Consider the following 288358-nt stretch of genomic DNA (forward strand, 5'->3'; position numbering starts at 1 on the left):
TTGACAGAGGTCACACCACCTGAACAGAACATCCTTTATAAATCCTTCTTGGCAACCCATTTTGTCAGTTAGAACAGGATCCATGCAGTGTTTGACTGACAACTCATTTCTTTGCCCTGTGTAACAGCCCATTTCAGAGGTGACTGAAACACGTTGCGGATGGAATTGCAATTTCACATCATTTTCGTTTCACTTTCAGCAAACCACATTATAATGAGGCGTTTGGGCCTGCGGGGGTGTGAAGGGTGTTGGAGAAATATAGAATATATGTTATGATAGCAAAAGTCTGGAGTCTGGCGTGGCGTCTGAGAGGCCAACAGCAGAGGAAACAAGAGTTAAGTTACAAGTCATAAATCAGCATTGATAGATCTGAGACAATATAGCACCATAATGTAAACCTTCATATAAACCATCGGCCTGAATTAGCCATCTGCGGATGCCTTACTGGAAAATAATATAATGTAGATATTGTGTGAAATCTAAAGTATCCTCAGCTCTCGTCATCAAGAGCAATGAGGCATTCAATAATCATCTCATCTTAATAAAACGCTCTGATTTCACGTACCAATTGCAAAATGTATGCAACAATACCTCAGATGTATGTACGTATGTACTGTAACACTTCTCCAGTTTGCTTCCCCATGCAGACGGCTTTTGATAAAATGTGGTTGTTATATTCCCCATGCAAATCGACTTGGTGGAAGAGGAAAAAAAAAAGGGAAAAGAGCAAACAAGGACTGTGACTTTGTAAGTGTGAAAGCGCCGTCACGGATACTGTTGCAAGACGCCGCTTTATAATTTTGGCGTCTGAGGGGAGAGAAGGGATGTGAATCAGTTGAATGGCTGTGTGTGTGTTTGTGTTTGTCACTGTGGCTCTGTGTGTATCGCTCTGTGTGCCTGTGTGTGTGTCTGCTACCCAAACTGTTAGGCAACATCCCTGTTCTGCATTAGAATAAAGCCCCACTGCAATAAATAAAGCGTAGTATTGGGGATTTTGATATTTTCCTTCTCCTTTGACAGTTGTCTAATAATTAAATGCCTGTGCTACCCTATAAATAAATAAATAAATAAATAAATAAATAAATAAATAAATAAATAAATAAAAATACATATGTACATCTTCCACTGAAGTTTGTATTTTGGGTGGGTGCCATTTTCTATTTTCTTTTCAAAACGCTTTAAGTATCGGTGCACAAGAGAGCGTTATTCTTGCAATACCTGCCCAGTGCCCAGACAAGGAAACAGACACCAAAGTACAAGATATTTTGCACCCACAGCCCCTCGTGTACAAACAAAGGACCTTTACCACACTATGTGCGTCATTCGTCATTTCCAAATATATCTCAATCCATCACTGTACAACGCTTCCTTGCAAATTAATTAGCCCCCTTTGACAATTTTATACTATCCTCATAAGAAACACACCAAGTGCAACAACCATTTGTCGCAACTTGTCACTCAGGCTTCTCTCTTAGCGAGGAGGCTTTTCCGCATTCTTGTGCTTGAATGAGGTTAATGATATTCATTAACTGTAGTTTCAGTGCAAATATAGTCTGGCTCAAAATGTCAGGGTCCCATTGGAGAGATGACCCTGAGAGTGTCACTCAAACAGCGCTTGCCCTGAGATTGCAAACAAAACTGACTCTTTGTTTCCTAATCTTCCAACCGATGTTTATGCGTTGCCATTTTTATGTATCACTTTTGCTGATTAGGTGATGCAATTGGTTAGTCAGTCAATCATGTTTTAATGTCAATGTCATGCTATGTAATCAGCATGTGTGGGGGGGGGGGGGGGGTCTCACGATTATGAGTGGATGCCATTTAATTATACAGTAGAGCCTCGGTCTTCGAACCTCCCAGTTCTCGAACAAATCGGTAATCGAACAAAAAATTCGAGATTTTCGGTTGTCGATCCTCGCGAGATGAGCCGAGGGGACCCGAGGAAGTCCGACCGCGCGGCCCGGATGACGACTTGACTCCGTTTGTTCTTGTATTTTCATTACTTTGAGGATTGTATTAACCTCTAATCATGCCTCCAAAGATAGCAAGTGGGAGCGGTAAAGCCATCCTAAAACACAAAGACGCTCTTAAAGCAATGCGACAGTGACCGCCCAGCGCGCTGCTGTTGCGCGATCGGACCAAAATTAAGCTCCCTGCTCTGAGGTCCACTTGAATTTTGGAAAGTACATCAGGACTAAAAATGTGTTCTAAATTTCAGCGACGGCTCTGTCACGATAATGTGACCAGTGCGGAGCAGTTGCGCGGTCGACGGCGCGCTTCGGTTGCGCGTTTGGCGGTGCGCTGCAGTTGTGCGAGCGGACTAAATTAAGCTCCCTGCGCACTGAGGTCCACTTAAAATCTGAAAAGTAAATGAAGAATTTGAAAATATTTTCTAAATTTCAGCGACGGCTCTGTTACAATAATGCGACAAGCGCAATGCAGTTGAGTGGTCGGTGGCGCGCTACGGTTGTGCGTTCGGCGGTGCGCTGCAGTTGTGATCGGACAAAAATGAGCACACATCACAACTATGTTAAAAAAAAGCCATATTTAATTAAAATTTGCGGTTGACCAATGTCATTTTCAGACAAGTAAATTATAACGGTTGGGAAATACTAATCTGTAATGATATCCACCGCCCCTTCACAAAATGTAGTGAATCAATTTTACGGTGTAATGAGCACTAATTTGTGGAGTCCAAAATCCTGTTTTATTTATTGTGAAGGTCTGGACCGGATGTATAGCGTGTTATTCTGCTCGCTTGATGACTGCGAGTACTTCACTCCTCTGGTGCCTGATCTCCTGCACTGTGGACGTGTTGATAATCTCCATCGTGTCTCGTCTCAACGCGGAGCAGGACGGACGCCACGCCTTTGGGAAGCCACTTTGACACCTTGTCAGATTGTCTCCAGTGTTTGTCCTCCCCACCTGACAGGATTGCGTCTGCTCCACTCCAGAGGAACATTTTCTTCTTGTACATCATTTACGCACGCTGCGCTGCGCTGCGCTGTCTTTTTGGAGTGTGATCGTGCTGCTGCGTGAACGTCAAATCAGGGGTGATATCTGGAAGTCCCCCTCGTATTTACATCGGATAGCAACACGTCGGATCAAGAATGGGGCTTGCAGTGTAGTGGTGGTAAGAACACTCTTTACATTATCCTTATGAACGTAATTGTATTAGTCCACGCCCTCGGTCAGTACGTTTCCTCTATGGAAACCTGACCATGGCAATTTTCAATTGCACTTCAACGATGCTTGGCGCGAGTGTGTGCGTGTGTGAACGTCTTAAGCGCCTTTAATTGGTGACCATGTGACAGTTCAGTATTTGAGTGTGTTACGAGAAAAATGATGAGCATCGATCGTTCATGAATCGTCACGCTGCTGAGTGAGAGTGGAAATGTTCTTTTTTGTAAGATTGGTGCGTAGAACAGAAGGCACACCTGCGCACGCATGAGAGCCAATACAAAACCTAAATTAAAAAAAATATGTATTACTGTTGAGAAGCTGAAAATCCAAGGGGTGGGAAAATTTTGGATTCAAAAAAAGCTGTCTTAAAACAATTAACGGTTAGAAATCATTATTGATTAATTTGTTAATCAATGTTATCGTTGCACTTTAAGGGCTAACAAATGAGTAATTTTTGTTGACAGAGATATTTGATGCATGCCCATTGTTGTATATTGATGGGATTAAAATATCAAGGGTTAGAAACACTTCTCGGGATGATAGATTTCCCCGGCACCAACAATAATCATCCGAGAATGAATGAGCAAGATCATTGGCATCTTTGCATTTTGGCTTGTGCAGGTGTAAATTGCATGTTTGGTATCAAGTTGAACAGATGCAAAGGTGGGATTCATTCTATACGGTAGGAAATTTAAAAAAAATCTGAACGGTGCACTAAAGCAGTTTTTTTTTTTTTGCCTCAGGCTGACTGATGTAGCAGCTTGGCAAAGCAAGCCGAAGAGGATTTGTTATCTGTCTTTGGCAGCTTACTGCAAGGTGCACAAGTGCGAGGCGAGCTCTGTCACAAACAGGTTAGGTGGGGAGCAAGTCCAACTCGGGTTTTTGCTGATATTACCAGTCAAGCCAGCCACTTGCGTGCATCGTTCCCACGCCCTCAGCTCCTCTCAACCTTTCAGTGCTTCTCATCACGTTTGTGCAACTTTGAAGCTTCCTCCCGCTTTGAATACCTCACTCACAAATGTGACTTTACTCATAGCTATGTTGGCTGTGTCGTTGTCGTCCTCGGAACTGCATGTCATCTGAACTGCGAGCTAATGACCTTTTCACAGCAGTCGTGATGACTTGATCACAACTCTATTAATTAAAACTACATTCAATTTAGGCTTTGCAGCTTTCCGCAACTTGCCATTGTTGTACAATTTAAAAAGAATAATAGAGTAGTTAAGCTCACTCTTAGGAGAGGCTGGTACATCTTAGTGCACATGTAATATATTTTAGTGATCGGACAGAAAAGCAATCAAGGCTTCAACATAATTGTAAGTGATTATTTAGAACACAAGGGTTTGAGTTTCCAAACATCACATGAACTAGTTGGCACAAGAAGGCACACTCAGCTCTTTTTATTTTTTTGTCTTATATTAATGTCGTGTTTTTGAAACAAATCTAGACAATGTTTATGACTTTTACTACTTAACATAGGCTAGTGGGAGACTTGGTTGCTGCCAATTTATCATGGTAAAAGTAGCTCACTAGTGATGGGACATTGTGATTTCCTATTAATGTTGTAGATGTGATCACTTTAAAATGTGAATAGGCTACTGGTCTTAGTAGGACAACAAATAGATCTATATTTTTGAATCATTTGATTTTACTGTATTGGTCTCTATGATGGTCTGTCAAAATATTGCAAGTGTGCAGGTACATACAGACAGAGGCAGCAAAATGTTGATCCTTGCAACTTGACTTCGACGAGGAGAGAACACCAGATGTGTTGCCGTTAATGAGACTGTGAGGCGGGTCTGCAAATTTGAAGGCCTCTCAGTGCAAGAAGAGGGCAGCGACTCTTTCACTGTCCGGGGCAGGGCGACGGGGCGGGAGACACGGTCGTACGTTTGCAATGACAGCTTTATCGCCGACGCAAGGTTTATGGCCCTGCGCGGCGTACGAGAGCCGAGGCTCGTGCGTGTGCGTCGGTGCAGGAATTCCAATTGTCTATTCCACAGACATGAGATGATTCCATCATGGCCTTGAGGCAGAGCAATCAAAACAGCAATATAGGAAAGAGCATATGCCGGGAATTGATACAATCCCAAAGGATCTTGGGAATCCTTTTAATCAATTAATTAATCTGTCATGCTGTGATTGGCTGGAGAGTAGTCCAGGGTGTTCTTTGCCTCTTGCCCAAAAGGCAGAAGGAATAGGCTCAGTTTATCCCTAATGAGGACAAGTGGTAATGACAAATGGATGAATTAATACAATTCCATATTTCCAATTAGTGCTGTGCAATATTCAGATTTTTGTCGCTGTGCTATATAAAAATCTCGAGCATACAATACAAACTATCAGTTCTGTTGTTTTGATGCGGCCTGGCTCTGTTGCCTCACTAATAAAGTGTCTGAGAGGGAAACAACATCGATTATGCCTGGAGAGTGGGACGCAATAATGACGAGTGACAAGAGGCAAGAGTTTCTTGTATTGTTTTGTTTTTTAAACAACGTCCATCCTTTCATTTTCACTTCATGTAGCTATCATGGTAGTGTCTCAATACCAAATCGTGTATGTCTGATAGGAACTGAAACCTTTTCAGGAGGTCTCCTGCGAGGAAGTTTTGCAATAAGAAAAGGAACTTCATTCTTTATAAATAGTGAAAAATCAAATAAAAAAATGCCCAGTGTGCATTTTCACCTCATTATCAAAACATCTTACAAGTGGTTCTGCTAAATGGGGAAATACCTCTGTTTGACAAATCACAGTATGTAGCGCAGGGATGGGAAAACTTTATTCAAAAAAACCAACAACAAAAAAACAATTTGAGTGTACCTCCCCCCCTCACAAACACGTCTTCATGAAATGCTGATAACGACCCCATGCTTTTCAAAATTTTTAGTTGCGGTTTAAATTTTTAGTTAGTTTAGTTGCATTGGGTCTTATATTGCCCTATACTACGTGAGTATGCCTAATATTTTTAGGTGGATTTGGAATGAACATTTTATACATGCATTGAAAAATGTATTATTAAAAATTAAATATATATTAAGGACACTTTTTGTGCATGTATGCACATCATTATACACATTTTTTTTAAACAGCATTATTTATTTTACAACCGGTTATCAGTTATCCTATGTGGCTTTGGAGTAGCAATGACAAAAAAAGCATTTAACTTGCAATTCCCCGGGGGCGGTGGGGGCGGGGTCAATCGGGCAGCATTGTGTCACTTCCCGCTCCATTCTACATTTGATTGACTGATGGCCTGAAGTCAGCTGGACGTCTCCAGCCCACTGTGGCCCTGAACAGGATAAGTGGCATAGAAAATGGACTGATGATTAGAAAGGAGGACAGAATGTTTTGATGGTGCACCTGGCAGAGCTCACATGATTTCATCAGATGGCTGAACTTGATGAGGAGAATCAAAAAAACTGGTGTGCCTCGATATAGGGTCAAAAAGCAAGGACAAAGAGGAATTCTGATGGAATACAAGGAGAGATGTACGTATGTGTGTGAGGAGGCACAGTGGGTAATTCAACAGGCATCTAATTACCTCCCAACAGGAGCCTTGACTCCATGGAAACGCTTCACATAGTCAGAGCGACCATTGCTGCCGCCGCATTGCAATTGACGCACATGCATTGGGCCGGATTGAAAAAGCAATGCAATATGATTGCATCCGACTGGATTTGATCTTTTATTATTCCCCTCACCCAAGCATCTTTCTACATCTCATATATTGATTTCTTGGGTCGAGCCAACTAATGATTGCGCTTTCCTTAATCATATTCGGACAAGAATTACAATCAGAGCAGATTGTGCATTCCCCCAACGCTAATTACACATCAACGTCATACATCAGTCGGGATACGGTGCTCGGCATCTGCCCGTAGTAGAGTCGTAATGAGCAGATAGATATCTCATCTGTACAAGAAGAGACAGCCGTGATGATTCCGGTAGACGTCTGATGATTAGATTTGCATCTGTGAGCGTCATGCTAGCATAATGCACAGGTTTGTCCGTGTGTACATGCGTAGGCTCTTTAAGATGAAACCTACACAGACTTTGAGGTATTATGCATGCATGTTTTTCAGCGTTTGCCCTTGTTTTTGTTTCTTCGTTCTTCCGTTCACTAGCTCTTAAATGGGATGAAATGTTGATATTTATAGAGGGAAAAAAAATCCCCTATTTTATCTTATGTTGCTTTCAGGGATAGTTGCAGATTGGAATATTTGGAAGAATACGTGACTCCGTTTTAAAGATTTATGCCTATTTGAATGGCAGATTTAGGACACTCACAGATAAGCTTTGTCACCGCCAAGCCAATACCTCATCTCGGCTTCAATTATGTGTAAATAAGATGCACATAAAATGTCAGACACTCAATTCATTTTCGAGTGTCATTATACAGCCCATCAAAAAAGGGGGTCAAACAATGTATTTTTATTTTTTTTTACACGTAGAGTGGTTTTCAAGTGGTGTTGTCAAGTTGGATAATGGTAAGCTTTATCTTAGGGCCTAAGTGATCAGCCTAAGACTTAGGCTGATCACTTGTCTTTTTCACCTTCAGTCCAGTGAAGCGTAATTGACAAGGAACGGAATGCAGTCTGGTTTTGGCCATTTGTTTACTTGACATTGTCAACTGCGTAATAATGCTGGAAAACTGCAACGAAATAAAAAATTAATAACACTTAACCAAAAAAAGAATTGCAAAATAATAAGGGTGGATGGAACGCTTCATAAAATCCACAGTGTGGTGTGTTTCTCGGTTTTGTGCTGACAGTTGTCGATTTGCTTCGTATTGACTTTTAGTAAAATCATGTCTTAAATGGTTAGGATAAAGGTACAAGTATTATTATGCTCACATTATTATTAGTATTTCAAGTATTATATATTTTTCTACTTGCGCCAATGAACATAAATTCAATTGAAAGACAACCTGTCTCCACTTGTTGCGCTTTCGACAACAGAATTAGTCATGGCCCTGCTAATTACAACACAATGCATCTTTATTTAGATGGCACTATCACAAAGGCTTTTGCGGTAACAAAGCGCTTTACAAAAACATAAAATTACAGAGAGGAACAAAAAAATTGCAGAGACCAGCTGGGTTTTGTTGTGTTTCCATGTTGGTGACACCAGCAAGAGCAAAACAGCAGCGGCAGTACCACCAAAAGCGAAGCAAAAACAGACAAGATTCCAGCAGTCAAAGTTTCGATGGCTATTCAACGTGCGCTACTTTTCTTTTTCTTTCATTTTGAGTGAAAGGACTATAAGAGGATCGCACGGAGGGAAAGTCGCTGCTGATTGCGACAAACATCAATGCCATGAAAACTGTGCACTCACAGTTTTTATTGCTTTATGTTTCTTTGCCACAGGGACTCGCATTCATTCAGGGGGTGATGCTGAAAATTTGAGCAAGAACAGCATCTTTGTACAATCCATTTAGTCAAACATGATGTGATTGATATGCTTTTAGATCTTCATTCAGTCTTAAAGAACCATTGCCAACTACCGTCCCGGCCAGCAGGAGTATACATTACAGGGTTTTCATTCATTTTTAATGAATGGGGATCGTTTGGACAACATTGTCCTGTACCTTTTCAAGCCATGCAGCCTGCCTTTGCATAGTGTCTAAAAGATATACTGTATCCCCCCCCTCCTCCTCTCCAGCTGAATAGTAGCACAGATGGTTTCACTTACAGTGAAGGTGTGACTAAGTTACACTCGCAACTTTTTCAGGCCTTTCGTACAAGCCCGTACACATGACCCTCCCATATGCTTGCGCACAACTGTGTCCAAACTCGCTCAAGAATGAGGATGGCTTGGTGGGGGGGTGTGGAGGACAATTCCCAGTGGTCTTTGCGGTCAGATGGATAGTCGGTGGCTGTGGAACAGGTGCCTCATGTTGACCTGCCTACTTTGAGTCACATGACAATAAACATGACAATAAAGGGACGCTGGGAGGGTGTCCCTGATGAGTTGGAGTTCCCTAACATGTGTCCAAGCCTGAGAGGAGAATGAGTGTGTGTGGGGAGGTGGGGCAGAAATGCCTCTGCGGTAACTCAATCCTATGTGGGGTTGCAGCGTGGGTGCAAGTGTGCATGCAAGTTTATTTTTTCTTCAAGGCACAATGAACTCGTTTGTTTGTGGCTTTCGCTCCTCCTCAAACAAACACACACCACAAACCACAATGGTGAGCTGAATGAACATAAGGGTGCTCTATTACATGTTTAGTGTTGCATGTGTACATCGCCATTCAGTCTAGCCACTTTGGGGTACAAAAGCCTCCCAATAGGAAAGCAGAATGTTGACTGGGAAATGAATGGAGAGGCGTGCAGATGGAGCAAGACTGGAGTTGCAAGTAGGGACAGTGTCAGGACCAAAATGACACAAGGAAGCACGTTTTTAGAGCACGCTCCCAAAATAGAGGACAATGCCATGTGTTAAAGGAGCCATCACGTGGGTGCTAAATTTGTGTAGGCAGAGACACTTTTTTCCCGGTTTGCCCCTTTTCTTACGGCTAAACTTATCCCATGCGTGAACAAGGAAGTATCCGCAGAAGCAAAACATGTCAAGAACCCTTTAAATCTCATGATGTGCCCCTTACGGAACTTTTGACATTCTGTTTTCTATAAAGTCATCTATGGAAGAAATCACATCCAGCCATGTGCGAATGTGACAATTGAAGATCAATGATGAGGTGGGACACAATTATTGAGAGCGTATATGATATTGTGCAGCTTTTCAGGAAGTCGTTTCCACAGCTGATAAAAGGAAAGAGGAAGGTGTATATGACATTTGTTTTTTATAGTCAAGTGTTATGAAACTGACACGTCTATGAAGCCAGTAAGCGTTATTTCCTTATTTTGAATCCTCTGCAACACTTATGAGAAATTAGTCATGGGACAGTAATTTGCACTCCAGTTTGCCCTAATTGATTACCGGCACAGTTAATTAACAGTAAAATCTGCACAATAATCAGAATTCTTAACCTTTGATTTATCGACTAATCCCATGTGTGTGAATGATATTGTTTCTGGCATGTTCTTTTTGTGTAAATTATCTTTGGAATTTCTGCCTGACTATCATCGTTGTGGTTTCTGTGTGATTATAAATACGATGACCTTAGAATTCTCTTTTACAATCTCCCAAAATTCCCCATTGCAGATAAAGCCAATATGTAGCCTTCAATTTTTTTTTTACAAGAAAAACACCATAATGTGATAATGGATAGTACAGAGTCAGTCCTTCGACCACCATTTTACTGACTCTGTAAGGACAAAGGTCAGATTGCAATTTGATTGGGACTGACTAAGCCTCTTGTCTGCTGCCTTTTAACCTAGTTACTCCTTACACACACGTACACACACAGGTGTGTGTATGTGTGTGTAGTGCTAGTTCTATCCAGTGAAACAGGTTTCACCGATGACTACGCAACCAAAGACGAAAACTATGCTGTTAATCTGTGTGACGGCTTCAGGTTTTAGGCCATTGTTCCATCCACACCACGGTGACACACCTCCGCTCTACTCACTCACAGCTAGACACACCAACACACAACTAGACAGACTGCAAAAGGTGCTGATAAAATAAATGACTCCAGACAGTGCCATTGTGTTAATCAAATTCGAACAAAGCAAGCGGATCCCCCCCCCCGATGGCCAAGATAACAGCCCCACTGAAGCTTAGACGACACATGCACGCTCCCATGCACGGCTTGGACAATGACGCTCTCAGTCTAGACCGAGAGCAGGGCTGCTGTGGTTTTGCGGTCAGAGTACCACACTCACTTGTTCTTAGCTGCGGATTTTTGTGTGCATTTTCATGCAGCGTTAATACAAAGTGACAGCCACGGAGAGAGAGTAGTGTCTCTACGCTTGATATCTTGGTCAAATCGGAAATAAACTTTCAAAAGCAGGATAGTCAAAGAATAATAATGTTGTCAAAAGTTGAAATAGAGTTTAGAGATACGTTCCAGACTTCCCCTGCAAATAAGTGAAAATCTGAGATATGGAGGGACCATTAAAAAAAAAAAAAAAAAAAAAACTCAAAATGCTACAAATGCATTTTAGGTTACCAAAACACACTTTGAATGTATGCCTTAGCACCAGTTTGCGATGCGACCTGTTTCGAGCCCGTTCCGACGGTGCCAATATGTTGTACCTTATGATTCCTAAAAAGATGGTGTGTCAATTAAGGACGACTTGAGTTACAAAAGAGGACATGGGCGAGAATAAAGATGAAAAAATGAGGCTATATTGAAAGCCAGAGTTTGCTCTCATTTAGTATTTGAAAGTACGTACGTATGTCACTTGCATATATTTTCACCACAAGCTTTGCTATTTCATGTAAATATGAAATTATAAATATGGTCAAGTATTGTAATGTGTACTGTATTTCTCTTCTTTGGTAAGCATCTCACTCACAAATCTATTTTTTGCCTGAATGAAAGCTTCTGTGTATTTTGATCAGCTACAATTTACATTGTTTCCACATCGTGGAACTGCCATTCAAATTTGGAATCGCCGCAAAACCAGAAGCCGAGACTGTCTCACTCGTGAAATCTTGTGGCAGAAGTCAGCACACATGCGCGAGTGTGCCTTGGGAAATCCCAATAACTTCTATCAACCTCCCAAACTATTTATTGACATTTATTTTCAAGGATTGTCACTCTTTGATTTGCTCTCAAACACTCCCATGTTAGTGACAAATTAACTATGTTAACGTAGCCAAATGAATGATTGAATCCATTTTTTTTTTTTTGTTACTCGTCTTGTAGTGCTTGTAGACATACAGCGTGACCTGATGTGTCATTTAGGTGCAGACATTGATGACTGGTTTAGTGTCTGCCTGAGCAAACACACTTTGAGATATAGTTGCTGCAGGAGGGCTATGATGCAATGACCAATCACAAGCAGGCAGGTTGGTAAGTAGTAAATAGAGAATACTTTATCTCAAATGATACAGGAAGTCTTTGACAGTGTGAGGTCGAAGAATAAATCTCACTCAAAAAAAAAAAAAAAAGATTTTATCTGTCAAGGTTTGCATACATGGAATGATTTATGGATGCTGGATATTTAAAAGAAAAAAGAATTTCTGGCCTAATCTATTGCACAGACGAGTTTCTCCCAATTTTTTCCCTTCATTTATCAGGCCACATCTCTGTGGTAATGCAGTCCAACGGAGGTTACTATAGGGACACCACCAACTAATTTAGATCGTGACACATCACATTTTGAGAGAGAAACACGAGATAGGGACCTAGTTAGAGTTTTTTTCCAACTTTAAGTCTAACGGCACAAAATAAGTCAACGTATCTAATAATCTTCTTTAAGATGTCTAATATTCTAGAAGCTATGGGCATGAAGCTGGACATCTTTTTGTCAGGTTGCAGAAAGGCAGTAAGACCACCCATCCCCCTAGCCTTTTGTTTGCCAGTCTATGTGTGTTTGGGTCGAGGTGTGTACACATGCATGAAGAGGTTCTCCTGTTCAGAAGAAATAGGGAGGGAGCCGCTAAACAAAGAGAAACGGAGCCATTCTCACAGGAAACTCGAGACATGTGTGCCAGTGAGGGGTTGACCTAACCCAGACACCCGGGGGGGAGGTCGAAGGTCACCCATGCATGAAAAAATGCCATTCTCAAGTTTCTTCCAGTAACAGAGGGCGTGCTTAATTGATCGGTATCGTCATTTCCTTGAGTGATTTTTATCTTGCACAATCACCTCAGTTTTGTATTTTGCTCAAAGAAACAATGAACTGTCAATCTTCAGTTTGTAAAAACCTTATGCGCTCCTTCACACAAGCTTTAATCAGTTAACTGCGAGCTTCAACTGCTTTGCTAACCAAAACAGCAGCTCTTACCGTCACCAATTGTCTCAGATAATTTAACTGTAGCGGAAGCTGCCATTTAGATGTAGCAATATAATTTTAAACACTTGAATCATTTTGCATAAAAAAAAAAAATTCATTGCAATGCTTTTGTTCAATAGAATCATCATTATTGCAAAAGCTGGTATATGAATACAATTCAGTCACTATTATTAGACCTAAGAAAATCCAATCCAATGCTTTTCTTCAATAGAATCATCATTATTGCAAAAGCTGATATATGAATACAATTCAGTCACTATTATTAGACCTAAGAAAATACAAAAAACAGTATTTTCTTTTTTTGGAAGGCAATGTCGTTTGCGTGGCCCGCCCTCTCGCTAACTTGAGCGAGAATAGGCATTCACCTGTATAACATGACATGTTGCTTTCGATCTTTCTCTCAGCTTGCTTTTTTTTTTTTTCCTGACAACAACTGTACCTTGAGGAACATGAGAGCATCTGTTTGTATCGTACCCGTGCACATGTCTCATCTTACACAACAGTTCGCCGAGTGCTCAGATGCAGTGTCAGCCCAGTGAGGGAAGCAACATGTTGAATTTTTAAAGCGCGAAACCGCAAAGCTTTTGTACAGTGAAAGACATACAGGATGGAAATGGAGGCCACGCACTCGTTTTACAGCTGGTTTCCTTGGCGACTGAGTGACCCATATTTTTATTGGTTCTTCTGTCATGTGGGAGACGGCACAGCTGTCGGGGCGGGGGGTACCCTCTGTCCCGCAATGACGACAAAAGTGAAAAGTGCGCTGGGAGGATAAATAGAGGTGCTAACACAGAGCATCATTCTGTTCTGTACCCCTCCCCTCCTACATGACAGTGTTGTTTTCTTTTTAGCTAACTCTCCATCCTCATTGTCTTTTTTTTTTTTTGCTGACAATATATTTTTATGTGTGTTTTGTTCTATTCCACTTAGGAATGCCCCAGACTGTGTGCTCAGGCACAATGTTCACCACTCCTAGTGGCTTCAGCCCCCATCTGGCCTGCGCTGAGCCTGAGGAGGAGGAGGAGGCTGCACAGGAGGGCCAGGGGCCAGCAGCTTGCCTGGCTGATGGGCCCCCCATCAGCTCTGCCTCACTGGAAACCCTCATCCAGAATCTCGTGCCTACTGCTGACTACTACCCTGAGGTAAAGGGCACTTAAATGACTCTTTGTAAAGCGCTGACCTCCAATACGAAGCAGAATAATCTTAACTTGGATCAGCACCAAATTTTGCACTTCCTACTTTTGTATTCGTTCGTGCATTGCTTATCAAGAGAAAAATGTGAGAATACATTTTATTTTACAATTGAAAGTGAAAAATATCCCCTGCGACATCACTTTCCTTACTATCAGTGCATCAGTTATCGTAGAAATGCTGCCAGGGCGGTTGTGATTATTAGCTCGCCCATCTGCTGAAAATGCAAAACTTTCTTTTTAGTCCTAAAGTCTAAATATAGATCTTGTCGCAATACACTTGTTACACACTTTTATATACACTTTTTTTTTTATATACTTTTGTACACTTTATTATTGTACACAGTATTAGCGTTTGTTCTCACTCCTGTTTTCAAGAAATGGGGGAATATCAAATCACTGGAACTGAAAAGACAACTCACTCGGTCAGTTCTGTGTATTTGTCATTCCCAGATGGCGTTTACATTATAAAAACTCAACCAAATAATGTCATTTTGTTTTATTGCAAATCAAGGGCAAAAACCATAAGGGGGCTTCCAGAAATTCGCTTCAATGTTATGGTCATGAAAAAACCTTCAAAGAACAAAGCAGCAACACAAACAAACTAATCTGATCTAATCTACGGGAACAACAAATGTAAAAAAAAAAAAAATAGCTACTGTGTCAAAGTGCAAGGACGTTCTCTATGTGCTGTTTATTACGCTGCCTCTCCTCCAGTAAACTTCATTTCTGGCTTGCATGTTGTGGCACGACGTGCTACCACTCCGAAGGCGTGCACTAAATGTAGACTTATCTTTATATTGCAAAATAAAAATCCCAATGGTCACAGTGGCATGGATGATGAACTGCGATATGCGGAGTCCAAACCATGAGGTCATTCACTTTACAGATGAAATGTTTTGTTGACACGTGAACTAATGTCTCCTTCTGTCCTTTGACAGAAAGCGTATGTGTTTACGTTCCTGCTGAGCGCCCGTCTGTTCATCCCTCCTGCGGAGCTGCTGGCCCGCGTTTGTGAGCTGTGCATCAAGCAGCAGCAGCTGGACCAGAGCCCACTTGATACGGTAAGCACTGCAGCACACTTAAAACCACACGGCACTTCATAATGCACATCCTTCCTCTTCTCTGCATGCACGTATATGACCGCTTTATGATTGTTCTCATTCAACAACAGGCCAAAGTGCGTAGGTTTGGTCCAAAGATCTTGCAGCTGCTCACAGAGTGGACGGAGACGTTCCCCTCTGATTTTAAGGAGGAGAAGATGGTTGGACTCCTTAAAGACATCATTCACAGGATCGCTCCCTGCGATGAGGTCAGTCCATATTTATTTCCTCTTTGTTTGGGAGTGACTCTGCACTCCAAGCAAGTTACGTATCTGTGGCCATCATTACATAAGATGCTATATAGCTGTCATGTGAAATGCAGTGATGGGGAGAGAAATTCTGCTAAATCACTACCACTGTGTCAGCGTGAGGTTGAGTAGCCACATCACAGTGTTACGCAATCTTTGTACAGCAGGGCTGTGAGGAAAGAAGGACAGTTGGATGTGCAGCCTGGTAGGATGGATGGATGGATGGATGGATGTATGGGCCGAGAACTCGGGGGGATGGGATACGGACAGCAGAGGGGAAAGGTAGAAGAGGAGAAGGGATCTTAGCAAAAGAGCAGGCAAGATGGAGGAAGAAGATTTGAGGGCAGAAAGAAGGGAAGGGCAGGCAGTGATGAATGTGTTGCTATTTACAGCCTGTGTGTGTGTGTGGGGGGGGGGTCATTCATTCGTGAGGCACACTGACCTCGCGGCCTCTGTGACCAGAATTTGGAGGGAGGAGCAAAGCGAAACACTTACTCACCGCATGGCTGCAATTGCATGTGTGGAAAATCATGGAGTGAATCACATTTTCAGAAAATATTTGAAATGTCTGCGAGTTACATCATTGACAATTTTTGGGTGGAAATGCATAGAGTTGACCACTTTACAAATATGACTCGTTTTGCAATAGAATGATAATGATTTTGCAGTAGAATAGCAATTAAAGATATATTGGAGCCATGGTGAAAAAAAACAAAAAACAAACACCAAGCATGCGCGTACTAGAAGAAAAATGTTTAATAGTATATTTAATATGCAAATGTACAAGGTACAGTATATAGCAACCCAAAAAATTTGATTTTGTTTTGATGCATCACATTTGTACAACCACTTGAAACAGATCAAACTGATGATGGTGTTGACCACAAGATCCTCATCTTTATGCAGCTACTTTTGCTTTTGATATTATAACTGTATTTTTTGTTAAATGATTACTTCTCCCCATTCATAATATAAATTAAAATACAATAAGTTTGTAATACTAAAATTTTTTGTTTTATGATCTTTCAAACGTATTTTTCCTAATAGCTTTCCTTTCTAATACTTTTTCTAGTGGACTTTATTCTAATAGTATTGATTTAATTTCCTGGGTGGCCATGATACTCCTTGGTGCAGATGGAGAAGCGACTGCTAAAATATGCATTGTCCTTAATTAAGACTTACTGACTGATCTCGCCTCTCATTCTTCTTCTATTCAGGCTTACTGGAAAACCTTAAACCAGGTGCTGCAGAAGCTGAGCCAAAGGCTGGCCTTGATGAGTCAGGGGGAGGAGAGCATCATCAAGGTCTCCCTCAATGCCTCCTACATCTCCGACAAGCTCGTGGCCTTCAAGACCAAGCCCCCGCCCATCCAGAAGGACATGCTCTCCATCTGCAATGACCCTTACACCCTGGCACAGCAGCTCACCCACGTGGAACTGGTGAGGGAGGGGAGCTGAAGTGGGGGATGGAGGGAGGGAGGAAGGGAGGAGGGTCGGACGGAGGTCAGGAAATGAGATGATAGCAAGGAAAAACGGCTGGTGGGAGATTGGAGAGAGGAGGCCAAGGTTGGAGATAATATCAATATGCCAGTAGGTGAGGAACGTACTAGATGAAGGGATGCGTGGGAAAGAAGAAGTGAAAATAGTTGGGCTCCATTATTGCACATCCAAATGGCAATCAAGCACTACTTTTATGTTAGAGCAAACAGTGAGTGGATGCCACGTCAGTCTTGCAGCTGTGAGGTTAAGGTTCACTCTGCTCGACAGCACCTCTGTTGGTGGTGGCAAAGTACTGCACTCCATTTTGCAGTCAACAGACAAATGCAGTGAGGCAAAGTACATGGCAAAAGAACACTACTGATTGCGTGCACAGTCCCTTCAGTCCATGTGTGTGTGTCTATGTATGTGATGTGGGTGGTTGTGTTTGTATAAGCGTGTACACCCGTGTCTGAGTGCTGACATCACCCCACAAGTCAAGTCATGCGCCTGAGGCAGCAAACTACGTGGATAAACTGCAGTGATTGTATGTGATGTGACAGCTTCACACTCTCCCACTTCCGCCCCTAGAACATGCCAAACAAAGATTCCGCACGCTCAAACTTAACATTCAAATGATTTGCATTTGTTTCCTTTAGGACCTTAACTGCAAGCTTTGTAAATTTGGTGTATGCAACATAAGTTGTAGTTTGATGGCTGCACAAGTTGACAGTAGGTCAGATGAATACAATACTTGCAATATTATCTTAATAGACGAGAATATTGCGTCCCCATTTTGAGGAAATGTAATTCCTGTGAGTTCTGTCCATGTGTGGTGACGTCCTTTTGATCGACTTTCATTACTGAAATGAAAATAAGCATTTGTTTGTGTGTTTTTCAGGAACATTTGAGTCATATTGGACCGGAGGAGTTTGTTCAAGCTTTCGTTCAGAAAAACCCTCTGGATGGAACCCGGGTAGGTTTTCAGAAGTCCCATTTGAATATTTTTAGTTAAATTTAACTGTCCAGAAAAAATGCATGCATATTTTTATTTTAGTCATGTATGTGTGGCTGTTTGCATTGACTTATGTTAAGGAAGGTAAAAACAAGCGCAATGCCATTGTTGAAAAATGTCGGGGTTCACTTTCTCATTAGCTTGCCATCTCCAAAGTGCCATACGGTCTTCCTCACGCTATCGATCGTGTTACCGCTGCTTTCAGCCTGCTGCTGCCTTTGTCATTTACGTTCGCACAGGGGGTCATCCTGTAGACAGGAAGCTAATTACCATCGGATCAATTCCCCCTGGAAGTATTTCCGTTACTCACTTGTATTTGTTTGTATATGTACGTGTGTGTGCACATCAGCAACAATCATGTTTCAGTGACCAGAAGAAAACCTCCAACCTTGAGGCATATGTCAGATGGTTCAACAGGCTGTGTTATCTGGTTGCAACTGAGATCTGCATGGTGAGTAGTGGAAATGGGTGCACTTATGGAGAAAAAGAATAACATTTTAGAGTGGCATTGTGTTGTGGGCAGCCAAAGGTACATTTGCAATAATCATGCTGTCAAATCAGTATTTTGCTGATTCCGCTCACACCTATAGTGCTTACTAACACAGATTTAGACAGATTTGTGAATAATATTGAAGAGAAACTGTCTTTTGGTGGACATTAAAGTTTTGATTTCATGTTTTAAATTGCGTAATTCGAAACAATGTAATATCAACAACTGTATGTGTACATTTTGTTTGATAGATCTGCTTCATTTTTTGAAACCCATTCAATTAAAATAGGTTTGTTACGAATCGTGACTACCCTCTAGCGGTTACTTTTAGTATGCACTCATCCTCTATGCGAGACTAATCCCTGTATTTATTAGTATCTTAGCAGAATGTTTTTTTTTTTAATACCTTTACTATGCTCAGATTTCAGCTCTTTATATCTACAGTAGTTACTATTGGCTTCCTTGGATCTTCTTTGGCACTAAACTCATGGACTAGCCAGGCGTCTGACCTTTAGTGAAATAAAAGCTTAGTGAGAGATTCCACACAATAATGAACAGACCGATCGATTTGTCTCCATATGATTGTTCATTGCCTATTGCAGCCTGCAAAAAAGAAGCAGAGGGCCCTGGTGATAGAGTTTTTTATCGATGTGGCCAGAGAGTGTTTCAACATCGGAAACTTCAACTCGCTCATGGCCATCATCTGTGAGTCCACTAATCTCATGCTTGATTGAATTACAAGGCATCGCATTAATAATTAAAATGTCTCCCGCCCCTCGTTAGCCGGTATGAACATGAGTCCTGTGTCAAGACTGAAGAAGACCTGGGGCAAGGCCAAGACTGCTAAATTCTTTATTTTGGAGGTAAGAAATTCTGTACAGCCATTTACCAACACCATAATACACCACACAGTAAGATGTGTCCTAATGATTAATTGATTTTAATAGACTATGCCTCTGGGAATGACAATTGCTTGCCCATTTTTTTCATTTGTTTGCTACTACTGCCACAGCAGGTTCTAATCTGAAGTTGACAGTCTTGCGCTTTCCCTTGATAGCATCAAATGGATCCTACAGGCAACTTTTACAACTACAGGACCGCTCTGAGGGGTGCCGCCCATCGTTCTCGGACGGCTAGCAGTAACAGAGAAAAGGTAGGCGTCCATGTTGTCTCTGGGCTTCGCTCGCTCTTTCGCTTGCTTTGCCCTCACTTTTGTTTCCCCACCTCAGATTGTGATCCCCTTCTTCAGTCTTCTCATTAAAGATATTTACTTTCTGAATGAAGGATGCGCCAATCGACTTCCCAACGGCCATGTTAATTTTGAGGTGAGATACTTTTATTTTATTATTTTATTGTGACCATCCAACAGCAAAGCAAAAAACATTGTCTTTCTATTCTATTTCTGACTGTTATTTTAGAAATTTGTGGAGCTGGGCAGGCAAGTTGGGGAATTCATGATCTGGAAGCAGGTGGAGTGTCCATTTGAGGAGGATCAGGCCATTCTACATTACCTCCACACCGCCCCCATCTTCAGTGAGGATGGTGAGTGTCTCGTGCACTTGTTTTTCCCTTCGGGCCACAGCATTGGGGACACCTCAAAAATCTGATGAGGGAGAGCAATGGCCTCCCCTCTAAATTCTGCCTTTTGAAGATAATAATGCTCAGATTTTATTAACAATGTCAGTGTGGTATTAATGTAATAATATCTTAAATGTTTCAAAATTCTATTGTTGAGTAAACTGCTTTTTCCCCAGGACTCTACCTTGCATCCTATGAGAGTGAGAGTCCAGAGAACCAGGTGGAAAAGGACAGGTGGAAAGCTCTCAGGTAATTGTCAGTCAAATTTGACATTTGAGGGAAATAAAAAGTAAAAAAATATATATATATGTTTTTAATGTAATTTGTGATTTGATATAGACAAATCTCTCAGGGGTCATTCTAAGCCGAAAGTCAAACAAGATTGTGAATTGACCTGTTAGATAGCGACTGTGTGTGCATGGTCAAGGAGCAGAGATAGGCAAGAACCTGTCATTCACCATCTCTGTTCTCCCACCCAGGTCAAACGTTCTAGGAAAGACATGAGGCACTGATGGCAGCTGATCCTCTCACCAGCGAGGGCGCGCATGTTCTCATTGCACTATAATGAACTGAGAAGGAACCAAGCTGGTACTTAGGTGTTTTCTATCAAGAAAAGATAACTAAAAAAAAAAAAGGATGGTGAACAGGATTCATCAAGAATATGGTGTAATGAAGGGAAAAAAAGATGTGAAAATAATGAAGCTACTGAACAAATTATGATATAATACCATGATGAGGATGTCTATGTACTCTGTGAAGACGTGTTTGTTTACTACCACGGAGTGTGCAGTTACAGGGAAAACCACTTTATAACAACAAATTCCTACTGATGTTGTCGCCGTTTTGGTATTTGCTTTGCTCTCTTTTTCTCCCCCTCTTAGGTCTAAAATCACAATAGCTATTTTATTTGACGTTTTCCTTGCATTGTAATGTACTGTAATGACATTTTCCATGATGTGAAGGGCGCTGGTTTGCCCATATCAGCTGTTGAGTTTTATAATGTTGGTCTACTGTAGTGAAGGAATTGCTGTGTGTGTGTGTGTGTGTGTCTGTGAGGCTTGGGAAGTATTTGAAGTGTGTGTGTGTGCCTGCGTGCGTGCGTAGTGTCGACATGAAGCATCCAATGTCAATTGAGATTGCCTATGATAAGAATGACTGGAAATTCTTATTTGTCTTTTTTTTATGATTATTTATTGTATTTTATTTTGCAGGTGGGGCTAATATGTGCTGTTGCTAAAGTGTTTACTCCTATCAGATGTGTCGTTGCCATGAATGCTTAGGCAAGTGTGTACATTCAGACCCCACCTTTCTGCTCCTCAGGAAGTCTTTTCTCTTGACTGATGTTCAGTTGTCTTATATTTATGGAGATTTCTGTGCTTACAGATGTATTGTTTTTATTGTATTTTGTTTCATATGAAGTGATATGGCATGTTCGAGTGGGTTATTTCGTAGAGAGGCTTTAGGCGAGTTCACCTTGTGACCACTACCACAAGCTGTAGTGATGATGCGTAGTGTTATGCTAATGAAGGAGAGTGTTAAGGAACAAAGGACGATCGTGCCATCAGGTCCATCTTATGTGTGGTGTGATTGTTTTTGACCCTTTTCTCGTGCTTTTTGGAACTCTTTGTAAGGATGTCCTAATAGGAAAGTAAGCGGAACCAGTGTAATTAGAAGCATTTTAAAACCAACCTCTTCATTAGTATAGGCTTGATGTCAATATTTTCTCCTCATAATTTTCCTGTAAATCTAATAACTCTGCTCCTCATCCATACTTCACATATCGGTTATGACAACCACAGATGTGGCGTCCAACCTAAGATTGGTTTTGCTGACATCTGTCATGTGATTTTGATGACAATCACCGATACACAACATCCACCACATTCGTCTTAGCAAGAGTGCGTTTTAAGAATGGGATGCACCAGTGTTTTCCTTTATTTGGGTCAAAGTGAAACCTTCATGATTCCAGCATCGCTGCAAAATGTGTGTTCCTTAAAACCTTTAATAAAGTAAGCCATGCTCAGTTGTTTAACTGATCTTTATTTGCACCGCTACTTTTTAACTCTGCAACATGCTGAGACTTTACCGGTTTGTATGTTTTGGTGATCTTGTGCGTTTGAATAGGAAAGTCTCAAATACCGTTTGCCTATTACACGTCGGTCATTTGTTGAACAGTTTTATTCCAAACAGTATAACACTTCATAACTTTTGTCTTGTTGCATATCTTATGATGGCTGTGTCATCACTCATCAGTATATGAATTAAACATTTTTTATTCTGGTCTACTAACACCCAAAATAACTAAATATTTTTGAAAAAGCACACATGCTCAGTAAAAGTATGGACACACGGTAAAATTAAAAGTAGGCTTTTGATTCAACTCATTTACAAAGGATAAAAAAGTAGACTTGTTTTTTGGGCTGGCACAAAACATTCATCACAAATCTTTCCTACAGATCTTTTGCTTCTAACCCTTTGCATCATCGATAATACTCCATGATTCTCATTCCTCCATGTCGCTGCTTTTTCATCCCTGAAGTTGATTCATCAAATCTCAGTGATGACTTTACAAATCAGTGATTCCATGAAACAAAATGATGCTGATCTAACAAATTAAACCCAAAAACGCATCCAAGTAATATCAATGTATCATCTATCCATTTTCTATACCGCTTGTCCCAAATTTTGTATTTTATCATTGGCATATTAACTCATAAGCAGTTAGCACGTTTATTTATGTACACTAACACAGGTGAAGTAAGCAACCACACCTGAAGGTTGAAGTAGGGCAGTGATCAGATGAAATTAAATCATGCCTAATTTATATACAGTAAAAACTAATCATACTCCACAAGAATTGATCTTAGGTCAATAGGCAGTTTATTTTTTTTTCACATTCTAGTTATTTAGTTCCTCTGTGTGCGGACCGAAAGTGATCTTGGCCAGTGTGTGGTAGCTTTCAAAGTGCCTGGAGCCAAGGAAAGTACCGAAAAAGGCCTGGAGGAGAATCACTGCCCTCATCTTCCTTAAAATCGGTCTGGAGAGGTCCATCCAGTACCGGAGGACGTTTCCCTTCTCCGGCAATGGCGCCGTGTTGTATCTGGACGCAAGGCCGATGTTGACAGGTAAAGCCAGGATTATGGGGTACACTGCGCCGCCGATCACACCCACCAGTGCGCCCCTCATGAGCGCGCAGGTGGGGCAATTGAGGTCACCAGACAAGAGAGGGCTTGACACCGTGGCGTTGTAAAGGAAATACGTCGTCATAAAGGGAAGTGCGGCCATCGGAAGGCTGGAGCTGATGGGCGCCTGAGTGACGTTCAAGGCTCGCCGGTACAAGCTGTTGGCGATCAGGCCAGCAAGTCCTCCGTTTCCTCCCAGATACATGGGCCCGTACAGGAAGAGCTTTTGGTCAATGTCGGGAAGCTTGTCGAAGTTCTTTGCCAGCAATTCGGCGATCGCCGCTCGTGAAAGTCTCTTACCAGCAACGCTGTCCTTTTCGACGTATTCTGACATGGTCCAAGTTATTTGAAGACATTCAACTAAGATCAGGAAGCTAAAGAGTAAGATATGGGCATCTCAACGTGACACGGGGTAGTGTTTCATTACTGTCAAACAGGGCGCTGACATTTTTTACCCACAAGGCAATGCGAACGATTTTTGGACTTTGCCCTGAAATTTGTCTCCCAATCCGCACATTTAGTTGAGCTAGTCCAAAAGAAATGTACTATAAACTGTTATAGTGAAAATAAAAAACTAAAACATATTAACTTATAGTAATTCAAATAACTTATTTTTAATTGAAATTGGGACAATGTGGAATATTAGGTGCCTGTAAGTTTAAACTCGGAACATCACAATATAAGGTTATCGTGGGCGTGTCTGTTGTGCATGACGGAAGGAGGGGGTGGTCTCATCGGCCATTCGGTGAGGATTCGCAGCATTCGCCATCTTTGAGAGAGAGACGTCGAATATATTTTTCAAATTTTATTAAGTTTTGTTTCTAGTACGCTTAAAGTAAAGCGCCGTGGTCTACTTGTATATCAAGTGAGGTAAGGTTAATTGATAAATAATTGAAAAAATGGCTGTTTGGAAGCATTAGGGTTTATTCCAAATTGCGACGGCTAAATTTAGCCAGTTAGCTTTTATCTTCGACGCCTCGATGGCAGGGCCTACTTGGCTGCTAGGTACTTTAGCTACTTTAATGTTAACGCTCATAAATACTTAACGCCTTTCGGAAATCGATGTTGCATGGATTTTTTAAATATTCTGAAACAATTGTCGTTTCATTAAATTTAAACTCCAGCTGCAAACTTGCATATATCTTCAGTAAGTGATATTTCCACATCCAAAGCATCGCGGCGGAGTTAGCATTTACCGTTGTTTGAATGTGTACATTTGGTGCATTTGCTGCATTGTAGCGATCACCGTGGATTTCTTTTCTGCAATCTTGTTTAGATGCGCTATTGTACACGTGTATACTCTCCGGGTGTCTGGATTGACGAGTACAGCTGGGAAGAAAGAATGGAGTATCGCAAACGAAAGGCCCGGGATTCGCACAGCAGCGAACGAGAAAACAAGTACAGAAGAACTCATCGATACCACAAGACTAATGACGGGTAAAATAAATGTGTTGTTGGTAAATGTTCACTTGGTAGTTTCAGTCCGGGGTGTGCGTGAATACTGAAAAAAAAACAGAGCAGACATTCAGGCGTGTCACTGCGCAGATGCATACCAAGCATTTTCTTTTCATTTTTTTATGAGCACAAAATGAGCAGCACGCTCCTTTAAGAAACACACACACACACACACACACACACACACACACACACACACGAAAGCTCAGTATTGACTGCATCTGATGTATAAAAAAGATGATATACAGAAAAATGGAAGGCAGGGGTCTGCTATGCGTTATTTATGAAAAAATGCTGAGAACAGCATTTAATTCTACCTATAATTATGTCTGGCATTCATAGAGGAACACATTAGGTATATTAAGGAAAAAATGAAAATATTAGTGAAATTGATTTTTATTTTTTTATGGCACTGCTGATATTTTGGCTATTTTGTAGGTTCTACCTGGAGAACCGAAGCTTGAACCACAGTGTGGACTCGCGGGACAGGGAGACTTGGGAGCGCAATTTGGATGTGGCCTGCGGAGAGGACAGCCGTGACTACACCTTTAAGGACAGAGACCGTGATTGGCACCATTACAGCAAATCATCCGGGCGCAGTGGGCGGAGCGGGCGCAGTCGAAGAAGCAGACGAAGCAGACACAGAGACAGAAGGCACAGGCGGAGCCACTCTCGCTACAGGTCGTCCTCGGTATGAGTAACCCCTTTTCCTTTCCTCTGCACTGTGTATCACAAACCATCAAAAGGGTCATTAGAACTTTTACTTAGCCAATCTGACATGCATATACCATTTTTTTAAATCATAATCAAAAGTAGGAACATAACGGCTTAGAAAGATTATTGTTGAGAAAAAGGATATAACATGAGTGCTGTTATGAAATCTAATGAATGACACAGTTATGCAAGAGTTGCAAAATGATTCATGTAACAAAAGACTTGTCACTTCAGTTTTTTTTTTCTGCACTACTCTGAGAACGTCTCATCTGAAAATCTTGTTGCCATGTTTTTCTTCTGTAACACACACTATGTGGTGGCTGGCGCCCAATTTCTCGATGGGGCTGAATTTGAATTTGCTGCTCCGTCCAATCGCCTGGCGGTGTTACTGAACGGGCCGAAACTATCCACCCCTACATCTCCCCCTTCGGCCTGCTTGAATGAATGACGATGTCGCGTTGTGGTGGCCTGGTGCCGGCTGGCTGGCTGACTGATGGGTTATTGATGTGATGGCGGATTGCGGCGGTTCCGATGCAGAGGAGGAGCCATCGGCGCAGGAGCAGGAAAAGATCCCGGAGTGTTGAGGATGATGACGAGGGTCACCTCATCTATCACAATGGAGACATGCTGAAAGCGAGATGTATAGAATATACACCTTTTTTTCCTACTGTTCACATTTTTTTCTTTCACACTCTTGTCTGGTCTTTATTTCTAAATATGATTTAGATAATACATGTTTGCGTTAGAAGTAACTTTTTGGTTTGCTACTTCTCGTGTAACATTAAACATAATTTTTTTCATGACAACTACTGTCAAAGCCTCTTACACTAGTGTAGCTATTTTAGTTCAGTGAAGCTGCCAAACGGCAGCGCTTGACCTACCACTGCTTTGTATCTAACATTCATTCTCTATTTTGTGTAGATGAGATAGTGTGTACTCTTGGAGAGGGTGCCTTTGGAAAGGTTGTCGAATGCCTTGATCACCTAAAGTAAGAATCAACAGGACTTGCTTGTCAGCCACTCTACTTTCCCTGCAGATTTGAATGATTTCCTTCCTTCTGTCTTGCAGCAAAGGAGCTCGAGTGGCTCTGAAGATCATAAAAAACATTGATCGCTACCGCGACGCAGCAAAGTCTGAGGTCGCTGTGCTTGAACATCTCAAATCCCTCGATTCTCAGAGCAAATAGTAAGCGGCTGCACGCCATACTAATTGTTGCCAACATTGACACACCTTGACATGACCTCTCCCAATAGCGCTTGCGTTCACATGCTGGACTGGTTTGACTACCACGGTCACATCTGCATCGCCTTTGAGTTGCTGGGCCTCAGTACCTACGATTTTCTCAAGGAGAACAACTTCGTACCTTTCCCCATTGAGCACATCCGGAAAATGGCCCATCAGATTATTCGCGCTGTTAGATGTGAGTTGACGATGACACGACGATCTATTTTGTGATGTATTTATTTGACTAATGCCTTTTGTTTGCCTCTTTACAGTTCTGCATAATAATAAGTTGACCCACACAGACCTGAAGCCTGAGAATATTCTTTTTATTAATTCAGAATATGATATGGATTACAATCCATCAAAGGTAGGTAAAAGTAGATGCAATTGTATTTAAGATTGAGTGGGATTCACATTGAATGCGAGCACTTTGATCAGCACATGTGTATTATCATTCCAAGAAACGAGATGAACGGAGTTTGAAGAGACCTGATATAAAAATAGTAGATTTTGGAAACGCTACTTATGAACATGAGCATCACACATCGGTTGTTTCCACACGTCATTACCGCGCTCCCGAAGTCATTTTAGGTAGGTGGTCTGTTTAAAAAAATGCTACAAGTTATTTAGTGGCTGCTTCTTGTTGAGTGGACTGTACATTTTGTCTTTCAGACCTTGGCTGGGACCATTCCTGTGACATCTGGAGCATTGGCTGCATCCTCATCGAATACTACCTTGGGTCAACCCTCTTCCAGGTGTGTGCGCCTGTGTGGGCTGCAAAAGTGGAGAGTATCTGTCCAAAGCATTTATCACTTTCTGTTTTTACCTTCAGACGCATGACAGCAAGGAACACCTCGCTATGATGGAGAGGGTCCTGGGTCCGATTCCTCCGCATTTCCTTCAGAAAACCAGGTTGGGGGCAGCTTTTGGAGCCAAGCCATTCGAAACCCTTGTGTTGCCATCTGTAACCATGGGGAATGTTATTATTGTGCAGGAAACAGCGCTATCTCCACCACAACAAGCTGGACTGGGATGTTGACAGCTCCGGTGGCCGATACGTCAGGAAACATTGCAAGCCGCTCAGGGTGAGAATGAGAAGACAATGTATGCTGCCACAAGCAGTCAAGTTTTGTTTCCTTCCAGGGACAAAGACATAAACAACATAAAAGAAACTACAGAAGGGGCTAAATTCTACGGGCATTGTCACCCGTCATCTTTTCACATCTACTGGGCTTACTGATATTTCATCTTATGAAAGCAAAATATGCTGATTTATTCTGAAAGCTTTGTCCTATCTTTCCTATAGCGTTACATGGTGTCTCAAAGCGCAGACCACCAGCAGCTATTCGACCTTCTGGAGAAGTTAATGGAGTACGATCCAGCTAAGCGCATCACATTGGATAAAGCGCTCCAGCACCCCTTCTTCTCCTGCTACCACGAGAGCAGCAACGCAAGCAGTAGCTCCAACAAAAAGCTCTGAGCCTCGAACGTGTGTCATAACGGTGAGCTCTTCAACAGGGTGCTCGCTCGGTTCCGGCCTCAACGTCCTCACTCTCCAAGAGAGGTGAACGCACATGACTGTATCAGTCCTCTGCCTTTCTTCTCTATGCCGGTCCTTACCCAACATTTATTTACATCTCATGTGTACCAATCGCTAACTAATGTATTTATTTGCCATTCATAAATTACATGCTTTGAAAAGATGCTTTGAAAAATTGATTTGTTTTCCTCCATCATTGGTCCAAATGAGTCTGTTATTTTTGCATTGTACAGTTTCTAGTGGGTGTGTTATTCATTGTCAATAATAAAAATTAATATGTATCAGCAAAATTGTACTGTAAAAAGTGAAGGGGGAAGACATTTTTTTTGTACTGTACATAGAAATGATTGTGGTATTTTGGTCTCTTGCAGTATCGTGTTTTCTCAATAAATATGAATAATGTCAAACAAACACTTTTGGGTTGATTCCTGTGTTTTTTAGAACAATGCAATTGCCTCGCTGATACTTAAGGTGGCAGCAAAACGGTTTAGAAAATTCGGCCCGAAGAGGCCGGCCGGCCAGCTTTGACGGTATACTGAATGAACTAAGCAGACAAGACTGACACCAGTGCACACCTGAAGGCCTCCACTGGACCTACTGGAGCCACAACCGTAGATGTTTGATTGCAATCCTTTTATTAGTTATTAGTTATTAATCATACCTGATCATCACGTTAAGATTAAATGAAATAATTTACAAATTTCAATGCACCTACTACTCTATCAGTGAACCTCATGTAAGTTGAATTTTGAGGTGCAAATTGTCATTTTTAAATAAGCAGTCAGGCATTGTTATGGTCCTGGCCAATCCGCTTCTGTCTACCTATCAGCTGTCAATCTGCGATGACCCACGTGTTCAGGGGCGGTCTTATCTTGAGTTGACTTGCAACTTTTAATGAGGCAAATAATTGCATGTGCTCCAGTGCTAGTTGCACCTACGTTTGCACCGCACACTCAACAGACACCCTTGCAACGCAGCAAGCTCCACCTTAAGAGGCACCTCCTCAGCCCTTTTGGGATCCGCAAGCAAGCATCTATTGGCGGCGTGAACCCCTTTTGCACCTCCGGTTCCGATACCGGAGTTTTAAAAGCCCGTTGCCGAATGATGTGAATGTGTCACGCGTCGATTATTGTCCACGGAGGCTTTTTTGAGGAGTATCACCGCTTTGACGCATCTTTCCAACTCACTCCAACTTTTCCAAGTTCTAAAGTAGGAGGATTTCAGCATGGATTCTTTGAGCGACTCTGCCGGGGATAGCAAGCCATCTGCGTGCCAGTGTGCACCTAAATCCGACGTCCACCGGTGGTCTCCCGGGCTCCCTGTGGTCATGTGCATTCTCATGTCCCTGTGCTCCATCAGCGTGTGTCTGCTGATGAGTTTCAAGACTCTCCAGTTGGAGCAGAGACTGAAGATGGAACTGGACAGAGTCCCCATCTTTCATGCAGGGCACGGAAGTTTCCTCAACGAGGATGGGAGTCTGGTTCCAGAGTTGAGCGCCACCGTGGGAAAGCTCGTGGAAGAGGTACTTTAGAACGTTGTCAGACACTCTGGCATTGATCACAAACGTGTGTAAAAACCTGTGATCAACTCAGCTCAATATTCCCTGTGCATGTGGCTTCCAACGTTCTTGTATCTGGCCAATACGCTTTTTTTGTATCAACTTGAAATGTAAACTTGGCATATAATATTGGGTGTTTGCAAAATACGATATTTTGAATTTGAATGGCAACTCGATCATGTCAGCAGTTATAAAGGCATCATGTGAAGAAGCCTTTTTGCATATGTAATGTAACTTTTCTACAACAAGAAGAGCTTGGGGTTCATTTCCACAAAATTCAAAGTGGGGTACATAAATCGTCAAGGCCTAGTAAAACGAACAAAAAACAAAGTGTAATTCTTTCATGTAGTTTATTATTTGTGGATTAAAATGACGAACAGCAATAGAAAAAATCATTTCTTGTTTACGTTGCAACAATAACAAAAAATCATAGCAAATGCAAAAGAGGAGCTGTTTTTAAATATTAGTTCTATTTTGCTGCTGTGCTATTTGAAGTGGTCAGTCAGTGTCACTCCACTTACAAGAACTTCCTCTTCCATTTGGTGTATTTTGCAGAAAGTCATGGTATTGATGCCAAAAATCCGAACAACTCGAGATGTTGGGCAAGAATGCGCCTGTCCTGCAGGTAATGTGTCCCTCTTTCTTTCTCCTCACAAAAGTCACTGGATAACTGAAGGTTCTTACATCCGTGAGCGCGCCAAAGCCAATTGTGTATTTGCCAGTGATGCTTTTGGCACTGGTCTGTGTGTTTCTTTTTCTGTGTTGGAGCCTTCAAGTATGTTCCGTAAGCTTTTATTGTGACAGCCGTAATCGAACACTCATGCTCCTGCCAGTGGGAGATGCTCGCCTTGATCCATTTGGCATCTTACTGATGCAAAAAAAGCAGACACATCATGTAACTGTCTCTTATTTCCCTCTGAACTGAATGTAAAGAGCTTCATTCAACTGAGCTGTGGTTGCATGTCCAGTACTGCACTTGACTTGATGTCTACAGACAATACACACCGGTGGACGCAATTGTTGGTTGGTTCCACCTCACTTAATGAAAGAAAACAAAAGTATCTTGAGTCGGACAACAATAATAAGACATAATGAAAATCAACGATTGAAAATTGGTAATGGGTGACAAGTTGTCTCAGGGAATATGAAAGAAAATTATGGGAAGGTATTTGAAAGGTAAAATGACTGTCGCCAAACTACTCTGGACATGGCATCAAGAAAAACATTTGTGTTGTGCAATTTAAAGGCATGGTTTCTGCAAAAAAAAAAAAAAATTGGGTTCTTCCAAATTGTATGACCTAAGAGACTTCAGACTGTATTTATTTTTGTCAGTTTGAATCCTGGTGAGGCGGACCTACCTTTTGAGCTGAAAAGATTTTGAGAAATGCTGACATGATTGTTTAATACAAGTATTGTTTAACCTGAAGAGGCAGGATTAGTTTGTTGGCATCTTTCTTAATTCCTGCGAGTGTGTGCTTATCAAAATAGATGCTTATCTGCAGATTTCGGGAATATTCTCTCCGGGCTCCCTGTTTTTTCCCCGTTCTGCAACAACTAGAACAGGTGAAAGTGTTCACAAGTGGAATTTCTGGCCTGCTGTCAACACATTCTGTTTTTAAGTGTGAGGTTTTGTTTGCCAAGATGGCTGAGCCATTCACAGCCAAAGCTACTGATGCTTTTAACTCAAATACAACTGTAGGCACATCATAAAATGTTGATTTGGACTAACCTGTTCTTCCTTTTTGCATGTGTTTATTTCAATATTTGTGCCATTGGCCGAGCAAGGATATTGCAGAAAAATCCGATTTTATTGATACCGTAAAACATTTATACAACATGTCTTCATGTTGCGTTGTACCCGTTTATCACAGCTTACAAGTCATTTTATCTTGGAGTTATTTTTGATCACCAAAAACCTGGCACTTGAACGGGTATGGAGCCTAAATATATCGCTGTCATTAGACAAAATACTTGTATCCCTAAAATCATTTTTTAGGAATTTTAGGAAATCATTTTGTCTCGCATCCATCCTTGCTTACTACACTTTGACCTCAATCGTGATTGCCATGGCTGCCGGCAACTTCATTTGAGTCTGCCATGGCCACAAACATGCTGCCTGGTGTTTGTTTCATCCATAGATAGCCTTGACAGAATGTGAAAAAAACAAGTTACACCATAATCACAACACGAGGAGCCGAGACTGGCTACTAAGAGCATCGTGGAAACGTAGCATGACCTCATACAACCATCTAAATCAATCTTGGAACATTGACACAATTGCCATCTTTTCAACACTGCCACAATGCATTTGAAGTGAACCAAACAAGATGTTCTGAAATCAGGTGAACAATATAGAAATTGCAACAGTTTCTCCCACATTTGAAGGGAACATAAGTAATGGGACAGTCATTAGTTAGTTTTTATATTTTGATACTTGGCAGGAAATCATTTCCAGATAATTACATCCTGAAGGCTGGAACAGACAGCACCAGTTATGGGATTTCATCCCTGGTGATGTGCTGCCAGGCCTCTCCTGCAAGTGCCTTCACGTTCTTGCTTGTTCTTGGGGCATTTCCCTTCAGTTTTGTCTTCAGTAAGTTAAATACCTCCCCGGTTGAATTCAGTTCATGTGAATAACTTGGCCTTTTCAAAATATTCCTTACTTTTGCCTTAATCAAAGAAAAATTCCTCATCAGGTCATTGTGAAGCTTTGTCCAATGAGTTGTGAAGCATTTGGCTGAATATGAGCACTAAGCAGATCATATCGCCTGAAACACTTCAGAATTTATCCTGCTGTTTTGTCAGCGGTCCCACCGTGAATAAATACACAAGAGAGCGAGTTTCCTTGGTAGCCATGCATTCCTTAAGCGAGGAGGTGGTACTTATGCTGACTTGAAATGAAAGTCAAGGAACAATTGTTTCAAGTTCTCCCGGGACACATATCATCAAGGCCCTGATTTGGCCTGTGGGCCTCGGGTTTGACACCAGTGCCATCGGGGGGGGATTCAGATGTTTGTTTCTGCTCAGCTGGTGTTGCTTAAATCAAGAATTTGGCATCTTGATTGTAATTTTCTTTATTCATTTTCTGCTTGTTAGCAGTGGTATTTTGTTTAGTTCAAACTCTAGCCGCGGTGTGCGCCAAAGTGCCTGTGGACTTGATATGTTTTCATGTCCCAACAATTAGATTGCTCAATAGCGGGTTGTTGGCGTTTCTCTGAAGATTGTGCTGGCTTGTTTGCTTGCATAGGGCAGGAACTATGTGTTTGGCTATTGTTGTTTTTATTTGTGAGGCTCGCAAATGGAAAATGTTTCAAGGGGCATTTGCTGCGTGCATCCCGTAAATTGAAGCAAAGTCTTTGAGAGACCGACCCGGGCTTCTCTTTCAACACCTCACTGTAAAAAGAGAGCCTCCTCTCTCTCTCTTTAGCACCAGAAACCCGAGGCTCATCCCCAAGGCATGCATTTGTGCGAGAGATACAGCACCACATGCAGTATGAGTGGCATTTACTTCTGCCACGACGACTTTGCCCTCCCAACATTACGGGGCTCACCTTTCAGCATGCGTCAGCCTGCGGCCAACAGGGGGCGGCATTTCAACTACATCGCTTGCCTTTCAAAGATGCCGGTTATATTATTGGCGCAAGACAGGCGATAGCACGACACTACTTTGATAAGAAAGCGGGGTACAACATTTATCTTGTGACCTCTCAGGCCATTATGACACTTGCACAAACAAGCTGCCTGCACCCACCAAGGGAAAGGCTGCTTGCAAACTTGTGTATTTGCCATTAACACTCGCTTCGCGGACGCGCACACGCACACGCGCGCGCACACACGTACACACACATTCATTGCTTGCACATGGACACAACAGTGCCCTTAGTCTGGGCTAATTACAACCATGTGAGTGTTGTATGCAGACTAAAGTGTATTGTCATTGCTGCCATTTGCTTTTAAAAGCCTTTTAACAGGTCTGATTTAGCTGGGGGGGGGGGGGGCATTAAGTCTGCCCCCTTTTGGGCACACATCCAAATTTTAAATGCCAGGCAGACGTGCCTATTAATACTTGCGTTTTGACTGTTAGCTCTCGGAGAGATTCAGTTGAAACCTTTCGTTAAAAAAATGTCCCGACACTCAGATGACACCCCAATGCCCACCAGTCAGCCAGATTTGGTCGTGAAATTGTCTTGAGGCAATTTATTGAATTCAACTATGGAAAGTTGACCTTCATCCACACAATGGAATTATTCTGACCAATACAGGCTTGCAGTTTCTGCAATCACATGAAAATTGATATTTGAAAAATACGTCAAATAAATGGAATAATTCCTCATTTTCATTCTTGTCAACGGAGGACATTCAAATAAGTGAAATGTCCATGTGAGGATAGGGCATCCAAGTGTTGGATGCAATTAAGTCTGCATGGAGGCATGAGGTCAGACCCCCGACTGTGTGGTCAGATCTATTTCCATCAGATAAGAGCTCATTAACACACTGAATGGCAACACAGACCTCCAGATAAGAATGTTTGTGTGTATTTGTATAATGGAGAGGGCATGTTCATGGTGGGGTTTCTTGACACTCAACATAAGAAAATAAGATAAAGTTTCTTGTCGCGTTTTCTGCAAGCTTGGCCTTCCCACCCTGATTGTGTGGCGTTGAATTGGCCGCACACGAGCATACTGTGTGGGTCCGCCCTCACCTCGTAGGCAGAGGGGAGCATGGGGCTCTTCCTGCTCCCCTGCCTGGAGTTTAGAGTGAAGCAAAGTCAGCTTTAGGGGGAGACTGAAACCCAGGATGGGGTGGACAAACCCCCCTGAGCTGCAATTGTTTTTAAAGCCATAATAAATCAAGCAGGAAGCTCGCCTCCAGCTAGCCAACGTTACGCCACAGGAAGAATATGTGGGCCATATTAAGGGTCATTAATGGACATTTGAAAAGTGTAAATGTAGGAAATGAGTTTTTATCAGGTGTTCTCACTTATTTGTTTTACTTGGCTGCTTAAAGAATACATCTGGCTTGTACCGTGACTCTCATGCCGTATAAATTATATATGTATATCTATATTTTTTTATTCATTCTCTCTGGCCACAACATTAGGTACACTGACGCAGTCTTATGTAATGCAGACCAAGGGCTGGTTGAGAAACAGTCAGATTTGATTCATGTTTCACCAGACTTGGCGAAAATTCTTACCAATTTCCCTTCATAGCCTTCTGTTTAGATGACCTGAATGAAATAAGAAATAAAGTGCAGTGTGAGAATCACAGATTTGGCACTATTAGGACAAAAAAAAAATGGATTGCTGTGAAGTGAAACCAAAATAGTAAATTTGTTTTGAATTTGCATGCACAAAATATCATATGTGTGCAAATTTTTGATTTGCGATTTTGATCACGTTATCAATTAGCATAGGCTTCACGGCCTAGGTAGTACTTTAACAAATTGTACAATTGTACACTATACTCCATTTAATTAATATTGTGCAATTCAAAACATAGAAATACTTTTGATTGTCACTATCACCAATGCATTGATTCATCAATATTTCATATTATATGGTTGTTGTTTGCAGTGATAATTCCATTGTGTTTCGTCCAGTATTACTTATAAATACATACTGTAGTTAAAGTCAAAGTTTGAGTGATCCAAACACGTCTGAGCGCTAAGATTCACTAGCCACGCCCCTTTGCCTCGAAATTCTTTAGGCATATATGTAAATATCTCATTGCATAGAGCCGTTGTAAATTCTGTATGGAAGAACGTGAATAAATCCAGTGTAAAAGTGGGTCCCACGAGGTCGCTTTACTGCTTCAGCTGCTGCGTCGGCAGTTTTCATGGCCATGAGAAGCATTTTCTTATCTTTATGTTTTTTTTGTATTTTTTTTGTTCCATTTTGAATGATGATGTAGGAACACTTGCCAAAGTGTGTGTGCAGTTTATTTGCAGAATACGAAGGGGACCGCTTGAAGATTTGAGGCTATTTAGCTTGGAGATGTTTTCCGTGGTATCTGTGTCTCTGGAAGTTTGCTAGGACACAGCGGGTGTGTTATTTTTATTTTTTCAAGGGTCGATCAAATTCTAACTAACCTGCTAACTGGAAGTGAATAATAGGGTTACATACTTAAAACCCACGCTGTCGCCAGGAAACATCTGCAGCACATAACCGTAATTGTGAACATGAAGTTGCAGTTGCAGGTATGACCCTAATGTGTTCCTAAATTACAAAATGTATATGTTTCAGCAATAACAGTTTTCATATGGACACACATGCACACAAACCATATCCTGAACCCAAAGCCCCTCGGCCTCTCATCAGCCGTCTTATTAAAGTTGGCTTTGTGCATTTAATAGTCGGCCCGACATTCTTTCTTTTTGAAAAATAAACAGTTGGACCCAAACCGGCCGCTTAGCAGCCTGCGCAGGGGCCTCGAGGGTCCACAAGGAAGGCACAAAGGAGCAAAGGGCTGAGCACCCAGCAGCCGCCGCCCCCCCCCCCCCCTCCGCACATGCACACGCACACACTTGTAGTATTGTCATAGTATGCTTGCGACACTTTCACATCATCTGCTGGATGCATCAATATGAAAAAAGCATGTTTGCTCATGCATCCATCCATTTTCTAGATCGCTTGTCCTCTAAACGGAACAACTTATGCCCAAGTCCATCTCTTGTCATATTGACAAACCACCTTTTCATTTTTAGCTTATGACAGACAATATCTTGATTTTAGTTTACTCCCAAAAGTAAGGGGTTTCCTGTTTCGGCCATCAATTTGCAGACAAGAGAATAAGAAAAAAATTAGAATGACTCTCATCGTTACATCTTGAAGTTTTATACGTTTTTTTGCCCCCGCAATTGATAAACATTCTTTGAATAACTGGTGAAATTGTTGCCTGATTGAATTTTGTTTGACTTTAACTGGGATTATACAATTTCTTTTTGACTATTATGAAATCTAATTTCAATGCTTGGACTACTTGCAATGCAGCCAAGTGCTGCACTCCACTTCGTTTTGCTTCAGTTGCTGTATTTAATCCACTTACACGTAATGCAAACATCAGTCTGTGCTCCGGATCTCCGAGACCTCAAAGGTGATGGATGATGACGGACAGGGACTCTTAAATGCTTCGAGAAGGGGGAGCGAGCTGATGCTGTCGAAACGCCTGTTGTAACTCTGAAGGGAAAAAAATTATGTGTACCTCAAAATGTTGCCCCTGAGAAGAAGTAAGAAGGACACACTCCCTCGAGCAGTGTTGAGCAGACAATTTGTAAATGTGGAAACTATTAGAAAGTTGTCTTCAATTATCACAAGTGGGAGGTGACAAGCTGGACAGACTTTTAATGCAGGAGCAAAATAAATGTGCAACACCGCCACTGCTTGATGCCATAGTAAGGTCACACAAGCCTCGTAACTTCAAATATACAGCCTATATAATCTGGCGGACAATCCTCCAACATCCCTGCAAAGTACACCAACAGGCTTTGATGTAAATTGTGTCATCTGTGAAAAATGTCTAACTGGGAAATACATTTCATATGGCTCTTTTGCGTATTATTTAAAATCTAGTGAGTGCAAAAAGAATGTAGGACGTATGAGTTTGACTGCGTTATGGGCTTCAGACGGATTTACCAGACAGATAAGCAGTGCAGAGTTGGAGAGTTGGAGCACAGGTCATCATTCATTCCTCTGTCCCTCCTCCATTCCTGGATATTTGTCTTTGGGAACTACCAGTGTGCTACAAGTGTGAAGGTCAGTGATCCAGATGTTCCCCCGTGGCCAACGTCGGTGCTCCGCCGTTCGCCCCGCTCAGCCCAACAGGCTCGGCACTCTGCCGGCACCTCTTTAATGAAAGTAGCCCTCATAAAAATGATGCGGAGACCTTTGAACGAGCCCTCAGCGTCACCGTTCCATGTTGTTTTGCCATAAAGGGGAGTGGAGAACAGGATGGTTCTCAACAAGTTAACACCAGTGCGTGGGAAGGGCAGCGAGGGGGGTCCGTGTTTGTGTGGTGCGCCTGCTTTCCCTCTGACTTTGACCTCTCCACATCTCACCTCTTGTTACCACTTTTTTTTTTCTCCTTCGGATGCCTTAAATCCTGTGGTGACAGTTGTTACTCTCTTGCCTAACTATTTGCAGACTCCACACACACCAGCCACAACATTAAGCGCATATTCTCAGGAGATCCAATTCAAAAGCTGGATCAAAAATTCCGATTCCTACTCAGTGAAATGCAGGCTTTGCCAAATGATGAAGTTTGTTTTCTCTTGCTATTTTTACATCTTCAAAACAAAAGCAGGTGGTTAACTTGGTCATGTTTATTGTTCTGTTGTTAATAAAAATAAAAGGGACAAAACAAAACAGGCAGGCCTCGTAATAGATCGTGGCCAAATGTTTTGGCTGTAACTATTGCGCAAGGCGATGAGGCCTCCAATTCATAATCATGGTATAAATTGAATCCCTTCATGCTATTGTGAGATAATAATGGATGGGTAAATAACTACATTCATAATTATAAAAAAAACTAAACCTATGCATGGCTCTAAACTCAGCACTTTATGGTTCAAACAAACAAATAACAAAAATCAACAGACGTGTGTTGAAAGTGTATTGTAGCACCCAAGCATTTATTATGATGTTTCTTACAGGAAAGGTCGCGTTGGAGTCAGGATCTCTGTTTTCTCCAGTTTGTGCTCGTGTGTGTATAGCTACTGTGGAGAAAGTTAACTTCATCGAAATTCCTTTGACATTTGTCATCCCGTAACAAAATGTCAAATGTTTCTTCCTTCTTTTGTTACTGCTTTCTTCAATGCCATTGAGAATTTGGTAAGACACAAATCAACGTACAGAAATGGGATCAAAACATTGCCAAATCTTTTTGTGTTTAGGAGCATATTTGTGGTTGTAGTTTGCAGTGTTGTAACAAGAAACTTGCCATGAAAATTGTACTTGATACAACTCGCCTATTGGATGTCATTGTACAGGTGTGCCGAATATTTTGCCTGGGGAGTGTCTATTTCAGCCAAATTGGGATCTGGATGTCCCGAGCCTGCTGAATGCTTCCACATTGTGACCGGTATTCTTCCATTGTGTAAACATTCTCCAAGTTGAGCTTGCAGTTAGGATGAAGATGGCATATGTTGTAAACAGAAGTGAGTAGACACAGAGTAGACATCTCCTTGTTTTCTCAAATCACACGATTCCATGTTCAATTGAAGAAATCCGTATACATTTGCCGGCTTTTCGTCAAACAGAAAGCACATTGACAGTTGATGCTGTCGATTGTTATGGTTCCCCTAAGATGATACATATAGCGAGTGCTTAAGAAAATGGAGAAAGATTTGCTGAAGGCATCACATTTTTATACGGGATATGAAAACTTAGAAATTGTGTTCTGTATGAACGGCAGATGCTTGAGATGTGAGCATCTTTCCACACATTGAGCAACAGGTGTTCCCCTATGTTGCAACCTGGTTTATTTTTTTTCTCCTCTTTTACCATCACAGATGTCTTTCTGTGGTGGCATCACAAAAAAACTAAATGTACTTGTGCAGTTAATCAAGAATAATTACCAAGAATCAGTTTTGGTTTTTGCAATTGAGAACTCAAGTGAAAAATGTTAGTAGCATGAAATAGAAGCTTGCATCACTCTGAGACGAGACAAGTTGAGACTTTTTATCGATACCGCATTAGTTTTATTTTTATTTTTTACCTTTTAAGATGACTTGGTTGCTGTATGTCAAATTGCTTCATTCATGTCCATTCTCATGTTTGAATGTCCCAGGGTTTCTCAAGAAACAGCCCATCTGATCAGTTGGCTTCTATCTTTTTTTTGTATCTGCATAGATACATTTTCATGTAAAAAAATAAATAATAATAAAGATAGCCGAGAGCGTTTTTGGATGCGGGAGAGTATTTCTGGCTGTGTCTTTTGAAGAAATATCATGAACATGTGGACAGTCTATTTGGCAGAATCTTTTTTTGGCTGCCCTCAAATGTGTCCCCACAGATGTCCTTCCATTTCCTTGCACATCTGGATGTTTTGATGTTGGACATTTAGCCTTCACTACAGTGATCTAATGGTCATCCAGTTAAGCATTTCTGGCTAATTGTGTCTCATCTGCAAGTGAATTGAGAGTTCACAGCCCACATCAGAAGATGAAGAAGAGGGTTGTTGTGGTTGGAGCATAAACATACACGCACATAATCACGTACACAAATACGGTGTGTATGTTTTTAGTGGCAAGTGTCATGGTTTGACTTGTTTTTCTGCTGATTCCATCACCACATCAGTGATGCTCTTCGGGCTTGTTAATGTGGTGGGGTTTCTCGCTTACATGTGGTTCTGATTTGGAGCGAGGACAGGAACGGACAAAGATGAGCCCTGGAAACTGATTGCATACAATGTGGCTCTTATAATAGGAAATACAAGAAGTTTACCTTACAATGAAATGTAATATTGCGATTTGTCCCTAAAGTATGTTTTATCACCGGGAATGAGCTGCAACACATTCTTGGCTATGGCTCCTCTACCCCCCACCACCGACTTTAAGATCACTTTGGGAACGATAGCATTGTTTGGCATTACAAAGCTCGGGTTTACAAAGTGACATACTGTATGTATGCCAACCTGTAATGTGGATAATATTTTCTAGAAATTCATTTATAACACATGCAACTGAGCAATAGGAATATATATTCGCAGAAACCAAAAAAGTTGCTATTCACAAGACAAACCACTCATGTAAAGAATTTATGAATACACTTTAAATCAAGACAATTTGGTCACAGAATGAGCTTGTCTTGAATCCAAGTTTCTATGGCTGCAGCATATCATTTGTATCAATAAACTGTACGCAATATGTTTCTGTTTAAGACCAGTCGTACCATTCTTGCTCAAAAAGTCAAAAGTTTGAGGTCTGTTATTTGTAGAGCTCTCTGTGCTTCATATTTTCTGTGGGGAAAAATGTCTGGACTGCAGCATCCTTTATTCTTCAGGGCCATTTGTCAGTTTTTGACTTCAAGTCATTTGATGGATAATCAAGTGTCCCGGGTGTCCATTGTTTGTTTTTAGCCTTGTGCTGTTTTCTCACTCTTATTTGGTGGATTCCTTTTAGAATCCATCTGCTTGCGGTCTCCACAAAACTAATAAATCTCGTATTTTTCCGGGTCTATTATTGTGGTTGTAGTTTTCAGTGAATCATACTTTGAGCCACTCCCAGTATGAACGAGTGCAGTTCGACATCCCTGCAATCCACAACCACAATAATGAACAAACTGTCCAGTATATACCAATCTGACAGTGTCAATTGTGTCATTGTATCCCAGATATAATGTATTGTCTGCACCAACCATCCATCACTTTTTTTTTTTTTTATGTGCGTGCGGAACATAACAGTCGGTTGTCAAGACATGTTTTCGTTCACGGTTTGGATCACATTGGTAACTGTTCTAATTGAGCGGCTTATTATTGGAATCTGATTGTATCTCGTGCAGTGTAGGTGGTAGAGGGGTACCTAATTTTATGAACTGTGAGTGTACGTTCACTTAGTTTTTCATTGTTATATGTATACAGAGGTTCTCCGTTCCTGCTTGTGGAAATGAGCCGTGACATGGATGGATGAAAGACAGCTACCACTGCTACAAATTATTTAGCTAGTATGTAAACACTTGAGAGGCTCTAAAGTCATCAAATTGACATTGTTTGTAGATGAACAACTATTGTCTTCACATTGATCAAATATACACCACTTTTTTTGCAGCATTATGCAAACGTTGCCCAAAGGATTCTGACTGAACTTTGTGGCTCAATTGTGTATTCCCTTTTGATTAGAGTTTGGTGGATTTTTTTTTTTTGCCCTTCTGTTCATCCGCCACCATGGATGATAAAGTAGCCACCTACAGCTATGTCAAACGTATGAACAGAGAATGATGGTCAATTTGTGTTTGGTTGCTATAGAGGTGCTAAAAGCACAATTCTAAAAGTGGCTTTTTGCAAAATGCTTCTAATGTCAGCATTTTCTCATCACGTCCACTTTTTACAGTCTGCTTCACTTGAACTCCAAAGCGAGCACATTTTGCCCAACGTGATTCCTCCTGATCCTTTTAAACAAGCACATGTCACAGGGGATGACTTTATTGGCACTAAATGCCCGGCTGCTTTATCGGCGGGAGATGTGTGTTGATCCAGTCAGACAGACGTGATAATGGATCTGTCTGGGACTCCGGTTCATTCCCGGACGAGATCAGCTTATTTGATTTGACCTCATTTGCATGCAAAGCGTTGAACTTTGTTAACCCGGCCGTACGTGCAGCATTAGTTTTGCCTTTTGTTCTTCATATCTGAAGCGTGTGCACTGTTTGGTGAAGGTGGACGACGTGCTCTCCCCAATCCACCAAAGCCTGATAAGATCAGAATGGAGGGGCACAGCTGGAAGCTTTCCTGAGTTGACCCCCTTTTTTTTTTTTTTTTTGCCTACTCAAATTCCTCCAGACCTCACTGCGCTGTTTCCCCCCCCTACCTTCCTTTCCCGTGCATTGACCCATCTTTTCTCTCCCATTATTTGTTACTTTCCCAACAATATCCTCATTTGCGCTTCCTCATTTTTCCTCCTCCGCGGTGTCTCCGATTTTACTGCTCCCTTCTCAGTCTTCCTCCTCCTCTCAGCAGGGCTTCAGTAAAGTGGGGTCAACCTTTCACATTTAATGCGATGTCGTGCCTGCTCTTTGACCACGTTCATTAATACAAGCCTCTCCAAAGTGACTGATTGCCTTTCATCTCTTCCCCTGGGTCGTGTCCTAGACATGACAGTAGGCCTAACATTTCAAAGTCAGGCCCCGCAGCGGGGACGTGTCTGTTTTTGTGTGAATTTACATTCGCAGGTCCGTGCAGGTCAAGACGAAGCAAAAAATAGAGCAAAGCGGGTTTGCTTGTTATTTTTCGTGCCTTGTTTTAATATCAAGTCCCGATGGCGCCGTTCAATGTCGATTTTTCTTCACGCCCCCCCCTTGAAAGTGAAAATTCATAACCCAAACCAGGAAGTGTAAGTGAAGAGTTGGAAGGAATATGATCCCTGTGATGTCTTGGAATGATTGTCATGTATATTTAGCTTTGCTCAAATGGAGACACAAAGACAGCTGTTGTCGCGAGCTCACTTCTATTTTGGCTCCCTTAACCGGAACCCTATCTGCAACTAGTCTGCTGTGTGAAGCAAATCACATATGGCAGACTTATTTCCAATATTAGTACAAAACTGACTTTCATCATCTGATAACTTGCATTCAACTTGGGCCAGTCTGGGGTCATTTTTAAAAACTAGTGTGCATGCTGGCTTCCGTAGAGCGTCACTAGTGTTTATCTCATTCCCTCCATCCATTAATGATCCTCTGGCCAGTAACTTTGCAACCCCTTGACCTTTTTTTTTTGTTTTACAAAAGTGGATAATCTCTCCTGAGTTAAGATTTAAAATCTAAATAAGTCCCATTTAGTGTGTCCAAAACAGGAAGCCAGCATCCCCCCCCCCCACACACACACACACACAAACACCTCTTTCCAGTTCCGCCTCTTCCGACACCACACAGCTACACCAGCTGTATTGAAACCTCACACCAGTCTCCTCTTTCCACTTGGGTCTAAACCTCCATCAGCACCCAAGCGCTGTTCTCCAGTCATATGTGCAGTGGAAAGAGTTGGACGAGTGATGATGAAGAATGAAGTGGGTTATGTGAGGAGAAAGAAAAGTGGAAAACCAGGTGTTGGGAAGTTAAAAGTAATGCCCTTATTGACAATAACTATTCACACTCAATTGTTTTCTTTGGAATTCACTCTTCACATTTAAAGGGAGAAGATGAGCCTTCAATTGAACTTTGAGGTCTTTTTCATATCTGGTGCATGTATAAAATTAGAAGGTATTCGTCATCTAAAATTTAAATGGACCTATTTGACATTTTGAGATGAATGGTTTTATTAAAAAAAAAAAGAGATACATAATGGGTAAAGAACAAAATATGGACAATCTGTTTTTGTAAAATCTTATCACAATGCTCAGCCATGACATCCATTCATTTTTCTGTAGTCCAGGCTGTGGTTACCTGCGTTGAGAGGAGACTTTCAAACTGGATTGGTCACCAGCCAATCACAACATAATGGTCATGTAAATGTAAAGGTTTTGAGCTTTTAAGAGACAAAAACAGTACCGTTTACAGGAAGGGGTCCTGAGGGCCACTAAATGAGCTACAACATGAGTCGTGGTCAAAGCTTCTCTTTTCACTTTTTATTACTTGTGTGCCATGTGGCAGGGCATGTAACGCGTTCCAGTAATTCAAGAGCTCACTTAGCATTTAAACTTTGCGTTTTTGCACTTTATCTGGCTAGCATTAAGGATAAATTGATTGCTGATGTGATAACATCTTTGGGCTGTTGAATTCAATCTGTGGTGCGGTGGGCAATGTTTTGGCATCTGATAAGCCCTTCAGACAAACTATTCTTATTCCTTGGTCTTGACTCCCAAGATCTTATTTCATGATGTCACCACCTGAATGTTTGGGAAAATGCCTTAATCCATGTTTTTTTTTTTTTTTTTATATCTGTACCATATTCAAGGATTCCGCTCAATTAGTATTCATGCAGAAAGAATGAGATAAAGAATCACGCATGTTTTTGAAGCATTTGTAGGAATGTCAGCAGGAGATGCTTGGGGGGGGGACTATGGGGCGATGAACTTCCAAGCAGGACAGGTCAATAAGGTCAAATGGCCCTTCACCAAAACCAGATCGGATGACCTTGCTTTAATGGTATTGAAGTGTCTCTCTGTCAGCCTGCCGGTCTGTTTACAAGCCTGCCCACTGTCAATCATCAGTCACTTAGTCTCGTGCATGCAAACACGCACACACATGGCCCCAGTCCAAACCCCTCAAACCAGCACCTGACCCAACCCCGGGCACAGATACCGGACTTGGCTGTCTTTCATCCCCTTCAAATTGAAGCTGAATCCAGTTAGCTACTCTCAGCCTGTTAGCTATAAAGCAGAGCCTAACCTGCTTATTGATAATAGTTACTTTTAACGTCAAGTAATCAGAAAAGTAACTAAATGACTTTTTCAAGGTAACGATGGAAGATGGGACCATACACACTATACCAAATATACTTTGAATATACTAGAAAGACGTGGACATGATAGGGAAACAAAATCTGGCTTGAGCCCAACAAACTCACAAAGATTGTGACCGTCTCCACTTCAAGCCTGCACAAATAGAACCTCTCGGGCTCGGGACAAAGTTAAAAAACAACTCAACGTGTGGAAATTTTTTGACACCCACGCAGCCAACTTTCGCTTGCTGCTTATAATTGTGCATGTGGTATTGGCTTCTTCAGTGTCATAGTTGTGCAATTCGATGCAGCTTTGTGGTAAAACACCGGGGGGCAAACGACTCTCCTCTTCTTGGTGATTAAAACATCTTCAGAGGGGAACCCTTTCACATTCAAAACTTTCACACACTCTGGTCCAAACAGGCATGTGTGTACTCTGTGTACTCTGTTTTCCTGCAAGTGCAGCCCATATGTGCAGGCTGTTCCGACGCTAACTTTGCATATGGAAGCGGACTCGCACAGCAGTCTGCTTCAGAAACAAAACAGAAATGTGTTTGGGCCAAAAGAACGTGCCCGGAGCAGTTTTTCAGCTCTGCGTGCAGAAGATCCCTCAACCTGTCTTTTTGAAACTTAATATGCATTCATCGCATAATGTTTGGGTAATAGATTTCACTTCATTGTCTTGATTGTCTAAGAAAAGTCAGTAAATCTCTGCTGGGTGCAGCAACATAGTGCATTCGCATTTAAGATGTCCAATTCTGTTCCATCCTGCAGTCTGAAGCCTGATCAAAATCCTGATCATTTTGAGAGGAACAAAAATCTTAACCTCTTGCATAAAATGTTTCTTTGAAGTGGAAATATCATGAAGGAACTTTTTTGTCAGCTAGAAGTTTACAGAAACCTGTCAAAAGATTTCGGAGAAGACTCATCTTCTGTTTAGCATTCTCACATTATTGTGATATTTTACTCACGTCATCATTTCCACGCTCATGTTCAACAAAGGTCGGAATGTGATGACTTGACCCTTAATTTGAGAATTGAGCTAATGCCGCAGTTTTTGAGCATGTTCAACATGACAGCAGCTTATGCTTCTCTACTTTACAGCTCCTTTTTTGTTGAGCAAACCAAAAATGAAACGGTGGGGGTTTTCAAAGCCCCTCCACAGTTTATGGACCCACCGCACCTTTCCCTTTCTTCAAGTATCTGCATCAAGCCTGATTGATGTAGCAGGGTTAATGCAATACAGCCTTTCATTTGTCATTTGTGTATTAAATCTAATAAACATAATTGGACACAGTGTCTGAAAACAATACATGTTCATGTTATTTCTCTCCTGTGGTCTCTCTATAAAGTATTTAGTGTTTGGCATCTATTGATTGTAAAAATCCCAATCATGAATGTTTTTTTTTTTTTCTTTCTTTCCTCGCTTCCTCTTGAACGTCAGATGTAAATCCTCTGTTTGACTGAGCAAACATGAGCAAGATGCAGCCAAAGCCTCCAAGTCATTTCCAATTTAGCGGATCTCCCACTTTGTTCTCGCCGTGATTCAGTCAAGATGTTTGCAGTTGTTGAGGACTCCAACATAATAGTATAATTAGGTTGGCAGCACATGACTTGATAAACCTGCCTGCCAGTTTTAGAGTGCCGCTCGCAAGTTGCCGTCCATTCTGCAAGCTCCTGCCTCGTTTCTATTCTTCCCCTCGGCAACAGATGTTCAGGCCATTTACTCCATCGAGTGTCAGGGAGATGGCGTTATAAAAAAAGAGGACAGTATACGTCTTAATGCTCTGTTAACCATCAACTGACCTGAAGTAGTCTTACAGACAGCCAGACAGACAGACAGACAGACAGAGCATTTGTGTACCCGTACAGAATTCTAGTTGCCCGTCCCTGTTTTAGATAGACCACTTTTATTCCAAGTTCATTTTCAAAAATGATCTAAACTATATTCCAGCAATTCAAGATTGAATCTCATGTTGCAAAAAAAAAAAAAACAACAAAAAAAAACAAGTAGGAAAGATATCAGGAATAGAAATGCTCTAGGACCCGAGGCTCTGTGCGAACCATCTCCACATTGAAATGGCAGAACCATCTGTGATACCCTAAAATAAAAATAGTCACAATCAGCAGTCTCCAAGTCCGGTCTTCAAGAGCCCCTATCCCGCCTGTTTTATGTTACCCTATTTCAACACATCCAATTCAAATGGTCAGGCTTGTGCAAAGTTTAATAATACTTGCTAATCACTTAAATCAGGAGTGGTGGGTAAGAAATAAGACAGGCAGAATAGGTCTCCCGTGGAACGAACTAGGAGACCCCTGCTCTAAATGTGCTAAAGTTATTATGATGCTGTGCACTTTTTTACATGAGTGTTCCAGTACACGAATCTTACCTCTCGTTTGGTTTTCCACGTGAGTTTGTGAAAGAGACTTAGAGAATTATCGTCGCATTACCTGCTCATTAACATCAAATTAACCTTGAAGGCTCTCAAGAATGATCTCTTTTTCTCCACTTGACATCCTCTGCCCTTCACATTAAGAATTTGCAGTCCATAAATTCCTAAAAGTGTTTCTTCTCTTTTTTCCTTATGGGACTCAATATAGCTTCCACCCTAAATTCTTCAAATTCTTTTATTTATTGTATCTCACTGGAGGGATGGGCGCAACAGGATTAAATTTAGGCTTTCATTATGTGCCCCATGTCTCAGTGCCTCCACCATTGTCAGAGAGCAGACACAAGTGTGGTGGATAGCCGGGGCTTTGGCGCATATGCCTGCGCGTGTGTGGGCAATTTAATACTGTGATGATCAAGTCCAGAGACCAGAGATGATGAGAAAGATCATCACCTCGACCGAGAGACAGATAGCTAGGAACAGATGCTTCGATGGGTGAACCAAGAGGATAAGCAGAGAGGCAGACAGACGGAATGATGGACAGCTGGAGGTGTGAAATGAAAGCAGCAGAGAGGAGGCGCGCCCTGACAGCGATCAGCGGGGTTGTGACTCCCGACAGGTGTGGTGGATGGATGCCATGGCTGTAGCGTGGCATGGGGTACAAGTGAAGACAACGGATCATGGACTGTATCAAACTGTGTGTGCATGTGTGCATTTCCTGCACTGTCAATTTGAAATAATGTCCTGATTTTGAATAACGAGCCTAACGTAGCCCCTTAAAGTTGGTTTTAAATCCAATCTAATGATTAATCTACAAAATAATTAACCAATTATTTGAACAAACCAACCAACAAATAAATAAATAAATAAATAAATAAATAAATAAATAAATAAATAAATAAATAAATAAAGGGTTGTAATATACAGTGTTTAATTTTGCAGGGTTTTTGTGGACTAAAATTTTACAATTATCTTCAACTAGAAGTGACAAACATTTTCAGCACACTTCAGCGTCTTGTTTTTGTGTCCTAAAAGGGATGTTATTACAATGGTAGTATAGTCTTTAAAAAGTGTGGGTTTTATGTATTCATATTATACATTCATATTATATGGCAATTTTTCACCTGTTGTGTGTGTATGCGTCTGGATTGTATCCCACACAATAAACTGGGGCCTCACGATACTTGAAAAACTCCACGCACAAGGGTCACAGAGAATGGTTGTGAGGCAGGGGTGCTAACCACTAACACACCATGCTAAATAATTTGTTCATGAGTGCTTCACATGCTTAAATATCAATGTAGGCACTTAGATTTTACGCAACTATGCTTGCAGGGTTTTTCTCTCTCTCTCTCTCACTCTGGCTCTCACTCTTTCTTTACAAGTCCATTTCATTTGCCCATTGTACAAGAGTCAAACAGTACTATTGGAAACTATATCATCGGTATAACTCAGTAGAAGTCATTGTGATGGAGAGAGGAAATCAGTTTGAGACACTTGTACAGGGATAATGGCAGCACACATCATTGCACCATGCACTATGGATCTTCTTAATAAGACCCTAATTCCACCCTATTTAGTATCCTAAGACAGTGCAATGATGGCAATGCTGCCTGCATAAAATGCACAACACTGTGATGACGTTTACTGAACAACACACACGGCTTAATGCACCACTTAAAAGTAACTATTAGATTCCAAGGAAACAGAAAGTTATGTTCCAAAGCAGTACAAATCAAGCCTGAAGGGTACAACGATTGCATTTTAGATGGACTGTGGAACACATTTGAGAAAACAAAGAAGTTGCAAAGCTCGATTTGACTTCAAATAGTGAAGGTCTCATTGCACACCAATGACCCTTTGACACCTCATGCCAATAATTTAGCTCCTGCTGGAGGATCTGGTAGGACCCCTCATTTACTCCCCACTTGGAGCTTTTATACCACCTGTTACTCAAATGAGTGAGTGACACCTCCCTAACAAACTCCCATTATAAATCAGTATCTTTGGAGAGAAGTGAGCGCTCCTACTTAAATACTATGTCATCACAAAGGCCAAATGAGAATCACATGTGTCTCCCAGCTAATCCCCCTCAATCGGAGCAAATGAAGCAACGACTTGCATTTTGCAGATTGTGTGCGCTGCAGAAGGTTCTGCCAAAGCTTGAGTGGTGGAGGCTGGGATGCCAGGCATCATTGCCGAGAATGCCGGGAATGCTGAATGCCCTTTCACACTGACCTGCATTTGCTGTCTCTTTTAAATGTGTATGCAAAAGATAATTGAGAAACGTGAGAAGTATGCTCGTGGCCTTGAAGACTGTATTAGCGCCCCCACCCCCACCCACTGTGAGCACAGTGACCCTGCAGCGATGCTCCATAGCGACTAACAGCCAAACTAAATGGCCTAATACATTTTCCACGCCTGCCTTTGCAATTAGACTCTTGTCTTGCGGCACTCTCACACAAATGGTTTCATGTGAAATACTTTGTAGTTTTCATTCAAATCCCCAGACAGACAATCAAAATATACTATCTTGAAGATCTTCTTGGACTGATAATACCTCCTTGAAATGAATATAGTAAACTTCTCCAGTCAGTCAAAAGCTGTTCCAGGATCCTCATCAGCCTCCAATTTTGGTCACTTTTTGAAATGTTAAAATTTCACAACATTCCATTCGGTCAAACTTGCTGTCTAGAAGCTTTATTGATGTTTTGGAAAATGTACATTTTAACTTTTATTTGCACCTTTCCGCCGAGTTGTGATTTCACTCTTAGCCATCTATCCACCCATCCATCCATTTTCTGCACTGCTTGTCTTCAGTAGGATTGCTGTTCTACATAATTTGAAATAACCAGGATCAATGCACTATATGGAAGCCCAGAAAAATAGCACAGTTTAGCATTCACTTTCAATGTTGTCTCATCGGCATCTGATAACTGTAACTTCTCTGGCAAAGTTACCAACAAGGACATATTTCTATTTACCAGTGTGACCTTTTCTGAAGACACCTGGAAACTGTCTGTACTGGTAAGATCTTTTATAGTATTCTTAAGTCCTATTGGAGTATCAAAATATTAAAATGTTGCTATCAAATATTTGTTTATTTGATCAATTCTTCCATCGAATCATTGGATCAAATTTTATTTAGCCTTTAAGTGCAAAAGCATATGTTTACAAATGTCTTATTTAGATTAAAACAAAAGGTAATCGGTCTGCTTGCGTAAAGAATGACAGAAATCAAAGAATAATTACTGCTGAGAACCTGAAATGCGATGATTTGGCCAATTTTCACTTAAACAGTGCTTTTAAACAATGACTTGGTTATTAAAATATTTAATGTGATACTTGATTGGTTGACTATTCATTTTGATGCTTCTAATATAACTAAAACATTGAAATGACGAGTGATGCATCACGCGTGTTTTTTTTTTCCTTTTGAATGTCAGCCGTTTTCCATTTTTATCCTTTGATCTATCTGTAGAATCTTGTATTGACTAATCATTTTTGGAGTAATAAATAACCAAATTAACTACTATTTCCAACTTTCCATGTTGCGGTTGGTTTCATTCCCAATGGTATGTTTCGTCATCCCTTCTTCGGCTTGCCACTATTCATATTGTTAGCCTTTGATGGTGACTTTTGCAAAACGTCGCCAATAAAACGGACAAAGACAACAGCTCACGCAGCTCAAGTATTGTAACACATCATGCACAAGAGCATGATTCAGCTTTATCTTTCCTGAAACTTGAAGTAAAATTAATAATATTATCACATGCAGGATGTGAGACTTAAAATGTTGATTGTGATCTTGATTTGTTTGTGTTTTGCTTACCTGAGTGACTAAAACCCCTTTCAGAAATACCAGTCAGTTAGAAACAGTCAATAAATAAGATTTGGGAAACATTCATCATCATGGATGTTGATTTGTGGAGTCATTTGTCTCCATGATGAGTCACGATCAGTCAATTTTATCCTTTGCATGAAAAACGCAGCCCTTGTGTTTAGCATCCGTCATGCTCTTATCCTGATCGGTTGTTTGAGCTTTCTAATGGGATGGCCCTAATTTGTTAAAATGACAAGCCAGAATAATCCAATTGGACTCAGGAGCGGTGAGAGTCTATTGCCGTGCAGAGCTTGTTTGCCGTGGCACATTATGTAGATCATTGTTGGGAACACGAAAGCCGAGGAGTGTCTTGCACCAGAAGAGCCAAGGCCCTGTTTAGAGAAGTGTTGGAATGCTTTGGCACGTTGTTGTCCCGCTGGTGCGGCGATGGTGGTGTCAGGTTAAAGTGAGATCCTGAGTTACTTGCATTCCTTTCATCCCCTCCCAATTCCGCGGGGGCAAAAACATACCAACAAGCCTACGACTGGAATCGGATCGCTACATCACACCCGCCGTGACTGTGCCATCCACTTCCTGGCTTCAGCGCACATAAACATACATCAGCTAGGAAGGACACGGTGACCTTGAGCCAACAGGACTTGCTGTTTTAAATAAACAAGCGACCGGTCTGCTCGGCCAATAGCCTTAAAATAAATCCAACCGGATTGACCTAGGCGTGTCTTCGTCTCAGGATCACAGTACACTTGACTAAAAGGAGGAAACGTATACCCCCTACTAATAGACAGGGGTGCTTATTTAAATTCATTTATGCTTAGTTTCAAAAAGGAAAATAATTAAATCACATATATTCAGAATTCACATGATACAGTGTCACTGTAAAAGCTATGGAAGGCAGGCCGGATGTGGAAGCTGGCTCACCTTATGCTCACTTGGCTGTCATTGTTATTACATCTGCTGTGCTGCCGAATGCAGAATCCCTAATCGACTTAAATGTCCCCTAAGATTTGGGTAATTTTTGGGGCTAAGCACACCGTGTGTGGTCAGCTGTCGCTTGGCTGACTAAAATTACTCGGCTCCCTTCGGGGAGGTTTATGTCACTGTACTTGCACTTTAGATCACCTTCAAAAAGTTGTGCTCATTTCAAACTCAGAATGTTATTTTTCATTGCTATTTGTTTTGTTTTCATTTTTAAAGCAAAGTGACAAGTTGGTTGAAATTACAATGAAAGAGTCCTGACAAAAGTCATCCAGTATGAGAATGAATGTGAGTGCTTGGTTTTGTGTATCTGTGCCCCTTCATTGACTGGCGATCTGTTATTGGCTGTGAGTTAAGATGGATAAAAATAATGCCTTTCATTGCTGTGTTACAGCAAAAAGAAATTACTGTAATTACATTATTTTTTAGACATTTATCCTGACAATAGATTTGACATGGGCAATTATTTTTAAATGTTTGGCGACAAAAAAAAACCAAAAGATTATTGACAGTAAAATACGGATTGGAACTCTTGACTTCATCTTCTATGGCTATCTTGGATCAGCTAGTACCTTTCAAATTTGGATTCCTGTTCCCGGAAACTGGGATTGATGGAGTGCTGAAAAGCAACATCTACAGACACAAGTCCGATGTCATCCCGTCGATTTGTGTGGATTGCAGTAATGGGATTGCGGTTTGGATGAGGTCACAAAAGAACAGTCCGAATCTTATTGTCCTTGTCAGTTTATATTTTACAAGATATACATTTCGAGGATGTCTCTCTTGAGTTCGTTTGTGGTCTGCACCCTCAAACGTTTAAAAAGAAAATAAAAAATCCCATGTCCACATTTTTCCTTTCCCAAATTCCAGACAAAAGCCTCAGGAATCTTCACCACTGTCAGCTATTATCTCATCGTCAATATCAAACCCATGGAGCCTGCTTTGGCTGAGCTTCATTTTCTGACCTTTGTGATACATCAGATAAAAGCATCAATCGCGATGGGACTTGTTTAAGACATCAGCAATTACATGCTTCTCATATGTTCAAACTGTTGTGTCATTAAGAAGATATGGTAAAAACAGATGTAGGTGTCATTATGTCATATTATTTTGTGTCACCCAGGTCCAAACCAAAAAGATTTGACAGTGAGCAATACTAAATTGGACTGGATGAAAATCGGAGTTTTTGAAATATACTTCTTTATGCTCTGTTAGCAGAAGAGGTACCCAGATTGCTTCAACAGTATTTGAGACCACAAGTAGGTGGTCCAGTATTGCTAAATTATGCTTTTAAATGGGGTGTTTTTGCATAGGAACAACCAGGCCTGGCAATGTGCAATTTAAGTAGAATGCTGTTGGTTTCAGTTGAAGATTTTTTTTTTTTTTCTGCAGCGATTACCCAGATTGTGTAGGGGGACTGATTTAAAAGATTGCACTCGGCTGAACTGCACATGTGTTTTCTGAAGGAAATCACAAATTATTAGCCATGTGTGGCTTGGCGTGTGTGCCGACGGTGGTTTGGCGTGTTGTCACTCTCTGATGACTATCACTGTGATTGGAAGTGTCATTAGTTCCAGCAGCGCCTGAAAGGTCCTTGAGCAAAACACGTTTATCTTTGGACGCACGATGGTTACACACGTATACAAATAAACACACGGAATTCAGCATGAAAATGCACCACACAAACAATACTTTTTCAGCCACTTTTAGCAGTGTTTTCTATTGAATCCATTTGATCATTTCTGTATTTTTATTGTACAATATAATCAGTATTTGAAATAATGGCGTTTAAAGTAATGGCATTAGGTAACACCGTTATTTTTTCAGTAACGTGGTAATCACACGAATGACTGTTTCCATCGTTATAACGCCGTTATCGTTACTGAACGTTAAATGCCGTGTTTTACTATGAATTGATTGATTAAACTGCTTAATCCTGATGCAACCCTGGCTGCTCCACACACAAAGTGGAGACTGGGTGGGAGATAAGCGATTATGATTGGCTAAGGCAGAGACGTGTTTCATGGTAACCAATGTCTACCAGACCAGTTGTCAGAGATTGTGAGAAATGTTTGCTTTTGTTGTGAACAAAATACTTTGAGTGCAGGATAAACATTGTGCAATAAATATTGAAGGTTATGTACAAAGACCCATCTGTTCAATTGACTTGTGAAAACCGCTCAGAAAAATCCAAATTCTTTGACATATAGCTAATTTTTTACAGTAATGTAAATGGTTACTTTCTCTGGTATCTTCTTACTTTTATTATAAAGTAATTTAGTTTGTAACTCAGTTAGTTTTTGAATCAAGTAGTGAGTATAACTAATTACTTTTTCAAAGTGACGTTCGCAACATTGAATATAATAATATAATTTTATTTATATAGCAAATTTCACAACAGCTGGAGCTGTAAAAAAACACTTTGCCTTGTTGTGTCAACTTTTCTTTGTCATCCAGTCTGTTCCTTTTGGATGAACACCACCTTTGTATCCATCCATCCATCCATCCATCCATCCATCCATCCATCCATCCATCCATCCATCCATCCATCCATCCATCCATCCATCCATCCATCCATCCATCCATCCATCCATCCATCCATCCATCCATCCATCCATCCATCCATTATCTGAACCGCTTTATCTTTCATCCATTTAAAGTGGTCACATCACTTCCTCCATCACCGCTGTTAGAACAAGTTTCTTTGCTATTAGTGAGCATAAGTGCCGTCTAATGCGTGCAGGGCAGTTGCTAGGTTAAGTTTGTGTACTTCTGGAGGGTAAGCAGATGTTTGCGGGTAAACAGTGGTTCTCCTCAAGTGGTACATCAAATGAAACATGTTCGTGGGTGCTTTTAACCAATAATTTATTGGCGCAACGTGTGTATGACATTAGACTCAGGGTGTCTTCCCACGCTCCACCCTAAGATGCGATACTATGCTTCAACTCTCTCTCTCTCTTCTTGTATTTTATTTTTACAGTGGAGCCTTCAAAGTTTAACACAATCCATCCAGAGATTCTGGTTGACCTCCTTTTTGTTGGGGTTCAGATAATTTTCCCAGAGGAATATCTGTTTAGTCATTCTATCGCCATTGTTTCTGAACGAGCAATGCTTTATTACGTTAAAAAGCTCTCTCTTAACTTTAATGACAAATGAGGAGGACAAGCTTAACCACTGTAAAATACAAAATCAATAAACACTCGCTTTGATAAGAAGTCGTAGCCTGTCTGTGTCTCGTCTTATCGACTGACAGTAGCAGCAGAAATTATGGCGTGGTGCGTGCCTCCCTTTATAAGAGCTTCCAGACTTCTGGAAACACTTGTGCAGGATTTTGGATTGGCTCTGTGTCCATTCATCCAGACAAACATTTGGGAGCTAGAGGAGAACTTGAGTAATGGCCTTCTGCCTAACAATGTGTCTTAGAGTTCAGTTGTCCCCAACATTTATCCCGCTAATGACTGACTTTGTTTCCATAGAATTGCCCCAAAAGCCCAAATTGAAAGGAAACCAATTCGTCTCGATACTTTTATGTTGTTTCTCACTATGTATGAGACACTTCCTTCCTTGTAGATTAGTCTGAGCCTATTGATCACCATGTTGTCGCCCCCTAAAGTGTTGTTGTTTAGTGTTCTATACTGTCTGATAGGAAGACACTAGCCAGGTCATACTGGGAATTTTAATACATATGACTAAATTGGATTTTTTTTCCTCCCAAACTCTATCCGCCAATTTCCGTCCATGACCCTCCCAGCCTGGCCTCCATCTTTACCACACTGCCCCCTGTCTGTTTCCATCAATGTCAATGACAGAAGAAGGCCCATAATTACAGTTCCTTGGAGACCGTCAATCCCCTGCGTATCCATGATCGACCCATCGTCAAGGCCGTCTCTCGTCGTCGTGGCTTCACCTCTAACAGTCAAACATACAAAATCTTATGATGCTGTGAAGACAGATGTGTGCCACTTCTCATCATCTTCTCAATAACATGACCTCACATCTGGCTTGAAGGGAAGCGCTACAGGGTGAGGGAGGGGGTGTTGTATAGGGTAGAGGTTGAATCCCTACGGTGCAGTTTAGAAGACTTCACTTATTAGATTAACGCAATATAAATACATAGCTGACATTGCAAATTCGGATGCCGACACCGTATTATTCAGGATTATATTGCTGTTTGAGCCGCTAAAAGTTCTTGCTTGGAAATATGCATCCACATGCATATTGAGCTATAATCACTGGCTGACCTCAAATGGGGTTAAAGCCTGGTGACCTTTCGGGCTCGGTCGCCGAGGGAAAGTTCATTACCAGGAATGGAAACATCAGCCGTGTGCGAGGCCCACACACAAGCACGGTCAGTGAGACAAGGTGCTTCTCCACTATTCAGTGAGGAAATGGAAAGAACAGCACACTTGTCATTACAAACAATGTTGAAGTCATCCAAAGATATCATTCAACCTTGTTTGACAGAATGATACGTTCCCTTCCAAAACACCAACACAAATGGGTTCTTCATTGGTCCTCTTGTGGGGGGAAAAAAAAGTTAATAGAGCATGAGAGTGGTGATGGGCAACACCCAAAACGCTCCACTCCCAACAAGAGGGAAATTCTTTTCATGTGTCTTACATGAGCACATTACTCAAAAGAGACTTGTGTATGTCGTTTACACTAAAGCTAGTTATACACGCACACAGGATGATGGCATTTTGGTCAATTCTTCAATTAACTTGTTCTTTCCATGTTTACACTTCATGTTTCCAGTTGTAATTATTCTTTATTGCTTCTATGCTCATGGACACATGATTAGGTACACCTGCACAAGCTATAGAGCCACATGACAATTTTTCAGACACTGCTTGATTTTGACCACAGCTAAAATATAATAGGAGCCATACCATACAATTATCATTTTCATACGGCCATGCTTACATACTTTCATACTACTACTATATCAATAATAATAATAATAATAATAATCATAATCATAATCATAGTTATTATTATAATGATGGACAGATTGTAAACATTGTTTTTGTGACTTATCAGTAATATCAGTAGTGGCTACCACCAGACATTTCTTTTTCAATTTTTATCTTACAATTGTGCCGATCTGGCAGGTAAGTCAGTACTTCTGATAATAATGATTTAGTTGAAATTTCAAATCTAATTTGTAAAATACTGTTTTTTTTCCATATCTTTCATGTTTAGCTGCTTTTTATGCATATGTATTTTCTTGTGCCTCCATACATGTCATTGGAAGCCATCACAACCAGTGTCTCTTAAAATATCTCTTGAAATATAATATTCAGGGGTTTCTCCATGCAACACTGTCCCCATCCCCCCAGCACTAGTAGACCTTCTCGTATCTCCTGATGCTTTTCCAAGTCTTCACTCCACCTTTATCCTCCCCAGAGGCCGGCCACAACGGGCCGCTCCAATCTGCTTGCCGTGGGACAAGCTGTGCTTCCTGGTGGGTGATAAGTGACTGAGCAGAGACAGAGTGGGCAAGGTCCACTGGGAACAAGCCCGGGGAGACCATGTGGGTGTCAGAGGCCACGCCACAGGTCGTGAAACACGGCTCGACGAGGTTTCGCAGCGCAGATGGCGCAGGGATTGAGCTGATGTTGCAGTCACCTCGCATCCCACGCTAATTAAGCCCTTTGCTCGCTCACCTAAATCATAATAATCAACGAGGAGAGTGGTCTGACCGAGGCAATTAAGAAGTTTGTTTTCTGAACGTCTGTTTGAAGGAGCTGACACGCCGCTCATTAATCTTTTGTGGTGCTAAAGGTGAAAAATTCCCATTATGATGCTCATCAGTGCACACACGTTGAGAGGCTGTTTATTGACCATGAAACTTAAGCCACCACGGTTGTTAGCTTCTATAAAGCTGTATCATTGCTGCTTTTATGTTTTGTTGGGAACTTCCCTTTAGTGAAGGTTCAATGATTTGGCTAATTAGCTAAGTGTGAGTGAGACAAATTAAGATGAGACTGAATGAGTATTTGTGGATAATATGCACATCCGCGTATCAAAACTTATTCCGAGTAGCCCAGCTTCCATCGAGCATGTTATTTCTGAGACGTAACCAAAAGTAGAATGGAATTCATGTCTTGATGTTATTAAATGTCTTTTTGTACAGTTAAGTTAATTAGAAAAATTCCATGCCTGCATTTGCTGTAAAATTAAAATCCAATTTCCTGCATTTCAGGAAAAGCTTGTAGGTGATAAGATCTATTTGCGTAAAGATGGTCAAATCAAAATGGCTTGTAATGGTTTGCAGCAGAGGAGACTTGCTGAGGTCATAGTTTGTTTCCACGTCAGGAGAAGGTTCTTGCCCTGAAAGTACCCTGGTTGTCGTCTTTTGATTTACTTTCTTCCATTTGAAGTTCTTTTATCACACGTTAGACATGGGACACCTGATGCTATCAAATATTTCGAGACAAATTAGTTTGCTGTTTCCCTAGCTTTTGCCCATATTAAAGCACACAAGTAGAACATGTAAATTGTTTTTATTATTTTATCCTTTTTGACCCCATCATATGGTCTAAGTGTCCAAATTTGAACAGCGTGATGAAGAGGATGCTTTAAGCATGAATTTTAATTGAACCCGGGAAATTTGTTGGTTGATTTGTGCATCAAACACCTTTTTGATGTTTAGCTACTTGTTAGAGAACAGAAAGTTCTGTTCTGAAGGACTGAAACAATAAACAGCTGGACATGTGAATTCAAAAGTTAGGAGAAGGTCAAACTAAGTTCACCTGTAAAGGTTAGAGTGCATTTCGGTTCATTTCAAAATGTCACCGACGGTGTTTTTAGGGGGCTTTGGAAATGGCTTGTGTAGGTGTACTGGCTTGCTTTTTCATATCCGTCTGCTGCTCTTAAGCGGTTGGTAGGATCATTTTATTGGAACCTTGTGTCTCTTTCATCAGCAACATTTTCAGGATTCTTTCATCCTGTGTTCTAACATCGCTGCATGCGCTCCGAGTGTGCACGTTGTATGTGCTCTGTATGTCAATGCCCAGTTTATGCCGCAATGTCAATTTTTAGTGGAAACACATTTAGCGTTATGTTAGTGTCAGGATCAAATGTATTCTGGCTTTCTTCAATCCGTGTTGGGAGCACAGGAGTGTGTTAAAGCGACAGTTAAAGCACATATCAGATTATGTATGTTTTCAACAGTGAAACTGTCTTGAAGAACTCACTGTACTAAAGTGAATTCTTGAGGGTTAAAGCCTGTGATAATTTGTCATCACAAGATGATAAATTGCAAGTTGGTATCAGCCTGCTGCGTGATGGATCCCACAATCATCAGCCTGCCTCTCCCGTTTACGCAATCCCAGAACAACACGGAGCCAAAAGGAATCTGATTGGTCGTGAGAGCAGTACTAACTTCCTCTGTTTTCATGGGCAAAGATGTCGGGATGTGAATGGGTCTTTTCTTTCTGTGTACTGACCTTGTTCATCCCAATTCAAACACATCTGTTATTATAAATGTTTGTGTCTGCTCTGCTTCTAGTGGCTGTTTAGCCAGCACACACGTTTGATTTGCTACAGGCGCTCGCACTCACACACGCTCTACTTCAGTACATAAACACTCGGTGTGCGTCCGCGCTGAGTCAGACCTTATTTATGTCGTTGTGAGAGAATATACCTGTGATGTATTTTCACCCAAATCCCATTGGAAGTTGTTGTTTCAAGCTGATAAGCATGGATAATTGCAAACATTTCAAAAGAATTGTCAGTTCTTTCACACTTGTCCTCATTGGGGTCACAGTTGAGCTGAAGCAGCTAACACAGCATGAGACTGCCCTTCTTTTAGTGTCTTATTAGTTTTTATATTTTTTTTTAACAACTGCTTTTGTTATTTCAATTGTCTTGCATTTTCTGCTTCATTGGTATTTGTGTATTGCACTTGTTTTTTCAACTGAGATTGTTTTAAAAGTGCTCTATAAATAAGAGTTGAGATGCACAATATCACGTCAATGGTGGTTCGCCGAAATGCAGGTGGTGTTTTGTTATCGTTCTACTTAATGTCTCAAACCTGATTTTCAAACATGACCCTAATGAAACAACCCCCAGCTTTGACAGATCACGTTTACTCCTGATCCGATCAGCTCAAATTCACATTTTGCATTTGCCAGTTTGCATATCAAATCTCATCAGGCCAATTTATTTGTTGTGTTTATGTTGGATGCTGTTATAATCTGAATTTGAATGAAAGGATCCCGGACTGCGCGTATTCACTCACTGATGTCACAGATTCTTCTTTGTGTTTATTTCCTTTGAACATATGAAGTCGTGATGAGGTGGTCAAGTCAGTTAGTATTGATGACTTTAGTTGACAGTGAGTGACCAAACATGGGGAAAGCTCAAACTCTCTCCCAGCATATGAACAAGGCTAACATTGGACTGACATACCGTTTATCTGGCCTTACATGTGTGGGTGTGACGTCTGAGTATATCTGTGTGAGAGCACATTTGTCCTCAGGTTACACGAGATAAATGCCTTGCGTGATGCAATGTCATGCTGCTTTAAAAAGCCAGGTGGAAGGCTCAACGCTTTGCTGACATCAGGATTGTCTAATGGGGGAGTGGAAAACTAACCTGGTTATGATTGTTTTTTTTTTGTTTAGTTTTATTTTATTTGCTCATCTCAAATGAAGCCTAAGATTAGTTCCTTGCTTTTCTTAATTGATGGCATTATGTCCATCCGTCCTGTTCTTCTGCACCTTCTAGTGTGAAACGAGCAGATTCAATCCTCCGTGAATGAATGAATGAATGAATGAAACTTTATGAATGAATGGTTAACACATCATTAAGAAAACACCACAAAATCATTACCAACACATATATCAATGCAGTATGGCTTAAAATCAGCCTGCCTTGCTGCGGTGTGATAATTCCTTGGAGCCTTCCAGCACATGCTCACGAAACGACGGCGTTGCAGTGCTCACATCCTCGCAATGATTATCCTCAATCAGGATGCTTGTAAATAAAGCACTAGCTTTCACAATGAACTAACAGCCTAGGGTATATTCCAACTGTTGCTCTCTTTCCGCTTTTCTGCAATGCTATCATGAAAGTGTTTACTGGCCAACATTAGGTACACCTGCAAAATAGACTGCAGTGGTTGTTATAGCTTGATTTCCTTGGGTTTTACACATCTTAAATTTAACATATTGCACAGTTAGTTGCACTGTACTGCATGACAACACACGTTGTTATTTGCCACTTGATTCTCTTGATAAAAAAAGTCTATATATTTGACTGTTGCAATTTAGCCTGGAGCTTTACTGTGCAACTTGATTATAGGAGGACAAAGGCAGGTTGAGCCTGAGGCTCTGACGTTTTCGAAGACTCACTGGGGGTTAAGCTGTGCTTTTGACCAGCATCCGCATGTCAGAAATCCAGGGTCTCTCTATGGCCTGTCGAATACAAGTAGGTTGGCACAACTTGAAGTCAAACAGAATGGCTATGAAACGTTGCCTTAGTGCTGTCTGTAGGTTCATTTCCTTCCACAGGCAGACACATAGGCTCAGGGTCAGAGGAAGGGAGATTAAGGAGCTAGTCGTCAAGGTTGAAAGGTTACCAAGTTCCTGGTTCCCAATGATTGTGGGTCAGCATGATGTGTGTAGCCTTGTGTATGTGCTCGGACAAAGCCAAGCTTGTGTGTACTGACGCACAGCTGTGAGAGCTGCGGCGCGTTGATGAAGTCTTAATCAGCGAGCTTGCTACCGGGGTCAAAAGGTGGGCGGGTTGATGCGAGGTTTGGATTGGGCCTCTGGGAAGCCAAGGGAGCCGCGGGGCACGCGGGCCGGGTGGCAGCGGAGGGCCGCGCTGCCGTGACACGGCTCATTCGTTACGGTCAGCACACCCAGCACGCTTTTTTTGCTTTGTTATTTTTTTGTTGGCACATGAGCGGGAACACAATCGCACACATTTGAAGGGCCACCACACACAGACAATAGCCAGAGGTTTGTTGTTACAAGTCAGGAAGAGCCTACTGTGTGGCTAAAGAAGCTTTAAGCATTCAGCATCTTCTCCCATCTCAGTCTGTGCAGTAAAAATCCCATTCAAACATAATCTAACATTATTAAAACTGTCAATCTGTGCAAATGGGGGATAGGGATATTCTAGTGGAGTTTTATGGGGGAGTTCCTCAGCTTACTGTGTTCTACTTGATATCATGCCAAGTGTCTGGAGGCCAACACTCAGTTATTACAAGAGGACAGCTTGTAAACCAGTCTGTAGATTTATTTTAAAATTCTCCTCTTTTACCAAAGTTAGCAAGGGAAGTGGGGAGAATAGACGAAATAGTAATTACTTGCTATGTCCTTTTATTCTTGCTGGCAATGCTTTTCAAGCCTTGGTAAACCCAACATGTGTTATTTTACATCAATGGATGAGAATACAAATAATTGTTGGTATTTTTTAAATAGGTACCTTCAGTATCTGAAGCTCCTCGGTATACACTGCAAGATGATAACAGTTTGGGTGGAGAGATGCTAGAACAACCCTCACCAACTTTTTTCAAGTCGAGAGCTACTTTTGGGTCTTGATTATCACAAATGATTCGGATAAGTGATGATAAGTTTGATACGGACTTCTGAAACAATACATTTGCTCAAATGACCTTTCATGTTTATTATGATTTTACTTTTAATAATTATTGGTATTTATGTGAAGACCCATGTTAATAAATTCTCACAATAATTATAAAACAGGCAAGGTACATCACACGCCCAACATCCTTATGCCTACACTCCTAGAACTGCTGGGTCAAAAACAACGCACTTTGGGTTTGCTTTTGAAGAATTATAATTTGCATAAAAATCTAAGAAAGAATAAAATAAAATGCATCTGAGAGTGTTATCCAAGTTTTAAATAAATCAGAAATTGCTGTGGTGGAATTTGGAACACAGCTTTCCAGTGCTCATTTATTTTGTGCAGTTAAGTGTTGAAAAGTGCAAGGACTTCATCCTGTGGGCGACTGAGAAGAATTTGTGACTGCAACCCTTGCCCATGTGTTCCGGGAAGGAAAAATTGCAATTGGGCGTGCGTGTGCATGTTTCGACTCTTGAGTGTATGCTGCTTGAATCAGTAGGAGATTTTTGGCAACTTGCCACCAACACCTCAAAAAATACTGACCACGCACATTAACGACGTTGATAAGAAAATATTGCAATATTAAAAACAGACATGTTCAGAATGTGGGCTATTTGAGTCAAGGCATAATTCTCTGCTTTCAGAGCAATAAATCTTTTACACTGTGGGAAATAACAGGAAATATTATTTATTAAGCCAAATAAAATGTAATCGTTGCTTGCGTTCAGACTGTTCCATTGAGACTCATTCTTTAGACTCGTGGTCCAACATTTCCTTTCTCCTCATCCTAACTTGCACAAGGAGTATGAACATGTGGAAGGTGAAGTCGAGGTCACTTTGGAACTACTGGCTTTTCTCCTCTCGGATGCCCTTTTCACGGAAGAGACAGCTGTTGTTAAAGCTCTTGAAATTCAGCTACTTGTAGTTTAAATAAATCTAGAACTCCCATAAAGAAATGCAATGAACCCCAGTCATAAGTATATTCTTGTCCTTTGGACCTGTAGATAACTTGTTGGAGCGCATCTTATCTAGCCTGTCTTGTACTTGTACTGTAAATTACAATTAATTTCCCTCTATGTTCATGATTATGTTCCGATTTGACAGATTTTGACTATTAATGATTGCGTCAGTTATCTGAAATGGCACAGTTAGGATCATTTTTTAACCTCAAATCTGTCTGTTGTTTTTACTGGTGCCGCGGTTCAGTCAATAAAGCCTTCTTTTGAATTTCATTACTTTAAAAACCTGCAGTTTTTTTTTCCCCCAATTGAGAGGTTTGTTGTAGTCCTGCCATAAAAGTCCACATGCACATTTCCTCATTCACAAACAAACTGTCCAAATGAATAAAAGGTGTGCTGCTCACCTGCGCTGACGTTATGCTGCACCACTGTTTCGTTTCAAGGTCCGCTTATTTCGATAATTGTCTCTGTTGTCTTTGATATTCTCTTGATTGTCTCGAGTCAAGTTGAATTTAGTTTAAAGCTTCAAAATCCAGACGCTTTTTGCGAGTGTCAATCATCATGCTGCTGGAGGCGGGAACGCTGTTGGCATGTCGTCCCGGCGGCACGCATGTAAAGATGCACGTGCATACACTCACACGCAGAGTTTTAAGCACCTTAATCCAAACCATATTGGTTGGTTTTGTACTGGCATAAATCTCCTCAGAGCCAATTGCAGTAAATAAATGTCAGGTGAAAAAAACAGATTGGGAGTATTTCGACACAGCACTTATGTTTGCGTTTGCAAATGTGCTGAATTATTGTCATGAGAATACATTGTGACATGGGATTTTCAAATGTCTCAGTAGAGATGTACAGTGAAAGCCTGTCAAACAGCTGTGTTGTATCAACCCGTGAGCGATACAGGATCAATAAATCTTTTCAACCCGACACTCTTACATTTGTCTTTGCAGAATTTCAAAACAGTCTGTATAGCGCCCCAGTTCTCCCCTTTTCAAGCAGTAATCTACTTCTTTGTGTTGGGTAGTTTGTAACACTCTGGGTTTTGGTCCTTGCCGAGTCTGCAGGGTGTATCTATGGGGAGATTAGCGGCTTTCCGCTTGCCCGGTAGGCTCTGTTAGTATAAGGATTTACTATTATCTCCACAGGCTGGTGCAGCGCTTTCCAAAACAGCTTTTACATTCACTAACTGGGTGACCCACATCGGCTTTGGAGGGAGGAGAGGAAACAGAGGGATGTGGGAAAGTTAGAAGAAAGACATCACCTCCCTGATTAGTCTTGTAAAAGACAAAAATGCAACCAGCCTAGCAGCAAATGGATTAGAGATGATTTAATGTGGTTATCAATTGATGAAGTTGCACTCTAAGCTCTGGAAAAGCCCTTGAGTGAGAGCATGTGCGCCCAGATGAAACCCAGACCCTCCCCTCTGCGTTTTTAGCTCAACTCTGTTTTCTCAGGAGGTGTAAAAGGCAACGAAAAAGCTCAACTCGTGAGCGCCATAAAGGGGGCGGATGATGGAGGAGGCTGAGTAGCGGGACGTCCCTGCCAGGGGTTGCCAGATGTGCGACCCCATGCCTCCTCTCCCGGTGATAAGAGCGACAGCTGACTCTCAGCTTGAAGCTCATGGGAATAAACATGGGTGCATGCACCCAGTGCAGACTGCTGGGGGGGGGGGGGGAGATGCGCACTCTGCTGGATAAAAACTTCCAGATTTCTATTTGCAGTTCACATGTGCAGTCAGTCACACCTACAAGTAGCCACGCCTTCATCCACGACTTGCTATCACTTATTCTCACATACACTCATGCATTCTGATCAACATGGTAAAAATGAGTCAGAGTATGCAATAATGCGTAGGAACCTTGCAGCAGGGAGAAAAGGCAATCGCCGTTTATTAGCAAAGTTTGTGTTTTAATGGACTGCAGACACTGCCCGACACAGATGTTTGCCCCCGGTGGCTCGGCTTTTTTATTTTTATTTTTTTTATTTTCCCATGAGCGGATTGTGAAGATGCCATCAGTGTGCTAACGACTCACTATCGCTAAGATCTGCTCAGCGTTTGACCTCCTATTGTGCAGAATAAAAACGGGCCACATGTTGATCCGTGTTGTTTTAGCCCTCTGGGGAGAAGGAAGAGAGGTGATAAGAATCTCACTGGGCTTTTGGCCAATTCCCATTGTGGGAAGGTTAATGAGTGCTCTTATATGTACTTTTATTCCACTTTTCTCAAGCGACGACCGGCCGTGTTCATACTGTAACGTGCTCATCGCAAGCGCCATTTAGTAGTACTGCATCATCAACCCCAGGGTCAAACGCAATTTGTTCTAGGACATTAGCCAACCTCTGACTTGTGTGGAATTAGAGAGAGAAAAAATCTCTAGCAAGGAAATGAAACGTTCACGATTATAAAACTGTTTATACAGGCAGTGATGAGGATACATTTAATGTATGTATTTATATGTAGAATGTAGTTAAAATAAAATTTCATTGTGTATATTTTGTGTTTGTGATTCAGCATTTAATAACTTGGTTATATATGCATATGCTTATGCATAGTTTTTTTTTTTTAAATGAACTATTGTCAGATGTGTTTGAAAACCTCTTAAATCAAAATCAGTGCAGTGCAGCTATGGTTTTATGTTGCTGAAGCAAAGTGGGTTCATTTCATCTATGAGACTGAGAGTATTTTTCACCATTATTAGTTACTGCCGCCATTGCATCAGGTGTCCTCAACCTCCCACACATCAGATCAGTTCTCATGTCTGTCTTTTGCGAGGATCTGTAATTATCTGTCAAGTTCCACGGGAACAGGACTGTTTTGCATTAGATCAGATTCCATTCAATATATGGGACTAATGTGTTTATAGCGGTCGCATGTTTTGCATTTATGCATATCACAGTGGAAGAGTAACATCATTTTTGAAGAAACTATTGTCCTCATGTCACATTGTGGAATGAGGAGAAAATACATGTGAGGGAAAGAAAATCCACGTGGAACTCTTAATTGCTCTTTGTTGATTAAAACAATTTGTGTAAAATGTCTGACTTTGACTTTGATACACACAATTTGAGCATTGGGATGAGTATCAGCAGCTATTTAGTTTAAGATGCATCTAGCTTCAACTTCTCCATGTTGGTCTTAGCATCCTACAAACCACTTTATATGTTGCAACAGGAATGCACACATTCACAAACAGTGAAAGTAGTTTTGCTTTATTTGCCACTAACCAATACCCCCTTTCTCTTTCTACTTGCATTCTTTGTGGATTTCCAATGGCGTGGACGATGCCATTTGAATGGGTTCCATCTTCCTTTCATTGCAGGTATGTTCTTTCTTAGTGTTTTCTTTGTTCGACTGACAATCTTTGAAGGAATGTCATTCGATTGTGCAATTATGACTTCTGTACTGCTGGTACGAACATCCCGTTATATATTTAATAATAGTGATTTTTTTTTTTTTAAATATTTGCTGTTCTATACATTTGAACGAATATGCCTGAAATTACAATACAGTCAACGTTTCCAATCAAGGTCTCTGTGTTGCTCACTGGTTTACAAAACCACCATGCTGTGTCACCACTGAGTGACCATCACGGGTCAAGGCAGCACACAGACACGATCCTATACCGTAGCTGTGGTTGGCATGCCGACGATGTGCCGGTAAATGGTATTATTCACGATCCTGTTTTGGTTCCATTCAATCGCACTCCCATGTGGAAGTGTTTTATGTGGCTAAGAAACTATTCCACTCTTGTATTCTGGCTACAGAATGCTTCATAATTTTTGTGTGTGTTTTCTATTTTCTGCTCCAGTTGTTGCTCATACAGTGATGCTGCACTTGTACACCACATCCATAAGAAAAAGGAAATAGTTGAGTCTTGATTTGATTAATTAATATGACTTCAGTGCTACCTAGGGTAATTCTCTGCACTGAATTAGCTACAGTATGCAATGGGATTTGGTTTGGGGGTTTAGTATGGAAGCACTTCAAACACATTGAACTAAAAGAGAGACACGCAAGTATTCCTGGCAAACAAGTCAGTCTTTAGAGTTGAAGCTGCAGCTTTCACCTGTCGCAAGTGAAACGATCTCATGCCCCTACAATTTTCTCTGTAGACTTGTTTTTCACCTCCTATGGTTGGCCCTTGGGGTGAGCCATTATCGAACAGTCATTCATCCCTGCATGTTGAACACTTTATCCTTTTGGGCATTTATCGTTTTGTTTTGTTTACATTATGACCCCTGTAAAATATCACGTGGAATTCAAGCCTCTTGGATTTTCTTTCAGCTACATCCTATCGTGAAAAAAAGCCTCAACGTGTATGAGCTGAAATACAAGATTTGTAATTTATATATGGAATTGAGGTTAAGCAATTTGGAAGATGAGTGACTGAATAATTGAAGTTGGTTGTTGACCTCTTACTTAATGAGTAAAATCGACTGAATTGCTTGCTCATTCAAGGGCTCATAAGAAACTTGATTCTCTTTTCCAATGCCAAGTTAGAATATTCGTATAAGGCTCGAGGCCACCATTCATATTCCGCAGACGAGGTCCCTATTTGCATGTAGCAATGAAGGCTTCTGCTGTGCTGTAAATGGAGCACACGCTTTCTTTCGTGTCACTTCAAAAGACTGTCCATACTGTACAACAACAAACTGAGAGATCAGCACTCGTGGTCACGATTGGAAAGTGACTGTAGAATCCAAACAAAGTCGACAAAGCAAATAGGACCCCCTACCCTGACCCAGCGGATACGTGCTGGGGAGGGGGCGTAGCTTGGCTTGCAAGGAGGCGCTTTAATGTCTGAAGAACTGTCTTACTGGAATGCCCTCCACAAACAAGCCTCGGATCATGTGTGCCAGTGCTCTGCAATTGTGTGTGTCGTAAGTCAATTTTCAACCCAATCCAGTCCAGTGCTTTTGGACCCGGGATAGACCACAAAACCACACTGTGGTCATCAATGAAGACTTGCAGCAGTTCTGAACAATCCTTTTTCAATTGCTGTCATAAATTGCTCTCATGCTCTTTCCAATCTTTATTGGTTTCGAGACAGTAAAAAGGAGCACAGGATTGTTCCCCTACAATTTTGTGTACGTCCGTACAATTTGTAATGATGATCCAAAGTTGTATTGTACTTTTAACTAACTAATTAATGAATGATTTAAAAGCAAGACCAAAATAATAACATTAATGTAATCATTCTAAATGTTCAATAACAGCTCCATACCAACTAATCTTGTTTACGAAGTACTTTGTATCATACCTGTATACCTGATCTAACTTCCTCTAAAATCCAAACCAATCTGTAAAGTCATAATTTTCAACACCAATTTTGGGATTTCCAACACAGGCGTACCTAATTTTGTGACCAATGCATGTCTATCTACCATGTTAGGGCCTAGGACAAGCATGACAATGTATCAAGAGGAGACCTTTCATATTAAATTATTGCTATAAATACTTCCACATCATACTACTATATTTTTCTACAACATAGTAGCTGTTTTTGATTATCTTTATGGAAACAATTTCAGCAGGGGTATAACCTTAGGATATCCCAACCTTAATTTTTGTGGTGGTTTTTATTTCTGTTGCCAATCATGTTGGCGCAGATGTATTTTCCTCATATTCACTCACCACCACCATCTATCTTGTTTGAAACGCTGTATGAAAAAAAAGGACCACCTAAGCAGAAATGACAATTTGAAGCCACACATTTCATACTTTATTACATAGTTTTGAACTTGTGACAATTGGATTGGTTGGAAAAAAGGAAATGTTGTACCTCGCTAAATGTTTACCTGATAATAAAAGAACGGCAGCAGCACTTGAAGCACTTCTGCATTGTCCAGTTAATCCCAATACATGAATCTGCACCTGATCATATGCTGCAAGTAGAATGAATAAACAGTGTAAAAAAATAAGATAAATATGTATTATTAGGAGTGTTCAAATTCAAATATCGCCCCCCCCCCCTCAATACGTGTTAGTTTAAAAGCAATAAAATCAATCTTTCTAAAATAACAAACTATTGCAAATTCAACCACAAGAAACACACCAGTGGTCACCATAAATCAAAGTGTGAAATCATATTAATGTGATAACACTTGCGGTGATATAAAACACCAGACCTTACAGTGCAATTATGTGTATTTGTATAGTGCTCAGACAAAAACATCGGAAGGTAAAATTAACCTCAGTGACTTAACATGGATGCACTGCTTAAGCAGCTGTTCATTTCCAGATGTTTGCTTTCTACCATGAAATGTGAGAAATTAAGAAACCGGGATGTGTGCGTGCCTGCATCTGTGTTAATTTCCATGTAATTTGTTTTTTAATGAAGCTACTCCTTTTTTTTTCATGAAAACCACACCTGCCCCTTCTTCCCCGGTGGTCTTTTATTCATTCTAAAAAGTTGCAGAATTGAATATTAGCCTCCCATAGAAATGAGAGCTATCCCTGCTGTTGTTTGACTTGTGGCAGCCCCTAGTGTATCCAATGTTAATTGTTTTCCAGCAATGGGTAATTCATCTACAAAAAATAGAAAAAAGCAAAAAGTCCTGCAGTCCTGCAAGGTGTGTGTGGGGGTGAACGTGCGTGCGTGCGTGTGTGAGGAGCAGCAGTGTTGTATTATCCATTGTATGCAGAATCCCTTATTATAGTTTATACAAATGGACAACAAATGTGTGTGTTTTAACAAAATCCCTGTGACTAAATGAAACCCAGCTGCTGCGTTCGGCTCACTTTCTGTCTTCAGTAGCACTCAGGAGAAGAAAGTGCTCATTTTTCCACCAATAAGCCTCCTTAGTGCTCATTAATGTCACATCAAAAATGAAACTATTTTGACACAATGTTCTGATGGAGGCCAGGGCGGTTCTTGCAGAGTAACTTGTTTCCACTTATTTTTGTACCATAACCTTAAACACGCACGTACACTTTCTCTGATGTGCAACCATGGAGGCCTATTCCCTTTTAAGAGGTCCCTCCCATTGTGTTGAAGAGTAGCAACCTTCCAAATACAGACTGACCTGTTAGACGTTTGCATTATGAGTAAATAACTCACTTTACCGGCACGAAAGACGTTAAGTGTTTTGCATATTTGTAATGTTGGTACACAGAGCTTTATGCAGCTTTATGTAAACAGGAACAGATTTGCTAAACATTGAAAAGGAAACAACAGCTTGAATCCTCTTATCTAATTTATTGTATATGGGAACCCAATAGTAATAATCACCACATCATGCTACATAATTGCCCATGCGTTTGATTAGAATCATTTTATGACTCGTTATGACTGGAAGTCAAAGAGGAATTGTGGCAGGGTATCTTCACTGGCAAAATAAAATGGCTTGAAGGGCCGCATCTGAGTTTGACACTATCCATGATCTCCACCAAACAAGCAGACCAAGACCGCTTGAAAGGGTGGACTTGGTCTGCTTGCAAAACAAAACGTAGTGCGGTTTAGGTCAGGTCAGCTGAAATGTGTAAAAATTTAATCATGTAAACACAAATCCAATTCACATCTGTAAGCTATTATTATTTGGAATCGGAGTTTCATCATACTCAGGATGGTCCGGAACCGAAAATGATGCATAGATCAAAATCTAATCAGGGATGCTCGTTGATGTTAAATATTTTATTTATTTATTTATTTATTTATTTATTTAAATGCTAATTATTATAAATAATAATTGGAAGTTAAATAATCCAAGGCAGTGAACAAGATGGATGCAAACAAAATGTGTCAGGGTTAAAATATATTTAAAAAAATCAATGAACATGACAGAACAATAACGTCATAGTGTTCTGGGCTGGTCCACTAAAAATAAAGTCCACTTTGTCACTATGACAATGATAGATTCTCCTTATTACATTGTTAAGGCTGTTATTTTAGGCTTGAATCACTCCACATTTCTGCTTTTAACTGTTGTTCAGTTAGTCATAAAGTAATGGGAGCCAACATTGATGATATCATCTGAGATAATAATGTTGTATTTTAAGTTTGAGGCTGTTTACTGTCTGTATTTAATAAAGCTCTCCAGCAGGAAATGATAAGAGGCAACATTTTTCTTTTCTTTTTTTTTTTTTCACGAAAAATTTTGAACATCTTTTTCTTCGCTCACCACAATGTAATTTGCTTTCACATCACATTGGTAAAAATTCCAAAGCAGAGTGAATACATACATATATTTATCAAAACCACAGTTGTAATTGTAAAAAGCTGGTGATACAGACAAGAAGAAATCAGTGGTTTTGTGGTGAATTTCAGTCCAGTGGCGCAAATTCCATACAGGATTATGATACTGTGTGAAACAAATGCTATCTGATATATGATATAGAGATAAGCAATCTCCTGGTGGGATTATCAAGTTTGAAGTTTTATGACTGACGTGAGAAATTGTTCTAGAAATAGATTTACATCAGACGAATCCCATCCAATATCAAAGAGTAAATTAAATAGAAATGCAAGTTGTGTCATTTTATACATTTTTGCGGGGCTTTAATCCCACAGTTAGGCATGCGCTGACATAGGTGCACGTGCCACTGTTTGATCCCCATGTCAGACGACTCCTGTTCGGGCTACAGGTCACTTCAGCGCAGCCTCCTCCTGCAGGGTAAAAGGGACACCTGATCTGAGGGCCTGTCAGCCATAGTTAGCCAACATCACCCTTAGGAGGGCAAGCTGAAAGTGGAAGGTCACAGATGCCGCTGATGGAGGTACACTTTAACTCTGTCGGTGATGGGAGGGGCCATGTTAGTCCTTCCTCGTCAGTCCTCCATCTTCCACGCGGAGGAGAACCTTGATTGAGTGAACCTGCAAGGTGGAACACAATCCATTCCAAAAGGCTGATAAACATAAGATTTGCTTGGAATGGGCTTGTCTGTGTAATTGTTGGAAATTACTGCAATGACCACCAGATCCCTGTAGAAGGCGGTGTTGCGACGAATTGGATTTGAAATCAGCACAATTTGGATCAAATTTAGCCGTTGGATATTGGCTTGTCACGTTGATTATGAGGGAGGGAAATGCCAACACCTTGAAAGTTGAACGCCATGTAAAAAAATGACACTGATGTTGAGTCAGTATCACGCATTGCACATTTCTTAGTTACATATCTGTGAACATAATATTTTTGCCATCACAAGCCCTTTTGCCTATTTTGTTTTTGTTTTTCACAAAGCAAATTTTCTCTGCTTTTTGGTCAGAAAATATTTTTGTGAAACCAACTGGTATTCGAATGCTTTTTTCTAAGGAAAAAAAACCCCTCTATTCTTTCTTTTGGTAGGTTTATTGCTCACGTTGTCACAGAACACACTAGACAGGCATTAAACTTTTTAAGACAGTTTTCTCCTACTATTTTTTTGTTTTGCTCTGTTGACATTATTTTCTTCCTGATGTTTTATTGGCAAAATTGAAAAGGAAGACCATGACCAGAAAGAAGTGTGCAACAGATGCTTGATCATAAAATACACTCAACTTTGGGATTGGATCCCAGTCTGAGAGGTGCAAATTGTCGCTCCCTGAACACTATTCTGTTTCCCCCCATGATGAGGATGTTGATAAATAATTACAGCATTTCCTGACTCTCTTCTCGGAAGAAAAAACAAATAGTGATGATAGTGAAAAGTTGCAATAATGGTGACGGGAAAGGAACATGTTAGGGTGAAGCCATATGAATGTCCTCAATGCTCCCTTAGAAAATTGAACAAATTCCTTAATTACCGTAATGCCTCCCCTGAGCTCAGAGCACCTCCAGCTTTTTTGGCACCACTACACAGGAATTCCTTAGAAAATTATTCATCTTTGTTGACTCTTATTGGATAAGGCACATCAAGTGCTTTGAGATGGAAAGCTGAGATCCCATTTTTATACTGGAATGCGTATAAAAAGAAGCTGTCAAGTGGCACCAGGCTTTACGTGCAGCGCAATACAAAATTCAGAATCTGTGATATAAAACGTACCGGCTGCATATGTAATGAATTCCCTACTGTTTGTGTGTTTGTCTTGAAATGTGATGCATGTTCTCATTTATCATCACTACAAGACCTGTCAAAGTAAATGGGCTTTCGGTACGGGTTTAATAAATCCTCGTAACGAGAAAAACAAAAACAATGATGAAAGCCACCGCTTTGTAGTAAAATGAATGATAACAATAAAATCTCATCACTGTCAGATTGAACTTTGCAAAGAAAAAGATAAAGGTCAAGAGCTGTCTGCAGAACCCCATGCATCAAAAATGTGGTTACTTAATTGAATCCATCAATAACCATGTACCTCATAGTTTTCTTTTCTTGACTTTTGTTCACTTTGCAACGCAAGTACTTTTTTTTCTCTCTGTTTACTCTGCACTCCTATGAGAGCTTGCCCGTGGCAGTGTTGATGAAAAAAATCTGCTGCTGACTGCGGCGTGATTGTCTTTGTGACAGCTGGCGCTTTTTTGGTGTTTATTTGGATGTTTATCTCTGAAGAGCACGTCAGACCAATCACAGCATTAGTAGAGCACTGTGTGAGGGGCAGAACATGTACATGTGAAGTTTCACAACAGTGCTCCACATCATACTGTACTGTAGAAGGTGAGGCACCTGGACCTCATGTGGTCTGTGCTGAATATGGTAGGACACATTTTAATCTATCCACAGTTAAGGTATAATTTGGACAATTTTTTGCTTTGTATATCTTAGGAGCAGTGTGGTGCCATGTATAGATAGAGTTCTGTGTTGGAGAATCAATGCACAACTATAAATGGAGAATTGCATCAAATTAAGGTCAAAACGTTCAAGTTCTTCCAGACCATATGTGGCCGAGCGTGCCATGCTTCATATCCGTTCCTCCTTAGGCTTTGTAACAGGTTTGTTCCACTGGCTGCAACTGAAGAGAAGGGCAGGTGAGGTTACCTACCCTCCTGACCTCTGACTTCCGCAGAGTTAACCTCCTGTATCTCCTTTAGCCACAAACAGGATGCTGCGTTTACCCTCGGAGGAGGCTGCGCTCTCCTCATCTGTGACTGCGTTTTGACCCTGATCGGACATTCCCAGACCGTTCCCACACCTCTGACCCAGCCGGATAGCGTCTAACTTGTTTGACTCATCTTTGCATACCATCCTCATTGGCTACATTGTCCCAAAGTGAATTACATTGTCGCTGGAGGGAAGGAAAGATGAGCTCCCGATGAGAACGGTCAATCAATTACAGACATCAGAAGGGGTCTTTGGGCCTGGAGTTTTTTGTTGTTAGCACATTGTATGTACATACGTATATTGTTCTCTAGCCTGAAAACGATAATGGAGGTGGCAATGATGTGAACTACCAGGAAGGAAGAAGTTCTGTTTTTTTTAAACTTCATCCTGATGGTGAAAACCACAATGATCTCTTTTCACCAAAAACATCCAGTACAGAGGATTCCTACACGCATTGCTTGATCACGTTGCATGTGTTTATGTGTGTGCACATGTTCTTGGCATGAAACCTGAACCGTACATCTGCAGTCTCTGAGGGATGTGTCGTGGCGTCTGGTGTTCCAGGCCAAGGACAGAACATGAGTGTTGTCCCCTCCCACCCTCGCTGCACCTCTCTGGCAGGCTCCAGCTGGAGTCAAAGTGCTGGCCCATTTTGTCCTTCTTTAAAGACTACAAGCCACAGCGCTCAAACCAGATCAAGACAGACAATGGAGAAGACAATGTTTTTGCTTTGGAGAGGGGCAAACATCAAAACAGTGGAAGCACGACAATAGTGCACACTTCACCTTGTGCAATTTGGTACTGGGCCGCACAAAATTGCTGGTTTTCCCAAAACTAGTATGAATTCCAAACTCGGATTTGAATCCCTATCCATATTAAAGCCGGGATCTACATACCTCATACGAGCCACTTGTTTCAGCTCATCATTGTCAACATGTTGAACATCACGCCCTCTCTCCTGTTTACAATTTAGTTTATAAAGGATAGAGTAGGGGGAAAAGTCCCAAGAACAACAAGAGGTTTTCTGGAAAGAGGCTTTTTAAGCTGACCCTACTCTCTCATGTGGCTTTAAATGCTCAAATCCCGTATCTGATTTATTTTTGAATTCAATAGTAAACAGCTGGCATATCTGCCTGTTTAATATTGTTAAGCCTAAAGATGTGTGTTGATGCTTTGCCACAAGAAAATCATTACTGTTACCTTCAAGAGGAAATGTTCCCTGAGTTTCTTCTTTTTGCTCCTTAATTATTGTGATAATTCACTGTCATCAAACATAAACAATTCAGATTCACTGAAGCCAAACCAGACGATGCCACAGCTTTTAGATCTCATCTCGTGATTTTTCCCTGCAGTACACCGCAGATCTGGGCAAGGATCCCCTTTTTCCCATGAAAGAATTAACCCTAATATTTCCCATCAAAGGAATGTTCTTCCTCCAGGCTTCTACCTTTTTACCAGTGGAAGAACACACGGCATCTGGCAATTCATTGAGTGAAGCCAGTATAAGAGAAATCAGTGACGTTGTCCTAAATACTGTTTTAACACCCGTTGTTTGTTCTGCTTTTAATCACTCGCATCTTGATTACGTTAACACAGTAAAACCTCTATGAATCCGCTAAAATACATTATTGTACCAGACTAATAATATGCGAACATATACCCTTTTGTTGCATCCTCCCTACTCACATGACAATTGTCTTAGAAAGCAGCACTAAATGCCTCAGTACCTCTTGTGAATCATCACTATCATATTAGCTCATTTGAAGGCCCTACCCAGTCCAAACTACATGAGATACTCTAGGGAACGCTTCTTTAAAGGGTATATTTTCACATTATAAGCCAAACCAAGTGCCTCCTCAAACCTTAGAATTAAATAAAATCCTCCATAACGTTTGCACCGAGGAAGAGGAATACACTTTGTTGCAATACTTGAATGTGTTGTAATTGAAAGTTAGGATCAGAATGAATTAATTAATTTGAGGATGGTGGCGCTAATGGTGATTTTAATGTATAAATGTCCAATAGTTGTCATATACTCTACGGTCTGTAAAAGCGCCAACAACATTCTAATCCTGTTGCTTCTGCATCTGCTTTGTGCTGTGCAGCTCAAACCATTTTGGCCCTCTTATTAATCGTTTCCCAGAAGCATATTTTTAGAGTTCAGTTTAGAGACTTTTATTTGTGAGCAGTTTTGTTCGTTTGACTTTTCTTCAACCACATGTGTATTGTATGAGATTGTTCAGCGAATCATTGAAAAGCTCGGGGGGGTTTGTGTTACAGTCTGTTCGCCAGACCTCCGTCCCTCAACAAATTCATCAAAATTGACCATTTCCTTAAACGCTCCAATCATCCGATTCTCGTCCATCCGACCACATGCATCGCCTTCTCTCAATCTGCTGATAAGTGCCATCATCTTCAGCTTCAAATACCTCACCAAAGTCCTCACATACAGCCATATAATCTGACTCTTGTCATTTCACGTTGGTTTTGATGAAGTTCAATGACATTGTGCATCGTCTCAACTTTTGAAGCGATACGTTCCTTCATCTGCGTGACATCAAGCAATTAACCCCTTACTGCTTTGCTATGTCACTGCTCGTTGGCGTGATTACCGGCAGACATTGTGTCGATGCAATATGAGCTTCACACTGTCCGAAGTGATTTTGGAGAAGATTGACAGTTGGTTTGAGGCTGTGGTTTGAGACTCTTTGAATCTCTGTTATGAACGTCTTTGGAGGATTTCAGGCTTGATCAGGCAGGAAATCACTCGGTAAGCCGCACAGATGGAACAAACACCAGTGCAATAATCATGCAGAATGTGGGCAGTTAGGAATAACCACCGTTTTTTTTTCTACCCCAATTGCCTGATAGTTTGGCAAATATGCACAGAGGGTGTCCTCTTTAAAATGGGGTGGACAATCATTGAATGAACCTTTATCACCTTTATCACTGGTTCTCCTCAGAGGATTAGGAGAACAGCTCACAGTTTGCAGCTTTGCTTTATCACAGATTTGTAAGAATGTTTTTCTTGAGTTTTCACGATATACAGTTAGGTCTCAATTTCATGCCTTTAGTTCCATATCACCTGGTGCTTTGACTGCAAAAGTTTAAGCATGTAAATTATTGGGCTTGACAATTTGGAATTTTTTCAAGCTAATCCTGATTTTTGGTATAAAAAATAAATACATACAGACTCCTAATTAATCATCTGATTAATGACAACAAATTTAGAATGTATAAAATAACTTTTTTATTCTACGCAATGCATTTCAATGGGTGTCAGTTAGGCACGGATCTTCTCTATTCAAGGGCTTAATCTGTCCCAATTCACAGCGAATGGCGAGGGGCAACTGTAAATGTATTATTTACCAAAAAAAAAATCATTTTTGGATCCCAGAATGTATTGCATCCCACGGGCTCACCACCTGAGGGAGGGACCAAAAGAGTAATGTGCGTATTGAGCTGGGCAGCTGCCTTGATAGTCTGATCCCTGGCTGCAGAAGCTAGTGGGACATGGAATTTCAGTCTTTGACCGGAGGAGGAGCCAGAGCTCATGTGCGAGGCAGAGAACTTTTGACAAGACATAGTCACACATAGTGAATTGTGCGCTATTGTCATGCTTCCCCTGTTTTTGTATTTGCAAAAATATTGTGGGTATGCATATTGCCCCACGTGGCTTGGCGCCTGTACATTGTGGTTTCTCAGTAGACGTGAGGATAGCCTCCCTCCGCCTTCGTGTGGAGGTTTGGGTTCTGACTGCTGTTGTTTGTGCCTATGCACCAAACAGCAACTTGAGGCAAGATTGTTTTGCCTCTTATTTGGTGAGCTGTGTGGGCAAGAGAGTGACAAGTCAGGAGTACTTAAAACTGTGCTTTAGTACATTGAAGGTGTATTTCCATGGTGTTTAAAGTGCAGGTGAAACCTATTTTTAAATAATGTTTTCATATATTCTCTCTGTTGCAGTGCATTTTGTCAAAAATGCATCGATCCACTACTTGAGTCCATTTGATCTAAATGTTTTTCGAATGCGGGCAGTAAACGGGGGTTCACTGTTCTCGTATGAACACACATTCCCTCTTTACAGATCATGTTGTCTCAGATTGATAACAGCTAAATTGAGTGGTCATTGTTCATTTGATTTTCAGTATGGGCCTGTAGCTAACCATATCCAGACATATCTATGGGAGACTTTACTGTATACCGCAGGTTATAATTAACCTGAGATGATGCACTGACCTGTAACAAATAGACTGTAACACTACCCCCTCTCTGCTCAGCGTAACATGGTTTGGCTCGGTACAACTCGATACATAGTGTGATGGAGTCCGAGCGGTCCGGCAGAGCGATTCTCGCCTGAGGCGAGGGGGCGGGGGGGTACATGGCAAGAGAAGGCCAATGCAGTTACATCAGCTTTCTGATTAGCTGGCGTTACACTTTGCCATTAGCCTCCGCAACTTTACATACTGTATACTCCTGTCATCTTGCCAAGTATGGATTTTGTCACAAAAAACACAACAACACAAGCTCCCTACAGCTTTAAACGGAGCACCACCACAAGTATGTTAACTGGGTCTGGCTTTGGTCACTGTGCATTAGCTGCACATTCCAGTGGTGAGGATAATGGCGACTTCTATTAGAAGCTATTTGTGGCTCTTTTTGTGGCATGTTTCACCAGATTCCAACATTAGTCGGGGTTTTAACCTCCTCTGGTAGAAGAGACACAACAATAGGGAGGTGATAGAGTCCACACTTGCATCCCTCTGTCATGTGTGCAGATTTTTCTTTGTACCTTTGTGAAGCTACTATTCCCATACCACGGGAGACCATGTTGCTAAGCAGAGAAGGGTGGCCTGTTGACACTGAGCGCTTGCAGGGGAACTTCCTTCTCTTGGGCACATAGAAAGCAAACAAGCTAATCAGAACCAGCATGTCGGCCCACTTTTGACTCTGTGGCCATTTCAGATACATGGAACTTCAACTACAAGGGAGTTTCACGAACAGTGATCATGCAAAATATAATATTATGATACAAATTATATTTCTGAAAATTATGATGTAAAAAATGTTTTCCCCATTTGTAATGAATGTATTTGTGAGCCCCCCCCCCCAACTGCACTCTACATACGCTTTGACCTTAAACAAATTTCAAACTAATAAATAATGGATCCCCAGCTACAAAACTGCATACAGTTTACCAAGTTGTAGAGTTACAAATATACAGAAGCTCTTACCCTTAAGCGTAATCAGACGTGGGTGAAAGCACTGGAGTCCTTCCTCCAGTGTTTAGATGCATCCAAGTTCCAAAGTTCAGTGCGTGTTGCTAAAATCGGGTGCAGGTTTAAAATATTCTGTAAACTTTTGTAAACTCACTTTGTCATTTGCATCTCATCAAATGACCGCAGACAAACAAACACCACATGTAGCATCAATGTGAAGTTCAAAACAGGCACAGCTTGACGCAAGATGACTCCACCTTGTTGGAGAGAGTTGGAGGTTTTAGGTTAGGTTTTACCCATAATCCTTTGTTCTCAACAGGATACGTGTTAAGGGGAGCCAGATAGGAATGATGTATGTGGACCTTTTGCTCCATATTGAGTTAGGTCCATGAATTTCGGCCCTGGCCATATCTTCTTCTGTCAGCACTCTCATGCTCGTCACTGACCTCCACCAGGGGGGTACAGACATACACTGAGAAGGAAAGGAGTGATGTTCCTCCTCCAAAGCTTTATTGGGCCCTTGGCTGTCAAGTTATGGGTCTCTGTTCCCTCAAGGTCTGACATTCATCCGAGATCAGCACCCACGTGCACCGTCTGCACAACAGTGCACTGAGTACATTTGAGTACATCATGCACTGCACACTTCTTTTGATATTCAGTTTGGGGAAATGGATGATCAGGTGGAATTGCCAAAATGTTGGAGAACTGACTTCAAAATCATTTTTCTACATGGAAAATAAAAGTCAGTTCTGTTTCCTTATACGTGTTTAGAAAACAAAACAAAAAAAAACTTGCGTGGCTCTTTTGCAATATATGCTCATGAAGCTGGGATAATTTACCTGAGATAAGGTGATGCCAAGTTCTTCATAAAAACAAAATCCTCTCTCATTAAAGGTTTGTTTTTGTGAAGGAAAAAAAGTGTGGTTCATGTTTAATCCTGCTCACCAACAAACTGAAATGAAACCCTGACAAATTACCTCAATATATCCCATGAGACATCTTTGGGTATTTTTATTTATTATTTATTTTATTTATGTAGTTGCTCTACTCAGTTGGGACATTTTTAATTCCAATTCCAGCAAACCTTCAACCAGACTTCAAATAAACTCACCAACAGATTATTCAGATGGAGATTATTTCCAAGTGTCAAAGTGTATTATTCGATCTTCAGATTATTCATCGTCAATGTAGTATATTGCATATGGAGGGCATTCCACTCTGTACTGCATGCCAAGAAATGGGAAATATTTAGAGACACACACATTCATAATATAAACAAAGCACAGATCAGTGTAATAGAGATGCCTATCTAATGCAGCCCTAAATGAAAAAAAGGTGCCATAAATGCTGTTCCTCACAACCGTGAAAATGAAAGCCCTCACAAATGTCTAAATATGCCAAACACGCGTGTTATCAAATCAAAGGCTGCCTCTGTTCTGCTCAGTGTTGACAAAATCGAGAACTTCACAACACGCTGTTGAATAAAAGGAACCAATTTTTCTTCGTGGCTACGCGGTGCGTCGTGTCACTCGCATTATTGAAGCAGAGAGAAGAGCCATCACAACACACCCCAGTCCAAAGTGCGGCATGAAAGAAATTCTATGCTGGGATAAACTTGATTTTGTGGCAGAACACAGCTGAAGAACATTCATACTGTTCTTACCTGCATGGGACATTCACTTTAGATATGCGTGTCTTTGCTTTAACCCACAGGCGGACGCTCTCGTAAATGATACACTGCAGAACACCTCAGTGGGTGTACTGTGCGTGTGTGCAATTAAGAGATTAGGGCGTCTTGTGTGTATGATGGAGAGCATGTGTGCACGTGAACCCGAGAGCGGCTCCTTGAACCGAAGCAGGTACAGGTCTCACCGTGGTGAGTCATAAGATTTTGGAAGCCTTTCAAAGTGTGTACAATCAAATGACCTGAGAGAATCTGGATTTAGCAGATGAAAGAAGCAGAATACGGTACTAAAGGTACATGATTTTACTGTAGATGAGTTCTCTACCTATAACACATTCCTGGAGGAGCTGTGTGTTGTGCTTTGATCGAGGCAACTGGCTGGAAATAGTTTTAAGACATCGCCTCAAAGTCGGCTGGTTCAAGCTGAGAGAAAATTGGAGAACTTTTAACCACTCTACCAACTTGTCCCAACTTGTCAACCTAACCCATCCAACCATTTTCTACTACCTTCTTCTGCTGTTATACTGTCAGTGACCTTGTGGAATTATACAGTGATTTATCTCTGGGGATATGTTCCAGCCTCACCCGTGATAGTTGAAAATCTGTGGTGTAGTGTTTCCCCTCCTGCATGCTTTAAACACACTCAAGCTTATGACAACACACTTTTTCTCCTGTGCAGGGGTAGGGAAGCCTGGTCCTCCAAGAGCCATAGCCTGGCTCTTTTCCATGTCGTCCTGCTGCAACACATATGATTCAAATGATCAGCTCTTTAGCAAGAAACCCAAAACGATCCTGATCATTTGATCAGGTGTGTTGCAGCCGCTTGGGATGAAAAACATGCAGGAACTGGTTCTCGTAGAACCGGGCTTCCCTACCCCTGCTCTCGTGCTTATCTTCATTCCCTTACTGGTAAGAAATAACATAATAACATCACTTTGAGGAAAATGACCCACTTTCTCATGCAGTCTTCCAATTAGGAGGCAATGTGTGTTTAAGGGTGGGAAAGATGAACCACAATTTATAATATGAACAACAAAAACAATTTAGCATGTTAACGGAATGATTCACTTCTCAGAAGTAAATGTCAGGGATCGTGAGGTCAACGTGTAGTTAAGAGTGAGGGGGAAAAAAAGAGTGAAGCCACCTGGCTGATGGTGCAGCTGCACGGAGCAATACTGATGGCAAGTTAACTGGGAAGCCTGCAGAGTCATATTGAGAGAATCCATCAACAACTGTCTGAATTCTCAGAAGATGCAGCTGGGGCTCTCAGTACTATTGAAACCATGTTTTTATGACCACAATTGATCAATAAATAAACATTCAAGCGACTCATATGAAAAGATTATATGGGTAAAAAAAAAAAATCTCCACTTAATAATGTTTTTATGAAAACAGTGGTTTGAACCTTCGTGGAATTCTTTCAGTGATTTCTATCTGTGATTTGCTGGCAACTAGTCCATGGTGTAAATTAGCCTGACAAGCCAGACCCAAGGTTGTACCAGCGATTTAGGTCTGGTGGGGAATCACAGCTCATTTCTGAGGCGGGGCAAAAAGGCAGTTTGAAGGAAGCAATCAGCAAAGAGTCAACGTGACGTTGAGGGGAAAAAAAAGCCACTCTTTCAAAAAAAATATTTTTTTATAATGCCACCAGAATGAAGTTGAGTATTATGGAAAATGGATGGATTTATAATTTTTTTTATGTAAAAAATGGTCTCAAAGTACATACAAAATAGAGAAATAGCTATGAAATAAATGCTGTTTGGCCATAGCGGTTACAAAATGACAGCAAACTTTTGGCGGGATTTGTAATTTTGTATTTCATGTCTGTCAAACAGCATTACTTTTATAAAAGTATACCTCCTTATCCTTTTTTTTTTTACTGGCTCATTTTATAGCTTCCATGTATACCTTCAGCACTAACAAACTATAAACAAGGAAAATGTCTGGTCCCCCTTCATTGTAAAGTGAGCCTGGCCTTACATGAATGTTATCCCAAGCCATGTGTTTCCCAACAGCTGTGCTGGCTCACTGAACCAAAGCAGCACGGATGACTGCTAATAACCCAGCCTAATAATCCCTATATTACCTAATGCCTTTCATTCATTCTTTGCCATTTAATAGCCATTCATTATAGTGCTAACAGTCGATGCCGTTGTGACTAAAGTCCCCAAAGCGGGCTTGAACGCAGGACAGCGGCTGCTTGACACAATGGTGGAGCAGAAGGGCTGCCTCCTGCCCTGAGGAGCTGATGCTTGGTGATTAGGCAAGGTCCCACAGAGGTGAAGAGAATGGAGGGGCCTTCTTGTTAATCAGTGCCTCAAACGATAGGAAACACACACACAAACATAGTATCAAGGAAAAAATGAATGTCTTCCTCGTTCCTTCCATAAATCTTTTAGGGTTTCTAAGATTAGGGTTCCTCACTAGGCTGGCAAACTAGGGTTAGGGCTTCCGACTAGGGTTTCCAACCGGTTCTGGGATTGCTAATTAGGGTTTCAAAGGAGGGTTAGGGTTTCCGAATAGGGTTTTAAAACATGGTTAGGGTTTCGAACTAGGTTTTAAAACTAGGGTTAGGGTTTCCGACGAGGGTTTGGAGCAACTTTTAGGGTTTCTAAGATTAAGATTTTTAATTTAAAGTTACGCTTCCTTAAAGGGGCTTACTCTGAATATTTGCCCGATGATATGACGGAGTCATGCAAGTGGTTCTGCTTCAATGCAACTTTCCTTCAACTGCTTTGACCTTAAGTGCTTTAAATCCCGGATCAGGTCTGCGTTTTGGAGTATCAAGAGGTTCAGCAGCGCATGTCTTGATTACACTGTTGGGCTCAATTTGGACGCCCAGAGGAGGCTGAACGTACATGAGGGACTCTTTACAGGAAACCATTAAGGAAACAAGACATTTCCGACCGCAGGGAGCAACCGAAGAAGAAGGGGAAAAATAGACTCTTAAGGATTGAATTGTTTGAGTATAATAGTTGCATGTGTTGTTTGTGCGTTGCTATGTTGTGTGAGGTCTCCTGGGAAATTTTGCGTGCCAGGTACAGGTTGCATTAAAATCACATCCATCCATGTGTGTGAATTGGATAGTCCAGCCCTTCTCAGGTAACTTTGTTAAAACTGCAAACCCACCAAAAAATTACTCTTGTTGAGGCCAGCACCAATTAGTCAAAATGAAATGTTGAATCAGACGCAAGGAAATTCAGAGTTGAAAGGAGATTTGTCAAGGTGATATGGCATGACTCCTTGTGACTGGCTGCAAGTCAGCCCTTAGATCATTCAGAGAGTGTAAATTGCCTTTTGTTTGGCCTCCACTCGGGTGGCACCATTGTATGTGGCGGTTTGCACCTGTTTTTGCATCTGCTCAATTTCTATTTGCATATACTCCTCCCAGAATGCACGGAATAAACTGCTCAGGAATATTGGCTCCTTGGTAGTCACAAACCTTGGTTCTGCCACATAGGTATGCTTACGCAATTAGGTATGGACCCTTTTTTTTTTAAGCACGAACCTTAAGTAGGTCAGGCGCTTTGTGCTGTGAGATGTGGGCTCTTTAGACGCTTAAGCAGTTGGTGGTTGACTGTCTATTGACACATGAAAGCAATTGTGAGTGCCCCTCCGAAATATTTATATTTTGGTGAATTATTCTAAGTATGTCCCCTGTGTTTATTTCTATAATCCTGGCAGGACAGCCAAGCACTCGCTTAGCAGAGGAAAAAAAACATTTGATGTCTAAAATGGGGAGCTAATGACAATACTACAGCAGATATGAGCCAAACCTATGCCTTTGAGTTCCATAGCCCTGCTTTCGCTTAGGCTTCTGAAGGAAATGTCCAAACACTGTGTCTGGCTCTGCATAATATTTTGATATCTGTCATCTAATTCTGTTATGAAGGACCCAAAGGGAGAGGAAGTATAGTGTTGTTTTTTTTTGCGGTATTCATTCCTACCATAACATGGCATTGCCAGTCTCCAATGGGAGCACTTGTTGTGATGCCTTATGGCAGCAGTTCAAACACACACACAGTCTACGTGAGGTCCAATGTGCCACTTCTTTTGTTTAGTTTTGGCGCACAGAACTTCGTTCCCTGACACTCAGCATTGTCTATTGTTTTGCTGTCTTGACATGGATGACGATAAGATTAGCAAATGCTTTGCTAGATCCTAGTGACTCTCCAGATTTGGATGATGTCGAACATGCATTTCTTTAATAGCACCGCACAGATGTTCCATTTTGAAGTTTTTTATTGGCCTTCCTGTTAGGTTAACATAGGCGACTGTTTCCTCACTGGTGTCGCATGTCTATGTGCACCAGATGTGTTAAGTAATGTAATACAAATGGAGCCTCCTGGGATGGGGATGACAGCTTGTCAGAAAGTTCCTTCACGCCAAAACATAGTCAATGGCTGCTAAATGGGTTGTAAGAATGAGAATCCTGCATGGACTGCTCCTTCAATGGTCAATGGACCAGCCAACCCGGAAACCTTCTCCTCTGAAATATGTCCTTAATAGAGAGAGATGTCCTTGTATATGTCGTATAATTGAGCCCCCTTTTTTCCCCAGTGGTATAGCTGTGTAATCATAATGAAAGATAAATGTGTTAGCATTGAGTGTACCATTCTATTTAGAATGTATCGATAGATAGCATGTACCGTAATTTTATATTGATGTATGAGTTGTTTGTTTTTCCTTAGCTGACCATATATCAGACCTCGAAGCTCAAAACTTCATCTTTTCTATTCCACCGAGCCCATTTCAACTCTACTGCTAACAAAAGCAACATATCAATGTTAAGACTTGCCTATTGAGTATGAAAGAGGATCTTATGAGCAGATTACCCCACCCTGCATTTTCTGAGTCAGTGGCAGGATTTCCCAACCTTCATTACATTAAAAATAATCAGACGAAGAATCTGCCGGCACCCCACCCAAACAAATGTCAGTTATGAATGCTGAAATAATGATGTGAAATCTGGGCCTGTATAAAAAAACATAAAGATGAAATACTCACAATTTATTCTGTTACATGAATGCCAAAAAATGGATATGGTTTATGGAAACGGTGTATTGTACCTTCTTTCAACAATAGAGCCGCGTTTAATAGTTCAACCTGTCACTATACGTTGCTGACCGATGAACAGATATATTATATGTCAATAATACATTTCTGAGAAATTCGGGCCTTGGCACACTGGTTGGGAATCACTCATCTTAAATTTATAGCATTTCAATTAATTGAGCAAGTATACAGGTTATATATTTTCTCTCCATTTTCCAGAGCGTTTGTTCCCATTAGTCGTGGATAAGCCAGGGCTTTTTCCAGATGACTAGGGTACACTCTGTCAGCGGATTAGTCACCAATCAAGTACATTTGAAACAATCAACCACATTCACGTCTAAGGGCAATGTAGCGTCAGTAATGTAAATAAAATACGTTTTGGGGGGAAATGCTGGAGCAAATTGGATTATTCAGGGAAAAGCCTCCCTCCAAATATACTATTTAATATTAACACATGCAGTGTGCATGCATGTACTACATTGACTTAAGTCAGTTACATATCACAGCTCTAGGGGGAGCTCATTGCCTCTCTGGAGATGCTAATGTAATTTTGTTAACAACTCTCAAGACACATGCACACAGTCAGTAATAGCCCCACCCTTCAGTACAGTGAGGGGGGAAACTTGTTTATAAGTCACAACGGAAATGTCAATGTGATTCATCGAAGCACTTGTTTCATATTACAACAGGGTGGCTCAGTTGACCATGGCGTACGATCTTGTATTTTTTTTTTTAAGTGTGTCAGACTGAGGTGGGTGGTGGGTGATGGGTACGCTAGAATCTGAAACCTTGGCAAGCGGTGATGAAGTCAAGCATACCAAAGGACAAGTGCAAGCTGACTAAAATGTGACAGAATGAGATCAGAGGTGGCTGAAAGAGCAGCAGGCATGAGTGGGGGGCTTGGGGGGCCGTGTGCCATAGGAAGTGTTGAGCCAGACGGGAAGACTTGAGGGGAACATGAGAACCCTTCTCACACTGACATCAGCGTTTCACTCATAGAGCACAAGTGAAGCTGTGGGCACTTCAGGTCAGAAGGTGAAAACAATAGCACAAAGTGAGATCTCGAAATGAAGTGAAAACGCAATTTGCTTGTTGGTGTTTCGATCAAAACATTTCCAATGCAAAAGTGAACTGAGGCCGCTAAGAAAATGTGTGTTCCTGTGTGTGGTTCGGAGGTCACTTGTGTGAGAGTACTGCGGCAGATTTATGGTCTCCATCAGCCTGAGAGATGGAGGTCACATGTTGACGATGTTACACGCCTAAGCAATCGCATACATCCATACAGGAAGCTGTAATGTATGCAAAAATACCCTCCAAGTTGTACATGTGTGGAGGTCTGAGTAATACTAGTTTAGACCGTGAATGAGGCCTGAGACAACTTGAATGTATCAGACAGATATGGTCAGTGTTTCTGTCACTTATGAGCTTGTTTGGTCGAGACATTTGCATGAACCTGTCCATTCCTTCAATTTCTTCTCTTGTTGTACTTACGAGATAGTCAAACTTCAAAAGTACCACAGTTTGACAGTGGAAACGGTTATCAATGACTGTTTACAATTTTGAATAGAGAACTCCAAAAGAATTGAAGTGTGGCTTTCTGCTCTGGTCTTAATTTGCTACAACAATCACAATTTCCAATTGCATTTTGGGGAAAAAAAGAAAACCATCAGAAAAGTTCATTTTGGAGGGAAGAGAAATGTGTTCCCTGATTTATTGACCGGGATGACAAAGGCTTCATTGTTAAGGGGGGGGGAGAAAAGTCCAGTTCAACCATAAACTGTTTTTTTGAGGAATTTATTAGACGGCCTCTCCTACAAATGAAAATATAAAAAATTTGGAGCAGAAGGCAAGTGTCCTTAAATAACATTCACATTGGCTATAGATACATTTAGTTGTATCTCATGCCACCCGTTGCCTTGCCACGTCATTATGCCAAGATTATGTCTGCGGTTGTTCTGATTCTATCAGATGAGAATGGGAGAAAAACAAATTGAGGATTGCACGCCAGAGTGGCTCCAAATCATCTTTACTATTTAGACGCAGTCGGGGACAGGTCGTTGCCTCGGGTGTTGTGTGTTTTATCACCAATCAGCCTAAAAGAGATTAGCATGTGTTTTTGTTTTCGGTCATCGAGGTTAACACGTAACGAATAAATTCCATGACATGAAAAAGTAGAGTTGTAGCGGCAGAAGTGGGATGAGTTTCAATAAGGCAAAAAAATGAGCACGTGTTGAGTGACAGGAGCTAAATGATCACGTGTTACATTGCTCCCTGTGCAGCTGCACTTTACTGCCGCTTACCTGCATGCTCCCACTGGTTATAAATGCTGATGGAGATACAGCCAGTCAACAGAGCTGAGTGGACAATACCTCTGTCACTCCCTCCCAGCTGTGTTTGCCTTTTTTTAGTTCTCAGAATCAGTTGAAGGTGTAACAATGCAAGTACGTGACATGAACCAATGATATTCTCTGGTGGGAAGTACTGCTATATGTTGCACTCTGCCATCGGCCAACTCATCCAGTGTCCTGCAGGAGACATGGTAGCGAAGTGATGGCAGAATGACAACATCCATCCATTTTCTGTACCACTTGTCCCCATATATATATACATATCTATCATACATTTCTGTATGAGTCTGTACACGTTTTCATGAAGAATTGCACGTGTTTGTACCCTCAGAGCTTGAGCAGCTGATTGGACTAAATATGGAAGCCACCAATCAGAAGCGGAGGATATTTGCCACCCAAATATCCCCTTCACTAATATCCCTCCCTCCAGTTCACTCTCGGCCAAGACTGCACCTGCCATGTTAGTCGATTCACATGGCATTACTAATATAATGTCCCTGACCTGGGAACATGGTGTATGTTACCCCAACAACGTCTCAGCACAGACATGGGCCAGTGATGGCATCCAATGTGTAAGCAGTATGAAATTGAATCTTGTTGGGGAACGTCTTTGAAATAAACACATGATCGTGTTTGAAAGCGTCCGCAATGATTTGATGAGTGGTGGTTGAAATAGCATGGCTGCAGATAACCATCCGACAGTTTTAAGGACGTGGAAAACTAATGATAGTGCTGAGAAGGTCGTTACGAGTAAACTGATGGACTTCAATTGCCAGTATGTTATATCATATGCTTTTTTTTCATGTTATAAAGTAGCAGTTTTAAAGAATCCCAAGTCCTTTGTCTAATCTTTTTCTTTCGATCCGATTCAATAATTTCACAGTTTAAATTGACCTGACCTTGTATTTTTGAACAACTCTTACTGTATACAGTATAGAATGTGTGAATTGTGGAATGCCCAATGGTATACAGATCATTTACAAATGTGCTATTCTAGTTAGCTTTCTATAAATGATGGCTGCGTAACAGCAGATCCTTTTTGTGTTAAATTCATTGGTGAGTTCTATTTCTAGTTTAAGGGAAAAAAAACAAAGGCCAATGTGACAGTGGTTTTCTTAGTTTTTTTCCGATCATTAGCAGCGAGCAGAACTGTTTGTTAGCTTTCATCTTAGTTTCCCGTGCAAACAGGTCTTCAATGACAAACTTCAATTGTATTCAAAGCCCAGTTTGATGTGTCACTGATGATTCAACTCGTGTTTTATATCCTGAGAGCTGTATTATTGAGTCTGAGTAATGGTAAGAGTGACTCTCTAAACATTCCTGTTTGGCATTCCCTGTTTGTGTTTAAATACTGAAAAAATAGCGACATATTTTTAGCAGGTGGTAACACAAGCAATATCATCCCAAAAGTTGGTGTGTGACAGCTAGATGGGGCCGGATTTATCTGAATCTGATTCCTCCAATTGAGATCGTCAGAACTGTAAGAAAAAGTACATGATCAACAATCAACTGCTTTTTCTACCCCTGAAGCTAAACTTTTGGACCTCAGAAAACATTATTGTCAATATCATGTGTACTATGTCTCCACTCTGCATCCATTGCAGTCTGGTCATCCTGGAAGAGGAATCCTCCCATCTGTGGTCTCTTCTCAAGGTTTCTCATTTCCCCTAGTAGGAGTTTTGAGTTTTTCCTTGCCCTCCTGGGAGTTTAAGTAGAAATAAGATGGAGACAAGATCTGACAAGCCCACATTTACAGAAACAAATTATTACAGAATCTCACAGCTAATCACATTAAAGAATCTACATCTACTCAAGTGTCTGTATTCAGTTCAGTTTTATTTGTCGGAGCCTCTTTCTAATGTGCGCTCTGTGTGCTTTGTAAGGCATGTTAACCTGTGTGTTTGTTTATTCATTTTGAGGACTAGATTTAACACCCGTAGGCTTTTCGAGGCTCTTGCAACAGAGGAGGTACCACTCCCAACCTTAACTTGTCTGCAAACATAACACCCGTTCCACCCAAATATTGGAACAAAGACAAACAGATCTTATCAGTACATTTTGAGCCATTATGATGGCAAACCATATTTTAGAGAGAGAGATATGAGAAGCCATCAAGAATCATCCAAAATCAGAGGTTTCCACAAGAACTGAAAAAATGAAGAGGGCACATTTATCAAGACATGAAGAGCAATGTAGCACTGTTTTAAGTAGAGATGCATGACATACCAAGGGCCAAGAGTTGATGTTGCCGTTACATCTTTGACTTCAGATGAATGTCTTTTTTTTTAAATCAAATATTGTTCAAAAGCACAAAGTTTAATTGCACATTGTATGAGTGTCACTTAAATGTTACACTTGTGGGAGTGTAGTAATATAGTATGACAGGCTGCTAAAATGGTATCAGGTGATGTAGTATTGGAGCATTTTTATGAGTACAGATATAAAGAATGAGCACCAAAAGCAATGGGAACTTAATGACAAAAAACAGTATCCACAAAATCAATTCAAGGGTGTGTGAATAAACATTAACTGATCATTTTAGTGTGCGGAAAAGTTCTCAGTACAGAAAAACAACATAAGATAATAAGTATCCTTTATCCACCAATATCATAGCCTTCAAAATAGATGATTCAGAGATGTCATGCCATCCATCAGGGAAACTATTCCAGCTGTCTTTGTACAAGAGGCGGATCGCACTGAATTCCAGTAATTCAAAGACGCTATTTTCATTATTAAAAGACAGTGAATCTTTCAATATGGTGCTTTAAGGCATCACACAATCAGCTCAAAGTATTGTCCTGTGTGTCTGGCCTTTCCCAAGCAGATCACACTGGAACAGTTCCAGAGTGATATTGTGGAAAACTCCTTCGATTGATTTGCGTATCAATCTGGCCCTTGCCAGGTTAAACATGTTCTATATCGTGTGAAAAAAACAAGCTTGTTCAGCACACATACAAACTCACCAACGAGAACAGCATCAACAAACACACATCGTAATTGAGAAGATATTTATTTGAACACGTGTGTGATTTACCGGCGGCTGAAAATGGTTTGTTTATCTGGGTTTAGCTTATTTCGAGCATTATCACGCAAAGGAATTCTTTTCAAGACATGTCCTGCACTGACCATCACAAGGGCTCAGAAGATAGATTTGGTCCGTGTTTCCCTTTTATCAGGTTTATGCTTTTTTGGGTTTAAGCCTTTTTTGTGTGCATTTACTCCCATGCAGTCCCTAGACACAATGCTGAAAAAGAATTGAAGCAGAAACAAACAGCATAACGGCACCATTAATGTCAGGGTCATGTAATCCAGTGGTTCATAATTAACATTTAAATAAAAAAATGCAACCACCCAAGACCATTTTTTTGCATCACAGACTGGTTTAGTCAAGTGCGTGCTTGGCACTGACAACAAAGTGATTTAACATTTTATTAACTTACATCTTTTTTTTTTCCATTGATTTCAAACATTTGTTGTTGTTGTTGTTATAGCATTAAGACCGTTGATTGTTTTGGCTGTGTCGTCCAAACGGGCCTTCGCCTCACGTTAAGCGTGACACGCGAGAACCAACACGCAGGCTTTCAGCACCAGTTCAACACAAACCACCTGTTGGACTTGCACAACACATCAACAAAGCAGACCTGCACAGCGCCACGGTTTCTTGCACACCCGCACACCAAAGTATAAACACATTAAGTTCTCCAAAGTGCTCACACATTCTGTCACAGAAATTACCCGCCGAAGAAGCCCAAATGATTCCAGACATGATGAGCGTTTTCTTGATGGGGCTAACGGGATAATCTAGCATTGATATACTCCTTACAGCTAAACAGCTCTGTGGTTTTGCACAGCACATATGTTAGCGGATTGCAATAATAATAAAATCTCCCCTGACAAAACATGTTGATCATAACGGTCATAAAACATCTTTGACATTTGCTGTCAAAAATAAAAGAGGACCTATAATTTTCTTATTACACACCCAGCGCATGTGTAGAGCATCCATTTCCAATATAATATTTCTCACTGAGAGGTTAAGTAAGCACCCGTAGTGTTCCCAGGAAAAAAAATACAAATCTTTTTGAATAAAACATCTTTTCCATCAACAGGTTAAATTCTCTTAAGTAAGCACCCGTAGTGTTCCCAGGAAAAAAAATAAAAAAATCTTTTTGAATAAAACATCTTTTCCATCAACAGGTTAAATTCTCAAGCATATTTTTCATTTCTTTGCCTCATTGACTGACATAAAACTAATATTGATCCATTATATGAGCAATTAGAACCTTAAATAAAGTTGCTTACAGTGAACATAAGCTTCTGCTCTTTACTCAAAATAGAATTAAAAATTTTAAAGACAAGGTTGAATTTAAAATGACAATTTATGTACAGAAAAAAAACACTATTACCCCTAAATGCTGAGGACGTATTCCATAAAAGGTGATTGTGTTCAAAACTTTAGTGATTATTTATTGTGCCAGAACTAATGGTAAACAGCATTATATTTATTTTCTGCTTCTTTCCCATTCCTCAAGTATGATTGTATTTCGTATAAATTAATATTAATACATTGAAACTGAATTAAAAGCATGATATTGAACATTGAAATCATTCTCACTGGGTGCCGATGTAGAAGAACTTGAGTGAGTAAGCAGTTAAGTTGGAGTTCAGTTGAGATTGTGCCCACAAAGTAAATTATTTCACCAAGTCGTGTTTGACCCCAAGAGAAATTCACGTTGTCTGAGATGATGAGTCACCCAGCACTCCTGTGTGACTCACCTCCATTTTTAATTGTTTACATCCACAGCGTGTCTTTCCTTCCTGAGTTTTTATTAGAAGGGAAGTTGGACAAATACTAGGAAAGTTTGACAGATCAGGTGATGTTATGTCAGCTATTTGGATTCATGCGAACACGTATAGAAAGTGATAGTAGATGATCTGAAATAACATTGGGGGTTCAATAATTAAAGGCTTTTATCTTTTTCTCTGCCTTAGTTGTTTTGACAACACATGAAATTGTCAGAATGGTCGGGTAATATTAGTTGTAGGTTTGTTTTTCAAGATATAGTGTTTATTTCATGATGTACTTTTTCTACTTTTTGGGTTTATTAGTTTGAGCAGATATGTGAGATATTAGTTTTTGTTTTGTTTACAGTCTTTTCACTGAATTGCGGAGAATGATTTTTTGGGAAGAGTAATTAATCAGAAACATTGTTCCTGTGTACGCGTATGTATTTGCGTGTTCATTTGAATCTCTATTCTTCTCAATTATTGCACACAATGTGAGTTATAAGTGGGGAAAATCGGGGCACTCCTACACTTAGTTACTTGGCAACACTTTGTTTGCAATAACATCACATCACAGTAGCTTATTTAAAGCAAGCTGTGAAATGATTGTGCAATCCCACAATTGATAGTCACTTTTTGTTGTTTTCAAGACACACTTCCTGCTAGTATTAAAGTGCTGATAGAGAAATTACTGCTGATCGCTTGCATTTACCAGAGAACAAATTGAATACTCTAAACATTACACTGATTGACTTGTGTAGTCCTGAATCATTGCATATCAAGACACAGATCCTGGCATGGATCCATGTGCTAGTTTTCTCAGATATCAAGCCTCAAGCACACAAACAGTCTAAAAGGGCTGCATGACCTTCTATTTGGCTGCTGGGCCATAGCCCACTGAGAGGAGTGTAGCAAGCAACATTAGAGGTTCATTTTTTTATTATTATGAATTATATCAAATGTAGTTGGGATTCCCAAAATAGACATGCAGATGCATTTTAATTGCCTGTATAGGGCTATCCGCCTTCGGTGCAAAATGCAAGAATATTCCACTAAAGCAGTGGTCCATGAATTGCTTCTTAGTTATAATATAACCAGTTGAAAACCCCTGTGATAGGTCAACTGAAGTGCTAGAGGTTGACGTAAACCGGTAGTGGTGTAGGAATGATTTACGAGCATGTAGCAGCATGAAGTCCGGGATTCTATAAATTAAGCGTCTCACTGACCACATCACATCCTCCACTCCACGCCTTTTAACATTCAGATTCAGCAAGAAGCCAAAGCTGCGAGGTTTGACAAAGCTGACCGCCCTCCAAAGAAAGTACAGAAACATGCCCGAGGTCCTATCTTGTTCCGAACACAACATTTTTTGTTTTCTCATTTTGTATATAAGGTTTGAGCGTACGTCTTTGTCGCTCATCCATCTAATGTTGACACATAACGTGCGGTTGGCTGCGTGTGATTGGCGCACAGCGGATGCCAGACACCACATGACCGCCTGCAGAGAGACAACAAGCGAGGCTCACTTGTTCTCTACTCGAGCATTCTGTGCCGATTTGGGGAATTTATTGCTCTATCTGTGTGTTTTCGCAGGGCCTCCCGGAAAGCGTGGAAGGATGGGAAGAAGAGGTGAACCGGGTAAGTGAAGCCCACAACCTGTTTTGTTTCTTGTCTTGCCCTTCCTGTTGCATGTCACCAACTCGCTCCATCACGCACTCAGTGACTGGAAGAGTCGTGTAAGAGTCGTGAAAAGCCCGCGGCCTGGCGGGTCAGGCCTTCAGGCTTAAGTTGGCCCATCTTCTCGTGTAAACCTGGCCCATGTGGTAGCACTAACACTGTCCAGATGTCACTGAGCACTAGCAGCTGCTCAAGACCAGTGAGTGCCAACATCTCTGCTGCATGATTTGGAATGATAAACCCTGATATGCCGTTCAACCACCAGTTTGATATCTGGATGGTCGTAGCTGTGTCACCACTTTCCTCATTAAACTTTGAGTTCAGTATCATAATGCTGCAACTTTGTCTTAGAAATAGGAGTATAGGAAATGGGAAACTGTGATTCACGGACTATTTACTTGAGATTTAATAGATCGCGGGACTTTCTGTATGGTTTGTTCTATTTACGTCTGCTCTTTACTCCTTTCACCTTCTACCTCTTAAATATGTACCACTCGAGTTCCTGTTTTTGCCATTGGTGTCAAGTTTAAGGTTAAGGTTGCTTTCACTGCATTGCTTTTTGACTCTGCATGTTTGTTTAATGTCTGGCCCAGGAGGTCCTTGTCCTACCGTCTAGACACAAGCAGTCCTAATTGACTTGGTCTCCATGCCTCATAAACTCCAACGCCACTCACCCCTCCTTTTTTATTCATCATGTTTCTAAAATGCTGTTTCTCTTCAGTCAACCAGGAAAAGAAATGACAGCTCATGTAGATTTGGGCAGCTTTCGTGTAATATTTGGTTACTAGATATTTTAAAATTGTTTTCCTCATCCCCATCCTATGCATTGGTCAAGTACCCCATCGAATCAGGAGAGAGAAAAAAAATACTGGGCCCATCCCTGTTCTTGAGGTGTATTTATTTAATTTGCAGATCTAAAGACCTCACTTTGAGAACCACAATAGTGATAATTCATAAACCAGGACTGAAATGCATTCTCTCCCATCAAAGTCCTGACCTGACTTCACAACCCAATGCAACCCATTAAAATGATCCAGATGTGTGTTTATCATAACAGCTTTACCACAAGCTCCTTTGGCAGCCGATCTCATGAACTTGTTTTGTAGCATGTTTAGGTGCCCGATTGTAAACAAACCACAATTTATGTTCAGCCAACAGAGACGTGCACATGATTTCCTAATGTCTGTTTTTTGTCTCTGTTGCAGGGCCTCCTGTAAGTAAATTTCCATCTCACCCAGTAAGGTAGTATTGAAGTTAACTGTGAAGGGTGATGGCATGGAACATGTAAAATTCATATTCAGTGAATGTGTTTGCTGTGTAAAATATGCTAAACATCACAAAACATGTTGCACATCTGCACCCACACAAGTGGACCACCAATGGAAGTGTGTGCATGAGTGTGTGTTAGGGTCAGCAAATAAGTTATTCTTCCCTGAGGGCTCATATATCATTTTTACACACACCATTCATGTTCTTACCGGACACAACCGCTGTCTTCCGGTTGGAGATTCAAAGACTCAAAATTCCCATTACCTGCAACACATCATTGTGGTGTTGAGGCTTTGTAAGACTGAAGTAAACAAAATACTTCTCAGTGTTGCCTTTGTTTTCACTGAGCACATGACAAATAAACATCTTGAATCTTGATTAGGATATCAACAAGATTCAAACAGAGTCGGTGGCGACCCTCTCGAGTAGAGTTTGCATGTTTTCCTTGCATGGGCCCATGAAGGTAAACTCATGCCAAAGCCAAAAAGTAACACAACAAGAAAGTAACATAACATATCATAATTGGCCTCATGAACTTACCCAAAGTGCCAGTAAAGAGGTTACAATTGTAAAAAACTTTTTCCTAAAGTATGCTACAGTGGAACTTCTGAGGACGAATATAATCTGTTGCAGCATCTGATTTGTTGTGAAACATTTCTTCCTTTTGAAAGTAGAACTGTAGCGATCATAGAATCTGTACCTGCGAGTAACATTTGTGACATTCTCACGCAAGTGTAAAAGTGTAACCTCAGTGGCATCAGACTTGAGAGGGTCCACCCTATCAGTTCCTACATTCACAGTGCAAATAGATCTAAATCCTCATTTTCATTCAAATTATTCTGAAAATTGTCTGCATCCCTGTTCTAACCTGTTTCAATGCTTCATCCTCTAATCTCTAACCTCACCAGGGCAAGGCGGGACGGGATGGATACCCGGTAAATTGGATTTGTTCTCTAGCCTGTCACTCCTCTCTTGACCCAATCATGAGCTCTTTTAAACCTCCTCTGGATCTCCCCCCCCCACTATTTTCCTTATTTATTTGCTTTTTATAGCCCTGTATTCCGACTGTGCTGTCCCCCCATCTCATATGACTTTCAACACGTAATTCATCCTGCCTTGCAATATTTGAATGCAAACACATTACGTTACAAGGTGTCTTTTGACATGTTCATTGTGGAAAAAGAAGAATGGGAAGACCCTACCTACAGTACATAATAGATTCATTTGCTTTCACAAGAAAGTTATAGGGACAGACTTATCTTTAAGTGGTTCCAAGTCTTCTTGGGGCCCCTAAACCTGTCGTTAAAATTGATTCTAAAATATGTATTTTATTTGAAGCAACTGCTATTATTTCATAACTAATTCACACACTTTATAAAAAAATATATATATCATAATTGTTTAGACTTCTCCCCCTTATTTCCTTCCCATGCAATAGACTATTTCATATTGTTAGGGCACAGTCGAGGCCCCTCAAATGGCTAAATATGCCACTTCAGTTTTTGCACGATCCTAAAAAGCATCATGGATATAGGCATCAACATCTTATGAACTTGCACTTAGGGCATTTTTTTTTATTTAAAAATTATTGATTTTTTTTCCATACACTATATTGCAGCTTTACCAACAGCTGGGAGTCGAGTTTTGTGCTCATGTGGTGTGTACTAGTTTTCATTCATAATTTTTACCGCGGTAGTAAGATTTTGAGCAGTGCTTATGTCTTTTAAGGCCTTTTGAGCATTTATTTGATATCCTAATAGTGTGTTGAATTGTCCTACCAGTGAGGACAATCTAGTGTACGGACCTTAGGCTGAATAGCAAGGATATTGAATAAATGTTCCAACTGCTTTCCATACGAACACAATGTTGTTGTAATTAAAAGATGATTAATTTATAGAGAGCTCCGCTTGTGGACCATTGTGCGCAGCACAGAATAAGCAGTGGGGTGCATGGATGGCCATGATGAGATGAAACGGTTCTCAGTTCTGTTGCTTATTTGCGGTTTCAACATCATCCAATTGCTGTCGGAACACTTCGATATACACTCGCCATGAGTGAGTTCAGGTTTTATAAGCAGATTGATTCATCACAACTGGCTGTCTATCCAGTGTTTTAGTGCAGGCGGGAGTAGGTCAATTCAGCTCGGATTATGCGAGACAACCTGTCTAGCGTCTGGCCACAACGGTTGACTGCACACAGTTATCGTACTTGTGTTACCTGGTGTGTTGCTCTGCGTGTCGTCTGATTGGCAATTTTGGGAAGTAGATGCCCCGAGGGCTTTGTAGGGGTTTTCTCCTAGTCCGAGTCCCAGTCTGACTGGCAATGCAGTCAACCTGACAGGAAATGCCTGTTGCTAATTACATACAGTTGGAGTAAAGTCACAAAGTGTGTGAAACATTTGTTTGCGTTTGTCTGTGGCTCAATTTGTCTTTGTTCAACGTCTTAATCAAAACTTAAAACAGTTGAAAAGTGATTTTAACATTGACATAATAAGGCAAAGTGGAGACATGTCTCAGTAAAATGCAGTGCAGAAATGCAAGGGTTAGATGATTGTAGGGAGGGAGGGATGAAGATTTTCTGCAGTTATTTGCTTACGCAAGGGCAGAAAAAAATTGAAACGGAGTCAGCATAACATTTTATCTTGAAAAATACGTAATTACTTATTCAAATCCGAATCAATTGCACTTTTTCAAAAAAAGATATCATGAAAATGTAGTAATATTATGTATAAAATGTAATGTACTGTAGTTTAGTAGTCATATATATTTTTTAATAATGTATGCCTGAACCCCCTTAACAGACTATTTGTGGTGTTGTCACGCTATGTCCAGCATTTACTGAACTTCGACTGAAATTCTTATGTGCATGTTGGTGGTCAAGTATCTTAAATGTGTCACAATCGTTAGTACATGCACCTCTTCCTTCAAATTGGTTGTAACAGTTAATGCCATCCTTTATGTGACTCCAGTTATGTGCATACGTGATCATGTGTGTTGATTCTTCATGTCCGAGGCCATATTTCTTCCTCATTAATCACCGCTGAGAGGCTTGAGACTTCCTGCTGTCAAAAAATCGACATCTAGCAGACTGACAGGACTCTGTAAGATGGAAACCACACACCAAATGATTGCAATTGATATGCGCAGTCACCACCGGGGTCAGCGTGTTTATACAACAATGCCAGTTTGTGACCGACAGCTTGGGCGTGGGCCTCCATTGTTGGGGCGCTCTTGGCTGCTGAATGCACATTAAAGCCAGACGGTCAGCCAACAACATGCCAGTCACCATTATGTTCCAAGTACACTCTGCTGTGCTGTCCATTTAATAGGTCAATGTCATGTTGCACAAATTGTGGCCATGTTCTACAGCTTTAAGTGCTGTTGTTGTGGAAACTTAAGTTGTTGAGTGAGAGGAGCACATACAGTAAGATAACATGGAGAGGAAATGAGCCCTTGTTTGAGTCTCACATCATGGCGCCTTTGGAGCTTCATGTGTGGACCGCAGCATAATGTTCAGTGGAGACGCTTGTTCTGATGCGTAGACCAACTTTTTTAAGGCGCATTCTCAACAATTACACCCCACTGACTAATTGGGGGTCTGCACTGTTGGCAGCGTAGTAAAGACGGTGAGGACTCCTCTTGCACTGTTTCATTGGGGCTAACATTCACAAACATGTGACCACTTGTGGCCAAGTTAGTTTCCAGAAAAGTCTTTAATGTCCATAAAAGAAGTGGGAATGCTGACCATTCATGGAAAGCTATAAGATAGACATACAAAAAGCTTAAATTTCCTTCCTCCCTTTTTTTTAAAGTTCTTAACATTAATGACCGCTTCTCGGTAGTCATTTATTAGTTTCCCCTTGTTTTATTTCATTATACAGGATGTTGCTGATGCGGTATTAAGGAGAGAATTGCACACTATACAGTACATCCAAATTTGTTATTATTGGTATTATATGGTAGAACTGCACCATTGTACTTTCCAAAAATAGCATATTGTTAAATGATTGCCCCTGATCTGTCAATTTCAGATCATCATTATTTTAATCAAAGCAGAATCTTTCATACAGTAAGTTTATGGCTATATGCTGTGGCCTGTGATTTTTTTTATAATCAACCACACATTCCATTGTATTTCATTCCAGAATATGTATTACATCTGTCTTGGTGTTATAACTAGTATGCAAGTATACACACTGTGCATTTTAAATAAACATCTTGTGTTGGACGGTAGCACTGAGTGATTACAGACCATTATACGTTTGGGACTAGGAGTAATTGGGATTTTGCCTTCATACGTCACTACAATGAATTCAAGATGTGACTCATGACTGGATGAATTATGGAATGTGCCATTAATTCTTGGTTGCAGATTTAATTAAAGAATTGGATTCAAATTCTTTGCAGTCCATTGTCCAGATCACCAAATTCTTTTCTCCTTTGATAGGTTTCGCCAGGTTTTCTCTACTGCCACCTTCACTTGTTTCAACCATGTTTGACACATGATGTGGTATGGTATGCATTGGATCAGGAACCATGCCTTTCCTTCTGCATACTTTTCACATCGCATCATCATTGGTTTCCGCTCAAAGAATCTGATTCCAGAACATGGGTTGATCTTGATGCAGATCTTCTTCAATACTCATGAACCTGTGTTTGTTGTAAAACTTTTCATTCACATCTCCACATTGCTTGTGAGATAAAGAGAAGGATTTTGCTTCAGAAGAAAAAGACACTTCCATTCTTCCTCTTTTCCTCCTATATTTCTATTGATAGTACCCATGAGTGTGATAAAGTAGAGGCCATGCTTATGTAAACTATTCAAGGCCAGATGGTGATGGTCAATGATGGATTCCAGTTTGCTTGAGTTTAACGTATGACCCAAGGGAGCCTGTAAAAACAGTTAGCTTAACATTGTGTCTGCTTGTTAAAGGAGGGAAGCCTGTGTTGGGCATTTAAGTGTTTTCGGAAAGTTTGATCCAACTTCATGTTCAAGTGGTCTTTAAGGCTTTTGAACTGTAGAGGCCCTTCAGTGACTGCTTTGCTTTTCTTCCCTTTTTTTTAAACACAGGTTAATATGATGGACAACTTTCACTGCTGTTTTTTCACTTTCATGGGTTTTGACATATAACGTGCCACTTACATGCCTTTAGTGATTTTTTTTCTCATTCTTGTTCTCGTACTACAAACAGATGCACACTAATTTGATATGGCCCTGTCCGATTTTGTGGTAATTAAAACAGATGGACTTGATAAGTGCAGTGTCACTCCAAATTGTGCTTTTTTCTTAACATCACAATTTATTAATCACTCAAACGCATCATGTGAGCAGGAAAAATTAACCTCGCAATTCTGAGAGTTACATTGCAAAATGTAACGAACAATAATAATTATAATAATAATAATAATAATAATAATAATAATAATGCGTTCATTGTTGCAATCGCAATAAATCATCAGACAACTACCCGGAAGCATTGTAAAATTCAAGTCAAGTTTATTTGTATAGCCCTAAATCACAAGTCATGCATTCATGCAATTGTCATGCATTCTTGCATTCATGCATTCATTCAACTGTCACTCTGGTTCAAATGAATGGGGCAGGATAGATTACTTATTTTAAGCCTTATTTTTTTATCTTGAGCCTTTTCGTCTGTTTTTCTCCTCATCTGATGTGCCTGCTTTTATTGTATTCCAATTATTGTATATTGAGTATGTGTAATTTATCTAACATCTAATGATAGCAGTCATACCATTCCCTATTCTCAACAAGGGATGGCCCTTTGATTAAGTTTCTTTTTTTTTCCATATTAGAATCAAAATGTTCTTAACTCCTGTTTGTTGCCAGTGTCCTACTAAGCAGAATAATGCTGCCTCACTGTAGCCAAGTAGTACACTCCATTTGATGTTTCAAGACACAATCAAAAGGCAATTCCACACAATTGTCAAAAAGCTTAATGATCTATTAATTGATTTTTACACCCATCCTTATACTTAACCTGACATTTTTGTTTGGCTGAAGTGTTGAACAATTTTGCTCAACTGATCACATAGGCAACACAAACACTGTAAAAATTTGTTCCAAAATATGTTAGTCATAACTTTATGTGCAGGGAATATCTTATTGTGACAGCTTACCGTTTTGAGCGTTAACACCTTTTGCCCCTCTAAAGAATGAATAAGCATTCTTTCCTAAAATGTAAAACTTTTCTAACAACCATCACATCTTCCCCAAATGTGTGTTTTATTCATTCTCTTTATCGGCCTCCTAACAGGGTCCACTTGGCCTGGATGGTAAACCAGTAAGTAGACCATAAATCACAAATACAGAACATGCTTCAAGTCTGCATTAGGCATGGTTGAACTCTAACTGTGTTTTAACTCCTTTCAGGGAATACCGGGTCTCAAGGGAAACCAGGTAGTGTGTTCACACAGACACACACACAGACACACACCACACAACACCTGTCGTCTTGTTCTTGGCTCACGTCAGTGGCTGTCATTTGCACCAAAGGAATTCCCTTTTTTGGAGCAATGCCTCCATGTGGGTGTTTGGTCTGGAACCTCATCAGTCACTTTCACTGCTCCTAAGAGAATGTTTCAAGTTCAGTAAACCACTGACAGTAGCCATCTTGTTTTTTGTACTACCGCCTAAGTCGTCGAGAGATTGGAGGGACGGGGCTGGATTTGGTCAAGGTCAACTGCAACAAGTGGTGAAAGCCTCATTGCACAGCTCTGAGTGCCATTCATCAAACTTTCCCTGAAATGCTGCCCCACTCTGGGACACCCTTTGGTGTTGCGTGGAAACCAAGTGAAGCACAGCAATTAGGTGACACACTCGTGGGAAAATGAGTGAAACATTTTGCATCAGGGGACATTGAAGGCCCCCTGACCTCTGACTTTTCATCTGGTCAAATGTTAAAAGAACAACTTCCTCTCCAAGCACCATTATTGAGCTATTTTGGGCATGTTGGTCTTAAGAGGGACAAGAGAAATCTTATTTGAAATCATGGCTACATAATAATAAATGGTGAAAAAATGTCAGCACCAATCACTTCAACAATCCAGCAAATTGCAAAATATGTTTTAACACGTGTCTACATAGTATGAACAATAACCTAAGCATATACATATATGTACGTACATGCAAGCCTATTTCAGGTAAGAGCAATGCCATTATTTCTGTACGTGTTGATTCGTTCTCCTTTATTGTGAGAGCGACTTAATATTACAGAAAGATTCATTCCCACATCTTGTCAACAGGCAACTGGTATGGGATAGTCTAATTCAGTGGTGATTGCTCTGAGACTGCAAGGGAAGCTCAGTTTCCCTCAGAAGCCCCGCCCCCCAAATGAAAATAAAGTAGTGAAATGCATACTGATATATGTACATTTCATTGACTAAATATGCTTTAGAATAGCGTCATTTTTTTTGTTCAGAATCAGCTCACAGGTAACTGACATGAGTTCTTCTCATTCATGCTTCCAATTTAAATTCAATTTGAATTAAGAATTTACTCACGCGCTCTTGTGTGGCTCATTTTGGATAAATTAATTTTTCAAAACCCTACATGCCTTTCTTTGATGCAGTAAATCCCAATTTCTGCCACCAAAAATGACAATGAAGGTGTTATGCGGGAAGGAATAACAATGGTAGAAACGTCAGGAGAGCATGTGTTGCTGGATGATAATAGCCTTAGGAGTCTCTCACTGGAAAAACTGAATAAAACGTTTCAATTACATTATTGAACTCGTGTTCACATATACGTGTTTAAGGTCATATTTCTCAAGAGGATCAAGCGTGAGAAACATTCAGTTTAAAGATTGACATTCCTGGCCATATTAAACGAATCTGACACAATGTTTAATTATTTAATAGCTCACACTTGTTGAAGTTATTTATTTTACAAATCAACTTGTCAGAAACCGGCATTTTTGATAGACAGGTGCCCTCCCTCGTCTGATGTCCTGGTCATGAACTCAAACTAAAAAAAGAAAGGGTCTCAATTATTGTATCCTACTGGGATACGTTCAAGATTTTCTCGTATGCGAGGCAGAGGCTCAGTTTCGTTTGCGTAAAAGCCTTGCAGTAAAATATATTTCAGAACACAATTAAGGTTTGAATTTAAAGTTAAGGAAGGTAGATTAATTGAGATGGGTTTCTTTTCATGTTTTTTTTTTTTTTAAACCTCTGTCTTTCTCCCACATTCCAAAAATATGCACATCAGGTTAATTAAAGACTCAAAGTTTGCATCTGTATGATTGTTCGTCTGTCAGTGCCCAATGACTGGTTGGCAAACCACAACCCTAAAGAGGACAAATGCTTTAGAAAACGGACATCATTAACCTATTTCTCAATGATCAGGAAACTGATTATTCCATTGTTTTAGCCATCACTAATTAAAAAAAAAAAGTTTGAAATATGTTCGTTGTACAGACCGTGGGAAACAGAGTAGCCGCCATGTACTGTGAGAAGGTTCAAATCCTGCCTAATTTTGATCAATCCACTCTTTCTCATGACAATGAGTTTCTTGAAATTCATTGACAGACTGATTTTTTTTTCTCCACTTTAATCTCACCAAGACAATGGATCTCAAAAATGATTCTTGAAAGATGCTGCGTCAAGACGTAATATCTTCCCATGGTGAAACTGTTTGAAACAAGAAGCATCACTCATTGCCTTAGCTTGACATTTGATGAAATGCTCTCAAGTGCCATTGTCGGATACATGTTGCTTGTCTGATCGATGATTTATCTTGACCATCTGTCTCCACTTATCTCCTCCCCTCACCACAGGGACCAGCGGGGCCCAAGGGAGAAAAGGTATGTTTCACTCCGGTCTGACAGTAACTAAGCGTTTTTTGCATGTATCTCACATTGATTATCAGACACCACCATGATTGCAAAGAACCGTTTGGATGTTTTCTCTTTCGTCTTAACATGTTCACATTCATTGGGCATCCATCAAAGGAGGCAAATATTACATGTGAGAGCTCATGTGTCTCGACACATTCTCACGTCAGGGCACTTAACAGGTTTACAGACCTCGATGATAGCCAGATGTTTTTTCCCGCTCTCTGAACCACTGGCCAAGCCGAAGACAATTATGAGCGATGCAAGAGCTGGCAGAGGGGCATGCATGGGAGGATATTTCAAAATTACATCCGTCTAGCTTTTAATCCTAAACTTTGACTTGATAAACTCATGCGCAAAGTACAACACAATTGAAACAGCATCTGTCAAGGTCTGATAGCAGCAAATTGCAAACGTCACATGATGCTAAAGTTTGGAAAATCAGCACCCTTCATTTATTTCATGCTCGGTGATGAGAGTCTCCAATTTGTCAGCAGAGAACTTCAGATGATTTCAACTGGAACAACATCCAGCACTACATTACCTTCTTTATATACTGTTTCGCCAAACTGCATTGCATATGCATTGCATTGCATTCCCCTGTACAAAAGTATAATACTTTTTTTTCTGTTTCCAGGGTGATCAAGGAGACATTGGGCCAAGGGTAAGACACTATTCAACTGTTGCATAGAGATTTACACACAAATGTCATACAAAATCAGACAAAAGGCATTTTTCCAGAATTTTTGAACAGTCAGAGCCATCTAAACTAATCAGGGCATTGCACAAGAAAGTCAAATTCTTGCTCAGCTGTTTAGGCTCTGGTTGGTTAAAACCTCAATCATGGATGAGCCTGAAGGCCTTTTGGATCGAAATGTATTTGTCAACATAACCTTATGCGGCTGCAATTGCCCCCCTTTCGCAATAAAATGGAATCGAACAATCACTATGCTTAAATTATTTCCCGCAGTTCCTATATGCTTTTTAATTCAAGCTTTGTGTAAATAGAAGATCAGATAGCCGCTTGGCTGACTATTTGATGGTATTACGCCCCACTCGTAACAAGGTGAACAAACATTCTAAAATACTTATCTGTAATCATCTTGTCCAATCTCTTATGACAATTTAGCAATTTAGAAGAAACATGGCGTGGCGGGCACTTTGGCCTGACCTGTTCACACAAAGGCTGACGTAATGAATTTATCAAGCCATTATAAAGCTGAAGTTTTTGGTTTTTATGAATACTAAAAGTATCATATTAAGAACTCAAGGTATTGTATGTAAAGTCAACCAAAAGTTTGAACAAATCGTTTTCTCCAAAGAGTGAAAATCCAAACTCAAACAAGACAAACTAACAGACCATCACAAAGTGGAAACTAAAGACCATCTTTGAATGGGGTCACACCAACCACAACAACATCGTGTTAACATTCCGGCCTCAGTTCTCAAAAGTCACGTGGACAGTTTTACATGACAACTCTTCATCAAACATCACTAAAGTAAAATAAAGGTGTGCCTGTGTGTGAAATGATTGAACAAATGGCAACTTTACCAAGTCCTACTTCCGGCAGTCTTCTGCGAGCAACTTTAACATGAGTGTTTTTGATGACAACATATTTTCCTTTTTGAGATGCAATCAGGCAAACAGTTTTTTCTCAACCAAATAAATTACACAAAAGCAAAGCAAGGACATGTGTTTACCTTCTACATTTCCTTCTGGAACATCACCAACACTCATCTGGCTTCCCAGATGAAGTTTAAAATGTCCTCATTATCTAACCATGATAGTTGAGAAATTATGATACAGCATAAATACAGACTAGCCACAAAAGACAAAACAATAGTTGTGGGTGCGCCAAAGTTGCCATCTAGTCTCAAACCAAAGTGTTTTTACATTCTGAAATGACTTAGCTTTGTAGTGTATCTGCTCCATGTTGTCAGTCTGGCCTTTTCATGTGATAGCATTCCACCCACCATGACATAATGTAATTATCTTCATGCAGTGTGGTTTTAAAAAAATAACCCCCCTGTGCTTTACCCAGTGGATTCTTTGATGGCCTCACGTACTCGATTAATGCAGAATGTTTGCCCTTGTTGTGCCTAGAATATCAGGCTATGAAAATAAAAGAGGGGATTACCCTTTGAGGTAATTGTGCAATATTTGGGGTTCAAGCGCATGGAGCCAAACTGCTTATTTTGGCTTTACACTTTCTGTTTCAACACATAGGCACTGCACACATTGGAGCAAAAGCCACCCACACATTTACTAATTCCTTTATAACTTTAAAATAATACTTAAAATGTGTTTAAAATAATACCTAGCTATCTGTATGCGTAATATTTCCATTGGTCTGGACTAGAAAATAATTTTTGAATCTTTGAATAAGTACAGCAGCCCCAAAAGAAGCTTGTTTCAGAACAAACAATTCATTGCTTAGATTCACAGTGGATTGGTTTCCAACTTGAATTTCACGTCTTTTCCCCCAAGCATCAACTAAAACATTTACAGTTACACCCACACTTACTCATAGCCTTGCCAAATCTTGGCCCTATGTGTTTGATTTGTATTTATTGGCTAGGAATGACAAGAGAAAGAGGCAATGTTTATAAAATGTAATTAATTGATGTTCAACTTTTTTTTTGTAACATTTTAAAAAATCTTACTGCTACCAATGTTATATTTTTCAGCATTTTAGATATAAATGTATATTCATACTGAGGACTACCGTAATTTCTGGACTATAAGCCGCTACATTTTGCACAAGCTTTGAACTTATTGTCTTCATGTAGTGACGATAAGATACAGGCTTATAGTCCAGTGCAGCTCATCCATGGATTTTTCATTATTTTGTAAGAGGATTAGTTTTGTTAATACAGGTAACAGAAATGAAGACATTTCATTTTATTTAAAACACCTGCTTTTTGTAGTCTGATGCGGTTTATACATATATGAAAAATACAGGATTTTCCCCTCATTTTAGCTGGTGCAGCCTTTATTCAGGTGCGTCTTATGGTCCAGAAATTATGTTAATTGTATAATCAGTCTGACTTTGCCTGACTGGTCGTGGTCAAAATATAGACAGAAACACAGGAATGAGGACGATGCCCACCTCTGATAATTTTCAGCTAAATTAAATTACACCCATTGCAGTTGCACAGTGGTTATTTTCCTGCCATATCAACAATGTGGCCTCTTTCACCTCTGAACTATTTTAAGAGGCAAAGAGAAAATTTGCAAAACGGGAAATGACAATGAATCTCGGTCAACGTTTCACTTCCTATCAATCGATCATTTTGAGTGCCTTTGTCAAGTGTCTTGAGAACTAATGACAATTGCAGGATAACGGCGCCATTAAAACATAATCAGATGTCCTGAAAGCACCGGCAAGCCCGCACTAAAGGTCATGTGCAGTGCAGGAATAAATCCGCCTGCCTTCATAGCGTCCACTGCATATGGAGGAGATTGTCACTGCATGTTTAGGTTACTTTCAGTTGAGTTGAAAAACGACACGCCATATTCCAGTTTCATCCTCGACCAAAGCATTCCTTTACCCCCCACGGAGTACACGGCACGTTGGTTTAATGTCTTACTATCGAGCTATGGTCTGTTGAAAATGAGGGATAGGAGAAGCCCAATGTGAAACAGATACTTATAAAGCATGTAAGGAAAATGTGTGTGAGCTGCATCGCCAAAAGAACACATTATAGGCTACAGACAGGAAAATGGGGAAAGGTTTAAAAAATGGAAAAAATGTCAGATTGCCTTGCACTCTCCACAGCCCTTTAATAGAAACCTGATGAAGATGACGCGTCTTGTCATCTTGCGGTTCATCTTTTAGACAATCTTAGAGCTTCACTTCATCCTCCTTTATATTTCGTGGACATCTAAAAGGAACGCAAGCAGGGAAGCTTAACTAGTGCTCTTCATTTGTTGTTTGGTTGGTTGGCCTCCTTCAAATTGAAGCTTAGTGCAGTTGAATAAATACAGAAAATGTGATAGCAACCATTTGAGAAAAATCAGACAAGCATTTCTCCAACTCCAAAGATTTATCGACTGTTGGAGCGGAACGTCCAGTCTCAAAACCGAGTCCATACATATTGAGCCACTTATTTTCCAATGATATTTTTATACATTTCAGACAACAAATGATGATGCACAACGCAAACAACAATTCTGTAGCCACTTTTTGCAATGCAGAATTAATCAATTATAATAATTCTGTAACTGCTCCAAATTTCTGGAGTAAAAAAAATGTCTCGTAGTTGTTTCGAATGTTTGATGTTCCTCCAATGTTGTCTGAAATTTCACACTACAAACAAGCGGTCTCAAATTTCAATGATACCAAATGGCTAAATAAAGGCTAACTAAAAATAAATCAATTCTGCCACTCACACTAACTAGTTGTGTTGAATCACAAACTAGAAGCTGAATCAGGATTTTTCTTTTTTTATTGATATGATGGGCCAGGTAAGTCAATAAATAGTACATATGGTATGTCTTCACCATTTGCAGATGATGTCTGCGCCAAGCTGAACATGACTATTTTGTACATTCTGTAATGTCCTTCTCCTCGCCACATCCAAGGTGCTCACCTGTCACTTCCTCTTCTCAGGGTCCACCTAACTACAACACATTTGCAGGACTGCACAGTAATCAGATTCTCACTGTCAAGGTTTGTCCTTAGCAGTGAACTCTTGTTTGCCTCCCACCGGCCGTGCCGTCTGTCGGGGTGCTGATCTGTCTCTATGTCGGTCGGGAAAGGAGAACCATCCACCCTGAGAGAGTTCTCTTGCTCTTGCCTTGGGTTTGCTGATCACCTCGCTCTTATTCCCACAGCTGTTCTGCTTCCAGAATCTCTCCCAACGCAAATTTCCACACTGATTTGTCTTTTTATTCCTACCTCCCGTCTCTGTTGCTGTTTCTCTACCTTTAACTTTATGACTTTTTCTTCTTCTTCTTCTTCCTTTGTCCTTCTCTGCATTGGCTGCATCTAATGCTCCTTCTGTAGATGGTCTATCCAAGATTCGATCATGGCTTTCTCTCTGGTGACCAGTCCAGCACCTTTCAGAGACGTTTTCTGAAGGTATACCACAACTAAGGCATGTGTGCTCTTTTAACATTTAAACTAAACTATTTCATGCCATTTTAATCACCTCTGCACTTTTCTTTTCCTTAATGCTCAAATTGAATGCTGTTCTGTTTTTAAATCTTTGATTCTAGTTCACACAAATCCTGCACGTTATTGAATAAACGTAAATTTCTACATCAGTTATCAGTCAAGTCAATTTTATTGATATAGGCCTGAATCACAAACATGTGTCAAAGGGCTTCAATGGCCACAGTTGACAATTATTTGACATTCCCTGATCTTAACTCCCAGGGTAAATAAGATAAATAAGCTTGTTAAATGTTCATGATAATCAGTATACTTTTGGGGTTTTTGTATTCCACACTTATCATGAACTTTCATATTAGACATGTTGAAATCACAGATTTACTTTAAATAAGGGATTTGATAGCAATCTTGACTCAAAGCTGAAGTTAGCTAAAAAGCAGCGGGCCCTATTCCGCTCTTTTAAAACATTCATTCTTGCTAATGCTTCCAAGTCTATGTTATAGCATAGAGAACAATAGCCAGACCTGTCTGTCAACTTAAGCAATGCAAGGCCAGCATTGATATTGAAAGTACTTATTGTTTTTTTCACATACTGGTGATCGTTGCTTATTAGGCATTTTGCTTTCATGTGGGGAGCCCAATTTATGTCCCAAGTGTTTCAGTTTTGTCCTTTTAATTCCTCATTCTTCTGTATCTCATCAGGGCGACCAAGGGCAGGCTGGACCTGCCGGCCCGCCTGGCCCCCCAGGTCCCTCAGGTCCCAGAGGCCCCCCTGGCAACACTGGCAAAGATGGACCTCGTGGACCACCAGGAGAGCCGGTAAGAGCCTTTGCTTCGATTTCATGTGACCATCTTACAAGTTACACCTGATGCTTTCACTGTGTAAATTGAAAGTGAGCATCATCTAAAATATATAAGGCTGTTGTTATTGGCTCTCATTCTTGAATTGTCCAGTCACTGAGTACAGTCAAGGGAGAGATTGGTAACAAGTGTCCTCCAAGTGAGCTCTCCTGGCTCCATCTGTTTTATATACTACAGCAGCCACAAGTTTCTTGTGCCCATGATAGCATCCAGCCCAGATTCTAGGATCCTGTCTGAGGAATCCGTATGGCACTCCTGTCTTGAGTTCTCTGGTAGTTTGCCTGCCCCACCAAACAATAGCTGTGCCTCTCGCCCGAGGCCGTTTATGTTTTCCAAGATAACTTTCCCACAGCTCAGCTGTGTAGAGACACAGTGGCAACAAAGCTGTGGTTAAAGGATGGAAGACGGAATCGTTTTGGTTTACTCGAAGGAATGACTACTACATAGTATGTTCCCCGTGAGTGGCACAGGAGCACTTAGGGACTGCGTAGGTGTGTTGACAATAAGACCGTGAGTGTAAACAGACAAGTAATAGAGAAGGTCCCTTGACATAGACAATCAACTTTCCATGCTGATTAAAGGAATTGCAAAACCCCAAGCTGTGAAACAAAATTTGCTGTCACAGGGGGGCTTCACCATGTTGTGTGCAGATGTCTGCTTTCAGAATTTTCTGCAAACCAGTCTGACCCATTGCGCTCGATCCTGTCAGATATGTCATGTGATATTTGATGGCTGGAAACAAGATGAATATTATTATTTTTATTTATTTTTAACAAAATGTACAAAATGAGTTTCTTGCAGGTGGCTTATAACTTAGTATAGTAGAATACCTCTCATTCTGTAGGGGCTTTAAACATGAATTTAGTAGGTTATTTTTAGCCTTTAAATAGCATATGTATGTATGTGTGGGGCAAGTGCGCTCTGCAACATTTTGAGTTGGCATTGGCAAGCTCATAAGATGCTCTGCCATGCACGACTTCATAACAGATGTTGAGCAGCTCAAACAGCCAACCGGCCCTCACAAATTGGTGTGTTTACTTAAAGCGAGCCTAATTGCTGCAAGAAATGGGATATGGCGGTGAGCATTTGCATTATAGCTGTTCTATCTCATTCCTCATTTTACACAATTTTATTTTAACGTCCACGACGTTGCAGTTTTTCTCAATACTAAATGAAAATATGTTATGTGCATAACAGTTGACTGAAAAATGGAATGATAACCATCAAGACATTTTGGGGCTAGAAAGGGCCTCCAATGTTTTCCTGAACTTAACTGGTGCGGTGATATCCCATTGGTCTGAGCACTCCACCGCAAATTGTGTTTCAATTGTCCAGCTGCTTTTAAATCCTCTGAAGGTCATCGTTTAACATTCATCAGTCCCCATTAATGGGACACTGGTGGATTGATGCTCCATTTATCATTAACAGTATCCTGCACTTGCAATTCGGCGTTGTTTTCCTTGTTGAATACTGCTATCTAGTGGCCGTGTTCGACCGGTCCAAGGGACTCGTTCTAATTCTTTTCCTGTGTGCCTTTAGGGTTTTCAAGGTCGTGATGGCATTGAGGTGAATATAGATCACATTTTTTCGTTTTTGTTTGACTCTTATGCAAACTCATTTTTATTGCTGCCTTGTGATCATTTTTATTTGCCTTAACACTGAACGAAAAAAATTGAAACCTTTTTGGTGTAATATTTCTGCTTTAGGGACCTCAAGGATTGCCCGGGAAGTCGGTAAGTCTAATACTGACTTGCACATTTGGATATTACGTGTCCGTTCCTCTTTACCTGCATTGTGCAAGTGATTAAGAAAAATGAACACTGAATTGGGTATTTTTCACTCTCAGGGAGAAGATGGGGAACCTGGATATCCTGGACCACAGGGTCCTCCAGGACAAAAGGTACCTAGATCAAGAGATATTGTATATTTTTTTCCCACATTTTTTTCCCTTGGCATATGCTGGACCACATATGGGATTTCCTGTGTATGAAATAGGGCGCGCCGGGAATGGGAGAAAAAGGCGAGCGGGGCATGGATGGACTGCCAGGATTAAAAGTAAGATATTCAAGCAAAGGGTTAATTCCAAACATTAGAATTATATTTGCTTTATGTGTTTTGTGTGCATTTAACAATATCTTTGTCCCACACAGGGAGATAAAGGAGAAGTAGGAGAACAAGGCCTACAAGGACACATGGTGAGTGTATCACCCAAAAGTAGTTTACCAACCGTCTTCAACATGAGATCAAAATTGCTCATTTGGTTCTCCTTGAGGACCTACACTCATTAAAAGCCATCCTTTATGCCAGAACTGGAAACCTTTGCGGCAAGTACTGAAAATGGGAAAGAACCGCTTGGCTCTCCAACTACCATCATTATTCACATTAAAACAATTGAATGTATTTGTCACTGTATATTATTTTGTCTGTCTACTGTCTCTGCGTGTATATATATATATACAATATTTATATGTATCTATGTGTATCATTTTTAATATTTTTCTAGGGTTATCCTGGTGAAAAGGGCAGTTCAGGCTCCTCTGACATCATTGACTTCAATGGCAAGCTTCTTGATGCGTTCCAGGTGAGAACAACATGCTATCAATTTGGTGATACAATGAAACTAACAAAATCAAACACCCCAGAAATAATGCAATTTGAAAGTCATTCAAGTGAAGTTTATTTCTACTGCCTTTAATCTCAGAAACCTCTCAAAAGGCTTCCATTGACTTTACATTGATTCCATTTTGAGTGTCATGATGTCATTACATATCAAAGACAACTGAAATGAAAAAAGCAAGATGGTCATGCTGCATGATATCTTTGTTTCACAGGCCATCAACACAATCAGTGTTTCGGTAATCTGCAACTGTTTTTGCATGGGCGTTGGTGGTGTCAGCAGTGACTAACACACACGCTGAACAAGCCTGAAATACTTAACGCTGTATTAAATGTCATTCTTGACACCATATTGGAAAAGCTTTCATTAAGAACTTGTCTGCTGCCCATGTGGGAAGAGCTACGAAGCTCATATCCATTAGAGCTAAGATCACCAAAGCATGCTCATGCGGAAACATCAACAGCATTTGTCACGTTGACTTAGAGTGTGCTTTCATGCCATCTGGTGCCTCACAATATATCAAGCAGCATGGTGTTTCTGTGTGTTTGAACATCACTTCCCTCTCGACACACTCAAGGCAGACTGAGCAAACCGCGCCTCTTGCTACACACTAATACTGCCGTGGAGTGTGTATTTCATTTAAAAATTGTTTCATTTTAAAAAGGCATCATATGGTTTCATCCTAAATGCTAATGAGGTTGGAATTTAAAGTTATGTTGAACAGCATTGTAATAATATACTGAGGCTTTCTAATATTTGTGTTGCCTTTTTATATTCCGTGATAATAAATAAAAACATTGTTTGAATCAACTTGATGATGCTCTGCAACATTTCAACCACAATCAGATGAGATAACCTCTATCAGTCTCCACTTAAAGATCATGTTAAGTGGATGTCTTCTGATTGAGTATACTCAGTGTTGGGTCTAGTAAGTGTAATATACATACTTACAGTATAGTATTCTGTAGTATGGTTTTTTTTTTATAGCTACTGGCTGCAGCTAGGCATTCTACCATTAACCAGCTTACAAGTTTACATGGCAGAGAAGGTTTGGTCAAAAGCATAACACAATTTTGCTGTTGTTTCACTAGGGCCCACCTGGACCACCTGGCCCCCCAGGTCTTCAAGGAGAAAAGGTAGAGCAATAATGATGATAATAATCATGATACAATCATAATCACAATTTCATCATAGTCATCATAATCATAATTTATACTCAATTACATGCTGCTAGGTTTGTTGAGGGGTGACTTTACTTTAGGCCATAATCATTAAGAGGTTGTTGGGTTTTTTTTTCCAGGGAGAGCTTGGTTTACCTGGTACCGCTGGAATGGATGGGGAGAAGGTACAGAAAAGAAAGTCAAGAAATCTGTTGTTTTTGCTTGTTCACCAAATATGTATACTTTTTTTCCACCAGGGATCTAAAGGTGATGTGGGAGAAATTGGACCACAAGGTGAAAGAGGAGAAAAGGGAGAGATGGGCCTTTCTGGTCCCACGGTAAGTTGTGAGAAAATACACTTACTAGTCAGTTCTTTTGGTACAGCAGCTCAATCGACTGAAATCCAATATAAGAACTACTCTGTATCGCCAAATCTGTCGTTAAAAACATGTAAAGCTCCCTTTTGATTGACATAGCCAGAAAGTTAGTCATTAAACAATATGTTTGCGTTGATTGTTGGTATTTGCTCTGTATTGTTCACACTGAGAGATGTTTTGGTTCAAGTTCATCTTGGGCTTTGCCACACAGGGCATGGATGGACAGAAAGGAGAGAAAGGTGACTGCAGACTGGATGACAACCTGGTCAGTGGACCGCGCACGGTCATTTTTTTTCCCCTCTTTCAGTCTTGACCATTGTTTTTTTTAATAATGTATCCTAAGTCATTCCCGAAAAAGTTGAACATAAAAGCTTCAGTTGTCAAAATAAGGCTTAACTTGCATTCACAGAACGATGAGGCAGAAATCTAAATGATGACTATTATTTTATTTTTACACAATGCTCCTTTGATTTTTATTGGCACAAGGTTCAAATGATTTCACAGCCAGGCCCACCAGGTCCACCAGGAGTTCCTGGATCACCTGGATCCATGGTGAGTGCTCTTATCATTATTTGCAAGCAGCAAAAGATTGAAGCAATTATAGATCAAGTCAAGTCAAGTCAAGTTTATTTGTATAGCCCTAAATCACAAGCAGTCTCAAAGGGCTTCACATAGACAATCAATTGACAATAATTCTCAAAGCATCCCCTGATCTTAGGCTCCCAAAAGGGCAAGGAAAAACTCAAAAAACCCCTACAAGGGGAAAAATGAGAAACCTTGAGAAGGGACCACAGATGGAAGGATCCCCCTTTCAGGATCACCAGGCTGCAATGGATGCAAAGAGGGCACATAAAATACATCATATGGAAACCAAAAAGTGGATGCCCAGGCCAAAGCCAAGAGCTGTCGGAGGTGCCTTCGATTGTCCTGGCAGTGTCCTCCAGGAGGGTATTCCACTGCAGTTCCCTCATGGTGAATTGGTCCACGAGAATCTAGATAGCCATCGTCAGCATGGGTGTCACCTAACCACCTCCCCAGCCGGGGAGGGGTGGGGGAGTGGGGTCGGGGAGAGGTTAAAGGCCACATCATAGAAATACGTCTTTAAACGTGTCTTAAATGTTTCTACTGAGGTAGCAGTTCTAATATCCATTGGCAGGGCATTCCAGAGCTCTGGAGCCCGAATGGAAAATGCTCTAGCCCCTGCAGACATTTTCTTGGCCCTCTGTGTCACTAAAAAACTAGCGTTTTGCGAACGAAGGTTACGAGACGGAACATAAGGAACAACTAAGTCGACGAGATATGAAGGCGCTAAGCCATGCAATGATTTATAGGTTAACAAAAGAACTTTGAAGTCACATCTTAAATGGACCGGGAGCCAATGTAAATTGGCTAATATTGGGGTAATGTGATCAAATTTTCTTGTCCGTGAGAGCAGCCTCGCAGCAGCATTTTGCACTAACTGTAGACTTTTGATGCTGGACTTGGGAAGACCAGAGAATAATGCATTACAGTAGTCCAGGCGCGACGTGATAAATGCATGTATAATAATTTCGGCATCACTGGTCGAGAGGATTGGGCGAATCTTAGCAATATTACGAAGGTGAAAAAATGCTATTCTGGTTATATTTTTAATATGCTGTTGAAAGGAGAGCGTTTGGTCAAATATTACCCCGAGATTAGTTACAGTATCACTCTGAGTGATAATACGGCTATCCAGAGTTATAGCGGTTTCCTTAAATAAATGTTGATAACGAGCTGGACCAATTATCAACATCTCAGTTTTATCTGGGTTCAGACGAAGGAAGTTGAGAGACATCCATTGCTTGATCTCTGCAAGGCATGCCTCAAGATTACAACAGTCCCGCGGATCTGTCATTGATAATGGCATATATAATTGGGTGTCATCCGCATAACATTGAAAACTAACTTCTATACTATAAGTATAAGTATAAGATATACTTCTTTTGTTTTTCAGGGGCTGCATGGAATGCCTGGTCCAAAGGTAAGCATGAAAGGCAACCTTTCAGGTATTTTGTGGCTGCCGTGTCATGTTGTTTGGTGCTTAAATTCCTTTATTGCAATATAGGGAGAGCCAGGATTTGGGATAAAGGGGGAGAGGGGGGACCCCGGTTCTCCAGGACCCAAAGTGAGTAACGCCTCGCCAACGCAAGCATAATGTTAATGAAACAGACGTGATGCAGCAATGATAAGGTGCTTTTGTGCTGTAATCGCAGGGATCGGACGGCCTTCAGGGTGCACCTGGATCCCCGGGCTTAGTGGGTCTTCCAGGGGCTAAAGGAGAAAAGGTAGGTGGCTGATGACTTCCACAATTGGAGCACCTATCATTGTAAAACTGACATTCGTGATGTTTCACAGGGCAGGCCAGGGGAACCTGGACTTGACGTGAGTAGCGTCTCAATGGGAATTTTGAATTATCTTGCACAGAAGCTGCCCTCTGACCTCTTTGTTGATCTCTTTGCAGGGTTTCCCAGGCCTCATGGGAGAGAAAGGTGACAGGGGAGAACGGGGAGATAAGGTTGGTACAAAACAAATCCAGAAATATTTTCTCAAGCAGAAGAACCAGTGATATTCTATTGCCACACATTAACTTTTGACACACTTACAAAATCAGTGAGATCCAATGCCAAAGCTGGATCAAACTTTAATGGTAGTGTGCTTCACAATGTGTTTGGCCATCACCCAAGATTTATGCCTATATTCATGCCTGCCCAAAATTAACAGCAGTGATAATCATTGTAATGTTACTGTAATAGTTGACAGCCCACTATGTAGAAATCTATCTGTGAAAGTTCTAATTGATGTACTTTTTACAGTGGGAGGGTGAATAGTAAACCCCACTAGTCACGAAATAACAAACTAACCCTTTTAAAGATTTTTTTTTTTAGGTTTTGAATGTTGTGCAAAATGTATTTCTGACTCCTCAGAGAAGCTCGGTGAGCTGCATCAAATTTGTTTGTAGGAAGGTGAATTCAGTTTAAAATTCTGTTCAACAGTCAAATGTTAAAACCTCTGTGACAGGTTCATTCAAAATAGAACATTTTAAGGCATCTTTTTTGTGTAAATAAACTCGTATGTGATTAATCATAGATGTTGGTTGCTTGAAGCGTTTTTGTCTTTGTCCAGGGTGACAGAGGAAGTGTTGGGAAGAGAGGGCTGAAGGGTCAGAAGGGAGAACAGGGTCCTCCAGGCCTGGATCAACCCTGTCCTGTGGTACGAAGCTCCAGATGATTGACCTTTTTTGTATCTCTGTCGTGTTTTACTTTTTCCCGTTTCTCTTTGACTTCAAATTCCAATTTTCCAAGTTTCTTCCTCCAAGTTGTGAATGTGTAACTGACTCTTGATAACAGGCTTGTGATGACAAAAAAGATCTGTCTGTGAAAGGAGCACTTTCTTCTCCTCCACCTCCTGTTCTTCCTCCTTCCGCTCCTGTGGCCCTCTGTCCTGTGGTACGGTATCTCTGCTCCTTCCTCTGCTGGCAATCGTGCGTTTATTTCATTTGTGGGTCTTTGGTGACTCCACTGAAGCCTGTTGGTTGTTTGGTGACACAAAGATGAATATGTTAAATGGTCAGCACACACTTGCCACCGGTTAAATTGCTCTGATAACTCTAAATAAATAACATTTCCTTACATGTGTTTTTCCCAATCAGAAATCTGAAAGATTGTGCTAAAACTAAATAGCAGTTGGGCCTTAGTCAAGGACATATGAATTGTTCCAAATACCAGTCAGTATCATGGAAAAAAAAAAAAACCTTAAGGCTTCTGCTAGGAAAAAAAAAGGTCTTAGGTTATCATGGGCATTTTACAAAACCTTGCATTTGAACAGGGGTGTGTAGACTTTTTATATCCACTGTAAAAATTAAGCCAAATATTTCATTTTTATACATTTTGTAGCTTGTTGATGAAACATTTGTCTGTTGTTACTCCGCAGGGACGTGATGGGTTGCCCATACCAGGCTGCTGGCACAAGGTGAGGAATCTAAAAGGGCATTTAGTTTACTGTCAACCAATTCCCCTTTAATGACAACTAACTGGGAGACTTACAACCCTCAATTACAATAATGTTATGTACGTTGAGACGTGGAGTAAAACATACATAAAAATACGACTATTTTATGCAATGATTCTCAAATGCTAAATGCTTAAATACGCCACAAAGACAAGATATTCAATGATTAACTCATCTTATTTGTATACGTATATTTGATCATTTATATGCATACCACTGTATGAGTGTGTAGTTCTAACATTTTGCACATATGAAGCCGTGAGATGAAACCAAATGGATCGTAATAATATTGTGATTACTAAGCAACTAATCATTTCTCCCCTTTATGCTTCCTTTGCAGTGATGACTATGACTAACCAGCCGCATGGAGTCTGTACATAATTGTCTTGGTATATATTGCAAATGATTACCAATAACTTTTCATTTGGTTTTTTCTTTGGGTTTTTTTTTTATAAACATTTTTATATAATATATTGAAACATGGACAACTCGGCAGTAAGCAACCATGCTTTGAAAGAAAGAAAGCTGAACTGGATGTGGGTTTCTTTGAAGGGTAGACCAGGCACAATGTGCTGAAGTCTAACTACTTTACTAACCAAGTCTGACTTGCTCGGCTTGATGGATGCTTGAATAGATCCCCGCAGTGGCCGATGAAGGAGTGCGTCACTCTTCTCGTCCTCTCTGTTTTCCGAAAGGAGGAGATGGCCAGGCTGAAGCTTAAACGCAAGCGTCTTATTCAGCCTTGAAGGCGAGCGGGAGTGACTGCTGGGGAAAAGGACACTTAAAAGGGCCGAGGGCACGGAGGCAGATTGGCCTTTATGGAGCAGACCCCCGCCCTGCACACCCTCTGTGTCTTACTGAAAACTTAAAATCCTCCAATCTGGAAACTCTCCTGAAGGGGTCGACAAATCCACTTCGGCTGTCCCCTGAAATCTCTTGCTGATGATGTAGTGTGGCGTCACTGGCACATAGGGAAGGATTCAGCGCATGTTATGATTTGAGTCGTTTGGCTAGGATCTTCTAAAATCTTCTGTAATTAACTGCATCATCTTAACCAATGTTGTGGATGAAATTATAGAAATAATAGATTTTCAAGCACTCTTAGAGATTTTCAAATGTTTCCTCTCCATGTTTGGCAATGGAAATCTGTTTGATGTTACATTTTGCATTCCCATGCATGCCATGTTTATTGACGGAGTTGAAGGAGCCGCTACAGTATTCATAGTAAAGCATCGTTCAATGGGGCTAATTAGCTTCATTGTTTTGCTGGTTGAGTTTTAACAAGCTTAAAACCCCACCGTGTGTAATTTAGTTTGACTGATCATGGTGATTTTAGCCCAGATGAAGACATTTTTGTTCTCTCTTGCTGCTGACTTGTATGTTTTTATTTCCTTTTTTAAAAAAAAAAATTAGTCATTAGAAATTGATGACTGACGAACTAAATTATTTCATTTTGGTCAAATGTGTACCAACGTTTATATTAGGAATTAAGTTTTATTCACTAATCATACACTGGCTTTCAATGCCAGTAATGCTGCCTTTTGAATAGTTTTTAGTCCAAGTAGATAAAGGGCTTTTGTAGGGGTGTTTTTGTCTTGGCCACACATTTAGACTTATTTTGCAAAGTTCCTAAAATGTGGCATAGTTATATAGAGATACAGGATAAATAGAATTATTTTTGCTACAGGTTTACAAAACAGTGATGATAACAGAACTACATTTTTGTAAAAAAAAAAAAAAGTACATTAGATATTGTAGAACATCAGTAAAAGAATATTTTAGTTCTCATGATTGACAATTGAAATGTGTTTCTTTTAGTTAGTTATGATGCCAAAAAAAAATGCTATGACGTTGAAATGTTTCCTTGTACACCACAGTAAATGGCAAACAGAATGTTCAAGTTCTAGTTTTATTTTATTTGTAAAGCTTGGACTACAATTTGCTCAAAAAATGTATAGATGACCTACTTCCTCTTACTGACGTGTTTTTTTTTCTCTCATTATCAATATTGAGGCTCTAAAATGTCACAAAAGCAAGTGATACAAGCTTTATACATGTGCCAAATTTCTATACTGACGCAACAACAACAAAAATCATAACAGAAGGATTTATTTGTTGAAGTCAGTTTACTTGTACATAAACATTTACGTATGTGGTTCCGCTTGTATTTGAAAGACTTTCTATACACGAAAAGCTTCCTGTAAGCTATTATATACATATTAAACATGATCAGAAATGCAAAGCAGTTTACAGTCACCGTAAGGCATAAAGTGTTGCCATTTGACTGGAAGCTGTGTGATTATCTGACAATTAACATAGGACTAGGATTTGTTTTGCAGGTTCTATTCATTTTAAGACTTAACGGAGTAACTAGCACAATGTCTGTTCTTTGGTGTTGTAGCCAATAATATCACACAGTATTTGCTTGACTTTGTGAGAATGTTTGGTTGCGTACTTGGTTGTAAATGAATGAAGCTATTTTTGTAATTATTGTCTAAATATGTTGAACCTGGGTCAATTTAACTTGACTGAAATAAACGATGGGTTTATGCTTTCCTTTACCTTTACATCATATACATTTCAATTGATTTAACATGAAGCCTTTTTTTTTTTTGCTCCAGCTTTACCTTGCGGCTGCATCCATTACTCTATTTTTTGTTTGTTGCATGAGTGTGTTAAGACACTTAAATGTTTTCTTTTAAATAATCTCGCACAAATGTGCAAAGGGCATGGACATCAAAGGTCAATGTTGATCTCAAATTTCCAAATTATCTTGAACTAATGTCGGGCCCGGGATAAACTCTTCATATTCACACTTGCCCTTTTGTTACTGATTAAAACGTTAAGTCTGAGACTCAATCACTGGTAAGATAATAGTTTGGTCTACAAAATTTCATCATACAAAAATTAACATTGGCATTTTCCTGAACTGTTAACATCAACTCTGTTTTTAAATATCAAATAAAGCTGGTGTGAAAAAGATCATTTTGTTTTGTATTTGGGCCTTGTTCATGAATCAAAATTTTGTCTTTTGTCACTGCAGGAATTCGTTGTGAGCAGAACAGTTTTCTTACTGTATTTTAGTTGTCAACAGATCGTTTTTAATGACATTTTCTCTAACTCAACACCATTCAGAAGTATGTTAAGACAAAGGTTTTAGTTATTTGTTTATTTAATTCTTATTTTTTGAAAGGCTCTTTGTGCAGTTTATGCATCACCACTGCATTTAAGAAAAAATGAAACATGTACCTAAATACTCCAAATATTATGCGCGACACGCACACACAAAAAAACATACGTACATTTTCCTTCCAAAGGATTACATGCAAAAAAAACTTTACTTGGGCAATTCTATTGCATACCACCAGAGAGCGCTAGTTTACCATATAACACTTTGAGAATTACTATTTTGAATTTTCTATCCATCTATCATCTAGATCGAAAGTTATAACAAATGTAATGCGAAATAACTTTTGCATTTACTCGTTTATTTCCTGTGTACATGTACTACATAGCAACCGTTATTTTCAGTTTGGTTCTTGTATTCCATCTTTTGTTTTAAATAAATAAATAAATAAATAAATAAATAAATAAATAAATAAATAAAGGTGGCTTTCTCAGAAAAAAATATATATTCACAATAATGTCCCTTTTAAACTTTGTAATGTAATGGTTCACGGGATAACTTTTATGAGAAATTTGGTATGACACCTCTTTTACTTTGATCTTCAGGGTAAAAAAAATCCCCATCGTCCATATATACTTTTTCCCCAGTCAATATCATTTAGAAAAGAGTTTCAATAAAAATGTTCCCTATTTTCCCTGTTTACCGCCGCTGCCGAATTGATCCGTAAACGTATTGCGTCACCATTTCCCAGAAACCTTTGCTGGCTTCTCACCCCTCATAGTTTTTTGCATCCGGGTCTCAACTTCCTTTTGCTCTGTGCCCAGATGCAATGAGGACCTACAGTTAACTTGGGCCTCTGAAAATCCGAATCCATCCTCGTAGAAGGCTTCATCAATCGACGCCAAAATGACCGAGCAGATGACAGTGAGGGGGACCCTTAAGGGGCACAGCGGATGGGTCACCCAAATCGCCACTACGCCTCAATATCCCGACATGATTCTGTCGGCTTCCCGAGGTGAGGTTCCACCGCCGGTTTCGCCAACATGGCTGCGCTAGCGTGATTCGGCGAGCGATTTTCCCGTCGTGGCGTCATATAAACCACAATGCCACGCAGTGTGCATGTATAATATATACAGTCATTAATTGTGAGGCAATTCCGAGTTATTCAGCCTGACAAAACTGGACAGACCCGAGTAAATTATTTGTTAGCCGCTATTGCTAACGCTTCAGTGGCACCTGACTGACTGTAGGTTGGCCAAGTCCGAACTTCTCATGTTAAAATCCCGAAGCTATCAATGATAGTTGAGAGACTCGTACTAATTGCAAATGGGGTTTTTTTTTACGTTAGTATTTCTGGATAAGGTTATTCCAGTCACCTTCCTGAGGAAAAGTCTATTTGCCCTAAAGACCTCTTGTCTGCCTTCCTCACAGACAAGTCCATCATCATGTGGAAACTGACCCGTGATGAGACCAACTATGGCATCCCCCAGCGCTCCCTGAAGGGCCACTCGCACTTTGTCAGCGACGTTGTCATCTCCTCCGATGGACAGTTCGCCCTGTCTGGAGCCTGGGATTCCACCCTCCGTTTGTGGGACCTTACCACGTCAGTATACATCAGAGGTTAATTTAATTTTAGAGGATTGTATGAAAAAGATGATGGCCTCAACTATACACAACTTTAAGGATTTAAGATTTGTAGAAACAAATAGATGCTTAACCTCAGATATCATGGATTTGCAAAGGTTTGGATTTGCATTTTTCTATAAATCTAAAAGTTATCGGGGTGCTGAATTTGAGGTTTGGGGTTTATTTTCCCCTCCGTTTAATAACATTGAAGTGCTTTGTGCGACATCTTCACAGCGGCAACACCACCCGCCAGTTTGTTGGACACACCAAGGATGTCCTGAGCGTGGCCTTCTCTGCCGATAACCGCCAGATTGTGTCTGGCTCTCGGGACAAGACCATCAAGCTGTGGAACACGCTTGGTGTCTGCAAGTACACCATCCAGGTAGGCTGCTAAACTTGAGATGTATGTCGTCAAATTTGCCTTGAATATCTGTTTTATGATCAACAGTCTCCGCGAATAGCTGATACGGTGATATTTGAGCAAATGAAGGATTTCTCTTGCGTTCCCTTTCAGGATGAAGGTCACTCTGAGTGGGTGTCTTGCGTGCGCTTCTCCCCCAACAGCAGCAACCCCATAATTGTGTCTTGTGGCTGGGACAAGATGGTCAAGGTATGCTGTTCCATCTAAAATGCACATTTGTGAAATAATGCACATTTCTAACATGCCATTGCCCAGTGATTATTTAAAAATGCATGTATTATCTTAGTTTCACACACTGATGAAACACTTTTAGTATGAGGGCATGATTCTGTGCAGCATCATATAAATTGTGTGTCATCTTTATTTCAGTAAAAAAAAAAAAAAAAGATTATTTTTGTTTTTTTGCACCAAGGTGTGGAACCTTGCCAACTGCAAGCTCAAGACCAACCACATCGGCCACACTGGTTACCTGAACACGGTGACAGTCTCTCCTGATGGCTCCCTTTGTGCATCTGGTGGAAAGGTAAACTCAAGGTCCAGCTTGTTGAAGTTTGAACTCATCTGTTTTGCAGCAATTATAAAGTAGCCTTTTCTGAGCATTAGGTCCACTTGAAATTATTATTGTCCAAGTACAATGCAATTAGAGCATGTTCATTTTGTCCTCTTCAGGATGGTCAGGCCATGCTGTGGGACCTGAACGAGGGCAAGCACCTCTACACTCTCGACAGTGGTGCCACCATCAACGCCCTGTGCTTCAGCCCCAACCGTTACTGGCTGTGCGCCGCCACCGGTCCCAGTATCAAGATCTGGGTAAGACTACTCTTTTGCCATACTCCAGAAGCTGTAAAGTTCCACAGTGTGTGACAATGATGTGACTTCTATGCCAGCTGTATTATATGATGATAACAGAGGCTGTTTCTGAGTCAACAAGATGAGGCTTTTCTCCTCATCACTTATTGCCCCGTTTCCTGACACAGTTTTTCCCCATTTCTGCAGGATCTGGAGGGCAAGATTATTGTGGATGAGCTGAGACAGGAGGTGATCAGCACAAACAGCAAGGCCGAACCCCCACAGTGCACCTCCCTGGCCTGGTCTGCTGATGGACAGGTATGTGCTCGATTTATAGTACAGCGCTGAAAGTGATTGTCTCCCCCCCAGTGATTATTCAATTCACTTTAAACTCTGATATCAACTGATGACAGTCCTGCAAATATGAGGGGCCAAATGGAAGATTTTGTTTCAATATGACCTAATTTTAGCTTCATGTTAACATGACTCCTTTTGTTTGTTGTTCAGACCCTGTTTGCTGGCTACACTGACAACCTGATCAGAGTGTGGCAGGTTACTATTGGAACCCGATAAGAACTTTTCCTTAAAGTATCTTTGAATAAAAGACTGTTTGAAAGAATCTGAGTTTCATGCTCTGTTCAAAATGTGTCATCCTGAAATGAATATACAGGACCACATCTGATTATTTGGTACAGTGTTTTGTGCAAATATACCAAACTTGTTGCACTATGTTCTATGCATCTGTATAATTTGGACGTTTCAAACATTGTCTGTTCCATTATCTACATTTGAAGTTTTGATGGATATTCTTTTTTCTGCTATTGTGTACTGTGAAGTCTAATCTTGTCAATCTGTCTACTGGAGTGAGACTGGTAAAAAAAAAAAGATGATTTTGCCATTTGGTATACCTTGTGCCCACGAGCTGTTTGTGTTGTCCTCTTAGCCATTTGGAAGAAGTTAACACTAAACTACTAACCAGACAGGTCATTTATGTAAAGTACAGTATGACAATCCAATCCGGTGGACCGTGAAATTGCAGAAAATGTTATGCCTGTTTGTGTCCGTTTGTCCTGCGGACCTGCAGTAGTATGTTTATCGTTTCCTAGCAACATAGCTCAGACCGGGCACACACACACGCACATTCGTTATTTCGTCTATCATGGACACGGCGTCGTTTCCTCGTATTCATGTGGAAAGAACTTTGGCGCTCATTAAGCCAGATGCGTTTCATAAGAGTGAGGAAATTGAGGACATCATTCTGAGAAATGGATTCTCTATTTTGCAGGTGGGTTTGGACAGGGACAGATACTTTATTGATCTTTAATGCATTTGGGATGGGTATCCCGCGCGGTTTCATTGGCGTCAAAAAAAGAAAAAAAAAAGATTCGGTCAAACAGGATCAACTGCGGATGCGTTCACGTTTCACCAAATATGTGGCAATTTGTACTTCTCTTCGAATTTTCTTCCTAACGTCGGATATTCAAGTCGTGCTAACGACTCCTCATGTAAAGACTATAAATGTGCCGTAAGCGTTTTGAGCATCTTTTCTGATTCTCATTGACTACGCCTTCAACCAGCGCGTCTTTCCACGCTGGAAAAAGTTAGGTGTTTTCTCAGCGTGAAAGACAAAAGGAACCATTTTCTGATTTTCAGTCGATGTTTGTACCTTTTTTCTACTTGGCTAGTCTGGCGACATGTACTCAGGAATAGCTGAATTCACCTATACTGAAAATATTTGTGGAAATCGTTACATCTTTGGTTGTATTTTGACCAGAGGGTGAGGTTTGCAGCCTGGGTAAGGTGTCCGTGCAGTGCCTGTTTAAAATCTTCAGAAATAACGCTGAAAATAGAGGGGGAAAATAAATCCAGTTGCTAAGATATGGTAGTTGATTGTTCTATGTATAATACCAGTTATACTTAATAAATAGGGTTTGGTAGGGTTTCAAATTAAGGTTAGGGTTTTGAAAGAGGGTTTCAAATTGGGGTTAGGGTTTTGAAGTAGGGTTCAAAATTAGGTTTCAAACTAGGGTCAAGGTTACAAAGTAGGATTTCAAATTGGGTTTAGGATTTCAAACGAGGGTATCAAACTAGGTTTAGAGTTTCAAAGTAGGGTTAGGATTTCAAAGTTAGGATTTAGAAGGATTTTAAACTAAGATTAGGTTCAGAAAATTCCTTGTCACAATGCAAAATGTGTTTAACAACTCACATCCAACAGAGGAGGAAACTGCAGATGACTCCAGAACAATGCAGTGACTTCTATGCAGAACATTATGGAAAACTCAACTTTCCCAGCTTGACTGCCTACATGAGTTCCGGTCCAATCATTGCCTTGACTCTTGCCCGAGACAATGCCATAGCCCACTGGAAATCAATCATTGGACCTGCTAGGATCACAGAAAGTCACATGGAATGGTAAGCTGCATAACATATGACTTAACATTACTTTTCTTTTTCTTGCCAAACAATGCAACATTTGTTTTTGCTCCCTTATTTCATGAACTCAACTGAAAGAATTGAGACCTTTTCTGTGAGCCCTCAGTCTCAGTTCTCTCAGTTTCAATTCAGATTCTGAAATATTGGAGCAAACATTTCTTTCAGATTCAGTGTAATTCAGTCCCCCGGTATCTAATACAGTTCTAGTGAGTGTTGATCTTCCTGTGAATGTGTACTTTGATTTTTTTTTTTCCTGTAGCCTTAGAGGAAGATATGGCACGTCTGATCTGCAGAACGCGCTCCACGGCAGCGAGTCATTTTACGCTGCGTCCAGAGAGATCAGATTCATGTTCTCAAACAGTAAGATGATTACACACGCATGCATTGTTTGTTTTAACACATGCACAATCTATCATTGTCTTCAAAATTCCCAGCTTTGATTGAGCCCTTTCCCACAAGAAAAGAAACTGAAGAATACCTGAGTCGATATGTGAATGAAACATTGCGCCACGGACTCACTGAATTCTGCAAACACAAACCGCTCAACCCATTTGTAAGTATTTCATTGTTTTAACACTCAAGATGGGTTCATTTTGACCAATGACTATTATGACATTGTGTCCTTAACTAGGTTTGGCTCGCTGACTGGCTCATCAAAAACAATCCAAACGGGCCTCAAATATGTGATGGAGCCTTAGAAAAGAAGCAAAATGACTGACAAAAAAAAAAAAGGGTCATACTGCGGAAAATCAACGTTGAACCGTTCACAATGGGATTTCATGTTTTGTAAGGTGAATGTATTTGCTCCATGTCAAGCTATTTACCACATCTTTACTAACTGCACAGACAAGGTTTCAAGTCACAGTTTAACATTTTGGACTGTTATAAAGAAAATAAGTCAAACTACTTTTTGAAGAGGCGGCACAGTGGCCCACTGGTTAGCAAATCCGCCTCACAGTTAGGAGGGTGCGGGTTTCGATTCCACCTCTGGTCCTCCCTGTGTGGAGTTTGCATGCTCTCCCCCTTTGAATAAATTATTTATTTTGAGGTTTTACTTCCATTTATTTTTCAAGGTCTTTTTTTTCAGTTGCATGTTATATATTTTCAGATTCACATAATCTTCCTTTCAGGTTCAACTCTTGTTATTTTTAGGTTTGGAACTTTTAGGTACACCTCATGGACACTTCAATAGGTACACTACACGAGGTAAAAATACCCCCGTGGGGACAAAGCGGTACAGAAAATGGATGGATGGATGGATGGATGGATGGATGGATGGATGGATGGATGGATGGATGGATGGAAAAATAAATAAATAAATAAATAAATAAATAAATAAATAAATAAATAAAGTGTAGCGAACGATTCGGTGAACGATTTTTTAACGAATTTTTTGAGTGAACCGATTCTAAAGATTCAGTCCACTTAAAAGGACTGGAATGCACATCACTAGTTACCAGTGCGGGTAAAAGCGTAACGATTGTGTGACGTCATAAAGTGCCGTTCGCCTCAATCGCGAATCTTGCAAGACGCTCATCCTGCTATCAGAATGCCAAAACAAATTTGAGGACAAGGAAAACAAACAAGGATAGGATGGAGGACCAAACAGGAAAGCAGGAGGAAACTGAATTCCCCCGTATTTACGTGGAAAGAACTTTGGCCATTATTAAGCCAAATGCGATTCATAAAAGTGTGGAGATTGAAGACATCATTTTGACATCGGGCTTTACTATTTTACAGGTTTGTCTCAAGTCAAAAATCATGGTGACATCAATGTTTTTCTCTCACCAGAAGGGGGCGTCTGAAATCGCTCATTGTCAGTTGTGGTAATTGTAACAGTTGCTGAATGACCAATCAAAAGTAGTTGTATTGAACTTCCTGTTAACATCTCATTGAAGTGTCCAATCATTCATACTTGACAGAAGAGGAAACTTCAGTTGAGTCCAGAACAGTGCAGTGACTTCTACACGGAACATCACGGAAAACTAGCCTTTCCCAAACTCACAGCATACATGAGTTCTGGTCCAATCATTGCTTTGACTCTGGCTCGAGACAACGCAATAGCCCACTGGAAGGACATCATTGGACCAGCCAAGTTCACAGAAAGTCATCCAGAATGGTGTGTCCCACTTTTTAAGTTGGCTTTTTTTTTTTTCAACATACACACAACTGACATTATCCAGTAGAAGGTATTTCAGTTATGAGAAAACTCTTAATTGGATGGATATTACTTCTTTTTCTCATGGCGGTGTTTCTATTGAACATAATTCAGCCTGGAAGACTTGTGTCAATCTTTTGACTGGATCACAACACCTCACAGTAGTGTGACCCATCAACATGACACAATCAATCCATTTCTTTATTATTAAGTAATTGACTCATAGATATCACTATTTCCCCCCAAATATACGATATGATGCAGTTGAGTGGCCAAAAGGTTTAACAGTGCTTTCATCAGATCATAACACATTTTACAACATAACCCTACCTACTCCATTTTCTACATTGTTCAAAAAGAGAATTGACAGCCATTGCACCTGTTGGAACTGAGGCCGAGAGTTGCTCAGGGCTCAGGTAACAGCCAACCAATCACGGCTCAACTGTTTTCTAAGATTGGTCATGTGACATTTGCAAGGTGAGTCTTGATTGGTCAATACCTGAGCCATGTGTGACTGAGATGCCATTTTCAGCAAAGACAGCATATAACCCACTCAAGCATGGCGAGAACACGAAACTCCGTATAGGAGGGCCTTGACCTTTCAACTGTCAGGCAACTTTCATCAGCCAATCATTTAAAAAAAAAAAAAAAATGTCCTTGTTATTTTTTCTATTTTAATTCTACCGGTTATTGAGATTTTTTTTAAAGGTTTCCGTGTTGTTCCTCCAGCCTTCGAGCAAAGTATGCTACGTCTGAGCTGGAAAACGCTCTTCATGGCAGCGAGTCATTCCATGTGGCGGAGCGAGAGATCAAATTCATGTTCCCAAACAGTAAGAAACATACCCGCAACCGCGTGTTGTTGGTTGCATTCAATGCAAAATGAGTCTCTGAAATATACTTTTTTGTAGCTCTAACTGTTCCCACAAGAGAGGAAACCGAAGAATACCTGAGTCGTTATGTGAACCTAACTTTGCTACAAGGACTCACTGAGCTCTGCAAGCACAAACCACTCAACCCTTGTGTAAGTGAATTACGGCACATGTATTTGTCACTCACTATTGAATAGAATTGTTTATGTGTCTCCCCAATTACTCTTTCAATAGGTTTGGCTTGCTGAGTGGCTCATCAAAAATAATCCAAACAAACCTCAAATATGTGATGGAACTGTTGTAGAAGAAGCAGAATGACATCAGGGAAAAAGAGCAAACAAAAAAACATGATATTGCAATACAACAATAATATTTAAAGAGGAAATGTTTGTCTTTGCAGTGTGTTCAATGCAGTCTCATATATAAACACACAGCATTCTGGTTGGATGGAATTAAGCTGGAAAATCCACAAATTTTAGGGTGTGGCCATTTTGCCACAAAAATGACATCAGTTTCTCAGGGCTCAGATAACAACCAAGCACGGGTCAGCTTGCAAAATTCGCATGACCAAACAAAAAATCCAGAGCCTTAATTGGTTGTTAGCTGAGCCCTGAGCAGTTATGTCAATTTCAGACAAAGGCAGGTGCCAAAATGGCCCTGAAATGGATAAAAATAGCAGAATTTTGCTGCTTAATTCATCTTCAACCAATGTAATATTAATTGGAAAAACGAGAAGTTTTACCATCTAGAGCATATTTTTTAAAAATTGTTTTACTTCTCCTTATAATAATATTGACAACTGTACTTCCAATGCAAGTGATACTACTTTTAGAAACAGGTAAAATCTGTTATTCAATCTGATCTCAGTAACTTTTGTGTTAAAGTGTAATCTGTTATCATATAAGAAACGGAAGTATTAAAATGAAAACGTGACATGAGTTTAAGTCAAGTTTATTTGTATAGCCCTAAATCACAAGCAGTCAAAGTCATTGCACTCAGTCATTGCACTAAGGTAGTTTCTGTTAAAATTCGATGCACAGTACAAAAAGAAAGACAAACTTTGACTGTAAATAAAGTTCCCATGAATATTCAAACTAGCATCCAAGTGCATGCCTATTTTTTCCAGCTCATTTACATCTGTCAAACAATAACACTAACAAACTTGAGGGATTGCAGGTATAACAGAAGATTTTTTTTTTAGGTATAACAGAAGAGGATTGAGGAACAATAGATAAGTATAGAGGAAAAATAACATCAAATGTTACATTTGTCTAAATTTGCTTAACACACACGAACGCACTTTTTAATGCAGTTTCATCAGCATGCCCACATAAATTAGAAGAGCTCTCCATATACATGAAAATGGAGATTAAAAAGCTTACATTGTATATTTTGTGAAAGTGACAGGTCTATTCAAATTTGCCTCTTGGAGAAAAATCATTTTATTTCGTAAAAACGTTCCTTAATACGTCACAGATATGAGAGTGTTGCGTAGACAAATCCCAGCGCTTGTATTCTCACCACACACAAACTAGCGTCGACGCTACACATGCGACGCACGTTCTCTGACCTTGAGCACTTAAGAAGGTATGGTGTTCATGATTCATGTAAGCCTTTATTTTAAATTAGCATGTGTCGTCCAGTTTACAGGAAAGTTCGAAAAATAAAACGCCTCGAAAGCGCTCCTAATATGGCCGAGTGGACGGTTACTCAAAATGTCGCCGGCGTATTCGCTAGCCGACAGATTTCAAAGATAACATGAGAACACTCGCGGCTTTTACTTCCTGTTGCTAGGAGGAGCAGCCATCGCATTCGTGGGCGGGATGATGACAAATAACAAATATAGCATCGCACTTAATAGTCATGTTTAGTTTTAAACATGGTAAGTATAGTAATACGTACAATATAATCTTTCCAATGCGTATTCTATGAATTAAATAAAAAATAAATAAAAACGGGAAAATAATATTCTATATTTTAAGGTGGATTTTAAGAGCTGGCAATAGATTAATCGTATGCAATTATTGCTAAATCATGAGTGAATCATTCATCGAATGAATAATAATGTATGTTCTTTAGATTGAGGCGATAGCGGTGAAAGGAAGATGGTGCGTATATGATTGGTCGGGCTTGCGTTTGGCTGCTATAATTGGTCAATCTAGTGATTGGCAGCAATAATTGACCAATCGGATTGCGTCTCTATCGAAATGACGTTGTCCCCATCACCGGTTCTAGAAAAACCAACCTCCACGAGTCGGCGTCGTGCGGGAGAAACCATCTTGAAGAGAGCATTTTGGCTTTGTGATTAGCAAGCGGATTTGCGTAGTTTACGTTGTCCGTTTACACCGAATCGGCAAGTAAGTACTTAGATTTTTCGAAAGCAGTTCGTTTTACGAGTTTTGTGAATTTAGTAATGACGCGAAAATACTGTTTTTGCTAGGCTTGCGATTTGGCTGCCGCGGCCTATGCATTACGTAACTGTTCATATGAATTTAACGCTTAATCGTACGTTTTTACATGCACGAAACAGACGTTCGACTATGTGTGTTGTAAAAATGTGGCACGCGGAGTAATAATTTTGCATCGTGAGCAAATTGCAGTTCGATCTGCTGTCAAATTGTCAAAACCGTGCCGGTCAAAATGGTGGGTAATGTGTGCAAGCATTAGCAAATTGCTGCTACTAGTACGACGAGCGCCAAATTGTTGCAACCCATTCGAAGTAACGTAACGATTTTGCCTTGTGTCAAGGTGTATTAAAACAACATGGCTGAAACCGAGCAGCAGTACATGGAAACATCAGAAAACGGCCACGAAGTCGATGACTTTAATGGAGCCGGCCAGGCCGGGGAGGGCGCCTGCGGTGCAGAAGGGCCCGACGACGACAACCAGAACGGCGGCACGGAGGGTGGTCAAATAGACGCGAGTAAAGGAGAAGAAGATGCAGGGTAAGTGTTAATGTTGATATGTAAATGTTGATACGAATTGATTGTTTATCCGCAATTCGGTACGTTGCTGTGTTTCTTTTGTTCAACCGGCCTTTGTTGGCGCCATGTGCCGTGCAAGTGGGGGATGGGCGTCAGTTAACGAGTGAGCCTAATCTATCCCGAAATGTTACTGCAGTCGCACACAGCCCCTAGCAATTGTATCTTTTTAAGGAAAACCTAATTAAAATCGAATGCCGAATGCACTGTCAATGAGTGTTCGAGTACAGCATGTAAATTGATACCCCCCCAGATGCCCTTACCATCCCCCCCAAGCCACACACACCGTGGAAGTAGCGCAGTGGGGCCGAATGCATCAAATGACCTATATTTTTTTGCCCCCTCTTGCTTTCAGAAAAATGTTTGTTGGTGGCCTTAGCTGGGACACAACCAAGAAGGATCTCAAGGATTACTTCTCCAAGTTTGGCGAAGTATCAGACTGCACCATCAAAATTGACCAACAGACAGGGCGGTCACGAGGATTTGGTTTCATCCTTTTCAAAGATGCAGCCAGCGTAGACAAGGTGGGGGTAGCACAAGGCAGTTTGTCTGCTTTGCATCCTTGATTCGGCTAACATGCGCTCATTTGTTATTTTAGGTTCTTGAACAGAAGGAACACAGGCTGGACGGGCGACAAATTGACCCTAAAAAGGCTATGGCTATGAAGAAGGATCCAGTCAAGAAAATTTTTGTGGGGGGACTTAACCCAGACACGGCAAAGGAGGTCATTGAGGACTACTTTAAAACATTTGGAGAGGTATGATGAGTACTGCCTCATGAACAACATCAATTGAAATTTGTTTTAAGTCATTGTTTTTGCCTTCAATAGATTGAGACGATTGAGCTTCCGCAAGATCCAAAGAGTGAGAAGAGGAGGGGTTTTGTCTTTATCACCTATCAAGATGAGGCTCATGTCAAAAAGGTCATGGAGAAAAAGTACCACACTGTTGGTGGGAGCAAGGTAAGCTAATATTTTTCTTTCAAGTGTAATAGTTTAGCCTCTGATTTACCAATGTCGTGCGTTGTGTTGTAGTGCGAAATTAAAATAGCTCAACCCAAAGAGGTCTACCAGCAGCAGCAGTACGGCGTTCGTGGATACGGCGGTGCGCGTGCCAGGGGGGGACGTGGAGGTGAGTTCTCTGAAAAGAAAGAGACGTTTGCTTGTGTCCAGAGGAGTTGGAACCATGGCTACATCTTGTTTTTCCAGGTCAGGGTCCAAATTGGAGTCAAGGTGGTTATAACAACTATTGGAACCAAGGTGGTTACAACCAGAACTATGGAGGCTACGGACAGCAAAACTATGGAGGCTATGGCGGCTATGGAGGCTATGACTACTCTGCTGGTTATTACGGCTATGGGGGTGGCTACGACTACAGTAAGCGATAAGCGCCCCCGAGGGAAAGCGCGGATGGGAGAAGCTTATTTTTTTGGTCCTCCTTGTTGTACAGAACTCAGTCCCTTTTTCTCTTGTCCTCCAGACCAGGGCAATACAAGCTATGGGAAAACTCCAAGACGTGGCCACCCGAGTAGCTACAAGCCATACTGATCACACGTAGTGCAGGTATGCATTTTTGCATCATCCGTGGTAGTATGAGAATATAGCTCCTCTTACCATTGGTGCCTTCTTGATCCCCCTCCACCCAAAAGACCTCCATCAATTCAAATTCCATTCCAACATTTTGGTGGGGGCTAGTGTAGCCTGTTTGATGGGGTCTGGATCCATTCCACCTATCATCTTAAGATGCATCCCTACAAACACTACTTGATCGATAAGGGTTGAGCTGGTGGTGGTTGAGAATAAATAGGACGTTTCACGTCGGTGTAATTGCTTCCGGTTCTGTTCACCCTCGAAAGTCTTTGTCCACTGACTTCGTTCGACTCATTCATGCACCTGTCTGTCTCTGTGTAACGTTTGGTTTATTCTCAGTAACGTTAAGCAACGTGTTTTTCTCTTAAGGTCTAACGTTAATAAGAAAAGAGATCCATGGTCTGACCACAGCGAACATGGGCTCTGGCTTTTCCTTTGGAGTTGGCAGAAATTTGGACTCATGCTCCATTTGTACAGATCAAGTGAGGAATTGGGGAAGCAAATGTCACTTTTCCACTTATTATTTTATATTGTTTTGTGTCCATTTACATTTCCAGCGATGGAAGTGTTATTTTTACTGTACTTTTTGGTACCTTTTTGAATCTAATGTTATTGTATGGTTGTATTTTTACATGTCTACCGGATTTACAAACAGGAGCAAGAGCTTTTAAAGCTCTCAAATAAAACAATTTAGCTTCCCCCCTCCTCCCCCCCTTTCAGTGTTTCTAGACCTTTGGTTTATGTACTACCGTGCTGACTGTCGGTTTGCAAGCTGCATGGCTTCGGATGTGGGGTGAGACAAATTTAAGGGATTGAAACTATTCAAAAGGGTTTATTTGTAAGCGTGGTAAATGATTGTTTGCAGATGGCCTCGTAGATAAAGACAACCAGCATATGTTCTCTGTTTTGTTATATTTTTGTTTTGCTTTTATGGAGATTCTTCCCCGATCGTGTCTGCAGTTTTAGGTGGCTTTACTAGTGTAATACAACTCAATGCAAGCCTGTTAAATGTAAGAGGGTACCCCCTCTCTCTCTCACTGGATACTCATTCCTCTAGTGTCTTGGGCAAATTGGTAGAAATAAACTTTTGGTTTATATTACAAATGGATCTATTTGTTATTATTTGTAAAGTTAATGTTAAATGTTTTGTACTGTTAAATGGCTTGCTTGATGTAGCCGGAGTAATCATCGCGACGGATGCCTCATTGGGAAGCTGCGGGAGCGAGCGTGCTTCACCACCTGCAGTGTTAATATTCAACCCACTAGATGTGGAACTGTGATACTTGAACAAACATTAGTGTGAGTGTGGTATGGTAAGTGCTAATCTTTAATAATGTCTTTTGATTTTGACCCAGATTTACAAACCTATTAAAAATTGAACACAACTGTCCACTTAAAATGAGTCAAAAATAACTGCAGTTTACATCTCAAAACGGCAGTAATTGCGGAACTGATTGAGGTATGGATTGAATCTGCTCATTTTAGTCTTGCAAAATGGTGCACAATCCCTAGAGGAACAAAATGATTGTTTATTTTCATATATAACAAGTGTTACCACACTTGGTTGCCTCTGATTTGAAATTCCTAAATACAGGGTGGGCCATAAGTTTCCATACATAGGGTTTGTATACTGAGGGTACATAACTGAGACATAACACATCGTACACTTGAGATAAATATGGTTCTTCGAGGTATCTGAAACCTAAACGTTCATCTTCTGTATGTATGGTTTGTACACATAAGGTTATCTGAACTGTAAATGTATATAGATGTATAGAGAGATTATACATTTTCCTACTGTATGGAAATGAACTGTCCACCCTGTAGAACGTCAGACAATGGCAATGTGTGAAATGATTGCTTTCTTTTACTGTCAGATGATAGATCATCTCTACCTCTGAACCTAATGAATGTGACCATCTGACAATGTCTGATCAAATTAAAACGTTTTTTACAGGAGCAACAAACCTAGATGTCTTCCTTATCCAGCTTCACATTGGCTTTCATATCTAGGGAATGACAAGTATAGAAATTGTTTTGAGGGGTAAAGTTCACTGAAGTGCCGTTCAATACTTGCGTTTGACATGAACCTGTGAGGATGCGATCAATGCAGCGCACCACCAGCTCAGCATCTTCCATGTTGAAGCACATGGGTGGTTTAAACTTCAAGACATTTTCCCAGGGTCCATCTGTACTGATACAGATTCGATCCTCCACTTTGAGCCTGAATGAGAAAAGAGAATTACAGCCGTGGGGGGGGGAACCCCACCCATCCCGGTTTATTTTTAAATGTCAAGAGCAACTAAAGGTGTATTTGTTTGGATAAGTTATGTTCACAAAAATATCTCCAGACTGAAAGCGATGACATCCATTTTCTAGGGTTTTCTTGAAAGTACAAATTATTATTACGTCATAACTATGGGATTGTACTGCTAAAAGTGTTTGCATTCTATTTTCACGTTCTACACCTTAAGTGGCACCAAGCCTTAAAAATAAAGCAGTCAAAATTGTCTTGACTTTAGGCTTCGACCCTGCTTGTTTTGTGGCCGAAGCGACAAACTTGCAGTCCTTTAAGGTGGCCTAATCATTTTTTTCCATTATTATAAATTTCTGCAATATGGAAACTGATGTGGTTTTGGTGTATTCTATATTGTAGTTACTGGTGTACCTTTTCACCACTTGTGCTGCTGCTTTAGTGGCAGGTGTTCTCAGTCCTCTGTCTTCTACCAGCTCAACTCCTATGAAAAGTCCCACGCCCCTGTAAAATGGCAAAATTGATTATTGAGAGACATTTTTTTTATTTATTTTTTTATGTACCTGTATTGAGACGTTATCTAAGCACAAAGGTGGCTTGGCCAAAATTATATCTATACTCCTCAAAACAAAAACTTTTGGGAGGGCAGATTTTACATCCCACATAGCACTATTACCTAACGTCTCCAATTATTTTATGTCGACTTTTCAGCTCGGCGAACAAATCTTTTAGACGAGCGCCGACCCTTTTGGCGTTTTCTCTCAAGTCCTCTTTCTCTATCACGTCAAGGACAGCCAAACCAATTGCACAAGACACCGGGTTCCCTCCAAACTGCAAGAAATTGATCATTCTGCACAGGATTTTGCTTTGTAAAGAAATCCACAGAATAAGTATGCAAAGTTAGAAGTGTGTCAATTTGTCTAAAATGTGAACGAAAACTTACCGTATTGAAGTACTCTACTCCATTGGCAGTGAAAGCTCTAGCTATCTCTACCGTAGTTGCTACGCATGCAATGGGATGCCCGTTCCCCATTGGTTTGCCCATAGTCACTATGTCAGGGCAAAAATCTGCTCCTTGCAACTGAAAAGCCCAAAAGTGGCTTCCCACGCGTCCAAAGCCGGTCTGCACCTCGTCACACACAAACAGGCCGCCCGCTGAGCGCACATACCTGTGGAAAACAAGCAAAGCACTGCGGCCTTGTTCTGATCACCTCCATCAGCATTTCGAGACTTACTTTGCAACTTGAGCCGAGTATCCTTGCGGCAGAATGATTTGTCCTCCCACGCTTGGCATTGATTCGGCAAAGAAGGCAGCTATCTGTAGGAAATGGGAATTATGATTTTGATATGCCTTTGTTGACTCATTTTCTTGTATCACCTTGCGACCTTTCTTGTGGACCTCCTCTATTATGTCATTGACTGTATTTGCATAAGCTTGACCTGGATTTGGCTCATCCTCTTTGTAGATGCCTCTGTAGGTGTCTGGTAAGGGTGCCTGACACAGTGAAACACATAACAGTATTTAACAACATGTTTTAGCAATTTGGGTGATCATATTTACACACCACATGAACCCATTCTTTTTGTCCATTCAATTTCCGGAACTTGTACGGACTGATGTCGATGAGGGACACTAAATGACCGTGGTATGCACTAAAAAAGGACATTTGACACTGATGAGTCACAGTGAAGTGAATGAATGTGATTTGTTGTAGGGGGAATCCTCACTGATCAAGCACGATGACGTCTTCGTGTTGAGTGTACTGCTGAGCCAAGCGTAGCGCAAGATCGTTGGCCTCGGAGCTGTCAGAAGAACACATGTTCAAGAACTGTTAGGTACTGACAGAATTACACTACTTCAAAAGTTGATATTGGGGTTTTACGGGTCATATGTCACGATGGAATCGAAACTTTAAAATGCACATGCACCAGTTAAATCTTTCAGTACTTTTAGCACAGCTTGCTTTTTCTCAATGATAAAAATCACAACAGGAGTTTTAATCCATGAATCATTCCATCAATTTGGTGGTTCAATTAGAGCGAGCATTTAAATAGTCTTCCTAATCGAGCGCTGTTGATTGAGAACAAGTCAAGGCCCAACAATGTTAAGTTGTCTGACAGAAAGACACAGAATTATATGTCCTCATTGGTGGAAAATGTTAATTTGGCTGTTCAGCTCTTATTGTGAGGATAGCAAGATGTGCAAAAACTTCGCCCATTAAAATCCAATGCTTTTCGGTTTGCTTCCACAAGTTATCCCAAGAGCTGAATATTTCTCACTTCTTCTATCGTGTTACCTACCCAGAGTTAACAAAATAGAAGACTGACAGTCTCTCGGGCAAGGTGGAAGCCAGGCGGTCTGCATACAGGACTAAATTGTCGTGCAGAAATCTTGTGTTGGTGTTCAGAAGTTCCATTTGTTCTGCTGCAGCCTTTGTAACGCTGGGATGGCAATGGCCCACTACAGTTCAAAAACCGTTTGAGTCATTCTTACCACCAGGTGGCACTAGGGTGGCATGCAGTTTTAGAAACATTACAAACTGTGTACCCCATAAAATACTTTACCATGATGAACATTGCTGATGCAGTCCAAATAGCGCCTGTCGTTCTCATCAAAAAGATATTGCCCCCTTGCTCTTACAATTTTGACAGGGTCATCTGAATAAAAAAGTCTGCACGATTGCCTGCAATCAATAATATGTAACAGTTATCACATGATGCATGTGAGACAAATTAGCATATAGTTTAAAATAGACCTAAGCAGTTCAATTACATGTTGTTGTTGTTTTTTAAGAATAGTTACCCGATCAATCGCCTCCTCATTGTTAGGGTTTCCTCTTTTCCGAGTTGCTCTGAAGCCATATCTTTAGGTTGGAGTTGTTTGCAACACTGTAACGCTGGTTATTAAAAAAGAATAATTCAAACGGTTCTCTTATACGAATTCTTGAGTTCTACAGCGCAGGCACGAGCTCAGTTAGTCGTCTTGCGTTATAAACGTGTTACTAATCCAAATGTCTGTGCAGGAACATATGCATCAGACTTAGATTAGATTGTTTGCTGCAAATATATGTAAAATTACTCCCGTCTGTCTAAATCGTTACGACATTTCCGCCTTCGTATTCGACTGTTGCCCTTTGTGGATTAGTCTATCTAGGTTTTGCATACGTAGAGCGTAAATGTCGATTTTGTGGTTACGAATAATAATAAAGCAAAGAAATTATTACACACCAGCTAATTCACAATGGAAGTAGAGCTCGTGGTGTCTTCTATTGGTAAGATTGAAGGCAGAGTTTTTCCCCCTCGGAATGGTATCGTCCAAAGGCTATATAAATAGTCTGCCTAGCACCTCTCATCCGGTGCACTGTGTGCAGCTTCGGTTGCTAAGGAACCACTGAACGAAGGTAATACATCAAGACAGCTGTAGCACGCTAGCTTGCAAATAAGCTGCGTAAAGCTAGCTCAATGTGATCATTTCTGCTCGGACGGTCTTATTCCGTCACGCCATGTTGTCTCAACAATAAGGGCAGCAATTGTGTACAATGTCAAGCGATTAGTCGACATATAATTAGCCGATTAGACGATAGATAAGGGACGCTTATCCCTACTAGCTGGCTAGCAGAGGCGACTGCTAAGTTGTGTTAGACAAGCTGCATCGTGCTGCTGAGCTAACTTTATTTCACAGACACGGTGTGGCTAATTTAAACAAATTGTAAATCGTGTTTTGACAGTGACAATTTGCCTTGTAGTTGACGGTTTGGATGTACTAATTGGGTGTTTATTGTCTATTGGGAGGGAAATGGTTGCAGAAGATTACTCAAAATGTTGTAAGTTAGATACATTTGAACTGTCCCGTGTTGTCATTTGCCTTTTTCAAAACAATTAATTGTAGATTCATGATGTGTCATTGTTTGAGATGCACTTCAATTTATGGCTAAAACTCGTTCGAATAGTGGTTGAGATGCCTGATCATATCTGTGAGAATCTGGTCTGCATGCTAAGTTTTTTTTTTTTTTTTTAAATATATATAAACGTGGAGCACCACGTTTGCCCTTAGGAGGAAGGCTCTCGAGGCCACATCTGACTGCCAACACCAAGTATTGAGTCAGACGATATTGTACCCGTTGCATTATGTCAGCAGTTTTAACCTGGACTTGGAACATGATGTTTTCTTTCTAGAACAAATGCAGTTTAAATCACTTTTGGTATCATATTTACTAAATGCTGTTGTGTCCATATACTACCATATTATCTTTTAATCCCTGTTATTGTTTTCATTGTAACAGTAACTTTTTTTTTGTTTTTGAAGTGAGGTTTGTCGATTGGGTAATTATTCAATCTAATAGGTTAATGTTAATATACAAAAGAACCTGTTTATCTTGTTTTTAAGATATAAATACATCTTAAGGAATTTGCATTTGCTTTGGTATCATAAATGCTGAGTACTTTGTCATCTTTCCTTTGTACCTCTTGTAAAGCTTCTATGGCATGCTCCTATCCCCATTCATTTTCCTCACACTTCCCCCATTCTCTCCCTTTTTAGTCTCTCCCTCCCCCTTCAGTTTTCTCCACAAGTCACAACTGCTGTTATCTGTTTAGGCTGACCCAACTAACGTTGCCTCCCACTTTTTCACCCACAACCTTTCCAGCTTGGGACTCGTTCAGCATGCTCTTTGCTGTGACTGTAGATTTTTGTGCAACTAATAAGGGATTGCAATGCTCACTTACTAAATGACCATGATGGAATGTGAAGTGTTTCTTTGTTCTGGGTCTCCTCGTGTCCATGTGTGTTCTCTGCTTTTGTGAACGTGAACTTCTGCTCCTGGCTTTCATGAGTGCAATAGACATACATTTAGAGACTCACTCTTTTGGGGGTTTTTTTTCTAGCGTTTGACAATATCAAGACTAGAATATTTGATATGTTCAACTGCTGTTGAATTAAAATAGCTTTTTCCAGATGTTTTATGCTCCCCTGTAATAATTTTTCTCATCTCCCTTTAGGTGAAATGAAGATGGTAATAACATGTTTGACCCAATGAGGTGCGGCGAACACATGGCATAAATAATGCCAGGTGTTTGAGAAAAGGGCTCTGCGTGTCTGTTCCTGGATCAGCGCTACCATTATGGTGACACTTATCACGGAGCAGCTCCGAAAGCAAAGTTTGGAAGAACCTTATCACAAGGCTTTCAATGTGAATGTGGTACGTAATTTGCTTCAGTTGGGTTCCACGGTGGTACGGTTTAGCTCAGTTTGGTATTATTTAACTATGATTTTCAGTATTTAATGACCATTAAAGTTAAAATAAAAAAAACACAGAGGATATCGTGTATAGATAATTTTATATGTTTAGTACATTAAACTAAACAAATACCACCCAACTACGTCAAACATTTGCACATAACAGAATTTGACTTTTGTTTTTGCTTTATTTACCTATGAGACACTATTCTTGCTGGAAATTTGGATAACTAGTGCGTGATTTTATTTTGTAATTCTGGCTGCTGGCAGTTACTCACATGGCTCCAAGCATGGAAGTCTTTTTATTGAAATGATAAACAAACACGTTATCCCTGATGATGGCAAACTAGAACATTCATACTTTCTTGGGGTGGACCATTGCAGTATGCTTGAGGGGATGGCTCTAGACCAGGGGGAGCAAACCTTTTTGAATTTCAGAGCTATAGTATGTACTTCAGTGTCGATTAATGCGACGGGTTACCTGTTTGATACAAACTTCTAAATCAGTCACTATATATATGCTCAAACTACATTTCATTGTTATTTTTATCAGCTGTAATTATTGTTCAGGGTGTAACCTGCCTCTCGCTTCATTGTCATGCGGGATAGGTTCCAGCTCACACGCAACCCTCATTGGGATATGCAATATAGAAAATAGCCTCAAGAATGGCTTGAAGATGGGCTCATGTTCATGAATTTACACAATAATTATCAACAATGACTTAAGGTCGGATAAATATGGTAATACAACACTCGATTTCTGTTGAACTCAGCGAGCATCAACACAACATTTCTAGAAAATCATAATGGCCCATCACTGACCTATTTTTGGAAACACTCCCCTGTGCTACTCATGTAGTCCACAAGGACGTAATGCTGTCCAGTGATTGGCCAAAAGAACGCTCACCTTTTTTATTGATTATTTTGTGTCGAAAGAAAAACTTGATTGGTTGGGGAGAAAAATCAAGATCACGTTGCAGATTAAAAGTGGAAAAGGATTTGAAGCTGTATTTCCTGTTTTGGTTGTGGTCTGGGGATGGGCATAATAAGGAATGTTTTCATCTTAATTAATGGTGTCTTGTAGTAATTGGAGTCAAATGGCACCTTTTGAGTGCAACCAACACGGGCACGTTAACTCAGTCTCAATTATGGTTGTACTCTGCTAGCTGGTTATGACACAGACTTAAATAAGAGTTTAGTACGTTGGTGGAGATTCTCATCATCAAATGTTTTTAAAATGACGTAGCAGTCATTCAATGAAATGCAGTCAATTGCCCAGTCTGCACATCGGACTCTTTGAAGTTTATGTTCATTGTATAATTAATTACAGGACAATTCCATGTGGTTTGTTTGGTATGGTATGATGTCATACTATATAGCTGAAGCAGCTCTTGCCATCTTGCCGACGCACCCGTGGTGGAAAAACAAACCTGTATTACTTTGTGCAAATGTGGCTTCACTCTTGTTTTTTTTTTTTGGGGGGATGGGATTTGAATTACTTGTCTAATGTTTTCAGACCCTCCCTGCATTAGGCTCCAGCCCCACTATCTCCTGGACTGCACGCAAGCCAATACAAGGCAAGTTCACTGAAATAAGAGATGCATTTGTAACATGTGACAATCTGGGTCACGGTATCCCTTGACATTTCCAGAAAGCAGCTTTGCCACACAGCCATCATTCAAAGCCCAACCTGCAACCTGTGGACTGGATTCCACGTGGCCTCACCAAGTGGCAAAAGCTCACCATGAACCTGAGGTTTCCATTACAGCCGACTGTTTCCAGTGCTCCCCGCCACCACCCCCTCCAAAGCGTCACTGCCGCTCCCTCTCTGTTCCTGAGGACCTGTCTCAGTGCCGCTCCACGTGGCATCCTTGTGCATCCAAAGTTTGGACCCCAGTAAAACGTGCTACCCAAAGTGCAGGAACCTCTCATTTAAGCTCGGTTGCCAGCTCGTTTCCTCTTTGCGGCCCCAGGACTTTCTATAAATCATCCTCTCTGCATTCTTCCACAAGCCCGACTTTCTTTAGCCTAGCATTATCCGCGGACTCTCCGCTGTCATGGAGCTTTCCGTGGGACCCATGTGACTCCCCCAAAACAGCTTGCTCTTCGTCATTCGCCACCCCATCGTCTTGCTCCTCGTCACCGACGCCCCTTGTGTGTCACGCTGCGCTACACCGCCGGTACTCCCTGTCACCTTTGCAAGTTCTGAACACGTCAGTGCTGTCCCAGTGCCCCCAGCTGGCCCACAACTCTGCTCTGTCATATGGCTGCTCCGGTAGGGATTGCTCAGCTTTGTCGCCATCCCCTACTTCAGCCTGCAGTACACCATCCTCCTCTCGACGCGACCTGCATCGAGCGCTACCGCGATGCCGCTCACAGCCGTGCGACATGCGCAAACCTGGCTTGAAGAGGCCCCACGACCCGGATGTGCTGCCTGGCCCGAGGCCGGGCCTCGACTTTAGCAAGATGACACAGGTTAGCTTGATTCACTCCTTACAATGCCGTGTAATTGACTCCAGAATCTCAGCTCCCTACATGCATAATATGTGGAACAATACATCAAAATCTTGATTTTTTTTTTACGTGAACTTTGGGGTCCAGAATTTGAGAATCTCATTACCCCTGAAAGCGTGTTGTATTAAAAAACTTCGTTACCTTTGGTACTTTGTTGCGTTAATTTAGGTCAGGCATATTGTTGGACACCCGAAGGTTTGCTCCACATCTATGTGGATGAGGTGCTTCTGCGAACTTCCCCCTTTCAGACTCAATTACGCTCTCCGTGACACTGTGATAAAGTAGCCATAAAGATCAAACAGCCCGACCTTTTATTATCAAACACCTTTAAACTGGTCCCGGAAATGCTAAGGATTACCCGCTTGTCAGTTAGCTCTGTACGGTCCTTATATTGTCCATTTAAAATACTACTTGAAAATGTATTTACGACGAAAAAAAATTGGAGTCCATGACCAAACCATGTTAGACAGAAAGCCGCGTGGAATCGAAGGGTGTAAAATCGAGGTTCGGGTGTACAATGTTGCTCACTAACACTAGTCAGATTTAATAAGAAAGTAGAAGAGGTACAAAGAGACCGCAGTTATGTTTATAATGGCAGGCAATTAACCAAAGCAGCTGATAATGCAAGTTGTTAAGCACAGTCGGGTTTGACTTATTCATTATGCTAATGCAGTCAATCTACCATTGTTTTATTTTTAATTACAGTTGGGTGTGGTTTGTTGGATTTAGCAAATTGGCAGTATTCAGACTAAAAAGTTCACATCTAAAGTCGAACACAATCTATTGAATTTCTTGGAATTTTGCCTTTCTCCAGATTGGAAATGGTGAGGCCCAAGTTTCATGTTCAAATGCTTGCACGGCCATGGTGCACTCCCAAATGGACCAGAATACTGCTCCGTCGCCTGTGGAGTTCCTGCGTAGAGCCAGCATCAGACCACTGAGTGAAAGTGAAGAGGAGAATGAAGACGATACAATGAAAAGAACTGTGACACTTGAGGCCAATTTGCTTTTTGAACGAGACTGCACAGAATTGGACTTGAACCTCATAGAAGAAAACTGATGATAGATGGAAATCTTTGCTTCCTGTGGTCGCAGCTTCCTTTACTATGTTCAGCACACTTGTACATGCTCGCTGCCTCTGGCTTATGACTATATTCAAAATCGAAGCAGTTCGAAGCTATAAACAAACCACTCTCGAGCTCTAGGTACTGTTAAAAAAAAAAAAAAAAAAATTCAGTGTCATAGTGCCTCCCTTTTCAGCACTCAGTGAAATTGACAAATCTTTGTGCAGGCAGAGTCTTGTCTGTATGGCTTTCTGCTGGTAAACGATTTATTTAATTTAAAGTGAGGCTGCCATGTGGCTGTATAGTACTTGTCCTGTTATTCTTTTATGGAGTTGAGAAGAGTAGATTGGCTTTAGAGAGCAATACAGTTTGCCAGCCATTCAAATTTTTGTCTTTGGAAAAGTAACTAACATGAAGTTATGCAGTAGGTTGCACAACAGGCGTCATTACTCATTCAGTGGCAGTACAAACATTATTGGCAGACCCCCCCCCCCCCCAAACAAAATATATATATATATATATTTTAACATTGCCATGTAGGTTTGGATCAAACCATAGTTAAAAAATATGTTGGAAATGTTTTTTCAACACACCCTGTAAAAGTGTTTGGAGCTTTTCCCAGTGTATGCTCAGACTGTTCAGAACATTAGGCATGCAAACCTCTGCTACTACTTGTCCTCTTGAAATTTGTGGGTAAGTTGAGCCTATCTTTGATGACTTTGGGCAAGAGGCAGGGTGTTCCCTGTACTGATCATCAGTCAGTCTCAGGGCTCATGGACAAACAACCATTAATCCATGGACAATCAAAAGTAACTAATTACCTTAACATGCGTCTTAAGGAAGCGGGGAACTGTTTTTTTTTTTTACTGCCCTGCACCACACAATCGAATGAAATCGGTACAAGAGCCAAATCAGCATTTCATACATTACAAAGACAATGCTCAGTTTCAAGCATCCTTCTTTATTGTCATATTGTACTGATACAATGTAATAACTGAAAGCTGACTATGTTCAGATAGAAGCACAGCCCATGCTAATCACCTTGATCAAATAAAATACAAAAATACTCAAAGTAAAATTAAGATGACTACATTGTCTCCTACTAGGTCTTGCATTAGCGGTCACTAGATTGCGATGGTGTGCCTAATTTTCTGGTTGCATACTTATATCTTCACTGAAAGTACACCTATTAGCTAAACGAATATTTGGATGTTGTGGCCGCGTACAGTATAACTGTAGTCTCTGATAAAAAGTCACATCCATAATGTTGACCCAGCTTTCCAGGAAAATGGGCATTGTTACAGTTAAGGTGGTAGCTAAAGTTTTTAGCCTTTAGATTGACATCTTTGGGTGTGACTATAAGTTGAGGACATAGTACTTAATAGCTAAAGATACTGTGCGTAAATGTAGGCTCCACATGATACATTCCGAGATACTGCTGCCAATCCTGAAATTCCCCATTCACTACAGAGATGTTTAGTGTTTGAGTATGTTTTTGAGTCCTCCTTTTTGTCCATTTATCCATGTTGTTCAGGGTTCTCACCTGTCCTCACGCTGTAAAGTATTCACAGGTCAGATAAGATCTGTTTGGAGGCTTTTGTGGATTTTGGCTACCAATTTGACAAGTCGGGAACACCTCCTAGTGCCTCTGCCACTGCAGATCCCACAGTTATCTTCCATTGTTTGAACAAATTGAACTTCCATGTTGGTGGTTTGGTTATTAATGACAAATGTTTGTAATTGGACCATGCCTTAAACTCAATATAGAGCTTTATGAATTTTAGTTCTTGGGAGTGGTTATGTTCTGCACTTGACTAGCCTGCCGGATTACAAAAATGAAAATGCTGCAGCCAGCCCATTACATATAGTATGCACAATGTAAAGGATTGTTAAGCGAATACAACTGAGTCAGCGTGGGTGTGAATGAATAATACAAATGAATTTTGGTGGCCTTTGAAATGATTGATTTTGCATATGTTTTCAGATGGAAATATTCTGGATATGAATATATTGCACAATTTATGTACCAATAAAATTTGATAGAGAATGACACAAAATGTCTGTCTCTTATGTAGCTCAAAGCATATTAGAAACACCTCTCAGTATGATACAAACCACTGCTTCACAAGAACAAATTTGCATGAATTCCACTGTGCCTGTCAATCAAAAGTAACGTGCATTTAAGTGACCATTTTTGGGTGTGCACACTTATGCAACCAGTTTCTTGTAATTTGGGAGAAAAAATATAAACCTTCCTTAAAAGAAAAAGCATGAAGCATGCTCGAAAAATGCCATCAATTCAAGTTGACTATAACGCCTGGTCTGGCAGGCTGCTAATATAATTTAGAAAACAAGCCAACATTTCTTGACCAGTTGAACCTTGTAACAAGACAATGTTTGTGGTAATTGCGCATATTAGCCACGCCCCAAAACTTAATTTGTGCAAAAACATCTTCAAAACTGAGTAGAGTGCAACTAGTACTATCAATTTCTGAATTCCCATTCAAGGTCTAAAAGACTCAAGATTTTTTATTCGCCAAGTTTGAGCGTGCCAAACAAGGAATTGAGAATACGATGGTAGCCTACTTGGTGAATGTGTTGTGACCCATCCCAGCGTAAATCTTTATACCAGTCTGTTTTTTTTTTTTTTTTTTTAACTCAAGAAGGTAACTGTTCCGCCATGAAAGGTGAGGGCGCTCCTTCCAGACCACCGCCGCTCTTTTCTCACACTCACACTGCCCCCCACCAAACATAGCACTTCCTCTTTTGTGCAATTTCATGGCGATCGGGAGAGAGGGAACCACCGACGCACTCACACTGTCTCAGCACTCTCAAGAGTTTGTTCGGGGTAAATAACTTCCATTTTATTCCCCAAGATTCGAACACAGGCTACCGCTGTAGTGCTACTCGACTTCAGTCACATGGGCGATGCTGAGTATGTTTTCAAGAAATGTTGATTTTTAGTTTAACCCCCCCCTCCCTCCAACCAACCGTATAGCGCCACTCACTGATAACAAATCGAGCGAACTAGGCTCCCTCCACTCGCATCTTCCCCACACACAGCGGCACGTTCGTTCAATGCAACAGCTAGCTAGCGTTAGCACTGTTGATCACGCATGTAGTTATGTAAACTGCTTCCGACCATCATTTTTCCACTTCGTTACATGCTGCACTCATCGGAAGTCGGTGCGTTTTGGTATTTCCCCGTTCAAATATCAGCAATATAGATCCTCGAGATGTTTGTGCTAGCTAGCCGTTATGCTATGTCGTTAGTTAGCACCAGTTAAGAGAGCTGTGAAACACGAAAAGTAGTTACTTTCAGGGTGAATACAGAGGATATATTTAAAACGCGTTTAATACCAAACGGACCCGACTTAAGAAAGTAACGTCCACCATTCATTGTATTGCTCTACTTTATCGATGCCTGGGAGGCGGTCGAGCTAGCGTTCTCGGCTAATTGGTTAACGGTAACTTACTTGGCAGCTAACAAGGACACTTTCTTACCGCGGTATCTTGCAACATGCTTAAATTAGTTAAAGTAGTCCTGATGCTGTATTTCGCTCCCTGTGGTTTTACGATTAACGTGTGTTTAAGTGTCAAATATTCTATGGATCCTATCGGACGTATTATAAGCTAATTTAGCACGTAATTCCCCATACTTAAAACTACAAAACAATGTGCTCGATATCGCGCATCGCTGTGAATTGCGTACAAAGTGATTTATCCCTACTTTGTGGGAACGTGTGTAAAATCGAATTGCGTTGGAACAGCATTAATAGACCGACCTTTAAAAAGATGGATCCCAATTCCAAGTACAAATATTTTTAAACAAACAAGATAAAGCTGTGTAAATACACCAATTTCTATTTAACATTTCATTGCTAAGACAACAGGTCGAGGTTTTGTTTTTTTCAGACCGAGCTTTTTTCTTTTTGTTGAATTCAAGTTTCATACATACATACTTCTAGGCTATCATATGTTCAACCACAGAACATAATAATGGTAAACTTTATTATTAACTTAATGATGGAAAGACAAGGACACAGGTTTTCAGAGAGTCTACAAAATAATCAAAAGCTGAACACAGTTTACAGATGGTGGGCTGGTGATGTGTGGTTAAATTTGGCACTCAAACATTCATCAACAAAACAACTTCAGTGAACATTAAGTAAGCAAGAATAAATTGTGAAAATACATAGGACGGAACATAGCACGATTGATCAAATTCATAGAATTAGCATCAGAAGCGGCAGAAAATATGAGCCACCGTTGTGGGTCAGAGTAAGATAAGAAATCAGTTGGTCAATCTGGGTTAAAAAAAAAAAAAGTGTATGCGGGTTTGGCAGAAGCCTAGAAATATCCAAAAGAATTAGATTAGGATTAGAAAAATGGCCTTGCTCACCTAGAACCTTTTGATGGGGTCGTGTGTGAATTTAAATTCAGGGAATGTTCTCAGATTATTCTGACGTGCGAACTTGCTCTTTTGAAAAATTTGAAAACATTTTGAAAAAGGTTGTTGTTATGGTGAATAAGGTGAACGCAGGGTGAAAAGGAAACACTGGACAGCTAGTCAGTGGTTGTGTGCGTACACAACTGCATACGTAAACCTTCAAAGTGCTTCACATCATGGTGTGATTAGTTGATTGCCAGTATTATTGTACATCCGTATTCCATTCAATGTTGTCACTGTACAATTTGTACATGACATGATATTATCAGGACGGACAAGCACATGCAATGATGCCACAAGCATGACGACGTCAATCTAAAGTTTGTGTTCCTGTTCTTTGTTTACAGTATAAACTACTTTGACAGCCAAACAGTCACAGCAGACACTGCTTTTCAGGTGAGTGCTGTCAACATCCCACTACTTCTTTATTTACATGTAGCAATTGCACTTAATCTCTCGTGACAATTTATGTTATAGAAACGTAATCACGAGTTGAGTTCATGCCAAATTATATGCAAAGGATAGCCTGATATAAGCATACAGCTGAAAGGGAAGTTAACCATAATTAAATCATTTTACAAGAGTGTCTTCATACTATGTTAAAAAAACGGACATATTTGGTGATTGCGCTTTAAAGGTTGCAGTTCATAGAAATGATTCAATGACAGCAATTCATAAAACACCTTTTTTTTCTGTCTACATATTTTTGCATATCTGCATCAGAGTTCTTAATTTTGGGTTAGACTCCAACTCTACTACGACCCCAATACAGATAAGCAGTACTGTTTGGAAAATGGACAGATGGACACATTAAAAATTGGTGAAAGAAAAGTTGATGAGAATAAAAGACTAAGATTAAGTTAATGTAGTGATATAATCAGACATTGTTTCATAAAGTCAGCATTTTGGCAGAGCGACTGCATCATCAGTTTAATTGATGTGATTGAACAAATATTTGCTCCAAAGAAAGACAGCACATTTTTCTTTTCTCCTGATTCATTAAATAATATGATAAAGTCAGGGTTGCAGTTATGACTGGTGATCCTAAACACTTTCACGGATGTTCATTCCTGCACTCGACCACAAATAATAGGCACCACCTTGGAAAAAAGTAGAGCAGGCCAGTGACCACCACACAAGAGAGCATTTGAAATGTAAACATTTTCATCTTCTTGCAGAGTAGCCCTCACTTGCAATTGAAGGTGTTGCAGCAATTAGCATCTTAGTGATAAAGCGCTTTCAGTCTTGTCATCCACAATTTGGTTTGTTTAAGTCTCATCAACAGGAATATGCAGTGTTTTATCTTCAAACTTATTCTTTTTGACCTTGTATAAAAGACCCCCATATGTCAATACATTTGCTGTCAACCTGCTTGTGTTGTGGAGTTTGAATCAAACCATTGTTTCGCATGTCGATGAACTCAAGCTCTGGATAAAACGTGGTTTAAATTATGTCAGACAGGATTGCGACACTGCCATTTGACAGTGTTGCTATTCTTCATAAACACCGCTAATTTCGGAGGCATCAGGTGGTAAGTTGGGATGGGATATTGCCTGAGTGAAAGGAAATTGCACAATTCCAGGACAATTCCATATGTGCGAAAAGCAGTTGTACTCTGTCACGCTAGATGCCAATGTCGTCATGTATCTCATGCTAACCGCATCCTTGTGTGAACGTGGGCAATGAAAACACAAAAGCTGATCACTTAAAACGTTGTTTTTCTGACCTTTGTTCCTAATGCACCCTCATATAAAATGCTAGTTTGTTAATAAAAATTAAACCACATTTGATTCAGGTAAGCTTAAATTTTGTCTTTATTTTCAACTGTCGTGTGTTTTTTGTTTGCAGGTGTGGAGATCATTAAGAGGCTTTTATATTGGTTCTACTGTGTTCAACATCTAGACTCCTCAGTCTATGGCTCTGATGGACAAACACAAACAAGTCAAACGCCAGAGGCTCGACCGCATTTGTGAGGGTGAGTTTTTCTTTTGTCCATGTGTCGTTGCAACAGAAAACCGATTCATCAACCATCGTCTTTTGAGAGCATTTTGCAAAAGTAATAAGTCTCAATTGTACATATAAAAAAAGATCCCACGCAAGAGCTCAATTGAAGTGATGGATGGATGGATGGATATCTGTTTTATTAAAATATTTTGAGCAATTTATGATGTAGATAGCATTATACAAGTCCCCTGCCGTAAAATTTTTTTTTGTTCTCAATATTAGCCTCTATGAATAGTTTGTTTGAAAGTTTATTGATAGATGACTTATGGGCTGTAGTTGCTCATCTTGAAGGTCTTTGGTTTTGTAACTGGAGTATGCCGATTCAATTTACGCTGAGCAAGACATATGGCACCTAATTGCTGATAAGATGTGCTCGACTACTGTAAAAGGTACCCTTAAGCAAGGCACCGGCCCCACACTAAGCACAAAATTCAAATAATAAATCAATTATTGCTGAATTCTTATTAAAATGAAGTCCTAAGTACCACTGAAATGAGGTGCAGAACAAGAGAAGTTTCTGGATTTCTGTGGCGGAAAGTATTTTTAGTGACCTACGTTGAAGTGTCATGACGGCCGGCAGCACATGACTAAGTTTTTTTTATAGCACTTAGTCGAGAGTTGATGAGGATGGAGATGAGGCGTGAATGGCGATCTTAAAATGGAGGGAATATTGTGGGAGAGTCTCTGGAGACGGATGAGGAGGAGAGTGCAAGGTGAAGGGTCGCGGCCGCAGCCGTGGGGAAACAGGCCAGCTGTCTCTTTAAAAAACGACAACGGCCCCAAACTGCCCTCAGGGCTCTGCTATATGCTAATGAGGTTAGTGCTGGTTGGCTAGCCCTCAATGAAGCCGCCTGTGATTGGACAATGGCGGTGTGGGGGGGGAGACTGGGTGTGGATGACAGCTGAGAGAGCTCGGGAGGGAGAGAGAAAAGCAATAGAGGGAGAGCGAGGCAAGGGAGGAAGAAGGGCTGACAGACTTCATAATGCAAGGTTAGCTCTTGTGCTCATGCCTTTCAATATTTCCGACTGTGTTTTGTTAGATCTGGGACCTGGGCTGCTGGTGGGAAGGGTGACGTCTCGGGTTTTGGGTGTGGTGCAGCGAAATATGTGTACGCTCCCATGTGTGTTGCTCGGTGCGCCATAGCGTTGTGGCAGCCGTTGAGAAGGAACTGAATAACAGTGTGTGTGCATGCGCGCGCGTCTGGGTGGAGTACCGTTTCTTACTGCATTATCATCATCTGCTGCCCCTCCCCCCTCACCTCTCACTCCTCCAACTGCAGCCAGAGGGAGCATGCAGAGGAGGGGAGGGGAGGGAGAATGAATGAATCACTGAATGAAATGTATTGTGTGCGGCCATGCTTGCATTTTGTCGGTCCGCTATGCCAGTGTCATTTACTCAAATTACCCCGTGTGTAGGCCTACTTGTGTATTTTCCCGGCAACTTGTTCTGAGGCCTTCTTTGTCACGTCGCCTTTTCGGTCAGTCTTTGTCCCCCCCCCCCCCCCCCCCCAGTGTGTAAGAAGTAAGCCTGTTTGCATTCTCGATCCATCTGCAATACATTTCAGTCTTCACTCCAAAATGCAAAGGCCTTTTTCGATGATTATTGTGTGCTTTCACTTCCTTTGTGTTGATAAATGTCAGACATTTGTCAACAGGAAGTGTTAAGTATTCGTTTTTTCTCCCCACGCTTTGCTATTAGCTGTCTTACTCTGTGTACTCTCACCGTTACCCCTTGCCTCTTGTCCAAGTGTATTTTCCAGCTTGCCACATTACCCCTCCCCCTCACTCCCCTCACACACAGACACCTGTCACGCAGCAGGATCAAGATGGTGTACAGGGGGGACCGAAATTGGCTTTGGTGTTCGAAAAGTCAGATTCGATGCCTCTTTTAGTGGTAATTTAGTTTACGTCCTTTGGATGATGATTTCTGAAATGCAGCATTTGTTGGCGTGATGCTTTGCCTCATGAACGTGGTGTGGGGGTATGGAGAAAAATATGGATGAGGAAGTCTTCCACATTGGAGAATTTAGGTCATGACTCAGACTCTGTCACGAACCCCCTTTCTGCCTCCCCTCTGAGACCCTGCAGCTTTCTACACCCCTCCCCTTCATCCACAGCCTCCACACTCCCAATCACCTCTTCCCTCCTTCCTCATGCATGAGCTGGATACATACAGTAAGGCAGGTCAAGTTGTTGGACCTCTGTGTGAGCTGTACGAAATGATGCACCTCTGATGCCACACGTAATAGTCACGCAGTTATTTGTTGGCAGCAGAAGTAATGGAAATATCAATAAAATAACCCTCATCTGTTTCTATTTTAACATTTTCAACTGTTGAAAAGTGTGACAATAAGTTAACCACCGCTTTTCGGAAAATGTTCAAATGTAACCACTGTTAAGTTGTAAAACCAATCTAAAAGTCAAGCCTGCAAGTCCCTGCAAAGTGAACATTCCACGTCACAAGTGTTGTTGATAACGGTGACAAATTGAAACAATTAAAAAATGACCAAATCTACTGTACAAAATGAGGCTTTGAAATCATGGAAAAATTCAACTGCTCTTGCAGTTCTGAAATGCAGTGAGTATGTCTGCTGGAACTGTGTCAGACTCTGTTGACTGTCCACTACACTCAATGGATGCTCTTTTGTCTTTTAATGTCCACACACAACGATACGTTTGAACTTAATTTACGACGGCAAAATCGATTCCATTTTTTTTTCCCCCCTATGTGACGTGCGTACTCACAGCTGTAAAAGTGCAAAAGCGACTGCGCCAGCCACCAATACTTGTCCACACACTTGCTGTCCATTCAGACTTGTTGGGGGGGGGGTGGAGTGTACTCGATCCTTGCTCTTAGCCCTTTGTGTATTGTGCGTCCACTGATGGCTGACAACGAGGCGATCTAAACCAGCCATGTCACCAGACTATTGAACAGGATGATGCAAATTGTGTAGCCATAGCGAACTGCATGTCACAAATACGCCGAATAACAGCCGATGTGTACAAAGTGGTCATGTTTTTACACTATATAATGAGAAAGGGGTGACTTATGCCCCAAACGCATCACATGAGCCGCACCCCAAAAATGAGGGAAACATGAAATTCCTAAGATCTTGAGTTTGATAATTACTTGTACGCTTCCTTGTCCGTTTACAGATGCCGTCACGTTAATAATCATGGAAAGGACCCATACAATTAGTTTTTTCTGTGAGACTAATAACTATATAATAACTAAATAGGTAAACCATGCAATACATTGAATTACAGTATGTAAACCCTGTTTATTATGGTAGTAATTGCTCCGCACCTTAACTAATTGAGTTTTGAGCTGTTTGCTTTTACCCTATTTAGCTACTCAATTCAATCATATTGAAATCTCAGCATTACTTTATGTTTTAAATGTAAATGTTTTATCATACAGCTAAAATATAACAATACACATGTACGAGGTGCTATAGCTTCATCTTTTGAAAATTTTGTATTTAACTTGTGTTTACACTGGGACCAGCATATTTGTGTTTTGGCATTTACAAAATTAGTAAAAGCAAAACTGCGGATTTTTTTTCTTTTTGGGAACCTAGCCTCCGTTATTTGTGGAAACAGCTTGTACATCAAACTAGTTGTCCAGCCAAGTGAACATCCGCCGCAGAGACAGAAGGTTGACGCCTAAACAAACGCTCACTCACTCCTCTGCCAGCCCTGCTCGCTTAGTCAATCAAAAATCTAACAGTAGCCATGTGACATTTCTGGTAGAGATTCAGTGGGAGCTCAGAGTTAGGATGATGGCACCCATGTTCAAAGGATCGCCAAACTAACAGAAAGCTTGAATTGTCCCATGTAAGCATGTCTCTTTGTCGATGCCATTTTAGAGCGTCCTAATGCCGTTTGCTTTGCACAAACTGAGGTACATACTCCACGTACTCTGATTGGTTTCCGTATTTTATGTACAACGTAATGTCCTCTTGATTGGTTCATTGGGTCTACATATTTCTTCCACATATTGTGGCGGCAGCCACACATTGAAAGATTTTGGTCCACGCAAAAGGTGCAACTTCTTAAAAGCCACCCGTTGGGTTTTTGAGAAAATTAAAAGCATTTAAGTGTGCCTTATGGTGTGGACAATATGGTAATACCTTTGAACGTTCAGTGTGGATCCACCGGTTTGGTGCCTGCAAACACCAAAGAGCTGTTTTCTGGATCCTTGACTCTTGTGCCTTTGGCTGTTATTGTTCTGTTTTGGCATCGGCGACAGCCCACAGTGGCAGTGTTTATGAATTGTTGTAAAAGGTGAGACAAATGACTATAATTACTAGAGTAATGCATGGAGTAATCGATAGGATAATCTATTCTAAATGATTAGTTTCTCACGGCGCTGTTTTACATCAGATTTCAGCGCTACAGCAAAACTTATCATCAAATCGCTGGCTTAACTCAAAGATGTTTGCTGTGCTGTGCTGTTAAGGGTTCAGTAAACTTTACCAATTTTTCGCACATCATTTGTACTTCATCCTTCATCTGGTTATCCGTCGGTCTGTCTGTCAATCGTAATCCCGCCTAAAAAAAAAAACAACCTCTCAACTCGGGAATCTGTCCGGGTTTTGTGTGTTGTTAGGGCAGAGCGCTAATCCTTGCACTAAATGAACTTGGGGAAAGCCAGGCTCAATAGTCTAGTAGTGTTGTAAGATGCAGTTATTCACACCAAGAATGCTGGGAAATTCATAAGCAGCCGTGTGCTTCTGCCAGTGACAGAAGGACCATTCCGTCCCAGTGACCAAAGGCACACCTTTGTGTATTAGTATTGTGGTTTATTTTTGGTTTTTACTAATATAGACACTTATACATTTAAGTGATGAGTCAATTATTATGTAGCTTTCCTTTTCATGTGCCATTTCAGTTATTGTAGAGTCTTTCGAGAATGATTATTTTTTAAATTGCAGAGCAGGTCCGATCAAATGCTAATTATCTCGCTGATGTTTTTTTTTCTGCTTGACTCAGGTATCCGACCCCCCATCCTGAACGGGCCTATGCATCCACGGCCGCTGGTGGCACTGTTGGATGGGCGCGACTGCACTGTTGAAATGCCCATCCTCAAAGATGTCGCTACCGTGGCCTTCTGTGATGCCCAGTCTACGCAAGAAATTCACGAGAAGGTAAAAGAGACTTTGAACAACAATTTGGGATGGCAGACATTTGAGTCTACAAGATATAATATGAAAAAAAATCATAAACTCTTCTACATGGTGTCTTTATGGCACATTTGTCTTTTGTAGGTGCTGAATGAGGCCGTGGCCGCCCTGCTTTATCACACCATCACTTTGTCAAGAGATGACTTGGAAAAGTTTAAAGGCCTCAGAGTAATTGTCAGGATTGGGTCAGGCTTTGACAACGTTGATGTCAAAGCAGCCGCTGAGCTTGGTGAGAGAATGAACTTCAATACGAGCTTTAGCATTTTTCTTCAGGTCAGAAGGAACCATTTGCTAATCGTTCCATTTCTCTGTGTAGGCATTGCAGTGTGTAACGTTCCAGCAACCTCAGTGGAGGAGACAGCCGACACGTCGCTATGTTTGATCCTCAACTTGTACAGGCGAGTCACCTGGATGCACCAGGCTCTCCGGGAGGGAACCCGAGCCTCCAGTGTGGAGCAAATCCGAGAGGTGGCTGGTGGTGCTGCTCGTATACGAGGAGAGACGCTCGGCATCATTGGGCTCGGTAGGTAGATGACTGTCCCCTCCCAAATTACTTTACTAGTCATGGATGACCTACCTGTTTATTTAATGCGTGAAATGATATGGCTGTTATCATTGTGGCCTTCCAGGTCGCGTTGGACAAGCGGTGGCGCTGCGTGCCAAGGCTTTCGGGTTTGGCGTGATCTTCTATGACCCCTATTTGCCTGATGGTGTGGAGCGCTCCTTGGGCTTGCAGCGCATGGCCACCCTCCAGGACCTGCTCATCCACTCAGACTGTGTATCCCTGCACTGCAGCCTTAATGAGCACAACCACCACCTCATCAATGACTTCACCATCAAACAGGTGAGCTGGAAAAAGGACTTTTCATGAGATTGGTTTTTTTAAGGACTGTACTGGAATTCTGTTGAATCACAATTCAAAAGCAATTCAGATTTTCACCAGTAAATTTTCTTTGTTTTTTTATTTAATCGCTTGTCAGATTCAAGTTATTTTTGTGTAAAATGTGGGTTTTTCTTTCAGTTGTATCAGAGGAGTACCAACAGTTTTTTTTTTTTCTTTCCCACGTGTGTATCCCAAGTTACCACTGCACTAGTATTCTTGTATGCATGACAGAGTGTGAAAATGAATTGTAGCTTGATTGAAGCATTGCTAACTCCACAACACAGATGCGCCAGGGAGCTTTCCTGGTGAACACGTCAAGAGGAGGCCTAGTTGATGAGAAAGCACTGGCTCAGGCCCTAAAAGAGGGTCGGATACGAGGGGCTGCTCTGGACGTCCATGAAAGCGAACCCTTCAGGTAACTGCTCCTCACCCCCAGAGAGGTGCGTGTCAAGCAGTACTAACCTATCGCTTCCCTTTATACCAACCTTCTGCTCCTGGGCAGTTTTTCAACTGGCCCCCTTAAAGACGCTCCCAACTTGATCTGTACTCCACACACATCTTGGTACAGCGAGCAGGCCTCAGTGGAGGCTCGGGAGGAAGCGGCTAGGGAAGTGCGCCGTGCCATTACTGGTGAGAATGTCAGAGTGACTGTACTGAGTTTCATAACGTGAAACATGGCATGAGCCCACCTTATATTTGTTGTCTTCTTCAAAAGGAGCTATGAGATAGATGGGTGCAGCATGCACGGCACTGAAGTATATCTTGTCTCAATGCACCCTGATTATTGTGTTCCAGGGCGTATTCCGGACAGCCTGAAAAACTGCGTGAATAAAGAGTATCTGATGGCAGCATCTCAATGGCCCAGCATGGAGGCTGCCACTGTTCACCCCGAACTTAACGGAGCAACCTACAGGTGAGAGACGAATGGCCATGAGGCTAAACAAGGATGCTGGAAGATTTTGTAGCTTGTTGATTTTGATTGGCTTACATCTTATTTGGCATTATTTACAGTACAGGGGTTCTCGGTGTACGACAATCGGCTGTGGTTTTGAGCTATGAGAGAGATTGCACAGTGGCTGCGTCATGTCGCGACAGAATAAGGCCATGTTCAGTTAACTGCAAAACGCTTGTTTACTTTAGTTGACAGTTTTTTCTAAAATATTTCCTGTAAACATTACTTCAGGCGTGTTTGAGCTTTTGTCGGGTTACGTCTGTACCGTAGGAATGTCATAAACTGAGGACCCCTGTAGTCACTGGCCAATTTTAAACGCTTTTGTTAGGCAGAATCCTCATATCTCCTAAACCATCAGTTTTGAGAAAAACAAAACATGGCATATTTGTTGAGTCATTAACATTGCATTATCAAAGTGAGCATACCATTTTCTACACTTAAGCTTCTGACTATGATTTGTTAAACTCAGAGACTTGTGTGGTTGTCAAATTGCATCAATTTGTGAAAAAATATGAAACTGACCTAATTTGTACATGGAAGGTTTCTGCCCTACAATGAATGTTATGTAATCTCATGAGCTCCAAAACTAGAGCTGTGTCAGGGGTACAGTGCACAACATTAAACTAAAACCTTTCTGACATTAACAGTGTCAATGTGTTAGTTTACATTGGTATCTTCATGACGGCAGATTGTTTTGGTCTCATCAGATTAGGGGGTCAGCAAACTACTGTCCTTGATCGTTTTATTTCAAGTTTAAACTGGACACAATGGACATTGATTCATAAATGTGCTATCGTTTTTACATTTATTTCATGATAGTTAACTAATTTAGTCAAACATTTAAATCTGTACTTTACCCCCCCAAAAAAAAAAAAAAAATTCAGTTAGCTAAATCCAAAAAATATATAATAATTAGCCAATTGTAGGAGAAAATTTATAACTGAATCCTACGAATACTAAATGCTCGGTGAGGCAGATTAAAGTCAAGTCAAGTTTATTTGTATAGCCCTAAATCACAAGCAGTCTCAAAGGTCTTCACATTGACAAACAATTGACAATTATTCTCAAAGCATGCCCTGATCTTGAGCTCCCAAAAGGGCAAGGAAAAACTCAAAAACCCCTACCAGGGGAAAAATGAGAAACCTTGAGAAGGGACCACAGATGGAAGGATCCCCCTTTCAGGATCACCAGGCTGCAATGGATGCAAAGAGGGCACATAAAATACACAATATGGAAATCAAAAAGTGGATGTCCAGGCCAAAGTAACAGAAGGCTGTTTTTGGGCTATGAGCACTAAGTTTCAATTTGATTATATTACTGTTATCATGCTGATACTTATGTCACAAATTGCATTTTTTTCTCAAAATCATACTATTTGTCAGTATAAACTTTAATTACTTTTAATTATTCAGTAATTTACAGTGTTTAAAATGGTTTGCTCCCTTGGTTGCTGCTATGTTAATGCTTGCAGTTTTTGAGGTCACCAGAAAAGTGATGATTCTGGAGGTACAAGCACTCTGCCCAGCACCAGCGATTGTTAGAGTGAACAGCGTGGCGATGAATGGAGGTGGTGCAACAAATCAAATATAATCTTTTCAATCTATGTTCCAGATTTCCTCCAGGTCTGATCAATGTTGCCGCGGCAGGGGGTCTCCCGGGAGCCGGAGCTGGGGTCGAAAGCCTGGTTTCAGGAAACCTGGCCCATGGCATAGCCCCCGTCTCGCACCCACCACACGCCCCTTCCCCGGGGCAGCCAAATAAGGCCGAAGGCGACAGAGACATCCCCTCCGACCAATAGCCCCCCTAGCTACCCATACTCCCCTCCCGACCCTCTCACGTTGACCCCCTGCTGCCGCCAGCACATTCCGAAAACCAAGCTCCAAACCCATCTTCCTCTCAGCATCAGACACATTTCGACACCCCCCCCTGAATACCACGATGACCTGATGTGACTCCACGTGGTCTCACATGACCAGACCAGGACACCCCCCCCCCCCCCCACACACACACACACACACACACACATCCATGCTCATTTCATCGACACCTCCTCCCCCACTCACTCCCTAATGTCAGCAATAACTTTGTTCTCAAGGATTCAGTGATCGGATTGGTATTTTTCCCTAGTTGGCTGTTGTTTCAATGGAACGTGGATCCGTTGTGACTCTAGGTGTTCATGTTTATAAAGAAAAAAAACATTTCTGACATCAAGGCTTTTCAGTTGGCTGCATCCTCGACTGACTGACCAGTAGAGGTGCTCGGGCAGAAGTGCCCCTTTGTCCATGAAAGGCTCGTGTTTCTGCTTTTGTCGTCTTATTTTTGCCCTCCATTTCCCATCCGCACCCTACTTGTGACGGTATCATGTGTACTTCTAGTTAAACCACAAGAAATTGGAGAAGAAAAAAAAAAAGCCTCAGCTGCCCAGTTTTGAATTGTTCCACTTGTATTTAAAATCCTGCCCCACAGTGTTTGCAAATGCCCCCAATCTTCAGTCTCCCCTCAGGTTGACGAATTCGCCTCTACTTGGATCCACCCAAGGGCATGAACTTCTGTCTCATGTTCAAAAACTGCAGCGCCAATACTCCCATCATGCGCCGTATGCATGCGGGGCCTCGCCAGCAGAGGGCGCCGCCCGACCAGACATTTCAGTCCGAGGAGGCAGCCGGTCTCTGGATTATGTTTGGTGAAGCAATGACCCCACACTGACCTAACCAGGCCGCCGTATGTCTAGTTCCCCCACGTCCGCCGCCGCCGTGCCCCACACATGCTCACGAACCCAGTATGCATCCTTCCTTTAAATGTTTGAGGACAGTAGAGTGGAATTTCTCAGTCAGAGCTAGGGGGACATTATCTTTTGCATGCTTGCTTTGTTAACGACAGTGGTGTGTACAAGAATGTGCGTGCTTGCGTGAGTGCGTGTGTGTCTGTGTCCCTTTACGCTGTTTTCTTTCCAAAGGAATAGTCCCTACGAGTAACTCTTTAACCCCGTCGCTCCGGTGTCAAGGAAACACCTTTCTAGTACCTCAGTAACAGATATTGAATGTACCGTGCATACCCTTTTATTTTTTTGTACAGATTTTCTAGATTCTTCTTACTGTTCTTTACCAGAAGGGTTGTGATATTGTAGCAGTAATGATAAGATAAAACAATTGAGAAAAAAAAAAAAAAAAAAGAATCTCCCCCCCCCATCACAAAACCAAGTGACACATAGGATCTCTGTTTCTCTCTATAGGTTACTGAATACTCAGGCTTGGAAACCAATGCTCGTCTTTTTGCCTTGACCGTGGCCCCTTTTTCCTCCATCTTACTGGCTAATGATTCATGAGGAACAAAGAAAGGTGGTTCTTGTGCTCTGCTAGTTTTCGTTCACTGGAGCACTAGTGGTAGATGCTTCATTTGTCTTCTTTTTACTTCCCTTTTGTCATTGCCCTGCTGCTCTGTTTTTTGTGCATGTGCGATTTTTGTTTGAAGCAGATAGAAACAACTTCTTTCAAAATGGTGGCTTCTGACACCGCGGAGTGTTTTTAAGCCCCATTTGCCATTTTTTTTGTCGTGGTCAGTTTCCAGTAATGTGCAGTTTAGCCCTCCGGACCGCACTCTTCCCCCATCAGAGTATACGAGTGACTAGGAGCATGTGATGCTTGGCTCCTCTGTCATGTGATGAGTATATATTTTTAAGAATACCCCCGCCCCTATATTGCCCCCCCCCCCCCCCCCCATAATTCCATTGATTAGTAATCTTAAATTTGCTGTTGATCATGACTTGATATATATATATTTTTTTTCATTTCAGCCGTGCACTGTCATTGTATACCAGTTAGTTATAATGTAGATGTCGATTTCTTTTTATGAATAATTGCTGTCTGTGTTCTACATGTTGTACTGAAAAAATATGAAATCTCCCTCTCCTCCTACTACTACTACTACCACCACCACCCTGACTCCGCTTCTCATCTAATGTCCCACTTCTCTCCTCCCAGGCCTTACTATGTCCTTTCTTACTGTAGCCGTTGTAGAAAGTCGCCATGGAACCACTCACTGCCTTAATACAGTTGACCACAGAAAGTGACCAGTACAAATGAACACGCCAAAAACAACAACGAAAAAAAAAAAGCTTCCCAGTCACGCAGCAGGCTGAATTCTACAAAGGTGTATTAAAGTCACACTTAAAAGGAGGGCTAGAAAATTAAATGACAAGGTTTTCAAATAACAAAATGAACGCTAAGCTGTTATGACATGACAATAGCCCATAGAAGTGTTCCCGAGGGTGCACGACTAATGATGGACACCTTGAAAGTCACGCTACTGGCTCTAATTGTTGTTTGCCCTCATGCACGGTGGTTTCCTCCAAATCAAATTAGAGGCATGAAGGAGTCAGATGGCATTTTGTTCTTTTTCCCCCCCCAGATTATAGTTCTCATGTACCACGCCAGCTCATAATGACAGTTAACGAATATGACTGTTTGTATTTTTATATTTTGCAAAAATAAATGTCAAACGACTTACATGAGACCAGAAACTGAGGCTTTCTCTGGAGAACATTTTTTGAAACACTTGATAATTGAGAAATTAGAACATTCAACTGTTCAAACTGATGGCGGTGCCGATGTGCCTAAATGTTGACTTTCATCGTGAACTAACTGTGGCTTTAATACACATTTGACAAATTCTACATCACCTTTGGAGCAATTGAACCTGGTGTTGAAAGTTATTTTTGCATCAAAACAAATATAAATCATGTAAAAAATCTCCCCCTGCACTTCAGAAGTCACGCCAGCAGTGTGTTTGTGCTCTGGCTAACAGATAAGCACAGTGTGTGTGTTTGTGGTCACAAAGCTCCAGCTAATATTTCACTCTTGGGTGTTAGAATGCAGCCACCACCACTCTTCCTTCTCCTCAAACTACTTCTGCTACTTTAGAAGGGTCTTTCACTCTGCTGCCAGAGACTCCAAAGGGCTGGAGAGCTTGGGGCAGAGCAGACACCGGCGTCATCTGTCCAAAAAAATCAAAAACGAGAATTGGTCACGTTTTCTCTCTCAGGGTTGAAATGCACACATATCCTTTAGCAATTCTCTCCTCCCTCCGAATGTAGAACAGCCTCATGTGTTTTTAGAAGCCGCAAACCTCCTTCTCTTAAGAGTTCCGCACCTTCCTTTTCCGACGTTCTTGTTTTCCTTTTGGCACTGACATCTAACCATCTAACAAGGAGTGAATGAATGCTTTGAAGTGACTGCGTGCGTTTGTGTGACTTTAAGATTGGGAAATGTATTTTTACAACATGTGAACATGTATTTTTTATTTTTTTTTTTCTCCCCTGCTCCCTGTCACCCTTCATTTGTGAACTGATTTTTTCACCAGACTGCAAAAACAAAAATACAAAAATGGGAAAAAAACATCTCTGTAACTAGGCTCTTAAGCTTTATTTGTTTTGTTTTGTTTACTTTTTTTTTATTAGAAACAATCATGTTTGTGATGTTAACTCCCAATGGTAAACTCCACACCGTATTTTAAATAAAAGCTTAAAAATTAAACACTTGTTTACATGTTTAGCTTTACTTTACGTTCCATCGGTTCTTGTTGTGTACATGGTTCTTTCCAGCTCATTTGGTCTTAAAGGTCTGAGACTGATTGCCAGTGTGTTGTCCCCATGATTACACTTTGCTGCTTTAGGACACAAGCTTGCGTTTACAGAGCTTGTACTATAAACAAAATTGTTTACCGCAGTTGGTCGTTCTTTTATTGGGCATCGCAACGTGCCCCAGTGCCAAGACGACCGCAAGTTTACGAGTGGGCAGGGTATGCGGGGTGCGCGGGAAAGGACCTTCTGTTTAGACCTGCGGGCTCGATAGAGCAGGGTGGGGGATTATCGGGCCTAAAATTGCTACCACATGCACATAAGTGGAGACTTGTTTATTTTAAATGACGACTCGCTAAAAGCGGCAATCCAGTCACTTGAGGCACCTTTAGTAGACCGCTGGCTGGCTGTGTTTTGACACCCGCAGAAGTCGCAGTCGATTGAGCGTATCTGTGTTTTGGATCAAAACATTTTTCTCAGCCTCTTTGCGGGTTTACGCAACCACGCCTTAGTAAAAGTCAGGATGTTTTTCCCCCCCCCTCCCAAATATCACGTAGAAACAACACGGACCTAACTAAAAATGCTGCTACTGTACGTGCTAGGCCAGTAGTTGGAATTGTCATTTTGTGAGGAACCCAACTGCTTGTCCTACTAACAGAATTTCTTGAACAACCTTTGTGTGCATATTCATGAATGAAGATAATTCAGTTATGTGTAAAAACACTTCGACAGCGCTTTTGCACTTTTGACTGCAATCTACTTGTATATGTATAATTTGTCCTGTATTTGTGTAAAGGCGACCAACTGAAAGAAAGCTGATTTTTGTTGTTGGTTTTTTTTTTTTTTCCCCCTAAATCACAGCCTGCATTCTACTACACTGCAATGTGGAGTTGAACTCGATTGGTCAGCCCTATTAGATATGTAATCAGTCGTAGAAAAAAAAAAAAGTACTTTTAAAAGTACTTTTCCGACTCTGTACAATGACAATAAAGTCATTCCATTTCCAAGTACTTTTACTTAAGCACATACAGCGTGCTATTGTTTTTTTTTGTTTCCTCAGTGCATACCTAATGTCTATCGGGGAAAGAGAGACAGATTACATAAGAGCATGCGTATACAAGTTTTTGTAATAGAAGGAGGCCCAGGATGCATGCCGTATTTTTCAGACCAACTCCAAACATACTTTGCCTCATTACCTCCAAAAGTCCAACTCTGGATTGTGCAACAGTGCTGTCAGCTGCCATGCTGGGCTGCCAGAATATATACTATTTATTTGTCCACTTCCACAAGGGATGACGAATTATCCCAGAGAGTTTGATCTGGTGTGAGAACCTGCCAGTGCGTTCACTGTTGAACCTTCTGCCCAATAAAAGGGTCTTCCTGATTGTGTAACTCTTCCAGCCCTTGTGTCGGTGGCCAGTCGGTCACTGAAGGGGAAAAACAGTTCAGTGTGGGATCAAAGGTTGAAATATTATTATTGGAAGTTTTTAATGCAGGATACTATGCCAATAGCTTTGACTGGGAGAAAGAAGAGCATTTGGACAGATCAGGATGTGCATGCGACTTGTGTTTACACTGGCTGCGTGATGCATTAGTCTCCTGCTCGATGATCTAACAGACTTGGATGGATTGTCCCACCAGCTTCAAGGCTGAGTGGATGCATTAACTTGCAATAATTTAAAATGATAGCAGCTACTGAATGACACAGTTGTTACATCACTTTGAGTCCACGGCAACTTTATTTTCCCTGTCACGAATTAATACAACGCAGCCTGTATAAACTATACAGTCTGTTCTTTGTAAACTCTATTCCATTGACGGCATAGGGAAGTCATTAGAAAACTAGAATGACACTCAGACCTTTGCCAAGGCTCAGCATTCCTACGTATCAGCACCTTCAAGGTTAAACTGTCTACCACAGATTAACTTTGTAAGCAAGCAATGTTTCTTTTTAACTGTCAGACAAAGCATACATATGTAAAAACAATAAAACACTTAGTCCTTGACAAGTGAAAATAAATGTCCTCTAATTTGGACACACCAAAACAAAGGGTTAACCCCTTTTTTTTTTTTTTTTTCTCCCTGAAATGATGACATGATGGATTTTTTATTTTTTTTTTTTTTTTACCACTACCTTTGTTTTCTCCACACAGTAACAGTGACGCACTGCAACAAACTCAAGGGGATGGAATGCCCTCAGGAGCATTGCATCCGGGAATGAGGGTATTTCCCCACTAAATCAAATTGCTTTTCCAAAAACACTTTTGGAACATTCATCCGATTGCTGGCAGGCTATGGTGGGACCACAACTTTTTGCAGGTAATCTATAAAGTTGTAATTGCATTTGTTACCTCCTCTCAGTTTACATGACATTCATGTTGATGGAGTGCGCACTGGCAGCCCCCCTCCCCCCCCCCACATTGGCTCTTAAACCTTTGTATGATTTAATTCATTCAACTGGCCCACTTGGTGGTATGGTGGTTAACTCATCTGCATCACAGTTAATAGAATATGGTTGGAATCTATGTTGCAACATCTGTGTGGAGTTTGCCTAATTATGCTCCGAAAAACCTAATTGTCCATAGGTGTAAATGGTTGTTTGTGTGCCTTGCTTTGACTGGCGACCAGGCCAATGAGGGCTTCCGAAAGTCTTAGCGATGTGAGCGTACACAATGAGGCGTATTTTCCGAACTATAAACCGCTACCTTTTGTACAAGCTTTGAACCCTGCGGTTTATAGTCCAGTGCGCCTTATCTATGGACTTTTCATGATTTTTCTGATGTTGTATGATTTGTGCATATTCTCTTATATATGGAAAGTAAATACTAAAACACCTGCGGTTTATAGTCCAGTGCAGCTCATAAATATATGAACAAAGCAAGATTTTAGCTGGTTCGTTTTATATTCAGGTGCGATTTACAATCCAGAAATGACGGTAAATTATCTGAGTTGGCATGTACTGTATTTTTCCACTGTATTGTAACAAAACATTAAACGACTACAATCCTGTTTAAATGTCAGGTTTTTGCGATCCCAAAAAAAAAGAGAAACGTTTATTTCACTTCCAAACCGTGACTTTTAACTTGCATAACTTAAATGAAAATAAATATCTTTTCAAGCTAAACATGGATGCTTGATGAATCGCGAGTCTGAAATACGCACGTTCGAACTGTGAAGTGCATGTAAGCCCCCCCCCCCCCACAAAGACAGAATGGATTATATTTTGTCTCAGCACTTCATCACCGACCCGCTGAATTACACTAGTACTGGTCTATGTATGTGAAGCATGCAGCAGACATATGGCCAAGCACAAATAACCTATTGCAACTGTGTCCACAATTTCCCCTCGCAATGAAATACAGTATGTGCTGCTTGTCAGAAGCTAAGGCTGTTATTTTATGCTAATCTGCGCAGCCAACCAAACTCTCTGCAGTCATGATTGCATTCCAGAATAGTGTATTTGAAAGATGGGGCATCGCTGCCGTTGGTATTGGCGCCAATCTCAGAACTGCGAGACAGACATGTTAATCACTCAAGCACCATGCTGCCAGGAATCTCCATTTGGGTTAGGGTTTGACAAAAAAAAATATTTTGCAGAAAAGTTCAAAAGTTCAATATATAGAAGGTATCATTCAGATTGACATCATTGCCCATTAACCCCAAATCGACAGCCCGCAGCCAAGTTGCTGTTACGTGGTTGTTTAGACTTAAACGTTATAAATGCAATGAAAATTCAGAAACCCTTGATTGCTACTTTTGGCAGTATTTTCACTGAATGCTGACATTTAAGTGCAAGAGGCAAGTAAAGAGCTACAGTGAGAGGCCGCAAGCAGACGTATAATTCGAGGTCTGATTCAATTTAGTGTCCCCCCCCCAGCCTTATTTGGGGTATAAAGATTTGACATAGCGTACGTCCAAGTCTCCACTTTGTGCTGCCATCTCGCTATGCCACGCACGAACATGCATGCACCAGGCCGCAGCAGCTATCACAACAGAGCTCAGATTGCATTGCACATGTGGGTGCATGACTTCATTCTTTGCCCAGAAGCCCATTTCCCTCATTGTATATTTATAAAGCTAATTGCTGCTATGGCAATGTTAGAACGCTCACCCATATATAAAAACATTCTTAAAATGCTATTAAAAATGGCCAGGCTTTTTTTTTTTGGGTCTAGAATATCACCTGTCATCTTATCCCGTTTTGGCCATACACTGCAATCTTCTCATATTTTTCTTCCAAAGTATTATTGGTATGATTACATAATACAGTTTCATTCATATTCACTTGCTCCTTGGGAATCTGCTATACCTTAAAATTTGAATGACTCCACTGGATGCACAACTCGGAAAATGACAATTAAAAAAAAATCGTGTCTCAAACGTTTCCCAGTTCAGTGAGCAACAAAGTAATCTGTTTGAGTCTTGCTTTGGAGAATTTGTTTGAACCTTGTTTTCATATAAACCGATTAATAACACTAAAGATAATTGTCAAATAATTTCTTTGACTTTGTGATGAAGTACCTTCGTGAGGGAAAATGGGATCCTTATTTGGTAGGGGCTCGTGTTTTTTTGGACTTGGAGCCACCCCTGGCTTCGCCCTAGTCGTCATCGTAATGAAATCCATTCTCACTCTAGAACGAACAGTACGTGCGACGGGATGAGTTTGGTTGGCGTCCAGTCCGAGTTGTATCCTGCCTCTCCGCTGAAATCAGATGCACCGGCACACCTACAACCCTAATGAAGAGAAGCGGTGCAGGATGTATTACTGTGCCCCACAAAATGTGACACTTGTCCAGCCATCCTCTTTCTGATAGTCAAAAAAAGGAATTGGATACAACTCTCTTTCTGTTGCAGCATGTTTGTGGGTTTCTGTGGGTCCTCCACTTCCTGCTCATATTCCGCATGTATGTTAGGTCATTACATCAATCCATTTTCTAGAGCGTGTATCGTCATTAGTGTTGTGGATGAGCTGAAGCTTTTTCCCGGCTGATTTTTGAGCAAGAAGCGGAGTAAAGTAGACAGGATGTTCGGATAATCGTATACGATAAATATCTCAAAGGTGTGTGTATGTGAATTGCAATGGCTGTTTGTTTCTCTGGACCTTGTGATTTACTGACAACCAGTCTGGACTAAAGTCAAACAAAACCAAGCAGGGTCGGTGCCATAATGGCACTATGCTGCATTGCATTGCAAATAACTATTTCCCAAAGAATATTTTCTGTCAAAGGAGATGGATTATATGTTGATTTGATTTAGAGTCTCATTTGCTGTGAGTTCAAATAGTGTCCAGACATTGTTTTCAATGGATTTGCCACCTGCCCTCCAAAGTGAAGTCAGCTGGGCTAGGTTGGGTTCTGCCACCCTGAAGGGGAAAACATAGCTGTATGAACATCATGAATGTTACTTAAGGCAGTTTTTCCAATCTTTATGGAACTAAGGCAAATATTTAACATTTTGAAAAAAAGAAATCTGAGGGCAAAATTAAAACCCAACTTATACGTGTATGATGGATTTACATTCTCGTGGAGGAATGTTTAATGTGTTCGGATTAACGATGAGACTGTACATTATTTATTGGTAAAGCAATCATTTTCAAACCGATTGGATCATTTCCAGCAGCACGAAGCCCGATACCGTCCCAAGGCATAATGGTTGGGATGACTGGAACCAGTTTGACAGTTTGACCCTGACCATGATTTCTTATTGGACAATTTGTTTTGAAATGAGTTAGTCCAACATCCAAGAGTGATTTTGTTGAGCTCAGAGGTTCCACTCTATTTTTGTGTTGTGCCCGGAAGGTTTTGAAGGTTTGTGTCACTGAAGCATTGAACGAATTGATTAGCTACGGTTTTCCTCCTCAATGCTTCACCGACTTGGCCCGTGTGACAATGATGTGTACACGTCATTGACAGGAAGCAACCTGAGAGCTCCTTTGGACATTTGCCTCATTTGCACAGTCTAGTGCATGTGCGTGTACTGTAAATGACCACAGTGTTCCAGGTAATCATTAAGATCTCAATGCCCACAATTTTGTAGTGCAGAGTTTAGATCATGAGTCATTTTGTGTGTCCACTCATGCATGTACACACTTGTGGATTTGTACTGTTTCTCATTAGTGTAAGATGCTGAGGTCATTGACATCAATCTCTCTCCCTTTATATATACTCCTAACTGTTTTTATAAAAACATTTCCACACGCAGCTTCATTTAGCGTGAGCTTTGACATGATGATGAGTGAGGGGCGGCCCATAAAAAAAAAAAAAAAAACCTCCCGAGTTGACCATGTGTGTAGCAGCTGTAGTGACTACACGTCTGACACACGCGTGCACACACACACACACTGACCTGAAGAAAAGCAGCCGTTCAGTTGACATCACAGTTGGATCTGCCACATCATTCCAGCTTTTCTTCTCCACTCGTTAAACAACTGCTATCTCCATTTCGAATTCCCCCCCCCCCCCGACTATATATTCTTAGAATCCTCACACCTGCACATGAATACATAATGCAGAGCATTGAAGTGCAATGTGGTGTTGATTATCTTGTCAGCAGAGAGAGAGAGAGAGAAAAGAGGGATGAAGGAGGAAGGATGTAGACAGTGGAGGAGAGGAGAAATGCTCTTTTAACCTCTTTCCCATACAAGGAGAGGTAGGGGAAGATGAGGGGGAGGAGAAAGCCACAGAAAGAGGTGGGCGACGTTGGGAGACAGCGATGAGAGAGAGAAGGGAGGGATAAAGCCGGTAAAAGTTGATAAGGTTGAGCCAGTGACAGCTTGGGCGACACGTGGAGCTTGCGTCCTCGCAGAGGTATCCCACCGGCCACCGAGCAGCCGCTGATTGATTTGAAGCAACACAGGTAGGACACACACACTACACTATAAAATTCATTCTCTCCATTCTTTCATTGCCTGTTTAAGACACAAATTGGAAAAAGATCCACCGCTGCATTTGGAATTCCACTCAAGTGTATGTGAAGTTTTCATGTTGCAGTGTAGAGAATTTGAATATGTTTTTATTTTAAACTTCATTGTAATATTACACAAAGTATGGTGATTCGTGCCCTGTTAGGATTTTTTTTTTTTTTTCCAAAATTCCTTTTCATTTGATTGCATTTGTGAATGGACACACATGCACACTTGCATACTATACTGTATGCAAACGTAAACAAACACACACACTTGTTTATTTATACCTTTATTTATTTTTTTCAGGGAGAGCCAGAGCCGTAGAAGCTCTGTAGGAATCACGGCTAATGCTGTAGGATGTGATGTAAAAAAATATTAGGAAAAGCCTACAAGAAGAGCTCAATTTCAGAGGTTGTTGAAAACCTTTTGAATGTAATTGATTACGTCTGAACACAGCCACATCCCTACTGCTAAGAGGGTGTGCACACTTTTGCAACCTCATGTTTTTATTTGGACTTGAATGAAATACTTTTTTTCAAACATTTGTGCAGTTTAGTGGTCGCTTTATCACATTTATGAACATAATCATCATCAACCATATGTACTACATCTATATTATGTATTATGTTATCTAATGTATTACAATATACTTATATATATATGTTTATTATTTCTATATAAATTGCTAGCAGTAGATTAACAGAGATTTGGGGCCCTGTACATATTTAAAAAGAAAAATGTCATTTTGCTCCACAGCACGTCAACATTGCACATTCAAAATAGTGTCCGATGACCCCTGTCAGCCAATGAAAGATCATTCCTTTTACTCACCTTGTGGCATCACTCCTTTATTTGTCCTCATTGACAAATTCAAATATTCACCAGCTAAAATGCAGGCAGCCACTCCTGTCAATAAATATTACATCATAAAAAGTAGATCTATTCAATTGTGTTTCAACACGCACGCACACACACACGCACACACACACACACACACACACACACACAGCTCCACCACATATGACCAAATACGGTTCCATGCAAATTTCTTCCACAAAATTTGAATACTGACCAAAACTGTCATTTCAAATTTTGTAGCATCACCTTACATTGGAGTATACTTCTTTTCAGGTTCCTTCGGTTCAAAATATGTTGGTAATGGAGGCTTTGAAGATCTGTCGTCGTTTCACTTTCCTCTCTGAACGCTTGCCCACTCTGTCATTGGTTCCCTTTCTCCGCCTGCATGAGACAGTCAACAGTTCCAGAATTGAGAGTATTTATCTTTCGCCGTACGTCAGCGCTTGCCAACTTTGATCACATCTGAGGAGGAACGCGGCGAATGACCTTCCTGACATTTTCTTGTTAAAAACCAACATCTGAGCTGACTTTGCGCGTGTGCAAATGTGCGCTTGTGCGTGCATAATTCCTCGCCTGTGTATAAGAGCTGAGGTCGATGTGTATATTATCTCTGCATGACTCTGCCGTAATTACACAGTGAGAGGTGCCCATGTGGCGGCACGTTTGGCCCCTGGCCACATCCCCTGCTTTTATTATGTCTTCTGTCTGGATGGAAAGAAAAAAAAAAAAGAAACACTTGGTGCGTCTGTGCATAATCAATGTAATAATGTAAGTGTGAAATCCAAATAAGCATACATTCAAGACTGTGTGGTGCATATACTGTATTTTTAGCGGAGTCATCAGTCCATGTCATGTCTGTGTGTTGACTGACAGATTTCGGTGTGGCTGTGCAGAAAGTCATGAAATGTGTTTAGAAGTGATATATCCTGTCAAAAGACACCCCAAGTCTCATTGTCCAGAATTGGGGTCAATCGATGAGTGTTATTGCAATGGTCACATGACATCTTCCAATTGCCTGAACAGATTTGCCTTTTGCTCTTGAAAAGGACAAATTGCACAGAAAAAGATGCGCTTTGTGTGGGAGTGCATTTCTTTCAAAGTGCTTGTGATTGATGATGTAAAATAGCCTGACAGCACTGACCTCCTTTTCCATCCTCAAAACAGAGCAGACGGTGACAGTGGCTGTTAAGGAAAACCTCTGATTCCAGCTGGTGAACTTTCATTAACCCACATTGCTGAAAATCCAGGTCAGAACTTGTTTGTTGTATTCCGCACTGTCTTAAGATGAAATAAGCAACGGACCGTTTCTGCATTGACATTGTCCACGCTGTTATCTTTAATTCTTAAATATAATAAATAAATAATCTTTAATATCTTTTATTGTTATCTTCTACTACTCATATTTCATAGAATGGCTGGGCGAATATTGTTGTGAATAAAAATGACGGATGTTTCGCCAGGTTTTTAGCGAAAACCTTTCACTCTCATAAATATGGGAAAGTGTGTGGCAAAATTGTGTTCAGCCCAACAACCACAGCTGAGTGGTTGAAAAAAAACCCGCTGCATCTTGGTTTTGCAAGTGCAAACCTCCAGCACACCTGACAAATAGATGGCTGAAAGTAGGCTAACCTTTCGACCAACTGAAAGCAGGTCGATCAGTACTTTGTGTGTGTCATGGACAGTTCATGCTTCTGCCATGTAGACCAAGTGCCTCTCCTGTGTTAAATTGAAAGGGAATGAGAGAATCCGCTTCCATTCGCCGAGAAGCAATTCAGCTGTGTTCACTCCCACAACGGCGCAAACACCGAGTGTGTCTAACTGTAGGCACTAAGAGGAAATGATTGTGCTTGTGCCAAATTTAGGCTAGGCATAAAAATAGGCCCCCTAGTGTTTGCTTTACTTTCTGATCAAATCAGCCAACCGACAGTCAGGCTCTTGGAACTAATTAATCGCAGGAGGTTCAAAATAACTATTTGTTATTTGCCCAAAAAAGGCCACGATGGGAAAATGCTCGTTGTGTAAAGCTCAGAGATTAGGGAGTGAGTAAATCATTTTGAACACATCCTAAAATGCTGGAGTGAGTTGTCTTTATTTTTGCAGAGATTTTACCACGGGCTGGCTGTTCTCGTAATTGTGTTTGCTGTCACGACATCCCGGAATCCGATAGAGGACACAATAAGACGACTTGCACAGTTCCCTGGAAAAATGTGCCTGTTTCAAGCTGTCAGGCCCAGTAAAAGTTTGCTGTAAAAGGAAAGAAAATAGAAAATTGTGAAACAAAAAGTCAACTAGATGAATGCTTAACATATAATAGAGAACACCGTAGATGAGAAAATAAAAATGAGCATAGATGTTGCAGTAATGAAGTGTATCGATTTTCAAACAACAGTTTCTTTAATTGGCGCAGAATAGCAACATATACTGTACGTTGTTGCATCTCATCCAGTAAACCTCAGTGATGCCCGGCATGTGGTGCCACAACTCTGTAATACTCTGAAGGCATGCAGCTCTAAATTCAGACTTGCCCATATGCCCTTTTCCCGTCTGCCCACTCGAGAATCGAACCCGCACTGTCACCGCCTGCTAGCTAAGCAGTCAGCAATCTGTGGGAGATACAGAAAGTAAAGTTTTATGTACTACTGTGCAGCCCATGACATCCATTACATAGGTATATCCTGTAAACACCCATTTTTTGTTTTTCACGAGAACGGGACATTGTACATAATATGTACATTCTTCACGATTTACCTTTAGTTATTAATCTGTACGTATTATTGCATTAGCACCAGTCAAGATACAAGTTGCAAGAGATGGAGAGCAGAAGTCATCAGATATCAAATTAAAAACACGATTAAGTTGCTATGTCACGAGTTGAGTTCCACAAAAGTGACCTTCTAAAGTTAGTTTTATCACTTAGCATCTCACCTTCTCTACTTCTCCCACAGCCATTGAGATGGTCGCGTTCTTTTGCATCTCCATCCTGCAAGCACTTTTACAGCAGGCTCTTAAAACAGTGCTGCACGCACGCTTCGTGGAGCCCGGGAATTGATAAAACACTCGTGACGTGCAGGCCTGCACTCTAGGGGGGGAAAAAAAAAAAAAAAAAAAGTGTCAAGACTTGGGAGTTTTGCAGCTCTGAGGACCAAGTAACACAATCTGACCCCTTGAAATAGACCTTGGGGACAATGTGCACACGTGTGCTTTTTTGTGTGCTAGTCCACTTGACCAAATTTAACTGAGGGCATTCTGCAGCTGCTCCCAGGTTTAGTTATAGTATAGTAGCGCACCGAAACGGCACAGCGGGCTGTCGAAGGCCGTCACTCTCCTGTTTCTCCATCTCATGCACACACATAGTTAAAAGACTCAAAACACAGGCTAATAATACAGCAAATACATACGATCACATTACCTCAAGGTAGGATGCCCTGGAGGAATGGCATGGTGGGATGAGAGTCGGGAGAAGAAGGATGATGGGTGACTATGTGGGAAGGAGGAGAGAATCTCAAATGGTGCAAACACAAAAAGAAGAATGAATGATGGAGTAAATGTTGGGAGGTCAAACCATGGTAGGATGAGTGAGAGGATGAAATTAGATGGTGAGATCTCTGTGAGGAGAAACTGAGAGTGGCAAGAATAAAGGGAGAGTTTGGGAGGATGGGTTCATCATGGGAAAGAAGGGATCAATTACAAAGGTAAGGTGATCAAAAGATGGATAATGGCTAAAAGAAAGGGATTATGGAATGAATGAAGCCAAAGAGAAGATGGAGGAGGAGGATGTGACTATGTCAATCACACAACTGTGTAAAAATAACAACTTGTATATTTCAGCCTAAAACAGTCATTTAAGCATGTCAAAAGTTCAAAATATCAATGATGGACACCCATGGCAACAATGTTAGTCTGCACAACAAAGCAAAGTGTTTTTTTCCAAAATTATTTTCTTTACGTTGGGATTCAATACAAGGCACAAGATATCTGTACACTTATTTCTTTATTGCAAAATAGAGAAAAGCCAACTTTCACAAAAGCAAAACTTCAAATGTCTTGTTCAATTTTTAAGTTTGAGGTCACCCAACTCATTATTTTTTTAAACAGTGACAGGCTGAGGGAGGAGGTGTGAAAAAAGTAATCGAGTCACAAATGTTCTACTGAGGGAATGAGTAGTACGGGTGCATTGTGGATGGTTTGCACGTGATGAAAGGACGAGATGACCTAAATATTCCGACTTCAAAGACAAGCTCTGTCTCGCTGCTCCGCTTATTAAAGGAAGTCAGTACGAGTCAGACTTGGCGGCCAGCGCGTGGTCAGTCGCTGAGGTCAGTAGAGCAGCACAGCAGACTGGATTTGTGTCTATCATTAGGGATGCGATCCATGTTGTCTTATTTTGGTATGGCTTTAACACCAGTGTAGGCACACACACTCACACACGCACAAACGCCCATGCACACAACCACGGGCAATAGCGGAATTTGAAAAAAGCCAAAGCGGTTCAAACGGTTCACGGAGCTTAGATAAGATGGATGAGGCGGGTCTTTTATGAGCTCATAGCGACATTTCTATGTCAAGCCACCGATTGATTGTCCCGTATCGGTTACCTAAATGTTCATGATGATATCATCTATTTGTGTACATGACAATTTTATGAGGTGTAATTCTACAATAATCCCTTTCTAGCTATTTTTGTATGGGATTTTCGGCTTGTCCCGTCAGGGGTAGCCACAATGAGTCACTGGCATGATTTGTTTGGCAGAGTTTTTACGGCGGAATCCCTTTGTGACACAACCCACTGGAAACGGCAATGGATGGGAAGTCAACCAACAGCGTTTACGTACATTTTTTTTATACATATACATTTCAATCCAGGTCATCGTTTTCTCTTCTTTATAACAACTGTTGAGTTTGTGCACATTTGCTGCAGCTCCTAAAATGTTCTTGATTGAGGAGAAAACGACTGAATAGTTGGATTGTTTTGTGCACATAGCAACAAACAACTGGTAAACAGGTTTTATAAGTTCATTTACATTAGGTCCAGTCCCATCTAAGTAAAAAGTGTGTATGTGTGTGTGTGTGTGTGTGTGTGTGTGTGTGTGTGTGTGTGTGTGTGTGTGTGTGTGTGTGTGCGCGCGCACACCTCTTCATTCAATTATAGCCCGGCCAACATTTAAATGTCAGTAATTGTACTCTATAATAGTTGACAATGACAGTTATATTTAATAGAGAGTTTTGACCGTGAGCAACAGACTAATAAAGTGGAATGCAAATTCTACCTCAAGCCACTTTAATGAGTTGATGAATAGCCATTAAATGAAGTTGGACAACAACAGCTGACTCACAAACAAGAGTTTCAAAACAGGACATAAAAACAAGCATCTCGAAAGATTGCGAATGTTGTCTTTGCAGAATTTCCCTGATTGTCAGAAACAATAAGTTAGTCAAGACACATATTTAACCCGTGTGTTTCTTTCAGATGATGTCATCACAACAACTGAAGAGTGCTCGTCTGTGGCAGCTTCTAGTCGTACTTTTGAAGCTGTGCCTCACTTTTGCTGATCCTCTGCGGCCACTCAACGGGAGCGAATGCACAGCCAAAGGCCCAGCTTCCTACATTGTGGTATTTACAGGCCACTGGAGTCCACAGGCCTTCCCAAAGCAGTATCCATTGTTCAGACCTCCTGCACAGTGGTCCAAACTCATAGGTGAGAAGTCATCCTGGCATAAAATAGTACTTCTTAGTAGTTTTATGCCTTGTGTCACATTGGTGTCGTATCCTGGCTTCAGCTTCCCTGTTGAGATTTTGAATGTTCTCCCCTGCGCTCAGTGGTCAACATGTACCATCAGAGGTGGTAAATCCAGGTCCACATTAGAGTTGAAGCACCTGTAGCTAAAAAAAAATCCAGTGTCTGGCTCTGGATTTGCCCCCTCTGGCCATCGGTTTGGCAGGCAAGCAGTTCAGTGTTCCTGGCTCTTGCCTAGAGTCAGCCGGGTTAGGCTCCACCTCACCCCTGATTCGACGAGCTCTATAGAAAATGGATCGATGCTTGCTTTTGACCCAACTGCTGTGTCTGCTGCCTCGCTTCTCCGCTTACACCCGATGCAAAATCCCCACTTTGCTTAATTGAATTTGTTCCATCGTAGTTGATGACATTCCATCTTCATCCTTTTCCAATCCAAACCATTCAGATTGCCCGCCGACTGGTATTTTTGCTCTCTATCAAGTGTCACTTTATGGCCTTGCTGTCAGCACGCACTTCTACTCACAGACACAAGCAGTGGCGGGATGTTAATGAGCTAAGTGGTGAATAGCAGACGGCCTAAACGCTACCAGATGGATTTCTGTGTTTCTCTAACTGTCTCCTGACTGTCCAGCCATATCTATGATAGTTTTCTATTACCCTTCTTCCCGCCCACACCCACACATTTCCACTGGTTTACCACAGTGCTGGCGATAAAGAGTGCAGCGGAGGTTTGGGGCTGAGAGAAGGTGGGTGATGACTATCGGGGCGTGGTCGGGTCAGAACTTTCCTCAGAGCTCGGAGCAGAATGGGAAACAATTCAAGCTCATCTCGGCTCCTTTTTCCCTTCCAAACACGGATGGATGGCAGATGTTGATGCATGTGTGTGTCCATGTGTGTTTGTGCCAGACCACAGTTGTGCGTCAGTGCCTGTGGCGACCGTGGCTTGCTTCGGTTTCAGCCGCACTGGTCCTACCTTGCCAGAAGATGATGGCCTACTTACTCCATGAAGAGGCAGAAACCAGAGCTTCGAAAGCAGCCGTGGTGGCAAGAGTGTGTCATCATTGGATTTAAGAGGGGACAACCCATCAAGATGTTTGGAGAATGGTTTAAGGCTCCTTTAGTGACGGGACAAGGACACTGCTCTGGGTGAATGACCGTGTAAAAAAAAAAACGGGATGCCTTAATATCTTGGTGGGGTTTAAAAAAAAAAACATGATGGGTTATTGAATTTCAAGGTCTTGATGCTTGTGGGAACCTAGTTAGGATGGAAATGCAATTATGGGCACAAGTAATGACAGAACGGGGAGTAACGGGATAGTGTGTGAAGTGTCCTGGTCACGTTGTGTGTGTGTGTGTGTGTGTGTGTGTGTGTGTGTGTGTGTGTGTGTGTGTGTGTGGCTTGCTGCGCTGTGTGCATTAATACATGTGTCAGGAGTGTTTAAGTATGACTGCGTGTGCTTGTGCGTGCGTGCGTGCGTGCGTGCGTGTGTGTGAACCTTGCAAAGTGAGGTAAGGCAGAACCATCAGAGCATTTGTCAGCGTGTTTCTGGCTAACCCTACTCTGGCCTTAAAACCACTGGGTCCGGTCCAGTGCTACTGTGGTTTTTTTTTTCAATAAGAAGCTTCATTTTAAACGAAATATGGGTCCCTTCACAGATAACCAGGACGTCATCTGAGAATGTGAAACAAATGGTTTAGTTAGTTTGCAAAAAAAAATAAAAAATAGCAGTAAAGTTCATTGTTTTAAAAGAACTTTTTAGGAATTAAAGACCTGTGCACCACATGGACTTGAACATCTTGACAGCCAAAGCACATTGGTTTTATCCGTGTCGATGAAGAAAGTATTCAGAAATATGCATTTAAGCTCTTTTGAGGCGGCGATTATGTGTTTAAATGCAGGAAGCTGGAGGCAGTCATTGAAATACCTACAGACTCCAGCACGGTGGAAGTGATCTCAGCGTCTGGCAGAGGCTCTGTGGTCCTTCCCTGACATTGGGATGCATTCCAAAGAATAAGAATCTCACTGCTGTCTTCTCTTCTTTCTTGTGTGTCTTTCTCACTTCAGCGGTGAGCCATAATGGCCATTTTCGGCTCTGGGAGGAGGGCGCTAAGGCCAGCGAAGGGGTGCAGAACTTTGCCGAAGTTGGCGTGACGGTGGAGCTGATGAAGTCGGCCAAAGAGGCAAGGAGGAGACGCTCGGTCGCCACCATGTACCGGACGGCCGGGATCCCGAACGGAATCGGGCACAGCTCCACGGAGTTGCTCATGCTTCCCAGGAACTCACTGGTACTTGAAGTCAAACTCATTCACAAAAGCACACGCATATGCACAGACGGCGTTTCAAAAGCCACATTTCCTGCAAACGCTCCAGTCCAGCCGGGAACGGTATGGTTTGGAGCCGTAAACTTTGATCACCGCAGGGAATGCTGTGTCAGCTGTTGAAACGTGTGACATCATAGTATTGTGACACAACGTAACCGGGTTGTAAATCTTGACTCAAACTGGCCAGCCAATGTCTGAGTTAAACACATTTCAAGACCGAATTAAAGTCGGCCGAATAAGGGCCGTATCTCTCTCTCTCTCTCTCTCTCTCTCTCTCTCTCTCTCTCTCTCCGGGTATTAGATGACATCTTCGAATCCCTTCCGTGTACATAATTCAAAATTATTTTTCCCTCCTCTTCGTTTGTACTCTTTTTCAAGTACAAAACTTTTGACCCCAATCTAACTCCATATAAAAGATGACATGGTAGAAGTAAGCCTTAATTGGTCCAATTGTGAAAAAACTCAGTTACTGACTGCTTGCATCAACATAACCAACGACAAATGTTGGTGCCACGTGCTCCACAACATGACTGTGCCCCCCATTTAGTTGGAAGTCAAGAACCTGGGTCAAGGACACCTCTCTGGCAACAACACTCTGTATTTTGATCTGCTCTGTCCATTGAGAACTTCAATCTGTCAGTTCTTAGTCAAGCCCTTGTAACCAAGACTGTGCCCCAAGAAGTGACAGTTCTCTGAAATCCATTAAGAGAAATGCCTTAGGGCAACCCCACACCACTTGAACGTGACACAGATTTTTAGAATGGTGCTGAATAGGAATTGTCTGACGCTCTTTTCCTGGTACCTTTCATACATTTTGATAATGAGAAAAAAAAAAATGCACCCAGTCCTACAGTGAACCACTTGAGTACCGATTTCCACCACCCAATCAGACTGCAAACGCCCACGTGCATCCTGCACAGTCTGGACTCTGACGCCTGTCCCACCGAATTCAGTCTGATTGTCAGATGTCTTTAACACAATAGTTGTGGCGCCTGCACTCAATTAGCTGAAATTACATTACAATATAAATACAGCTAATTTCTTGGAAATACTCGGCCATCTAACACCGCTAGCGGTTTTTGAAGCAGGTTTTACTTTCTCTGAACTATATTTAGATATGAAGACTGACACCAATCAGATTTTTGGATGAGCAATAGGAAGGCTCAACCATAAGTCTGCAGAGATTGCGTAACACCTCAGGAAATAGAAATGACTCCACTGTGATGACTCTTTGTGTACACAAGTCTCAACACTTGTGTAATGTCGCACCAGTGTGCCATCGTCGGATAGTGTTACGACATTCCTAAACAGCATAAGTACCTGGAATAAAAATGCAGTGCTGTTTGAGTTACTTAGCCTACCGGTGTAATACTTTTCATTGATTGAAGTCACAATATATACTCGTTTTACATTCAAATATTCCCTTCAAAAATATCATTTGATATCAGATGATTGTTGTCTGATGTCAGACTTTTGCAGAAATTGGGGTAGCTCAATCAGGTGTCAAATCATTGTGGGATGAGGATGGCAAACTGAAAAATAAATTGCATAGGTCAACTGGAGACTCTTCTGTGGCTGGGAATACATTCACCACTCAAAGTATTTAACAATCAAAATACTATATTGTATCTACACAGGTAATATTGAACTAAAACACCATTTTGTGCGTTGCTTCATGTTGTCTCATGAGTAAAATGGATAGTGGTGTGTTTTTAATCATTGCTATGTGCCTGGTGACCTACATTATCTTTATTGGCTATTCTACCGCCAGACCTTGGGAGCCCTGAAAATCATAAACAATCCTGCTGGAGCACTTCTTTGTTGTCAACTTATCATCTGAGGCGTCTGTGAGACCGGGCCAAATTCTTCTAGACCAGAGGCGGAAAGGCAATGCGGGTCAGACAGTTGTGCGGTTTGTAGAACATGACAGAATGATGAGTGTCTGTTGACTGCTTCATCTGTTATTCCGCTTTTATGCAAGCTTGTTTTTTAGGCTATCCTTCTCCAGCCATGCACAAAGCCACAAATACACAGATAGTACGACATGTCTCCATAAACCTGATGAGCTTCTTGCTGTTGTTTTATTTGTACAATTGTCATTGTGAGTCACACTGGGCACAAATCACGAGGTAAACATCTAGCTAGTGGAAGAGTTTTCTTACTGGACAAAAAGAGAGACCTTGATTGATTCATTGAAGATTTCAGCATGGCTCCTATTTCCAGCAGTTCTTCAGATATAAAAAAGATTCTGCAGGTTTCTGGGTGTGAGCCAGCTCAGCATGTGCTGACCCCCAGGCTACTTCCTGGATGAGGTCATGAGCTCACGGAAAACATTCATCACACAGGCAAACCTGCATAGGAACCTGTGTGCGGGTCGTTCTTTTTATCATTGGATGAAGAAATACGGTTGAGGTGGTTTTTACTTTGGCTTGCGCATGTGGTATCAACATGTCTCCCCTGGGCATACCTTTTGCCAGGGCCAGTAAATCCTGAAAACACGTCCGTCTGTCTGTCAGACTTGTTTTATCGAGCAATCGTCAACTGCAAGATCAAAGCGTACTGCTCCTGACCTACAGATGGAGATTCATCCTGAACCTGGTCGGTCACTTGCCCCCAAGTAGACTGTAAATGCAAAATGTGAAAATACGTCCTTGCATCTGCACAAAAGATTTCAAGCAGTTTCTCTCACCTTTACAATTCAAATGTGATTACAACATTAAAAGCACAAACCTGATAAGCATATTGATGATCATATTGTTTCAGCTGTCTCTGATGGTGAAGATGATCCCCAGCCCTGACTGGTTTGTCGGCGTGGACAGCCTAAACCTGTGCGAGGGCAGTCACTGGAAACAGGACGTGACCATTGACCTGCAACCTTATGACGCCGGGACCGACAGCGGGTTCACTTTCTCCTCCCCTAACTTTCCCACCAGTCCTCCAGAAAACATCTCAAAGGTAAATTTGCGTCTTAAAATGGTGACACTGGTTCTTTATTGTCTGTTACAGCATTTGAGAATATATTGAGGTATAGCCATTATTTCCAATGTTTTACAAGATGGGGTCAATGTCTCAACTGGTAGTATGAGAAATAGATTGAGAAGTAGGACTTCAGCAGATTTCCCCTAGAAGTGAAAGCTTGGCAGAACTCACCTGACCTGAAGCCATATCATAAAAAAAGACCTTTCTTACGTAACAAAAGGCATTTAAAAGTTGGGCTCTTGGACATTTGTTGGCTCGCTGAGTGAATTATGCCTGACGGTATGTTTTTGTTTCTATGTGTCTTTCAGATCACCTCTCAGATGCCAAACCACCCCGCCAACTCCTTCTACTATCCACGTCTGAATGAACTTCCACCCATTGCCAGCATAAAGATCACGCGGCAGAGCAGATCTCTTCACCGCCAAGTACCCATGTCCAATCATATCCTCCCAAACTCCATCACTCCTCAGAGATTCTCAGGTGAGCCCTCGTTGTTGAGATGATCAACAGAACAGCACACACATAATGATCATGTATCTCCACCAACATTTAGAAATATCGTCCACCAAAGCAGATATCTGCCGTAGTACCAAGATAGACCAGAGAGAGGCAGCAGAGTGATACAAGGCTAATACAGACTGCTGGAATATAGGAAGAAACAGCACTGTTGCCAATTTAGCAACTGCCAACTTAGCCAACTGACCCCTCTACATTTTTGCAAAATATCATATAAATTGGCTTACAATAAAATCACTCTTATCACACCCAGAGCATCAGAATATATTTTTTAGTGACAGAAGAATCAGGGCTTTGGCCTTTCTGTGTGGAATTTGCATGTTCTACCCATGCTTGTCTTTTTTTCTTTTTCTCAGTATTGGGTTCCCTCCCACATTCCAAATTAAATTGACTGTGTGAACGGTTATTTGTTCATACCAATCATTCAATCATCACTGGAATCGTCGCTTGCCATATAAATGCTCAGGTTTCGTAAAATAATTATGAAATAAAACTGTGGTTGTCATTTTTAGGGATAACAAGAATCTTGTTTTACTACCTCATCAAAAGTGGTTCAATTGCAGTTTAAACGATATTCATCTGTTTTTCCACTGACATAGTGACTCCACTCGACTGTGAAGTGTCTCTCTGGTCATCCTGGGGCTTATGTCTGGGGCCCTGCTCTAAAGGCGGCGTCCGCCATCGCACACGCTACATCCTTCTACGGCCGGCCAATGCTGGCGATCCTTGCCCTGAGCTGGAGGAACAAGCTGAGTGCATACCGCACAGTTGCGTGAAGAAGCGCCACTAACCCACAGATCACGGGTGCTGCCAGTATTCAACACTGGGACTCATGGTATTACTGCTGGACTGAGAAATCTTTTTGTGTTATTCCCTATGATAATGCAAAGGATTTTCCTCCCTGTCAAGACTGCATTTATTGTGTTGCCTATTAGTTTTAGTGTGTAGTTCTCCCTTGATGGCAAATGTAGCAGAGTGTTGGACCAATAGTGAAAAACAACAACAAATAAAAAAAAACACTTCATGTGAGGTGTTGTTGCTGAGGTGAGTAAAAGTTAAATGAATGCAAATGAGTCCTCTGTAACCTCCATCAAATCAGTCAAGTGCCTGCCCACAGTAGCTCTATTACGCACACAGCAAACTCTTTTCACTGACCACTGGCCACATACAGCACTTTCCAAAATAACCTCACGCCCCAACTGATGAACATGAATAACATCTTAAAACATCCATCCAGCCATTAAAGAAGCTGATTTGTTTGAAAACAAGATGCCATTTTTTAGAGGGACTATTTATACGTTGTTCTATTTTGGTTATTTTAATGTTAACGTTTTGTATATACCGTATTCTAACTCATGTATTACTCATGAATAAACGTCAAGTGTTTTTCAAAATAGGACACGTGTGTGGGATTTAATTTGGGAAAATAAACATCTTCCTGTTTCCACAGCTCTTAGAGAACTTTATTGACGGCTAGCGGTTATCCGATTCAAATTCTGCATTGTTTGAGAAAAATCTAGTCAACAGAAAAAGCTCCAAGTAGACCGTACCCCTAAAAATGCCTTTTAATCCACAGTTATTTACTAAATCATATATATCTTTTTAAGAATACCTTCCATACTTAGGCATCACCTGATGTTCCTTTGTTCCTTATTTTACCTGACAGCAGAGTCGGTCAGTCTGCAAAGTGGCCTGTGGGAAGTAAAATATGGTCTACTTGGATCAGGGTTGTTTAAAGATGACCTCTGACCCCTAGCACAGAGAGCCTTCCACAGTTGTTGAGGGCATGCATGCCTGAACCAGAGATGCAACTACTTACAGTGAAATGAACTAGGAATGAGTGTTACAGCATATTGATCAAATACCACACACCATCAGAGGGTGAGTGGTTGCATGTTATATTAGTTTATTACACACTTTTTTTCTTTATACTCTTCATAGTTATTTTTCCTGATGGCAACAGATTATTTCTCTTTTCATTATTCCAATGGGAATTTTTTTTTTTGAAATGACAGCAATTTGGAGGTCAACTCATTGCTGACTTATACGCAAAATTACACTTCCGTAAAGACCGTCAAATCTATCCATCTATCGCTGTGAGGCAGAAACAGTGATTTGATTATAAATGAATAAAAACATACACACATTTGAATCAATCAATCAATCAATCAATCAATCAATCAATCAATCAATCAATCAATCAATCAATCAATCAATCAATCTGGCTTAAAGTGATTATTTTGCTGTATTTACAGTGAATTTGTTTATCATTCCACTGCCGCAATGACGTTTTTGGTTGTTTAGCGCCATCCAGTGGACACCTAAGATAAGGCAAGTAAACTTCGTACATGAGTGCTACCTGGCTGTCGCTTTCAACTCAGGTAGGAAAAGTTCTCTTTAAATTAAAATATCTCCTAAAACGTATCCACCCCAAAAGGATCCGAAGCGGTGCTGCTAATAGAAAGGCTACAAAACGAAAAGAATGTGGTTTGTTCGGAAGAGGGAGCCTCCAGGTTTTTTTTTCTCCCGTGGATAAATGGGGACTTTACCAATACATAGGAGGACTGATTTTTAAAAAAATATATATTTTATAAAATAGCTAAAATGCTGGAGGGGCTACACAGATATTGGAGGGGGAATACCCTATACCGCCCGAGTATCACCGGGTAATTAATTGCTGGTTGCAATGTGCACTGCATGAAACAGTTTAAACAGTTTACTTGGTGAAATGGGTTTATACGAAGAGCAGAGAATGGAATGCATTCAACATCCCTTTAACTTCATATAGTGTGTATGACGCGCATTTAATTCATTATATACATAAAAACGCACTTGTGAGGAAAAGGTGATTTCGTTTTCCCTGCAACAAGCCAGCAACCACGATTACGTAGTGGTTCAGATTGCAATTCCGACTTTCTCCACGAGAGATCGCCACTCGCCAATACAAGATCCCGTGTCTCCGCAGTGCTGGTTGCCTACGAGGAGTGCGTTTGATTGTTGCAGGGCTCAATGGCGGACGTAGCAGGGTAGTCGCGGACATCACCGAGGACAATAACATCTCCGCCGTGTTAATTCCGTGTCGACGTCCCGTGCCGTGTTGTGCACGGCTCGATTTGCAGTTTGCGGTGTATTTAGCGGTACATTTAGTGGCCGCCATCGGCTATTTCCCCCTCCCTTGCTCGTCTTTTCGCACTTTCGACTTCGCATCCGAGCGAGGAAGTTCATGCTGGCTCGATAGAAGCAGCTGCTTTGCGGGCAAAACATGGGGGAGTCTCTTGAATTGATCGGGAAGCGGCTACTCTTGCTGCTCGGCGACGGCGGGACTGCCAACGGATCCGAGTCGGAGCAGACGCCGCGAGCACGGGACTGGCTGCGGGGGACGGTGCGGGCGGTGAGCGTCATCGGCCTGGCCGCCCCGGAGGCTAGCGGAGGAGAGGCGACAACAACAACTCCTGCTGCGGGACTTACGGTTGGTGTTTACATACGGCGTTGTCTCGTGCAATGCAACCGAAGAACAAGTCGGGATGAATACCGCACGGAATTTTTTCCCCCTGTCTCACCCGATTGACGTTTGTAATATTGTGGCTACGTTTGTTGACACCTAGGACTAGCTTTGCCATGTACAACCGACGCGCTTGCTAACGTCACAGGCAGCCGATTAAAGCTAAACTCGAGACCGGGGATCCTATGGCCCCCGCATTGTTCGTATGTTACCGTAATAACGAGTGTCAAACACCTTCTATAATCTTGGCAGATCGTCACCACACATAAAGAAATGTCATAGAACTGATTCATTTATGCTCAAAGACTATGAGATCGTTTTTGCTCCCCTTTTTGCATTGACATGTAGCATTAGCTTCGTGCTTGCAAGCTGTCCAAGTCCACTTAGCGGCCTAATAAGTTGTGAAACAAATCACTTTACCGAGGCATTTACGTCGTCAATGTTTATAAACGAGGAGTTTTAAATGGTCGTTTTCAACAATGGGTGGTTTTAGCAAAGATGGACATTCTACACGATGTAAGGCTGCTTAAGGAAGGCGTTGAGGTGGATGAAGGTGGGTGACCTATATAAATAAAACCAATTAGATACTTGGAAAAAAAAATCCTACTTTCAAAAATCTATTGGTGGACCTCCCATGATGTTTTAAATTCTTGTAAATACTCTGATTTTACGTCATAGTATAAATTATTATAAAATCTAGACACCTGTCATAAGAATTGCAAAAGTAGCAATCAATTATTATTTACCTTCATTATTAATTTCCTTTTGTTGTAATTGCATTTAAATTTATAATTGCCACCACCGACAGCAGGCCCCTCTCAATGGATTTAATTTTGAGGGAGGTTATCAAAGATGGGCTGAACACTGTGTGTTGTTATCAGAATTGTCTAGTATATAATTATAGCTGATTGGCTGGCAACCGGTTCAGGGTGTCCCCCGCCTACTGCCCGATGACGGCTGGGATAGGCTCCAGCACGCTCGCGACCCCCGTGGGGACAAAGCGGTTCAGAAAATGGATGGATGGATAATTATAGCTATAAGAAACATTCAAATGTGATTAATACTGAGAGTAAAGCATTTATTAATGTGCAATATTTTCCTTCAAATGGGGTAAAGATGGCGAAAGAACGAGTTCAACAATTCAAAGATTCAAACTGAATGCAATCAACCGAAGTTTGGTTGACAAGAGTTCCCACTAGGGCTGAACGAATTCAAAGTTTGTGAATTTGTTATAGTCAACATTTAAGACTGCAAGACGTGTATAGTAAAGTGACAACTCATATAAATTCATGGTTCATTTGGCTCTATATTATCTTAAGCCTAACCCGTGAGACCAAAAAACTATGTATAATAAATTGTCAATTGTGTTAAGAGTGAATTGATTTTTTTACAACTGGTGTCATAAAACATGAAAATTGAAGAGATAAAGCCATACATTTGCATTTTTGTTCTAATCCAATTAAATGGAAATCGCAATATTGATGGGGGGGGACTGCAATTAGATTCTTTATTCCTCCAGCGACAACTGGTGACTTCTGGTGCCGTAAGCGCGTATACACTTAAACTGGGTTGATCTTTGCCTTGAAATGTGGTTAACCGATTCATTGTGTTCAACTGCAGGTGTTTGTGGAGTTTGAGAATGCGTCGCAGCGGTGTTCGTGGGTGCAGGTGTACGACGATGCCGTGAAGGCTCTGTTGGTGGAAGATTCCATTGTTTGGGCCAGTCGGAGCGCCGCTGCTGCGTCTTCCGGGTCAACCACAGCCTGGCCTGCTCTGGTGAGACTGTGTTCACACTTTGTATGTTTAATACAATGTTTCAGGCCAAAGTTGAAAAAACAAACATAACAAAATAATACATGCGACACATACAGTTACTTGCGTACAAGTGTTGCAAATGGTTAGAGTACATAAAGACAAAAGTAGTTCACAAATATTATCCATTTGGCCCATCATTTTGGCCGATGTTTGAAGGGCCATAATTAGCCGATGTAATTGCCCGCCCGGCCTGTTAGTTATTGCGAACTAGCCAATAAATTGCGGCTCTAAATATTGGTATTGGTGCATCCCAAGCTTTGGCTTGTAACATTTTGACTTTTTATATTATGATTTACTTTATTCTTGTTGTCTTGTGCTGTCTCCATAGAGCAATCGTGTTATTGATTGATTTGAATTGAAAAGTGTTTTCCCTCTGCTAAATTTAATGTTGTGTGCTTTTCTTCTTCCCTAGGCTTTCCACTCAATAGTGGATAGAGTTGGTTTGGGAACTGTGCTTCCAGTTCAGTATTTTGGAAACAACAGTCTTGAGTTCCTTCCTGATAAAAAATCGATCCACAGGTTTGAGGTGTGTTTCTTTGTTTTTCTTGTAATATTTGCCTTACTCCTAATTTTAAATGACGACAACATAAGCCATGAAAACCTACTAACAATAATCAATACGGCTATTTCAACTAAATGGACATGTGAATTAATATTGTATTTCTGGACGGTGACAGTATTGCGGACATTTTGTGTTGTGTTCTTATGCAGCTTGAAAAAGACATAAGGCATCCACTGATGTTGGAGCAGCCCTCTGTACAGACTGCCATCTCCAGCTGGCGAAGCGATTTTGAATTGCAGGAGATTCTCAGGAAGGGTAAGAACGATGTCTTTGTATCCTGTCCCTTCTAGGAACAAAGCGTTGAAGGCTTGGTTGGAGGTTTTTTTTTTTCCTTTTTTCATTGACTTTGAACAGGTGTTGAAAATGGATGGATGCATTGTATTGTATTTTATCATATAAATTCCATCCTTATTATGACTTTTTATGGCATTTATCATCCAGATTCCTTTTTCTTTTGAAAGATCTGCAAAGGTGTGTGAACCCTCACTTTTCTTTGCACAGGTTCGTACACAATTCAAGGACGAAGGGTTTGTGTGTACCAGCCAGAGCTTGAAGAATGCTGGGCCCTGGGACTTGTCTCACAACATGACCTGATCTCACACATAATGGAGATTATGTTGGATAAGGTGATAACAATGGACTTGAAAATAATTGAGACCATGGTGCCACTAACACAACACATTTTTGCTGTAGAATAAAGAAAAGCAGCTGGTGGACCCCCGCGTTATACATGTCATGCTGGGGGACGAAGAGGTAAGGCTTTTTAAAATCAATGCATGTATTTTTCTATATTTATAGCGCCATATTTTCTTATTTGGCCGTAATTTTTGTTTTATGCGCCAGGGCTTGCTATCTATGCAGTCTCCCATCCATATTTTTCTCACACCCACTGCATGCATGATAGGAATAAATATAGAGAAGCCAAAGAGGTGTGATGTGTTCAGTAATGTGTATTTTTCCTCTACCTGTGAATGTCCTTTAAAGTTTAGAATTTAAAATGTGAAGATACTCTTTGATGAATGTTTTGTCGGCTAATCGGGATTTGGGAACTCCTCTAGCTACACACTTTGAAGGGAGAAAATGTCTTTTCATGGTGAAACTGCACAGTTTCAATAGAAAACGGCACAGTATATCATAATATCGTCATATTGTCCCCACCCTTTTTTGTCACAGTTTACATTTGTATACTGTTAGATATTTGCATTAAAGTAACTCCCAATCATGGTGTTTTAGCTTGGTAAGAATGGCCGGCGAAAGATGGACAGTGAAACATTGAAGGGTGACAACAGTCGCAGACGCAGAACCGCCTCTGAGGAGGAGGACATGAACTTGAAGCGTTTTAAAGGAGCAGTAGAGTTGGGAGCCGAGGAGCCGAGATGTGATGATTCTAACAAAAACGTAACTGAAGGGACAGACGCGTGGAGAGGAGACTCTGGTGAAAGAGTCAGCAGCACAACCAAAAATGGCGGCACCTCCGAGGGAAACTTTCTTCAGAGCAAAGTGTCATCCCCCGCTAATTCCTCCGTCCAGATGGATCAGTCAAATGTCAACCCGACACGTTATTACACCCATGTGAAAGAAAATGGTCGAATGCTGGCCACACAAGGGGCGGCGGACTCAACCACCTCAGTTTCTCATACCCCTACGCCGCCTCCGCTCAAACCGGCACCCTCTCCCTTCTCTGCCACATCTTTCCCCTCTTTGGGCCAGATGCCAAGCCTGGTCCCCGGAGCCCCAGTCCATAAGGCTTCTCCATCGCAACAACCAGTCAGAGAAGATTCTTCCAAATCCTTTTCCAAAACCGCAGCTCTTGTTTCCCCCGGGCCTGTCACCATTTCTTGGTCTTCGCCCGACAGCAGCCCAAGTGTGGCGCTGTCTACCTCTGGAGGCTTTACTTCCAAGGCTCCTACTTGGGGAAACCAGACGGAGGTAAGAAACAACAAATCTTGTATCTTGTTTGTGTGAATGTTTTGCTAAGCCCTATATAGAGACATCATTGTCTCTTTATTCTTGTTTTCAATAAATGTGGCACCACACACACACACACTCACTCACTCACTCACTCACACATTAAGACATACCAGTTAACCAAGTATGCTGCTGGGACTGTAGAGCCTCAGGGGCTGTCTGTAATGTCATTAGGATTTCCTCACTACCACCAGGGGCATGTTTGCGAGGTATTTTAGGATTGCTAAAATGATTTGTTGATAAAAAAATTATATTCTTCAAACCAAATCTTGCCACAAGCATGGACCCAGTTAGAACCTTATTTTCCTTAAGACTAATTATAAGCCAGGCCTGTAAATTGTTGATATTATTTTTACTACATTGGATGTGGGATGGAGAAACATTAGACGTTCTACCTGAGACATCTATAATGGCTTTTTCTATGTTGCAGGCATCTAAGACTGCATCAGGTTATCGCCTCCCATCAGCTGTGGCCGCTGCTCCTGTTTTTGGAGAGGTTACCTCACAGACAAATGGAGCTGCGACTGCTTCTGCAACCTCACTGGACACTTCTCGACCCTTTGGATTTGGGTTTGGTAGAGATAAAAGTGAGACTCAGTCCAAGCAAGACCCAAACCTCTTTTTCCAATGCATGACAAAAAGTCCAGACTCTAGCCCAGGCCTATCAGGCGCTCCCAGCCAGTCCAAGGACACTAACTACTTTGCTGCGGTGTCAGAAACCCTTAATAAGGAACCCCCGAGCCTTTTCAAGTCTGCGACAGAAGGGATGAAAAAGCCGGAGCAGACCAAAACACTTGACATTCATCCAACAGGAAATGGTGTGCTGAGCAACTCTTCACCAGCCTTTCCAGTCATGGGAAGCTCTTCTGCTGGCCGGGCCTCTGCCATTGGCAGTTCTGCAACAGCATCTGGACTACAAAACCTCTTAAAGAGTTCTAATAATGGTACACTGACAGGGGCTGTGGTGATGCCCTCTAATGTTAATCCTCCAGAGAACCATCAGAACCTCTTTCTGCAGGGCCCTAAAGAGCCAGCTAATCCATTTTTGGCCTATGGGGACCAAAACGTACACACGCCATTTGCTGGACTCTCCCGGGTTGAGTGTGTCACAGACAACAAGCCCAATCTTTTCACGATGGCAGAGCCACCCAAGGGTATTCTATCCTCCCCTTTCGCGGCACTCTCATCTGCTGCTTCACCCAGCGCTTCAATCTCTCCAGCGCCAACCACGACCCAGAGGGCACAGAATGAAGCCACTCTGGTAAAAGACGAACAGATAGTCGGGGAGATGCAGTCCTCCACTTCGGGCAGCTCTATTTTTGGCACTGCTGGCCCTGCCAGAGCTGGAAGCTCTGTCTTTGGATCGACTGGTCCCGTCAGAATTGATCAACTGCCCGTGTCTTTTGACCCTAATCTGACCCAGAAGTTTGCCTTGGAGGAAAGAGCACAATCAACAAAACGTGACTCTGACCTCAGTAGTAACAGCGACCTGTCAGACCTGAGTGAGAATGAGGAGGGTCCAGACAAAGGCCAAGCGCATGGAGAATCATCACAGTCTGGGAAGGATGGAGCCATGCTGCAAAAAACTAAAATCCAAGGCGCCTCTAAAAGCCGTCCTCGAAATAAGCCTTTCAAAGGTAACCTTTGTTACAAAAAGTCAGACGCATAAAAGTTGATAAGGTTTTGGATTTAATATTGCTTTTTATTTTCCAGTGGGCCAGTCTGTACTGAAAGACCAGAGCAAAGTGCGGCGTCTTAAGCAGTCTGGCGAGTCCTTTCTCCAAGATGGCTCGTGTATCAACGTGGCCCCTCACTTGCACAAGTGTCGCGAGTGTCGCTTGGAGCGCTACCGAAAATCTCGCATCGCAGATGATGATAGCGAGGATGACGACGATCCAAATGTGGCTTGTCGTTTCTTCCATTTCCGAAGGTACACATTTTTCCACGATAAGATCGATATTTGGTGATTGTTTCTCATCCTTCTTTTGACTGTTACCAGGTTGGCTTTCACTCGCAAGGGTATCTTGCGTGTTGAAGGGTTCCTAAGCCCCCAGCAGAGCGACTCAATGGCAATGGGACTGTGGCTACCTGCTCCCACTGTGCAAGAGGGGCTCGACCTGGATACATCCAAGTATATCCTGGCCAATGTGGGTGACCAGTTCTGCCAGCTGGTCATGTCTGAGAAGGAGGCCATGATGATGGTGGAACCTCATCGTATGTACCTCTCATATTTATTCTTTGGACAGTGTATTTTATGATGGGCAGTTGCCATGTGTTTCTCTGGTATGGATAAGTCGAAAATGTTTTGTGCGCTGAGTTAATTTGATGTTTGCCATCAAGTGAGCAGGCAAGTGTGTATTATGCACTCGACTTGTAAGTACCGTGGCCAGTATCCGGCTGATGCAAGATTTGGATTCTACCAACCAATGGCGATAACATTTGTTGATGTCACGGAGGATGCTCCTCATGTCCAACTACAGAGTGGGCAGCTCTGTGTAAAAATGACTAATCATCGCCTCCATGGCTGCCAATTGGCTACAATTCTGACAAGCACCTTGATCACAAAAGGACGAGGAGAAAGTAGTCCTACTGTATTGCTAAGATATAATTAAACATAGTCATAAAACACTGGTTCATGTTTAATAGAATGCTGGCTGGAACTGTGCGACAGTGGATAGTAATCATCTATGAATGGCAAATTGAGGAAAAATATAACACCACAGCCACACAAAGGATTGTCTGAAAAATGAATCTGGAATGAACACTTCTAAGGTTAAACATATTGTACAATGCAGTAGACTATAATAAATATTTATAATATAAGCAATATCATGATATCACAATAGAGTACTTTTGAATTTGACTTTTGAAATGCGCACAATACATGTTCTCTAAATCGCACCACATCGGATTGTACTTATTTGAATAAATCAAAATCGAAACAAAAGAAGTTAGCTCATCAATATTCTGTCAGTGTGCAGTTCTTAAAGCCAATGAAATCAAAATAGAATGAAAATGCAGCGTTGGTGTGAGTTTTTCTGGTGGCTTGTTTCTTTAGGCTGACTTAAAAAACATCTTGACGAATTCCAAAATGTTTCCGACTAAATATTCCGAATGTCACCGAGATGTGATGACAGGGTTCGGCATCTCTGCCCACAGTATTCAAATGACTCCCGTGTTTACATCACTTGTCTTGCTGCCTCTACAGAGAAAGTAGCCTGGAAACGTGCCGTGCGAGGCGTGAGGGAAATGTGTGACGTTTGTGAGACCACTTTGTTCAACATCCACTGGGTGTGTCGCAAATGTGGCTTTGGCGTGTGTCTGGACTGCTATCGGCTTCGCAAGAACAGACCAAGAGAAGGTAAGTCTTTGTAGATGGCGGGCTTCAATTAGAAGTTCCTTTCCAAGTTTAGCTTTCCTATTGTACAAGTTTAACCTAAATATTTGGACGTGTGTCATCAACATATGTTATCTGTTTTAGATTCAGAAGATGGTCCAGTGGATGATGTTTTCTCTTGGTTGAAGTGTGCAAAGGGCCAACCTCACGAGCCAGAGAATCTCATGCCGACACAGATTATCCCCGGGACAGGTAACAAACTTGCATTTATTCAGTAAGATTGAACTTTTACTTGGTTGTCTGTCTTTTGGTTCGGTTTGGTTGCTAATGCTCATTGTTTCTCTTAGCTCTTTACAACATAGGTGACATGGTGCACTTAGCAAGAGGCAAGTGGGGTATTAAAGCCAACTGCCCGTGTGCAAGTCGGCATACAAAGTCCTTAGTTCGTCATAGTGCCCCCAATGGGATTTCACAGGTGAATCCTTATCTCACTTTTGTCACTTTGAGTGTTGAATGCGTTCTTACCGTTGCTTTGCTTTTCTCATCAGACACCGCCAAACAGCGGTGGTATCCCTGGAGCTACGGCCATCGCCGTTGGCACAACTCTAAAGTCGGAAAGCGAAACATCAACGATCAAAACTGAAATTACGCAAACAGCAGTATCGTCCGGTGGCGGGATGGGGGAAAGTGTGGGCAGTACTAGCAATTCCACTGGTGGTACGTTATCCCTCAGTAACCTCGCACAGTCCTCCGTGAAGGAGTCGCGCCCGTCAGGAGAGGGCAATAGCTCTGCTCTGCACTGGCTGGCAGATTTAGCCACACAAAAATCCAAGGATGACACAAAAGGTGAGATAATACAAATCACTGACAACATTTTTAAGTTACCTTTCAATTTTCAAGTGTTACATCATTGGGTTTTTTTACCATTCAGATTCTGGTTCACTTCGCGCCATTATGAATCGGGAAAGTCGACCTCCTTTTGGCCTGGACTCACTCGGTTCCCTGTCAAGGCCTTCAGCTTCCAGCCCCAAGCTCTTTAACAGCCTTTTACTGGGCTCCAGTGTGATGCAGTCCAAACCTGAAGGGTCGAGTCTTCGGGACCTGCTCAACTCTGGACCCGGCAAGCTTTCCCAAGGACATGGAGAGACTGCAGTACCATTCCCATCCGTCTTTACCTCTGGAGGCGTATGTAGAAACCATTTTTGTTTTTTTGTGTGTATGGCAGAACCATAATCATTTGTTCAGTAATGAGCCTGAAAGTTTTAGTACGTTGAAATTGTTGAAGGTTAAACTTTTGAAGACACATCACTTCAAAAAAGGTTCAAGTATTCTCAGTGTTTGCTTAGCTTGTGAACCATGGGTAATTTTCTTTTACTCAGAGTGATAAACTGAAGAGCAGCCTTCCCAACTTCTTGGACCACATCATTGCCTCAGTTGTGGAGACCAAGAAAGCAGAAGGCCGCCGTACGGGGATCTCTGAGGGAAGTGAGCTTGGTGTGTTGGGAGCCCGTAAAGATGGAATAATGGGCCTCAGTGTTTTGGAGCCACACACCTCACACTCCTGGCTCTGTGATGGCAGACTCCTTTGCCTCCAAGATCCCAGCAATAGCAACAACTGGAAGATCTTTAGAGAATGTTGGAAGCAGGGACAAGTAAGAACCACTATTTATATTCCATATGCTCCCCCCCCACACTTGTGTGGGACAAGTTACATTTTTCATTTAAAAGGCACAAGTTTTTGGGGGGGGCTTTCTTATAATGGCAAATTCTTTTGTGCCTAGCCTGTCTTGGTGTCGGGCATACATAAACGATTGAAGCCTGAGTTGTGGCGTCCAGAGGCCTTTAGTGAGGAGTTTGGGGACCAGGATGTAGACTTGGTCAACTGCAGGAACTGTGCCATCATTTCTGATGTGAAAGTGCGAGACTTTTGGGACGGCTTCCAGATCATCTCTAGTGAGTTCCCCAATCCTTCTTTGTAAATCCAGCATCTTTTTTCTTTGCATTGCTACATTCAACAGTGAGATGTTTTTCTCAACTGTAGAGCGACTGAAAGACAGTGACGGTAATCCAATGGTATTGAAATTAAAGGACTGGCCTCCAGGAGAAGACTTCAGGGATATGATGCCCACACGGTGAGTAAAAAGAGACAAACTTGTTTTGTTTACACTACATTTCAAACAAACTAGCATCTAAATTTAGAAATGTATTTGTGTCTGTGTTTTTTTATTTTGTGTGTGACAGGTTTGACGATTTGATGGAAAACCTCCCCTTACCCGAGTACACTAAAAGGGATGGCCGGCTAAACCTTGCTGCACGTCTACCCAACTTTTTTGTACGACCAGATCTAGGACCCAAGATGTACAATGCTTATGGTAGGAAAACATGGCCTAGTTTAATCCATCTTTGCTCTCAGTTTTTGTTCCATTATTGCATTTTTGGTTTCATATCTAATCGTCTCACTTTCACATCGACTGTTGTTTTTATCAGGACTGATCTCGACAGAAGACAGGAAGGTGGGGACCACCAACCTTCATCTTGACGTGTCGGATGCTGTCAATGTCATGGTTTATGTTGGAATACCTCAAGGAGAAGGAGACATGGAGAAAGGTCAGTGGACTCTCACACTGGTAGATTTTATATTTGGAAAACGAGAGCTCTGCTCACACCTTAAGCTATTATATGCGGTCATCATTTTCCTAGAATTGTACATTTTCCCACCGTGAGATATACCATAAAATGTGTCAACAAACATTTTGAGCTACATTGTGACTCAGTCATGAGAGAGGCTGCCCTCCCCTGAATCTTAATTCTTCATCTTGCCAAACATTGTGGATGACCCTATGCTTCCAACTCTGTGGAATCAGCGTGAGAAGGGACTTTTTTTTTTTCTTTCTTTTAGTTCTGTGGATGAACATCAAGTAGGGAATCTGCACATTTACAAAAACTTGACAACTAAAATGAAAGCTGAACATGGAACAGTTAACAAACAATCCCTAAATAAACATTATAACAATTGATAAGACACAGAAAAAACAGTTTGTTGGTTGTCCATTAAAATGTTTGGACTTTAAATGAGACAAATTAAAAAAAAAAAAAAAAATCCCATAGAAATTCTTGTGCAATCTTCCCGTTTGACTTTTTTTTCCCCAGTTCAAGGTTTAAATGAGATCCCACTATTTGCTAATTCAAAATGATTAAATGTATTGCTTGAGATGGATATTAGTAGTGAGAGCCATCTCAATTCAGCTGGGAGTGAATTGTAGCTGGTGGTAGACACTAATAAATAATGTACTCAGGTTGACTCTCAGCCAATTCATCCATTATTTCTTTATACTGTTGTTCATTGCCACGCCTGCTTTTTGTTGGCACCCATAAAAGACAATTCAGTGGGTATCTGTCCTTTTCATTACGGCAACATTTCTCATTCACAGAAGCAGATATCAATGGACGCAAAGGTGTGTAGATTTTCAATTTTATCCCTTGAGTGGCATGCATTCCTCCCTGACTAACCTCTTGACTGTTCCACTCTTCACTCCACAATAATACTGGGCGATAATGGCCTTAGAATAAATATACCCTCACCTTTCTTATTGAAAAAGTGAATTATAATGTTTTTTTAAAAAATTGGATTACCCTCTGGGATTTGCTTTACATTTCCTAGCAAGTTTTTCCTGTGTTAATTTGCATCAACTTCAACAAAAATAACGCAAATACTATTCAGATTTGTCTTGTCAGACAATGTGCTTAAATGGTCACAGGCTTAAATAAAGGACCACCTGTGGCTTGGAAGAAAATACTTGAGGTCAAAAATGTACAGCGTTTCAAATAACACTGCTTTTGCAACAGATAATTGAGATAAATTCTTGAGCGATGTTCAATGTTCGACTTCATCATTACTTGTCGTATGAAACAAATTGAAAATAATTCCGTTTACTTTATCTGCTTTGTAGCAAGAATAAGATGGGAATCACAAGAAATAGCCACGAGTGACGTTAGAAAAGTCCCTAATTTGACACTGACTTTTAAGTTTCAATGTGTTCCCAAGTGTTCCTAAGTGGAATCAGTCCATATCAGTCGGTGCTTTGAACTACACAAGCTGCCAAAAAAAAAAAGTCTGAATCAACTTTAATTGATGAACCTAGCCCTAATTTACATTTATTTATACAGTGCCATTCTGTATTTATAGGAACATAATCTTAATACTCCAAGTAATGATGATCAAAGTTACTCCCTATGGATGTCATGTTTTTCTGTATCAATGGCAGAGCCTCCTAAACCCCAAACCAGCAAAATGTCGCTTACACGTCTTTGCAGCTTGCAGTATGTCCAGCTTCAGTGAACTTGATGGTGTAATCACTGTGGGAAAAAACGTTTGAAGGGCATCTAGACTTGGGCTCCATCTCTTCTGGCAGACTTTCCCACTCTTTAACTGATGCGTGCGCAGGAGAACTCTGCTTTCCCCTTTCCTGTTTTGATCTCATGTTACAACATTCATTACAGTCACAAGAAAGCAAATGCACACTTCATTTGTCATTTGGATAACTTGAGGAAATCATATGTACGAGAGATCTGGTTGTATATATTTACAGTTGTCAGATAGTAGACCAAAGCAAACCCCTTCAAAATAAAATTCTTTGCCTTTCTTTCTAAATCCCTAATTCAGCTCTAATCATACGTGCTGTAATCGCAGTAACTTCAAACTGACGTCGATGTTGTACCCTTAAGCACACAATACCGCACTTAAACAGATCAACAATTCTCACAACTTAATTGCAGTATTGTAGTGAGAAGTTTAAATTTATGTTAGGATTAAATTGATGATGAAGAATTAGCAGTACAGGCTGATGATGATGATGATAAAGCGATGACAGCGCAGAGGAATTGCATCTCACAAAGTTTTCTCGGAACGGCTTTTGGAAAATAGTGAGGCACCTACTCCTTCATGATGACAAAAAGGCTTTTATACATCTGGGTAGTCGTGTCAGCGGTATCATAGAAAGCTGTGCAGAAGTTTGGTTCGCGCTAATGGCGGCTCAGCGTTTTACAGGTTTACCTTCTAGAAGCCTTTTAACTTTTTGCCAGAAGCGTGAGAAGGAGCAGTTTTAACCATGAAAAGCACATAATTAGAAAAACAGTACATCCACATTGAAATTTGGATGCATTCATGTTATCTGATTAGTGGAGGATAAGTAAATACACCATACGTATATGCCATAAAAATCGAATAATTTTGGGACTACATTTGTAACGATGCTGAAAATCGTGACTAGGTAATTTTGCCAAAGTGAAGGGCAAATAAGCAACGGAAAACTCTAATTACGCAAACAAAACCAAAGAGCACTGATGGAAGAAACTCTGTTGATGTCATTATGTTGATGTTTTGTTTGAACACCCAGAGGTCATGACAACGATTGAGGAGGGAGATGTGGATGAAATGACCAAGAGGAGGGTGTACAATGGAAACGAGAAACCCGGAGCTCTCTGGCACATCTATGCAGCCAAGGACGCAGAAAAGATCAGAGAACTGCTCCGCAAGGTGAGCAACCAGTGGATACTGTCCTAAATGCTCCTCCTGGGACAAATCACTTGCAGCTTTGGCACCTTGGCAAGTTTCTATGTTGACACTTGAGTGATTCTCTTTTGAGGTCGGAGAGGAGCAAGGTCAGGAAAACCCTCTCGACCATGACCCCATTCACGACCAGAGCTGGTACTTGGATCAGGCGCTCCGCCGCCGACTCTATGAAGAATACGGTGTGCAGGGCTGGGCCATTGTGCAGTTCTTGGGCGATGCTGTTTTTATCCCTGCTGGAGCGCCACACCAGGTAAAAACTTTGCATATGGAAAGACCGTCGTCTGTTTTACCTTTCAATGAAGGTAGTAACATTGCTTGTTCTTCTCTCAGGTGCACAACTTGTACAGTTGCATCAAGGCAGCTGAGGACTTTGTGTCTCCAGAGCACGTGAGACACTGTTTCAGATTGACACAGGAGTTCAGACATCTTTCTACCACTCATACAAACCATGAAGACAAGCTACAGGTATGTGCGGCAAATGCAGCCCCCTTTTTTATGCAAGGGATTTGTGCTTTTGCAGTATTTTACAATAATGACATTTTGCTGTGGATTCGGATCTTTTATTTGTTGTAGCACTTGGTGCGTTACCATTTGTGTAATTCTGCTAGCTCAAATACATTAGCACAAACAATAATGCACCAACATTTTAATACTAGTTTAGGTCTTCTCTGTCTAAGTATGGTTGGTACTAATGGTATTATTTTCTGTATTTGAAAGAAAAAACATTGAAAAAGCTAATTATGTTGCGATGCCATAGTGAGTTACTCTGCACCGTACCACTGCCAGTGCCTAATAGCAGTTGTGTGCAATTACAATTTTCACAACTGTTACAAAGAAAAAACACTGTATTCTATGCAACAAAAATTAACTAAAACCTCCTTTTGGTTTGAATACATGACAGAAGATAACTGAGAGGTAACAGGAGGATGTTTTCAGCACATTGGTGTCCACTAGTGGTCTTTCTTTTTTTTTTTTTTTTTTTTCAAGTATCGTGGAATTTGTCAAACTCAAACCACCATGTATAAAATGTGTATTATGGTATCTTTGTAGGCAGGTTACTAATGATAAGCATTTCTGTGGTTGTTGCCATCTGTTTAACTTCAAATTGTGACCACATATGTTGTTTCTTATAGGTGAAAAACATCATTTATCACGCAGTGAAGGACGCCGTCGGCACGCTGAAGTCCCATGACCCGAAATTAGCCCGCCCGTAGTCATTGACTGGTGTGCTGTGATGACGAGCCTCCCAAGACCACTTCACACCATCTCATAAGATGTTTTCATTCGCATCTACATTACACAAACACACACACGCGCAGACACACTGCAGCGTGAGGCATCAAGTGTATAACGCCAAATTTGGGAGAAGGGTTCAACCTGGTTTAGTGCTTTTCAGGGCGCCAATGAAGGAAGTCCTTTATCGCTGTCGCACAGGACGCGCAAACTTGTCTAGCTTTTTTTTTTTTCCCCCAATTTGTTTTGATTAACTCTGTATTTAAAGTCATTGTGTTTGTTTTGTCGTTTCCATTGTATATGTATGATGTGCAAGTAAGGGAGGTAAAAGCTGACGTGCCTTCGAAGCAGATGTTCAGCAACCATATAAGAAACTGCTATGTGCGTTCCAGACTCATGTTTCTATTTTAATGACATCAGTGTATTTCAATAGATGCAAGGATTTGTAGATTTTTGTTGTTGTTCTTGCAGTTTTCAAACTGGGTGCTTTTACCCTCAGTGGCTGAAAGTGTATTTGTGAAGCAGCCAATGAAGGAAGCAGACCAAAGTTTTGTATTTTTTGTTTTCACTTTAAGAAGTCTTTTCTTTTGTACACCCCCTTAATCATTGCACAAGCGATGATCGGGAGGATTTCATAGAAGAGGCTTTTTTTTTTTGGTTACTATGTTTCACAGGCTGAATAACTGCAGATTTTCAAAAACATTGTTCTAAAATCACATTTGCAGCTGAACAGAACTACTGGCCATTAACATTGTATCAATATATATTGATCTTAGCAGTCTGTTTGATTTTTCACAATAAAGTTAAGAAAAATGGCTGCCCGTGGTTGTGTGTATGCATGCGAGTTAGCATTCATAAAAAGTCACCGAGGGACCCTCTTCACTTTTCTTCTTTTAACAAATGAAATTTGACTTAAACATAATATGGAAGAGCATCAGCTCTTCTAGATGTTTGACTCCAAGCAGACCGACCCACATCATGAAGTCCGCAAGGTTAATATAAAGCAAAACAAAACATTGCTGGGTGATCCAAACATTGTCCCTTTCCTCTACCTGATGTCAAGCATTTCATCAGGCCTATCATATAGTCACCAAAATAGTTTGGTGTTTGGTGTTATGGTATTAAAATCTGAAAAAATAAGAAGGCATCAATATGTAAACAACATAGCGGCCACAGTTGTGGCGGACCTCAGTGCGAGGCCTCTCATCCAGCGGGCCTACAGTTAGGGGTGGGGTGATGTGTTTGTCCTTTCGTGAGGTCATGCTCTCTTTGCATCTTTGATGAATTGTCTGTAGCCACAGTTGTTGGTAGACAGTCATGGAATTAAGACATGTTCCTCCCTTCTGCCACTCAGTCATCTTTTTTAACCTCTGCAAAAAAACAAAAACAAACCTCTTGCAGTTTACTGATTTACTATAATTAAATAAATAATACTGATTTACTATAATTTCTGAAGTAAATAATAGGGCTGCAAAAGTCACATTTTGCATCAGGACCCCATGGAAGCTCTGGCCCGCCCTCCTTGTGTGACTGAATGGGAGGGGTAGCAAAAAGTTGAGTGCATTTCAGATTGGTGCCTCTTTAAGGAGCACACTCACTGCACTGACAGCAACCTTACTCCACGACGCAAAGCAGTTTTCAGTCAAAGACTGCAGCACATCCTGTCCCCCAGCTTCTTCACCACAAGCCGCGTCCACGAGCGGTATGGGGGCGCCCATAGCCCACTAGCTTGTCTCCTTTCCAACCCCGAGGCGGAGAAGGCAAGCGGCCGGAGGTCCAGCAAGATGGTGTCGTGGATGATTTCGAGGATGGTTGTGTGAGTAGTGGTGCTGTTTTGTTGTTATGGTGGTGGTCCAGTGTTAGCAGAGCTCCATTCATCCGCCTGATGCTGGACGCCAAATCACGAGGCAGTCTCGCCTGACAACTGTAATGCTATGAGCCTACTCAGCCAACCCAGAAATAAACAATTCTGCCATTTCAATTTCATCTTATTTCAACTGCTAATTAATGATTGTGACGTGTTGGGAGCTAGCATTCGCCTGGTAGCTAACCGCTAGCTACCATCTGACCTGACAGCATTATTGGCAGTTGTTCAAGCTTTCCCTAACTAAAGCAGCTCAAGATAGCCCGATTCGCTGCAGTAAACACATTGTAAGTTTCCCAAGGGTATATTTTGTTTAAAAGAAATTCTCATCTCCAATATGTCTAATGATCAAATATGATGACAAGGCAGTAAACGGATGCCCCCCCTGACTGCAGCCCCTCAGATGATAAAAGCAGATGTGAAACAGCATTGTGATGAAGGGATGGATGACAGGACGTTATAGGGGGGAGTCAAGTGTTTAGGCCCCCATATCGATGGGGAATGACTCGACTAAAGTCATGCTGCTGCATTGCTTCTTACAGAATCGTGTAGCCAGATATGGTGCCAGTTTAATCCTCTAAACTCGCAAGATGTTTGAATATCTGGTTTTTATTTTGCATGAGATTATCTTCCTCAGATTGCATAAATAGAGTTTGCAAATGGTTACCTTCTGATAGCATTCATCTGTCTTTTCTACATTGCTGCATCTGATCATGAAGACCAACTTCCGTGCAATGGATGTGATGTGAATACCAACAGCTGGCGAGCAACTTGCTACTAGCAAGATTATGTACTATTAGCACAGATATATAAAAAAATAAAAATAAATCAGGACTCACTGGAAGTTAAGGTAGAATAATTTCTTTCTTACTTCTTTCAGTCCATTCACTCAACATTTGTTACACCTAACAAGAGAGAGCCTGCCTTGGAATCTTTGGTTCTGGTTTTTGAGGAATAGAATTGTCTAAAATGTCTGAACAGTAACACAAAGTGAGGGAGTTTTTTTTAGTTTTATACAAAACCTCGATGATCTTGTAAGCAATGCAGGCAAGATGAAGGAAAAAAACAAAACAAAAAGTAGTTATTTAACCAAGGCCGTTTTACAACAATTTCCTGAAGTTCTCTGAGAATAATGCATGAATCCTCTGAGAAAAAGGTGATAGTGTAGAAATTAGGATTGTTTAGCCTTGGTGCACTACAGGGTGCAGTTCTCAATGTTAAATGAGAAAGGTAATGAACATCTCACCCTACAATTCTGACGTTTAGAGCTTGAATTTGCATAGCAGTTGGTTGGCCACCAATCAGTCAATGATGTGCCCTACAACTAGTAGAGGTGAATGGAATGTATCCCAAGACGGGATTGTGGTCTCTCTCTTTCATACTTAAAAATAGACAGCACTGAAAGAAACTAAAAAGTATGCAGCTGAGCATACCAGTCAAATTCAAAATGCTTGTGACAACAAAGGAGAAGAGCAAAGGTGAAAATTCAGGCCACACTCTAATACAGTCCTGATAAAAGTTGTCATTCTTTGTTTGCTATCTGGCTGCTTCTGTTCCATCAACACTAATGAATGCACATCAGCAATAAAGCCCCCAATCACACAGTAACCCACCCATGGCAAACTTCTTATCTGACTTCCCGACTTTGTGTATCAGGTTTGTGTGTTTTGACAAACCACTCCCCATCTCATGAGCACAGAGGGCCTGATAATTGAGAATGCTTTGAGATAAAATAGGGCTCACCTCATCATTTGTTTTTTTTCTTAGGTTTCAGAGTCCACCAAAGAAGCTCGGTTGTCATTTTGTGTCCTCTAAGCTTCACTCTTGCTTTTTTTTCTTCTTTCCTAGCCTCGCCTTTGGGACGCTCTACCCAGCGTACGCGTCATACAAGGCTGTCAAAACGAAGAATGTGAAGGAATATGTAAGTTTCACCGCGAGCTACAAAATCAAGTGTCTCGTTTTTGACCCCTCGCTAGTGTTCCAGTTTTAAGATGTTTAGCCTCAGGTTGCTGTCAACTGTATTTACCTCCACTGATAAGTTCTTACTGGTTTGTGTTTGGTCCCTTTGTCAGCAGTGTTGAACAAAACCCCAGGCCAGGTTTTTGTTCAATTGGTGCAGGGCCTGCTGACCATTGAAATTTTGGTCTAACCCTAACCCTTAACCCGACCCCATTCAATTTAAATGTATTCAATTACATTAACCGTTGATAACACAGAGGCTTGTGCTTCATCATTACTCTCTCCCAAGTGTAGTGAAATGTCCCCAATGTTGGAGTTGAAGTAAAGCAAGACGTAGACAGACTTTGACTTTAATGTACTTCATCGGCAATAACGGTAGCTGCACTTGCTCTTTTGTCAATTGTACGTTTGCTAAAACAGTAATGCTTGAACATAGTCAGATTCGGTGCTAATTTAACTGTTGTTCATTGTTGGTGCAGTAGTTGCATCACACTAACAGCTGTTTTTGTATTTTGCGCCTCAGGCTAAAGACTATTTTTGTATTCAATCTCATTAGGCATGCAAAATATCTGCGATAGTACATAGAAATGAGTTAAATTTAACAGGAATGTGTTCACTTTCTTTATCCATTATCTGCAATTGTAAACTTGAAAAGTTGATTGCGGCTCGTCGAGAGCAGTCGCTGCATGGCTGAGTGTTAAACAGACGGGGTCCTCCCTGCTTACCTCATCACTGCAAAGGATGAGCGTGAGGGGAGGGGCAGGAGCAGCAGCATGCTGGCCTGACGCCTGAATTCACACTAGAAAACAATCTCCTCCTTCCTGAGAGGTTACCATAGCAACCATCCTCTTTCTCTCTGCCGTGTCTAGAGCAGACGGCAACATAAGGAGGGGGAGTGTATGGAGGACACCATTTTTAGAACTGTTTAGATTTCTATTTGCTCCATTTTTGGTGTCACCGGACTCAACCATTTTTTTCCCATGCATATTGACTTGATGGATGTCTTCATGTTGTTTGAAGCTAAAGTGACCCGATTTTGTGCAGTGATGACCTATATTTCATTTGTGTCTTTGGGAAATGAAAACCATGCATACTGATGCACATGACATGACTCACATGTATGGTGCATTTAGCATGAGCACATCTTATTAACCGCCACTGACTGGCCTTGGCACGTGATGCACCAAAAGACTTTCAAGGGCTTTCATCTATTTGATCCTGTTTGCGTTTCCATGCTTTCAGGTGAAGTGGATGATGTACTGGATAGTATTTGCCTTGTTCTCTACTGCAGAGACAGCCACAGACTTGTTTCTATCATGGTGAGTTGGTAGCAGCACATGACTGCTCAGATCATCATTTTCTGTGTGCTTTAAATAAATAAGCGCTTATATAATAGCAATTGATGTATTCATGTGTTTCCAGTGCCCTGCGTGCTAGATATTTTTAACACAGTCACTAACCATTTTTGAAATGAGCTGACAGTGAGTAAGGCTTCAACTATTTGTTGGGTTTCATTGCACAGGTTTCCTTTTTACTTTGAGCTGAAGATCGCCTTTGTCATCTGGCTTTTGTCCCCATACACCAAGGGCTCCAGTGTTCTCTATCGCAAATTTGTCCACCCAACCTTGTCCAACAAGGAGAAGGTAAAGCCAGTCACTTGGATGCTATCCTAATTGAACAGTTTATGTTATTGTTTTCTTTCTTCCGTTGTTTATTCATCCCTCACATATGCTGCAGGAGATAGATGACTACATTGCACAGGCCAAAGACAGGAGTTATGAGACCATGATGAGGTTCGGAAAGAGGGGTCTCAACTTGGCCGCTAATGCTGCAGTCACTGCAGCCACCAAGGTGAGGGTGCGGTGCCGTTTATTGTGTTTTAAGGCCTTATCATGCTGCACTTGATTATTTTGGGTGTTTGCATTGGGGCGATGACAAGAACATGACTTTGTAGCTATTTATGCATCTACTTATAGATATTTATTTCTCAGATGTCTTAGCCCCAGCATTCGAATCATTATCGTTTGTTGTCGTGTCTGACGCGTGTTTTGTTGATTGCTGTGCAGGGACAGGGTGTGCTGTCAGACAAGCTGCGCAGTTTTAGCATGCAGGACCTGACACTCATCAACACGGAGGATGAGCTGTCTCTGCGCTCGTCAGATGGCCGCATGAGCCGAGACTCAGTGGATGACATGAGCTCAGGGGCCAGCACACTGCCCCGGGCCAAGAGCACCGCTGCACGACAGAGTAAGACCACATGTCCAAATATGCTGCATGCATTCTCATTGAGCTGGATGTCAACCGCTCTGAGATGGGGATTTCAATTTGATATTTTCTGTGCATGTTAGCGTTAAAATGCTGTAGGATTGCATTAAACACAATGATAAGTGACTGTGTTGCCCTTACAAGATCTGGACTAAATGCAGGAAAAAGCACACAAGAGCAACCCGTCGAAAATAAAACTAATGTAAAAAATTTTGGTATGAGGATTAAAATATTTCTGTTGTTGGTGTTCCATACTAGTACTGTAGTAAATGTGGTTAAATGTATGCTGTGGCTCCATTTTGTTGGAAAGAATTTAATAAAATCACTTCACAGCTTTTAAAAGTAGCAAAAACTTCAGGCAGTTGATGTTGCAAGCTGATTTTAAAAATGAATCAAAGGTAAAAGCAGAAAAAAATATGATCTGTGTCCTGTTTTTTTTATAATCCACAGCTCGCTCTATGACTGCCACGTCCCTTGCCGACGAGATATCATCCCAACACAGCTCGGACCAGTCAGATGCAAGAACTGAACACTCTGATGAGGATGGGGGAGAAAAGGCCCCCAAGCGGACCACCACCACAAAGACAACCAAGAAACCTGCTGCAAAGACGGAGGTATACACTCACATTGCCTGTCTTGCAACTGTCAAAAGAAGTTGACTATGAACAGTGAAGTAGCAAAACAAACCTTTAAGTTGTCACCCAAACGATGAAACTCTAATGCAAAGGTGATTCAAATTGTGGATGGACCTTACACCAAATCCTCATGAACGTCATTTGAGCAGTGATGGGATGTCAGAGTGAGCAAGGCCTTCTCTTTTGTCCTAAACACGATCTGATTGGGTGCATAAAATTGCCATACAGCTAAGCCTCTGGGTTTTGGGGTCCAGAATTTGGGAATAGCGTTAACCCCATCAATTTAATGGAATCCATGATCTGAATTTCTAACCAGTGATCATGTAGGGACATCCTATCTTGTTAGCATCATCAGAATTATCATAACCGTCCTTACTAATGGCCTTCTCTGTGGTGGCTGCGTGTTGTTTTCCAAATGTTTTAAGGTTAGTAGTAAAACAATGAAAAAAAAATTTGGGGTCCATGACTAAACCGCGTTAGAATCAAAGCACGTAAAATCGAGGCTTATTTGTAATTTTTTTCCCCATCAACCCTCCATTTCATATCATTTTTCTTGACTCTATTTCTTCCAGCACTGTTTGTGAATGTGAGATTTTTTTTTTTTCCCCAATCAGAATTTAATCTCTGGTCACCATGATGATCTCATCTGCTCAGGGCTTTCCGAATCAACGGTGCTCCATATGAACTCACTTTATTCATTTTCTTTATTATTGCTCTGTACTTAAATGCGCATGATATTTTCAAACTGTCATAAAATAGAATTTAGTGAAATTTATTTCAATTTTACCTTCTACCTCTTCAAGTGTCAATTCTGCATAATATTTCTATTAATAATAGAAAATATGGAGTCCTGAAGGTCATGACAATGATTTTCCACATCATCTAGGTCGGTTACAAGTGCTCCAGATAGAGAGAGTAAGCTGCTTTAAAATTAGTAACCAATCTTACTTAGGTTAATAGGTTATTCAATAAAGACTAAAAACCTCATTTAGAGTGAGCTGGCGTTACAACAATGAAGGGGTGAGAAACAAGACAAATTCCTTTCGCCGCCTACTACTCCTGTTTCCCTATATGATTCATTACTGCAAATACCTAGGTGTTTTAAGTAAACTATTGAGAGCTAATAATAATTGGTATTACTAATTGGTCATTATAACCTCAAAAGAGGTTTGCGGTGAGATCTGATAGATATATTCATGGTTTTAATTCAGTTAAATTAAGGAAATTGACAGCCCGCCACTGCATTTTAGAGAGGTTCCCTCGTCTTGAATATCCTTTTGACTTTGCCTGTTCAAACACATTCCAAGCACATTTTGTCAAGTGAAAACATAAGTCCCAATGCAAATTCACTTGCCCAATTTCTTATTTGCTTGGAACAGGGTTCTCGTATGATATGTGCGGATGGTACTGTTGGTCGAGTGTCGCTACATTATACTGCATATGCATCTATGTTGTCCCGCAATTTCACCGGCTGGTCTTTATTCTCTCTTTGGTCTCTTCTTTCATGTCGCATTCCTTCCTTGGGAAGACACAAAGCAAGACAGTGAAGAAGGCACCAAAGAAAAAGACCACATCCAGTGCAGAGACCCCTCCGTGAGGGCCTCTGTCTGTTTGCAGGGCAGACGTTCTCCACATCCACAGCCTGACAGCATCCGCTCCTATGTCTGGTCTTCACATGAACACACAAACATAAGCAACATAAGTACCAAATGCTGTCTGCAGTTAGTTTTAGCTTTTGATAGTTGCCACTTTTAGGTTTTTTTGGGGGGGGTAACTTGGTGGTTCTCTGAATTTGTCTCACTGTGACGTGAGCTTTCCCAATAGTTTGTTCAACTTTTTAATTCAAATATATATTTGTGTTCCTTTCTCGGTTTAGATGTACACTGTGACTGAGTGTAACTTGACCGGTTTGTAAAGTGACATGCGTTAGGCATGCAGCACACAAAAAATAAATAAAATCCTACACGGAGTTATTTTAACCTTTGGATCTAATCGGTGGCTCACCCAGCCTAGAATATGTTTTCCTAGAAGTGAGTCTAAGGTTCACGCTACAGCACCGGCATCCTTCCTCGCCAACTATTTGTGTACTTTACTGTAGTTGCTGTTGCAGCCTTTCATTTACTTTTTTTTTTTAAATATATAATTCTTTAAGGTTGGGACAAGCTAATAAATTATTTCCATGTTTTAACTTGGACAGATTCCTAAAAATGCCATGAGAATGGTTCATTCCTGTGGAGATTGCATGTTCTCTCACTGTTTGTAAGCGTGTTCTCAATTCACTTTGTCTTTCTGCCGCATTCCGTGAACATGCCTGTTTGGTTATTTGAAAATTCTAAATTGCTCATAGGTGGTAATATCTGTGTGAATGATTATTTGTGTGTATGTGCCCTGTAATTGGCTGGCAATCAGTCCCCGCCTCTTGCCAAAAGTTCTTTGAGCTAGGATAAAGTGTGCCTATAATATAGACAACCACTATGAAAAATAGTTGGAGCCATTCACATCATTCCTATTGCTCAGCAGCGACTACTGTTTTGCACAAAGTAGTTCAAGTTGTCTCTTTTTATGGCAATTTATTTTTCTCATCCCCATTCTGTTTTCTATCTGGAGGGAGTGTCTGGACTTGACTGAGGTTTTTGTCGTGCACGGGGAATTCACAGGCTCTGATGCGTTTCGTTTTCTTAGGCTGCTCCCCTAAATGGGATTTGAAGCACGATGCTGAAAGTGTGAAACCAGTTGGAAGCAGTAGGGGGCGACAAAGTCCGTTTCTACGACTCAATATGTAAATAGATGACTGTAAATAGTACAATGCGAGCTTGCTTGCCTTATCTTATTCTCTGGGCTTTCATCTGTTTACTCATCCACCATTTTTAATTCAACCTCTCGATCATACCTGGTTTTGCAAATAGAGGATAACTTAGTTCCATTTTAAATTAAGTTGTGATGTTTATTTATCTTGGCATTGACTCTGCTCCCCTTTAGAGCCAGATTGACTGAAAGGTCTTGCTGCACCTATTGCTGGAATACTATGAATAACAAAACCATTAAGAAAAAGTTATTTATTGTTTACGTTCTTTTTGAAGTAGTATTGTACACCAAGATTCTCTTATGTACAGTTGTGCAAATTCTCGAAACTCATTGTGAAACGCAAAGGTGTGTGTACTGGAATAATGGATACTCATGTATCAGTAATAAAAGTGCTACTAAAAGAGAATTGATGAATTTTTTTTATATTCATTCCCCAAAAATATTGAATACGTAAATCTGTTAAATTTAACCAACCTGAAGTAAGCATGACTGTTGACATATTTTAGATTACAGTACTTATTTGTATGCTTGCATTCATGTAATTTGAATATTTTTTTTAACTTTCTCCTTGTATGTTTTTAACTTTGTTTTTTTTTTAAAAATGGGGTTTTAAGTTAGATTTAGGTTTTCAAACCGGTTGGGGTTCAAACAGGTTAAGCATGGTTTTAAAATATGGTTAGAGTTTCAAATTAGAGTATTAGTAATTCATACCCCTGGGGTATGACAGAAAATATATAAACATGATATAACGTAAATTAATTTAATGTGCTACTTGATTAAAGATTAAAAAAATTGAGAACCACCACTACTAGCAAACAACGTGTAATGTGTGTTTTGAACACTTGGGGGTGCCATTGACCTGATAAAGCCCAGCGAGTTTGTGTTCTCCATCCGGAGGGCAGCCCACTGCCATCTGATGTGCAGGAATGTGCCAGTATGTTGAACACATGGATTGGGTAACTTTCATTCCCATTTATGAACCTTTTGACGCGGAACAGGCCATGCAGTGTTTGCGGCACCTAAGGTCATGTCTTTTAACCCTGCCATGCGTAGCGATGTAACCTTTTTAAAGGCTGCTGAAGTGTGAGGAAGCCCCCCACTGTGTCCCCATGCCTTTGAGATATACACTTCTCGACAGCTTACGTAACGCATCATCTAAAGTAGTGAGACATTTGTGTGTCGTTTTGAATCATACAATACAGCAAGTGGATGCATTTGAGAGGATTTTGGTTAGAAAGCCTTTTCTTGCTTTAGTGACTGTGTGTTAAATGGAATTTCAGAATCCAACTCAGTCATCTTTATTGGCCATGTAAGCACACAAGGAATTTGTCTCCGGTTATTGAATCACTTCAGTAGCATAGCAAAAAGACACTATCTGAAAATGCAGATATATGTGGGGAGTAGAGTGAGTCATGAAGTAATTTATCGAATTAATATCTCTGTGATCGCAACATAACATTTGTACTTTGTATTATAAAGCTGGGATGTAAACTAATTTCGTCTGGACAACATTGCAACTATGGTATTTAAAAAAAGAAAAAAAAATCAACATCTACTCAACACCACAGCAAAATCATGTATGATCACTAATTAAATGAGTTAAAAATTGCAAATTTAATAATCTTTCATTGATTTGTACAAACACATGCAACCAGCCATGCCCATCTAAGTCTTCATTCTTGTAAAAAGGAATTTGGTATGGTGCAAAAAAAACCTTGCAATTTCTATTAAAAGTAAAGAAAAGTGCAATGCTGGAACCAATTTTCAGCCCAAAAAAAACCCCCCAAAAAAACAGCAAACCCATTTAAGCAATAAACATGATATAGAGAACTTTATTTGCTTCCGAGCGCCTCATGAAATGATGCTGCTGGCTATATCTAGTCCCTATTGTCAATTATTTGTTTTCGTTTTTCCTTTCTGGCACTGCGCTTATGTTAAATAATTGGGTAACATATATTTACAGGTGTAACTACATAGACTGCAGGAATCTGAGAAATTGGTTTATTACTTCTCTCAACAGACAGTGAACTTATTGCGAACATGTGCATATCTGATCTGCTCCGGCAAGTCTTTGTTTTATACCAGCTGGAATGCTTGTGAGTAGCGGGCTGAACACGAAGCGTTTCCCTCAAAGCAGCGGACTGAACACGAAGCGTTTCCCTCACTAATGCACCTGATGACTGCTTTTTCAACTGTCGTTCCTCGACAGACTTAGTTGTTAACGCGGATGACACGCCGCCAACCGCGCTCTCTGAACTAAACGTTGTTACTTCTTGCTTTGCCTTTATAGCCTTTTTGTTTGCCTTCTCTCTGTCTCCACCTCTCCCCCCCCGAAACTCTTTCATCTATTTCCATCTTCTCTCCTCCAGCGCAGCGATAGATAGGATGGGGAGGTATCCATAGCAACATGTTTGTGTGTGCGTGTGTAGCCTTTTGTCGAGGACACAATGTGGTAATTACCAGAGCTTACCTCTGCACTAATTAAGCGGCACTGTGGTAATTGGAGGGGTCAAGTGAGCAGGAAGATTGGCTCACCTTTTGAGCATCATCTTCTCCAGCCAGCCTTCGTCCATTTCTCCTCCACTGACAACTTCACAGCTCCTCTCTCCTTTTCATACCTGGCTGTCAGCCTACTTGACTGCAAGGAGGCCACCGCTCTCTTCTCGAGATGCAACATCTTTCTGTCATTGTCTCGCTTGAGAGCATCATACATTTCACTATTCTTTGGCCAACCCTCACCTGCTCCACTGGATTGGGCAGACAGACAATTGGCAACTAAGCAGGGGTGGAGTGTTTGACCTTCACAGCCTTCAGGAGCTTCCAACACTGTCTAATTAATTTACTGTGGAAAATCATCCATGTTTTTAGGTGCCTTTAGGTGAAAGTTATAAACAGGCTTATTCCAAAGAATGTGGATTGCTTCCTTGAAAAGTAGACCCTTAAAACATTTATGGCAAGGTTCTTTACAGGCAAATATAAATAAATGTAATATTTACTTGCTTCACACTCAGAGCGTGGAGGTTACTGGGATCTAAAACCCTCTTGCCTGTTATTAATTGTGGTGATGTCATCTATATGAATGTGTTTGCTAATTGTCTTCAGTTCCCAAATTCTGTTCAGTATTATGCCTTGCAGATGGCATTTTGATCGGTGTGTGAAATCTAGTTGGCCCCCCCGTTTTGTGCCCATTACAAGGCTAGTGCAAAGCACAGTCTAACTGTGCACAGCGTGGTTTTCTTTTTCTTTTTGCGTTTTTGTAGAAAGGCACAGGTAGAAATGAATGTTTGCACCATTGTACGAGTGAACACAGCCGGCTTACTTCCCGGACAAAAAAAAAGAGGCTCCACTCTTTCAAGAATAAAAGTTATCCCTGCAGCTTCCACACTGTTTGGGAAGACTTCCTACAATACATTCATGTCTCTGAGGGGTGAAGTCACTAATAGCTCAACCATATATATGTTCCAGTTCATCCCCAAGGGTGTTTGGTGGTCTTCACTGAACTCATCCTTGAAGGTAAAAAAAAGTGAAAGCCTTACTATTTGGTACTACATCATGAAACCAATTTCCAGATTCGTTCACTGCCATGCCATTGTCAAGGTATGTGCTACTCTCCATGCATCCCTCATTTCTCTTGTCCCATCCTCTAGATCCCTCTTTGGGGGTTTGGAATTCCACTCATGTTTCTTGTTCTTCAGGCCCACAAAAAGAAATCCACCTGCCCTTTAGGGGAAAGAGTAAAAAGTCGTCTCGTAGCTTTAATCAGACAGCAGGATGGATAGAACTCCTTAGGAAAGAGCAAAAAAGGAAGGCGGTGGAAAAGGGAAGTGTTTACAGGAGCAATGAGGTGAGGAAGCTTTGAAATGTTTGCCGATGGAGACAGGGGAGGTGCTGACATTACACGTGGTGAGGAAGAGAGTGTTAAAAGAGAGGTCAGGAAGGAGTGATAGATGTTGAGGGGTTGCAATGAAAAAGAATCCAGCAGAGAGAAGAAGCTCAGACAGATGAGGAAGATGATGGACAGCGTGAGTGATGGCCAGCCTGAAATACATCAGCAATGGTGCAATGTAACTTTGACATAATTATTTTTTAGCTGGGCTTGTGTTTACAAAAATAAGTGTTCTGAGTGGACACACACACAAACACACACATACACAGACACACACACCATTGCAGTTGGTGCTCTCCTTGGTGCTGAACCCAAAATGAGCTTCTCATCACAAGGCAGGACGGAGCAGACATCCTCTGCTGTTCTCCATATGGAGAGACTCTTGTCAGAACGAGAACTCTGAGGCTAAGTGGGGAATGGTGGGGGTCTATATTTAACCACTCATAATTTATTAATGATCCGCTGTTTAGTCAGACCTGGGGAGCTGTTTAATGTATGATGACAACGTTGCTCTCAGGGGACCTTTCCCATCCTCCTTGCCATGCGTTTTTACATAACCGAGACAGATTCAAGGTGGTGGTGGGGGGTGGGCAGTGCAGCCATGGGTGGGGTTGAAGGGGGTGAATTCCAGGTTGGGAATTTTCTGCATTACACGCTCAGACAAGAGGATATCCTCTCCCGGGCGTGCTTTGCACATGGGGAGGTTTAACAAGGGGCCGCGCCGAAGTTCCCATCTCTTCCTAATGCTGTGAGCAATACAGAAATGTTGCTGTAAGACCTTTTGATATTGTATGCATGCATACTTTCCATGAACAAAGCTAAATAAGTGGAACTTGCCTTAACTCGCGGGCTAGAGTTCAAATAGGCACGCATATTCCAAAAATGAGGTCAATTGTCACATCTAAAGAAAATGCTTTGCACATCTAGACAAAATTCGAAAGAAGACTTTATAGTACATATGCTTTTTCCCTCCACAATTTATAACAGTGCCAGTAGAGTTGAGTAGATAGCTTTATTATTGAAATTTAAATTAAAATCCAAAGTGGACTGTGTATGACCCATATACCTGCCATGTACAACGTCGAATAACTCTCACTCATACCTAAAGAAATCTCTTAAAAAGATCGTACACCCCAAAAACACTCACGTATCACATACCTTTGTCACATGCACCAAAAACCGCTCGCACACATCCAAAGAAATTCCCACGCTCACTAAACCTCTTACTCGCGATGAAAAATGTCTCATACATATCAAAAGATCTCTCACATACACCAAAAAACATCTCATGGGAAAAAAACATATCAATCACAAAACTTTACCAATGCACCAATAGAGCAAAAAACTATTACTCACATGCAAAAATTTGAGCACCAAAAAATATTTCAGATTAAAACACCTGTCACTCACACCCCTCATTTATAATTGCACAAGTAAACATTTTCAACGAAAATCTCACGTGCAAAAAAAGACACACTCATACCCCCAAACACACCCCAAAAAACCTCCACACCCCCAAAGCCTCTCAAACTCATCCCCAAAACTCTCCTCCACAATTCCACGTTCTTGTGTGAGAGATTTATTGATCCATGTGACAGGAAGTGTAAATGCTATTTTTGGTGTGTACACCACGTCATGCACACATATGGCCGCACCTGCCTGAGCCCTTTGACTGTGAATGAGGAAATGTTTGAGTGACACGCACTCATCTTGAGCGACCTGGGAGAACCTCACAGGGTGTGAAGAGTGAAAGCAAGCCACTTTGTTTTCCCCATGCCAGGGCAATAAACAAGTAGACACACACGCATACCTTCACTTAAACAGGAGGGGGTGAGTCACAAGAACTCCGCTGAGCTTCAATGTGCTGACATGGAGGCCAGAGAGAAGGTAGCAAAGAAAAAGAGGGCAACATAAACGCATTATGATAGCTCAGGTGGTGGATCTTTATGAGACACACACTGGCTTAATTGTAGCATAAATGCATAATCATGTAACATAAAGCAGAATTTAATTAACATTCCAATAAGTGCTTTAATAAGGCAGGGATACAACAGGGAATTTTAATTTGCATGACAGGCACAAACAGCATGCACCACAAACCAGGCAAGAATGGATGTGATGATCAGGAACAGAATGTGGTTGATAATAGAACACAATGATTCACAGTGTTCCATAAAAACGCAGCAGACAAATGGTAATATTAACACGTTGAAGTGAGTGCGAGCACAACAAATGCGCATTAAACAGGTGTAAGAATGAAATTGGTGTTACCGAGCGGGATGAAAATGCACATCTACTGAAATAAATGTAGGAAGGATTTTTGAAAATGAACTTTGACTCCTTTTCTTCTTTTACTCCATTATTTTTGTGCTACCTTTTTAGTGTTTTTTTTTTTGCACACAACTCAATATATTGACAAAATAATACTGTAACTGTATTGATAAATACGTATACATAGCAAAATGAATGAATGAATACATAAATAAATACATAAAAAAAAGCCACTAGTGAAAAATGCAGGAAAAGGTGGTTCTTATCTCTGTATGTCATTTCTTTCATTTAGCTTGTTTTCAATCGTTAATTTAAAAATTATACAAAAAAATGGAGGAATAATCGGACAGGAACTACTTTTCATTGGGGCCACATCAAGGTTATGGTTGCTCCTGATATTAGCAAAATGCAATATGCTATTGTTCAATGTTTTTACAGCTGGATTTAAAGAAATGTCGCACATAAACTGGCCTACAGGCCTTGAGGTTGACACTGGTGCCTTATTGGTGAATGTGTGACCATATGTGTGTGTGCTGGATTAAAGAAGAGCCTTTGAATGTGTTTTTAATGTAAGCGTTTCAGGCTTTTTACCGTTCCATGTCATCGGGAAAGCCCTTTTCCACCCACATCCACCGCTTCAGTAGGTTCGGTCGTACACAAAAACACACACACGCAGTTAGTTACACACACACACACACACACGCACACACACACTGCAACTTCTGTGTTGAATAATGAAACATGACCTTCTTGATATGACTTCATGAATATTGCATTGTCGATCCAATTTTAATAGATTTTTCTTCGACGTAATCTTTGCAGTCTCCAATTTGAAGCAGCCACAAAAACAAAAAAAAAAGAATCCTGAAAAGCTTTTCCTCTTTTGGAGGATTTATGGGCTACCTATAAAAATTATATGGCTAAGCATTTACTATGCTCTCAATAGCAACTCTGTAATTTAAAGATGGTTAAAGGAGATGTTTCATGTAGGTTAACCTGCAGGCTGTCACAATTTGCCGCTACACGATTTCTTTTTTGTCCAAACTCCATACGCCGTGTGTACTGTACTGTACTGAGTCATTCAGAAAAACACAAAGTACTGAGAGTGGGCAACTTTGTGAATAATGCATGCTTTACCCGCGATTCCACCTAGGTGTTGTTGTTTGCTTTGATATGTTACAGCAGAAGGGAAGCCCTTTGTGCATGTGTGTGTACGCATGTTTGCTTTTGTAATGAGGCTGGTGGTTACTGGGGGGGAAATGCCCAAGGGCTAACCTCTACCCACTCAGCATTTCTGGATGTGATTGTACTGATTCAGTGTCTGCCTCCCTTTTTAGAGGGTGTGTGTTTTTAAGGGTAAAGAGTCACCTCTTTTACCCAGCCAAACAGACTAACAAAGTATCAGTTATAGCAATGGACATGTAAAAGAAAACGATTGTAGACAGATAATACAACAGTGGGGCATACGTTCTTTATCCTCTGCAAAGAATGACTGCTCCTGATCATCTCGTCATCTAAGACTACTAATACTTCAGCTTGTTGACTGTTTCCATGTACGTATCAGTATGTCTATCTTAAAGTGCCCACAGGTGGCCAAGGAGTTGTACGATGACCATTGAATGGAACAAAGAATGTGCCAAAAACGGTTTAATTCTCCCTTTTCACTGAAAAATGCAACTATTTTGTTTCCAGAAGGTACAGTATGATAGAGCACTGTGTTTCCTAGAATGCACAATTGCAGTGGTCACCAACATTGTGCCCGCGGTCACAGGTAGCCCCAAAAGACCACATGAGAAGCTCAGAAAACTGTTAGAAAACGGTAATATTGCAGTTTTGTAGGAATGTTGTATATGGGATTAATTTAAAATTTAAACTCTGGCAGGGATTAGAAGAAATAAATTGTTCCATTTTGATATTTTATGTTTCCAAAGTTAACACAATCAGTTTCAGTACAGAAATGAATATCATTAATTCTCAACCATGACATATAATATTAACATGATCAGAAATAATTTGAGCAAATGACTAATTTCTGAAGTTTGAATTAACCTGGTGGCCTTTTGGACTAATCAGTAACTAAGAAGTAGATCTCTGTTTCAAAAATATTAGCCACATCTGCAGCACTGTATTGAGGACAATAATAATAATAATAATAATAATAATATTAATAACAATAATAATGATAAATGTAAAAAGGCATAAAAAGGCTAAGTTCCCTCTTCAGTCGGCTTTTTTAAAAGTAAGAACTGAATCGCTAAAAAGATGCCCTGTTACTCATTTGTGGTTGGCGTGGTGCACTGCCGGAACAAACACAAGTGCACCATCATCTGGCCTGCATCACACATGAGACTTGAATTAACAGTTCCACCCACGTCTAATAAATGCCCGTTGAATCCATGACACCCCCACGCCATGTGACATCAGTTTACGCCTTTTGATTTCATTTCCTTGGTTATTGAAAAATCTGTCTTTTGTATGTGTGTATGCGTGCGTTTGAAGCTGGGGGTAGATGAGGTAATAGGGAGAGCCTGCAAGTCGCATAGCGGTGGGTGGAAAGGTGCCGCATGATTCTGGATGCAGAGTGGGTGGCATCAGGGCTCCCCTGGCTACTGTTGATCTGTGGGCGGCTAGCAGCATCCAGGCTCTCCTCGCTCTTTCCAATGTCACCAGGCTGAGGGGGCGAGGGACTACCTCATCTCTCTCTCGCTCGTTCTTTTTCTCCTTCCCTCCCGCAGCCCCTTCCTGTGCCCGTCGTCTATTTTTCTTTTTCTGTCTACCGCATCTCCGTCTTTCACACTACTCTCTACATCAGGTCGCTCCAAGTTTTTATTTCCTTTTGGGTTTTTCCTCAGCGGGACGGACCCCCCACACTCGGGTCTCTGCGAGATCCGCGCCGGTACAGGAAAGACCTTTCGGCGGGACATAAAAACCTCACCACCCACCCGCTTGACTCGCCGGCTCCCAGACCTCTTTCTTCTATATTTACTTGTTCTGCTTTTGTATCGACCTTTGCACCACCTCACGATGAAACATGTCACTTTGACCTTTTCTCTCTCTGAGCGTTCTTTTTCTTTTTCCTCCCTGCATCATTGCCGTACGCCACCGAGTTTGGTTCTGCTCACTTTATTACTGCTTCCTTTTGTGCTCACATTTGTGTGTAGGTGGTCAGCTGTTGACGTTACACAATTGATGTCAGTTGGAAAGTCTCAAAGCAATAAGGCAGTAATCTCTTAAAGGCCCAGAGGCTGAAAAGTCCACAACACTCTCATACTGTTCCATCCTCTGGTCTCCCTTTCTCACTGTTGAGAAAGGGAGACCACGCAAAGGCCCTCTAAATGGATCTTCAGGTGCAGCGGCGTGCCCGATGGATTCTGCGCGGTAATGCATACATGTGTTCAAGAAAAACTGCATGAACACACACACTTGCATGCCTCTGAATGTTTGTCTTTATGAAGCTGAGAATTATCTCACCATAGGTAATCATAACTTATAATACCAGGGACTCGTACAAAGGCGCCCTGGGCCCTTTTCTCTTATAATGTCTATACAATGATCTAATATAAAGCCTGCATGCCAGCACTTGATGGTCTTGAAACCGTTGGGAGTCTTCAGTGACCCGATGCTCTTTTTACTCTCTTAACTGTGTCCCTTTTTTTTTTTTTTTGTAGTAGACAGGTGCTCATCCTTACGTGTTTCCTCTGAAGGGTCACTTAAGAACGCCCTTGTCTTCATTGCAGCATGCGCAGAAATAGAAGCGCACTGCGTCTTTCAATAGAAAATGTGCGCGTTGGGGCAAAATGAAATCAGTGCGGGCAGACATTGAAGAGTGGGAGCTGGCCCCACGCTAGCAATTTTATTATAATATGTCTAGGATATATAGCACACAGCGGATCCATAGCGTGGCTGGTCAACAGCAGAGTCATTTAATCCGGGCCTGTCGGAGCTTGATGTGCTGATGTGCAGATGATGCGTCTAGCTCAAAGTTTACAAAGAGCTTCTGCTGATCACAGTTCTAGCAAAGTTTGAAAACCCGAACTGCGTCGGTTAATAAGAGGCCTCCGACTGAATGCTTCGACTTGCTTTGGAGCCGTCGCTATAGCAACCGCTGGAGGCAGTTGCTGCGGTAATCACTTACTGCTCCTGCCCCTGGCATAGTTAAGTGTTTGAAGTTGTCTCTGAGGTGCTTCGCTGAAGGGGTTAACTCAAGGCTCCACTGATAGGTGCGTTCGCCAGCATGTCTCTTTGAAGTTGCCCTACTGAATGGTTTATGTGGAGGTGTTTGGCGCGAGCGAGCATCGGGCGGATGTCTGACGTTGACGCTAAAGCCAAAAGAATAGGTCAATGTGTGTGGTGATTTGTAGATGCGGCGCACAAACGAGATGCCCACCACTCAGCGCGATGCCATGCCCGGGGTTACGAGGGTGTCAGCAGTCATTAGCCGCAGAGACACAACGGGCGCTGACACCAGTCAGAATGGCAGATGTCCACACGACTGGGCAGGGTGGCACATGAGGGAGGGCACGGGGCAAGCCAGGGCTGTCACCTCAGGACATGGCAGGAATTAGATAGAGGATTTTCTATCGCGCACTTTCCGCCTCTCCTAAAGCCACATTAGCAACCGACAGAGTTGTGCTTCGTCTGGGACCGCACCATCGTGTCTTGTACAAACCTTTTTAGCCAGATGACAACCTAGGTGTTTTTCCATTCAATTTCTATTGTTCATTTGGCTTTCTCCACAGTTATTCAGTGATTCAGCTGTGTGCATGACAGGTCAAACAAAGTGATTGCTTCGGCTTGTATTACCTGTGCCGAGCTCAGGTCTGTACATAATGCCTGTCAGGTTGGGTTTGGTTACGATGCTCTTCAATTGAACTCAGGCAGCCACTTTTTTTTTTGAACTGGTTGGCAGAAATTTGCCTTTGACATAGAGAATTCAATTTTGATTGAGATGAATCAGTAGAGTTTAAATCCAAGCCAAACATATTACTTTGTGAACCTTCATTTTGAGACAATGTACCTGTTCAGACCCGCAAGAACATTGCAACTTCATAGTCACGTTTTCATCGTCAATTTGTCTATACAGTAGGTCTCTGAGTTCTGGAGCCAACCACGTCAGTAGTGACTTTGCATGTAATTAGACAGAAAACCACTTCATAGTGTGGCATGGATCATGCAAGAAGTAAACCCTGGGAGTTTCACTTATGTAAGCTTGGAGCTCTCATGCTGGCAGGCCTTCTGTCCCTACTTTTCGACACTGCTGATCTCCGCTTCTTCCATTTCGTGTCCTCCCTGAGATTACCTCATTTTCTATGGCAAGGCATCAGAAAAGAATGAGGAATCCACAATTACAGATCATCTTGGAGTTGGTTTCTTTTACTGTAAATGCACTGCGTGCGCTCTTGTCCTGCGAGGAATCCAGTGAGTCATGTAGACTGCGCACCTCTCTTTGGGCTGAATTCAAATGGAACGAGCTTGGAGATACTTGGATAGGCCGAGAATCAGCTGCGTTCACTCCCACAATGATGCGCAAAGCTGCAAACGCTCTCTTCTATCTGCGTAGGTCTTGCAAAAATACCCCTCAAAAGAAAACTCCAATCACGCCTACAGTCAGACTGCGCTGGGCTCGAAAAAATGGGCCTGCAACCTCAAAGAATGCCTTTTATTGTCATTATACATAGTATAACGAGATTAGAGTTGCCCAACAGTGCAAAATAAAACTATAAAGTATGTAGAAAAGATAAAGTATACAAACATTTTGATAGATGTTAAACTATATGTCTAAGCAGATCCTCGTGAGGTTCACTTGTACTTTTTGTTCTCCCTCTCCAACATGGGAGATGCATATGCATGCTGTGGCGTGACATGGGATAATGAGAGTTTAACCACATGGTTCATAAATAAAGAATCTGTTTCACATCAAACGTATAGAGCAAATTTCAATTGAAATGACTCTCTCTTGAAAGTGGAACTGTGAAGACGCATCATCATCATCGCACATGACGTTTCCCATTCCATATTGTTTTTGCTTCTTCAATTATAAATCTATAAACTGAAAACCACCCACTCCCCTCTCTGCATTCACTTCATGGAAAGTGATTGGCTCATAAATTATGCCTAATCTGCTAATACAGAATGAACAGAGTCCATCATCTTGCCAAGTATTAAGACAAGCCTTCCCGTGCACCCCCAGCCTTTGTTTTCCTCTGTGATGTAAATAGCAACACACGGGCCGTGTTTGTCTTTACGATGGCACACGGCTAATCCCGAGCGAAGCTTGGAGGGATCTCTTCAGATACTCTTGTCAGCGTTGATTTGTCACCGACAGGCCTTTCATTTCCTCTGTAAGATGACACCGTGTCGGCACGATGGCGCGATAGAGGCCTCGTCGCAACAGGGAATCCGGGGCTCTGCACCTTGAAATAAAAAAAAATAAGCTAACCAACAAGAAGTTTGTTGCCGGAAAAGAAAACAGAGCTGCAGCAACTGTTCTGCGCCACTTTATCTGTGCAATTGTTTGAAATAAAGGGGGACAAGGATTGAAGGTAATTAAAGAGTCCAAGCATGTCTTATAAATTTGGAGCGGGAAAAAAAAGGCAACAACAATTAAAAAACCTCAATAGGAACACCCGGCTTAAAGTGAGCAATCATGTCCAAGATGTTGGGCTTAAATGAGGATGTTGTTTTCTCTTTTCTGTTCTGTCAATCTTCGGCAGAAAGCGATTTCCTCCTGAAGAGTGGCGGCCAGGGCTAAAAGCATGTTTTAATAAGCACGCTGACACATCCATCTTTGTTTTTGAGAGATAAGTCACAAGCAGCGCACGGCAAAGCATTGGGGGGGGGGGGGGGGCTGGCTGGAAGGATGCCCATTGTGGCGTATCAGTCGAATGTGCTTATGTGCACAAAGCGCACACAAACACAGATGTGAGCATACATTGAAGCCAACGTGCACGCGCTCGCACAGAAGAGCTGTCACCCCAACTTAAATCCTATTTATCACCAAACCAACGGAATTTTTTTTTCTTTTGCTTGGAGCCGAAGGTGGTTGGCATGTTCACTTTATGCCTCCTCGGAGATTAGTGAATTCAGCCCTGCTCTGTTCTCACTCAGTCTCCTTTTAAGTCTTCCTTCACACTCCCTCTCGCTTTTTTTTCTCTCTCAATCGCCCACTACACTAAATGGGTTTCTATTTGTTTATTTTCCTAATGCAATGGTTTGGAGGGGGGTACCTGCGACTTGTAGCTGGTCGAGGCTGGCAGCTGTGCGTGTGAGATTGCGTGACAGAAATGTCCTCATTAGGTCTGCAGTGAGGAGCAGAGAGGAGAAGGGAGGAGAGCAAAAGGAGAGGAGGAGGAGAGAGGGAGAAAAGTTTGCAAGGTTTTGACACGCTGCGTCTTTGATCTATTCAGGGTTTGGTTTCAAGTATATGTGCGCGCTAACAGATAGTCACGCGCACACACACACAAGATGAGTCACAAAGTGCAGTGGAGTAACTATGTCATTATGATACACTATTAATTAAAGAGAAATAATAGAAGCCAGATGAACTTGTGTTCAGCCTAATTATCATGTCTTTGATAGCAAATTGTGCAGAAAAAGAAAGCGAGAGCGCTAATGCACACACAGTGTATCCGATAGAGAGGTTCAGATTAGGATTTGGGAGTGAAACTTACATGGCACACATAACCCCTCCTTGAAATCAAAGTGGGATTTCTTAATTGGAGAATAAAAGGAGACACACTAATGGAATGGAGAGATGGACTGTGAGGAGGGGGAGAACAAAAGGGGTTGGTGTAACTGCAGAGGTGAAATGGTGCGGCGCTGGTGGTGGAGGGGGATAGTTGCTCTGGGGAACAACGGCAACAACAAATAAACAACAACCGCCTTGTTTTATCTTGTTTGCCTTCTTTCCACACATCTCATTGTCGACGTGTACGCAGTGATCTCTGAACTGCACGCTTCCGCGCCAACTCCCCTGTTGCCTTGTTTACATGTTACTGGCACTGCTGTGTCGGCAGGGCATTGATCATTATCATCATTATGTGTCTATGATACCGCACTGTCGAGGCACAAATCAACATTGCTTCCGAGCCTTCCGAGGGGGTTTAATGATCAACACTAACTTTGCAACCTTTTGCTTTTGTCGCGGGATCTTTCCAGTCATTGTCACCGAATTGCGGAAGAACAAAAAGACACCTGTTTGCTGTCATTAGAACCGCTGTACGACGGAGAGCCACTCTGAAAATGAGGACTAACATATTGCTAAAAAGTAAGACTATTAAGACTCATAAAAGATATTTTAGAATTCTAGAAGATGACTGCAAAGAAAATGTTTAAAATTGATCTAAACTGAGCTTGTTTGGTGTTTGCGAGGAGGAAAATATAAATATAAATAGGTATAATAGACGCTATGACGACGCTAAACTGATGTCCTTTATCTTTGATGGTCAGCCTAGCAAACATGGCTGCATGTTTTGGCCGGCTCTAGTTTATTGTCAGACTTTCAACCTGGCAACATGTGACATCTGTCATTTACCGGCACTGTGGCAAAATGCGGCCCAATTGCGTAGCAAATTGTGGCCATTCTACAATAAACAGCTACTTTCAAAGGGACTTTCTGAGCGGACTGTGTGTGTTGACTCGGCATATGAATTTAGACATTTTATAATAACAGCTTTACTCTCCTAACTTTATTCGCCTTTATTCGAGTGATTTTGTTATTTTCTTCTTTAAATGAGGCCCTAATTCGTCTCGGTCCCGGTGAAACCAACTACTCTCGGCACATATCGTATAGGGAGGTTGGGCGCAGCGGGCAGAGCGATGTCCAAGCGCGTCAGGAATGACGACAGGGTGATCAGCATCCGCTTTTGTGCAAGCATTCGGTAATAAATGCCGTGTGAGTAAGTCAAAGACGGGGGAGGGGGATAGATGGAGATTCGGAAGGAGGAAAAGTCAAAGAGAGACGGGAGTGAGGAAGAGGGAAGGAAGGAGAAAGTGGTGGCACAGCTGAGGTTGACACTAATGAGGAGCCTTTGTGATGGGACCTGACAGAGGAGAAGAAAGCAGAATCCCCCGACACCGATACTCCACAACACTCCTCCACTTAATTGGGAGAGCCGGAGCCCACAACCGGGGTGTGTGCGTACGTGCGCGCGTGTGCGTCAAAAAAAAGTGAGAAGGCCTATATCTGTTTTAGGAGCAATAAGTGAATGTAAGACAAACTAGATGTGCATGTGCTCCCGTAATTAAACCTGCAGCACTTTAACTTGGCGTATGACTGCAAGTTATTGTGCTTATGTAGAGATTCACAGCTCGCTCCGTGTTCTTGGCGGATTTTCACACTTTTTGGTCCAGGATTTCACGCGTTTAGTTGATGTTGGCAAGACGCGCCGCTTAGAGCATTACATAGACGCCGATTGGCTTTGAGGTTCACACGTCAGATATTTGCCATCTTCTCACATTCTTTTCAGCTGACAGGATTCCTGTGTAATAAGCCCAGCATTCTGTCTCGCAGCGAGCGTACATGCAGATGAGACCCGCAACACTGTAGCAGAAGACACACAACAGCGGAAAAGATTGTTGCGAATGCAAGTCAGCACACGCAAAAACATACAAGTGGAGACACTTGCTCACTCCCTGCGGTGCACTTTCCATCTTTGACTCTGAATCAATCATTTTTAATTTATCAGAGGGGATTTGTGTCATGAAAGCTGATGCCAACTCCAATAAGGGTTGGGGTGGCGAGGGGGGGACAACACAACAGCAGTGAAAAAGCTTGAGCAAATCCCTGCTCTGATGCGATTAGAACACACAACCAAATCAGGACTGACTTGAATAGACACAGAACACAAAATCATATTAAGGAAAATTCGATGTGCATGGCATTACATTGCTCTCAATCCCCCCCCCCCCACACACACACCGCTCCCCTTGTTTCTTTTTCTCATCTTTGCTCCCTTTTCCTCTCTTTGACTCTCTCACTCTATTTCTTCCTGCTCCGCTTTCTATCTGCCAGCATCACAATCTTTCAATTTTTCAGTGCTAGTGACCTGAAAAATCTGTTGCCAGTGACTTACACGGTCGCTTCCTCTTGTCTGACTGAGCTCAAGCGGCGCCCAATGTGATGTTGCTTTCTCTTCGGAGACGAGCTCCCCGAGTCACGGGTATCGCCTGGATTTAACTGCAGCCCGTCAATAGCTGGATGCGATGCAGGTTTTCATTAAGTACCTCAAAATTGTTGACAGGCGACGGTCAAACACCAGAAATTGACGCAATAATGTCGGGCGCTAATGATAAAATAGCTGTGCCGCAAGCTCGGCATCTCGTGCAAAATTGCTCTGTGATCGGGAAAAGAGAAAGGTGAGTCAGGGTGAGAAAGTGGGCCAAAAACCCGTCCAGCGAGTGCGAGCGGGAAGAAGCTGAAGAGATAGATAAAGTAGGGTTGTTATGTCAGAAGCAGTCGAGTCGCTCTCATCTTGCCATTATCTCAAGCACCCTTACATTACCATAATAATGGCTTTTAACCAAATGTAGCACTCTCCAAAGCAACGCAGGCAGAATCTGTTGGAAGCAAATGTAAAACACTCATCTGCAGGCAGAGGCAAAGGGGCTTAACATTAACATCGCCGCAGACAGACGAGTGCCGCGTGAAAGGCATGTGTGGGTTTGAGTGGGAGTCTCCAGCTCAGATATAGTCTCCTGATGTAGTCTTGATTGTACATATAATGCACAAAGATCATTTTGCAAGTCATATACGCGCACACCCACGCACCGATATCCATCCCTGTTTAACAGCTCAAAAGATTACACATCACAATCTGAAATGGGCTGTTGGAGCGGTTGACGCTTTCAAATGCATTATTAGCAAACTATTCCGTTTTGTTGGCGCCGCCGTCGTTTCCGTTCACAGCTGATCGAAAATGTACACAACAGTGAGTTGGTTTGTGTGCCACGATGCAAGCGTTTGGAAACAACGTTTAGAAAATGCAAACGGCACGGGCTGAATACAATGTGTTATGTAATGCAGTTTTCTGAACATTTATGTAAGCACTTTGTTAAGTCTTACCCATTGCATCTATTTCTGAAAGTAAAACTGTGCCAGAGCAATCTGAGGTACACTGTACACAAACAGTAGATTGTACTATATATGTGTACCGTTTTATTTTCCAGTTTTGATTTGAATTTCGTTTAGTTTGCTTCCACTCCAACTGCGGTCCACAGAAACCTTTGCACGTGGACTGCATTAAGAATGAAACCTCATCTGTCAATGCATTGCAAATATAACATTTCAATCCCAATCAAGCCTCAAAAGCAACAAAAAGGCTGTAATATGCATGCCATGCCAGTAGTAGGCAATGTCTTGCTAAAAAAAATACTACACGTACATCTATGTCCTTTGTCTCCCAAGCCTTTTCCCAAATTGTCCTTTGGGTACACTCATCCACATAAAGCTTCAAACCCCGGAAATACAGCTCATGTCAGGTTTTTTCTTTTGCGACCTGCAATTAAATTCTTGTCAATTATGAAAAGTACTTGTTGAGTCTCTCGCACTGCACAATAGTCTAATATATATATCTTTTTTAAAAGTACCATTCCACTTGTCAAGAAAAATTTTAATCAGAGATGATTTATGTGCCTCAAACCTATTTTTGATGCTGAGCTGAAAAATGTCATCCTTTTTCTTTCTCGCGCATCAGGTTTTGAAGTTTTCTTTCTTTTTGTTTGACCTATAAAAGCTTGTGTAATACAAATTTTACCATGGGTTATAATTCATAGCTCACGTTTCAGAAAACAAATCCAACCTGTTGCTGAACCCAACCCTTGATTCATAAATATTATTAGAAATGGGATTTCTCTATTACTATTCTATTATTATTATTAATAATAATAATAGTATTAATATTATTAATAAAAGCTGATGTGCTTAAGATAAGACAAGGGCAGATTTGGAATCAGCGCAAAAAAATCATCTTTGAACGTTTCCTTGCATCTCTGATTAATCTTTTTTAAATAACTCCTTCCTAAATAGAATTGGCTATCTAATAGAAGAATTATGAATGCCACCTAGATGTTTCGGATTCATCTGTGTAGGAGTGGGTCGAAAGATATGCTCACAGTGTTTCTAATCATGCCATGCTGCTCCGTAGGTGTGCGTATATGCACGTGTCACTGTGCACGTTCCTGTGCACCGGGCCAGGTCTGGCCAGGTGCTCTGCGTGTGTTTCCCCTGTCCAGATGGCCTCGCGGCTGGTGAGGGCTGGGGCACAGGGTGTCCTCCTGGCGTCCCACCCAGCTCAACACAGAAGGTCGACACGACCGCGCCGCATACCGAAAATCGTCTTGTAGCCATAATAACGACTGTTCAACACAGCAGACAGATATAAATCTTGCTTTCATTTTAAAGTCCTTTTTTTGTTCTTTGGAGTGTCACATTCATCCCTTTCAATTGGCAAAGTTCATTTCCTTGACTGTGTCTGCACTCAAAGAACATCATCCATGGCGTTATTGTGCAAGCATGTTTGTAGTGCACGGTGCCAGGAGGGTGTGTAGACCCACAGATGGTCGGGTGCTTTCCACTCAGTGAGATCTGGGCCACGGCCCACTCTCAGATTAGTGGGCTTCTACCGTGAAGCGCCACCCATAGCTTTCTGGGCAGACCTGGATTTGACACAGAGGTTTTGTTTTGTTTTGTTAGACTCACTTCTACCATGCGCTTGTTTTGTTGAGCTCTTGAAAAGTGGGATGTCGTCTTAGTATGCCACGCATATATGAATACATGAATTGCAATTCATAATATGGTGTTAATACCATGCGGATTAGTAGAAGGCTTTAGATTAAGGAGATGATGCCTTCAGTGTTTTCCGTCTAGCTTTGTGTTCAAATTCTCTTTATGGATACCGAAACGTCAAAGTGTTGTTCCGCACAGGCAAACACTTATGGAAAATTGAGGGGCACTACATGTAACCCCCTTTGCGTACAGGTGCCTTGTTCTGCCTCAAGTCACAACGTTAACAAAAGTGCTACTTGACATTGACCCAATTGTGCGTATCAGTAGTGGACTCCTTCAAAATGTGTGATATATTTCTTGTCCTTGAGGTATTTGAATGAAAACACGTCACAGACACGTTTATATGACTCATGACATTTCTTCAATTGTGAAAAATCATGCACAACAGATTTCGGCTAACTTTATTATTAGTTTTGTGCAGTGCTTGTACAAATTTTGCTGCACATTAAAAAAAAAAGATCAGCCGACCAAAGTATGTTTATTTCAAGACAGACTTACCATACAAGGCTAGTTTTGTAAGCCTTTCCTACTTGAATTTTAATTCATAGACTGCTTATTATTTCATTCACCCTTATGGCAGGTGCGTGTTATATTATTCGAGAAGTAATATTTTAAACTAATCCCTCAAGAAGGTCCGAGAGGATATCTTTAAAGATTTGAAGGCATTTCTTTGTCTGTACTTCCAGCTTGCAAATATATTTGAACTTTATCCACATACTCCTTTGTCATCAGCTGCAGATATACAATTAAATACAAACTACTATAGTATATTTGAGAAACTTATTACGCATGAACTTGACGACTACAATGTCTGAGATAAACACGTCTTTCCAATAATTATGCACTAGCAAGCAATGTTTGGATGCGTTTTCCTGACTTTCTATTGCGTCGCAACTCTTCAAACATTGTTGTTCCTTTGTTCAAGCAAGCTTGCTAATGAATTTTCAACTGTAGTTGCTCGTATGCTCGCAAAGATGAAATATACTCGGTAAGCTTCGCCTTGCACAAACAGCAACAACACAACAAAACAATGTATCTTATCTTACCTAACATTTACCCCATGATACCTTTAAGCAGATGCCAAGAAGATGGCCAATCAGGGAGGTGTGGTTCGTAAATGGCCATGACAGGGCGTATGGAGGGGTAATGGAGTCACAGTGAGCAGAGAGGCAACCTATTGGATTAACCCCCAGTGTGACACCGTACGTGCGGGCATGCACATACGCACACTCGCTCACATGCATATATGCACGCACATAAGCAAGAGTGACGGGGGTACACACATGTAAACTTTAACACTCATATCTTAGAGTAAGCCACTGAATTAATTACAACCACAGCCAGTGTGTATGGGGAACTAATAGGAAGTGACAGGGGCTGCGGCGATGTTCTCATCACTGCAGGCTTCCTGTGTCTCTATGCCCCCCCCCCCCCCCCCCCCCCCCCCCCCCCCACATCACCACCACCTCTCCCGACACACCCCCTTCTTCTCCCTGCAATCACCCAGCTTGACATTTCTGTCTTTGTACTTTGGTCACTTGTCATTCTTTGAGCAGCCTATACGATCAGCACACGTACTGGCATAACAGTATGAGAACGCAGACGGTACGCGTAAGACGGAATCAAACGAATGCCCTTTCTAGGGATGGTCTTTTTTTTTCATAGCCAAATATATGGCGGAAAATTTGGATTGTGGATTTTAGTTTTGTCACAAAAACCCTCTTGAAACACTAACACAATTTCATAATTTCAGTCTTAATCTTCATTTTCGTCTTTTTACAGCACTTGTGATTATACCGCATTTTGTTTTAGGCAAACCTTAAAATATGTACCAAATATTTCAATTTCAATTTCCAACTGCCTCGCACTTTCCGTCGCCTGCAACTGGCTTGACCTGTGATGATTTCTTCCTATTGCTTCTTTAGAGTATCTCTTAATTGAGCGCCATACAGGCGTACACACACGGCAAACATGAGTTACTTTGATGATCAGTACTCCTTAGGGGGTCCGTGATTGGATGACTGTTAACAATTAACAGATGGATCAACACTGATAGATGACTTTTTTTTCAATCAGACCTGACTCTCTCGGTATCCCATCAGTCATAGGCGACTGCTGTTTTATCATATCCGCACTTTGTAACCTTCGACACTGTATATGGGAGAAATACATAATTCTGTATGGGACTGAGCATTTTAGTTCAAAATGCAGGGCATGTCTTTATGGTATGTTAAATATTGAATCCGCGAGCTATATGTAAAAAGAAGTAATCCATTAATCTCCTCTGACCTGTTATGCATAAACATGCAATTTTTATACACTTTCACTTAGAAATGTAATGACCAAATGACCCCATATAAAGACCAAGAAATGTAATGGGAAATATGTATTTTCAAACTGCTCGGAATGTCTTCATTGGTCAGACTTAACAGGAAAACATAAAGGGCTTTTATTTTTGTGACTAACGAGCCGAGATATGGTGTAAATCTGCACAAGGGCAGGCGAGACTAAGTTTTGGTATTTTCTCGAACCCCTTGTAGGAATGGGGGTGTTTGCGTCATCGTGCGCCAGAGTGAGATGTAGTCGATTTTTTCCAGGCGATCCGAGCCGTGTCCCTCGATTGCATCAAAATCAGGTCGAAGCGCAAATCCCAATCTGCACACGTACACAAAGCAAGACTTTTAAAATAGATTTTTAGATTTTTAAGATAATGATGAGTATAATCCGTTCAACTAATGATTAAGGATTGTCCCACGCTGGTATTATATTTATGAATGAGGTCGTCCAATTCACAACCGGCAGAGCGCCGATTTATCTGACTGCGCATCCATCAAATACACCGAAATTATTTGGAATTAGACTTGCTCAAATGCTCTTGAATTCATTTGTTTGTGAACCACGTATCGAAGTCAGAATTGAAGTGAAAAACACAGCAAATACCTCGAATGACCTCTCAATTAATTATGTAATCTGAGATCGAGTTTTCCTTCCCCTCACCTCTCCTTCTCCTCACACCCTCTTCACACCCCCCCACTCCTCAGCCTTCACCTTCTGCTCACCACCTGTACAGCGAAGCAAGTCCCTCCCCTCTCTCTGCGTGAGGCTTCAAGCTGTTCCACAACAGCTCAAAGCATTCAACGTTGCTTAATATATTTTACGTCTTATTTGCCACATTGGTTCTCCTGCATGTGGCAGGCGGCCACTTGCATGACTGGATGCTACCTCAGGCCAAATGCAAAAGGTTAAAGGTCTGACATTTGAACATAACAAAGACAGCGGGGTTGATGCTCATCATGTACACGTGATGCTGTCTGTGTGAACACACATACACAAACATGCATGACAGGCATGTATGAGTGGAAAGATATATATATGCATGTGAATGTATGCTTTCATACAATTCCCTTCATCGTTCGAATATAGTGCAGTGTTATAGAACAAATTGATAAGATTTTTTTTTGGTGGTCATCACATCTGCTTCATAGCCCACAGGCCCACAAAATTCATGCTTTAGAAGCTGTCCTCTCCTTTCTTTAATTGACAGTTGCCAAACATTTTGTTGAGCTGGAACCTCTGAAGTTGAACACCCTTGAGCTGATACAATTTGTAGTTCAACCAAAAGATTGGGAAAAATAGGTTTTGAAAGTAGCCTGAAGTAACCCAAAAGATGCAGTTCACTTCATCAAAGATTTTTATCTTCAGTGAATTTATTTATGCTCTGCTAAAAATTGGACATCTAAGATGGACCAGCTTTTACTTGCGTACATTTACTTGGATTATGTGATTGGAGGATTCTTGTATAATCTGTTTATGTGAAGAAAGACTAAACGAGAGAGGGGGGGTGGGAGTGGATAGTGGAAGACCCAAGGAAGGTAAAAGGAGAAAACATTTCCATTTTCATACTAGCTCTCACACGTGCAGGCTCAAGATTATGGAAGGATGGCAAGAGAGGAGCGATGATTTCAGCTCCTTACTAAAGATTACAGTTCCATGACTCCTCTTTTTCACTTGTTCTCTGTCCTTTTATAGATGAAAGGCCTGCCTTTATTCTGTCAATGGCCTCAAGTCATCTGAATTAAACATTGATTTTATCGTCATTTTAGTCAGTGCTACTATGATGCCCAGCTGCCTTCTGAAAGAGATGAGAGAGAAGGCAGGGAAGAGAGAGAAGATTGCAAGAAGACAAGATTTGAATGAGAGTAACAGAGGGACACGGGATGCCCAGGAGGAGGACTCAAGAGGGATGAGAAAAAGGAAGGAGGAATTGTCAGAGATGCAATTAACAGATGGAACAAGGGAGGGAAAGAAACAGTTGGTTGAAGTGATCGTTATAAAGACTTCTGCTTGGTTTTGTGTGTAATGTTGAAATTTCTCTTTTCCACCTCCCGTTGGCCGACGCCCAGCGTCTCTTTTACGCTCCTCGTCTCATCGTGGCTCACTCCATCAGAACTACACACTTTGTTTCCAATCATCTGAGCGGATGCTTTGATGCAGCCAATTGTTCAGACACAGTGTAAGGAAAAAAAAAGCTTTGGTTATACATCTGTAACCTCTTCTAGCGAGAATAATAGAAGACAATGGCCCCAGAAGAGCTCAGAAATAAAATAGGTTGACCCCTCACTGGGATGCTTTGCTCCCTCCCTTGGCCCAAACTACTTTCCTCCTCGATGTTTCCCTCTCGTCCTACATGGGTGGTTTGTTGTTGCTCACCCCGAGGAGACAAGGAGATGAAAGGGAGTCTGTCTCAGAGGAGCGCCAGCATCGATGAACGGGGAGGCCGTGTACTCCTGTAGCATTTATCCCCGCAGCGGCACGCCATCTCTGGGAGGTACAGGCGAGTTCTCCGCTTCCCTTTCACCCAGCGTTAAAAGTGAACTGGGTGCGCACAAGGTCTGGAGAATGTTGTCTCCGCACTGTGCATGTTCACAGGTGGAGGTACACTTCAGTCAATAAGTGTAGCATAAGTTAACGACCTTGCCAGCAACAAACGGATATTTTTTCTGAAATTATTGAAGATCTGCGTCCTTCCCTTCTTCCTCTCCCAAAAAGTACCCGAGAACAATGTGCTCAAGTGAGTAAAAACAAGTCTTCCTAATACTTGAGAAAGAGACAATATTCAGTACGAACTACAGAGTACCAAAGTACACTTTTGATTTATTATTTTTTAATTGTGCATGAACATCAAATAGACAAAGGTGTGAATGTACAAATTCAAATACTAAAACAAAATACTAAATACTGTACTATATACTAAAAACAAATGGTCTTAAATGAAATTTGGTTTACACTCATAAAGCAGCACAATAACAAATAAGTATCCAAACACATCAGTCTCTAGGTACAATTCAATTGTCTTTATATAACTTTTTAATAAATTATTATTATTTAATATTCAACAACTGCTTGTTTTTAAAATTGCATTTAGTCTTTATTGTCCTTTACCCATTTGTGGAAACATTTTGAATTGAATCATTACTTAAGTTGTTTGTTGTTGTTTGTTTTCCTATACTGTACTGTTGTACTTTCCCAGCAGCCCAAAAGGTAACAGTGGTTTACAGTAATATGAAATATAATTCTCATTGCTGTTTTTAATTCAAACTTATACCTGCTATGTATGTATGTAGTATTTAAATATTGGCCATAATAGTGATACTTGGAGAGATAGGCTTTGTTTTTAGCTGGTACTTGTTGGATTATGAACCCCTGATTCATGAAATTATATGTATGTTGAATGTTAAATTTCAAGGGTAGATTTATGCAACAAGGACCTTATATCTTTATCTTCAGTGCGACGCATGGAATGTGGGTTGCTCTTTGCTCCCTTTGAAATCACATAGCTGCAATTTCACGTGCTGTGGTTGACCTGCTGGTGACAATATATTCCACAAAGCATTACATTTGGCAACCGCAGCCCGCAACAGCCTCTTGTGAATTCTCCTATTCCAAGTGGCGTTTTTGTAGGCTGAAACGCCACATTTTTAGGCAAATGACAGCATATGGCATTCACTCTAGCTCTTATTTATGCTCTCCATCCACTCGCGCTCATCCTCACTTGGCTCGGGGGTGAGTTGGAGCCTGTCAGTCAGGTAAATTTAGATTTCTGACATATTTACTTCTGCATGGAATCGCGCCTCTATGGAGACTCGATGCATTCATGTGCCTGGTTCTTCGGTGAAATGAAGCCAAACGTCACTGATACAGTAGTTACATAGGATTGCTGAATTAGTGGTGACACAGGTCTCCCAGGCAATGAATGAGGAACGGCAAATGGAGTGTACTGATTTGTAGAGTGCTTTTATCGACACCATGGTGTTCAATTTGTTTTACAGAGTCTTACTTTCACCCATCCACACACCCATTCATCTGCGCAATGTGTTCGGACACACCGTGTCCCCATTTGGAGCACCTACAGCGTGCGCCGGCACTCTGGCACTTTTGTACAACGTTCTCATTAGAAATTCAGAACGTTATTTAAATGCGCCGTTGAGTCAGTCAGTCGACACGTCTGTAGCCAGATAGTAAACAGTTGTGTCGGGGGCGTCGCTTCGTCATCGACTGTAAACAGGGATGATGAAACATCGGCAAATAACTATGTTTTTGTTTAAGTTTGTCTTAAAATAGCTTACCGTATTTGCCTTGAATTGTGTCCCTTAAGCATGCCTTTTAGGCATTGCATTTTTGGGGCTCCTAAGGCAAACAGTTTCGCACGTACCGGTAGTATTTCTATATTCGTCGCGGATATCATCCAAATGAATGTTGCATGAAACTACTCTGACAAGTACGATTCATCCCAAGTAATTTAAGTAAATGTAGCTCATTACTACCCACCTATGCTCTTGTCTGAGGTCTTTCAGCAGCACATGGTGACCCCCTGAGGGCGCACCCCTCTGATGGGAACACACTAGCCCATTTGGGTCAATCCATTTCAATCTCTTTGCTGCAGTACAGTGGGTCTGAATAATTCAACCTGGATTTCCTCTCATGTCATGTCTCAGCATGTCACCTCAACCCCTCCCATGTCCCTCAGTCATGCTCAAGTGTTTGAACACAAATCATTTAGAGGAGGTAAAAGGCTGCTGATCAAGGAGACTTGAGTTCACTTTGCAATTTGATGAGAAATAACGAGTAAAAGAGACAAAAGTTGAGTCACTGCGAAAATGAGAGACCAGTTGGATATCTGTCCAAAAAGTTTTTTTAGATCACCTTAAGAGTAATATGCAGCTAAGCTTATTCCTTGCAAGCATTTTTCTAATGTACTGCTATTAAAGCACATAAGCACACACATAACTATGTCCTTGTCTACCTCCCAACTTTCTTCTTTCCAGCATCTCTTTGGCCGCTCTTTCTTTTCTGCCTCTCTTCCCTCAGGTGCTGTATTACCATAATGGTTCCTCATGATGCACAAAGCAGGCGTAGGCAAATACAGCTTGCCAGGACGCATACTAGCAGAGCTCAAAGCATTAGATGTCATTTGTGCGCACCGTACGGTCGTTATGTGTTCAACAGTTGAGCGGGGAAACTGCACGAGTGGGCAGACAGCGGAGGTGCCGCCGCGCTCGCATGCAAAGAGCAGCCACGGGGCTCTATCCCACGATTAACCACGGGGATAAAAAATATGGAATCAAATCAGCCTCTTGTCTTTATCTGCATACATACTCAGTAGCACAATAGTGGTGTGTTTAGCCACTGAACTGGGGCTGATTAGTGTGTGATGGCCCAAACGCTATATAAATCTGCTCAGAATGGTGACAGATGCGTGTGAGCGCAGTTTGCGTGACACTCTGGTTTTTTTTTTTCTCTGAACTCTCTGGTACATTAACAATAAGTGATTATATATATTCAAAATGGGTGGTTGAGATTTTGATTTTGGTTGTCTCTTGGCATCCAAAAATTGCTCCCACTCTGATTGCACTTACCTTCAGAGGCTTCTTGAAAGCAGAGTGAACCCTTGTTAAATGGCTCTGTAAGAGTGTTTGATAGGTCTTGTGTCTTGTGTAGATGAAACATAGAATGCTTCGTAATAATGTTTGCTAGTGGAGTGATGGAGCCCTATTTTGAAATTCCCATAAGAAATCTCTAAAATGTTGATTTGGATTGTCGGTTATGCGTGCAAAGTTTTATGAGTTTTCGCTCAGGTTCAAACCCTCCAAAACGCCGTCCTTTTCTTTGCACGCAGCACGTTGCCGTGGCAACCGCGTGCGACAAAATAAAAAGCCTTCAATAGCTTTTCATCCTAAACATGTTGAGATGAAACACTCAAAGTTTGAGAATGATCAGATACAATCTCTAGGAGGAGTTTCTTGACATAATCTCTATAAAAGGCCAACAATCTGACCAAAATAACAGCTTCGCTTGACCAAATGGTTCCAAAAGACAGCATGATTTTTCTCTGTAAATAGCGCGGCAGCTTCATGTCGAAATACAAAGCTTTCAATAACTACATAGAAAATAGATCAATGGAATTGTTTTATTCTCTCTGCTTTGTTTCAGGACTGTACTCCACTGCCCAGTCTCAAAGCCACTCATTAGCCGTGCAGTCTATTACTTTGCTGTCTCTTTACTTTCCAAGAACACCGACCTTGTTTTTTTCCATGCATTATTTCCTCCTGGTATTTGTGTATTGCATCGGGTTGTGAGTGTGCAACCCGAGGTCCATCACTGCAGTAGGACGATCGGGATGAATAAGTGTGTTGCCGTGGGGAGATGTCCCGTCTTCCTCATAAATATAGCAGAACCTAAAGTGCAGAAAAATGTTTCTTTTGGAAAGTGGACAAAAAAGGAAGGGGAAATGTGTACTGTAAATGAATATTTCAACATTTATATAAGCACCAGGCTCCACTGCAATTTAACACTACGCCAGTTTAAAAAGTGGTTCATCAGGATATACATATTTTTGGGCCTTTTTTTTCCCCCTTAAGTTCTTTGAATGCAAGTGAGAAAAGTTTGTTTTTAAGTCCAAAACGAGATCTCAGAGTTCACTTGAGTCAACTAACTTTATTGTTTAAATAACAAAAAATGGGTAGGGGGATATAGTGTTTCCATGGGCATTGCTTGAGGGCATCACACAAAGAGCGCCAGAGAGAGAAACAGAGAAACACTCTGTCACCTATCAATCTCTACGCTACAGTTTTTGTTTATTTGACTGCTTCTCAGGTGTATCTGGATTGTTTTCCCTTCAATCATGAAGGCTTATAAGTAGTCGAAAGTCAAGTGGGACAAATGTGTTTTTGACTTGAGGCTGTCAAGCTGTCACTTTTCATTTTGTGTGCACTAACAGAACACTTTCCTTTGCCATTAGGGCTCCTGTCACCATTCCCCCCCCCCCTGTTTGCACCTAGATGGAACAAGTAGTGGGAAATTAGCTTCGGTGTTCACATGGCCTCACATCATTGTTAAAGTCCGACGCGCTGGTCGGGAAAGTCAAGAATTCACTCATATTTCCGTCCACTCAATCTATTTCACAGTCAACGCAGATGTGAGAAGTCAGTCAGTCACAGACCAAGAGAGGTGGGTAGAGTGCTGTTCATTTAGAGCAATATGTCAAAAGCAACCCACCAAATTGAGTATTTAGTGCAAAAACTACTCAAGTACAGAGTGATTGGTAAGTCATGTCTGACTTATTTTTAAAAAAAAAACGCATTATCGTCAAATAGACCAGAATATGAAATAGAAATATGCAAATTCAAATGTTGCCTAGGAATATTGAGTTGAAGAAATATTTTTATTCATGAAATAACAAAGGCAAATTCAGTCATTCAGTAAATGGTAGGAAACAAACTTTCATTGTTTACACACACATGCGCGCACGCACGCACGCACACACACTCACGTTTGCTGCAGTTTATTTGACTATAGTTTGTGGATTCTATTGTTTTAAATTTGAGCTCAGAGTTGTGACTGTCAAAAGCAATGGCTATGAACCCCAAAGCAGACTACAACACAATTATTATAATTTCCTTCCGACGGGTAAAAATTTCTGTCACTATAGGCCTACAATCAATGTGCAAGACCCTTTAAAAAGCAAGTTGATGGCTCAAGTGCTCTAGCATTCAAGGTACAGAACCAGTATAGTAACTAATAAGCATGTTTCAAAGTGTCTAGGTTATTAGTTATAAATAGTAGATTGAATGAAGAATGATTGTAGTTTATGGGTTCAGTCTTTTCAAGTTTCATGCATTCGGGAACAAATGCATTTCACAGCATTGCTGAGAAACAGGCACTCTGAATATGCTTACAAGTCAAAGTATTTCATCTTGACATTGTTTTTTATGGCTGACATATCGAAATAAAGAGAAATAATTTGTCGAAATTTTACCAAAGCATTTCGGCAGACGCATGCCACCCACTTGGTGAAGAAGAGAATTGGTGCCACAAAAATGTGGAATCATTTCAAACTTAAACCTAAAAACTCCTGTGTCTCTATTTGTGAAGCGAAGCTGCTATTTGACAGCAGTATGTCAACTATGATCCAGAAAATATCCACTTGGAGCTAAGCAAGTGATTAAAAAATAACCAATCACCACGCACAATGTAGTTGGCATTAACGTAAGCCTTGCATTTGTTTCTCTTCAATGAACTGGTCGTATCTTGTGTTCCATAGCACAGAGCCAATTGTAGCCAGGATCCCCCCAAAATTATACATTTCTATTTTTCACTGTTGCTCTTTTCTGGTGATTTAAATGATGCTGCTTTGACTCTTTTAAGGCTAACGGTGGTGGGATTACCCCAATCTAACAATGCAGGGATAATCGCGATGTTCAATCACAAATGTATTCGGTGTAATGGAGGTACGAGAATTGGATTATCCAAAAAATGTGCAGTCACTTTGTGCTGCCCGGTATCATTGTCACGATAGAGATTATATTATACTTACTAATACCAAGACTTCTTGTACTTTCTGATTCTGTGAGGGCAATGAACTTTGAAAAGGTGTCCCACAATGATACTACAAGACAGAATCTCAAAGCATGTGCTTTTGGTCTCATGACAAATCGTAAATTATTTATTTCAAATATCATCAGTGATGAGATGAAACCATCTTAATCCCTCTTTTCCCACGTTGCTCTGAAATTATTGGTGTCTGTTGTCTCCAGTCTGTGGTACCAAAGGGGACAGATGGAGGAATCCCTTTCTCATCGCCCACTCCTGCTTCAGCTTTCATCTCCTGGGAGGACTTTCATCTCCCCCAGCACCGAGGTGTTTTCAAATTAAATACTATCTAATGAACTGGAAACCTGCCCCTGTGTGTGTGTGTGTGTGTGTGTGTGTGTGTGTGTGTGTGTGTGTGTGTGTGTGTGTGTGTGTGTGTGCGTGCGTGCGTGCGTGCGTGCGTGCGTGCGTGCGCAGTAGTATTTGGAAGTGCTGTGGAGAAAAATGAAAGAAGAACAGTGTGACAGATTAAAAGAGAAAAGTATTTGCATTGCAATCTAGTGTGTGGCGTCATGAAAGCACGTGCTCCTTAATTGTACATCTTTGCAGCTCTAATTGCTTTAATTCCCTGTAATTAATCAGTAATTGCAGTGAGGGGCCCTGCACAGCTTCGCTTCTGAGCACACTTTTCGATATAGACTACATAAATATAGATGAGCGACATAAGCTGGCTGACATTGTTGGCAAAGGGTAGACACAAGAAGAAAAGGAAAGGAAAGACTAGAACTGGAAGAAGCAATGGGGTAAGGGAGGGAGGGAAGAAGGAAGGAAGGAAGGAAGGAAGGAAGGAAGGAAGGAAGGAAGGAAGGAAGGAAGGAAGGAAGGAAGGAAGGAAGGAAGGAAGGAAGGAAGGAAGGAAGGAAGGAAGGAAGGAAGGAAGGAAGGAGCAGTGGTTAGAACGTCTGCCTCCGCACGGACGGAGGATGTGGGTTCAATTCTGGCTCCGTCCTTCCTGTGTGGAATGTTCTCCCCGTGTCTGCGTAGGTTTTCTCTGGGTGTTCGGGTTTCCTCCCACATTCCAAAAATGTACATGGTATGGTAGAAAAAAACAAATGACCCCAAAAAAATGAATGTGCAAGTACCCTCCTTGCTTTATTATTTTTTTTCTGAAGAGGAAATAGAAGGAATAACTGAGACAATGAAGTCAAGAAGGAACATTACATGGTAGCATATTTTTGTCACTTTGTCAAACACAAAAACAGGGCCATTCTGACAAAGGGGATTCATCCCAAACATTTGCTGCTGTCATTCAATGCGTAGTTAACATGTAACCCAGTCACACTGTCATACATGTGTGTATGTTGACACATTGGTGTTTCTAAGGAAATCGCTGCACCAGAGATTAAAAATGTATGTGCGTGTGTGTGTGTTTGGGCAGAGGGCATGGGGCATGAAGGGTTTTCGAGTCCCTCCCATTCATCATATTGTTGCAAGGTAATCCTCTCCCCTCTCCTCACTCCCATAGCTCTGGCTCCCTCATTAAGTCCCAATTAGGACAACAGTACAACCCACACACACCTCATTGTACACAGGGTTTAGCTAAGGCTAGCAGAGTGTGTGTGTGTGTGTGTTTGAGAAATACTATATGCTTTAATGTGTGTATGTATGATTGGCAGGGGGTGGGGGTGCAGGTTCTACATTATAATGACCGCTTCACTGTTGCTTTTCCCGACGGCAGATGAAGGCAAACCTTCTACTAGAAGGTTCTCTAAATGAGAATTGGTGGCTGGTCTTGGGTGACCTGCTGGGCCATGACTACTTGCTCTTGTGTGAGCTCCCCACCCGCACCCAACACTGTCTGGCTCTATCATCAGTGCAGAGGTCCTCATTGATCTCCCATCAATTTGTGTCACACTAAACAAAGATGCGGCCGTCACATCAACATCAGAATCCAAGGGCCATTACCGCTAGGTCTCAAAAGAACAGCCGGCTAACGTCGGTCATGAAGCAAAAAGACCACCAATGAAAAGGATAGCAACTTTAATGTCACTGTGGCCATGTATGCATTTAGCAGACTGTCAGTGATGTCACTGTTATGAAATGCTTGCTATTTATGTTGTCCTTCTTGAAAAAAAGATTCCCCAAGATGCTCTCCCTCACCATACCATTAAGGTTCCAGAGTTTTAACATTTCTTTGAAGAGTTTTACGTAGAATCATGGCGTTTTACAAAAAATATATTCCCTGAACTGGTCACCGGTCAGTCACAGTAGTGTGAAAGAGTTTTTGCTCTTTTAGTGAGATCTTATTTATTTGGATGTTTGCCTGACTTAAAGGATGACCATCATCAACGAAAATGAAATATTAGTCAGAGAGAAGACAAAAAAAGATGAGATGCAGTTCCAAACATATCTAGTGTGAAAAAGTACTTGCCCCCTAAAGCGAATAATTATTGGGCCACTCACGCCAGCACCAACCGGAATCAAGTGTTTTCTATCACTGGAAATCTCTCTTTCGCATCTCTGTGATGATATTCTGGGCCACCCCTCCTTGGTGGCTTTAAATCAGCACTGGAGGGTTTTCAAGCATGAATGGCCTTTTAAAGGTCATGCCATTGTATTTCTCTTTGATTCAAGTCTTGGACAAGGCCACTCCAAACATTCATTTTTTTTCAAGCCATTCAAAATTTGACAATCATGCTGATTCCTTTTCAATCTCAAATACGCTTCAGATTGATGTCGCAAACTGATGGACAAACATTTTCGCTCAGGATTTTCTGACAAAGATAGAATTCATGGTTCTGTCTCATGTTGTAGTGCTTGAGCTTGGTCTTAGTCTCGAGACCAATTTTTAAAAGTCTCTGTCTTATCTCGGAATCGAAGGCATTTTTACTCGGTGTAGTCTCTGACAGGGTGGACAATCTTTTTTAATGCCTACAGTATCCTAACTTTAGTGGAATTGGGGTTTCTGTTTTTGATAGGGTTAGGTCATGAGAAGGTTCAGCATTTCGTACTGGCTGATTTTAGGAAATCAATTGGAGGAGGCGATGAGGCTGAGAAAAAAAAAAGCCTCCACCCAGAAATTCATCATCACTGACTATGTAGGCCCTATAGTCTTTCATTTAACAGCAGTTCTGAAAGGTCATGAACTCTCACACTGATCAAATTGACCATATAATCCCTTCACAGCCTCTTTTTCAACAACCGTATGCACACTTTGCCCAAAAGCGTGCCTCTGTCGGCTCAACAATAGCAGTAATAAGATCAAACTTGCTCAGTGAAACCCAACCTTTGTTTTATCCGATGGAGGCATGAAATGAGATTCTATTAATAACCGCAGCCCAATTGGGCTGGCTGCCTGACTCCCAACGGAGGCACCGCTGAAAAGGTTAGGTGCAGCAATTACGCAGGTGGAGTTGCAGAGGAGATGAGGATGAGGAGGAGATGGCTCTGCCTTGATCACCGACTCCGAACGAGGTGTTATCAGCTGTGGCGGAGAAGGGGTGATATAGGGCGGGGGGGGGGGGGGGTTTAGAGGTGCGGTGTTTGTCAGAGCGCCGTTAATGACGCGACTTGTTTTTTGAAATGAGGAGGTGCCTTTTCAAAGGCGATGTAATTAGAAGGGGACTTGTTGGGCCTGGCTCAGTCTACTGCTATGGCTTACTAAGCTCTCACATATTGGCCAATCAATACATGACAGTACAGAACGGGTACACACACTCAGACATGTGAGACACAGCAATGGTGCCGCAATACAATTGCTGGTCACAATATTAGACACACATTTGCAATTTTTCACTGACACTGTCAGAAATATGAATGATTATGATCATAAAATATGATTGTATATTTTAACATTCTGTATATGTCACCTCTGACAATGGCAAAACTGAGCATTACCTGCGCATGCGATTTACTATTAATTTTGCATATTAGACCTCTCTTGTCAAATATTATTGATAGCCATTTGCTTGTAATTTTCCCAGGACCACATCCAGCCTCCCAGAACCATGTGAGAAAATTTGTGGTGATTTTGTGAGACCAAGATTGACTCTTTTGAGCCTACTGTAATTGCATCATCTTGGAATTGCAACACTGCACTTCCCCAAAAGTACCATGAGCACACACTTTGCCACAATATAAAAAAAAAAAAAAAAAAACTCCCTTCAAATGGGGATAAAAACAGAACCAGACGCAGGGCAGGGCGGCCATCTGCCTCAACTGTCTGGGTTGTGAGGAAATTAGAGACATGTGGGTTTGGGAAGGGAAGTGCCCAACAAATAACATCATAATATAATAACTAAGGAAAAACTAAATTCTCTTCATAGCAAAATTGATTGAATTGATTGAAATTTTGAAACCCAATGATTCCCAACCAGCGTGCTTTGGAGATCCTAATTCAATTTGATTTAATCTGTCTTTTTTGTCAACCTACGCCAATGACATATCGAGACAGGCAATTACCTAGTACATGGTCTCCCAATAGATGTAGGGCTGAACAATTACAAAAAATGATCTAATTGCAATTTTATTTCTTCCATATTACAATGAATGCAAACCAATGTGTCCTTTATCATTTCAATCTTTCATGTTTCTTGAAACAATATGTAACATGAACTGCCTGCACTCGCTCAGCCTTGTGGCCCAAATTTCACACTTTCAAATTAGTGAGTGAATCGACAACAGACTGTCATTATCTCAGTATTTACTTTTCTATTATCGTTTTTTTTCTTTCATGTTTTTATTTGGCGGAATGCCGTGAAACTTTTCTGATGTATAGGAAAATATGTATGCTTGCTTGGCCCGATAAAGGTTGGGAAAGACTGATCTGCACATGTTGCAAGTTGGCAGTATTGTCAGATGTCAGACGCATGCTGATGCACAGGTCACACATAATTGGACCCCTTCATATCTCATAATGCGGCCTTGCTCAAAAAAAAAAAAAAAAAAAGATACACAGAGACATTTGTGCCCTCTCTCTCCTCAAACCTTCTTTGTCTCTTTGTGGCAGCGTAGCAACACACCCACCAATGCTATTCTGCCGCTGCTGCTGACCCCAGTGGTTCAGTTAATTGGCTGTTAATTGCTATCCTCTCTACAAGACACAATGCATACGTGCAGCTAAATTTAGCCTCATCACTTCAATGGCTCTTCATGCTAAATTACAACTTTCAACCAGACACTGAAGGCCCCATTGTGGTCTGCTGTTGTCCCTCTCTGTGAGTGACTGATGGGACACACACACATGTCCCACCCTCCCTTTATCTATCTAGCATACTTGGTCTTCCTCTTCTATCAGCTGCTGTACATCTCTGTGTGACACCTGGATCAGGCGACAGCATCTCCTCATTCTCTGTCTGTTACTCCCACCTACTCAATTTAAAACTGCACCTGTCATAAGGCATTCAACTGTGGCCTATCAAAAGAGAAAAGTCCAACAGGAATCTAACACAAGGAGAATATGACGTTTTCACGTTTCTGTTTGGCGTTACAAGATGCATGTTCTGGTTCTGAATCTGTACTGTTACTAACCTATCTGTTTGGAATTTGCCTGCTATTCCTCAACCGTGAAACCTTAAAGGTCAAACTGTACTGTAGGCATCAAGCAGACCAGCTGCATCTGACTCATGTGGTATTGCAACACTCATAAACACATGGGGGCAGGGCGGTGATTGTCACCATGTGACTTTGATTGATGGCATGAGCTAAGTGACGCCATTTCTTGGAAATCACGGCTAAACTTCTCCGTTCTTCATCTACCCCTCTGTTAAATCACCATATTGCATCAGTTTTGGCCTCACATGTTGAGTCTAGATTGCAAAGTGGACTATAGAATCTACAAGTGAATGTGATAAAGAGGGTGAAACACCCAGTGTGCAGGGAGCTTCTGATTTAGGCTCTTGACTTCACTTAATGCTGAGTCCTGATTATCCCTCAGGAGCTTGTCAGAAGGGCAGTGACATCGAGTGAAGTGGAGGCCCAATCAGTTTAATATGTTCTTGCCCCCATTGGCCTAACCCCTTAACAAAAGATTTCCCTCTTCAAATAAGATGGAAGAGGCCGCAGCAGAAAAGCTTGGTATGATTATACCAAGCATTCAAGATTTGAAACAGTAAATCTTGACCTGGCTTGTCTCTCCAACTGTGAGGTATGTAGGTGATAAATCTGCCGCCTCTGACATCATAGCTGAATCTTATAAAGTAACCCAAAGATCTTACAATGTTCTGAACACTCTTAGAAACTGAGCTGCAGTCTGGATGTAAACATAGTCAATGATATGTTCTGAATTTCTCTGATACCGTATTGTCCTGTTGTGGTTTCATCCAACCCCGGTCTGGTCTAGGGATTGAGCTGCTGCCACATCCACTGCACTTTTTTAAGGTTGCTTTTCAAATGATTAGGGAAACCGCCATGCTGATGTTATTTCACCAGTGGAGTCTTTTATTCCACAGTTTGGACATTGTTTCTACAATTAGATGTGACAGGGAGTACGTTACACACAAATTGATTCAAATAGATGGGAACAAATTCTGCTACAAGCGATCTCTGTCAGCGCCTCATTCTGACAAAGATGCGCGCACACACACCTAGAACAAGGTATGCTCGAACCTGAATAAAAGAAGGGGCGGATACCCCCATCATTATGGCAATCATCCTCATAAGACACACCGTGGTTATCGTAATCAGATCTGTGGCGGCACGCGGCTCAAACGGAAGGCAGAGTGAACTCTGCTCACAATAATTGGTAGAGAGGTTGATGCATGTTAGCTGCGAGTGCATCTCTAGTATTTACACAGTGCTATTATCCCAGCGTATAATACCTTGCTGATTATCTTTTCAATGCAGGCATTGCTATCTTAACCGTTATGATAATAGCGTGCCTGTGATAATCCACACAACCGGTGCGCTTTCAGATGCTAATGATGATCGTGGGTGGTCCTCAGGCATCAGCGGTAATGGCTGCTTTTTATAGTGACCCAACTCGTGATGCAAATCTGTTGCTTGTCAGGCCTACTGGCGGGAGAGATGGCAGAGAAGGAGTCAATGGATTAGATAAGAACGACGAGACACCTGTCAATCCTGAAATGTTGCCTTTGACCACATTCAAGAAGCAAGTGTCCCCAAAACTCCGGCCTGCTTTTTGGGAATGTTGTGTCTGGCTATCCCTTCCATGCAGACACACATAGGAACACGCACACACCTCCACTGAGTCTGTCCATCCAAAGTTGCTGAGATAAGAAGATTGAGTTTTCCACTCAGTGGAGCGAGAGTGCTCTTACGTCTCCCCCCCACGGTCCACCCAGCAGCACCTGTGTGTGTGTGTGTGTGTGTTTATATGCCCTCATGACATTTTGGGTCGAAAGTGGAGGCGGGCGAAACACACAGGTGCATTCCGAATGTCTATAATTCTTGAATACAAGTGTGTGTGTGTGTGTTGGGAAGGTATCAATCAGGTTTTAGAGCTTTGCAATTAAACACATCATCATCATCATCATCATCATCATCCCGGGTGAGACATACTTGATTTTGGCCTCAGCATGGTTCCAAAGTTAGACACACTGAGGAGGGTTTCTTCTTCAAACTTTTACTTTCCCCTTTCTGCCTCCCTTGTTCAATCTTTCTCATCTTTTCACTGGCTGTGTCTTACCCCTTGCTGTCTTTCATTCTCAACTCTAACCTGGAAAAAAGACACCCGTTATCCTGCTAATGAATGCTCATTCTTTTTTTCTTGCCGCCGCTTTAATGGCGACATAGTACAAGATTCCCGCAGTATAAAAAGCATTTGATTGTAAAATAATCCAACCACTAAAGCTGCTTCAAAGCTGTTTTACTTCAGTTGGCTTCAGTAGGACCGAATCGAACAAATGTATATTACAAAATATCCTTTGAATATGTCTTTGAGAAGTCTGCTTGAATTAAAAAAAAAACAAAAGCAAAAAAACGTTCTGCATAGTAACGTCTTTCATTCCTGTACACGTTGCAATGGAGTTCTACTTTTCAGTGGTGTCATTTGGAATATATCACAAGCCAGACAAAAGAAAAGAAAAACAAGTGCTGTTAATCTTTGAGATGCTTGAAGTCCAGTCTCGGGTGACAGTGTGCTCAAGTATCGTACATGTTTGACCCTTCTTGTATATTTTTGTGTCAATCTCACTTGTGACCGGTGAACCTCTCAACATCAGAGGTCCTACTCTGTTGGTACGACTTGCTTGATTTAACTGCCTTGCCCCCCGAACCCCCAAAAATATTTGACTGCCCCAAGAAATAAAAATCCTAGGATAATGTCTTTGTCTCTACGGTCGAGCCACCGCAGTTGTACTTGGAGTGTCTGCGTGTTGTCGGGTCTTAATGTTGCTTCCCGCTTTCGCCTCAGCTGTTTGTTTCTCCACTCCGCTCTGGCAGACTCATTATCTTCTCGACAAGCAGCGTGCGTTCGTCAGCACCGATTAGCGACATTTCATTCTGAAAGCGTTCAAGTGAGACAGTTTGATATTCGACAAATGAAGATATGTCGGTCTGTAATCTTCCTCCGCTAAACTGTGTCAATCAGAAAAGATGAAGGCTCGGGTTAAGTTTTCACTCGCATTAAAACTGGGATTGATCGTAATCCAAAACAGACCATGTCAAAGGCAAGAGAAGGGGAGAACATGAAACGCTTGCTTAATTACTTTGTAAATGAAAATACATCAACTGTAATTAAATTGCTGAGTTCTCAGAACTGATGTGCAAATTTACATATCTAATGAACAGTCATGTCGTAAACACAATTGATTTGCAGGCTTTTTCACAGACGATAATGACTTTGAGATTATTGTTTTAAATGAATAGCTTTGTTGTACAGCCAAGCCAGAGGAGAGAAGATGATGAGCGAGGGGGAGACACTGCACAACTTTCAAAGTTCCCGAAGCAATGTTTTTAAACGCACAATAAGACAATTAGACTGCCCTATAAACTAATTACTGTAGCTTTAATTCCTTTTCAGATTAAACTGCAATTGTAATAAAACGGCGCCTCGGCGGAGATGTTTGTAAGCAAATGGGAGGCGAGAGACACAATTGTAATTAAAGGTGGAGTGGTCTTTTTTCTCCTTAAACAAATATTTAGCAAAGAGATAAAAGTGCTGAGATTCACTCCGAAAATACTCCTGGGTCTCTTTGGCGCCCTCGCTCTTTGTCTGGGAGTGACTAAAAGGAGCTGCTTTGCGCACGTTGCTGATGTTAACAGGAGGTGAGCCAGCTCCACGTCCTCCCTGACAATCTGATATGCGTGCGGATTCTTTTTGCTTTGAGGCTTCAAAGTACGAGACTTAACTCACACAACAAGAGGAACTTACTCCGCTGTTGTTATTGTGAGAAAGTGCCGCTAATGTTATTATCGCTCAGATCCACCGCAGGCCTGTTCCCATGCTGCCAGCTAATGTTGATGATGCTCCTCGCTCAGTCGTCGCCCTGCACACAAACAGCATCGCCTCTGATGGACTCAAAACAACTCCTTTCAGCGCCACTGACTCGCTCTTATCATAATTTGATTATTTTAATGATCTTGTTACTAAACCACAGACATTGCACTCGCACACGCCCGGAGGGGGGAAACCACGGATGAGCGCACCGTATGAATCTCACATGAAGCCGGGGAAATGTCCGAGGGTGACAATAGATGGCCGTGTGGATGTGTTTGTGTGTGTGTGTATTAATGTGAGCATGCAAATGTGTTATGTGCTTCACTTTGCCCGAACAAACACAACCTAGCGGTACCGACGCCGGGCCGACGGAGAGCGGGAATCTTGTGCAGAGGAAGTGTTTGCATAAACCAGCCCTGTGCACTATCAGTCAAACACCACAGCCAGAGGGGCCTTGATTGTGGCGTTTTATCATCGCCGATTGAATTATCTGGATTAATTTAACACATTTAGGATTGTGTGTTTTCCCCAGCTCACGACTCTTCTGTCTCTTCGTTAGAGATAATTGCACTAAGTGGGTCATCTCCGTCTTGTCTCGCTTCTCTCTTTCCACATAGTATTAGCATTTCCAACTTCTTCAACAAAGTTTGGCCAAATCTAATGATTCACGTCATGATTCACTCAGTGCTTGGTGGCTGAAAGCCTCGGAAAGTAGGCGGTTGACTCACACACTGAGTGATGGAGTGCAGAAAGGAAAAAAAGCATGGCTCCATTGGAGGTTTTTAAACTCACCTTTAATTTGATTTTCTTACACGTCTAAAGAGGGAGGGCATTGGGGGTTGCACTCTAGTTTTGTTAAATTCTGATTAGGTCCCAGCTGGTCAGGAGCTGATGTCACAATTATTATTCATGCCCCAAGTGTGGAAAATTGCCGCAAACCCTGCTGTACTACGGTTCATCATTTGTGCCCCGGCTACATCGTATACAAGTCTTTATCTGAATATAAATGAGTTTGGAGTTGCATACCTTTTGTAGAGGAAGCGTATTGGAAAGCAAGAAGGACAGACAAAGAAACTCCCCGACTAAATCGTCATTATTCCCACAGAGCAGGAAGAACATGCTATATGCCTGGGGGTATTGTTTCATGCTATTTGTATGCATCTTGGTGTTTGAAATATTTCATTCTCTTTTGTTAAACGCTTTGCTTGTATGTTTTCCTGCTCTGTGTGTGTTAACGTAGCAGTTGTTTGTAGGCTTATGATGACTAAAATCTGTGCGACACGAGCACGGGGAGAACAGACAAATTCTGTATAGGATTGTCTGAAACAAATATATTGTGAAACAAATGACAAAGTTGAGATCCATCGGTGTGTCAGCAAAAGTATTATGTTGCACCCTCAAAAGGGAAGACACATCTACATTCTTTGTTTGGGTAACTTTACTTTCCCAGTTCAGTTAGAGGTTTCTATCAAACAGGCATTCACTCAGTAGCTTTTTTTTTTTTTTTTTTTTTGCACTGCTTATGTTGGGCTCTTTTTTTTCTCTCTCTCGCGCTCTTCGACAGGATACTATGAGCCACTCAATCTCTAACCTCTGGGTCCCAACAAAAACTAATATAGTTATATGAAACATCATATCATTCATTCATTCATTCATTCATTCATTCATTCATTCATTCGTTCGTTCGTTCGTTCGTTCATTCATTCATTCATTCATTCATTCAAATACATAAAAAGAACAATGATACAACAAAATAAGAATGCTCACCTTAGTGAAAACATCACAGAAGAATGAAATATTAATCCTTCAGCACTTGCGTATGTAACTATAAACGAGGTAAAACTTGAGTAAATGAATACAGTACGAACAGTACATGAATAAAATTATCATTCGGCGAAAGCTGATACAGTATGAGGATTTCGTTAAATAGAGCATCAGTTAAGTAAATCCGCTCATCGAACACTATATCTGCTGGACAACTGGTTGTTATGGGAACAGATAGTGGCTTCAGCTGTCACGTTTTTACAGTTGCTTTGTCAACTTTGACTTTACTTGAGGAGAATATAATTTTGCACTCCAAACAGACATGTTGACAAGACATACGTAGACACAGTCAGTAAGAGTTTTACTCCTGACTTTCTGCCAAAGGGAGGCAGCCTCAGTAACTCTGCAAAACCTCACAGAGAAAATATGGCTGTGAATTCATTAGACATCTCATTAACACATTTTTTTTAATAGTGCCTAATTGATTGATGTTAGCTTATGAAGCTGTGCAGCTTCAGGGTGTGTGGTGGTACTGGGAGACTTCCTGCAAGTGCAGTCTAACAAGACTTGTGGGGCCCTATTTTCGTGCCCAGTGCAAGTGTAGTTCAAAGCACAGTCTAAGTGTGTGCAAGGAAGGCGTTTTCTTTCATGTGGTCTTTTCCTAAATGGGTGCAGGTCGTATCGTGGGAGGGAACACAGCCGGCCATTCAATAGAAGCGGCTCTCCTCATTGTTTTTAAATCCAGCGCAGGGAGAGGCACGTGATCTACCTGGCAGAAGGGCTCGATCGTGTATCCTTGTGCTGGACTTGGGAGGGAAGACGGGTTCTCAAAAATTACTTTTAAGATAATAAAAGTCATTAGTTTGACAACAGTCATAGATTTAGATGAAATACCATGGCATGCAGCTCAGAATCTGTCAGCCTGCGCCTCGATCAAGTCAATCAAAAATACGTTACACCATGGCATCCACCACACACGTCTGTGAAACTCAGAATCTGTCTGCCTGAGCTTCGATCAAGTAAATCAAAAACACACATTACATCACCTGGGTCACAACTTAGACCTACTTTTAACTGGTCTAAATTCCATTTAGTTTCTGTTACCAAATTGTCAGGTGCTCCAGGGCTATGTAATAAAAAACGCCATTGGTCTGCAACAATCACCAACAAGGCGCAACGCGGTCTACCAAATTCCTGAACACGAGAAATTTCACTTGTCCAGGCACAAAAATGAAGATACAACACATGCCAAACATTTGTGCACCAGTTTTCTATTTTGTGCCATACTTCTTACTTCTTTTTAGTATCTGTATTTGTACTTGAATGCAGCTTACTTTTGCAATCTCTGATCATTACATAGGTATGAGAAACACAAACACATCATCAGTTGCTATGAAATCTAATTAAACATGTCTTGCATAGCAGGCATCGCTAATTAACAGAATCTCACCACTTAGTGCTTGACCTCTATTTAGCAACACGGTGTTCTATTTAAATATACCAATCTTCCACCAAATATTTATGATGAAAAGAAGATGTGGGTACCTCGTGCGTCTTGTCAAATTGGTTTAATTAGGTTGAAGGCAACACTCAGGATGAAAGCAACACGGCGTTGTAAGTGCTGTAACTTAACAACAACGAATGCCTAAAATGGAATGGAAAGTCGTTTTACTTTTTCCACACGTGCCTCGATTCTCCTATTTTTGTGCTTGTTTTTGCACTCGGCAGGCTGTGCTGTCATTTTGCAACGCGTGATCACCTGTGAATAATGCATGAGGAGCAATGCTTACTATTCCGTCGGTTAAAAGGTAATGAGGCATCGCCGTAATAAAAGCTTGTCTGCCATTGTTTTACCAAGTGTCTCACACGAGCCGTCGCTGGCCCCCGGTTCAAATGAAAACATATCCTTGTCGTCCCTGACGGAACGCCGCGTTAAGAGTGCAAAAACAAGAAAACAAAACCAGGCCTATGGAGCAAGCGCCACTGAAGCCCCCAAAGCACAGCGCCATGATCTATCCCAGGCTATGAGCTGTCACTGGAGGCTTTTCATGTCTGAGCTCGGGAAAGATCAGTAGACTCCCCGTCTGAGCTGGGAGCCCTTTGATAATCGATGGAGCTTACAGTGGCGCTTTGCAACGACGGCGAACGTTCACGGCCCAATTAAATCGCAATGCTGTCCTCTCCTGTTTGTTCCTCCGGATTGTGGCGGCTATTTCCTGTTTGGCTTAAAATGAGGCCTTGCGCTTTGTGAGCGTGTCAAGAGTTGACAGCGTGGAGATGCCTTTGCATCACAAAGCTCTTCCATTTTGCTTCTTGGCACAATGTATGTTTTCAGCTCAGCCTGCCGATGTTTTCTGTGTCGTCGGAACATACGCACAAAGCTGACAACATTTAGACATAGCCACCGCTTTTATTCAGCAACGTGCTTTGACCCTCATGAGAATGCTGTTAAAATTGTTAAAACCTTAAAAATTTACTTTTGTTTGTTAATCTTTCTTTCTGATGCTTTGGCATAGCATCCATCCATCTACTTGTACGTACTTTCTAATACTTTACTTAGATCAAATTGGCTGATCAGCGGATATTTGGCATTCTTTAATACAAAATCAACGATTGGTCATTAATTGGATACCCAAGACATTACAGCAAGCACAATCTTGTTTACTCTTGGAACGTTCTCTGTTGCCATCATTAATAATACAAGATTTCTTAGCATCTTCATCTGTTTTTTATTTCATTTTCATCCAAAAGGTTTTATTTATTCTATTTTTTTTGGGGTGGGTCCCTCATCCTCTACTTTGTTCTCCATATAGTAAATATTTATCAAGTTTTTTTGGGGAGAATTTATGAAGTGTATTTTTTATGATTTTTCATGCATTTCAATGGCCGTCAGTTCTATGCAAGTATTGGCTATTTGTGGGCCAGGATAGTCGGAATCCCCCGTGAGTGGCGGGAGATTACGGTACCTCCACTTTTAAATAATGAAGTTGTTGAAATAGATAGGCTCGATTATCCCACTTTTTATCGGAACGGTATATTTACATTTTTTAAATTTGCTGATCAGTGATTGGCTCCAAAATTTTGATCGTGTTAATTGTGCTTGAGCCTATCACAGCTCTTTTTGGGCATGCGGCGAATTTGTCACAGTCAATCGGAAGGCAAAAATTGTACTTATAGGTTTTAATACCCAGACAGACTTTTGTGAATTTGTTTGGAATATAAAAATTATCATGCAGAAAGCTTTTTTAAATTGTATGTATGTATGTGATGCTATTTGGTATCACATAATTATGAATGTTTTTTTGCTGTTCAAATTTACATACCTTGATCCATACAACATTACCATAGCTATCAAGGAACATTGTTTCAGTGGCAAGGAACACCCCACAAGCAACTTCATGTTGGTTGTTTCGAGATATCAGTATTGTGCAAGGAAAAAAAATTATGATGAGTGAGAAGAATCTCAGGTATGCCCAACCTCCAATCTATTTGTAGTCCACAGATATATAATTCAGTAGCTAATTAAGTATTGAACGTGTACAGATGGTGCTCCTGACCTGTAAATGCTCCTGTCTCTGTCAGCATGTGAGCATACATGTACATGTCCACACATATTCTCACAAAGTACATTCACTTTGCCTTCACTTGGATGGCGGGAAACCGCAGTATCCTCTAAAAAAAGGTCTACGCTTACACACAAACACACTAGATAGCATAGGTTAATAAGACATCATTGTGCCAATATAGTGGCAGTGCACAGTGCATACATCCATTTCTGTGGATGTGTGTGTCCTTCTGTGACTCAAATAATGTGGTGAGAGTGGAAGACCAAACTAATGAAGGGAGAAGTAGAGAATTTTTTTTGGGGCCAAGTCCAAAGACATCAAGCAGAGGCACACAGCTTTAACTCCACAAGGTCATTTTGATTGCCATTGTCTGATTGAGTATGGGAGAAATGTATAGATCTATAAATGCACACTTACCAGGTGTGTGTGGATGCCTCTTCAGTGAGTGCTCAGATGCATTGTTGAATCTGTCCTCCAAATGTAACCTATTTCTCTCCCTTAGTGACAATTTGAGAACAGATACCAACAGCCAGTTGTAACCAAGTTTAAAAACACCTCAATTTCTCTAGATGCTTTTTTTCGTGATTCACTGCATGTCAGTCTGAGTTATTGTGAGAGAAATGCAAATTGACATCACAGTACTTTTGATTGTTAGGAAAAAAAAGACCTTGAATACAATTAGCACGTATTAAATTGTAATCACTTGTTATGCTCATGTGTAAAAGTAGCAATGATCTAAACGTTTGTAAATTCTGTGGCACCTAAGGATTTTTTTTTTTTGTTAAGCATACATTTCAGCTTGCATGACAGCAACACCTTGATGTTTTATGACCATGCTCGTAACTCTTCCCAAATCACACTTCCCCATTGTAATGTTTGTAACTGCCATTAATCTGTTACAACTTGTGTGCTCCTGGTGTGTGGGTTGGTCACCAGAGGTCAATACAAACTAGATCCAGATACACAAAGAAGAGCTTTGTTACAGCAGTTTATTAGTATTTATTTTTCACAGACAATTAAAAAAACATAAGCTGTGGCTGTGTGTCTGGCGTTGCTGCACCGTTGGTGTTAAAATATGTTACTTAAAGGATTAGAACACAATTCAATGCTATTCCTTAGGCAAAGTTGTGTTTAATTATCTTTGTTTTATGGCTAGTTTGACACCAAACCACAATTTACTAACACTTTTTCAATTAAAAATAAAATACAAACCTTTTCATTAAAGATTTGTTCAGTAGCTTGAGTTTGCAACAATTAATTCTCATTTGTTTAATGCGTCAGTTTTACAATAATTTTCAATGAGGAGCCACAAACATCTGAAAGCAAACACACTTTACCTTATTTGGAGATGTGCAAATGAGAAAGTGAGAACAAGAAGTGTATTTTAATATATGTGTGTTTTAATAAGTTCAACTATTTTTAAAACGAGTCAGAGGAGGGAAATTACACATTTCAAATGTTTTTCATAGGCTATGGAACACAATGAATGGAGTCACTGTACATCATTCCTGCTGGTAGGTGACATAGTACTTTCCTTTTTGTCTTTCTTTTTTTTTCCCCCCCGCTGAATTTTCCACTACTGTCTTCATGCCATCAATCTCTCTGTCTGTTGGCCTCACTCCTCTCATTTAATGTCTGCTGTGGGATGGTCAGATCAATAGTCCACAATCATGCAGAGGCACACAAAGACATAGGTATGAGCAGGAAACGATTCATGGCTTTAACAATCGAGTGCTTCTTCGTGAGGAAGACAAATGTACTTTTTGACACCTCGCCTTGGTTATGATGGACAGGTGACAGGAAAATATCTCACAGTGCAGTATTCTATTGTGTGAAAGCTGAACAAGTGAATCATTCACACCCATGTTGATAAAAATGACGAGTTGTGGGTAACATTGCTTTTATCAATCATGTTTAAACTCTGTTTAAAGTACAATGAAACCTCCACTGTTGAAAACAATCAATTTTGGGACTATTAAATTCATATTGAATGTGAGTCTCTGAAAGCTGTGTCTCCATAAGATTAAAAAAAAAAAAAGCAAACAGCGATCTTACGGTAAGTGGGTGGCTGAATTTGATTCTGCTGAGAGACGTATGACATTTGGTGTGATGACAGTTCAGAGTCAAGATCTTATGGTCGGCTTTAGATGTGTGATCTTATAAACAATTTTGATCAAAGTCTAAATCAACTTCTGGGGTTCTCGACACTTTCCGAAAAAGTTGTGGTACATTGGAAGATCATAGCAATTACTACAAAGCATGAGCTGTGTTCTGAATCTTTCACTTCACCATTCAGGGATTTTTATATAGGGGCCCATATATAGTCGTTCGCTCATTAAGTCAAATGAACGATCATTTTCACTCTTCAAGCACTTGCTTGCTTAAGTCATAAACATTGAACAAAAAAATAAAATTGCTTAATATTGCATGGTTTGAACCTGCTTGTGTTTTACAAAATGAATACAAAGCATTTGTGTCCATCGTTATTTATCTGTATTGCGCTACTTGTATTAAAAATACTTTTAACTCCACACACTTGGATTTGAATCGTGGATGAAAACATTGAGCCAGATTGCTGGAAAACATGCCGTCAGCCACTAGGGGGCGTATTAGCTTGATATCTTTGTATTGCTGTGATATGCTGTGATTCACGGCAATATATTCTGCACAATGACAACATTTTTTTTTCTTCAATTCTTAACGCAATTGCAATTTGTTCAATGTGAACCACAAATGGCCTCATCACTACACTCATTGCTTGAAAACAAGGACAGAAAAAAACAAACAAATAAAGACATATTATGACTTTTTAGCCTCTCAGACATCCCCTTGCAGGGCAGTCACAGTTATTCAGTGCAGGACTCTGGACCATTAGGCAGCATCTCACTCCAAGCATGACCGATTCTTCTAGTCTCGCACACTCGCTCCTCCTTGGCGAAGTCAGCGAGGACTTCATTCCTTACGCTTCTGTCGTTTAAATCAGGTCGGATGAGTGTCACCGTCTGCATCCCCTTACCCCCCCACCCCCGCCCCTGAAAGAACACAATAATCTGATTCTGTCCACTCACACCCGTATCGTCTTAGTTCTCCTTTGGCTCCAACTCTTCCCCCAAACTGTGGCACTCTGTCACGCTTTTCCCATGATTGAATTAAGACTTCTGGTGTGGTTCTGTGGGCTCCTGTGTGGCTACTTAGCCATCACCGTCAGACTCTCCATCTCCACTCAGTGATGCTCAGGCCACTTTCTCAGCTATTACACTCTGTGCTCACTCGCCCTTTCAGCCCGGATCATAGAAGAAAGAGACAACCTCTCTCCTCATGGCAACATACACAATATGGGTGTTTGTTTGAGTAATGATGGAGTGTCATTTGTCTTCTGATGCTTTTTCTCTATCATCTTTTCTTCCCATAGAACCATATTAATGTGAGCTACTGCAATATCAGTCAAATTATGTACAGCATAATGCTTTAAAGCTGTTTTACTTCACCTCGTAGAAGGTGCTTAGACTATGTGGAAGGAATTAGAAGGGAAGAACAGTTCCAAATAGCAGTGAGTGTTGGCACAAAACTTTTCGTCCTCTGCTAGAAGCAAAAGCGAAAGGTTTCAATCATTACTGAAACTCAATTTTGGTCTCAGCAGGGACTCTTTGAATAATTGCAGGTGTGTGCTGACCTTCATTTAACATCAATGTGAATGGTTAATTCTGAACACAATTAAGTTTTTGTTCATACGTCAAATAAACTCTTTAAATGGAGTTGTAGAGGTTTTCGGTCGCATTAGCAGTGGACTGAGTTTGGAAATTATTTGACCAGAGCTGTTTATAGCAATGTAAATATTAAACATGTGACAACATGTGAAAACAGTCAAAAGAATCACTCTACTCTTTAATAATTAATGACAAAGATGATTTGCATTGCAGAAGTGCCTCACTCGTCTCATTTTTAAAACCTTCATTAACTCAGTACAGCTGTTGGTGAGGATGGTCAATATAAAATAAGCATTTTAAAACTACTGTAGCTCAAAGAAAACAAACAAACTTACTCTTCATCATGTGTGTGTTTGTTTGTCCACCTGTCTGCTTGTTTGCTTGCAGCATACTTCCAGTGCCATTATGGTTGTGAGACATGGACAGTCATCACACAAGAGGTGGGCTACACTGTGGACTGGTCCCTAGTGCATGAAAATGAAAATATTGTAAAAATATTGTATGTTTACTGTAGAACCACACTTTTACACTTGTACTCTCAGAAACACTTTGCAGTAGACGACAGTGACGGTTGCCTGAATCTGAAGTTTTATTTGTGAAGCCCTTTTCATAAAAAGAATGCACCTCAGAGTGCTTTACAAATTAATCATTCGACCATTAAAATAATGAACAAAACACCCATACCCCACCCTGAAATAGTTTGCAAAGAAATGCTATTACTGCCAACATGCTTGAGTTGATTACAAATAGGTCAATTTTAAATTGTATGTACATTTATTGTAAATATCTATGAGTGAAGGTCTTTTCTAAGGTGGGATCAATAAAACTGCACATAAGACAGCAAAATATAACATGACCTGATTAAATGACATGTCAGAGCTACTGCGTTGTAAGATGTTCACTTGTATTTTCTACATGATATTTAAATTGGATCAAAGTTAGATCAAACTTGTTTCATCACTACAAATTCTGTCTATGAGGACACATGACAAATCAGGTTCAAATTGGCTTTAGATTTGTAATTAATATAAGGTTTATTTTACAAGAATTGATAGGAACTTGAGGATTCTCACTATGGTTAACAATTTTGTAGAATACTTTTCCAGTCATTATAATAATAATAAAAAAATCCAGGTTTACACATCAAAAACTGTCTACAAAACAAATAAACCCACGCTGAAAACATAGGTAGAGAGGTAATTATTCTTTTCATTTCCTCACAAGAAGTTTCTTCTTTTTGAGACGTCAAAGTTCCAAAACTCAAAACAAACTTAATAAAAGTAAGATCCCTGCTGAGTTTCCCCACTACAGTACATTGGGTCACATACAAAGCAGCACGCAGCTGTAAATCCGTCCACATAGATAATGTGTGCTACAAAGGCAGAGGTCGCCCAATCAGGCTGATGAGAGCCGCATTGTCGTAATTAGTCCTGACGGTGTCCTCAGACAACATGAATAAAGAACAACCTGCTGCAGGACTCATGCATATTCCTCCAGCAACTCATGCTTCAGATAGATTAAAGTGATGATCGTGCAGTCGCTTGCAGGTGGGCGAGCGGCAAAGTGTGCAATGTCTGGTTGGTAAGAGCACAAATAATAATGAAAAGAAAACAATCCGATGGTTGGCCATGTTTGTAGCTGAAGTGTGAAAGCGTTTTTCAGACCCCTGAATAAGTCGATGTTCATCACAGTTCATCAGCTTGACCAGAAATGGTCCTTGAGTGAATCTCTTCCTCACTACTGTGGTGCTCAGAATAGTCATATACTGGTTTCCAAGGCAACCAATCAGGACCTGCAGTATGTCCAGAGAGATTTGACAGACATGAAATGAGGGAACAAGAAACATTAGCTGGCCTCGTAAAGGGCCTTTAGCATTCATTTGACCTGTTAAATATGAAGCCAGATAGTAGAAGCCATCATTGCATCTGCTGTCAAACCTCTTAGAAATGTTGGAAGATGTTTGGCTAGTTTAATAATCACCAAATAGATGAAACAATCTGTATTTCTGGGACGAGCTGCAATATCCCTTCGAGGAAAAGCTCCATTAATGTAAATTAAAGGCTTACATGGAATGAAGAAAACTCAGTGGGCCAACACTAAAAGAGGACTCTGCTATTAATTTTCTAATTAAAGTGCGCGACTGACTGTTTGTTTGCATATATTCCGTCACTGATATCCCCACACAGGAACAACGGAAAAGTAATCTCAGATGTTCTCATCCTCTTTATGGAATGTTTTGTGAGGTCCGATCGTTTTAATGACATTATCGATCGAGGGTCTTATGTTGTCCCACAAATCACTACACCCAAAAGACAGTTGACAGATGGGGATTCGTGGAAGTGAGTCTGCACCTCCAAATGAGTACTTTTATTGCCCAACAAGGGGCGCTGCTTCGCGACTTCTTCAGGTTGTGCTGCCCAATTGCTCACCAGTACGCGACTAGTAAAACGTAGCCCACTTACCTGCTGGTAAATGAAGTAGGTTATTGCTACTATTATTGCTACCATCCTCTTCTGCTGTTTATCACATCCACCCGCAGGCCATTACATGAAGTATACCTGCATCCTAATGCGATCCGGTGCTGTATACGTGTAGACCTGACACACACATATAATAGCAACATCTTCACAATAAAATGTATATCCCTCTAAGAATGTATTTTTTGTGCAGTTGTACCTAATGTCGTGTCCTTTGAGTCATTGCCTCTCCACACAGTCACTGCTAATTGATTTTTTTTTTTTCTTGGTGTCAGCATCTTTCTTTGGTTTAATCATCACAAATGTTTAATCTAGGAGAACAAGAGGGGAGGACTGCTCCCGTCTCAAAGCTGATAACGTTCATTTGGTGAATTTACACAGTTATGAGTTTGGATATCATGCGTATCGTGCAGTTGTGTTAAAGTGCATGAGGGAAGATTCACACTCAGTGGTTGAGGTGAAGACATTGTGGAACAGAAAGATACTTGCAGCAGCTCATCAAACAGATCAATTTCAGATTGACATTTTGAGTGACTCTCTCACATGATCTTATTTGAACTAGGACGGGGATTATCTTGTCTGTATGAAAGTCCCAAATATAAATATGTACAAGCTAAACTAGAGTGAAATAGATAGCCCACGGCTTTCATGAATATCCCTTATATGCTGCATTCTCCACAGCCGGCACTTGATTGATTCATGTGATGGATACCGTTAATGGGCAAGGCCGAGTGAATGACGTCAGTTGCTGGAGTTGGGTGAGAGCTAACTTTTTTTTGGGGGGGCGGGGGTTAAAAATTCCCTTGACAATTGAATACCAATTTGTAATATACTTTTAAAAAATGAAAATAGCTAAAGTTATACCTCTATATAAATGTGGGGATGAACACAATTTCATGGATTACAGACCAGTATCTCTACTCTCTCAGTTCTCCAAGATCTTTGAAAAACTGTTCACATAAAAACTAGACAACTTCATTAAAAAAAAAAAAACAAACAAACAAGCTTTTAGCTGACAGTCAATATAAATTCTGGAAGGAAATGATCAACATCAATGGCCCTAATGGATCTTATAGAGAACATCACAAATGGCATAGATGATAAAAAAAAGTTATGAGGGTTTTCATAGATCTAAAGAAAGCATTTGACACAATAAATCATGGCATTCTATATAACAAATTAGAGAGATAAAAGTTCGAAAAAGTGTATAAAAACTGGTCTCTTAACATGTATGAGAAAAAAACCCAACTGACTACAATCAATCAACCAAAAAACTTTCACATGATTGGATTGATATATTATTTACCATGGCTTTTCTGATTAATAATTTGGCCTTGTTGGACTTTTTTCCTCTTTTGCACATTAACGTGAGACCTATCAAGGACAAACATTTTATTTTATCCGTTCATAAGCTTTACCTTTATTCATTAACTTTACTGGTCCAATTTAAATGAGACATAATCTATACTCTATAATATATAGGTGGCCTTTCTGGAGTTTTCATGTCCTCCTTGTGCTTGTGTGGGTTTGCGCCAAAGTTCTGAATGAATTCATATTCATTTGAAGCACCTTGAGTGTTTTTCATTTGAGAAAGACAAATTCGGGGTGTATTTTTAAGGCTGGCACAGGACACAATGCATTTGCTATGACTCATTCCTGTAGCAATTTTCTTAGATGGAGAAAATCTTGCTTCTCTGAATCTTTTGCCATCATCATTAATGCTCTCTGCTTCACGTCCCTCGATATCATGACTGTAATTTTCCAATTTAGACTCAAAGACTCAAAACGCTCAATGAATAAAGATCTCAATCATGGTTTACTTTACCTTTTTCTATCTTTGGGCATCAACTGTTATCTGCGGTGGTTGTAAAGTGGAATGTGTTTCTTTTACAAAGTAAGGAATACAAAGATCTGTTTTCAAATTCAGAGTAGAAGAAAATGTTTTCATAAAAATAGCTACTCAAGTAAAGTTGAGATACTTGAAAATATTTCTCCAGAGTCAATGAGAGATCAACTCTAGCTCACACTCAACCCTAATGAGAACGCAAAATTGATGACTGTGAAAAAAGAAAGAGGCCACATCATTGCTTGTCCATCTTTCCAAAACAACACAGTTGTGTCTTTAAATTTAGGTCATGGGTTGCTGAAGTCTCAATATTGCCCCCCCTCCGTGAAGAGCACCTGAGGAGCATCAGAGCAGTGTCTTCACTTTTTCTCATCTTCGTTCTTTATCTGATGTGCAGCTTCCAAGTGGAAAGGCTGAAAGAAGCGAGGCGAGTCAAAGTAGAGCTGTCACCTCGCACTTCAAAACATTTTGCCATGCAAAGCAGCCTAAAAACTGTTGCGTGACTTTGTTTGAAGATTTCCCAAGCAGTTCAGGCTCGCTTAAACTTTGTTACCCTCTCACGTAAACAAATCAGGTATTTGCCATCAAACAGCGACTGCTAATAACACCCTCGAAAAAATGATCGGCTCTTTCATTTTGACAGTGAAGATCATTGTATTGCTTACTGGCGAGCCACGTGGAACCAATGTGTCATGAGCTTGCGGCGCAAACAAGTACACACACATGGTTCTCGTTGTGGGGGGACAGCCATAGGGGTGTGGGAGCCTGGGGAAAATAATCATGGAATCACGCCAATCAACTTTCTCCGCTGCCTGCACCTGGGGTGACTGTCTATGGAGCTGCTACTGCCAACAGAAGGAAGTCATTATGGACATGTACTGCACGTGTACAGTAGATACTTAAAAACAAAACAGGTACACATTCATAGTGTAAGGTACACCAAATGCATTCAGGTATTGGTATTCTTTTACTATTGTGGCCGTCGTTTAAGTGAAGTGTAGGCTAATGCAGTGGAAACTACAAACACCATGAAAAATCATTGGGAAATTAATGATTGGATCACACTTGAACATGTAACTTTAATGGTAAGATTACAATTTAATGAAGTGCATTGATGTGCATTCACATACTTATATTGTACTGTACATCCTCTCTGATAGGGGTCACATGCACGAGCACCCACACACACACACATACACACACACACGCTCACACTTACAAAAGTCTTACCTTGAAATATTCCCTCAGCCAAGTGTAAGTGTGTTTCGTGCGCGCGGGAGCTGAGGGATGGGTGGGGGGGGAGGGTAGGCGAAGCGGCCCGGGCAGGCATCAGCACTCAATCATGGCAGATCTGCCAGACGACACCAGCAGAGAAAACACATTACTCGTGTTGCTTCGCCTCGTCTTCGTCTGTTAGCTTCTCTTTATTATATTTAGGGCTGCCTTGCCTCAGGGTCAGGTGACAATCTGCATTCTCTGTCGGCAAGTTTTCTCCAAAGTGTCTGAGTTTTCTTTCTCTCCCCCAACCTCTATTGAAATATTTATTTATTTGTTTGTCTGGATTTTTTCAGCATTCTTTTCCTCTGTGTTAAAGGGGAGTTGTTGATGGCTTTTAATACTTTCAGGCTTTTTTTTTTTCTAAGAAGACTGCTGGCACGGTGTCAGAAAGAAAGTAAGAGAAAGCACGGCGGCGCGCTGAACAAAAGATGAATAACCTCAGATAGGAGGGAAGGAATACAGGCAACGAGGCCATTTGAAGTGGCTGTCTAAGTTTTAGTGAGAAATGAGTTCTTTCTAGCGGCAAATAAATATATAAATGAAACACTTAAAGACATTATCAGAGACTTTCATTGCGCTTTGCTTTTTGTCTGCTGGATGAGGTGGGAAACAGAAGGGAAGTAAACACATCTGCATATCTGAGTCATTGGCTCCAAGGGAGCTGTTATGGGCTGTCTCTGCAAATCTCTTCTCTGCATCGCTCGCAGCCCACCAGCTACAGCATCACCTCTCTACACCGCCGATGCCTCCTCCAATATTTCAGCCGCTAATATAATATTGGAGTCTGGCGAATGTGAAACTCTGGTACCCCGATTTTCAATATTACTTGCGTCTATATTTCCTCGGGTGCGGGAATTTGTGCCAGCAAGGTGGCTTACGTGTCAGAGCTGTTTAGCAGCGAGTTGACGCTAAGTTGGCACAGGTGCCGACGGAGTGAGCCAGGACCGGTCAAGCCCTCTGTCCCCATGCTCACCATCACCTGGACAACCAAGCGTGCCATCCCTGCGGCCATGTCTGAGGCTTAAGAGGACTGGCAGCACCTGGCAACAAGTACTAGAACACGAGAGGGCGAGCTTCTTGGCTTCCGCATGTGCACCATATGCACAATATGCTAAAGTGTGATTCATTCAAACGTTTTATGTATATGAGAGATGTCCGGGCTGTACCGCAAATACCTATTAAAATATACAAAAGCAGTGCTGTTTTTCTTGCAGAAGCCTGATAAACTGTTCATAACTCTCTCCATCTTGACTAAAGCTTCAACTCTAGCTGAAGAGGAGCCCCAAAGCAGATTGCTGCCATCATCATATTTCTTTAGTCCGAAGGTACGTATGTGATCTTTTGGGGATGAGTAGTGTAGTGTTTGTGCTAATTATATCTTTTGGAATTATGGACGAAATAACCTTGCTTTTAGGATTTTACCACATTTTACCCCTGGAGAATATTGTTTTTTCACTGTTAAGTCACTGATGGTGCATTTGTCTGATGATGTATGCAGGGGTGATGACATTGATTGACCAGGGCCTTAGAAAAGAATAGTTTCAATTTACAGCACTGAAGTGGTAGGACCCAAAGTGATATTTTTATTTCTTTCTTTTAACGGGCCACAAACACCTGACGGCAACCCTGGATGCTTGGTTGCCATAGTGATGATTTGGAACAAATTTTCCATGTTGACATGTCAGTGTACCATCAAGCTATCAAAGCACTTGTACCTTTTTAAAGGTGATTTCTTCCAGCCTTGAGAATCTTTCTCTTTTCCAGTTTGTCGCTGTATGAATGCTTTTTTCCCTCTCTGGTCAGGGAGGACATTATGGCTGTCACCCTCAGGATCAGAGGCTCATACAACAGAAATAATGAGCGATATTCGCTCTGTCGCAGAAAAGCAAACACAGTTTACAAAGGAAGGACTCAGGAGGTCAAGGCTGAGCGCCGACTTGCTCTTTGCATGTACCGTAAGACACACACACAAGCTCACCCTCACACATGCATGTGTATTCGCACACACACACACACACACACACACACACACACACACACACACACACACACACACACACATATTCACACATTCTTTATTTCCACTTACTTCCACTCGCTACATATATCCCTTGTGCGCAAGGTGTCACCATGGTAACCTTGTCTTTCCGGAGTAAATGGCCGCAGTGTTGTGATGTGGACTCAGCCAAACTTTATTGATCCAAGATTTGGCGGCGCTTTCAAAGAAAAATCACCTTGTGAATTGTTGAGACTCGTAATCGATGAGAAATCCCTGGAAAGAAACTTTACAGCTTTATACTCTTGAGATATTTACACTTTATAGCCTGTGATGTTCTTGTTTGTTTCAATGCTTTTTTGACGGTGTATTCTTTTATGAACTGGGTGGGCAGACTAAGTATGTGGCTATGTACGTGTATGTGTGTGTGTGTGTGTGTGTGTAAGCGAAAGAGAAACGCTTCTATGGTTACTTCCTGTGGGTACACCGAAGCAGCAGAGATGATTCATGAGTTTCAGTGTTGTTTTAGAGACAAACCTCACACTAGAAATGTGTATCTTTCCAAGACTCATGAGCAGACACACACCCAGACACACACACACACACACACACACACACACACACACACACACACACACACACACACACACACACACACACACGTGTATGTGCGTGTGTATGTATCCATGTGTGTTTTATATATATATATATATATATATATATATATATATATATATATATATATATATATATATATATATATATATATATATATATATATATATATATAGACTAATTACTAAATATTAAAAGACTAAATATATATATAATATATATATATATATATATATATATGACTATATATATATATATATATATATATAGAAACTTTGCATCCTTTAAAATAATAATTACTTTTAAAATAAATTTTATTAACAAAATAAAAATAATTTGGGGCAAGGGAGGGTGCACAGGTGGAGGTAGGTGGGTTCAAACACTTGCATGTAGTGAGACAACCGCTTTTGGCTGAATCTTGATTAAAAAAATTACCAAACCTTTCCTGCTTGTTAATATATATATATATTTTATATATATACAATATATATATATATAATACTATATGTGGACATATTGTATATGAACATGTGAGGAAGCAATGAGTGTTCCTCCACCACAACGGTTACTGTAGTTCATTTCTATTAGACTGTCAAAGCATTTATTAAGATTAAGACATTTAGTCAGCTAGTTATCTTCAAGGGGAAAGTCCACACACATAAGGAACGTGAGAGCAGTGTACAGTATCCAGCTCAGTCAACATTTTTCCTTTCAGATGAAGCTACTTCCTCATTGCTGATTTTCCACGCCTCATTGTTTATCTTGTTCTCTCTTTTATTCCTCCGAATGTTGCGTCACTGGATTGCGGTTTTCTCTCACTAGTCATTGCAAACAGGAAACGTGTTGCGGCACAACAGGTCCTTGTCACTGTTTCCACTCCTCACTGAGGACCACAGAGCTAAATTTAACAGCCATAATAAGATCACAGGTGGCCCAAAATACTTACTTCCACATACATTTTGGTTTTATTTCACTACTCTGAGCTATTTTTACTCCACTGTCTTAATGTGCTTATGTCTCTGCTGAGGTTTATTTAGCTGTGTGACGCAGATGGCCACAAAAGAAAGCCCAAGCCAATTACAGCAAGCAGCAAGTCAACTTGCAACATTCACCAACTAAGCATGTGTTGATGTGACCAAGTGTACGGTAGTTCTGACGTAGACACACTCATTGTCAACCTATAGGGTTAGTCATTTACTCCGACGTGGGCTAAAAGAGAAAGGATGCATTATGACTGAATAATGCTGCGATTTGTGCAAAGATGCAACAGTCGAACAAAAATAACATTCATATGTCTATTTAAAACAGGGCCACTTTGTAAGACGGTTATCTGGTGGAAATTGTAACCAAAGATCACACACAGAGATATGATTGTAAAATAAATCATATCAATCACACTTTGTAAAGAGCCACGTTGAACACCTTCATGTCCGGGAATTCATCTGCGAGGAAACGGCAGTATCCGTATCAGATCCTTTATCCTGAGCAGTTCCGAGCCCCACTCAGTGTATTATGAGGCCTCCGCTGACTTCACATGTTGACTTCAATCCAGTCCAGATGGGGGTTACTGAGAAAGAGGTTAGTGAACTTGGCTGTCTTCCAGGGAAACACTTGGAAGTCTTCCAGCTGAACTCAAAGGCTACGACTTAACTGGACTCAATAATTCATTCTAAGCGGGAGCAGAACAAAATAGTGGGATCATAACCATGGCATGACCATGGTCAATAATTTCTGCATCAAGTATATGGGAAATTCCAAAACATGATATTCTATCCAGAACAAGTCTTAATGGGTCAGTTCTATAACTTTGTATATATTTTAATTAATCCATCCGTTCATTTTATGTAGCATTTTTCCTCATTAGTGAATGTAGAATTCGAAACACCATAGACAGGCTAACATAAAAAATAGCATTACAGATATGATGAATCTTCAAACAACTGCCACTTTAATATAGAGCACCAACAAATACTCCTGTGGGAAGAAAGCGGTACAAAAAATGGATCGAATTCCAGTAACATTGTATAGAATTTATTTTTTGCATTTGGTAATGATGGTATTTTATCTTTTTTATTTTTTTTTTGCAGGATCCTTGCTAGACCAATCCCTCCTGGCTGCCATAGACCAGCAGATTGGTTAAATCAAAGCAGACAGGGCTCATGTCAGTAAAAGGCAGATTCTCTCTGGTTGTCACTTGTAGAAAAGGGACCTTCTAAAAATAGACAAGTTTACTCCACCCAACAACTCAGAGTGGAGCTCAGCAGCTTTAACTAACACCTGGGTCAGTGTGTTACTGTAGTGACACAAGTTACCACACAGTGTGAGTCTAAGTGTGTGTGGATGTCAAGACACCAGCACTCGGTCAGCCTCCCAGCCCCTGCAGAGAGACAGCATTGTTGGGTAACAGCAGTCTGGAGTTCCCCTGGATCGACTCCAGGCTTCGCCTCGCCTCTCCCCTCCAGTCGCTTGTGCACGGGCCTCCCCTCCTCTCCACCCCACATGCTTCCCCTTCTCTCCAGTCCTTCCCTGGAGTGTTAGAGGTTTGTGTGTGGATGGCTATATTCCCAGCACTTACACACAGTAGAGTGTGGCAGCCGACTTAGTTAACAGCAACATCTCTTTCCTAACTCCCTTTACAATTTCTGATATCACACTTCCTTCAACTGGTTTGGGGTCACCATATACTGTGATTCCTTTTATCTGTTTCCTTATTCTTGACACGGCATATGAAGACAAAACAACTTGTGTGTCTATTTGTGACTTTTACCAAACTCATTGAAAATCGCCATCATTGTCAAGACATAATTTTGTTGCAGTGTATCGTAGTGCTTGATTAACAGCGGTGTACGATATAAATCTGCTTTGTCAACAGTGCTCCCTTTTGTGCACTCCACTGTGAACTGTACTCATTTGTTAATTGGCCCTCTCTGCACTTTTGCAAACAAATTGTGTTTATCAATTAAAAAGAAAAAAAAACATTTGAAAGACCCCAACCATATTTTTGCACTCTGCTCACCATGCATACCACAACTGGCACTGTCCAGCCATCCTTTTATTAACCTCGTTCCCAAAGTGTGCAATAATTTTGTTTGAGCTTTACAATTTTCTGCCAGAATGGGACACGGTGTAACAAATAAAATCTCATTCATCGTAATATAATCGTTTAAAAAGTCAGTCAGTGATACTGTATGTTCCCTGGCCTCTAATGTAATGGAGGTATTTCATGTTATATGTATATATTTATTTATATTTTTATTCATTTTTGTTTTACTTTCTTTTCATCTGCCAACTGCCGCCAGGCATTGCAAACAAAAATATGTTCTCAGCTGCCTTTCCTGAATGAATGAATGAATGAACAAATAAACAAGTAAATAAATAAATAAATAAATAAATAATGGAAAAGTTTCAGATTGGAAATTGTAGAAATTTAAATAATCAATTTCTGGTTAAAATTGGCAGCAGCATCCCAACTGTCAGCATTTTTTTTCACTTTAAAAAAAATAATTTTCCTATCTTTCATATTATATTGTTTATCAGATAATCAATGCTACATAATATCATGGTTCTTTTCATTATTGCAATAACATTGTGTCATGTCTGCAATTCCCACGCGTAGTTCCCAATCGACATCAGAGCCCCACATGCTGTGAGAAACGTGTGGGGAAACATTTCACTGAAAAGGAATCTTCCAAACATAACTTCAATTATACTTTCAACACATACAATCATGATTCAGACGCGTTACATGTATTTATATACTTTTATTCTATTTGTTTTCAGTTGTCAGAAGAAGGGCATCCACAAAACGACAGACCCTCGGCTAGACAGACAACTCAGCAGCTGAATGACGACAGAAACTGTGGAAAATATAGGTGGACCACAGAGAAACATGTCAACATAATTACGACGAGTGCCTGTTCTGGCACGTTTCGCAGCGCCCACTTCCATTCAGGCTTTTGGCCTCGGTGCCAGGAGATCACGCCGCAGCACGTTTGTGCACACAACACTAACTCACCCGACCTCGCTCCCACAGCTGACAAAGCGCAGCGTCACACTTTCCAAAGCCTCTCCTTCTACTTTCGGATCCAATTATATACTACGTGTGTGTGATGAAACACATCAGACGTACGCTGGAATAATTGCTGCCTTGAGGTGACGCAAAAAGGGAACCGTGTCTCTTTTTATTGTTAGATTCCTGGACATGGAAATTTGTGACAGTGGATAAAGAGCCACTTGTTTCAAAGCAACACAGAGTGTGAGAAACTTGTAGCAAATGTATGAACCAAGTGAGCAAATGTCAGACTTCAGCTAGAACTTGCAGAGAAATGTTCTGTGAGACAGTCATCAAGCCAGTGGTGGATAAAAAACGCATGTCTGTCGAACTGAATACATCCTCAAAGTGGTTTCAATCGGTTTTCTTTGTTCGTTTGTCCGGCCCACAAGTCTGTGAGAGTTGAACCCAGAACGAGACAGCGCCTTGTTTTTCTTCCTTCCCCTCTATCTATGCTTGCACTCAGACTGGCGACGTCACGGAGCAGAGGATGTGATGTCACTTCCTGTTTGGTTTTTCTCTGCCAGTGGTTTGCGGAGGTAGCAGCCTGCTGACAGCTGGGCGGAGCCGCTGGAAGAGACAAATAAACAGGGTTGAAGGTCATAGCACGGAAGAGTTCAGGACCGCATGACTTTTTTGTAACTTTTCTACGTGTCGTCTCCCTTTGAGTTTGTGGTTGGCCATTCGCATGGAGAAAAAAAACTTCACCATTTTCTTGTAGTACAACAAGGAAGGTCACTGAGCTGGAAGGCAATGTCCTTTTTTTTAATTACCATAGTCACTCTTGCACATATGTAACCTGTATTCTGCCAAATGAGAAGCCCAAGAAAGAGTTTTTATTCATCATCTGTCGCTAGTTGAGAGCCTCCTGGTGACAGTGACACCCGGCCCTGGTAATAGAAGGCAATTATAAGCCCGAGTGAGGGTTGTGGCAATGCAGGGGGGAAACTTTTATACAGCCCCCTCCTGAGATGATGACATGCAGACACCCTGAAATTAATTGCTACAAAACATCTGACGAGCGTGACACACACATGAGTGCACTCAAACTCCTGGAAAGGATAAGAACGAAACATCATGCAACTTTGCACTGATGCATGAGGAAGAAGAAAGAAAACGAAACAGCGTAGAAAAAAAAAAACACACAAAAAACAAGTAGCTCGCTTCCAACAAAGCATGTTTTCATCTAAATAAAGAAGCCAAATACAATAGACTCGGATACCTTGGAGACCGGAGGACTATTTCTCCATGGCAACCAGTATGGTGTGTGACAATGGCGCAGTGCAAGGGTTTGAACTGCTAAAGCTGTCTGGGAATGCAGAGATAGATGGAAAGCGCGAGTGAGAGCCACGGAGGGCTGTCTGTGCGCCCGTAATGAGAACACACACTGTTCACAATCCCACAGCCAGGGGTAAAAAAAGAGGTTCACGACTTTTCAACTCAAGTCTATTTCTTTCCCTAACTCCTTGAGCCTGTTCCTCCTCAATGCTCAATTATTATACTATGCCTGTTCATATTCCCAAACATATCCAAATATTCTCATGAAATCATTTGTCTGCTGTTACTATGGAGCTGTTTGGCAGTGAGAAAAAGCAGCAGCATGTGTCCTTAGCAGGGGATTTATTTTAATTGTGTGGTGCATTAGAGCCAAGGGACTGTATGCTGGGTGTGTGACGTCCGCACACTTGTGGATACACGCGCTCTCGGAATCAATTGCGTCTTTGTCCAATATGTCACGTGTATGTTTGTTTGATTAGTAAGAAAAAAGCAAATATTGTGATGGGCCCTATATGTGTTTCCTTGCGGGTGTGCGTTCTCCTAGAACGTTGCCTGAGGATATATTTGAAGTGTTCAGGACAAAAAAAAAAAAATAGTTTTAATACTTGATTACATGCAAAATGGACTGTTTTCATCAAAAACAGCACCAGAATCACTTGGATGGATGGATGGATGGATGGATGGATGGATGGATGGATGGATGGATGGATGGATTGATTGGATGGTTGATTGAATTTATTTGGTGTTAGCACAGAAAGCACAATAAAACTTCCTGTCACTGAGCCAAGCATCGCCAAGGATAGAAACATAATAAAGCCCAAGGACTTATTTCCATTGTCGTCTTCCAAACACTAGAGCATTTGAAATAGAGTGTAGAACTCTACCAAGGCTGGTCTATAATAGACGATGAAAGTAGATAACTGCTATATGATTGAGAAACAAAGCAGGAAGTAGATGAGTAAGCAGACAATCATCAAACTCTATCTAAATTAGCTCTAAATTCAAAACAATATTCCCTAGTGAAGGAACATTTTGGTATGATTCTGGAGAGCAATTTTTAAATCATTCAGCTCACCCATGACCCAGATGAGTGTACTAGGAGTTAACAGAGCTTTGTGCTGTTGATCGAGAAATATTTACACTAAGTTTACACTTGAAATTCTAAAATGCCAAGCAATTTTTCCTTTTACTGCCATATCGTTCTCTATGTTGAAGAAGCTTGGAATGTAGAGCAAGCACTCATAACGATTCAACATTTACATTTATCTTAACTTAAAACATGCATATCTTAATAATCTTCCAGGAATAGTAGATGTTTTTCCACAGAGGATTTGTCTGTCTATATGTGTTGATGCACCATTAGTCGCTTATAGGATTGAAACATCGTAAATATCAATCTTATTCATTAGCCTGCCTTTAGCATTTTGGAATGGTTGTTGGCATTTGTTGTTGTTTTAAATGTAAAAAGTTGTTAATCACTGTTGATTAGTTGGTGAAGTTAAACTGGAAGTGGCATTAAACATCTTGTAATGTCTTTTTTTGAAGCGTTGGTCACTATCTGCCAAAGTACTACTGCTTTTCATACAGTGAATTCAATTGAGTTCATTGCCACCATACAAGGCTTTTATGTCAAATTTTCACTCACAAGTCTAAGCCATTAATTGACTTCTTGAAATGTTCTAAAGTCGTGTCACTCATATCTTTTGTACGTCAGTTGGTTCAATGCATTCTGTTGTCTGGTTGGTCATTTACATTTGTTTTATATTGTCATTCATGAAGGAATGAATCCTCAAAATATGTCTTATTTCAATGAAATTACTGCTCTGACATTTCACAATTAAACCAGCACACCGCCTTCTCGTTGAGATACTGCAACTGTCTTTTACAAAGTGTACACTACTGCAAGTCTCAACGCTGTCCAAACTCTTTTGTACTTGTCAGCATCACCCAACAATCATCAGCACGCAAACCTCCTCTGTGTGTCTTTAGTTTTATTTGCAGCGCACTTCACTGAAATTCATTAGTCCGTCTGCCGCCAGCGTAGGCAGAAAACTATTCCCCTGGCTTATCTGAACTCTCACCCTGCTTTAATGTAAACACTGATCACCTGTCACGTTTCCCCCATTAAGGCGAATGCCCACATTTTATTTGAATCTCGTAGTCTCCTTTATCCCTATGCACCATGCGGAACATTTGCAAGGGGGAAAAAAGCAGCCATTTTTACTGCGTAATTGGTTTTAAGAACTTTTCCACTTGGTTATTAAGATTTCAATAAAAGGACAGCAGATTCTATCTCTCTCTCTCTCTCTCTCTCTCTCTCTCTCTCTCTCTCTCTCTCTCTCTCTCTCTCTCTCTCTCTCTCTCTCTCTCTCTCTCTCTCTCTCTCTCTCTCTCTCTCCTCTCTCTCTCTCTCTCTCTCTCTCTCTCGCTCTGTCTGTCTGTCTGTCTGTCTGTCTGGGTTACAATTTGAATTGTTGACTGTCAACATGTGGCAATTGGAATATCCTTATAAGAAAACCTACTCACAAACAAAGTAAAAAACACTAAAAGTTTCATGTATGAAAGAGAAACTCAAGCTCCGAATGCTAACAAGAAATGTTCTGTCATGTGGCAGATATTCACATATTCCTGCCGCCACTGCTTGTGTTTCCTCCACCTTGTTTGTATTGTCTAGTCTGTCATTTTGTCTGTGCGCCTCGTCAGCTGTCACGGTTGCTGACACACGGCATTCTTGCTTAAATGATTATCATATGATAGTTAAAGCTTCTGGAGGTTTCTGATGGAGACCTGTCACCTTAGCCCTGTAGGCTATCCCACTGCCACAGTTTCCAGCTGCGGAAGGGGGAGGCGCGAAGGTGCAGGGGGAAAAGAGGGCGGAGAGGCTGGAAGAGAGGCTTACCTCAATCGAGCTGTCGTAGCTGCCCTGAGGGCCACCTGTCAACAAGCCGGCAAAAGTCACTTTTGCTTTCAGTCTGTTGAAATCTTTGCCATTATTTCTTCTTGCCTCTGCATGCCTCTTCATCCATTTATCAACCTTGCCTGCTTTTCCTCCCATGCATTGCACAGTCTACCTCACGCACACTTTCAACTATCACGCTCACCTCAAAGCAAACTTTCCTTATCATTTGTGGCTGCTGGACCAAAGGAGATTTCTGCTCTGAATTCAAAGTCAAGAAGACCCAGCAAAAATGTGTGCACACCATGATCAAGAAGCGTCACCTACATGTTTACACTAGATTGATTAGTTTTGTCCAGTTTGATTTACTGTATGTTATCTGACAATGACTTTTGTTGTCAACTAACCCGTCGTACAGAATACGGAGACAGACTAAACAAGACAACCAAAAACATGGTGGTAAAATACAGTCAAATAAAAATAAACCTGCAAACACTGTTTGATTCAGTGAAAAAGTAAGTAAAAGTAAGTTCAATTTGAAAATATTTCTATTTGGATTTTTATCATTTGCAATTTTTTGTCTCCTTAAAGGACATTGTGTTTATGTTAGAGTTTGTATTTTCTCAACAAATGTATGTTTAGTGCTGTTTATTTGTATGTATTTAAGTGGCTTGATTGTTAATTGCACTTCACACTTTTAAAAGTCATTGTTACCTAATTCACATGTCACTCTATACAAAAGTCAGAATGAAGCATTGAAATACACACATAAAGTCATCAGCAGTGAGAAAAGAGGTCCACACTTGTATTCAACAACAACAAAAAAGTGGCAAGGGAAAATGCATGTCCTCTTGTCTGAAGAGGCTGATGAGCAATTTGCTGAAGAGCCTGCACAAGCGAGCTGTCTGATTGGCCAACAATAAAACATGTTAGAGTGAGTCAAACTGAGGATAAAGTTGAGAATAACACACATTTGTACGAAACAAACAAAAGTGAGAAACTGTTAGACAAAAATAAATAAATAAATAAATAAATAAATAAATAAATAAATACGGTCTGTGCGTACAAGGACATAGACATGCCAGAAAACAGCAAGTGATCCAAGCAGGAAAATTTGATTTTAAGAATGCAGGCTGATGCCTGAATGCCATTTAGAATAGCATGAAGGAACAAATAAGATAAACAATGATTAAGGAGATCCAGTGAGGATGGTGAAACCGGGCTATTGAGCAACTGTAACTTTATTTCTGAGCAGACACATCAAACAAAAATAATCACAAGAGGCAGGACTGTTGGTTTGTCGCATGCAAAAATGACGTTCGCTCTCAACCTGTTCAATGCAATCATATCTTGTTAGTTAAACACCATATAATAGGTGACTGAACAGCAACAAAAACTCCCAACTCTTAAATCAAAGTACCACTGTGTGAGTTGCTATTATCCTTCAGTCAATGTAACGGCATTCTTTGTTATGCATTTTTAATCAAAACTCTTTATGTCAATATTTATATTATATCAATGTTGATATAAATGAAAAAAATGAAATGCACACAATGTCACACAATGAAGAATGTTTAGTTGACCTGTTTGTTTAAAGAGAGCAAACAAACTGTTTCCTGTTGCCGTGCAGTGACTGCACCACACACCATATAGGGAATCCCCGGGTTTTAAGTGCACTACCAGTGAGTCATGGAGAACTGAAAAGGTCAGGGGTCAGCTCTTTTGTCACAAACGTCCAACAAACAGGCCGTTAGCTCGGTGAGTCACCGATCTTTGGGGATGCGCTCTGCTACTTTTGTGTGGGCTTTGTGCTCCGTTTCGAGATTGTTTCTCTGTCACCTACCACCCCGGGGAGGCATCGACTGACTGATAAGCAGATAGAGAAGCAATTTGATGCCAAAGTTATGTTGTTGTATGATATGCTGACACCGGTCCACCTCCACAACCTTGGGGGAGCGGGAGGCCTGTAGTGGCTGTGAAGTGCGAGCAGATCGTTTTTCAAACATCACTGAGGCCTGAAGCACTGACTGGGTCAACTCCTGCAGTAAAATCTTCTGATCTTTCAAAGTATAGTCATATGGTGGCTCAGTTTTGGACCACATTTTGCAGTTAAGTCTGCTTGAGGGAAGCAACAGGTGTTGAGCTGTTATATTCGGCATTGTATTGTAAGGTAATGGGCGGAGTTGAACGATGGTGTTTCTGATTTAATGTGAGCTGCGGTGTCGATTTGGCATAGACACGGATTCTATTTTCTGCACGTTGAATTTGTAAGGTAACAATAATATTTTTGTTTTTTTGTTTTTTTTACAGTATAAGGGCAATTTCAGATTTTGAGTTTGCGCAACTTGGGTTTAGTACCATATTGGCAGAAAAAGAATAGCAGGAAAAAGTCCATGAGGCAGAGAAGGCCCAGTAGTGTTTGTTGTTCCCAGAAAACAGAGAGGTTACACTGTGCCTCTGAGTAATGTTACTCATGTTATCATTCAATTGTTTATTTCAAACGACACAGAGTAAAAGCTAAAAAAAGAAGAAGAAATCAAATAAACCTTTCTGATACTAAATGCCTCTCTAAAAGCTATACAACAACATGTGGAAGCACCATTTAGCTGTTATCCTACTCACAAATGGAATAACCCGTCAACAGAAGTGAAGTGCTTTTAAATCCAGCATTTTTTTCACCATACCTATGATTGAGGCCTTTAAAAAATTTGAAATCAACTTTCCATTTTTTTCTGTCTGTCTCTTGTTTTAATAATTTTACTCAGGTACTTTTTCTTACTTTGCTTTGTTTTTAAATAATCTTTATTGCTTTCTTTTGCAAATGCTTTTAAACGTCACACTTTTAATTTTGTGATGCTCACTGAGTTACCTTGTCTTTGAAATGTGCTTTATAAATGAAGTTGCCATATTTTACCTTCCCTTATAAGTATGAATGACGATAGCCAGCTTTCTTACATTTGTAGATAGGCCGAGCATGTTTGTGTTTTAAAAATAAAATGATTAACTCACGTTTCCGTCTTATGTTTTAGCATTACAGTATACTTTCACTGTCAGTAAAATGTAACCAGTTTGAAGGAAATATACTTTGCCCACCTTTTTTGTAAAGTATGTAAATTACTCTGTGTGCTCAGTGATTGATATGATATGGTCGCCAATTTCTTGACAATGACGAGATAACTGCCTGTGTTTGGCTAATGCTAAGTTCACCATGATAAAAGGTCGGACACCACAGCCCTGCATAAGCCCCTCATTTAAAAGCCGGCTGAGAACTTACATCTTGATAATGTTCCTGGCACCTCTGCGCTCCATTTTCCAGCTAATTTTCAACCTATCACTCAACCCCAAACAATCGGTCTTGACTATTTAATTATCGACTCCCCCGATGCGTCACACAACCACCGACACTGGATCTTTATTTCATTTATCCTCTTAAATTTCGCCTCTCTTCATCCAATTTGGCCACAACTGCATTCAGTTCTCCCAACAACAAGGTCCAAACACTTTTAGTCTCTCTGTATTCCTCACTCCGGGTGTTATGTAACATTCAAGATTGATGTACTTTAGTTAGTGTCTAATTTTGGCAGAAAAACTACAGCACACCTGTTTGCAAATGGAAGGGTTACATCATCGGTTTGTGTGGAGGCGCAGGAGATATGATGAGGATTACTGGGAATTTTGTCTGCCTGTCTGTCTTGTGGTTGACGGCACAAAAAAGACATTCGCTGCCACGTAATGCATGTGGGTGCTGGGATTCTCCCTCTCTCTTTTCCACACATGGAGTAGGAAAATGAGGAAATAACAACTTCTCAAAGATTTGTCATCATAACATCTTTATTAACGGTACAGGCAGTGTTTTAATTAACATTTGTGAAATGCTGCACTTGAAAAAAAAACACCTGAGTCAGTGTTAACAACACATCATTTGTAAACTATATTATTCTCACTTTCTTCTTCTAACAATCCAGGCTGAATGCGAAAAGTATGCCAAAAGTAGGAGGAGGACAATTTTATTGGCTTTCCATTACATTTAATAGTTCCTCTATATACTGTAACATAGCATGTGATTAACTATTAAAGTGTGCTTGTGCGAGTTGTTTGTGTACATATGTAATGAGGGGCGTGGCTTAAGGCTACTATAATGAGAGAGCCTGTCTAGTTTCATCAGATGAGAATTTCTCAGACTTAATTGTGTGGGCAAAAATTGGAGCATATAGGCAGGTATGAAACGGCTGTCTGGAATCCACCCGCAATTGTCCAAAATTACAATGAGCATTACTATCATGGCACATACTGATTTCCTCTACTATGCCCTCAGCATTCGCTTCACCTTCATGCATCAGAGTAAAGGGACGCCCAGACAAGCACTGTCAACTGTTTATCATCTTTATTACTTTATTGCTTTTCCCACAGTTTCCCCCCCAACTTGATTTTATTACAGTGTCATCAAATAATGACTTCTTTCATCTGCTTTCGGCACTCCATCCTCTTCGCTGTGCCACAAATATAATGACTTCAGTACCTTACGGTCAAATGCATCAGAGGATGCAGGCAAGAATTTGGGTCTGGTGTCACCACCTCACCTACGCAGAAGGCGTTGTGTTGTGCAACTTGCCATCACCGTGTCCTGACTTGTGCATTTTCCTTTGAAGAGAGATGTCATTCGTCTTACGGAAAAAATAAAAACTGGACTCCAGTTTTAACTATGCTCTCAGCACCATCAACAGAAAGTCAGCACACAAATAAACAACATTACACATTTCCAGCTGCACCATCGACTTTGGGCTTATTTGGGATTTGGTGAGTCTCTACTCAAAATCATCATTGACACTGTGCGTGACAGAAGTAAACAGAGGGAAAATTCTATGAGATACAATGCAGTCCTTAAAATATGTTATGGAAGTTCTGAATAATTTTAAGAGAATCATATAAAATATGCTATAACAAAGAAAATCATGTTTAATATTAATAAATATATTCCCCTCACTAGATTAATAAGATCTATCCACCTGCCTGCCTACCTGCAATAGATATATAAAGTCTACACACCCCTATTTAAACCACATTAAAAAAAGAGAAGGAGAGAAATTATTTGTTTCTTTCAATTTTTTTTCACCGTTAATGTGACCTCTAACCTTTACAACTGATTAAGTAGTAAAGAAGTCAAAATAAACAAATGAGACTGTATAAGCGTGCTCAAAATTCATCAAACACACGTTAAATGGTAGTAAGCAGTCAACTGCCACCATTTAAAGTGTATTGTAATAATAATCCTTTTCCTTTTTGCCACCCTAAAAAGTCCATACATGAAGAAGACCAAAAATTGTTGTCATATACTTACTAAACATCCAGTAATTGCCATTAATTACTGCAGCTCCTTCAGAGTTGCTGCCATTCACCTAATTAGCAGCGTCCCTGACCAGTTTTCTTTTTGTGCTTTCATGAATTTTGGAGGGATATTCAAGTCTTGGTAATGCTACCGTTAGCTATACTTTTCTTCACTTGATGATGAGAGGCTTCACTTTATTCATTGATATAAATATTTATCACCTTGGAAATTATTTTGTACCTCTATTTTAGCTACCACTGCAGCTCTGTGCAGACCCTTTGCTTGTGCTGCTGATGTGACGACAAAATTGTCAAGAAAAGCTTCCTCTAACAGCTGAACTTAATGGTTGCACGTGTCTGCTGACTTTCATTTAACATGAATCTGAATGTGATTAGTTAATTCTGAAAACAACTACGTTCCCAGTTATAAAAAAGTGCGCCCACCGCAACCACTTTGGCTCACTTGTAAATTTCACTCCGCCCTGTAAATTATTCCTTCTTATTTGTTACCCAATCGAGTTGTGCAGGTTGTGTCACGTTAAAGGTTCAAAAGGTTACTATTTTTTTTTTTTTTGATCGGATGCAGATTTTTTTCTATCCACTGCCCCTACCCAAACAGGAAGAACGAAAGAGACCTATTTGTGAAGTGTGTGCGTATTCTTGAATGAAAATTTACACAGCATTCTTCCATCATGCCTCCGTATAAAATGAAGCCAGTCGGCAGCAAAGGGAACATACTGATTTCCCCATCATGGATGTTGCTCTACTGCCCGACAGCGGAGCTGCAGCTGGAGGAGGCGCATGGCTTCCCACAGGCGTCCTCGCAGCTAAGCGCTGCGTTGTTGACAAGGCACATTAGGCTGCTGAGTGGCAGACAGATGGCCCCAATGTTGAGCAGGGGACACGCAACTGTCCGGCGGACCCTATTCTCTCGTCAGCATCCTCACAGAGAGTAGAGAAGATGAAGCCCTTAAAGTAGAGCAGTGTATAGCCAACAGGAAATATCCTCAAAATGTGTGTTTATATGTACACAATGTATGTTTTTTCTATGTCTATTTATTGTGTCCACTATTTACTACAATTAGATGTTGCATTTCATCCCTCGTATTCACACAAAGTGAATTAGTCGTCCTCAATAAGTGGAGCTTTAAATGGAAATAAATCAGGGGAGTCGGGACTGTGCTGCTGACATGACTTATTGAGCGGTCTGGCCATAATTTTACTCTCCAGCTTCCCCCAGTGCCAAAACAGCGCCGCCTCAGGAAATCCCAAATAAGGGCAAGCAACTGGAACCCCACCGGAGCCAGTCCTTATGTGGTCATGACCTTATAAGGCACGGAGGAGCGGCGCTTTCCGGCAGCTGCGCAGCCTGGCGCACAGATGGGAAATTCAAATGAAATCGAAAGATATCCGGCAAAAGAGTGAGAGTTAAACTGCTGTTTTCAAGAGCTTTTACAAGATGAAGGTAGCCTACATTGAACGAAGAGCCGCGTTGCCTTTTGGAATTTACCAGCGGAGCAAGTCTCTGCGCGCGTTTCTTTTCCCTCCCGGGCGTCATGTGTCCTCCACCGCAGTGACTAAATATGGGCTTCCTCTTTTCCAAATATGGACATCTACGTCACGAAGAGAGGGTTTATATGCTGCGGGAAACCTTTCCGCTCAGAGACAGCCCTGAGAGCCCATAAGAGCAAGCAGTAGAGCAGATACACATAGAACTCCCAAACTGAGAACATATCGCAGTCAAAGTACAAAAGTCAACAAACAACATTCAATCCAAGAGGGTTAATACCTGACTGGAAATTCGACTTGACTAATATTCTACATATGTTAAAAACAAACAAACACATTGTTTATTCCTTTTTATAAATGAGTAAAAAGGAGACTTTGGATTTTCTCTAAAATCCCCCAAAAAAGAGACAAGTGGATCTTTTACTCATCTCTGAGAGAGAAGGAAAACAAAAGGACAAGTGGAGCACGAGAGGCAAGAAACGAGGCTGAACACAGCATCTTCTGTGGCTTCTTCCCTGCGCTCAGCCAGCGTGCAGCAGTCAGCCGCACTGCACGCTTCTCCGATCAGCGGGCTCCAGACTCCAGCGTCAGCCCTGCAACAACTCCAGCGGCACCAGAAGAGGATGGCTGCAGCCAAGACCGAGATGCTCCTGCCAGCCCTGCAGATCTCGGAGCCTCTGAACTTCCCTCACTCGCCCATGGATAACTACCCCAAGCTGGAGGAGGTGATGATGCTCAGCTCTGCGGGGACACCGTTCCTCACAGCTTCCGCGCCTGAAGGTGCCGGCTTTGGCTCCGGGGAGCCAGGGGAGCAGTACGACCACCTTGCTGGGGGTAAGCGTGTGCTTGTTTAAACATAATATCTTGAGGTGACTGCGCTAGTAAACTGGAAGTGTACTATTGATCTTTTTTTCTGCGTTAATAAATTAGTTTGATCAACTTTGTCCTAATGATAAATATAATTAAATGAAGAATATCTGATTTTTGGACTTAACATTTGCGTTAGATTTATTTTTTTGTCATGGCTTTATAATAGAACTGCCAGATCCATCAAGTGACAAAGTATGCGACTTAATGCCATGATTGCAAGTTCACTTCTACGTCACGGCTTGCTTCTCCAAACACTTTAATTGCCCCATTAAAATTGCATTCCAAAAAACCAGTTGAACTGCAGTTACCATAATTAATCCGCCTCAGGCTTTGACTGGCTTAGAAAATTGTGCCTTTGTGTACACACGTGTACCTTTGTGTGTGCATGTGTGTGATTAGTGTCAAATAGGAAGACCAAAATTTTGCAGTGGCAGAGTGAAGGAAAGTTGTGAAATGAAAGAAATCAAATGAAATGAAAGATATTGGAAGTTAAGGGCGTCCGTGAGAGTGATCTTTAAATATTGGTGGTTACACCTTTGACTTGTTGCTTCTGACACTGACCAATGTTGTGTCCTCCTCTCTTGGCAGATACACTCCCTGACATTCACTTCAACTGTGAGAAGACAGTAGGGGAGCAGACGTACCCCACCCCAAGACTGCCCCCCATCTCCTACACGGGTCGCTTCACTCTCGAAACCGCCACAACTTGCAGCAACAGCCTTTGGGCGGAGCCTATTTTGGGCCTGTTCACTGGTCTGATGGGCAACATTCCTGCGAGCTCGAGCACTTCGTCTGCCAACTCACAAAACTCATCCTCCTCATCTTCATCTGCCGCGACTTCTTCCTCTTCGCCTTCTTCTACCTCGTCCTCGTCGCAGAGCTCCAGCCTCACGTCATCCGTCCACCACAACGAGCCGAACCCCATCTATTCGGCCGCCCCAACCTATTCCAATGCCAGCTCCGACATCTTTCCGGACCAGGGCCAAGCCTTCCCCGGTTCCAACGGAGGCGCGCAGTACCCTCCCCCCGCATACCCGAATAGTAAAAGCTGCAGCACCAGCTTTCCCGTGCCCATGATTCCCGACTACCTGTTCCCACAGCAGCAGGGAGAAATCAGCCTGGTGCCCCCTGACCAAAAGCCATTTCAGAGTCAGTCAAGCCAGCCCTCTCTCACTCCCCTGTCCACCATCAAAGCTTTTGCCACCCAGACGGGCTCCCAAGATCTAAAGAGTGTCTATCAGTCTCAGCTGATCAAGCCCAGCCGCATGCGCAAGTACCCCACCCGCCCGAGCAAGACCCCTCCGCACGAGAGGCCCTACGCCTGCCCGGTGGAGACCTGCGACAGACGCTTTTCTCGCTCTGACGAGCTGACGCGTCACATTCGCATCCACACCGGCCAGAAGCCCTTCCAGTGCCGCATCTGCATGCGCAACTTCAGCCGCAGCGACCACCTGACGACGCACATCCGCACGCACACGGGCGAGAAGCCCTTCGCCTGCGACATCTGCGGACGCAAGTTTGCTCGCAGCGACGAGAGGAAGAGGCACACAAAGATCCACCTGCGGCAGAAGGACAAGAAGGCAGAAAAAGCCGGGGCGGTGCCAGCCCCCGTGTCAGCCGCCTCGCCTGCCTCCAGCTACCCTTCGCCCATCGCTTCATACCCCTCCCCAGTGTCTTCTTACCCGTCCCCCGTCACCTCCTGCTACTCCTCTCCAGCTCACACATCCTACCCGTCTCCCTCTATCGCCACCACCTACCCTTCAGTGTCCATGTCCAGCACCTTCCAGTCCCAGGTAGCTTCTCCCTTCTCTTCTTCAGTCGCCTCCAACCTCTACAGCTCCCCTGTGCCAACCCCATTATCGGACCTGCATACCACTCTCTCCCCAAGGACAATCGAGATCTGTTAAGGTCGCCTTGCATTCAATCATTTGAAGGGACGCTCGGCAGCATCGAAAGACTACATTGACTGTTGTTACCCCCAAATCAAAAAAAAAAAGAAAGGAAGCACTTTTGTGACTGCTCTTTATGCAGTGTTGGGTCGGGTCTATCCTGAGGTTTAGACAAGAGGTTTATATGAGTGAAAAGGACACGTGTCAAGGACTGGGCAAGGTTTTTTCCTCCTCTCTGCCAGACAAATGCAGCACTTCAAATGCATAAAGGACTGAAAAAAAGGAATGGGCTCCAGCATTGTTGGCTCTTTACTATCAGGTACACACAAAACAAAACAGAGAAAAAGTGAAGCTTGCCAGCAGCTGAGGTGCTCCAACACGTCCGCCCTCGTAGGCATGCGTACAGTTACAAGAGACAATGACTGATATACATAAGCTACCATATGTATATTGTACATGTGTCATGTTTTGTTCTTATCATTCTTTGATATTATTGATGTGAACAATGATTTGCATATTTGCATTGTATTATTTGAAGTGAGCAGGGCCACATTTTCTACATATTTTTCTCTATTATGTAGTGATGCTGCTGTGATATGTTTTATTTGGAAAAATATACAAAAAAAAAAAATAACCCACATATTCAAGCATGAGTAGGAGTGATGTTAGTTTCTGTTTGTAAATATCATCCACTGGTACTCCTTTTCTATCTTTCTCACGTGTGACATATCGTTGAGTCGAGAAAAGAAAAAGAAAAGAGCATTTCGTCTCACCCCCCACCCCCGAAAAAAACCCCACAACGAAAAGGACAAACGCTCCTGTCATTTGGTGCCTTTTGCGAAGCCTTGCTGATGTTGTGAATCGGCTGCGTGTGCGAGAGAGGATGCGCTGATTCTCGCCTTAAGGACTGAGGGAATATTTTTTTTACAGAATGTAAGTCACACTCGAAGGGAAGAAAAGGGGATGAGGGCACTGCTTCATTTAATTAGAATGTAAGCAAAAAAAAAAAAAAAAGTCTATTTTTATAAATGTAAATATCCACATCTTCAAGAGCCGGAATGTTGACGTTACCTACTGAGTAGGCATGGGATTCTTTTGTATGTTCGATACATGCAGTTCATTATTTTGTGGTTTTCTTTATTTTGTATTTGTGTTTGTTGAAACAAGTGACTGTTCCTGGCTTCTGAACACAATGAATGCGCTTAACTGCCAATGGGATATTTGGTGTAAAAGATATCCTCCCAGAATTTAAATATAAATAAAAATGTGAATATATATATATATATATATATACATTTATTCGTTCAGTGATTTATTCATTTCACCTATTTGTTTTCCAAACATGTCCAAGTTGCATGACATTCATTTAGTATTTTACGCACACAGCATGGGATTATGTTGCTTGAATCAAAGAATACATTTGCTCAGCACGATCACAGTTCTCCGGTCCCCAATCAGCG

The 288358-nt window shown here is 41.2% G+C and overlaps 15 protein-coding genes across 24 annotated transcripts; 13 read left to right on the forward strand and 2 right to left on the reverse strand.

The window, feature by feature from the left end:
- Positions 1 to 2751: 2751 nt before the first annotated feature.
- LOC147060903 (ras-GEF domain-containing family member 1C-like) lies at positions 2752 to 22251 on the forward strand. Its single transcript, XM_085939430.1, has 14 exons — positions 2752 to 3133; positions 13977 to 14188; positions 15178 to 15300; positions 15411 to 15548; positions 16805 to 17026; positions 17964 to 18038; positions 18427 to 18528; positions 19170 to 19272; positions 19351 to 19430; positions 19625 to 19720; positions 19797 to 19892; positions 19986 to 20109; positions 20322 to 20394; positions 20625 to 22251. The coding sequence occupies exons 2-14, from the start codon at positions 13979 to 13981 to the stop codon at positions 20647 to 20649; spliced, it is 1467 nt and encodes a 488-aa protein (XP_085795556.1). The 5' UTR covers positions 2752 to 3133; positions 13977 to 13978; the 3' UTR covers positions 20650 to 22251.
- Positions 22078 to 23833, reverse strand: tmem126a (transmembrane protein 126A). Its single transcript, XM_085939443.1, has one exon. It carries the CDS (start codon positions 23659 to 23661, stop codon positions 23044 to 23046), a length of 618 nt encoding a protein of 205 aa, XP_085795569.1. The 5' UTR covers positions 23662 to 23833; the 3' UTR covers positions 22078 to 23043.
- LOC147060905 (dual specificity protein kinase CLK4-like) lies at positions 23131 to 28671 on the forward strand. Of its 5 annotated transcripts, none has more exons than XM_085939417.1 (13): positions 23131 to 23270; positions 24604 to 24764; positions 25221 to 25473; positions 26034 to 26136; positions 26418 to 26484; positions 26565 to 26681; positions 26750 to 26916; positions 26993 to 27087; positions 27182 to 27311; positions 27393 to 27475; positions 27553 to 27632; positions 27715 to 27805; positions 28027 to 28671. In XM_085939417.1, exons 2-13 carry the CDS (start codon positions 24604 to 24606, stop codon positions 28198 to 28200), a joined length of 1521 nt encoding a protein of 506 aa, XP_085795543.1. In that variant the 5' UTR covers positions 23131 to 23270; the 3' UTR covers positions 28201 to 28671. The 5 variants fall into 5 exon arrangements, with proteins under 5 accessions (XP_085795543.1, XP_085795528.1, XP_085795512.1 ...); XM_085939402.1 differs by lacking the exon at positions 23131 to 23270 and adding an exon at positions 23483 to 23708; XM_085939386.1 differs by lacking the exon at positions 23131 to 23270 and adding an exon at positions 23971 to 24072.
- Positions 28672 to 29200: 529 nt separating this feature from the next.
- Positions 29201 to 122638, forward strand: col23a1b (collagen type XXIII alpha 1 chain b). The gene is made up of 31 exons (XM_085906373.1): positions 29201 to 29782; positions 30374 to 30443; positions 95319 to 95363; positions 96608 to 96615; positions 97580 to 97606; positions 102946 to 102972; positions 103062 to 103088; positions 105466 to 105492; positions 106160 to 106186; positions 110532 to 110606; positions 111342 to 111458; positions 113040 to 113066; positions 113207 to 113233; positions 113347 to 113400; positions 113496 to 113555; positions 113651 to 113695; positions 114004 to 114081; positions 114332 to 114355; positions 115209 to 115253; positions 115418 to 115462; positions 115535 to 115615; positions 115866 to 115919; positions 116141 to 116206; positions 117630 to 117656; positions 117741 to 117800; positions 117889 to 117960; positions 118031 to 118057; positions 118137 to 118190; positions 118799 to 118885; positions 119606 to 119644; positions 120379 to 122638. Exons 1-31 carry the CDS (start codon positions 29486 to 29488, stop codon positions 120427 to 120429), a joined length of 1770 nt encoding a protein of 589 aa, XP_085762499.1. The 5' UTR covers positions 29201 to 29485; the 3' UTR covers positions 120430 to 122638.
- Positions 122639 to 123605: 967 nt separating this feature from the next.
- On the forward strand, positions 123606 to 126265 carry rack1 (receptor for activated C kinase 1). Its single transcript, XM_085905529.1, has 8 exons — positions 123606 to 123825; positions 124242 to 124413; positions 124671 to 124818; positions 124951 to 125046; positions 125270 to 125380; positions 125527 to 125667; positions 125854 to 125964; positions 126154 to 126265. Exons 1-8 carry the CDS (start codon positions 123717 to 123719, stop codon positions 126217 to 126219), a joined length of 954 nt encoding a protein of 317 aa, XP_085761655.1. The 5' UTR covers positions 123606 to 123716; the 3' UTR covers positions 126220 to 126265.
- Positions 126266 to 126425: 160 nt separating this feature from the next.
- Positions 126426 to 129329, forward strand: LOC147060908 (nucleoside diphosphate kinase 5-like). Its single transcript, XM_085905530.1, has 5 exons — positions 126426 to 126931; positions 127862 to 128058; positions 128339 to 128439; positions 128514 to 128632; positions 128711 to 129329. Exons 1-5 carry the CDS (start codon positions 126806 to 126808, stop codon positions 128795 to 128797), a joined length of 630 nt encoding a protein of 209 aa, XP_085761656.1. The 5' UTR covers positions 126426 to 126805; the 3' UTR covers positions 128798 to 129329.
- Positions 129330 to 129591: 262 nt separating this feature from the next.
- Positions 129592 to 132199, forward strand: LOC147060909 (nucleoside diphosphate kinase 5-like). Its single transcript, XM_085906236.1, has 5 exons — positions 129592 to 129819; positions 130002 to 130198; positions 130967 to 131067; positions 131146 to 131258; positions 131341 to 132199. Exons 1-5 carry the CDS (start codon positions 129673 to 129675, stop codon positions 131422 to 131424), a joined length of 642 nt encoding a protein of 213 aa, XP_085762362.1. The 5' UTR covers positions 129592 to 129672; the 3' UTR covers positions 131425 to 132199.
- Positions 132200 to 133301: 1102 nt separating this feature from the next.
- Positions 133302 to 137074, forward strand: hnrnpaba (heterogeneous nuclear ribonucleoprotein A/Ba). Its single transcript, XM_085906235.1, has 9 exons — positions 133302 to 133463; positions 133855 to 134051; positions 134443 to 134611; positions 134686 to 134844; positions 134917 to 135048; positions 135121 to 135217; positions 135295 to 135462; positions 135566 to 135648; positions 136045 to 137074. The coding sequence occupies exons 2-8, from the start codon at positions 133870 to 133872 to the stop codon at positions 135631 to 135633; spliced, it is 975 nt and encodes a 324-aa protein (XP_085762361.1). The 5' UTR covers positions 133302 to 133463; positions 133855 to 133869; the 3' UTR covers positions 135634 to 135648; positions 136045 to 137074.
- On the reverse strand, positions 136417 to 141222 carry phykpl (5-phosphohydroxy-L-lysine phospho-lyase). 3 transcript variants are annotated; one of them, XM_085906230.1, is made up of 12 exons: positions 141158 to 141222; positions 140733 to 140826; positions 140495 to 140613; positions 140231 to 140390; positions 139658 to 139732; positions 139495 to 139582; positions 139308 to 139424; positions 139165 to 139247; positions 138873 to 139098; positions 138606 to 138760; positions 138344 to 138433; positions 136417 to 137899 (listed from the first exon to the last, which is right to left on the reverse strand). In XM_085906230.1, exons 2-12 carry the CDS (start codon positions 140789 to 140791, stop codon positions 137644 to 137646), a joined length of 1428 nt encoding a protein of 475 aa, XP_085762356.1. In that variant the 5' UTR covers positions 140792 to 140826; positions 141158 to 141222; the 3' UTR covers positions 136417 to 137643. The 3 variants fall into 3 exon arrangements, with proteins under 3 accessions (XP_085762356.1, XP_085762357.1, XP_085762358.1); XM_085906231.1 differs by lacking the exon at positions 141158 to 141222 and having other exon boundaries at positions 136417 to 137684; positions 137766 to 137899; positions 140733 to 141039; XM_085906232.1 differs by lacking the exons at positions 140733 to 140826; positions 141158 to 141222 and having other exon boundaries at positions 140478 to 140602.
- On the forward strand, positions 138859 to 148811 carry LOC147060912 (protein FAM53C-like). The gene is given in 5 exon segments (XM_085906234.1): positions 138859 to 139765; positions 142928 to 143127; positions 144682 to 144759; positions 144762 to 145640; positions 146494 to 148811. Coding segments are annotated over 4 exon segments (1281 nt in total). The 5' UTR covers positions 138859 to 139765; positions 142928 to 143049; the 3' UTR covers positions 146740 to 148811.
- Positions 148812 to 149440: 629 nt separating this feature from the next.
- Positions 149441 to 165749, forward strand: ctbp1l (C-terminal binding protein 1-like). Its single transcript, XM_085906233.1, has 11 exons — positions 149441 to 149591; positions 151541 to 151589; positions 153042 to 153168; positions 158193 to 158347; positions 158468 to 158612; positions 158700 to 158906; positions 159013 to 159227; positions 159551 to 159681; positions 159769 to 159896; positions 160062 to 160179; positions 161830 to 165749. Exons 3-11 carry the CDS (start codon positions 153108 to 153110, stop codon positions 162014 to 162016), a joined length of 1347 nt encoding a protein of 448 aa, XP_085762359.1. The 5' UTR covers positions 149441 to 149591; positions 151541 to 151589; positions 153042 to 153107; the 3' UTR covers positions 162017 to 165749.
- Positions 165750 to 172581: 6832 nt separating this feature from the next.
- spon2a (spondin 2a, extracellular matrix protein) lies at positions 172582 to 186495 on the forward strand. The gene is made up of 7 exons (XM_085905055.1): positions 172582 to 172648; positions 174725 to 174802; positions 179023 to 179251; positions 181356 to 181576; positions 184376 to 184567; positions 184900 to 185071; positions 185707 to 186495. Exons 3-7 carry the CDS (start codon positions 179023 to 179025, stop codon positions 185895 to 185897), a joined length of 1005 nt encoding a protein of 334 aa, XP_085761181.1. The 5' UTR covers positions 172582 to 172648; positions 174725 to 174802; the 3' UTR covers positions 185898 to 186495.
- A 1569-nt stretch (positions 186496 to 188064) lies between these two features.
- On the forward strand, positions 188065 to 203911 carry kdm3b (lysine (K)-specific demethylase 3B). Of its 3 annotated transcripts, none has more exons than XM_085938740.1 (25): positions 188065 to 188576; positions 190230 to 190385; positions 190837 to 190950; positions 191136 to 191241; positions 191488 to 191612; positions 191680 to 191739; positions 192220 to 192915; positions 193385 to 194591; positions 194668 to 194884; positions 194954 to 195168; positions 196163 to 196315; positions 196436 to 196543; positions 196639 to 196766; positions 196840 to 197137; positions 197223 to 197476; positions 197671 to 197943; positions 198073 to 198244; positions 198333 to 198423; positions 198533 to 198663; positions 198779 to 198898; positions 199723 to 199746; positions 201688 to 201827; positions 201937 to 202113; positions 202194 to 202328; positions 202997 to 203911. In XM_085938740.1, exons 1-25 carry the CDS (start codon positions 188370 to 188372, stop codon positions 203075 to 203077), a joined length of 5388 nt encoding a protein of 1795 aa, XP_085794866.1. In that variant the 5' UTR covers positions 188065 to 188369; the 3' UTR covers positions 203078 to 203911. The 3 variants fall into 3 exon arrangements, with proteins under 3 accessions (XP_085794866.1, XP_085794876.1, XP_085794886.1); XM_085938760.1 differs by lacking the exon at positions 188065 to 188576 and adding an exon at positions 188746 to 189162; XM_085938750.1 differs by lacking the exon at positions 199723 to 199746.
- Positions 203912 to 204628: 717 nt separating this feature from the next.
- reep2 (receptor accessory protein 2) lies at positions 204629 to 242802 on the forward strand. 2 transcript variants are annotated; one of them, XM_085938770.1, is made up of 8 exons: positions 204629 to 204912; positions 206809 to 206881; positions 208162 to 208238; positions 208442 to 208562; positions 208657 to 208770; positions 208986 to 209166; positions 209635 to 209798; positions 242659 to 242802. In XM_085938770.1, exons 1-8 carry the CDS (start codon positions 204881 to 204883, stop codon positions 242785 to 242787), a joined length of 891 nt encoding a protein of 296 aa, XP_085794896.1. In that variant the 5' UTR covers positions 204629 to 204880; the 3' UTR covers positions 242788 to 242802. The 2 variants fall into 2 exon arrangements, with proteins under 2 accessions (XP_085794896.1, XP_085794906.1); XM_085938780.1 differs by lacking the exon at positions 242659 to 242802 and adding an exon at positions 211348 to 213022 and having other exon boundaries at positions 204649 to 204912.
- A 41504-nt stretch (positions 242803 to 284306) lies between these two features.
- On the forward strand, positions 284307 to 287935 carry egr1 (early growth response 1). The gene is made up of 2 exons (XM_085906342.1): positions 284307 to 284973; positions 285598 to 287935. Exons 1-2 carry the CDS (start codon positions 284763 to 284765, stop codon positions 286914 to 286916), a joined length of 1530 nt encoding a protein of 509 aa, XP_085762468.1. The 5' UTR covers positions 284307 to 284762; the 3' UTR covers positions 286917 to 287935.
- Positions 287936 to 288358: the final 423 nt, after the last annotated feature.

This window comes from Syngnathus leptorhynchus, chromosome 2, assembly GCF_054491065.1.
Source record: "Syngnathus leptorhynchus isolate UIUO chromosome 2, UIUO_Slep, whole genome shotgun sequence".
Lineage (NCBI taxonomy): Eukaryota > Metazoa > Chordata > Actinopteri > Syngnathiformes > Syngnathidae > Syngnathus > Syngnathus leptorhynchus.

Bases quoted from the DNA above. Each gene is read 5' to 3' on its own strand.
- LOC147060903 (XM_085939430.1), top strand. From the start codon at position 13,979: ATGCCCCAGACTGTGTGCTCAGGCACAATGTTCACCACTCCTAGTGGC. The intron at 18,039-18,426 runs GTAGGTTTTCAG...TGTGCACATCAG, and splicing joins ACCCTCTGGATGGAACCCGG to CAACAATCATGTTTCAGTGA. The intron at 20,395-20,624 runs GTAATTGTCAGT...TCTCCCACCCAG, and splicing joins GACAGGTGGAAAGCTCTCAG to GTCAAACGTTCTAGGAAAGA.
- tmem126a (XM_085939443.1), bottom strand. From the start codon at position 23,661: ATGTCAGAATACGTCGAAAAGGACAGCGTTGCTGGTAAGAGACTTTCA.
- LOC147060905 (XM_085939386.1), top strand. From the start codon at position 24,037: ATGACGGAAGGAGGGGGTGGTCTCATCGGCCATTCG. The intron at 27,633-27,714 runs GTTGGGGGCAGC...ATTATTGTGCAG, and splicing joins CATTTCCTTCAGAAAACCAG to GAAACAGCGCTATCTCCACC. The intron at 27,806-28,026 runs GTGAGAATGAGA...TCTTTCCTATAG, and splicing joins AACATTGCAAGCCGCTCAGG to CGTTACATGGTGTCTCAAAG.
- col23a1b (XM_085906373.1), top strand. From the start codon at position 29,486: ATGGATTCTTTGAGCGACTCTGCCGGGGATAGCAAGCCATCTGCGTGC. The intron at 113,234-113,346 runs GTAAGTCTAATA...TTTCACTCTCAG, and splicing joins AAGGATTGCCCGGGAAGTCG to GGAGAAGATGGGGAACCTGG. The intron at 118,191-118,798 runs GTTGGTACAAAA...GTCTTTGTCCAG, and splicing joins GGGGAGAACGGGGAGATAAG to GGTGACAGAGGAAGTGTTGG.
- rack1 (XM_085905529.1), top strand. From the start codon at position 123,717: ATGACCGAGCAGATGACAGTGAGGGGGACCCTTAAGGGGCACAGCGGA. The intron at 124,819-124,950 runs GTAGGCTGCTAA...GTTCCCTTTCAG, and splicing joins TCTGCAAGTACACCATCCAG to GATGAAGGTCACTCTGAGTG. The intron at 125,047-125,269 runs GTATGCTGTTCC...TTTTGCACCAAG, and splicing joins GCTGGGACAAGATGGTCAAG to GTGTGGAACCTTGCCAACTG.
- LOC147060908 (XM_085905530.1), top strand. From the start codon at position 126,806: ATGGACACGGCGTCGTTTCCTCGTATTCATGTGGAAAGAACTTTGGCG. The intron at 126,932-127,861 runs GTGGGTTTGGAC...CACATCCAACAG, and splicing joins ATGGATTCTCTATTTTGCAG to AGGAGGAAACTGCAGATGAC. The intron at 128,633-128,710 runs GTAAGTATTTCA...GTCCTTAACTAG, and splicing joins ACAAACCGCTCAACCCATTT to GTTTGGCTCGCTGACTGGCT.
- LOC147060909 (XM_085906236.1), top strand. From the start codon at position 129,673: ATGGAGGACCAAACAGGAAAGCAGGAGGAAACTGAATTCCCCCGTATT. The intron at 129,820-130,001 runs GTTTGTCTCAAG...CATACTTGACAG, and splicing joins CGGGCTTTACTATTTTACAG to AAGAGGAAACTTCAGTTGAG. The intron at 130,199-130,966 runs GTGTGTCCCACT...TTGTTCCTCCAG, and splicing joins ACAGAAAGTCATCCAGAATG to CCTTCGAGCAAAGTATGCTA.
- hnrnpaba (XM_085906235.1), top strand. From the start codon at position 133,870: ATGGCTGAAACCGAGCAGCAGTACATGGAAACATCAGAAAACGGCCAC. The intron at 134,052-134,442 runs GTAAGTGTTAAT...TCTTGCTTTCAG, and splicing joins AAAGGAGAAGAAGATGCAGG to AAAAATGTTTGTTGGTGGCC. The intron at 135,049-135,120 runs GTAAGCTAATAT...GTTGTGTTGTAG, and splicing joins ACACTGTTGGTGGGAGCAAG to TGCGAAATTAAAATAGCTCA.
- phykpl (XM_085906230.1), bottom strand. From the start codon at position 140,791: ATGGCTTCAGAGCAACTCGGAAAAGAGGAAACCCTAACAATGAGGAGG. The intron at 140,391-140,494 runs GTAAAGTATTTT...TTTGAACTGTAG, and splicing joins CATCAGCAATGTTCATCATG to TGGGCCATTGCCATCCCAGC. The intron at 138,761-138,872 runs GTAAGTTTTCGT...AATTTCTTGCAG, and splicing joins GAGTAGAGTACTTCAATACG to TTTGGAGGGAACCCGGTGTC.
- ctbp1l (XM_085906233.1), top strand. From the start codon at position 153,108: ATGGCTCTGATGGACAAACACAAACAAGTCAAACGCCAGAGGCTCGAC. The intron at 158,613-158,699 runs GTGAGAGAATGA...TTCTCTGTGTAG, and splicing joins CAAAGCAGCCGCTGAGCTTG to GCATTGCAGTGTGTAACGTT. The intron at 159,897-160,061 runs GTGAGAATGTCA...ATTGTGTTCCAG, and splicing joins AGTGCGCCGTGCCATTACTG to GGCGTATTCCGGACAGCCTG.
- spon2a (XM_085905055.1), top strand. From the start codon at position 179,023: ATGATGTCATCACAACAACTGAAGAGTGCTCGTCTGTGGCAGCTTCTA. The intron at 184,568-184,899 runs GTAAATTTGCGT...TGTGTCTTTCAG, and splicing joins CTCCAGAAAACATCTCAAAG to ATCACCTCTCAGATGCCAAA. The intron at 185,072-185,706 runs GTGAGCCCTCGT...CCACTGACATAG, and splicing joins CACTCCTCAGAGATTCTCAG to TGACTCCACTCGACTGTGAA.
- kdm3b (XM_085938740.1), top strand. From the start codon at position 188,370: ATGGGGGAGTCTCTTGAATTGATCGGGAAGCGGCTACTCTTGCTGCTC. The intron at 190,951-191,135 runs GTGTGTTTCTTT...GTTCTTATGCAG, and splicing joins AATCGATCCACAGGTTTGAG to CTTGAAAAAGACATAAGGCA. The intron at 194,885-194,953 runs GTACACATTTTT...GACTGTTACCAG, and splicing joins CGTTTCTTCCATTTCCGAAG to GTTGGCTTTCACTCGCAAGG.
- reep2 (XM_085938770.1), top strand. From the start codon at position 204,881: ATGGTGTCGTGGATGATTTCGAGGATGGTTGT. The intron at 206,882-208,161 runs GTAAGTTTCACC...CCATGCTTTCAG, and splicing joins CGAAGAATGTGAAGGAATAT to GTGAAGTGGATGATGTACTG. The intron at 209,799-242,658 runs GTATACACTCAC...TGTTGTCTCCAG, and splicing joins AACCTGCTGCAAAGACGGAG to TCTGTGGTACCAAAGGGGAC.
- egr1 (XM_085906342.1), top strand. From the start codon at position 284,763: ATGGCTGCAGCCAAGACCGAGATGCTCCTGCCAGCCCTGCAGATCTCG. The intron at 284,974-285,597 runs GTAAGCGTGTGC...CTCTCTTGGCAG, and splicing joins GTACGACCACCTTGCTGGGG to ATACACTCCCTGACATTCAC.